Consider the following 288,358-nt stretch of genomic DNA (forward strand, 5'->3'; position numbering starts at 1 on the left):
TGGACTGTCCCCACACGAGATTCTCATGGGCAGAGCTATGAGACTTCCAGCAGTTCCTGCAAATGCGCTTTTGAATATTACAGATGATATGGTGTTAGACTACTGCAAAGGCCTAGCTGATGTGGTTCGATCTTTCTCTCACCAGGTGGAGGCAACCACCTTGCCACCGATCCAAGGTCCAAGACACGCCCTGAAAGCAGGTGACTGGGTCGTGATAAAGAAGCACGTGAGGAAGTCGTGTTTGGAACCCCGTTGGAAAGGACCTTTTCAAGTGATTTTGACAACTACCACCGCTGTGAAGTGTGCGGGAGTTCCCAACTGGATTCACGCCAGTCACACAAAGAGGGTGTTGTGTCCCACAGATGAGGAAGTTGAAGCGCTGAAGTTACCAGTACCTGATAACAAAGTACCAAGCGCTGAGGCAGAGCGAAACACAACTAGAAGCGAACAGGCAGAAATAGAGGAGGGAGAAATATTCTCTGAGGACGAAGCAACTGATTCACTTGGGGAAGACCAAGGAGGAGCCTCAGACAGCGACGAAGCAGCTGAAGGTAACAAAGAGCCTGAAGCAGCTGAAAGTGACAAAGAGCCTGAAGAAAGTAACGGTGACAAAGGGCTCGAAACAGGTGAAGAAGCAGGAGAGCCTGATCAGAGGAGGGCTTTCCCAGAAGCAGACGATACAGAAAAAGAAAAGGAAAACCTGATTGACTCCCCAGAAGGAGGGGACAAGGCAGAACAGAACGAAACTGCTCAAACTTCTTCAGAAGAGATCGCAGGTCCATCAAGTGGACATAGTGCAAAAAGAAGATCAAGCATATCGCCAGTTAAATTAAGAGCTAGAGAAACGTTGAACGACAGTGAAGGGCCAAGAGTGAAAGAGAAAAGAAAGGAAGTGTCTGTTGTAGTACCAACACCAAGTGAAGAAAAGGACTTGGGCAAAGAGGAAAGTACCAGTGAGAAAGAATCAAAGAGAGATGCAAAATTGAAAAGAAAAAGGATACCGAGCAGGAGGTATTCCGGTCCGGAGTGGGCGTACGTAGCCAATAACGATTGGTCGGACGAATTCGTATCCCTCAGTCTTGAGAACGAAGAGGCAGAACTTCATTTTGGAAATAAAAACTTTATGGACTCTGTTGATTGAAACCATTGATCACCTGATTGACTTTTCAACCGGCTAAGACATTGCTAACTTGATTGACTTTGAAACCGATTTTGAGACAACGCTGCTAACCGATAAGAGACTAAGCTGCTAAAGAAAACTGTGTGAACATTGAACTCGTTCAGCTTTGTAAATACCTGCAAATACGCTTTGATAAAGTGTCTTCGACTTTCTGATTCTATACAGATCATGACTAGCTTCACTACACAGGGGCGTAAAATGAAGTGTTGTAAATACATGTGTATAGGCTTAATAACCGCATGCGTACTAATAATTGTAGCAATAGTTCTTGGAATGCATGGTAAAAGTGAGAGTGAGACAAATGATGCTTCTACTTATGAACCTATTATCGTTACTGAACTAACAGCTCTGAAGAGACTTGAACAAGACGAAAGACACTTGCATGATAAGAAGGAACTTTCATCTAACGTTTTCTATCGCTTACTGAGTGAGTATGTTGAGACCATGGATGCGAAAGATTGTTATGTGTGTACACAAATACCTACCTCAGTAGTGGAAGGGGTAACGTATCACAGCATGCCTCTTACGTATGGAATTACATGTAGTATAGTAGCTTCCAGATTTTACGCTCAAAAGGACATTCATTATTTCTATACTAATTACGATGTTACTTTTGCATATGTCCCCATAATAGGGCACCTAAGTAAGATAGCTCGAGATTATTATGCCAAATTAATGAGGGAATTCTTCGAACCGATGTCACCTTTTCACACAGCTCACGCACATAGAGAGAACCTTACATGCTTGCTTTCACCAGTAGAAATAGAATTTTTAGACCGCACTGATGATAGGAAGAATGAAATGAAGGAGAAATTAGAGAGGGAATTACACGAAAGGACGTCTGTAGATAATTATGCTTTTGCTGCAATAAAGACACAAGGAAAAATAGCTTTAGATACATTGCATGTAGGAAGATTTTGTATACATAGATTTCCATCATATTATGACACAGTTTTTGTGGGAACGAGTGAATGTAAACATACGTATGCATTTCAATCTAAGTGGACGTTCATGCTGAATGGACAAGACCCAGTTATTCCTGGAGTATATTATATTTGTGGACTCAACGCCTATTATCGTCTTCCTAAAGGATGGTATGGGAGGTGTTATTTGGGAATAGTGTTCCCAAAGGTTTACCAACTAGACGACTTAAAGAAATTTCCAAGGCTGTCTGAATCACATCGTGTTCAGAAAAGGGAGACAGCTTCTGGTGTGGTAGGAGATATATTTGGAGCATTGATTCCTTCAGTAGGAGTCATATTGAATTCAATCAAAATACGAAAGTTGTCTACTATTGTGGATAACATGCTGACAAAGTTTTCAGGAGCTATAATCCTGATGGATGCTGAACTCGCTGCAGAAAGAGCTATGACTCTTCAAAATCGGCTTGCCTTAGACATTCTTTTAGCAAAGGATGGCGGCGTTTGCAAAATGCTTGGTACACGTCACTGTTGTACATATATACCAGACAACAGTGGAAAAATTAGAACGATGCTTACAAATTTAACTAAAGAAAGTGTAGATTTAAAGGAATTGAAAGAACCAGGAGTTTGGGAGAAAGTTGGAAAAGGATTTGCTTCTGTGGGAAATTGTCTCAGCAACGTTTGGAACGGATTGTTACTAAAGATAGTAAAGGGAATATTAATAATATTGATTTGTCTATTAGGTTCTTGGGGAATATGGAAAGCTTTCAAAATGTTAAAAGCAAGGAACAAAAGAAAAAGAGAAGAGAAAATAGAGAACAAAATGGTGGAAATATATAGAGAAAAGTCAAAAGGGACTAAGAGAAAAAGGGAATTGACTGAAGTGCCAAATTACTATACAGAATTTTAATGGAATAAAATTTGTGGGTAGATTTGATGTGATGACATAATTAGTCATCAGAGGAGGGATTGATGACGCAGAAAAAGAAGGTCCGACATATATTCATACATATTGTGTAATCAATACATATAATGTAGTGTGATTTTAGTAAAGAAATTAATGTACGAGGGAAATTGTGCCCTCGGGGTAGTTCGCCATCATTATAAACAAGCTTTATTAATCACGAAGTATTGAAAATGTAGTAATCTGTCATAATCGCAAATGTATGCCATGATTTCTTGTTTGAAAACTGTTTTGCTTAGCTTAAGTTTAGTACAGGCTTTGGCCTAGTTGCCTGGTTTCAAATTCTAACTGCATGATTTTTCCTTGAACTAATGAAACATATATTCTTGCTTCAAGTTGTATTTTTCCAGTAGAAACTGGCTGGTACACTTATCTCCAAGGTTTCGTGCTAGGCCGGTTACATCCCCTTTGATACAAGGTCAGTCTCTGCAGGTGCGGACAATGAAGGTACAGATAGTAAAATAATTGGCAAACCATGATACAATTTGTGTTCCAAGGCTCCAAGGACAGTGTATGCATAAATGAGCGCTAGTAAAAGACTATTTTGATTGGACAATTTGAAGCCAACCTATGAACCCTCCAATGGAAGACCCTGCAGAATTTGGAATGTTTCTTACTTAAACTCACCGGACAAAGAGAAGTCAGCCATTTTCCTCGATGCCAGTTTGAAGCCTGATGCCAGACTCCATTTTGGACGACACCCTGATGCCCTTTTCTCTATCTGAGAGACAGAGACTTTAAGAATTCTCACCCTAGAGACTTTAACTTTGATTTGCCCCCGTCTTGCCCATGCAGTAACTTTGCCCCATTCTCCTTGCCGTTGCAAGGAAGCTTGCCCTTAACTTTGCCCCTTTGAAATTTGCCCCATGCCGATCAACCGGTACCTGAAGGACGAAGACTTTTCTTGAATGCTGATTGTATTTGGTAAATATGAAAGGATAAATGTATTATGCATTGTGTTTTTCCTTTTAGGTACCAACTGCTATTTTGATAGGGTCCTAGCTAGAAGTTTTCCAAATTTGTGTTGACTAAATTTGTTTTGCATGAAGTCCCACATGCTAATGCTAATTAGAGGTTAGTCGAGGTATTCATTCAATGTATCATGAAGAATTGAAATCTTGTTATGCTGACCGAATGTATGCAATTAGTCAAATACAGTTAGTCACATTGGTGATTTGCTTGCTATAACAGAGTGTATCATTATTCAGATTTTACGTAGATTGCGTTTCTTCCGCCGTTATGGACAGCTAGTAATGTTCATATACATATATCAATTGGTTTTGAGACATATATATATCGTGCTAGCTTTGTTAATATAGGGAAATAAATTCACTAACTTTTAATAAACTGGTGTGGTTATTCATGACTGAAAGGTCATGGTGCGCCGAAATACCAACTGTTATTGATTTCTGATGTGTTATATTGATCTATTAATTGAGTATTGATTACCGATTACAACAGTTATTGATTATTGATCTGAGTGACTCGACTATTGAGGATGAGGAGAGCCCGACTCGGTTAAAAGATTCACCGACCTCCAGCGTGTCCAGGTACAGGTAATTTATAAGGGCTGGACGCGTTATCACTATGTACCTGTACCGTGTGATTACCTTGACGCAAAATCTATCTTCAAAACATTTTTATTTCATACGGCATCAGATCTTGCCACTTAGCAATTTTGATCTGCGTGAAGGTTCGACACCACAAACTATGGCATGCTTTGCAAAACTTCTCTTCAAGGGGGGCGCTCTCATCAAACAGTCCACACCCGTGTCCGCTGGATTCACAACGGAGCACGCACACAACCCACTTTTATGATTGGTCTCCCTCCCCTATTTATTATTGGGTCAAAACTTGACCATCACCAAATGCCCTGCACGTAGGAAATTTCAACGAGCAATAAGCATATACAAAAAAGGCACTTTTTCCTTTGTAACAAAGCAAAGAGATGATTTTAAAGTGCATACCACTTGGACTCGCTTTGATTCGGTGGCAAGCACCTCTCTGTCGCATATCATCTTAAGAGGAAGCACGGCACTGTAGCGCTTTGAGTCTGATGATTTCAGACCAGCTCTTTTTTAGCCTACTACGATGTTCTTAACCTCTTGTAACTTATCTTTCTTTCTACTTTCACAGTTCATGATGGAACTACTGTGCTGACTATACTTATTTACTTCTTTTTAGTAGTTTACTGCAATGGTTTTTATCAATCGTGCAAATAAAGTAAAGTCAACCCTCTTGCACGACCTATAATTCATTTAAAACCAAGCAGCCCGACTAGTGGTTGGAGTTCCCAGCTTAAGCATCACTGTTATTGTTTGCAAGTCACTTGTTGGGGTCCCAATACAAGTTCTTTGCATACTTCATTGTGCCTTGTGCGGCACAACTCCAGATATAATTTCAAATCGGATCAAAATATATTCATCTATAAATATGTTTCAGTCAGCTAAGCATTCACAACGTCAGGAGCCCAGAATCTCCAATATGTGTCACACTTTTTCTGCATGTGCACCTAGGCTCTGGAATAAGAAACCAAAGGAGCACCAGTTTTACGCCCATCATCTCAGTAGCAGAAAAAGTTAAAATATTCTTTTTCATTAAGTGTTGTACACTTCTAGCCAAGATAATGTTCTCTAATTAGAGCCAGGCAAACCACGGATGACAGTGCAGTCTACAAATATACTAAACCTAAAATTACTTTGCAGGGGCAACACAGACTTCTGTACCTCCTCGGCTGTGGTTGACCGTGTCCTGCCCAGTAGGTGAAGACAGAACACTGGTGGCTCGGTGTGGTCACCACACAGGAAACCCTTGCTGGGTTTCCTGTGCGGTGACTATTATCAAACGTCGCAACCATAAGTGACAAGGCAGCTGCCATGACTTGAACATCAGAAGGAATGCATCTGTGGGTGCAACCTACAGGCATCCCTGATCAGTGAACTGGAAGCTCCTACGTTGAGGGCTCCAAGAGGGAACGTGTGGATCAGCCAGCTGAACAACTGTATCTGATACAGACTTCTAGCTGCAGATTCCTTACCTTTGAATTCCCTGGCGTCAGCTTCGAATCTGGAATCTTTTTGCTGAGCAATACCCTGCGTGCACCGTCGGGTGGCATCCTTCAGTTCCGCGTGCGTACTCCGGCTCCGCAAGGCTTTGTCAGCGTCGTTGTAGCCATTTGTGAAGTCACGGTCGTCTATAAAGATGCCACCTCGACACGCGTACGTCAGTTCTTTTCCTTCCGCGCCGGTTAAGCACAGGTCTGGGATCGAGCTACCCCTTGCCTTTTTTGGCAAGATCTTTTGTCGTCTGTGCGAGGATGTCCTCTAGGAAGATGGGGTTCAAGGAGTGCGGCGCCTGTCATCGCGCGATGCCGGTGACGGACCACTATGAGGTAAGTCTCTGGTGCCTCGACAGGGACAACGACTCAAAGTCGTGCTCCAACTGCCGGGCCATGGCCCCAAAAGCTTTGAGGGAGCAGTCTCTAAAGCTCATGGCAGCCTGCCAGTCAACTTCGGTCAGCGTAATTCCTCAGAGGTCACGGTCCCACTCAAGGAGGAGGTCGCAGAACCGGTCCAGGAGCCCAAAGTCCTCTTCATCCCACTCGAGGTCCTCGGGTCACTCGGGGAAGAGGCACAAAAAGAAGAAGTCCAAGCGGGCTTCAACTTTGCCACACCCGTCGGCTGATGAGGCGTCTTGGGAAGGTTGACATTCCTAGCACAGTTCCGCAGAGCCATTGCTAGGGCCGACTTCGCGTCCCCCCCCCCTTTCTGGGAGCTGGAGCGACCCCTGCTCAAATAAAGGAATTTTACGAGGCCATGCGCCTTGCTTTTGAGTGGAATGCCCCCGCGGGTGGGTCTTCGGACCACGCAGAGTCAGCAGGGGCCCCATCGGATTTGACAGCAGCTTCGGCCTCTGCACCATTGGGGACCCCAGGATCTGATAACGGATCTGGACCGGCGCCGGGTTCTCACAGTCGGCCTCCTCCGGCGCCGGGCTTGACATTGACGCTCCCTCCACCACCAGCACCCACTAGTGGTGGTAGCCCCATCCTCATTCCTGATGATCCGGAGCCGGAACGATGTCGTACGATGCCAATTCCGACTTCGGCGGTGCCGACTAGGCCCAGATCAGTGCCTACAGCCAGGCACAAGCATGGAGTGGGAGGGGTCTGAGGACCGTTTAGAATATGGATTGGAGCAGGAGCAGGACAGGTATGAGGATCTAGGGGAAGCCATTGGACTGGATACTTATCCAGATGCTGGCATGGTCTCACCTCTTTCTGTGGCTACAGAGGAGGGGGCATCTTATGTCATGGTGTTGCGTAGGGCAGCAGAGGTCTTGGACCTAGACTTACCTACGGTGCCGGTCAGGACTAATCTCCTGACAGAGGTGCTTCAGCCAGGGGTTGCTACCTCAGAGCCGATGTTGCCCTTCAATGAAGCCTTTACAGATGTCCTTCTGGGAACGTGGTTAAAACCCAGCACAGGGCTCCTGTGAATAGGACAATCGGCCGCCACCATCAACCAGCTCCAAACGACCCTTGTTTCCTCACCCAACACCCCACCCCAGAGAGCTTTGTGGTCCAAGCCTCCACTTCCTGTGGTGCCTTCCCTTCCACTCCCCCCGATAGGGAATCCAGAGGCTGTACCAACCGGGAAAGAAGATGTTATCTTTGTCCAGTCTGGCATTGAGGTTGGTAAACACCTCTTGCCTGTTGAGCCGTTTTTCCCATACTTTATGGGATACGGTGGCACAAGTGCTGCCCCAGGTCCCGGAAGGCGTATGGGAGACACTCACCCAGGCTGTCAAGGATGGGAGAGATGCAGCCAAGTTTACCATCAGGTGTTGCTTGGACACGACCGACTCGTTGGGCAGGGCGATTTCTTCCACAGTGGCCCTCCGACGCCACGTCTGGCTGCATACCACTGGCTTTTCGGGGGAAGTCCTGTCGAACTTGATGGACATGCCTTTCGATAGCTCACGCCTTTTTGGTGAAAAGGCAGACTCCGTGTTTGAGAGATTCAAGGATTCTCAAGCTATGGCTAGATCCTTGGGTCTCTCAGCACCTGTTTGCCAGCAATCTGCCTATCGCCCCTTTCGAGGCTTCGGGAGGGGTGCGGTACCAAGCCAACCACAGGCTGGCCACCTTCCTCTGGCTTCACAGCATCCCATGCGAGGACAAGGTCGTGGTACCTTCAGACCCAGAGGGTCTACCCAGAGGTCGGCCACGACCCAGCCCCCCTCTTCCGCAACACCCAAGCTCTCCTAGTATGGTTCTGCAAGGCCATGTCTGTCCAGTTGGAGGGAGGATTCAATTTCATCTCCCTCACTGGCAGTCCATAACATCGGAAAAATGGGTCTTTCAGATCACACAGAAGGGCTATTCCCTCTCCTTCCAGTCTTTCCCTCCCTCTATCCCTCCGGTAAAAGAACGGCTGATGGAGGATCATTTGATCTTACTTCATGAGGAAGTTACAGCTCTCTTGGCCAAGGGAGCCATAAAAAGGGCCCCAATGTCAGAAGTAGGCAGTGGTTGTTATTCCTGCTACTTTCCCAAAAAAGAACAAGGGTCTTCGCCCTATTTTGGATTTAAGGGATGTCAATCTCTTCCTCAAAAAGGAGAAATTCAAGATGCTCACTCTTGCTCAGGTCTTGTCTGCCTGAGACCAAGGAGACTGGATGGTAGCATTGGACTTGCAGGATGCGTATTTCCATATTCCCATCCTGCCTGCCCACAGGCGTTACTTGCGGTTCAAGGTGGGCCACGAGCACTTTCAGTTTACTGTGCTTCCCTTCTGTCTCCCAGCCCCCCTCGGGTGTTCACCAAGGTGATGGCGGTGGTGGCAGCTCATCTGCGCAGGTTAGAGATTTCAGTCTTCCCCTACTTTGACAACTAGCTGTTGAAGGCTCCTATGGCCCAGGCTCTCATCACCCACCCTCAGACTCCTCGGACCTCCTGCATTAGCTGGGGTTCTCTATAAACGTGCCAAAGTCACACCTGACTCCCTCTCAGAAGCTCCCTTTCATCGGAGCTGCTCTAGACACAGTGCAGTTTCGGGCCTATCTTCCAGAGCAGCGAGTCCAGGATATTCAGGTTATGATACCGATGTTTCGGCCACTATCCTGGATTTTGGTGAGACAGACTCTGAGGTTGTTGGGACTCATGGCTTCCTGCATCCTGTTAGTCAAACATGCCAGATGGCATATGAGGCCTCTGCAATGGGACCTGAAGTTCCAGTGGGCACAGCATCAGGGAAATCTTACAGATGTGGTTCAGATCTTGGAGGGGAATGCAAAAGACCTGCAGTAGTGGTTAGTGAACTGCAATTGGGTCAAAGGCAGCCTCTTCTCCCTTCCCAAACCAGATCTCACAGTAGTGACAGATGCATCACTTCTGGGATGGGGCAACCACCTGGGAGAGGTGGAGATCAGGGGCCTCTGGTCTCTGGCTGAATCCGGGCTCCATATCAACTTGTTGGAGCTCAGGGAGATCCGGCTAGCATTAAAAGCATTTCTTCCTGTTGTGAAAGGGAAGATAGTGCAGGTGTTCACAGGCAATGAAACCGCAATGTGGTACTGCAACAACCAGGGCGGTGTGGGGACGTGGACCCTTTGTCAAGAGGCTCTGTGTCTTTGGACATGGCTGGAACAGCAGGGTATAACCCTGGTGGTTCAACACCTGGCAGGTTCTCTGAAAGCCAGGGCGGACAAACTCAGCCGTCAATGCCTAGCGGATCACAAATGGTATATCCATCCGGAGGTTGGGCACGGACTCTTTAAGCAGTGGGGAGAGCTTTGGTTAGATCTGTTCACCTCCGCAGAGAACGAGCAATGTCAGCAGTATTGCGCGTTGGAGTTTCCAAGGCGACAATCATTCGTTGACGCTTTTTGTCGGAAGTGGAATTCAGGCCTCCTATACGCATTTCCACCCATACCATTTCTGCCCAGAGTTCTCAAGAAGATCAAGAACAACCAGGCCCAAGTCATCTTAGTGGCTCTGGATTGGGCACCAAGAGTCTGGTATCCCAAGGTACTCAAAAAGAGCATCAATCCTCCGATCAGGCTGCCCCTTCGAGAGGATTTTCTGTCGCAGCAGCAGGGGAGCGTTCTCCACCCGAACCTGTCAACTCTGCGCCTTCATGTTTAGAGATTGAGCGGCGGCAATTGATGGCTTTTTACCTTCCTTCCGAAGTCTGTAAGGTTTTTTTTCCAGCCAGGCATCCCTCCACTAAAAATGTATACGCCTGCCGTTGGAAATGCTTTGTATGTTATCGTACAGAAAGGTCTATGACCCTCTTTCTGCTTCTCTTTCAGACATTCTTCTCTTCATTCTGTCTCTAGCCCAGCAGGGTTCTACCTTAGGGACTCTAAAGGGCTATCTTTCTGCCTTATCGGCATTTCTTCAGCTGCCTGACCAGCCTTCTTTGTTCAAATCTTCCATTGTACATAGATTCCTCAAAGGGCTTGTACATATGTTTCCCCCTATGCCCTTTATTATGCCTCAATGGGACTTAAAACTTGTCCTCACATTTCTCATGTGTGCTCCCTTCGAGCCTTTGCATAACTGTCCCCTCCGGCTGCTCACCATCAAGACAACCTTGTTAGTGGCAATAACATTTGCCAGGAGGGTGAGTGAGATGCAAGCCCTGTCATCAAAGCCACCGTATCTCATTATCCATCCAGATAAAGTGGTTCTCAGAACTTGTGCCTCTTTCCTCCCCAAGGTGGTGACCCCATTCCATCTGGGTCAAAATATCACCCTGACCACCTTCTTTGCTCCACTGCATCCCTCTAAGGAAGAGGAGCTACTCCATCGACTGGACCCAAAAAGAGCATTGTCATTCTACCTTGACCGCACAAAAGAGTTCCGGGTGAATGACCAACTCTTTGTGGAGTACGTTGGTGCAAAGAAGGGTCGGGCAGTGCAGAAGCTAACCATTTCGCGCTGAGTCGTTCCCTGCATTAAGATATGCTACACATTGTCCAGGAAGCAGCCTCTGAGGGCTTGCGGGCTCATTCTACCAGGGGCAGAGCTGCTACCACTGCGCTAGGTCGAGGTGTACCAGTCCCAGAGATCTGTCAGGCGACAACGTGGGTGTCTTTGTACACGTTTGCAAAACATTACTGCCTGGACAGTCAGGTACGAAGGGACAGGTACTTTGTCGGTTCAGTCCTACAGGACTTTTTAGTGTAAGGAGTAGTACCCTCAGCCCACCACCAGGAGGTTATGGCTTAGGTATCTATTCAAAGGTAAGGAATCTCCAGCTAGACATCTCTATCAGATGAACAAGTTACTTACTTTCTTTAACGCATTATCTGGTAGAGACTCTATCTAGCTGCAGATTCCTTACACCCACCCATGCCTCCCCGCTCTGCGGATATGATTAGTAGATTTAGGGTTTATCCTTTTTCAGGGCCCTAGTTTTGCACAGACAAATGTTCGTTCTATCCATGACTCTGCGCTTTTGGCATGGAAGTTTTGTGGATAAAAGAACTGACCTACGCGTGCTGAGGTGGCATCTATATAGATGACCGTGACGTCACAAATGGTTATAATGACGCTGATGAAGCCATGCGGAGCCGGACGACGCACACGGAACCGAACAACGCCACCCGACAGCACGCAAAGTGTATTGCTCAGCAAAAAGATTACGGATTCGAAGCTCACGCCAGGAAATTCAAAGGTAAGGAATCTGTATCTAGATAGAGTCTCTACCAGATAATGCGTTACCGAAGGTAAGTAATCTGTTCTTCATGGTGACCGCAAAGGTGTGGTAAAATGGTTGCTCCAGTCACACTAAGCAGGAAGGAAATAAGCTATTCCTCAACCTTACTGGCATAGGTAATGGAAATTGTGAAAAAGCACTGGCTGCATTGGAAGCCCATTTTAACCCACAAATCAATCTAGATAATAAATGGTGTTAAACCTTTCAGCCTTAGGGTGGTCTTCTGCAAACATTTTGCCTTCACTCCTATTTTTGCTGAATTAGTTTTTGCTGGCCTTAGGACTGCTAACCAGTGTCAAGTGCTTGTGCTCACTCCCTAAAAACATGGTGAAGTTGGCCTGCAAGTGATTGCCATGTTTAGTTTGCCTATAAGTCCCTAGTAACACGGTATACCATATATCTTTGTGGATAAAGTAATTGCTACTAGTGGCCTTCAGTACTTATTGTGCCATCCACTTAAGTAGCCCCACAGAACATGTCTCAGACCTGCCTTGCAGCTGTTAGCAGTTTTAAACAGCCAATCGACTTGGAAAGACAACCCCCTTGCCAAGCCTCAAACCACCCTTTTTATGTTCGCCTGCACAGTGCTTGCTGTGGCAAAATCTTTTGTGTTAAAAAAAAAAAAATTCTTAAAGGGGTTTACATCCCACCCTTAGCCTTCCCATTACTTACCATTGGTCAGCTTCCCGTGTCACTCTCTTTTTCTTGCTTCTAATTGGTCAGCAGCAGCCTCTGATGTCATCTTGTTGCTCCTCCTAACTTCGTTCCTCGGCTTCGTTGGATTTGTCTGTTTCCTGGAGCTCAGACAAAGTACCCTTTCCGGTTGGTGATGATTGGCTGGCAGCCAGTGTCATTTCAGTAGCGTTGCGCTTCTGATCTACTTTTTTTCATTCTATGGCCGCACTCCAGGCATAGAATGAGCAGATGTGTTCCGTGTTTACACTGCTCGATCTATGACATCTCCTTCGCTGTTCAAAGTATTCATTAACTATAACATGAATAATAAACTGCTTCACTGATATATAAGTTGTTGCTTTTGAGTGTAGTTTTCTTGTATATTTTGTTTTCCGCATACTCTGTTGTTGCATGTTTAGTGATAACTGATCTCTCTTTCAATTAGCGGTAGCACACTGCAGACATGCCCACTTGGGATTCACCTGCTGCTGCTTCCCAAAGGTTGCGGGGAGAAATGTTGAGGCCTCAGATGGCGAGTTCTAACCCAGACCTGGCCTTGCTACCTATGTGGATGTTCCATCCAGCGCGAGGAGCAAGGCAGGCTGGCAACTTTGCACCCCAGCCCCAGTGGAGTCTCTGTCCAAGGCCGCCTGAAGACAGAAGCCCGATGCAACTGGACCACAGAAGCTGTTTTGGCGGTGGAATCCAGCCGTGTGCGTGCTTGGTGCCTTTTGCAGACTCCGGTATATCAGTGCTTTCGCGGCGGCCAACAAAGAGGTAAAGTGCCGGCCAGGAACTGCAACTAACACACCGCCTTGAAGACCTCCTGTGCTCCTGGTGCCCCTCTTGCACCCACTCGTTCGCTGGCTCCTCCACCAGCCTTCATCAGCTTCACCTCATGTAGGAAAGTACCATCTTGCCTGGCATGTTACCCCCATTATCACTGTATGTATGTTTGTTTTTGCCTATGTGTCACTGGGATCCTGCCAGGCAGGGCCCCAGTGCTCATAAGTGTGCCCTGTATATGTTCCCTGTGTGGTGCCTAACTGTATCACTGAGGCTCTGCTAACCAGAACCTCAGTGTTTATGCTCTCTTTGCTTTAAAATTGTCACTGCAGGCTGGTGCCTAATTTTACCAATTCTCATTGGCACACTGGTACACCCTTATAATTCCCATGTATATGGTACCTAGGTACCCAGGGTATTGGGGTTCCAGGAGATCCCTATGGGCTGCAGCATTTCTTTTGCTACCCATAGGGAGCTCAGACAAATCTTACACAGGACTGCCACTGCAGCCTGAGTGAAATAACGTCCACGTTATTTCACAGCCATTTTCACTGCACATAAGTAACTTATAAGTCACCTATATGTCTAACCCTCACTTGGTAAAGGGTAGGTGCCAAGTTACTTAGTGTGTGGGCACCCTGGCACTAGCCAAGGTGCTCCCACATCATTCAGGGCAAATTTCCCGGACTTTGTGAGTGCGGGGACACCATTACACGCGTGCACTACATATAGGTCACTACCTGTATGTAGCATCACAATGGTAACTCCGAACATGGCCATGTAACATGTCTATGATCATGGAATTGTCACCCCAATACCATTCTGGTATTGGGGGGACAATTCCATGCATCCCCGGGACTCTAGCACAGAATCCGGGTACTGCCAAACTGCCTTTACGGGGTCTCCACTGCTGCTGCCAACCCCTCAGACAGGTTTCTGCCCCCCTGGGCCCTGGGCAGCCTGGTCCCAGGAAGGCAGAACAAAGGATTTCCTCTGAGAGAGGGTGTTACAACCTCTCCCTTTGGAAATAGGTGTGAAGGGCTGGGGAGGAGTAGCCTCCCCCAGCCTTTGGAAATGCTTTGATGGGCACAGATGGTGCCCATCTCTGCATAAGCCAGTCTACACCGGTTCAGGGATCCCCCAGCCCTGCTCTGGCGTGAAACTGGACAAAGGAAAGGGGAGTGACCACTCCCCTGACCAGCACCTCCCAGAGGAGGTGCCCAGAGCTCCTCCAGTGTGTCCCAGACCTCTGCCATCTTGGATTCAGAGGTGTTGGGGCACAATGGGCAGCTCTGAGTGGCCAGTGCCAGCAGGTGACGTCAGAGACCCCTCCTGATAGGTGCTTACCTCTCTTAGTAGCCAAGCCTCCTTTCGCAGTAACCAAACCTCCTTTTTGGGCTATTTAGGGTCTCTCCTCTGAGCTATTACTCAGATAACGAATGCAAGAGCTCACCAGAGATCCTCTGCACTTCCCTCTTCAACTTCTGCCCAGGATCGACCGCTGACTGCTCCAGGACGCCTGCAAAACTGCAACAAAGTAGCAAGACAACTACCAGCAACATTGTAGCGCCTCATCCTGCCAGCTTTCTAGACTGTTTCCTGGTGGTGCATGCTCTGAGGGCTGTCTGCCTTCACCCTGCACTGGAAGCCAAGAAGAAATCTCCTGTGGGTCGACGGAATCTTCCCCCTGCCAACGCAGGCACCAAACTTCTGCATCACCAGTCCTCTGGGTCCCCTCTCACCCTGACGAGCGTGGTCCCTGGAACACAGGAGCTGGGTCCAAGTGTCTCCCACAGTCCAGTGGCCCTTCTGTTCAAATTTGGTGGAGGTAAGTCCTTGCCTTCCCACGCCAGACAGCAAACCTGTGTACTGCGTGATTTGCAGGTGCTCCGGCTTCTGTGCACTTTTCCAGGACTTCCTTTGTGCACAGCCTAGCCTGGGTCCCCAGCACTCTGTCCTGCATTGCCCAACTCACTGAGTTGGACTCCGATGTCGTGGGACCCTCCTTTGTGACTCTGAGTTGACCGCTGCCCTCAGGTCTTCTAAGTGCCTGTTCCGGTACTTCTGCAGGTGCTGCCTGCTTCTGTGGGGGCTCTCTGAGTTGCTGAGTGCCCCCTCTGTCTCCTCCTCCAAGGGGCGACATCCTGGTCCTTCCTAGTCCCCAGCAGCACCCAAAATCCTCAACCGCAACTCTTGCAGCTAGCAAGGCTTGTTTGCGGTATTTCTGCGTGGAAACACTCCTGCATCCTCCAGCACACTGTGGGACATCTTCTGACCAAAGGAGAAGTTCCTGGCACCTTCCATTGTTGCAGAATCTTCAGCTTCTTCCACCCAGAGGCAGCCCTTTTGCACCTTCATCCGGGGTTTAGTGGGCTCCTGCCCCTCCTGGACACTTGCGTGACTCTTGGACTTGGTCCCCTTCTTTTACAGGTCCTCAGGTCCAGGAATCCATCTTCAGTGCTTTGGTAGCAGTTGTGGTGGGAAACAACCTTAACAACTACGTTTGAATTACTACTTGCTTTAACAACGAATCTCGAAGAACTACTGGGTCTTAACAACGAAGTTTTGAACAACTACTGGTTTAACAACGATTTTACCTTAACAACTAATGCCAGAACAATGAATTTTAAAGTAAGTGAATTATTTTTTGATGAATTTTAAGGTGAGTTTTGTGTTTTGTTTTTTATTTGTTTAGGGTTTAATTATTCTATGTTTAGTTTTTTAAAGTATATTGTGTGGATTAAGTAATGGATTCTATGGGTTGTGGGTGTTATGGGTGGGGTATTGTATTAATACTCAGGTATTATTTTAAGTACTTGTGTTTTTTTATATGGTGTAATTTATGTTGTGGGTTTAGGGGCGGGATATATGGGATGTAGAGGTTATGGGTGGGGAAGTGTATTAATACTCAGGTATTAATTTAAGTACTTGTGTTTTTTTATATGTTGTAATTTATGTTGTTGGTTTAGGGGCGGGATATATGGGATGTAGGGGTTATGGGTGGGGAAGTGTTTTAATACTCAGGTATTAATTTAAGTAATTGTGTTTTTTTATATGTTGTAAGTTAAGTTGTTGGTTTAGGGGCGGGATATATGGGATGTAGGGGTTATGGGTGGGGAAGTGTATTAATACTCAGGTATTATTTTAAGTAATTGTGTTTTTTTATAATTTGTAATTTATGTTGTGGGTTTAGGGGCGGGATATGTGGGATGTAGGGGTTATGGGTGGGGAAGTGTTTTAATACTCAGGTATTAATTTAAATAATTGTGTTTTTTTATATGTTGTAATTTAAGTTGTTGGTTTAGGGGCGGGATATATGGGATGTAGGGGTTATGGGTGGGGAAGTGCATTAATACTCAGGTATTATTTTAAGTAATTGTGTTTTTTTATATTTTGTAATTTATGTTGTAGGTTTAGGGGCGGGATATGTGGGATGTAGGGGTTATGGGTGGGGAAGTGTATTAATACTCAGGCATTAATTTTAGAACTTGTGTTTTTTTATATGGTGTAATTTATGTTGTGGGTTTAGGGTTGGGATATATGGGATGTAGGGGTTATGGGTGGGGAAGTGTATTAATACTCAGGTATTATTTTAAGTAATTGTGTTTTTTTATATGTTGTAATTTATGTTGTAGGTTTAGGGGCGGGATATATGGGATGTAGGGGTTATGGGTGGGGAAGTGTATTAATACTCAGGTATTAATTTTAGAACTTGTGTTTTTTTATATGGTGTAATTTACGTTGTGGGTTTAGGGGCGGGATATATGGGATGTAGGGGTTATGGGTGGGGAAGTGTATTAGTACTTGTGTTTTTTTATATGGTGTAATTTATGTTGTGAGTTTAGGGGTGGGATATATGGGATGTTGGGGTTATGGGTGGGTAAGTGTATTAATACTCAGGTATTAATTTAAGTACTTGTGTTTTTTTATATGTTGTAATTTATGTTGTGGGTTTAGGGGTGGGATATATGGGATGTTGGGGTTATGGGTGGGGAAGTGTATTAATACTCAGGCATTAATTTAAGTACTTGTGTTTTTTATATGTTCTAATTTATGTTGTGGGTTTAGGGGCGGGATATATGGGATGTTGGGGTTATGGGTGGGGAAGTGTATTAATACTTAGGTATTAATTTAAGTACTTGTGTTTTTTATATGTTGTAATTTATGTTGTGGGTTTAGGGGTGGGATATATGGGATGTTGGGGTTATGGGTGGGGAAGTGTATTAATACTCAGGTATTAATTTAAGTACTTGTATTTTTTTTATATTGTAGTTTATGTTGTGGTTTTAGGTGCAGGATATATAGGATGTAGGGCTTATGGGTGGTAAAGTGTATTAGTAATTGGGTGTTAATTTACATAGTTGGGTATTTTTGTTTTGTTTTGTGAAATTGGTGTGGGGTAGTATATTCATATTTGAGTATTTTATTAGGACTTTAAGTATTTTTTTTATCTTTTATTAAGGGTATATTGTGGATTAATTTTTGGAATGTATGGGTTGTGGTTGTTATGGGTGGGGAAGTGTGTTAATACTTGGGTATTAATTTAAGTAATTGTATTTTATTAAATTTAGCAATTTATGTTGTGGGTTTTGGTGTGGGATATATGGGATGTAGGGGTTATGGGTGGGGAAGTGTATTAATACTTGGGTATTAATTTACGTTATTGTATTTTATTAAAATTTGGAATTTATGTTGTGGGTTTAGGGGTGGGACATATGCGATCTAGAAGTTATGGGTGGGAAGTATATTAGTAGTCTGTTATTATTTATTGTATTTGGTTATTTTTTTATTTTTTTTATTGAAAGTATATTTAGAATTAGGGGTGGGATATAGGGGATGTAGGGTTGTTTTGTTGTTGTTATTGAAGGTGTAAAAATAATTGTGTTTAAAAATAGTTATGTTTAAAAATGTATATTTGATTTTGTAATAGTATAGTAGTTGGTATAGTAGATTTTGGAATATAATAATGTTACATTTTTTTATTTTAAATATTTAGTAGATTTAAAAAAGAAATTGTGATTTTTAAAATTTGTTAAAATGTTTTTTATTTTTTATTTTGATTTATTTTTTTTGATCTGATGTAATTAATATTATTCATATTTTGTAATTATTTTTTTGAATGTTTAATTGTATACATATATTAATTTGTCTTAATATTATTTCTAAAAATTAATTAATTAAATAATTATTTGTAGATTATATATAGATTTTTTTTTTTTTGGTGTTAGAAATGTTTGCATTTGCAATAATGTTTTTTTTCATGTAAATGTAATTTAAAAAAAATAAAAATACCATTCTTTTTTTCTATATATTTTTTATTTTGAACATAATCAAGTTTAAAAAATGCAAAAAAAATGTTTTAAATTATTGTTTGATATTTACAGATTTATATAATTTTTTTATTTATTTTTATATATTTCTTTATCTATTTTCTGTGGTATTTTCTTATTTTCCCTATTATAGTCTATGAGTGAAATAGTCCGTTTTCTATTTTTAGTGCGCTTCCGTGTTTACGTTGTTTGACGTCTTCTGTGTTCAGTCGGTGGAGCATCGCGGTCAAGATAGGACGGAAGCGGAGACCTCGTTCAGGTAAGTGGGATTATAATTTTTTTTACAGTATGCAGTAGGGTATTTTTATTACAGAAATAGTTGTTGGAGGTAGTTATAAGGTAGGTAGTAGATTTTCGGTGTTTGTTATGTTTCTTATGTTTAATTATTTGTTATCGTATATTTTTTTAATACGATAGTGGTTTCGTAAAAGTAAACAAATTTGTTTAGCAGTGTTTTATCTTACAAATGATTATACTGCTTTTGTAGTAGTTGGAAAGAAATGTATATTTTTTTGATAAATTTAGTTTTGGGATTAATAGGTTTTGTGATAATTTTTTTATTTTGTGTTAGTAGTATCCTTTATATAGTTTTCATGTCTTTTTCTTGATAGTTAATGTTTTAATTAATGATGTGGCTTTGGTTAGTAGGTGATTAATTTTTTTTGCTTTTTTTTTGGTAAAAAAAAGTATATTTGGTATTTTACGTTTTTAGATATTTCTCGAATTTCTGGTTTGGTAAAGTATTATATTTTATTTCTTTCATTGTTTTTATAGTATATAGAGTTGTTTTTTATATCTTTTTTTCTTTTCTAAGTATGAGATGCTTCTTTCTATATTAATGAAGAAGATTTATTCAGCATCACATGTTTGGATAAAGACATGAAAACTTGAAAGGTAAGAACAATTTTTGTTGTGTAAATTTAGTGTAAATTTTTTTTGAAAAATGCCAATTTAATTGATGGTGTTTGGTGTTTTTTAGAACTGGCAAGTAATTTTTCAGTAGGTTAGTGGTTGTTAGTAATGTAGAATATATGCTAGACTGTTGAGGTACTCTGATGGTGTTATTGTATCAAATTGTTGTATTTTTGCCAAAATTCTTTCGGTCATTTCTTTGCTTTTTTTTACTTGTGCGTGGGTTCAGGTTACCTGACAGTGATTGAGCAAGTCTCATTTCTTGGAAACTTTGTTCCTTTTTCAAAATTTCCAAGAAATGATACAGGTTTGGGTGGGGTTTACCTACTACTTTATTGAAGGCGTTGTGCCATCCTTCAATGGCATTATTAGTCTTTGCACCACCTTCTAAACAGGTTTGGTAGCAGTTCCACCATTCTATTGGAAATCTTGGTTTTCGTCTGCGACCAGATCTGTTTAGGTGTCCAATCCAGGTTTCTTCGAAGTAATTTAGTAAGGGTTCTAATTTGTCTTCATTTTGTGTATAATAGTTAGATTCTGTTATTGCGGTGTAATACTCATCTACTTTTGTAGGTGGTACAAAGCATAATGCTGTGAGTTTTTTTAATTCAAATTGTAGTATGCAATCAGAGAAATATTCTCTACGTAGGGATGATTTTTGTATTCTACGCCAATATGCTTGTGAAAAGTGGAAAAAGCATCCTTGAATTTGGGTTTGTGGATATATTTTTAGCATTGTATTTATCATTGATAATTCGAAATCTAGTATTACTTTTCTAGGTGTTTTATTTAATGTTTTGTTTTTGATTGTTGATAAAAATTCATTGTATGTAGAGGAATGTTTATCAGGTAGTAATGCATACACTAGGGGGATTGTAGTGTTATTTTTTGTGGCATGTATGGTGTAAATTTGAGTGAATGGATGGGGTGTAGATTTAAAAGTTCCATCCATCATCCAAATTTCACTATTTTGTAGGATTAGTAAATTGGATGTTGTGCTGAATATTAAAATTCTTTTTTGAGGGTTTTCGTTGTCGTGAATGAGGAAAGTTTCTTTGGAGAAGGTAATTGTTAGTTCTGGGGGGATGTTAATGTCTTCATAGGTTTGTGGTGTTATATGTTGGGGATTACTTGCCAGTCTTTCTCGTTGAAATATTCTCCTAAGGTTTGGTACAGAAGGCATGCTACCAGAAATCTGTACTGGAATATATTGTACTACCTCCCTTATAACTTGTCCGCAGGAGTCATTGGAGGTGTGTGCAATGTTTTTTATTTTTTGTATGTTTTCTCTTATCTCAATTTATATTGCAGAGGCAGAGTGGTTGTGATCTGATGTCCTAACAACTGTGTTTTCTAGAGTTACAGCTCTGCCTCTACAATGTGAAGAGTAGAATTGTACACACCTCCAATGGCTCCTGAGGTTGACAACCTTGTCTCTGCAATAAAGATAACCTTCATATTTTAGTAGCTGGTTTCCGGTTCTTGAGGTTATGTAACTTGCTTCTCCTTGCGATGCCATTTGTGAAATATCTGTAAATAATATAAAAGAAATAGGTTAAAAGAAGTTTGCAGTTTTTATTATTAAATTTGTGGTGGATTTAGTTTACTACTTAGTAAGTTAATTAATATATAATGTGTTCTATTTGTAAGTGTTTGGTGTAGGTGGTTTGTTATCTTTTATATTTGGTGATTGTGTGTTATTTATTGAGGTAATTAGGTTAGTGGGGGGTTTTAGGTTTTAGGTTTTGGGGAGGGGTGGGGGGTTAGGGGGTTTTAGGTTTTGGGGTGGGGTTGGAGGGGTGGGGCGTTTTTGGTTTTGGGGAGGGGGTTGGGGTAAGGGGGTTTTAGGTTTTGGGGTGGGGTTGGGGGGGTGGGGCGTTTTTGATTTTGGGGAGGGGGTTGGGGTGAGGGGGTTTTAGGTTTTGTGGTGGGTTTGGGGGAGTGGGGTGTTTTTGGTTTTGGGGAGGGGGTGGAGGGTAAGGGGGTTTTAGGTTTTGGGATGGGGTTGGGGGGGTGGGGCGTTTTTGGTTTTGGGGAAGTGGTGGAGGGTGAGGGGGTTTTAGGTTTTGGGGTGGGGTTGGGGGTGGGGCGTTTTTGGTTTTGGGGAAGTGGTGGAGGGTGAGGGGGTTTTAGGTTTTGGGGTGGGGTTGGGGGGGTGGGGTGTTTTTGGTTTTGTGGAGTGGGTGGGGGGTTAGGGGGTTTTCGGTTTTGGCGTGGGGTTGGGGTTTGGGGCATTTTTGGTTTTGGGGAGGGGGTGGGGGGTCAGGGGGTTTTAGGTTTTGGGGTGGGTTTGGGAGGGTGGGGTGTTTTTGGTTTTGGGGAGGGGGTGGGAGGTTTGGGGGTTTTAGGTTTTTGGGTGGGTTGGGGGTGGGGCGTTTTTGGTTTTGGGGAGGAGGTGGGGGTTAGGGGGTTTTAGGTTTTGGGGTGGGGTTGGGGGGGTGGGGCGTTTTTGGTTTTGGGGAGGGGGTGGGGGGTCAGGGGGTTTTAGGTTTTGGGGTGTGTTTGGGGGGGTGGGGTGAGGTGAGGGATGTAGGGTGAATGGTGATTATTAGTAATGCTTTTATTAAGAATGCTTTTACAATGAAATATTGTTGTTAAGGCATTTGTGGTAAAATTATTAGTAGTAAGAACAAGGTTGGTGTTCTGTCCTTGTTGTTAAGGTACTAGATGTTTTGGAAGTTGGTGTTTTGTTGTGAAATTTATTTATGTTTATAGTCCAGCAGCTGGTTAGAGGTAAGTGTTTGGTGGAGTTGTAATAGTTATTTTTTTTATATAATATATGTACTGTGTTTGTGAAGTGTTTTTAATTTTATTGAATTTATGTGTTTGGTGTTAAGTTAAGGGGTATTTGAATAAGAATGTTTGTTTAGTTTTATTTAACTAGAAAATCTGGTTGTATGTTATAATGAAAATATTATACTTACTTTGAGTTTATTTTCTTATTTCAGATGTTATTTTTTTTGTAATTGATTTATTTCACTTTTTTATGTCTTCTGGTGTTTTTTGGGGTTCTTGGAGTCTGTAAGAAATAAGAAAGAGTGTATTATTTAGTTTATTCTTTTGTTTTATTAATTATTATTTTTTGATTTAGAAGTAATTTTTTTAGTAGGTTTGAAATTTGGTGAATAATATTTGGTTTTTGGTTAAATTTATTAGGTGAATTAATTTTTATTTTTAACTAATTAGTAGATTTAATATTTTATATATATATTTTAATTATATTATGGTATTCGTTATTTAACAATTATTTTAATGCAATTGTTTATGGTTTAGTGAAATTGTTTTTGAATAATGGTAATGGTTTACCTTTGATGGTGAAGGTGTGGTGTTTATCTTTTTGGTCAGATTCTTGATATTTATGCCTGTAACAAAATAGTATGAAAGGTACATTAATTATATATTATTTTAGCTGTGGTTTATATTTATTTATGGATATTTTACCTTGTTATCTCAGTAGATGGCGGTGTTGGATGAATTATATTTTAATTCTTTTCCGTAGTGATATGCTCGTCTTCTCTGTAAGTTGTTCGGTTAAGTAATGAGTAGAAAATGGAGGTCGTTGGTATTTATATGTGTTTTTGTAAGTATTGTTTTATTTGTAAATTGAATGTGTTTTCGATGTGTTTTTTTATTATGAATTTGTTTGTGATGTTAGATATATATAATTGTGGAGTGTATTTGTTTTGTAGTTTTTTTTTTTTTTATGTTCGTTCTCGTTTGTTTAGTAGAGGAAGTACTTCCTGGGTCATGTAGAAAGTGTTGTAGGACTATCGTTTTATGTAGGTTTTTTTTTTAGTGTTGTGTTTGTTTTATAATTATTTAAGTATTATTTATTTTGATTTAAAACGGTGTTTATATGTTTTGGATTTTTGTGATGTTTTGTTTTTTGTATGTAGGAAATATATTGTTATTTTCGATTTCGTTTATTTTTTACGCAGTACTGTAGTGGTTTTAATATTTTATTTATTAATCGTTATTGTTTAGTTGTGATATTAATTATTAATATTTTTCGTTGTTTGGAGTTCGTTTTAAATATATTAGGTGTTTAGGCGTTTTCGGTGTTGGGTAGTATTTGTATGGGTATTCGTTGTTTGGCTAGTCGTTTGTTTGGGTAGTAGTTATTTTAGGATTCGTTGTTTAAGTATTCGTTGTTTGGGTAGTAGTTTGTTTGGGTATTCGTTATTTGGGTAGTTGTTATTTAGGTAATATTTTTTTGGGGTAGTCGTTGTTTAGGTAGTAGTTATTTGGGGAGTCGTTGTTTAGGTAGTCGTGGTTTACATAGTAGTGGTTTCGTGGAATATTCGTGATTTAGTGGTTTTCGCAGTCGTTAAATAGGTGTTCGTTGTTCAGGAATAATTTAGTTAATGTTTTTTTTCGTTGTTTAGACTTTGTTGTAAAATAATTCGTTTTATACGTTTTTTCGGTGTTGGGAAGTCGTTGTTTAAGTAGTAGTTGTTTAGGTAGTAGTGGTTTAGTGTCATATTCGTTGTGGTTCTTGCAGAATCCCCTATCTCGACTATACTGTCTTTCTGGGGTAGTAGGGTAACTTTATCCTACTTTTCGGGGTCTCGGGTGGGGTATTTTGGACACCCTTACTGTTTTCTCACAGTGCCAGCTACCCTCTACAACCTCCCATAGGCCTGGGGTCCATTCATGATTTGCATTCCACTTTTGGAGTATATGGTTTGTGTTGCCCCTAGGCCTATGTCTACCTATTGCATCCTATTGTGATTCTACATTGTTTGCACTACTTTTCTTACTATTACTTACCTGTTTTGGGTTTGTGTACATATAATTTGTGTATATTACTTACCTCCTAAGTGAGGGTATCCTCTGAGATACTTTTGGCATATTGTCACTAAAATAAAGTACCTTTATTTTTGGTAGCTCTGAGTATTGTGTTTTCTTATGATATTGTGCTATATGATATAAGTGGTATAGTAGGAGCTTTGCATGTCTCCTAGTTCAGCCTAAGCTGCTTTGCCATAGCTACCTCTAACAGCCTAAGCGGCTAGAAACACCTCTATTCTACTAATAAGGGCTAACTGGACCTGGCACAAGGTGTAAGTACCATGACGTACCCACTATAAGCCAGGCCAGCCTTCTACACCTCAGGAGTGGGGGACGGTAGGGCACGGGAGGCGTCTTTAGCTGCAGGCCATCCCTTATATCCCCAACCTGCAGCAGGCAGGCCACCTAGACAAGCCAAGTCACCTCCCACCCTCCCGTAGTTAAAAAAAAAATACATTTATTTGACTTTATTCTGCATACCCGAATTGTGATAGTGTGCGTTCAAAATGGCAACAGTTTTGTGGGGTGGACACTCCACAGTTTATCCGTGAGGCTTCAGTTTAATGAACAGCCCACCTTCCGCATGTAAACAGCACCTGGAGTCTACAGTGCTCGGGTGTCATGCATGCAGTTCAAGTGGTACGAACATTCATGCTGGTGTGTTTTTTTCTAATGACAATGACACAGCACTAGGCATGTAAAGGGCACTCGAGTCTCAATCACAATTCAAGGGGTGCGAACATTTGCAGCTATCGATATGAATAGGGCCCACAGTTCTGCTCTTCTTCCTCTGGATTTCAGCTGCAGCTAAAAGTGGGTTGAGGGCTAACCTATCTGGACAAAATGGGTGCGCATTCAGATTCTGAATATTCATAAGTGGCACACATGTCTCTCACATACTCTTCAGCCGCCCTCTTTATAATGCAGGTTTCCTAACTGAATCATATATGAACATGCACATCTTCATATTCTAAAGTTTATCCTATGTGAGTAAGAGGCCCCAAATTGTGTGCTGTGCAGCGGAAGTAAACACTTTCAATCAATCAATCAATCAATCAAAATTTTTTATAGAGCGCGCTACTCACCCGTGAGGGTCTCAAGGCGCTAGTGAGGAGGGGGGGTGAAGGGGGGGTTACTGTTCGAACAGCCATTTCTTGAAATTTTTTCTGAAGAGTAGGAGATCTTTGGTTTTTCGGAGGTTGGTGGGGAGGGAGTTCCAGGTTGTGGGGGCAAGGTAGGAGAAGGCCCTGCCTCCTGTGGTGGTTCGATGGATGCGGGGGACTGTAGCTAGTGCGAGGTCGGCTGATCGGAGGTTGCTGGTGGGAGTGTGGAAGTTCACTCTTTCGTTGAGGTAGATCGGGCCGGTGTTGTGGAGGGATTTGTGTGCGTGGATGAGGATCTTGAAAGTGATTCTCTTGTCTATGGGGACCCAGTGAAGAGATTTGAGGTGTGGTGAGATTCGTTTGTGGCGGGGGAGGCCAAGGACGAGGCGTGCGGCTGTGTTCTGGATTCTCTGGAGTTTGCGTTTGAGTTTGAGTGTGGTGCCGGCGTAGAGGGCGTTACCGTAGTCAAGTCTGCTGCTGATGAGTGCATGGGTGACTGTCTTCCTGGTCTCTGGAGGAATCCATTTGAAGGATTTTTTAGAGTGCGCAGTGTGTGGAAGCAGGAGGAGGTTAGTGCATTGATTTGTTGTGTCATGAAGAGGGAGGTGTCCAGGATGATGCTGAGGTTGCGTGCGTGGTTTGCGGGGGTGGGTGCGGGGCCTAGGGTGGTGGGCCACCAGGAGTCGTCCCATATGGTTTTGTTGGGGCTGAAGATGATGATCTCGGTTTTGTTGGAGTTAAGCTTGAGGTGGTTAGTTGTCATCCAGTTGGCGGTGTCGAGGAGAGCAGCGTGTAGGTTGGTTTTGGCGGTGGTGGGGTTGCGGGTGAGGGAGAAGATGAGTTGGGTGTCATCTGCGTCGGAGAGGATGGTGAATCAGTGTGGTCGGAGGATGTTGGCTAGGAGGATTATGTAAATGTTGAAGAGTGTGGGGTTGAGGGATGACCCTTGGGGGACTCTGCAGATAATCTTGGTAGCGGTGAAGTGGAAAGGTGGAAGGCGGACTCTCTGGGTCCGGTTGGTGAGGAAGGAGGTGAGCCAGTCTAAGGCTTTGTGGCGAATTCCTATGTTGTGGAGCCCCTTTTTTGATTGCAACTCCACGCAAACTCTATAATTGAATCCATAAACATTCATAACAGTTGGGACACTATTGTAAGTCTGCTAAAAAGCTCAAAATAGGCTTCCAGGATGCAAATGACTCAAAATATTTTTGAGAGAGTGGAACATGCCAAAGAACATCTTATGTTTGATGTTTATTAAAGTTGCAGTCAGCAGAATGTATGCTCAGCATAGTCTTATTTGTTGACCGTGCCAGTCGGCACAGAACAGTATGTTTTTCACCCCCGCTCCTCCCCGCATCAGAACCCGCCCAGCATCAGAACCTACGACCGACCCAGCCCCCCCGGAACCCACCCTAACCATCCACAGCTGGTCCACTCTCACCACTGAAGAAATTGAAAACATCATGAACAGCACTCACTTCAGAGCTCCCACAGACCCCTGCCCCCACCACATCTACAACAGAGCCAGCACATCCATCGCCCCCAAGCTCCGCAAGATGCTGAACTGCACTATCAACACAGCCACCTTCCCCGAAGACTGGAAACACGCCAAGGTATGCCCCCTCCTGAAGAAACCCTTGGCCGACCCAACACAACTAAAGAATTTTTGGCCCATCTGGCTGTTATCCTACCTGGCCAAAGTACTGGAAAAGGCTATCAACTCACAGCTGCGGCAATTCATCGAAGACAACAACTCACTGGACACCTCCCAGTCTCGCTTCCCCAGCAACCACAGCACGGAGACAGCTCTTCTTGCAGCCACTGATAAAATCCGCACACTCCTCGACCGTGGCCACAACGCAGCACCAGACTCCACAATGCAGGAATCCGTGGAAAAGCCTTGCAATGGATCCACTCATTCCTCTCCGGAAGAACACAGAGAGTCAGGCTCCCACCCTACACATCCAAACCAACAGACGTCAGCAGCTGAGTTCCTCAGGGATCCTCCCTGAACCGACTCTCTTCAATGTCTACATGGCCCCGCTTGCAGCCATCGTCAGAGGCCACGGATTGAACATCATGTCATACAACGATGACACAAACTCATCATATCCCTCACTGAATACCCGGACGAGGCCAAGAGGAACTTCCACACAGGAATGGAAACCGTCGCTGCCTGGATGAGAGAGAGTTGCCTCAAGCTCAACTCAGAAAAGACGAGTTATCATCTTTGGAAACTCCACTTCAGCCTGGGATGACTCCTGGTGGCCAACATCACTCAGCGCCCCGCCTTCTGCAACTGACCACGCCCGCAACCTAGGAATCATCCTCGACTCTTCCCTATCAATGATGCGTCAGGTAGACGCGGTCACCTCCTCCTGCTGGCACGCCCTCTGCCAACTCCACAAAATCTTCAAATGGATCCAAGTCAACTGCTGCAAGACAGTCAGCCACGCCTTAGTCACAAGCAAGCTCGACTACGGCAACGCACTCTACGCTGGCACCACAACAAAAAACATCAGGAAACTGCAGTTCATCCAAAACGCCACTTCCAGACTACTCCTGAACCTCCCCCGCCAGGAACATATCTCCCAGCACCTGGGGACCCTCTATTGGCTCCTGGTGGAGAAACTAATCATCTTCAAACTACTCACCCACACCTACAAGGCCATTCAAAACATCAGACCAGCCTACCTGAACCATCGCATCTCCTTCCATAACCCCGCCAGACCCCTCCGCTCTGCCCAACAGTTACTAGCCACCATCCCACGCATACGGAAAACCACCGCCTGAGGAAGGTCTTTCACCTACCTCGCAGCTAAGAGCTGGAACAACCTACCCATGCACCTCAGACAAAGCCCATCACTTACCATCTTCAAGAAGAACCTCAAGACTTGGCTCTTCGGATGAGGCCCTGTCCCTCCCCCAGCGCCTTGAGACCCTCATGGGTGAGTAGTTGTGCTTTACAAAAACTGATTGATTGCTCTCCAATATGTTTGCTGTGCAATATGTAAAAAAAAAAAAATAAATTGACAAAGTAATAGATTGAGTATAGGTGAAACCTATTGGCTTTCCCAATGCTTGTTTACATATATGTCACCCCTAGGGTAGGCTCTAAACAGCCCCTAGGGCTGGGTGCATTGTAATTAAAAAGTTGTCCTGGTAGTGAAAAATTCCCAAATTTATTTTTCACTACTGTGAGGCCTAACTTTCTCATAGGATAACAGTGGTTATCTCATTACATTTAATAAGTGCTAACGTTTGACTAGGAAGTTGGTATTTTCCTGTCCTATTTGGTACCTATAGCCTGTTCCTGTGTCATATGACTGGTGTAGTTGGCATTTGGCTTATGTATATTCTTCCCAGACAGACAGACAATAGAGGGATTAGGTGTGCCTGGATGGGACATCACAGGCAGGATGGGGGTGGAGCTGGGCTCTGCCCCACTTGCAAATGAGCCTTGACTTCACACAAAGAACTTCACTCTAGTGTTTTGTGCATGCAGACAAACTGAGATCAAGGCAAGGACGTGAGAAATTCCAAGCACTTTTGAAAGGGGAATTTGTAGAAACTTTCCCTGCTTCTAAGAACCCGCCAGGTACAGGGGTGTAACACAGAGTTCTGTAGCCCAGGCTGCTCAGGTAAGCCCCCAACCATTCCGGGGCCTGCAAATCCTTTAGAGGACACCATTCCACCCAAGGCCGCAGAATATCAGTGAGATATGGGAGCTTCAGGGCCACCCCTTCACTTTCTGCATGGGGACCCTATCATTTTACTTTACGTCACTAATCAGGTATAAAGGTAGGACCCTCAAACCCACTCTTCAGTTCACTCCTGGACCTGTGGAAGGACTCCAAGAGGACTAGCTGCTCCTGCTGTTCACTTCAGAGGAACTGCTTTGCAGCACCAAGAAGGACTGCCTGAATCGTGCTCTGAGCCCCACATGTCTGCCTTGCTGTTGGGCCTGGCTCTTCACCTTGAACCGAGGACTTTCAGAACTGACTTCAAGGGCTAGTTGGCTGGCCTCCTAATCAGAGCCTCAGGGACAAAAAAGGCTCCAACCATCTTGATCCCACACATAGATCCTACCTTAGTGAGTTCTGACCCTCCAACTGGTGCTTCTTCAGTCCTGGACCCTTGGAAGTGGGGCTAAAGGTGCCCAGATAGCCCAAAGCCTTGGACTTTTTGGCCAAAAATTGCTCTGAGAACCGAGAGGAGATTAGGATCAACCTGCTCGTCGATCTGCCCAGGGTCATCACCGGTTGGCCTGAATTTTGCAGCAGCTTCCACTATGTTCTTCTCTGCAGCAGTAAATCCTGTTCAGTGGATACTTACAGAAGGGGTATCCGGCCTTGTGGAGCCCTCGGCGGCTAGTCTGCAGCCTTGTCCCGCTGGAGATTTTCAACTTCTAAAAAAGACCCTAAGTCAGTAGGAAACAATCTTCACAGTGACTTTGTTCAGGGGCTCCCCAATGATGGCGCCACTTCCTTGAATAGTGCCACCTGCCTTGCCCTGCTCAACTTTACCTTCTCAGATATTTTTCTTGATAATTTCTTCTAAGTCCAAAGACAAGAGGAGACTGAACCCAATACACTTCATGTATCTGACCCACGCTCCATCGCTGACTTTGCCCCTGGTTAGATGTCCGACGTGGCACTTTCATCTTTTTGTCACGTACTGCGCTGGACTTCTCACCTCTGGATTTCGGATTGGCGAATACACCAAGTCTTCTACAGGTCCTGGATGTTCCCAGATAAGGGCGACCCCTTCTAGTAGCCACGGTGCCGCTTGACAGGCTATGCCAAAGCAGACCATATCCTCCAGAAGGAGTCCCAGAGGGAAAAAACCCCAACACTGGGGAAAAAAACACTAACAGGAACTCCTGAAGGAAAACAAGAAAAAACAGGACTTGACAACAGGGAACAAAAATAGGCAATATCCAGGGTACAAGGCAGGAAAAAAGGAACAGGCAAAAATATCCAAGGCAAAAGCAGGAACAAAGAACAGGAGCGAACAGCACAACCAGAAGGAAGGGTTTGCAACGCAAGGAGGAACAAGACTGACTGACTTATATACTGAGAAAAGGGAAGTGACATCACAGGAAAGGGAAGTAACACCATCTTGGATTGGGAAAAGCCCATAGACCAGTATAGGAAAAAGGAAGTAGTATAAAAGAAAAACAGAGCATGCTGGGACAAAAACACGAAGAAGACAAGATGGACACAACATGGATAGAGACAGTCAAAAGGCCCAACAAAAAACCCACCACCAACAATAAAAGAAGAAAAAAGGCTACAAGTAAGTGTAGCGCGACCGGGAGCTAAATACATGCTTCCCAGAAAGCACAGTCAAAAAACACGGAGAACAGCGCTCCGAATATCGGTAGCGTGTTCCACCCGCGAGGACAGAAAGAGACGCCGCATCAGAGCACGGCGTTACAGTAGGTCCCCTCCCCGAGGCTCCAGGTTTGTCAGGATGATTGTCAAAAAACAGGCGAACCAAACGGGGAGCATGGACGGAGGAAGCATCTTCCCACGAACAGTCACTGAGGGGGTATCCTTTCCAGTGGACCAAAAACTGTAGTTTGCGTCGAAAAATTCGGGAATCACAGATCTCCTGGACTTCATACTCAGGCTGTCCGTTGATAGAAAGAGGAGGTGGACGTTGGAACTGGCGATGGTAAGCATCAGGAACAAAGGGTTTTAACTGGGACACATGGAAAACAGGATGAACCCTCCAGGTATGAGGTAAGCGGAGACACACAACTACAGGATTCAGGATGGTCAAAATTCGAAAGGGTCCATAAAAACGTGGTTTGAACTTATTGGTGGAAAACCGGGATGGTAGAAATCTGGAAGAAAGCCATACCTTGTGGCCCACTTGATACAAAGGTGCGGCTTGCCGATAACGATCCGCCTTTCGCTTCATAGCTTGTTTCGAAGCTAGGAGAGTAGTGTGAAGTAGGCCCTGGATTCGACGGATCTGTCGTGAAAAAGAAGTGACTGCAGGCACAGAAGAGGATGTTCGAGAAACAGTAGTGAAAGTCCTCGGATGAAATCCATAAGTACAATAAAAGTGTGTGGTCTTAGTCGCACTATGTATTGTGTTGTTATAGGAGAACTCGGCAAGAGCAAGATATTCCGACCAATTGCTTTGTGTGGCATTACAGTAACATCTCAGATACTGCTGAAGTTCTTGATTCACTCGTTCAGTTTGCCCATTCGTTTGTGGATGGAAACCCGAGGATAAAGAAATCTCAATGTTAAAGAAGGCACAAAAGGCTCTCCAGAAACGTGATACATATTGAGGCCCTCTGTCCGAAATGACCTCTAGAGGAAGACCATGGAGGCGAAAAATATCTTGTAGAAAAATGCGACTCATTTCTGGGGCCGTTGGTAGTTTCTTCAAGGCTGAAAAATGGGCCATCTTGGTGAATGAATCTACGGTTACCATGATTACTTGGTTACCAGAGGAAGTAGGTAGAGACCATATGAAATCCGTGGATAGAGTACACCAAGGAGCGGAAGGAACCGGTAAAGGTCTCAATAAACCTGCCACCTTAGTTCGGGGTGTCTTAGTCTGGGCACAGACTGGGCATGCTGACACATAGGTTTCAGTGTCTGTCTTTAGCGAAGGCCACCAAAAAGATCGCTGAAGCAGTTCCTGGGTCTTCCTGATACCTCGATGACCGGCTATAGGAGAATCATGGCACATTTGCAGGGCTTCTGTCTGCACTTTCTTGGTAGGTAGGAAGAGAGCATGTTGATGATAGAAGTAGTTGTCCTTCTTCTGCAAAAAAGGAGTCACTTTATCCCATTCTGAAGCAGACAGAAACTGGTACTCGGATTGAACGCGTTCTTGAAAAGATTGAGTAGCTCCGATGATCCTGCTAGACTCAATAAGATGTGGAGAGGAGTTCTGGGCTACGTCAGGATATCTGCGGGATAAGGCATCTGCCACTAAATTCTGGGAACCAGGTATGTACGTGATCACGAAATCGTACTGGCTAAAGAAGAAAGCCCATCGAGCCTGACGACTGTTGCGACACTGACAGCTCCGAAGACACTGGAGATTACGGTGATCAGTCCTAGCTTCAAAAGGCTCTCTGGAACCCATCAGGAAATGCCTCCATTCCTTACAAGCTACTTTGAGAGCGAGTAGTTCTCGTTCCAGTACAGAATAATTTCGTTCAGCCTCTGATAGAATATGCGACAGATAAAAGATAGGATGTTCCAATCCATCATTGTCTTGCTTCTGCAGCAGAACTGCTCCAATAGCTCTGTCTGAGGCATCAGTCACGACGATAAATTTCTTGGTATTGTCAGGATGACGCAACACGGGTGCTTGGGTAAAGGCTGTCTTTAATTCTTGAAACGCATGTTCAGCCTCCTTGGTCCAAATGAAACCCTTCTTCAGGTTCTCTTTCTTAATTGTTTGTGTTATGAAACTTTGTAGGTGGGCAAAGTTCTGAATAAACTGACGATAAAAGTTTGATAACCCAAGAAAACATTGCGTTTCTTTAATGGACGTTGGAGAAGGCCAATCTAATATGGCACTGACCTTGTCAGGATCCATGGATATTCCGTGTTGATTAATACAAAACCCGAGATACCTTACTTCAGATTTATGGAACTCACACTTCTCAGGTTTACAACACAATTGGTTTTTCTTGAGTCTTTCCGGGACTTGTAGGACATGATCTACATGGTGCTCAGGATCACGGGAATATATCAGGTTATCATCCAAATAAATGACTACATATTGATTGAGTACATCAGAGAACACTGAATCCATAAATCATTGAAAAACAGAAGGGGCGTTGGTCAGTCCAAAGGGCATAACACGATACTCATAGTGCCCAAAAGGGGTACGGAAAGCAGTCTTCCATTCATCTCCTTCCTTGATCCGAAGGAGACGATAGGCACCCCGTAAGTCTAATTTAGTAAATATCTTGGCTCCTTGAATGGCATCCAGTATATCTCTGATTAAAGGCAGTGGATATCGATCCTTAATCGTTATTCTGTTGAGTTCACGAAAGTCCACACAAGGTCGCAGATCCTTAGTCTTCTTTGGGACGAAGAAGAGAGGAGCCCCAGCGGGGGACGTGGAAGGAGCAATCAAACCGTTGTGTAAGTTGTCGTCTAAATATTCCCTTAACACCTTCTTTTCTTGGTCTGTCAGAGAATACATTTGACCGAAGGGAACGACTTCATCAGGAATTAAAGGAATAGCACAGTCATAACTGCGATGAGGTGGCAAAATAGGATTACTAGGTTTCTGAAAAATCCTGATATATTCCTGATAACAATCTGGAACCCCCTGGATAGTATTGATAGAGTTAGTGTTATCCTTAGTTGACTGACAGGACCTTTTTGGAGTCCAATAAGAAGTAGTAGAATAACAATTCTGTTGACAAAATGAAGACGTTAGGGATATAGTTCGTGTTTCCCAATTGATATAGGGGTTGTGTCGGGCTAACCAGGGAATTCCCAAAATCATGATGTGATTTGGTGAGGCTATGAGATCAAAGGCAACGTGTTCTTGATGCCCCCCAAATGTCAAACAAAGAGTAGGAGTTGAGGCCACCACAGGTCCTGAGGTTAACGGAGAGCCATCCACTGTGTGAACCTGCTCAGGGGTTTCTTTAGGAATGCTGGGAATTCCTTTACTAGTAGCCCAGGTCTCATCCAGATAGAGTCCACTGGCTCCACAATCAAGGAGAGCCAGAAGATGTTCTTCTTGATCTTGTGAACTTTGTAACTTGACCGAGAGGATAAACAGGGTGGACATGCTTTCTTTGGAGGAACATATTGATGGTACTTCAGCTCCTCCCGTTTCCTTCCTCCTTACAGGGGACGGGAGCTGGCGTTTCCCGCAAGCCTTGAGGGACGTACCGGACAACTACGGATCAGGTGGCCAGCCTTACCACAGTATAGGCAAAGTCCCCTTCGTCGTCGTTCCTCCCTTTCTGACTCCATCAATGGCCCATGAACCAGATCTATCTGCATGGGCTTTTCATGGGGAGGTGGAGAGGCTTCAGATGGACTATCTTCCGTTCACCGACTGCTAGCACAGAAGGTATCGGGCTGGTATGGAGCTCTAGTTCTACGTCTTTCCATCTTGCGCTCTCGAAGTCTATACTCGATGTTCATAGATTGATCCATTAATTCTTTCAAAGAACAAGCTGGGGAAGAGTGTACAAGCTCATCTTTAATTTCTTCATGCAGGCCTCGGCGGAAAAGGGTTACGAAGGTGCGTTCTACCCAGGAGGTTTCAGCTGCCAGCTGTTTGAAGCGGGTTATATACTGCAGTACATCCTGATTACCTTGCTGAATGTCACATAAGGCTTCTTCAGCTGCTGCTTCTACCCCAGGTCTCTCAAACATTTGTTTGAAAACAGTCAGGAAAGCGGAATAGTTAGCCTGGACTGGGTCATCTGCAGAAACCAGAGGAGTCGCCCAAGCAAGCGCTGGACCAGACAAGGTGCTGATCAGATAGCCCACCTTAGTCTTATCCGTAGAAAACTGGAGTGGACGAAAGGCAAAGAAAACCGTCAGGGCGTCCAAAAATTCCTTAATCTTTAAAGGATCTCCGGAATATCGAGGAATAGTAGCAGATACGGGTGGTATGTCCATTGATCGGGAAGACAAGACCTGTCGTAGCGCAGTGTTCTCTGCCCGTAACTGTTGTAACTCTTGGGCTTGTTGTTGGACAGTCTGTAACATAGCTTGAGCATTTTCTGACACCTCTCCCTGTGGATCTTCCATGGCGCTCTCGCAACGCAGAATCTTTTGGCGTTGCAATCTGTCATGTACTGCGCTGGACTTCTCACCTCTGGATGTCGGATTGGCGAATACACCAAGTCTTCTACAGGTCCTGGATGTTCCCAGAAAAGGGCAACCCCTTCTAGTAGCCACGGTGCCGCTTGACAGGCTATGCCAAAGCAGACCATATCCTCCAGAAGGAGTCCCAGAGGGAAAAAACCCCAACACTGGGGAAAAAACCTCTAACAGGAACTCCTGAAGGAAAACAAGAAAAAACAGGACTTGACAACAGGGAACAAAAATAGGCAATATCCAGGGTACAAGGCAGGAAAAAAGGAACAGGCAAAAATATCCAAGGCAAAAGCAGGAACAAAGAACAGGCAAAAATCTCCCAAGGCAAAAGCAGGAACAAAGAACAGGAGCGAACAGCACAACCAGAAGGAAGTGTTTGCAACGCAAGGAGGAACAAGACTGACTGACTTATATACTGAGAAAAGGGAAGTGACATCACAGGAAAGGGAAGTAACACCATCTTGGATTGGGAAAAGCCTATAGACCAGTATAGGAAAAAAGGAAGTAGTATAAAAGAAAAACAGAGCATGCTGGGACAAAAACACGAAGAAGACAAGATGGACACAACATGGATAGAGACAGGCAAAAGGCCCAACAAAAAACCCACCACCAACAATAAAAGAAGAAATAAGGCTACAAGTAAGTGTAGCGCGACCGGGAGCGAAATACATGCTTCCCAGAAAGCATAGTCAAAAAACGCAGAGAACGGCGCTCCGAATATCGGTAGCGTGTTCCACCCGCGAGGACAGAAAGAGACGCCGCGTCAGAGCGCAGCGTTACACTTTTAGGCATTCGTTTTTACCTTAAATTTCTAAAATTTATAACTCTAGCTATAATTATTGGATCATTGTCGTTTTTGTCATTTTGGTGTCACATAATTTATTATAATTTACTTTATTTTTCTAAATTGGTGTGGGATTTTTAGTGTTGTATTTCCACTTTATTGGTGTTTGTGGGCTTCATAAATACTCTACATGTTCCCTTTAAGTTAAGCCTGACTGCTTTTGTGCCAGGCTACCAGAAGGATAAGCACAGGTTTATTTAGGGAGTTGTAGTGGTTCGCCCTGACCGGGTTTCACCCTATCTAACCAACTTCCCAATTTCTCACAATTGGGAACTGTCCAATACAAGACTTTGAAAATAAGATCACTGATGGCCAGCTAACCAATCAAGAAGAAACGGGCCAACACAGTGTCTCACACAGCACAGCAGAAACTCCCAGGGGACTGAGCAGTAAGGAACCCAAAATGGCATATGTACACAAAGTGGCTATAATGAACATGCCCAAAAAAAAAACATGCCCCGCACAAGGGAAGTGCAGCTCAGTATGTTGCAAAATTAACCACTTCATGAGCTCAAATTGAATTTCAACCTGCCTGGTCCTGAAGTGCAACATAAACAAGTGCTTTAAATGGAAATGTAGAAGTACAAGTACTCACTATTTGGAGTACCTGCTTGTTCCTGATAAGTGTTGGTATTCTCCCATTAAATGTATTGCAGCAGTGCTGAGAAGTGCAGATACTCCCTGTAAGGAAATGCCTCCTTGGCATGGTTACCCCCTGACTTTTTGCCTTTGCTGATGCTATGTTTTGAATTGAAAGTGTGCTGAGGCCTGCTAACCAGGCCCCAGCACCAGTGTTCTTTCCCTAACCTGTACTTTTGATTCCACAATTGGCACACCCTGGCATCCAGGTAAGTCCCTTGTAACTGGTACCCCTGGTACCAAGGGCCCTGATGCCAGGGAAGGTCTCTAAGGGCTGCAGCATATCTTATGCCACCCTGGGGACCCCTCACTCAGCACAGACACACTGCTTGCCAGCTTGTGTGTGCTGGTGAGAACAAAACGAGTAAGTCGACATGGCACTCCCCTCAGGGTCCCATGCCAACCTCACACTGCCTATGCAGTATAGATAAGTCACCCCTCTAGTAGGCCTTACAGCCCTAAGGCAGGGTGCACTATACCATAGGTGAGGACACCAGTACATGAGTACTGTGCCCCTACAGTGTCTAAGCCAAACCTTAGACATTGTAAGTGCAGGGTAGCCATAAGAGTATATGGTCTGGGAGTCTGTCAAACACGGACTCCACAGCACCATAATGGCTACACTGAAAACTGGGAAGTTTGGTATCAAACTTCTCAGCACAATAAATGCACACTGATGCCAGTGTACATTTTATTGTGAAATACACCCCAGAGGGCACCTTAGAGGTGCCCCCTGAAACCTTAACCGACTATCTGTGTAGGCTGACTGGTTCCAGCAGCCTGCCACATCCGAGACATGTTGCTGGCCCCATGGGGAGAGTGCCTTTGTCACTCTGAGGCCAGTAACAAAGCCTGCACTGGGTGGAGATGCTAACACCTCCCCCAGGCAGGAGCTGTCACACCTGGCGGTGAGCCTCAAAGGCTCACCCCTTTGTGCCAGCACCGCAGGACACTCCAGCTAGTGGAGTTGCTCGCCCCCTCCGGCCACGGCCCCCACTTTTGGCGGCAAGGCCGGAGAAAATAATGAGAAAAACAAGGAGGAGTCACTGTCCAGTCAGGACAGCCCCTAAGGTGTCCTGAGCTGAAGTGACTCTAACTTTTAGAAATCCTCCATCTTGCAGATGGAGGATTCCCCAATAGGATTAGGGATGTGACCCCCTCCCCTTGGGAGGAGGCACAAAGAGGGTGTACCCACCCTCAGGGCTAGTAGCCATTGGCTACTAACCCCCCAGACCTAAACACACCCTTAAATTTAGTATTTAAGGGCTCCCCTGAACCTAAGAATTTAGATTCCTGAAACTACAAGAAGAAGAAGACTGCCGAGCTGAAAAACCCCTGCAGAGGAAGAACAGAAGACACCAACTGCTTTGGCCCCAGTCCTACCGGCCTGTCTCCTGCCTTCCAAAGAACCCTGCTCCAGCGACGCTTTCCAAGGGACCAGCGACCTCTGAATCCTCTGAAGACTGCCCTGCTTCAAGAAAGACAAGAAACTCCTGAGGACAGCGGCACTGCTCCAAAAGAACTGCACCTCTGTTTCAAGGAGCAGACTTAAAGACCCCTGCAACTCCCCGCAAGAAGCGTGAGACTTGCAACACTGCACCCGGCGACCCCGACTCGACTGGTGGAGAACCAACACCTCAGGGAGGACCCTCCGGCGACTCCGAGACCGTGAGTAACCAAAGTTGTCCCCCCTGAACCCCCACAGCGACGCCTGCAGAGGGAATCCCGAGGCTCCCCCTGACCCCGACTGCCTGAACTCCATTTCCCGACGGCTGGAAAAGACCCTGCACCCGCAGCCCCCAGCACCTAAAGGAACGGAACTCCTGTGCAGGAGTGACCCCCAGGAGGCCCTCTCCCTTGCCCAGGTGGTGGCTACCCCGAGGAGCCCCCCCCCTTGCCTGCCTGCACCGCTGAAGAGATCCCTTGATCTCTCATTGAAATCTACAGAGAACCCGACGCTTGTTTGCACACTGCACCCGGCCGCCCCCGCGCTGCTGAGGGTGTACTTTTTGTGCTGACTTGTGTCCCCCCCGGTGCCCTACAAAACCCCCCTGGTCTGCCCTCCGAAGACGCGGGTACTTACCTGCTGGCAGACCGGAACCGGGGCACCCCCTTCTCTCCATTGAAGCCTATGCGTTTTGGGCACCTCTTTGACCTCTGCACCTGACCGGCCCTGAGCTGCTGGTGTGGTAACTTTGGGGTTGCTCTGAACCCCCAACGGTGGGCTACCTTGGACCCAAACCTGAGACTTGTAAGTGATTTACTTACCTGACAAAACTAACAAAAACTTACCTCCCCCAGGAACTGTGAAAATTGCACTGTGTCCACTTTTAAAACAGCTTATTGTGTTTTATGTAAAAAGTATACATGCTAATGTAATGATTCAAAGTTCCTAAAGTACTTACCTGCAATACCTTTCAAATGAGATATTACATGTAGAATTTGAACCTGTGGTTCTTAAAATAAACTAAGAAAATATATTTTTCTATAACAAAACCTATTGGCTGGATTTGTCTCTGAGTGTGTGTTCCTCATTTATTGCCTGTGTGTATGTACAACAAATGCTTAACACTACTCCTTTGATAAGCCTACTGCTCGACCACACTACCACAAAAAAGAGCATTAGTATTATCTCTTTTTGCCACTATCTTACCTCTAAGGGGAACCTTTGGACTCTGTGCATACTATTCCTTACTTTGAAATAGTGCATACAGAGCCAACTTCCTACATTGGTGGATCAGCGGTGGGGTACAAGACTTTGCATTTGCTGGACTACTCAGCCAATACCTGATCACACGACAAATTCCAAAAATTGTCATTAGAAATTGATTTTTTGCAATTTGAAATTTTTCTAAATTCTTAAAAGTCCTGCTAGGGCCTTGAGTTAGTCCCTGTTAGCATTTCCTTTTAGAGTTTAAAAGTTTGAATTAGAACCTAGAACTAGTTTTAGATTCTTAAAAAGTATTCCAACTTTTAGAAGCATAATGTCTAGTGCAGAGATGGATGTGGTGGAACTCGACACCACACCTTACCTCCATCTTAAGATGAGGGAGCTAAGGTCACTCTGTACACTAAAGGAAATAGTAATGGGCCCCAGACCTTCCAAACTACAGCTCCAGGAGCTTTTGGCAGAGTTTGAAAGAGCCAACCCCTCTGAGGATGGCAACACAGAGGATGATGATAGTGACTTGGAGGGTGATTCCCCCCTACCAGTCCTATCTAGGGAAGACAGGGCCTCTCAAGCCCTGACTCCACAAATCATAGTCAGAGATGCTGGTTCCCTCACAGGAGGGACCAACCTCTCTGAAATCACTGAGGATAACTCCAGTGAAGAGGACATCCAGTTAGCCAGGATGGCCAAAAGATTGGCTTTGGAAAGACAGATCCTAGCCATAGAAAGGGAAAGACAAGAGATGGGCCTAGGACCCATCAATGGTGGCAGCAACATAAATAGGGTCAGAGATTCTCCTGACATGTTGAAAATCCCTAAAGGGATTGTAACTAAATATGAAGATGGTGATGACATCACCAAATGGTTCACAGCTTTTGAGAGGGCTTGTGTAACCAGAAAAGTGAACAAATCTAACTGGGGTGCTCTCCTTTGGGAAATGTTCACAGGAAAGTGTAGGGATAAACTCCTCACACTCTCTGGAAAAGATGCAGAATCTTATGACCTCATGAAGGGTACCCTGATTGAGGGCTTTGGATTCTCCACTGAGGAGTATAGGATTAGATTCAGGGGGGCTCAAAAATCCTCGAGCCAGACCTGGGTTGACATTGTAGACTACTCAGTAAAAACACTAGATGGTTGGATTCAAGGCAGTGGTGTAAGTAATTATGATGGGCTGTACAATTTATTTGTGAAAGAACACCTTTTAAGTAATTGTTTCAATGATAAACTGCATCAGCATCTGGTAGACCTAGGACCAATTTCTCCCCAAGAATTGGGAAAGAAGGCGGACCATTGGGTCAAGACTAGGGTGTCCAAAACTTCCACAGGGGTGACCAAAAGAAAGGGGTCACAAAACCTCCCCAGGGGAAAGGTGGTGAGACAGCCAAAAACAAAAATAGTAAAGAGTCTTCTACAGGCCCCCAAAATCCTGCACAGGAGAGTGGGCCCAGAGCCTCTTCACAAAACAATTCTTGGTACAAGGGTAAAAACTTTGATCCCAAAAAGGCCTGGTGTCGTAGCTGTAGTCAGCCTGGACACCAAACTGGAGACAAGGCCTGTCCCAAGAAAGATACCACTTCTAACTCCACTCCAGCTAAAACTGGAATGGCCAGTCTCCAAGTGGGATCAACAGTGTGCCCAGAGCAAATCAGGTGTCACACTGAAGCTACATTAGTCTCTGAGGGTGGGGTGGATTTAGCCACACTGGCTGCCTGGCCCCCTAACATGCAAAAATACAGGCAGCAGCTCTTAATTAATGGGACAAGTGTAGAGGGCCTGAGGGATACAGGTGCCAGTGTCACTATGGTGACAGAGAAACTGGTTTCCCCTGGCCAATACCTGGCTGGACAAACTTATCCAGTCACCAACGCTGACAATCAGACTAAAGTACATCCCATGGCTATGGTAACTTTAGAGTGGGGAGGGGACAATGGCCTGAAACAGGTGGTGGTCTCCTCAAATATCCCAGTAGACTGTTTGCTTGGAAATGACCTGGAGTCCTCAGCATGGGCTGAGGTAGAACTGAAAACCCATGCAGCCATGCTGGGTATCCCTGAACTGGTGTGTGTCAAGACAAGGGCACAGTGCAAGGCACAGGGTGAAAAAGTAGAGCTGGAGTCTGGAAGAAAGGCCCAGCCTACCAAGAGAAAAGGAAAGTCAGCTGGGAAACCAGCTGCAACACAACAAGAAAAAGAGAGCCTCTCTTCTCAGGAAGAAGTTCTGCCCTCTGAGGGAACTGAGCCTATGGAGCTGGAACCTTATCAGGTTGAGCTCTTGGGCCCAGGGGGACCCACAAGGGAAGAGTTGTGTAAGGGACAAGAAACCTGTCCCTCTCTTGAAGGCCTTAGGCAGCAAGCTGCTGAAGAGTCCAAAGGCAAGAAAAATGGAACACATAGGGTCTATTGGGAAGATGAACTCCTGTACACTGAGGCAAGAGATCCCAAACCTGGTGCCACTAGGAGAGTGGTAGTGCCTCAGGGGTTCAGAGAGTTTATTCTGACCTTAGCCCATGATATTCCACTTGCTGGGCATTTGGGACAAACCAAGACGTGGGAGAGGTTAGTCAACCACTTCTACTGGCCCAACATGTCCCAGAAGGTTAAGGAGTTTTGCACCTCCTGTCCCACCTGTCAAGCCAGTGGTAAGACAGGTGGACATCCAAAGGCCCCTCTCATTCCACTTCCAGTGGTGGGGGTCCCCTTTGAAAGAGTGGGTGTGGACATAGTGGGTCCACTTGAACCTCCCACAGCCTCAGGAAATATGTACATCCTAGTAGTAGTGGATCATGCTACTAGGTATCCTGAAGCTATTCCCCTTAGGTCGACTACTGCCCCTGCAGTAGCCAAGGCCCTCATTGGTATCTTTACCAGAGTGGGCTTCCCTAAGGAGGTGGTGTCTGACCGAGGTACCAACTTCATGTCAGCATACCTAAAACACATGTGGAATGAGTGTGGAGTGACTTATAAGTTCACTACACCATATCATCCACAAACTAATGGCCTTGTTGAGAGATTCAACAAGACATTAAAGGGCATGATCATGGGGCTCCCAGAAAAACTCAAAAGGAGATGGGATGTCCTCTTGCCATGTCTGCTTTTCGCTTACAGGGAGGTGCCTCAGAAGGGAGTAGGGTTCTCACCCTTTGAACTTCTGTTTGGCCACCCTGTAAGGGGACCACTAGCTCTTGTGAAAGAAGGCTGGGAGAGACCTCTTCATGAGCCTAAACAAGACATAGTGGACTATGTACTTGGCCTTCGCTCAAGGATGGCAGAGTACATGGAAAAGGCAAACAAAAACCTTGAGGCCAGCCAACAGCTCCAGAAGTGTTGGTATGACCAAAAGGCTGCACTGGTTGAATTTCAACCAGGGCAGAAAGTCTGGGTTTTGGAGCCTGTGGCTCCCAGGGCACTTCAGGACAAATGGAGTGGCCCTTACCCAGTGCTAGAGAGGAAGAGTCAGGTCACCTATCTGGTAGACCTGGGCACAAGCAGGAGCCCCAAGAGGGTGATCCATGTGAACCGCCTTAAGCTCTTCCATGACAGGGCTGATGTAAATCTGTTAATGGTAACAGATGAGGATCAGGAAGCTGAGAGTGAGCCTCTCCCTGATCTTCTGTCATCAGACCCTAAAGATGGCTCAGTAGATGGAGTGATCTATTCAGACACCCTCTCTGGCCAACAGCAAGCTGACTGTAGGAAGGTCCTGCAACAGTTTGCTGAGCTCTTTTCCCTAACCTCTGGTCAGACACACCTGTGTACCCATGATGTGGACACAGGAGACAGCATGCCTGTCAAAAACAAAATATTCCGACAGTCTGATCAAGTTAAGGAAAGCATCAAGGTGGAAGTCCACAAGATGCTTGAATTGGCAGTAATTGAGTACTCTGACAGCCCCTGGGCCAGCCCAGTGGTCTTAGTCCCCAAACCTCACACCAAAGAAGGAAAGAGAGAGATGAGGTTTTGTGTGGACTACAGAGGACTTAACTCTGTCACCAAGACAGATGCCCATCCCATTCCTAGAGCTGATGAGCTGATTGATAAATTAGGGGCTGCCAAATTCTTGAGTACCTTTGACTTAACAGCAGGGTACTGGCAAATCAAAATGGCCCCTGGAGCAAAATAAAAGACAGAATTCTCCACACCTGATGGGCATTATCAGTTCACTGTTATGCCCTTTGGTTTAAAGAATGCCCCTGCCACCTTCCAAAGGTTGGTGAATCAAGTCCTTGCTGGCTTGGAGTCCTTCAGTGCAGCTTATCTTGACGATATTGCTGTCTTTAGCTCCAACTGGCAGGATCACCTGGTCCACCTGAAGAAGGTTTTGAAGGCCCTGCAATCTGCAGGCCTCTCTATCAAGGCATCCAAATGCCAGATAGGGCAGGGAACTGTGGTTTACTTGGGACACCTTGTAGGTGGAGGCCAAGTTCAGCCACTCCAGCCTAAGATCCAGACTATTCTGGACTGGGCAGCTCCAAAAACCCAGACTCAAGTAAGGGCATTCCTTGGCTTGACTGGGTACTATAGGAGGTTTGTGAAGGGATATGGATCCATTGTGACAGCCCTCACAGAACTCAACTCCAAGAAAATGCCCAAGAAAGTAAACTGGACTGTAGAATGCCAACAGGCCTTTGACACCCTGAAACAAGCTATGTGCACAGCACCAGTTCTAAAAGCTCCGGATTACTCCAAGCAATTCATTGTGCAAACAGATGCCTCTGAACATGGGATAGGGGCAGTTTTGTCCCAAACAAATGATGATGGCCTTGACCAGCCTGTTGCTTTCATTAGCAGGAGGTTACTCCCCAGGGAGCAGCGTTGGAGTGCCTTTGAGAGGGAGGCCTTTGCTGTGGTTTGGTCCCTGAAGAAGCTGAGACCATACCTCTTTGGTACTCACTTCCTAGTTCAGACTGACCACAGACCTCTCAGATGCCTGATGCAAATGAAAGGTGAAAATCCAAAACTGTTGAGGTGGTCCATCTCCCTACAGGGAATGGACTTTATAGTGGAACACAGACCTGGGACTGCCCATGCCAATGCAGATGGCCTTTCCAGGTTCTTCCACTTAGAACATGAAGACTCTCTTGGGAAAGGTTAGTCTCATCCTCTTTCGTTTGGGGGGGGGTTGTGTAAGGAAATGCCTCCTTGACATGGTTACCCCCTGACTTTTTGCCTTTGCTGATGCTATGTTTTGAATTGAAAGTGTGCTGAGGCCTGCTAACCAGGCCCCAGCACCAGTGTTCTTTCCCTAACCTGTACTTTTGATTCCACAATTGGCACACCCTGGCATCCAGGTAAGTCCCTTGTAACTGGTACCCCTGGTACCAAGGGCCCTGATGCCAGGGAAGGTCTCTAAGGGCTGCAGCATATCTTATGCCACCCTGGGGACCCCTCACTCAGCACAGGCACACTGCTTGCCAGCTTGTGTGTGCTGGTGAGAACAAAACGAGTAAGTCGATATGGCACTCCCCTCAGGGTGCCATGCCAACCTCACACTGCCTATGCAGTATAGATAAGTCACCCCTCTAGTAGGCCTTACAGCCCTAAGGCAGGGTGCACTATACCATAGGTGAGGGCACCAGTACATGAGTACTGTGCCCCTACAGTGTCTAAGCCAAACCTTAGACATTGTAAGTGCAGGGTAGCCATAAGAGTATATGGTCTGGGAGTCTGTCAAACACGGACTCCACAGCACCATAATGGCTACACTGAAAACTGGGAAGTTTGGTATCAAACTTCTCAGCACAATAAATGCACACTGATGCCAGTGTACATTTTATTGTGAAATACACCCCAGAGGGCACCTTAGAGGTGCCCCCTGAAACCTTAACCAACTATCTGTGTAGGCTGACTGGTTCCAGCAGCCTGCCACAACCGAGACATGTTGCTGGCCCCATGGGGAGAGTGCCTTTGTCACTCTGAGGCCAGTAACAAAGCCTGCACTGGGTGGAGATGCTAACACCTCACCCAGGCAGGAGCTGTCACACCTGGCGGTGAGCCTCAAAGGCTCACCCCTTTGTGCCAGCACCGCAGGACACTCCAGCTAGTGGAGTTGCCCGCCCCCTCCGGCCACGGCCCCCACTTTTGGCGGCAAGGCCGGAGAAAATAACGAGAAAAACAAGGAGGAGTCACTGGCCAGTCAGGACAGCCCCTAAGGTGTCCTGAGCTGAAGTGACTCTAACTTTTAGAAATCCTCCATCTTGTAGATGGAGGATTCCCCAATAGGATTAGGGATGTGACCCCCTCCCCTTGGGAGGAGGCACAAAGAGGGTGTACCCACCCTCAGGGCTAGTAGCCATTGGCTACTAACCCCCCAGACCTAAACACGCCCTTAAATTTAGTATTTAAGGGCTCCCCTGAACCTAAGAATTTAGATTCCTGAAACTACAAGAAGAAGAAGACTGCCGAGCTGAAAAACCTCTGCAGAGGAAGAACAGAAGACACCAACTGCTTTGGCCCCAGTCCTACCGGCCTGTCTCCTGCCTTCCAAAGAACCCTGCTCCAGCGACGCTTTCCAAGGGACCAGCGACCTCTGAATCCTCTGAGGACTGCCCTGCTTCAAGAAAGACAAGAAACTCCTGAGGACAGCGGCACTGCTCCAAAAGAACTGCACCTCTGTTTCAAGGAGCAGACTTAAAGACCCCTGCAACTCCCCGCAAGAAGCGTGAGACTTGCAACACTGCACCCGGCGACCCCGACTCGACTGGTGGAGAACCAACACCTCAGGGAGGACCCTCCGGCGACTCCGAGACCGTGAGTAACCAAAGTTGTCCCCCCTGAGCCCCCACAGCGACGCCTGCAGAGGGAATCCCGAGGCTCCCCCTGACCGCGACTGCCTGAACTCCATTTCCCGACGGCTGGAAAAGACCCTGCACCCGCAGCCCCCAGCACCTAAAGGAACGGAACTCCTGTGCAGGAGTGACCCCCAGGAGGCCCTCTCCCTTGCCCAGGTGGTGGCTACCCCGAGGAGCCCCCCCCCCTTGCCTGCCTGCACCGCTGAAGAGATCCCTTGATCTCTCATTGAAATCTACAGAGAACCCAACGCTTGTTTGCACACTGCACCCGGCCACCCCCGCGCTGCTGAGGGTGTACTTTTTGTGCTGACTTGGGTCCCCCCCGGTGCCCTACAAAACCCCCCTGGTCTGCCCTCTGAAGACGCGGGTACTTACCTGCTGGCAGACCGGAACCGGGGCACCCCCTTCTCTCCATTGAAGCCTATGCGTTTTGGGCACCTCTTTGACCTCTGCACCTGACCGGCCCTGAGCTGCTGGTGTGGTAACTTTGGGGTTGCTCTGAACCCCCAACGGTGGGCTACCTTGGACCCAAACCTGAGACTTGTAAGTGATTTACTTACCTGACAAAACTAACAAAAACTTACCTCCCCCAGGAACTGTGAAAATTGCAGTGTCCACTTTTAAAACAGCTTATTGTGTTTTATGTAAAAAGTATATATGCTAATGTAATGATTCAAAGTTCCTAAAGTACTTACCTGCAATACCTTTCAAATGAGATATTACATGTAGAATTTGAACCTGTGGTTCTTAAAATAAACTAAGAAAATATATTTTTCTATAACAAAACCTGTTGGCTGGATTTGTCTCTGAGTGTGTGTTCCTCATTTATTGCCTGTGTGTATGTACAACAAATGCTTAACACTACTCCTTTGATAAGCCTACCGCTCGACCACACTACCACAAAATAGAGTATTAGTATTATCTCTTTTTGCCACTATCTTACCTCTAAGGGGAACCCTTGGACTCTGTGCATACTATTCCTTACTTTGAAATAGTGCATACAGAGCCAACTTCCTACATTGGTGGATCAGCGGTGGGGTACAAGACTTTGCATTTGCTGGACTACTCAGCCAATACCTGATCACACAACAAATTCCAAAAATTGTCATTAGAAATAGATTTTTTGCAATTTGAAATTTTTCTAAATTCTTAAAAGTCCTGCTAGGGCCTTGAGTTAGTCCCTGTTAGCATTTCCTTTTAGAGTTTAAAAGTTTGGTAAAAGTTTGAATTAGAACCTAGAACTAGTTTTAGATTCTTAAAAAGTATTCCAACTTTTAGAAGCATAATGTCTAGTGCAGAGATGAATGTGGTGGAACTCGACACCACACCTTACCTCCATCTTAAGATGAGGGAGCTAAGGTCACTCTGTACACTAAAGAAAATAGTAATGGGCCCCAGACCTTCCAAACTACAGCTTCAGGAGCTTTTGGCAGAGTTTGAAAGAGCCAACCCCTCTGAGGATGGCAACACAGAGGATGATGATAGTGACTTGGAGGGTGATTCCCCCCTACCAGTCCTATCTAGGGAAGACAGGGCCTCTCAAGCCCTGACTCCACAAATCATAGTCAGAGATGCTGGTTCCCTCACAGGAGGGACCAACCTCTCTGAAATCCTTGAGGATAACTCCAGTGAAGAGGACATCCAGTTAGCCTGGATGGCCAAAAGATTGGCTTTGGAAAGACAGATCCTAGCCATAGAAAGGGAAAGACAAGAGATGGGCCTAGGACACATCAATGGTGGCAGCAACATAAATAGGGTCAGAGATTCTCCTGACATGTTGAAAATCCCTAAAGGGATTGTAACTAAATATGAAGATGGTGATGACATCACCAAATGGTTCACAGCTTTTGAGAGGGCTTGTGTAACCAGAAAAGTGAACAAATCTCACTGGGGTGCTCTCCTTTGGGAAATGTTCACAGGAAAGTGTAGGGATAAACTCCTCACACTCTCTGGAAAAGATGCAGAATCTTATGACCTCATGAAGGGTACCCTGATTGAGGGCTTTGGATTCTCCACTGAGGAGTATAGGATTAGATTCAGGGGGGCTCAAAAATCCTCGAGCCAGACCTGGGTTGACTTTGTAGACTACTCAGTAAAAACACTAGATGGTTGGATTCAAGGCAGTGGTGTAAGTAATTATGATGGGCTGTACAATTTATTTGTGAAAGAACACCTATTAAGTAATTGTTTCAATGATAAACTGCATCAGCATCTGGTAGACCTAGGACCAATTTCTCCCCAAGAATTGGGAAAGAAGGCGGACCATTGGGTCAAGACTAGGGTGTCCAAAACTTCCACAGGGGGTGACCAAAAGAAAGGGGTCACAAAACCTCCCCAGGGGAAAGGTGGTGAGACAGCCAAAAACAAAAATAGTAAAGAGTAAATAGTAAAGAGTCTTCTACAGGCCCCCAAAATCCTGCACAGGAGGGTGGGCCCAGAGCCTCTTCACAAAACAATTCTGGGTACAAGGGTAAAAACTTTGATCCCAAAAAGGCCTGGTGGCGTAGCTGTAGTCAGCCTGGACACCAAACTGGAGACAAGGCCTGTCCCAAGAAAGATACCACTTCTAACTCCACTCCAGCTAAAACTGGAATGGCCAGTCTCCAAGTGGGATCAACAGTGTGCCCAGAGCAAATCAGGTGTCACACTGAAGCTACATTAGTCTCTGAGGGTGGGGTGGATTTAGCCACACTGGCTGTCTGGCCCCCTAACATGCAAAAATACAGGCAGCAGCTCTTAATTAATGGGACAAGTGTAGAGGGCCTGAGGGATACAGGTGCCAGTGTCACTATGGTGACAGAGAAACTGGTTTCCCCTGGCCAATACCTGGCTGGACAAACGTATCCAGTCACCAACGCTGACAATCAGACTAAACTACATCCCATGGCTATGGTAACTTTAGAGTGGGGAGGGGTCAATGGCCTGAAACAGGTGGTGGTCTCCTCAAATATCCCAGTAGACTGTTTGCTTGGAAATGACCTGGAGTCCTCAGCATGGGCTGAGGTAGAACTGAAAACCCATGCAGCCATGCTGGGTATCCCTGAACTGGTGTGTGTCAAGACAAGGGCACAGTGCAAGGCACAGGGTGAAAAAGTAGAGCTGGAGTCTGGAAGAAAGGCCCAGCCTACCAAGAGAAAAGGAAAGTCAGCTGGGAAACCAGCTGCAACACAACAAGAAAAAGAGAGCCTCTCTTCTCAGGAAGAAGCTCTGCCCTCTGAGGGAACTGAGCCTATGGAGCTGGAACCTTATCAGGTTGAGCTCTTGGGCCCAGGGGGACCCTCAAGGGAAGAGTTGTGTAAGGGACAAGAAACCTGTCCCTCTCTTGAAGGCCTTAGGCAGCAAGCTGCTGAAGAGTCCAAAGGCAAGAAAAATGGAACACATAGGGTCTATTGGGAAGATGAACTCCTGTACACTGAGGCAAGAGATCCCAAACCTGGTGCCACTAGGAGAGTGGTAGTGCCTCTTTCGTTTGGGGGGGGGGGTTGTGTAAGGAAATGCCTCCTTGACATGGTTACCCCCTGACTTTTTGCCTTTGCTGATGCTATGTTTTGAATTGAAAGTGTGCTGAGGCCTGCTAACCAGGCCCCAGCACCAGTGTTCTTTCCCTAACCTGTACTTTTGATTCCACAATTGGCACACCCTGGCATCCAGGTAAGTCCCTTGTAACTGGTACCCCTGGTGCCAAGGGCCCTGATGCCAGGGAAGGTCTCTAAGGGCTGCAGCATATCTTATGCCACCCTGGGGACCCCTCACTCAGCACAGACACACTGCTTGCCAGCTTGTGTGTGCTGGTGAGAACAAAACGAGTAAGTCGACATGGCACTCCCCTCAGGGTGCCATGCCAACCTCACACTGCCTATGCAGTATAGATAAGTCACCCCTCTAGTCGGCCTTACAGCCCTAAGGCAGGGTGCACTATACCATAGGTGAGGGCACCAGTACATGAGTACTGTGCCCCTACAGTGTCTAAGCCAAACCTTAGACATTGTAAGTGCAGGGTAGCCATAAGAGTATATGGTCTGGGAGTCTGTCAAACACGGACTCCACAGCACCATAATGGCTACACTGAAAACTGGGAAGTTTGGTATCAAACTTCTCAGCACAATAAATGCACACTGATGCCAGTGTACATTTTATTGTGAAATACACCCCAGAGGGCACCTTAGAGGTGCCCCCTGAAACCTTAACCGACTATCTGTGTAGGCTGACTGGTTCCAGCAGCCTGCCACAACCGAGACATGTTGCTGGCCCCATGGGGAGAGTGCCTTTGTCACTCTGAGGCCAGTAACAAAGCCTGCACTGGGTGGAGATGCTAACACCTCACCCAGGCAGGAGCTGTCACATCTGGCGGTGAGCCTCAAAGGCTCACCCCTTTGTGCCAGCACAGCAGGACACTCCAGCTAGTGGAGTTGCCCGCCCCCTCCGGCCACGGCCCCCACTTTTGGCGGCAAGGCCGGAGAAAATAATGAGAAAAACAAGGAGGAGTCACTGGCCAGTCAGGACAGCCCCTAAGGTGTCCTGAGCTGAAGTGACTCTAACTTTTAGAAATCCTCCATCTTGCAGATGGAGGATTCCCCAATAGGATTAGGGATGTGACCCCCTCCCCTTGGGAGGAGGCACAAAGAGGGTGTACCCACCCTCAGGGCTAGTAGCCATTGGCTACTAACCCCCCAGACCTAAACACGCCCTTAAATTTAGTATTTAAGGGCTCCCCTGAACCTAAGAATTTAGATTCCTGAAACTACAAGAAGAAGAAGACTGCCGAGCTGAAAAACCCCTGCAGAGGAAGAACAGAAGACACCAACTGCTTTGGCCCCAGTCCTACCGGCCTGTCTCCTGCTTTCCAAAGAACCCTGCTCCAGCGACGCTTTCCAAGGGACCAGCGACCTCTGAATCCTCTGAGGACTGCCCTGCTTCAAGAAAGACAAGAAACTCCCGAGGACAGCGGCACTGCTCCAAAAGAACTGCACCTCTGTTTCAAGGAGCAGACTTAAAGACCCCTGCAACTCCCCGCAAGAAGCGTGAGACTTGCAACACTGCACCCGGCGACCCCGACTCGACTGGTGGAGAACCAACACCTCAGGGAGGACCCTCCGGCGACTCCGAGACCGTGAGTAACCAAAGTTGTCCCCCCTGAGCCCCCACAGCGACGCCTGCAGAGGGAATCCCGAGGCTCCCCCTGACCGCGACTGCCTGAACTCCATTTCCCGACGGCTGGAAAAGACCCTGCACCCGCAGCCCCCAGCACCTAAAGGAACGGAACTCCTGTGCAGGAGTGACCCCCAGGAGGCCCTCTCCCTTGCCTAGGTGGTGGCTACCCTGAGGAGCCCCCCCCCTTGCCTGCCTGCACCGCTGAAGAGATCCCTTGATCTCTCATTGAAATCTACAGAGAACCCAACGCTTGTTTGCACACTGCACCCGGCCACCCCCGCGCTGCTGAGGGTGTACTTCTTGTGCTGACTTGGGTCCCCCCCGGTGCCCTACAAAACCCCCATGGTCTGCCATCCGAAGACGCGGGTACTTACCTGCTGGCAGACCGGAACCGGGGCACCCCCTTCTCTCCATTGAAGCCTATGCGTTTTGGGCACCTCTTTGACCTCTGCACCTGACCGGCCCTGAGCTTCTGGTGTGGTAACTTTGGGGTTGCTCTGAACCCCCAACGGTGGGCTACCTTGGACCCAAACCTGAGACTTGTAAGTGATTTACTTACCTGACAAAACTAACAAAAACTTACCTCCCCCAGGAACTGTGAAAATTGCACTGTGTCCACTTTTAAAACAGCTTATTGTGTTTTATGTAAAAAGTATACATGCTAATGTAATGATTCAAAGTTCCTAAAGTACTTACCTGCAATACCTTTCAAATGAGATATTACATGTAGAATTTGAACCTGTGGTTCTTAAAATAAACTAAAAAAATATATTTTTCTATAACAAAACCTATTGGCTGGATTTGTCTCTGAGTGTGTGTTCCTCATTTATTGCCTGTGTGTATGTACAACAAATGCTTAACACTACTCCTTTGATAAGCCTACTGCTCGACCACACTACCACAAAATAGAGCATTAGTATTATCTCTTTTTGCCACTATCTTACCTCTAAGGGGAACCCTTGGACTCTGTGCATACTATTCCTTACTTTGAAATAGTGCATACAGAGCCAACTTCCTACATTGGTGGATCAGCGGTGGGGTACAAGACTTTGCATTTGCTGGACTACTCAGCCAATACCTGATCACACGACAAATTCCAAAAATTTTCATTAGAAATTGATTTTTTGCTATTTGAAATTTTTCTAAATTCTTAAAAGTCCTGCTAGGGCCTTGAGTTAGTCCCTGTTAGCATTTCCTTTTAGAGTTTAAAAGTTTGGTAAAAGTTTGAATTAGAACCTAGAACTAGTTTTAGATTCTTAAAAAGTATTCCAACTTTTAGAAGCATAATGTCTAGTGCAGAGATGAATGTGGTGGAACTCGACACCACACCTTACCTCCATCTTAAGATGAGGGAGCTAAGGTCACTCTGTACACTAAAGAAAATAGTAATGGGCCCCAGACCTTCCAAACTACAGCTCCAGGAGCTTTTGGCAGAGTTTGAAAGAGCCAACCCCTCTGAGGATGGCAACACAGAGGATGATGATAGTGACTTGGAGGGTGATTCCCCCCTACCAGTCCTATCTAGGGAAGACAGGGCCTCTCAAGCCCTGACTCCACAAATCATAGTCAGAGATGCTGGTTCCCTCACAGGAGGGACCAACCTCTCTGAAATCACTGAGGATAACTCCAGTGAAGAGGACATCCAGTTAGCCAGGATGGCCAAAAGATTGGCTTTGGAAAGACAGATCCTAGCCATAGAAAGGGAAAGACAAGAGATGGGCCTAGGACCCATCAATGGTGGCAGCAACATAAATAGGGTCAGAGATTCTCCTGACATGTTGAAAATCCCTAAAGGGATTGTAACTAAATATGAAGATGGTGATGACATCACCAAATGGTTCACAGCTTTTGAGAGGGCTTGTGTAACCAGAAAAGTGAACAAATCTCACTGGGGTGCTCTCCTTTGGGAAATGTTCACAGGAAAGTGTAGGGATAAACTCCTCACACTCTCTGGAAAAGATGCAGAATCTTATGACCTCATGAAGGGTACCCTGATTGAGGGCTTTGGATTCTCCACTGAGGAGTATAGGATTAGATTCAAGGGGGCTCAAAAATCATCGAGCCAGACCTGGGTTGACTTTGTAGACTACTCAGTAAAAACACTAGATGGTTGGATTCAAGGCAGTGGTGTAAGTAATTATGATGGGCTGTACAATTTATTTGTGAAAGAACACCTATTAAGTAATTGTTTCAATGATAAACTGCATCAGCATCTGGTAGACCTAGGACCAATTTCTCCCCAAGAATTGGGAAAGAAGGCGGACCATTGGGTCAAGACTAGGGTGTCAAAAACTTCCACAGGGGGTGACCAAAAGAAAGGGGTCACAAAACCTCCCCAGGGGAAAGGTGGTGAGACAGCCAAAAACAAAAATAGTAAAGAGTCTTCTACAGGCCCCCAAAATCCTGCACAGGAGGGTGGGCCCAGAGCCTCTTCACAAAACAATTCTGGGTACAAGGGTAAAAACTTTGATCCCAAAAAGGCCTGGTGGCGTAGCTGTAGTCAGCCTGGACACCAAACTGGAGACAAGGCCTGTCCCAAGAAAGATACCACTTCTAACTCCACTCCAGCTAAAACTGGAATGGCCAGTCTCCAAGTGGGATCAACAGTGTGCCCAGAGCAAATCAGGTGTCACACTGAAACTACATTAGTCTCTGAGGGTGGGGTGGATTTAGCCACACTGGCTGTCTGGCCCCCTAACATGCAAAAATACAGGCAGCAGCTCTTAATTAATGGGACAAGTGTAGAGGGCCTGAGGGATACAGGTGCCAGTGTCACTATGGTGACAGAGAAACTGGTTTCCCCTGGCCAATACCTGGCTGGACAAACTTATCCAGTCACCAACGCTGACAATCAGACTAAAGTACATCCCATGGCTATGGTAACTTTAGAGTGGGGAGGGGTCAATGGCCTGAAACAGGTGGTGGTCTCCTCAAATATCCCAGTAGACTGTTAGCTTGGAAATGGCCTGGAGTCCTCAGCATGGGCTGAGGTAGAACTGAAAACCCATGCAGCCATGCTGGGTATCCCTGAACTGGTGTGTGTCAAGACAAGGGCACAGTGCAAGGCACAGGGTGAAAAAGTAGAGCTGGAGTCTGGAAGAAAGGCCCAGCCTACCAAGAGAAAAGGAAAGTCAGCTGGGAAACCAGCTGCAACACAACAAGAAAAAGAGAGCCTCTCTTCTCAGGAAGAAGTTCTGCCCTCTGAGGGAACTGAGCCTATGGAGCTGGAACCTTATCAGGTTGAGCTCTTGGGCCCAGGGGGACCCTCAAGGGAAGAGTTGTGTAAGGGACAAGAAACCTGTCCCTCTCTTGAAGGCCTTAGGCAGCAAGCTGCTGAAGAGTCCAAAGGCAAGAAAAATGGAACACATAGGGTCTATTGGGAAGATGAACTCCTGTACACTGAGGCAGGAGATCCCAAACCTGGTGCCACTAGGAGAGTGGTAGTGCCTCAGGGGTTCAGAGAGTTTATTCTGACCTTAGCCCATGATATTCCACTTGCTGGGCATTTGGGACAAACCAAGACGTGGGAGAGGTTAGTCAACCACTTCTACTGGCCCAACATGTCCCAGAAGGTTAAGGAGTTTTGCACCTCCTGTCCCACCTGTCAAGCCAGTGGTAAGACAGGTGGACTTCCAAAGGCCCCTCTCATTCCACTTCCAGTGGTGGGGGTCCCCTTTGAAAGAGTGGGTGTGGACATAGTGGGTCCACTTGAACCTCCCACAGCCTCAGGAAATATGTACATCCTAGTAGTAGTGGATCATGCTACTAGGTATCCTGAAGCTATTCCCCTTAGGTCGACTACTGCCCCTGCAGTAGCCAAGGCCCTCATTGGTATCTTTACCAGAGTGGGCTTCCCTAAGGAGGTGGTGTCTGACCAAGGTACCAACTTCATGTCAGCATACCTAAAACACATGTGGAATGAGTGTGGAGTGACTTATAAGTTCACTACACCATATCATCCACAAACTAATGGCCTTGTTGAGAGATTCAACAAGACATTAAAGGGCATGATCATGGGGCTCCCAGAAAAACTCAAAAGGAGATGGGATGTCCTCTTGCCATGTCTGCTTTTCGCTTACAGGGAGGTGCCTCAGAAGGGAGTAGGGTTCTCACCCTTTGAACTTCTGTTTGGCCACCCTGTAAGGGGACCACTAGCTCTTGTGAAAGAAGGCTGGGAGAGACCTCTTCATGAGCCTAAACAAGACATAGTGAACTATGTACTTGGCCTTCGCTCAAGGATGGCAGAGTACATGGAAAAGGCAAACAAAAACCTTGAGGCCAGCCAACAGCTCCAGAAGTGTTGGTATGACCAAAAGGCTGCACTGGTTGAATTTCAACCAGGGCAGAAAGTCTGGGTTTTGGAGCCTGTGGCTCCCAGGGCACTTCAGGACAAATGGAGTGGCCCTTACCCAGTGCTAGAGAGGAAGAGTCAGGTCACCTATCTGGTAGACCTGGGCACAAGCAGGAGCCCCAAGAGGGTGATCCATGTGAACCGCCTTAAGCTCTTCCATGACAGGGCTGATGTAAATCTGTTAATGGTAACAGATGAGGATCAGGAAGCTGAGAGTGAGCCTCTCCCTGATCTTCTGTCATCAGACCCTAAAGATGGCTCAGTAGATGGAGTGATCTATTCAGACACCCTCTCTGGCCAACAGCAAGCTGACTGTAGGAAGGTCCTGCAACAGTTTGCTGAGCTCTTTTCCCTAACCTCTGGTCAGACACACCTGTGTACCCATGATGTGGACACAGGAGACAGCATGCCTGTCAAAAACAAAATATTCCGACAGTCTGATCAAGTTAAGGAAAGCATCAAGGTGGAAGTCCACAAGATGCTGGAATTGGGAGTAATTGAGTACTCTGACAGCCCCTGGGCCAGCCCAGTGGTCTTAGTCCCCAAACCTCACACCAAAGAAGGAAAGAGAGAGATGAGGTTTTGTGTGGACTACAGAGGACTTAACTCTGTCACCAAGACAGATGCCCATCCCATTCCTAGAGCTGATGAGCTGATTGATAAATTAGGGGCTGCCAAATTCTTGAGTACCTTTGACTTAACAGCAGGGTACTGGCAAATCAAAATGGCCCCTGGAGCAAAAGAAAAGACAGCATTCTCCACACCTGATGGGCATTATCAGTTCACTGTTATGCCCTTTGGTTTAAAGAATGCCCCTGCCACCTTCCAAAGGTTGGTGAATCAAGTCCTTGCTGGCTTGGAGTCCTTCAGTGCAGCTTATCTTGACGATATTGCTGTCTTTAGCTCCAACTAGCAGGATCACCTGGTTCACCTGAAGAAGGTTTTGAAGGCCCTGCAATCTGCAGGCCTCTCTATCAAGGCATCCAAATGCCAGATAGGGCAGGGAACTGTGGTTTACTTTGGACACATTGTGTTTGGAGGCCAAGTTCAGCCACTCCAGCCTAAGATCCAGACTATTCTGGACTGGGCAGCTCCAAAAACCCAGACTCAAGTCAGAGTATTCCTTGGCTTGACTGGGTACTATAGGAGGGTTGTGAAGGGATATGGATCCATTGTGACAGCCATCACAGAACTCACCTCCAAGAAAATGCCCAAGAAAGTAAACTGGACTTTAGAATGCCAACAGGCCTTTGACACCCTGAAACAAGCTATGTGCACAGCACCAGTTCTAAAAGCTCCAGATTACTCCAAGCAATTCATTGTGCAAACAGATGCCTCTGAACATGGGATAGGGGCAGTTTTGTCCCAAACAAATGATGATGGCCTTGACCAGCCTGTTGCTTTCATTAGCAGGAGGTTACTCCCCAGGGAGCAGCGTTGGAGTGCCATTGAGAGGGAGGCCTTTGCTGTGGTTTGGTCCCTGAAGAAGCTGAGACCATACCTCTTTGGTACTCACTTCCTAGTTCAGACTGACCACAGACCTCTCAGATGGCTGATGCAAATGAAAGGTGAAAATCCAAAACTGTTGAGGTGGTCCATCTCCCTACAGGGAATGGACTTTATAGTGGAACACAGACCTGGGACTGCCCATGCCAATGCAGATGGCCTTTCCAGGTTCTTCCACTCAGAAAATGAAGACTCTCTTGGGAAAGGTTAGTCTCATCCTCTTTCGTTTGGGGGGGGGGTTGTGTAAGGAAATGCCTCCTTGACATGGTTACCCCCTGACTTTTTGCCTTTGCTGATGCTATGTTTTGAATTGAAAGTGTGCTGAGGCCTGCTAACCAGGCCCCAGCACCAGTGTTCTTTCCCTAACCTGTACTTTTGATTCCACAATTGGCACACCCTGGCATCCAGGTAAGTCCCTTGTAACTGGTACCCCTGGTACCAAGGGCCCTGATGCCAGGGAAGGTCTCTAAGGGCTGCAGCATATCTTATGCCACCCTGGGGACCCCTCACTCAGCACAGACACACTGCTTGCCAGCTTGTGTGTGCTGGTGAGAACAAAACGAGTAAGTCGACATGGCACTCCCCTCAGGGTGCCATGCCAACCTCACACTGCCTATGCAGTATAGATAAGTCACCCCTCTAGTAGGCCTTACAGCCCTAAGGCAGGGTGCACTATACCATAGGTGAGGGCACCAGTACATAAGTACTGTGCCCCTACAGTGTCTAAGCCAAACCTTAGACATTGTAAGTGCAGGGTAGCCATAAGAGTATATGGTCTGGGAGTCTGTCAAACACGGACTCCACAGCACCATAATGGCTACACTGAAAACTGGGAAGTTTGGTATCAAACTTCTCAGCACAATAAATGCACACTAATGCCAGTGTACATTTTATTGTGAAATACACCCCAGAGGGCACCTTAGAGGTGCCCCCTGAAACCTTAACCAACTATCTGTGTAGGCTGACTGGTTCCAGCAGCCTGCCACAACCGAGACATGTTGCTGGCCCCATGGGGAGAGTGCCTTTGTCACTCTGAGGCCAGTAACAAAGCCTGCACTGGGTGGAGATGCTAACACCTCCCCCAGGCAGGAGCTGTCACACCTGGCGGTGAGCCTCAAAGGCTCACCCCTTTGTGCCAGCACCGCAGGACACTCCAGCTAGTGGAGTTGCCCGCCCCCTCCGGCCACGGCCCCCACTTTTGGCGGCAAGGCCGGAGAAAATAATGAGAAAAACAAGGAGGAGTCACTGGCCAGTCAGGACAGTCCCTAAGGTGTCCTGAGCTGAAGTGACTCTAACTTTTAGAAATCCTCCATCTTGCAGATGGAGGATTCCCCAATAGGATTAGGGATGTGACCCCCTCCCCTTGGGAGGAGGCACAAAGAGGGTGTACCCACCCTCAGGGCTAGTAGCCATTGGCTACTAACCCCCCAGACCTAAACACGCCCTTAAATTTAGTATTTAAGGGCTCCCCTGAACCTAAGAATTTAGATTCCTGAAACTACAAGAAGAAGAAGACTGCCGAGCTGAAAAACCCCTGCAGAGGAAGAACAGAAGACACCAACTGCTTTGGCCCCAGTCCTACCGGCCTGTCTCCTGCCTTCCAAAGAACCCTGCTCCAGCGACGCTTTCCAAGGGACCAGCGACCTCTGAATCCTCTGAGGACTGCCCTGCTTCAAGAAAGACAAGAAACTCCCGAGGACAGCGGCACTGCTCCAAAAGAACTGCACCTCTGTTTCAAGGAGCAGACTTAAAGACCCCTGCAACTCCCCGCAAGAAGCGTGAGACTTGCAACACTGCACCCGGCGACCCCGACTCGACTGGTGGAGAACCAACACCTCAGGGAGGACCCTCCGGCGACTCCGAGACCGTGAGTAACCAAAGTTGTCCCCCCTGAGCCCCCACAGCGACGCCTGCAGAGGGAATCCCGAGGCTCCCCCTGACCGCGACTGCCTGAACTCCATTTCCCGACGGCTGGAAAAGACCCTGCACCCGCAGCCCCCAGCACCTAAAGGAACGGAACTCCTGTGCAGGAGTGACCCCCAGGAGGCCCTCTCCCTTGCCCAGGTGGTGGCTACCCCGAGGAGCCCCCCCTTGCCTGCCTGCACCGCTGAAGAGATCCCTTGATCTCTCATTGAAATCTACAGAGAACCCGACGCTTGTTTGCACACTGCACCCGGCCGCCCCCGCGCTGCTGAGGGTGTACTTTTTGTGCTGACTTGTGTCCCCCCCGGTGCCCTACAAAAACCCCCTGGTCTGCCCTCCGAAGACGCGGGTACTTACCTGCTGGCAGACCGGAACCGGGGCACCCCCTTTTCTCCATTGAAGCCTATGCGTTTTGGGCACCTCTTTGACCTCTGCACCTGACCGGCCCTGAGCTGCTGGTGTGGTAACTTTGGGGTTGCTCTGAACCCCCAACGGTGGGCTACCTTGGACCCAAACCTGAGACTTGTAAGTCATTTACTTACCTGACAAAACTAACAAAAACTTACCTCCCCCAGGAACTGTGAAAATTGCACTGTGTCCACTTTTAAAACAGCTTATTGTGTTTTATGTAAAAAGTATACATGCTAATGTAATGATTCAAAGTCCCTAAAGTACTTACCTGCAATACCTTTCAAATGAGATATTACATGTAGAATTTGAACCTGTGGTTCTTAAAATAAACTAAGAAAATATATTTTTCTATAACAAAACCTATTGGCTGGATTTGTCTCTGAGTGTGTGTTCCTCATTTATTGCCTGTGTGTATGTACAACAAATGCTTAACACTACTCCTTTGATAAGCCTACTGCTCGACCACACTACCACAAAATAGAGCATTAGTATTATCTCTTTTTGCCACTATCTTACCTCTAAGGGGAACCCTTGGACTCTGTGCATACTATTCCTTACTTTGAAATAGTGCATACAGAGCCAACTTCCTACACTCCCCCTTTCAAAATACAGAAGTGCAAGTACTCAGGTCCGGATAGCACCTGTCCATTGAACACACTGAAACAAATTCTACAAGATATGGTGCTGCCAACAAGGACCAGGTAGGTCGGAAAACACCCTCAGACAAGAAAGTGCACCTGAGATTATCACATTACAAATGTCAGTCACCATTCATGAACTGGAAGTCCTGACACTAATTGACACTGAGCTGTAGTAATGTGATGGATGAATCCCAGTGCTAACAAGTAAAGATGAGTCTCAAACTTTTCAAGACTGTGACTAGGGTATATGGTTACAGAAGACTGGAACAGCTCTCTCTAGCCAGGACATTTAAAAAATACAGCATAGGACAATGATGAGTGGGTGCAATGCAAGTTCTGTGTTCCTGAGTGAGAAATAAGAACATTTATCAGATTGTACACCAGTGAGGCACTACAAATAAACCACTTCACAGTGACTCCTCACACCTGTAAAATAGATGGCACGCTGCATGAGTAACAACACTTTTTTACAGACCTGAGATACCTGGAAAAATGACCAGTACACCAATACTTCAACTCTGCTTTCACGCCAGTTACTCTCTGGCCCTGGAGAGTGCAGTTTATATACGCCCTCAAGCACTCGCCAAGCTGAATAAACTTGAAAAGGATGGTGTCATTGAGAAAGTGTTAGGAGCTAGCCCGGTGGGTCTCCCCCCTCGTTATCACTACTAAACTAAAACATCCAGAGGTCAATCAAAAGGGAGCCCACATATAGCCTCAACAATAGATGACTGTATACCTGACCTAAAAAGAGCAAGGTATTTTTTAAAGATTACAACTGAATGTTTGCTGCCACCTACTACATCCTGACAAAGCCAGTAGGGACTTTTCTATATTCTTAATTCATATGGGCTTAGGAGATAAAAGTGGTTAACTGTTGTGATATACTCTTTGGCTGAAGGCTTCCATACTGTCATCAAACGAGCTTTTGTGGGCCTAGACGGTATGATGAATGTCTGTACTCATCAACTGTGACACAACAACACTAGCTAAAATAATTGTGAACTGCCTAAATCTACCACTGCCCAACCTGGTGGGGCCAGATTAATCAGGGTTCATACCAGGACACTCCACAGCACACAATCTCCATACTTGATGTGCCCTGCTGTAAGATCCTAATGTGGAACTAGATCCTGTGGCAGTCCTAGATGCGACCATGGCCTTTGATTCTATGGAGTGGGACTACCTGTTTGCCATACTTTCCAGGATGGGCCTCCCGAGTACATTCATAGAGTGGACCAAATTGTTATACACCTCACCCACCACTGGGATGTATGTAAATGGGATCCCCACTTGTTATCTCCAGAGGCACAAGACAGGGGTACACTCTGTCCCTGATCCTGTTTGTTCTGGGCCTGGAGCCACTAACAGCCAAACAGCGCAAACACTACGTGAAGCATGCCATAAGACACACTCCATGTCATATTCTCATTTGTGCATGATAGGATGCTCTGCCTTAGAGGCTCAGTTACAGGTCTTAATGCCATTCTTGGAGAATAGATTAGATCAAGGGCACTCTCAGGGACCACCATTAATTGGAGCCAATCGCAGGTCTACCACCTCACAAAGGGAACACGTTGCTTCACTCCTGATTTTCTTGTGGAGTGGTGTCAGGAGTCTGTCAAATATGGGTCAATCGATGCATGAATAAGATGATAAGAGAAAAGTATGGTAGGGTAGTGCATAAAGTGACCGATCAGGTATCATGTGAGCTGGCCTTGCAGTTATCACTGACTGCTAGAACAGGACTCATTAAGATGCTGATGTTCTCTAAACAACTATACCTTTTCATAAATATTCTGCTGCTCACCAAGACATCTGGCTGCAAACAACCTGGGATCAAGTGGGAGATGCCAGTGGTGCCCTTTCACCAGGCAGGCTTTGAGGCTCCAGGCCCAGGACTGTATTACCTCTGTGCTCATGCACACCATGCACAGTACTGGTTTCATACATCCCCCTGCACCCCACATCTGGAGGTGGAGGCGCACCCCCCATTTCCGACACCATTGAGGTCACTGATTGAAGCTCCTGCCCCATGCTACAGATTATATATGATCATGGCCACATGTGCTGCCTGGGCTTGGCGTGAGATGGCCAGGTAAAGGTGGCTAGGAATACTGTAGACTCCATCTCTTCCAGTTTATCACCCCCCCCTCGATTCTGACCACACGTGAGCCCAGGAAAGGCGCAGCTGCCACAGGGGGGGCAGCTAAATGGGTGGCGCTATATCGAGACACTCCATTTCTCCCTCCAGAGACCTTCTGTCCGGAAGGCCCATGTACACAACTGAACGCCTTTCTATGCTATAGGCTTAGGGGTACGCTAGGTGCAGCTACTCTGCACTTCCCACTGAGCCAGTGCCCTGTAACACGTAGGAAAAGTTCCTTCTAACCCCAGCCACACAGCGGCTAACCTCCACACTATACCGTGGGTGTGGAAGGAGATCTCAGGCACCGAGAGGGGTGCACACTCCGTCTGGGAGGAGGAGGTGGGACTTACAGTCACAACCCAAAGTGGAAATGTTGCTGCACAAAAACAGGCTCAATATTGCTGCGCAGTGGATTAGGCATTATTCATTATAAAATGCTGCAGCAAGCATATTATTCACCGCTAGCAATCCTTCAGTTTGGCTTGGGTGAGGATTCCTGATGTGCTAGATACAGGCACCTCACCTGGTCTTGCCCAGGCTCACTCCCCCTGGGAGGAAGTCCTCACCACCTAACTGTGATGATTGATCGTGAGGTTCGTCTGGACCTTAGGGTAGTTAAACTGGGATGGGGATGGGAGACTCCAGCTGTAGACAGGAGACACACGGCCCTGGCATTTCTACAGGCGAAGATGTTGACACCACGCTGCGGGGGCAGAGGAAGGTCCCCCAGATACGGATATTGGCTGGATTTTCAAACATACTGTAAAGAACCTGTAATGTTTGCGTGTTCTGTTTTGGTCCCTCGCCACCATGGGGAGGGGTGTTATTTTCTATGAGAGCTACCAGTCTGTGGCATTACTGGCACAGGGACTCTCACAGCAAGGAGGTACCCACATGGCCGAGCAGAGCTGGGCAGGGGCAGAATAAAGAGAGATGTGGCGCCCAGGGGTGCCTGTTTGTACCATCCAAAAGAGTGTTTGTGTGAGTACTGTGCGGCGGCAGTGAAGCCCAGAGCATCTCCAAGTCATCGTTCAGGACAGAACAAGCTGTGAGCCCAGGCAGCAGCCGCCATGACTATGCTGCAAAGCTACATTCGAGCATACCCGCCTGTCTTTTTATAACTGAGAAATGTTTAACTTTCTCCAAATACCCGAGCGCTGGAGTTAGAATAGTACATGGGGTGTCTCACTGCCTGGTGCTGGGAGGGCATGAAACCTGAAGTCACAAGTCAGGTGGGCTGAGCAGGGCACTAAAAATCCATGTAACTCTCGGGTTACAACTGAACCGCAACGTTTTTATATGAATAACAGGGGCGTGCTCTAGCCCAGAAACTGCAAGTGGGCCCCTGTCATGTGTGGCACCCCAGGCAGTCTAACAGCACGTTGTGAACACGGATGTTAACGTTTTTGAATGAGGGAAATTAAACTACAAATCGCAGAACGCAATGTGATTTTGGATAAAAGGCCAGGACCTGCCGAAGTTAATACACTTGATACTGTCCTACGTGGCAGCTATAAAGCCCCTGCCCTTGAAAGAAAGCCTGCATCCGATGACTACTGCTGGGATTTCATTACACACCTGCCTGTCCTGTCATTGGCTAGTCTGCAGGTTGCCTGCCTCTTTAACTGGCACTGGGCCAGGCCTGGCGGCCGCGGCTTCCCCTTTCCCTCCTGATGCAAGGCTGGCAGCTGTTTATTGAGCCATGGTTACTGTGGAGACGCCCTGCTGACAGAAGGAAGGGGCGGAGCCGCACACCTGGCCCCAGGTAAGCTGTCTGACTCTCACGCATACACTGGGGACTCCTTTCCGAGCTTGTGCCTGGCTCGGCTCTGGGCGTCTGTGCGGCTCGGTTCTGTGCCTGGCTCGGCTCTGGGTGCCTGCGCCTGGCTCGGCTCTGGGTGCCTGCGCCTGGCTCGGCTTCGGCTCTGGGTGTCTGTGCCTGGCTCGGCTCTGGGCGTCTGCGCCTGGCTCGGTTCTGTCCCTGGCTCGGCTCTGTCCCTGGCTCGGCTCGGCTCTGGGCGTCTGCGCGGCTCGGTTCCGTCCCTAGCTCACTCGAGCCCATGAAGCTGCCGCCGGAACAATGGGGCGAAGGGCTGAGAAAGCCCGGGTCCCCGGAGCAGGAAATGCAGGGAGTGGAGCTGGCGGAGGGAGCCGCACCGACCCCGCAAACACCGGTGAGTGATGCCCGGCCCGGGTGCCGGAAGGGGAGAGGTGACTGCAGATGAGGGGCCTCCCAGGGAAGGCATGGGGGCTCCCTCAGAGTTTGTGAGCGAGAGCTTAGGAGGGGGCTGGAGGGCAAAGCGTACTTCCTGGAAAGAGTAACAAAGAGGGCACACACATAGGGGTGAGGAGGAACCCAGGAAGAGACCATGAGGGGCTCCTTGGAGATGTGGTGAGAGGGCGCTTGGGGTCACGTGGGCAAACAGGACCCCTAGAAAGGGTGACAATGAGGGACTTCTTGGAGAGGGTGTGAGGGGGATTCTTGGGGGCAAAGAGGCTCCTGGGAAAAGTGGCACCCAGGGAATGGCTTCTTGAAAGGGGCAACGAGAGGGCACCCGGGGGGATGACCGAGGGACAATGAGGGGGCCCTCATGGGGAAGGGGGTCATAGAGGGTTCCAGGGAGACCTTATCAGAAGGCTCCTGTGATAGGTTATGGGGGGGTCGCATGCTGTGCTATGCCAGGCGTGCATAGCCCACACGGTCCGGGGTATTTCCAGGAACTCCGGTGTTTATAGAGCAGAATTCGGTGTGAAAGGCAGCAGTGTGAAAATAAAACCCTGGGCTGCATGAGCAACTCGCTCGATGGAAGGGGCTTAAGGTGTCAGGAGCTCACAGGTGGTAGAGGAACGGGTGCAGTGGCAGGGCGCTCTGGGCGGGCGAATGAGTGGGCACCAAGTGTATGAACATGTAAAGGCGCCCTTAGAGATATGATGGGCACTGAGTGTGGGCAGCTGAAGTGGTCTATAGTGCGGGAAGGGTGTGGCAGAACCCAGGGCTGCAAACGTGTGGATACCCAGAGATGTCTAATGGTGGGCTGCTGAGTTGGCAAGGTGGTTTTGGGGAATGTTGTGAAAGAAGAAGGCGAGAGGGTTACTCGGAGCGAACTACGGATGGTGACCCGAGTCTAAAGCTGGACCGCGTTTATTGGAAGGAGAATCTGGCTCCATAACACACAATGAGGCTCTTCCCTAAACCCCTAAAAGAATGGCCCTTTTCAGATTGAGTGGGGTGAAACAGGGTTGCTAATGGCGAACTTGATGTCAACTGTGATGGAAAAAGTGCTGTTTTTTTTTTTTTTTTTTTTTTTTTTTTTGTAATTCATATACACAGACTCTTAATGCATTGGTTTCTGCCCATTTTAACTATAGGTAGTCTATTTTTGTTTATGTTCCATGTTCGTAATATAGAATTATTTAATCCGATGAACAGCTATGGACCTTGTGGGTGAAATAAATATATTGATGTTGCATATTTAATACGGAATCTTATGTATTCAGTGGATAGTTTTGTTACTGTTTTTCTGGTCTGTGTATATTTTAGGAGCGCCATCTATAAAATCAATACTTTGATCCCTGCGAACCTGGGATAGAATGTGCGCATGCGCCTGGTTGTGACACGCATGGGCACCTCTGTGAGAAGATGGGCTGAAACCCATGTGCAGCTAATCTGGAGGCTCCTAAAGATGGCTAATGACGAGGCACCCCTAGTAGGCCCATAAGGATGAACGGTGTGGGTAGTTGAGGAGGGCCACCCAAGGCAGAGCCGCTGGCCTTTTCGGAATATGCTCCCAAGATCTGGAACAACATCCCTGTATCCGTAAGGACTACCAGTGACGTATCGAAACTTGAGGGGGTCCCCCTGCAAAGTACATGGAGGGGACCCCCAGACCCAGTCAGGAGCTTCCAAGCCAGGGGCCTGCTGCCTATGCACAGTGTACTGTGCCGAGGGGGGGCTAATGCTATGCTTCTGAGGACCACCCCAATGCTGCTCCAGTTTAGGAAGGAGTTGAAGACTCACCTCGTTAAAGAACACTACATCACAACGCACGAACAGTCCAAACACCTGCAACCACTTGTATTGCTCCTTTACCTTACGCTTGCCTCTGACCTTTACAGCACTCTGATGCCTTTTTAGCTAGATTTGCACTATTCTAGTACCTGCAAACAAGCATACATACATGCCTGGGCAGGCGGTGAGTGTTGTCATGGTTGGAGTAAAATAGGGGAGGTGACCCCCCCCCTAAGTGCACAGGGAGGTGAGGCATTATCAAGTGCCGGTGGGTGGGATGGGCATGAGAGGGGCTATCGGTGGGGCACACAATCCTGAGATCAGGCGGTGTCAATCAGTTAGAAGAAGGTCCTAGTGAAAGAATAGGAGGGTGCAAACAGGAAGAGGCGGGGAGAAGATAAGCGGGTGGTGAGAAGTACATGCAGGTGTCCTACAAACAGCGACACACGAACCGTATCAAGCAACGCCTGAATGTTTTTCCTAAATTCAGCAGTTCTTCGAGTTACACGCTCTCATCTTTCCATAAAAAAGAAATTGTGCAAAACCTTGTGGAAAGCAGCACGAGAATGTGTGCGACACGCCCAAGGCCATAATACAATACATTTTGCACTAAAACAAATACTTGCAAGACAAATCAATGTGCATAGCTTCACTATTTATGTGATGTAGTACAGTGTGCATGCTTAGATCTGGCACGAGCAGCTCTCCACAAGACATTTTGGGCCATATGTACGAACACATTTCCTCATTGACACAGAATGGGAAAAACCCTTTGATACATCTGGCCCTTTGTTACTAATTCTTTAAAATACACATAGAGTAGACTTTGGCTTCACAGAGAGGAGTATCGATTTCTCCTCTGATTGGCTGTTTTGTGTATCATTCCACCCTCTAAGAAGTCCTTCCATTAGATTGAATACAAGGGTATTATACACCCAATAGTATGTGTGTTATTTCCGTAGTATAAGCATAGCCAAAATGCAGCAGAGCACCTTGCGTGGTCAAAGACGACCTTAAAGTCAACAAATAGGAGAGGAAATGGGGTTGTTGATGGGTAAATTACACTCCACCATTGCACTTTTCTTCTACACAAAAAACATTTTTGCCACTTGTTTCTCTGCAGTGGGGCAGCCAGTAGAGCAGGTTTTAATAAATTAAACTGTTTGTGCATGGAACAGATGGAAAAGGCATTTGGGAGTTTACATGTGTATGGGCACTTAAGCCAGACCACTTGCCTTTGCCATTTCTTGTTCATGTCCCGCATGTCTGCAGATGACTTTGCCAGTTTTGTTTTTCGAGACGGACATATATATGTGTTTGTAATTGAGTCTACCAAGGATGTTATTCGATGAAGGGGATGGACTCCGAAGATATCCCATATAACGCAAACGTGTTTGGTTGGCCTAGTTAAATGTTGAATTTTCCCATTGGTTATGTTCCAGTGTATGTGTGTTGGGGGTGAGTGGGATTGCAGGGATGGGCATGCATGTTGCTATCCAAATCTGAGTAAAGGTCCAAGGGTTGTCTTGGTGGGTTGTATTGCAGTGGTGGCGTGTGCCCTTGACCCTCTGTCTAACCTGCGTCAGCTGAGTGTTGGACTATAGTTTTGGGGTCTTGTGTTACATAGCATTATATGCGTACTGCTGCACTTTCCTGGGAGTTTGTCTGGTACTTGTGTGATTAGGTGGAGTGCATCCTTCGATGACTTGCTTTTGATGGGTGTGTTCAGCCAATCCCACAGTGAGTCTACTAGTTGATAATCTGTTCCCTTTCTGGCAGATGGGTTTGGTGTGTTGTCTGAGTCAGAGGGCTCCATGTTGTTTAGGTTATTGATGACGGAAGGACAGCATTGGTATCCACCTCATCTGGTCTCTTAGGGTCCCTTGTATCCTTGTTTCTTGGTTCCTTTTAATTCTGTTACTAAGAACTTGTGTTTTTTATGACTCTCTTGATTTCTCCTCCTCCTGCCACCCTTTGATCGTTTATTGCTTCAATATGGATGAGCATACCAGACGGCAAGTTTTTCTGGTTGTGAAAGACTTACTGCGAGCTTACCAAGAACAGTTCAAATCAATAGAGGGGGTAGAAGTTTTACATGTGGGTTCATCCTACGTCAACAATCAAACCACTGAAATCAGATAGAAGTGCCCACCTCCTGATGGGCCCTTTCAATCTAGTGGGACCCACCCTGGCAACCCTAGATGTTTATTTTTAGAAGATTCAACCACTGTGTTCTCACTCCAGTGAGATGCTTCATCATTAGGTTCTTGCCACATATATTAAAATCGTATCTGGGCGGGCTCAACCTTGTAAGTCCAAGTGAGCAGCTAGGGGGAGGTCAGGTTTGTAGTCACACTTTTCTCAAAGGTCCTGACTGGTGTTCTCACCTGTTGTTTCACCCGGACTCTGCATCTTGATTTTGAACTCATTTACTTGCTTCTTATTCGTGTCTCAGATTGTCAATCTTGTGTTTCTCCCTCCCAGGGAGCGTAGCCTATTAACCATCTCTTTTGATTGGCTGGCTTCTATGTTTCCTCTGCTTGCTTTCAAGCACATTATTTTCTTTTTAGTTCATCACTCCACATGAGTGTATGTGTTTTTCAGCTGTCTCTATTGTGTACTTCCCTCCCACTGCCCTGTGTTGCTCACTGTTGCCGTGTGCTTTTTCCTGCCCATGTGGCACTTGATCTCGTGTTCTCTCTTTATTACTTTCTTGCTCTTGTGCTTCTTCCCCACCTGCTCTATGTTGCCCTCACCCGTTGCTTCTCCTCCCCACCCTGCACTTCGTGTTGTTTCTGCTCTCAATGTTGGGTCACCCAACCTGGACCTCCTTCTGTGTTGCCTGTTGTTTCTCCTCCCCATCCCTGTGCTACTTCTGTCCCTCTTACCTTCTGTATAGCTTTCCCCACACACTTACTCATTCTCTGGCACCCATTCTCTTCCTCCCCACCCTGTGTTGCTCCTCCCAACCCACACTTTAAAGTCTTGTGCGCATTTTAAGGGGTGTGAGCACAAAGCACTACGATCCTGCTGTAATCCCTCTTTGGGCTTCTAAACACACACGGATGTCACATCAGTCACTTTCATTGGTTTGTGGGCTTGCCTTTTAAAATCTGCTTGCTTTCATTAGTAAAAAGCATGCATACGTCATGCCTTTTCTGGTTTTTAGCCCTCCACCAGCGCACCTGACCAACTACTGAAAACATAGGAGGCTCCATGTATTCCATCTGGTTTTAGGACTACTTTTTCTGTTTATTTAGCAGCGCGATCGCGCTCGTTTTTTCCAATTAATGTGGCAAGAAAAGTCTGGTTAGGAGTTTACAACGCTAATAGCTATAACCGGACGAAATGTGAGACCCGTTGCATTGTAAATGCTTGTTTTCCCTTCTGTTTGCCAATTCAACTCTCAATGGCAAGTAGAACAGAAAAAAAAGTCTATCATTTTGCAGGCGTGCATTGACGGTCATGGTAAGCACACCAAAATGACACAGATGGCCACATGATAGCTTTATCTAAAAAAAATGTATATATGGTGCACAGAGCATGGCTAAAAAAACATTGACCAAGCTTATACATCTCAAAGGCGAGACCTATTGGCTTTGACAATGCTTGTTTTCATTGGCTTGCGTTTTGCACCCATCAGTTTAGTCAAAGTGTGGCTCTTGCAGCAACAGATGTCGTGCTATTTTTTTGAGTGTGTGTATTAAAAAGTTTAACAGGCTTTTTTTATCTGGTACATGAGCTGCTTGTTCACCTCTGAAGAGACCACTCTCCATCTATTTATCATGTAAGCACAACCAGGCTAGTGTGAAATATGTTTGCTCCTTGGCTTGCCCTGGTGCTAGTTTGCAATGGATGCTGTTCTGTGTGCCACAATTCACATGCAAGGAAAGTGCATCAAACCACTTTGCCAAGGATTGTGTTTTCTGCTGCTTTCGCGGAGCGCTTCTCTGCCATTGGTGTGGCCTCGTGGCGCACAGTGTTGTGTGTATGAACCGTCACAGGATGCTGTTGAAACTCGCCGGACGCTGTTACCACACACAGCACGTGTGCTCCTGTGCAGAGACACCCTTGCACGCCTCCAAGCAGGCCGCTGCACCGAGCAGGGGCGCTGGGGTGTTTGAAAGAGTGAGTCACTGAAGGATTATCGAGGGTGAGGTCTGATCTTCTGCAAGAGGAATTTGTTCACATCTATGGGAGGAGGCGTCCCGGTATTTATGCTGTTAATTTGTATAAAAAAACTGTGTGCTAAAAAGAAACTCTCAGAATAGAAATGTATTTTAAGAAATGTTGTGATAAACTCAGCGTGCGCCCCACCTTGTAACTATCTGTGGCCTGCGCCGGATATTACGTGTATTTTGTTATCGTGCTTTGTAAAGTCCCTTCCATAAAGGTATACGCAGGCGATGTCTCTGTGAGTTGTCGTATCAGGCGTGGATTCGGATCCAAGTTCTAATCCCAGCTCACCATTTAGCTGCACAGTGTGATCCTGGGAGAATCCCTGAATTTCTGTCCCTCTGTTCCATTGTCTGCCAAATGTCAGAGAGCCTATGCAATGCTTTGTTACAGAATGCTTTAACTGGCTTGAAAAGGCTAGGGGGCTCTGAATGGGCGCGGCCAATGGAGCGCACATATTATGTTTTGGAATAGGCGCGGCCCATATAATGAGTTGCCTAAACAAGTGAACAAGGATCCTTTGCCGTGCCACCCGAGCTGTATTTGGTTTCATCTGTGCGTGTTTTCTGCTAGTGCCCCTAAATACACAGCGGTCCGAGTGCACAAAGAAAGGGTTGAGAGCTGTGACCCTAAGTACAGAGGGGCAGGGGCAGATTAATGGCTGAAAATAACAAAATATTTATGTTTTTTTGGATTTTACCTACAGTTGACTGCATATAAAATAACACCTCAAATGAAAATTAAATGCAACTTAAAAGTGCATTTTTCAGGTAGGAAAGCTTGGTTGGTTAATGCAATTGCTTCAGGTGCCTGTGGATGTGACCGGTCGCTCACTGATTTGAGTCCTGGTGGGTGCACGGGGAAATGGTGACATATATAGTGCTAAAACGCCTAAGCCTGTTACATACAGCACCGTGAAGTGTGAATTTCATTAGTTTAAACAATAAATAACACACAGTATAAGGGTTCATGCACTATAAATTATCTGTAGCAAAATGTGCAAAAAGATTATTTAAATGTTACAGTGCTTTCAAAAGTAAAGTTTTTTAGGAAGACGCTACTAAACCTGGTCTAAACCTTTTTGTATAGGTTTCCAATAAAAAATAAATAAATCCACAAATTCCATATTCTGTCAGTTAAATCGGGTTCTGGCTCCTAGGTAGCTTTTCATTTTGCTGAATAACTAATTTCACATATTTGCATTTCTTTCAGGGACCAGGCATCCTGGAGAGAGGGCATGTGTTTTTTCAGCTGCCTCTCCCATTTTTCACTTCACTGTAGAGTAGAGGCTTCTTTTCTCCCTTCCACTGGGGGAAATCAACCGTTCAGGATTTCCTTTTTTTTTCCAATCATTTTTAATTAAAATGTGTGAGAACACTTCTGATCAAATGATTAAAGCTTCTTAACGTCGTTCCTCTGCCCACTTTCACCTCTGCAAAAATATCCTCCAATAATGAAGATATATACATAAAACAAAACTGAGCTATTGGCTTCACCAGTGCTTTTTAGCTCTGAATGTTAGTCAATATTAGATAAAGGACCTTTTTAAGACGCCCTACCCCCCTCACCCAGTCTGTATGCATATCACCTAATCTCCTTCCTTTCCGTGCCTACATGTTGTTTCTCTGTTTCTCTTTCTCTGTTTGTTTTCAGCATTTTGATGATCGCCTACCACCGATAGGACAGAAAAGGGCCCTGTGTGGCTCTGTACCCCCAGGACCGGCTTTAGGGCGGTGCAGCAGCACCGGGAGCTGGCTTGGATTGGGGGGCGCTGTGTTTAGCAATGATTTATTAAACTTGCTACTTAAAAGCACCTGCTGAAAAATTCCTTGTGCGTCCAGCCTTTAGCAAGCAATTAAAATGTCAAGATACTTCTTGTGATTAATGTTCCTGCTTGGGATATAGATTGGAGTTTTGTCTAGCAGCAGCTTTGACTCGCAATAAAGTAGCGTAGAGGGTTAATATGTCTGCTGCAAAGAACAGAACTATATTTTATTTGGATAGCTGAGTGGATTAGTAAAGCCAGCCTTTAGAAGTGCCTTAAAACAAATGGGGTGTATGTGAAAGGGATGCTTGCTGGGTGGTAGTGAGGGCATCCGAGGAGGTTGTCATGGGGTGGGTGGGCACCAAAAAAGACTGTTGCACAGGGCACCACCAGCACTAAAGCTAGCCCTGTGTACCCCTGACCAGAGTTTCCCATAGTGTGACCTGAGATCAGTGGTGTAACAAAACTTGAGGGGGCCCCCTGGAGCTCGGTCCCCTCCCCCACCCACACTGCGGGGGCTACGAGGGGCCTTTGTTATGCCACTGATGGAGATTCCTTGTGACACAGAATGAGACCCAGACAGGGGCACTGAGGTCTCAAGGGCCACAGCAAGTGCACCCTTCTTTTTCCAGGTGTGAAACAGCTAAGTCACCTCTCTGGGGTGTAGAAGACTGACGGTGGTGGCAGCAACAGATTCAGACAGGTTTTTTTTACCTGTTTTCACTGGGAAGCAGTCTAAACAACGACGGCTGAACAACAAAGGGTGTTGTCCTCGAAAGCCGAACAACACTTTCCTGAACAATGACCTTGTTTTCCTCTGCCTTAACCACGCATGTCTGAACAACGAACATGCATGGTTAAGGCAGAGGAAAATAGACTGGGGATCGGAGAGGACGCGGTCAGGTAATTGGGGCTGGGGTAGGGTTGGGGGGTTGTTTTAGGGATGGGGATAGTTTTAGTTTTTTAGGAGTGAGGTGGGGGTTGGGGTAGCTTTGGGGGTGGGGGATCGGGGGTACTTTTAGGTTTTAGGGGCAGGGTGGGGGGGGTCACGGTAGTTTTAGGGGCAGGGTGGGGGTTGGGGTAGTTTAGGTTTTAGGGGTGGGGGGGGTCACGGTAGTTTTAGGGTTAGGAGCTCGGGGTAGTTTTAGATTTTAGGGGTGGGGGGGTCGGGGTAGTTTTAGGTTTTAGGGGTGGGGATTCAGTGGGGTCGCATGCTGGAACTATGCATGCCTTTACCGGAAATGCCTTTACAATGAAAAATAGTTGTTAAGGCATTTGTGGTGGTCATTAGGGGTAACAACACGGGCGTTGTTCCAACCGCGTTGTTCAGGCATGCTTGGTTCCAGCATGCGTTGTTCAGACGTATATCCGTTTACACTTGTTACCTGTTTCTTAGGATGGGAAGGTACTCAAAGCTCCCACAGCGCTACAAGGACTACCTACTAATGACAATAAGGCACTACACAAAGCTCTTTAACTGGGGCTTTAAGGAGGGTGGGTCCTGCAAAAGTTCAGCACCGGCAGCAATTAAAACAAGCATTGGCTAATCAAATCGATCTAGCCTTTTGGCTTTGCCATTGCAGCATTATTGGCTTTGCAAATGCTTTTATCTATTAGCAAATGCTGTTCAGTGTCAGCAAATGGAAACTAGGGATAGTAATTTGCTGATATATAAGTAAAAATTGATTATTGTTTCAAAGTAACTAAGACAAAAATGCGACTTCAAAAGGAAAATAAAATTTTAATACAGCGTAAAACCACAGATATTAAACCAGTCATACAGTGGTGGGAATCAAATGAGAACTTCTATGGTAGATGATAAACATGAACAGTGAAAAGAACAAAGTTGAGAAAATTATAGGGGGTCTCTCAGCTACTACAAAAAATGTGTGCTTTCGAAGGTCAAACTAACCTTTAACAGTAAAAACCTAGTCATATTTATAAAACAGGAGCATGTGATAGTTGGTAATGCAGTTTGTTAGAAGCACACCTTCGAAAGATCAAGTGGCTCTCCACTTACACTAGCAGGATGGTTCCCCCAAGTCCTGGTCAGCTGCAAATTGGACTACGGCAACGCACTCTAAGAAGCTGCAATCAAGACTACAGAGAATCCAGAACGCAGCAGCCAGACTCATTCTGGACATCCACAGCCACATCTCCGCCCACCTCGGAGACCTCCACTGGCTCCCGGTCGACAAACGCATCACCTTCAAGCTATTTACTCACACCTATAAGGCACTTCACAACATTGGACCAGATGACCTCAGCCACCTCCTGACCTTCTACACCCCGCCAGGCGACTCCAATTCGCCCATCTTGCCCTTGCTGTTTATCCCCAGAATCCAGAAAAGCACAGCTGGAGGAAAATCTTTCTCCTCCCGGGCAGCCTGGACATGGAATACACTCCCTCTCAACCTCAGACAGGCCGCATCTCTAAAGGATCTCAAGACATGGCTCTTCAAATGATCAGCATGCCCACCATTGTGCCTTGAGACCCCAGGGGTGATAAGTTGGGCTTTACAAGTACTGATTGATAAACACTTCATATGTTAACAGAGGCACATGGCAATCTGCACCTTACCACATGACACACCTGAAGCACATGAATTCAGTATACTTTTGAAGAAGGAAGCAACACGTTATCAAAGCAACCAAGGATAGGGGAGGAGAGGGCAGTAACACACAGCATAGGTAGTGTAGGTGATAGCAAGTGAGGGAAGGACAAGAGCAGGGAGTTGTGGGAGGAGGACATAAAATCTGCAGGAGTTTGAGAGCAGATGAAGGAAGGAATGAAACAGAAGGGAGCCGTGGGGTGCTGCCATGAACAACGAACCGCAGAAATATTTACAATTTTTTTTTTTTTTTTAAGTGGAAACACTTACAAGTAGCTAGTTGTGTTGCTTAATCAAACCAGCCCATTAAAAGTCTGTGTTTTAGGTTTTTTGCGAGGAATAAAGGAAGAATTAAAAAAAAAGTAACTTTCTTTTTAGACCAGCTGAGGATGGCACTATGTTAAAACGGATGAGTGATATCATTAACAAGTGGCAAACAAAACCCCCCCAAAAAAGCCCAATGTCTTCGTTTTACAAGTCAGTAAAAGCCTTTCTTCTAACTACATCAAAATAGTTATAATTTTTCTGCATTAGTGGATATGTAATTAGACCAACAATTTCAGAAGTTCTGCCAAGAAGTCGACCTAAGTCAAATACCAGTCAAACGTACTTAATTGGGATAGGAGAGTCGATTTCCCCAAATTCCTTTGGTAGCGGAAGTAACATCACATGCCCCTTGACCTTAATGTCATCACATGAAGTACCATCATATGACACTTGACCATGATTTATCTATTTTTTTTTCTCCAGAAAGACATGACACATGACCCTAACATCACAATTGAGCATTTGCCGTGAATAGCATCATAATGTAACACAAAGTTGCGCTATGCACCACTTTACATTATTTTGTATCAAGGGGGGGGCATTCCGTGCTTGATGCATGGGCCTTCCCACGCAATCACCTGTTTGTTTGGATGGAAATCCCTATCTACAAACATTGGTCGACTTGGATTTGCGCCAAAATCTTATGCCTCCTCAAGGCAGGTATAGGGAAGAGAAATGTTTTAATTTCTTCCTTTTTGCATGTGTGCTGCATTGTACAGCACACATACAAAGTGGCAAACACCTTAAAGCATGGTTTTTGTACTGGAAGGGACTCCTTGCAATACAAAATAAATGCTTCAGAAAATGCACACACTTTGCAGTCTGGCACAAGGGTATGTGCGCTGGTGCATGGGTGCCAAAAGTGCAGAAGCGCACAGAGAGAGGAAAAAATGCACCAGATAATGTTAGATGTGGCACATATTTCTCCCCCCCCCCCTTAATGGATGGCAGCACAGCAACCTTGATGCAGTGTTGCCTTGTGTCAAAGACTAATTAATATGTGCTTCAATCACAGCACTGCCTGACTTGAGTCTCACTCACTTTCAATCACACACACGTGTACACATACAGAAACATTTTCTCACACGTCTGCACGGTCCCTCTTACTTTAAACACACTCTAATTTGCAAGCATGCATACAGCATACATTTAAAGCCAACTTAACTTACCACAGCTGCCGCCAAAGAGCCTAAGTGTCCTTTGTTGTTTATTACCTTAGAGGTGAACAACAGAATATTATTCACTATTCCTATACAGACAGACAGTTAGGAATGCAAAGTCCCCACCCCTGTGTTCTGGGCACTAACTTTCACAACTCTGAGGCCAGAGAGCGGAAAGGAAGGGCCAGAGGTCGCAAGGTGCAAGCCAGGGGTCGCAGTTGCGACCCACTAAATGACGTCCATGAACTGGAATTCCCTAAAAAATATCTTTCTATACCCAAAAAATAAGTGCATCCTGCAAGAGCCATGATGAGCTCAAGGCATTTCTGGCAGGTAACTCCTTCCCTCGCCATGCACCGTTTTTCTTCAATGATTTGACTTGTACTGTTTAATTGATATTTTTATTAACGGCATAAAAGATGTCATGAGTGCCGTAATTTGTGGGCTAATTAGCAGAGCATGGCGAGGGTGCGACTTAGTTACTTTAGGCCGCAAGATAGAGTTATTTCAAATAACTCTAACTATAGCTGCTGAATTTCTCTGGTTTTGTGTAAGTAAATTCAGAACCAAACTCTAATGTCCCTGTAACCTTAGGTTTTTTTTCAGTGAAGTGAATTTCTAAGGTTTTTTAAATTCTATTTCCTAACTATAACGTCTCTGTAACCATTGGTTTATTTTTTCAGTGAATTTCTATGGTTTAAAAAAAATATATATATTTTGTATTTATTTATTTTTTACGTAAAGTAATTTTCATTACTATACGTTAATCGAACCACCACCGCGCATGGCCTCTGACCTTTGCCCATGCGTGCGGCACCTTCAGTGTGCACGGAGGGGGTTGCTGCAGGGCCTGGCCTGTGGCCAACCACCCACCCCCACACTGCTTATAGCCTTTGGCCGTGCATACTGGGAGTTGGCCTCAGGGCCTTTCTCTCCGAGTGTGGGAAGAGTAGTGAGAGGGCGTCTCTGGGTGTGAGTGTCTCTGTGAGAGTGGGTGTGCGAGGGTCTTCGTTGGTGTGAGAGTGTGTGATTGCGCTCTAATAGATGAAAGCTGTATTCACCTATATGAAGGATTTGATATCATTTTTCAAATGGAATTGCGGAGTAAACACAGTGCTTAATTTGTGCTTGTTATTCCTGGTGCGGAGCACCGGCACTTATTTTTGAGGGCTGGTGCTTAGTCTTCTGCCTCAAGCACTTGCTGCGAGCAAAAGACATGAAGTGGGAGGAATCGAAAAACGAAAAAGCGTCACAATGGGAGTAAGCAGAAAGCTGCAAAAGGGAGCTGAAGGGGAAGGGAGTTGCTTTAAAAGGATTGAAGAGGCCCGAGATGGCTTCAGTATTACGCAGCCTCAGTATTCCGTGTTTGGACATTTAATTGCAGCAGCTGTGTGTTTAAGAGGATGTCTTTGGGCACCGGCACCTTTTTGTTTACAAATTAAGCACTAAGTAAACACACTTGATTTACCTTGGCCAAGCCCAGGAGTTGGGATCATTTGTCCTTTCCAGAAGTGGAGCTTCAAGTGGGGCACCTGAAATGTTTATATTTGTAAGTGCTTCCTGTTGAGGTTTAATTTCTGTGAAATGAGCACCATGAAGATGGAGCACCATGATCCCATCCCAGGGGCCTGGCCTTATAATCCTATATTTTTAGGGGCCGATTTCAGCCCTTGGGCCCAGCCATGTCACCTGGGTTCCCTCCAGGGCCCAGCCATGTCACTTGGGCACCTAGTCGTCATTGTTGGAGACCGCAGGTGAAGCTCCTACAGTCCCAGCTGGCTCCCGCCTTCTTCGGCAGCCGGCATTGCTGTCACAGACCGGGAGCTGCTAAACATGCAGCTCCCTGTCTGTGACATCAATTGTTTCCTCGGTTTCCCTGCCCACTTGTTTGCTGGCAGGAAAACAGAGGAATCCTCTGCTTCCAACAAGCAAGAGCTGTTTGGCAGTTCTCGCTTGCTGGAACCAGAGTAGTTGCTCTGACTTGGCGGGACCTGTCAAAGCTCCCGCCAAATCACAGCAAACAGCTATGTCCTGGGGGTGCAGCAGGAACAGGCCCTGAGGGGTGGCGGACTCCAGGGCCATGTATGGCTCCATGTGGGGGGGCCGTGCAGCCCCCTTCCAATATTTGTATTTGCCCCGAGCAGGTGGTGGTCTCCAGGGCTTGGGGTCCGCAATGGACCTTGTATCTTCTTTTCTTTTAGTGCCGGGGGAGGTGGCGGTCCCTGGGGCTGCGGGTGGTTCATAGGACCCCCTTTTATATTTTAAACATTTTGCCCCGTGGAGGTGGTGGTGGTCCCTGAGGCGAGGGGGGAGGGGATGGTCAGTGTGGCCCCCCGCATATATTCAAAATAGCCCAAGGGAGGTGGTGGTGCCCGGGATGCAGGGGAGGGGCGTGTGCCCTCCCCTTCCCACTGACTGTTAAATTGATGCCCCAGGGTGGTGGCGCTCCCCGGGGCATAAGCAATCCCAGTAGAGGGTGCACAGCCTCCCTTCCCCTGCTCACTTTTGAATTGAAGCCCCAGGGAGGTGGTGGTCCCCGGGGAATACATGAGCCCACAATGAGGGCCCCGTGCATCCCCTCCTTTATTTTTTTACATGCCCTTGGGACATGGCCCACCCGAAGCATTATTAAAAGAAGCACGGAAGACTGTGCTTGTGTTTTTATTTTTTTATTTTATTTTTTATTTTATTTTTCTGCGAATTTGCGACGTCGCAGATTTGCTGCAAAAATTTTTTTTTTGTACTGACCCCAGTTCCAAAGCTAAGAGGTCAGGATGTCCCTACCCTGCCCCCTTTTATTTTTCTTTCACTCTTTTTCCCAAGATGGCTGCCAACCCTTCCGGGTTGAAGTGTTGGAGTGTTGGCAGCCAATCAGAGTGCTGCAGATCTCTGCACAAGCTCTTATTATTTGCGAAGTCATTGCGGAGGATCTGCGGCCCTAGATATACAAATATGGTTTTCCTTTCATTTCTCTCAAATTACTGAACAGATTTACACCAAATAACACAAAGTGTAATCTTTGTAGAAAAAGCTACCTTTCTGCCAAATTTGGTTTAATTCTGTCCAGCGGTTCGGGCTGTAGTCATGTTCAAAACTACTATAGGAATTAAAATGGAAAACTCACGTTTTTTGATCCCCCCCCCCACCCCTTTTTCTTGACCCCCACTTGAGGATTCACCCCGAAGCTTCCCAAGCGCAACAAGAATCACTGGTACACTTTTTCTGGGAAATTTCAGGAAGATTCGTCAAACTGTGCCAAAGATATAGGCAAGTCAAAAAAACACTTTTTCTATGGAAACATGGTCCTAGCTATAACTACCTACTGGCAAGTGCCAGTAGATATTTAGCACTGTACATTAGGTAGTCTGTGTTAGAAATGTCTCAGCTCTAGTGCAGAGTCAAAATAGGTACACCCAGGTTATATCACTTTTCGGAGGCGCAAGCTGTTATTACGGTTTAAAATAGAAGTCTGTGCCACCGCCCTGCATATTATGAAACCACAGCAATTTCAATCGACTCCTGCAATTCTTTGTAAGTGTCTATGGCTGAACCGGCTGGGATTATTAAAATAACTGTGTGTTACTGACTTTCCATGTCAACTGGTGTATGCAGATTAAGAACTGCTTGATAGGTGGTGACCAGCACTATTTTTCATCTTGGGGAAACCCACTCCCTGCAGCAAATCCATTAAACCGGGTGCCTTACCTGTGAGTCAGACGAGAAACGGGGATAGTGTGCTCAGTGATGGGACACTCTGGATACACTAGATGAGTGCCATATCTGGGCCACCCCATGTCCCGGATTGTGCTTGATGAACACAATTCCAAGGGCAGTTGTTGGGTCTGTCTCACATACTCCTAGTACATTTATTGCCTTGTAGCTACCTCATCAGGGCCTCTTCTCTGCCAACTTGTTGTACGCCTGGTAGATATAAATTAAACAAGTTGGTCTAACATGCTTGAAAACAATGATTTGGAAACTGTAGGTCGATGCTGTAACTTTGTGTCCCTGTTGACATGGAGCCATGCAGTAAGTGCCCTTACCTCAGGGAGTGATGGACAAGGACTGACTGAGCTAGACCTCCGTCCAGTCACATCATTCTGGTTTCCTCAGCTTTGGATGAAAAGAGTGATCCATCCTCTTTAAATACCACTGTCTAGACAAACCAGGGGCATAGCTATCAATAGTAAAGTCGTACTGGGGCCCACGACTTTGAGGGAACCAATGCACCCCAAATATAGCTGCTATTTTATTACCACACCAGAGAATGGGGGGCCATTTTCCTTATTTGCATTAGGGCTCATGTCAACTTTCCTGGGCACTGGGCAAATCCTCCTGTCCAGTGGAAGATTAAATTTGGACTGGACTTGAGGTAGAGAGCCAATGGAAACCAGAAGGGGTTCCCACAAATCAGGCTGACCAGGAAGCAGCCTTCAGTGGTGATGGAGAAGCAGGGACCATGTATGACCAGAAAGGCTGGACTGGCCACTTGTTGCATCAGGCAGATCCATGGCCGAGGGATGAGCGAGTGGAACATTCCTCCATGAGGAAGGGTGGGTGCGAGATGCCAGCCGGTGCTGTGGGCTGAGACAGTTGAATGCCGTAGCATGTGTCTCTAATTATCACTTTAGTGGTACATCTCTAGTTTGTGACGGGCAAGGGCAACTTAGGTGCTGGAAGTAAGGGGTGCAGGGCTGCTCCCAAAATAACCACGCTGGAGTTCAGAATGTGAATCACCAATAAAGATACCTTTAATTTTGTTTTATCTTGACACATTTGTAGTGGGTTCAGACAGGGGTCAAATGTTAGGCTAACTCTTGCGTCAAATTGCTGTTTATTCCTTTAACATGGAGATTGGTGTTTACTTTTCGTTCTCTAACTGCAAAGTTAGAACATTTTGGATAGGGAAAGGAATAGCTGTGTAGAATGTCAGTCATTTCTTATAACACCCAACGACATTTAAATACCTGTGAATAAACTGTACAGATATTTCAAAATACCTCAAGAGTCAAGAAAGCTCAAACGAAATTCTGTAGTTTTTGTATATCCGAAGTGTTACGAAAGCAAAGATTTGAATTGGGATCAAAACTAATCAAGGTAGTGATGTCCAAATGATAAATAGTTGTTGAAACCCAGTTTTCACACATTTTAGTTTGTGCACTGTGGCTTTATTTAGTAAAACTGCATGTCCGTGTACGTCTTGTGGTCCTTTCAATGAAGAATGTGTTGTCTGTTAAGGTGATACACTTGTGACAGTGTGCTCCAAAAGGCCTCACCGGCGGTACACCACCCCTACCACCCCACCGCTGAGTGGACCTGGCTCAGTTGCTGCAGTTCTTCTTGTGTGGGGCTTGGATGTTTCACAATCCCTTTGACTTCAGTGATGTAACAATGAACACTGTTCCGCCCCGCTGCGGGGCCCGCTGCTGCTCTTTCCGTCACGTGGGCATTAGCGCCCCCACTGCTCCGGCAGCTCTTCAGGGCGCTGGTGTGAGATGTGCCTGTTCCCGGATGGAATCTGAAACCGACTTAGTGGCCTGAGACTAAAGCAAAAATACAGTCACTAAGCAGGCCCAACCCTCCCATCGGTGGCGAATAATAACACCTTCTTCGCGAGGATCGGACGGGAGGGGTGAGGCAGAGAACGGCTGAGCTGTAATTAAAAGAACGACCGGAGAAGGCGGGCAGAAGCGTGCTGCAAGGCGCTGACCCACGTGGCGTAACAAAGGCCCTGGCTGGGGGGCGGGGGGGATGTGTGTGTGTGTGTGTGTGTGTGTGTGTTAGCCCCAAGGGGGAACCCCCAGCACACTACACTGCACAAGCGACAGGCTCCTGACTAGGTCCCAGGGAAATGGCCCCCTCCAGGGACATTGCAGCCCCCCCCCCCCTCAAGTTTCGTTAAGCTACTGGCTGACCCACATGCCCATGCGGTGGTGTTGTGCCGTGGGTGACTTTACCCACTGGTTGGCCATACGTTATTTGTTGATAGTTAAGTAATGTATAAATGCATAGATGTGGGGCCGATGTGAGGTTTATCCTCGGCTGCTGTGCGCCATGAACCGAAACAAGTTGCAATCAAGTTGCCACAAACCCAAGAAGAGACAAATGTTACTGAGCTGATGATCAATCAATCAGAAATTTGTAAAGCGCACTACTCACTGGTGAGGGTCTCAAGGCGCCGGCCTTTGATCAGAAGTTACTTCAGTGCTCTTCTAAGGTGCACATGCCCTGTGTGTGGTCAGCAGTGGGCCAGGAGGACTGGTCGATGCCAGATGTTCAGTAAATCCCCTTCAGTTCTAGGATGCAATGGGTTGAAATGGGAGTCCTTTGCAAGGGTGGTGTAGCGCTTGGATGGGTGACATGGGCTCTCTCTCCTGGAAGGGTTCTGGACTCTGCACCGAAGCCCTGTCTGGGGGAGTTTTCCTCATGGACAAAGAGTGGGGAAAACCCTTTGATACCTCAGGTCCTAAGTTCTTTTTAGGACAGTGACATCAAGATTTCCCTTGAAGGAGGCTTGAAACTAAACAAGACTGATGGAAGAATGCTTTCAGTGCGAGCTGTCCAATTGTAGGATGCATTTATAATAACTGGCTGCACATAGCTGTTTTCATACTTTAAAAAAGACGCAAAGTATTTTAACTTGCAACTATGTGCTGAGGGTATTTTTCTAACTTTTGTTTGAGGCTCCCAGAGAGGTAGTTTTATTGACTGGTGTAGCTCTGGAGTTGTGAGGCGAGGTGATTTTTACATCTGCGTGAGCGCGTTATCAATTTGCTTTTTTAATTTTTCAATCTTGCAAATTTTACCTGATGTATCTAGCCGAAGTCCTCACACTCTGACTCTGAAATGTGCAATGTACAGAGTCTGATGTTCACGAATTTAGCCAGAAATGTACTCAGCAACTGCAGATTTCACAAGTGGGACATATTTTGTTATTTTTTACTTCTACTTACTTGTGATGGAACTAAAATAAAAATAGAGGAAGTTGTGTTCAATAAGTCACCATGTTTGTTGCGGGTATTACTCATAAATCATCACGGCATGTAAAAAAAAACATAAAATGTACGTAAAAATCAAATACACTTATTATATCTACAAGAACACTTTCAGATACAAAGTTAAAAGAGAAGACATTTGTCCTTATGCAGTTTCTATGGATTATATATCATTGCAGAAGATCCATGTATCTGCTTCTTGTCTTTCAAACTCCGAATAAAAAGTCTGAAACAGCAAAAACTATAGCAAGCTGCATAAAAGTCCTTAGGAATTCATCTAAGTCCTATTGCGTGACTTCATACGCCAAGATTTCTTAAAAGGTGTTCTATAATTATAATATATAGGACAAAAGAACTGTATGATGACCGAGCCACAATGTTTGTCCACTTTGCTTTGAAGTGGGCCAGTGGCAAAATTATTTATCTAAATTTCATAAAAATAATTTTAGCCTGCAATGGGTTTCGTCTGAAAGTCTCCAATCTCAATGTGTGTTGCGCTTTAAAAAGTCCTCAGTTAGAAGGCCATATCTTGACTTATGAGACATTTTGTGCTCGAGCACAGCCCATTGAATTCTTTTAAGGACCTTCATACTTGTTGGTGTAATGGATTCCTGGTCAGTCTAGTACTGTGATGACCTAGTTTACTCCGATGTCTAGAAATATGTCAACCATGGTACACAAGTGCCTGCCTTCAAGGAAGCTGTTTCCTTGAGAACTTCCCAGAGGTGATACAAGCCTTCGTTAGACCAGATCCCGCACCAGCAGACTAAGGGTCTCAATTTAGCGAGATCTCCAGTGCTTTACAACCCTAAATCAAGTAGGGTTGGAATATTCAGAATGCTCCTTGCTAAGTTAAGCACTGGTTTCAGAAAACTTATCTCCGTTCCCGCCATCTGCCTCAAATGAACAAAGCCTCCAAAGTTCAGCTCTGTAAACAGCATCCGTTTGTGTCTGTGCTTTATTCATTTTAAATTGGTGGAGTGGTGATATTCATCCCAAAGCATTCAGCAAAAGCAAGCATGGTCTTCATTCTATGGTTAATGATTACTATCTCTGGCGTAACCAAACTGGAGGGGGCCGCCTGCAGAGAACATGAACCCCCCTTCCCCCAAACCCCCCCACTCTCACACAGGCCAGGTCCTGTGCTAAGTGGCCCCCTGAAGCTGTGGTGGCCCCCGCATCATGGGGGCCTTTGTTACGCCACTGATTTACTATACTTTTCTCAACTTGGTTAGTCCATTTAGAAGCACTGGTCAAATATACATGTATCCAAATTTATGTAAACTCTGTTTTTTTGTTATCTATAGTTATTACATGTTTGAAGAGTTTGGGGTGTATTAAAAAGCATCAAGGTTGTTATGGCAGCATTCATTTCTATGCCTGTCATTCTACAAAACTCAGAAAATGGTCAAGCAAATTTTGCAGTCCACTTACTGTTGTAGGCATTAGGAGGATATAGTTGTCAGATTAAACATTTTATTGCCGGCTAATGACTTCACTGCTAATACTTTTACTGTTAATGCCACACCCACCCTAAATTATCCAGTAAGCCCCCCAGAAGGCAACCCTTTCTTTTATAAGGAATTCCTCAGTGTTATAGTTTGGCTGATCTTGCATAGATTCGGGGTCAACCTGCCATGTTTCCCGAAACATTAACAGCGAATTGTGATATAGTCTTGCTCGCCCATATTGTACAGTGGAAGTTATTAGTGTATAGACAGATAATCAATATCATAAGATCTATTTTATGCAGTGATTTCCATACCTTCAATCTTTTATTGGTACAGTATCAAACACAGATTTTAAATCAACAAAAGTCTTAAATAAGGGTGCTTTACCCAAAATTACAGCCTACCATGTCATCAAGAAGAGTCCGAGAGCCTGATTAGGACCGTGGCATTTGGTTTCTCCGTCACAAACGTGACAGATATCACGCCACACCTTTTTTTCAAGTTACATAGGACATAATGAAACATAATACAGCGGACGGGATATCCGTCAGATTTGTGATAGAGTATCCCATCTGCCAAGGTAGTAATCAGGCCTTGAATATCATCTACTCAAACATGCTTATGTTATCCTGAAAACTCACTTGGCAGTTAACCAGTCTTTATGCCTATTTAATATGCATCTGGCAGAAATCCTCTGTAAATTGTCAATAAGAATATAGTTCTTCAGATCTGATAAGTTGGCCTATTTGTGTATTTTAAGTTTTTGGCCCCTAACCAGGAAAATTTGATTGGGGCACCTGCAGCTACCGCATTGACAATAATGCAAAAATTATCTCTACCTCAAATAAATTCCCCAGAATAAAATCTATTTGAGGTGCCTTCTCTGTTTTTAGAAGATTAATAGCATCAAGGACTTCCTTGTGGGCAAATTGAACAGGGATCTCTTTTGAGAGAAGGCCAGTAAAGGGATATACAAAAACTGGTCCTCTAATGATGATTTAATGGTTTAAAATCCCCCACCCAAACTTTAGTATGTTTCTCCAGTGTTACAAAAAAAAAGTCTAGCAGCCATTGATATTTATATGATGAAAGGGATGCAAGTCATTGATTTTCTATGCCTCCAGTAGGGACACCCACTGTCGTTCTGCCAATTTCCATTTTTTTCAAGTTGTTTTTATTTCTTCCCCTGGCCTCCATTTATTTCCAGCCTCTTCTTTCGCACTCCAAGTCCACTACGAGTTGTTTTCTAGGTGGAGCATAGCAGCGCGCAAGTGCTGCTCTTTTCAACCTCTTCTAATCTATTCTGTGAGCTTTAACCATGCCCATCTCGCGGCCATCACCTTCATTCGTTTCTGGGCCTGCCTTTTAAAATTCCTTTGATTTCATAAGGAAATGTTTTACATTCGTCCCACCTTGAGGCACTTTTGTTACCACCTGCAGCTGGGAGAAGTTAAGGGCCTTCTTTGTATTAGTATGAATGTGTAAGGCACTACACTCTCTAGGGGCTACTTTTATGGTTACACTGCATTATTTCTGCTATTCTCTTTTCATGCCGTTGTGCCCTCTAGGGGCTGACTATATGGTTACATGATCATTGTTGGAAATGGCCCTTTTTGGAGGGTTATCCCCAAACATTTTGCATTCTTTCTCCTATTTTTTCAGGTCTGTTTTTGCTGGTTTATTGTCTCTGCGCACTTTACCACTGCTAATCAGTGCTAAAGTGCAACTGCTCCCTATAGAAATTGTACTGTTGATTGATTTATCCATGATTGGCATATTTGTTTTACTGTTAAGTCCCTAGTAAAGTGCTCTAGAGGTGCCCAGGGCCTGTAAATCAAATGTTATTAGTGGGCCTGCAGCACTGGTTGTGCCACCCACATAAGTAACCCTGTAATCATGTCTCAGACCTGCCACTGCAGTGTCTGTGTGTGCAGTTTTAACTGTAAATTCGACTTGGCAAGTGTACCCACTTGCCAGGCCTAAACCTTCCCTTTTCTTACATGTAAGGCACCCCTAAGGTAGGCCCTAGGTAGCCCCAAGGGCAGGCTGCAGTGTATGGGTAAGGTAGGACATATAGTAATGTGTTTTATATGTCCTGACAGTGAAATATTGCTAAATTCGTGTTTCACTGTTGCAAGGCCCGTCCCTCTCATAGGTTAACATGGGGGCTACCTTTAAATCTGATTAAAGTGTAGATTCCCTTTGGGAGCGGATGGACATGTGGAGTTTGGGGTCTCTGAGCTCACAATTTAAAAATACATCTTCTAGTAAAGTTGATTTTAAGATTGTGCGTTTGAAAATGCTACTTTTAGAAAGTGAGCATTTTCTTGCTTAATCCATTCTGTGACTCTGCCTGTTTGTGGATTCCTTGTCTGGGTCAGTTTGACAGTTGGGCTGTTCACACCTCTCCTCTAGACAGTGACACAAAGGGAGCTGGGGTGTAGCCTGCATATCTTGATTAGCCATCTGTGCTGGAGGGGAGGAGTGGTCACTCACACCTGAAAGGACTGTGCCTGCCCTCACACAATGCTGTCTCCGACCCCCTGGTGAGTGTCTGGGGCCTGGCCTGGACAAGGAAGGATCTTGCAAACACTTGAGACTTTGCCTTGAAGTTTGCAAACTTCAAAGGCAGAACTGGGTATAAGAAGCAGACCCAAAACCCCAGATTTTTAGAATCTTCCTGGAATCAAAAGAAACCTCTGCCCAGGAGAAGAGCTGAAGGAGGAGTACTGTCCCTTTGCTGTGTTGCTTTGCTGGACTGGCCTGCAGTTGCTGCTTCTGCCTGAAAAGAGTGCAAAGGGTGAACTTTCCTGTGTGTCCTGCTTGAGAAAATTCTCCAAGGGCTTGGAGTAGAGCTTGCCTCCTGTTGGAAGTCTCAGGGACACCAAAGACTTCAGTTTCCTCGACCTGCAGCACTGGGAATTGTGTTTTGTGCTGTTCAAGAGGAGAAACCACTGCAACGCCGCCAACTCCATTGGCCTGCACCGTGACCTGCCGACGCCGCATGGAGTCGCATTGCCCCACTTCGCACCGCGACCCTGGTCTCACCGACGCTGTCATCGGATGACTTCACCGAGCCGCTGCTCGCACCTCGACCTGTGGGCCCCGCACTCCGGCGTCACCTGCTCACACCGCAGCCTGGGCATCCCCGACGACGTCGCTCCTGCTGACACCGGCGCCGCTGCCTCCACCGTGGCCTGTGGACACCACTCGTGAGGAGCATGAAGCACCGTCCTGTGCCGCATCCCCGGTCCACCGACGCCAGCACCATCGGCTCCAGGGTCGTCACCAGGCACCTTGCCTGCACCGTGGCCTGTGGACACCGCTTGTGATGGTCACAAAGCACCGTCCCGTCCCGCACCGCTGGCTTGGTCCTACAGACGACAGTGCTTCCGCAACGACGACGCAGCTGCCTGCACCGTGGCCTGTGGACACCGCACATTGCACCGCCCCACTTCACACCGCATCCCTGGTCTCACCGACGCCACCGGACGGCGTCACCGAGCCGTTGCCTGCACCGTGACCTGTGGGCACCGCACGTCGCATCGTCCCGCTTCGCACCGCAGCCCCGCCGCCATCCCTGCCAGTGCACCTGATTTCATCAGCCGGAGTTCGATTCCCTGAGGTGCGTGACTTCAAGGGCCCGACGACTCCGGAACCGACACAAGCGACGCCACTCTCCGGAGCTCACCGCGAGGATCACAACGCCCTGCGAATCCAAGGTACTGTTTGCGGGTCTTCCCGACACCGCAGCTGGCCCACGACGCCGAGGCCAGCCTGAACTTTTGGTTTTGTTGTTCACGACGCCGTTGAAAGCCCCAGGTGGAGTTATCGACTTCAAGGAACTGTATTTTTAAGTACATCTTGCAGGATTCATATTTTTATTACTGTATGTTGGATTTTTATCATTTCTGGTCTTGTTCTAAATAGATAAATATTGGCTATTTTTCTAAAACGGGTGTGGTGTCCTTTTCTAGTGTTTTCACTTATTACTGTGTGTTATGTGCAGATGCTTTACACATTGCTTCTGAGATAAGCCTGACTGCTCATGCCAAGCTACCAAGGCGGTGAGCAGGGGTTATTTGAGCGGGTATCTCTCTTACCCTGACTAGAGTGAGGGTCCCTACTTGGACAGGGTGCAAACCGACTGCCAACTAGAGACCCCATTTCTAACAATCATGTTTCTTACAAATGCTATTTTTATTGCGCTGTCCTTTAGGGGCTGTTCTGAGCATTACAGTCCAGACACTACAATATTCATTGCTGCAGATAGAGGAAGTAGGTGAATGGAAGTGCTTTCATTACATGCAGGGCCACCAGAATCTTGTGGCAGAGAGGACCAAATCATGCGGGAGGGTTGATCAATTTATATGGCAAGAAAAGTCCAGCTATGCATTTACAACACCAATAGCTCTAACTCAAGAAAATGCGGGACCTATTGCATTGCAAATGCTTGCTTTGCATTTGCAATCCTTGACCTGCCATGGATGTGAATTTTCTCTGTAGTTTTTTGCCAGTTTCACCTTTCTTATAAAAGGAAAAAAAAACACTTCCACGGATTCTGCACAGCTAGCAGCAGGTCCTCAAAACATTGTTATAATCAGTGGAGTCCACAGCACACCATTCCTGCAGTGATGCAACCACCTCACTATATACAGCTGCAAGTATGGTGCTTTTCAAAACATTTCTCTATTTTATACCTCTCCTATTATTTGTTACAGAATCAACTTCTTTATAATTAGACTGGATATGCTTATATGTGGCGCGGGCAGAGCATATAAGGAAAAGATTCCTCCTCAACGTTTCATTCTGTGGTTCTTACTCATTCTCTGCAATTGGTGTAATCTCAAACTGCTTAATGTAATTGTCCCTAGTCCCAGCTGCCTAGTTTCCCAGGTCCATGCGTGATGTGCTGCTCCAGTCCAGGTGATTTCCTCTTAATTCTGGGACTTGAAGTCCAGTTTTATAATGGAATAAAGAAGACTGCAAATCCCAGAATTCAAAGAAAAAATGTGGACTGGGGCAGCACATCACGCATGGATCTGGGAAACCTGGCTGGAATGTATAGTTCTAGACTCCTTATTACGATTATCCCCTCCGTGAAAAGATTAATTTCTAGATCTTGCGTAAATCTGAGTAGTAGTCCACGGCAGCTCCTCCGCTATGGCAGAGGAGCGCTGATTCCCCCCCCCTCCCCTGCCAGCAACAGCAGCTTCAAACCTTTTACAATAAAACAATATTAAACTATGGTTTATTATCGTTGTATTATAAAAAGGGACGGGCCATGGGGCGTGACAGAGCACAGCACTCCCCTCAGTGTGCATGTATGTTTGACCGGCCGTCTCAGGCCGGTCAAACACACATGCGCACTAGGCTCTCTCCAACCCGGCACTGTGTTGCCGGAATGGTGACAGCAGGCAGAGGCTCCCACTCTGCCTTGGAGTGCCTAGCCAGGGCGCTCTGGCCAATCCTAACGCTGCTTTCATGCTGCTGGCAGCATTGGCCGCAGGGCAGGCTGGGAGCCTGTGCCTGCAGGGAGGACCAAGGAGTGTCGAGGCGAGGAAGGTAAGGTTTGTTTGTTTGTTTGTTTTTTGCTCTCCCCGCCCCTTTCCCTCGCGAGCTGCAACTGTTAGTAGTTGCTGTGTATCAATGCTGCCACCATCTAAAATTTGGAACTGCAAGCAAATCCCATCCTAATCCATCCTTTAAGGTTCCTGTATGGCGGCCCCTTCCTTATACTTAAGTGTTGGTTGTAGTTTGGATAACATTCCATAAATACGAGCTCAACTTGCCATGTTTCCTCGGTTCAATGTTTTTTGTGGCACAAACGCGTTCTGCATATCAGGCAACATGTATTTTAGGTCTAGCCTAGAGAAGTAGGACTTGTTTATTCATCCCAATGTAATAAAAAATAATTAATGAATTAAAAATACATACAGAGGGGGGCTATGGGGCACCTCTCTTCATCCATTGGTCTCTTCAGCCATCCTTCATATTTTGCTTCTGCCCACCACAGGGTACACCAGAGAATGAGTCATCCCTGGCTCTCTTGCATGAAAACAAGGGCACATGCACCTAAAAAGAAGTGCACTTGACTTTTCCAATGCTTTTCTCTAAGGACAGTGGAGGAGCCACAATAGAGGACCTGCAGGCTGAGTTGGTCTTTTAACCTGACACACCTTGACACTTTCCTGGGGCGGCAGGAACAGAAGAGAGAAAAACACTCCTTTATTTCTCCTCTCATCTTGTTGAGGTGCCCCGTTCCTGAAAGAGTCAATGTGCTAATGGTGGTTCTCTTGAAAAACCTTTATGGCTGTGAAACCTCATTTCTGTGTTTGATAATAATGATTGTAGTTCTAGGTTTATATAGCGCTGAAGGAGTCAAGAGGTGGCTTCTGGACGCTAAACAAATACAGAAACGAATCACAAATGTCTCTTGACATCTGCCGTGCTGCAGATGGTTTTGCATGTAAACCAGACCTTAACTTGTAGTGAACAAAACATAAAAACAGAAGATGTAAAATGATACGAGCACACCGCGTTTCAAGGCATTCTGTTCATTTCTTAGTTTGTGTTCCTGGCAGTTGTGTGTCCATTATTGCATGTGCCCTCTTTAAATGAAGACTCGTGTCTTGCTCAGACTTTCGAAAAGCGATTACCTAGGAGTAAATGTGTGACTTGCATAGGAGCACAGAGCTCGGGTACCTCGGGGCTACGTCTGCACTATATAAATCTACATATGTGCACACATGGATCCATACATGTTTACACGAATATATAAAATATTAAGCAAAACATGCACCTGCGCTTTGGTCATATCCTAGACTTAGTGCATTTCGATGAAAAGGTCAGGTAAGGCCATCCCATAACATCATTTAAAAACTTTGAACCATTGACAGCTGTGGCGCAGGAAGTGACATGTGAGGATGGATTGTAGGTGGTGAAGTGGACATGGTCTACTTCCTGTCGGGGTTTCTGACCAATGGGCGGTTGTCCTCTCTGCTGAGATGTTTACTCGTTTGGAGCTATGAAGTCCAGGTGCCTTGTCAAATGAGTTATGGATTTTTACCCTAGTTAATAGTGTGATAGATATGTAAAATAATTTGTTAATCTGTCTGCATGTGTAATGTGTATATTAAATAGTTTGTACGTGTGCTCAAAGGGGCATACTTGATAGTTTTAAACCACGACAGCAAAAACTTACGGACAGTTCTTAATTTGTGCCCGTGCTTGTAGATGGTGGGGCAGTGCCTAATTTGTGCTTGTTGTTTCCGGTGCGGAGCACCAACACTTATTTTTGAGGGCCAGGGCTTATTCTTCTGCCTCAAGCATTTACTGCGAGCAAAAGACGCATGGAAAAAATGGAGGAAGAGAAAAACGTGACAGCACCGCAAAGGGAGAAAGCAGAAAGCTGCGAGAGTCAGCTTAAGGGGCAGGAAGTGGCTTTAAATGGATTGAAGAGGCCTGAGATGGCTTCAGGATTACGCCCCCTCAGAATTCCGTGTTCCCACATTTAATCGCAGCAGCCGCGTGTTTAAGAGGAGGGCGCGTTTTTAGTTACAAATTAAGCACGGTGGTGGGGTAAGTCACCTTCAGGGACATCGACTTGTTTTACCTTGTCAGATCTTGACCCAGAGCGAAACTGAGAAAAGCAGCAGTGGGAGAAAGAAGGAGAAGAAAAAGATCCAAAAACAATGGGAAAGGGGGCAGCAGGAAGGAAGAAGAACCTGCCAGAGTGGGATGAAGACACCGGAAGTGTAGGGGGGGATGATAAGAGGCAGGAGGTGGAATCAAGAACAGCCATCCTTGGTATTATGCAACCCTGCTTTCCTCAGTGTTCTTGTCGGACTCTTTTTAAAAAAGAAAAAAAAAAACTTTGGGCTCCCGAACTTATTCTTACTGTGGAGTGAAGTCTCAATGAACAGCTTAGAGGGTTGCAAAGCACTACTGTACACATACATCAGCAGGGGACATGTCCGCGTAGAGGCGAGTTCACTCATAAATAGTATACCCGCTTTAAAAATTGGATTTTATTTCAGATGATATATGTTAGAAATATTAAGTCTCGGTAATACAGAAAGAAAAGTAATTTACCTTATGCAGTAGCTCAGTATATATCTTTTGTGTCAAACTTTTATGAAATACTTACTTGATAATGTGATCAATTATGTCACTGACCATGTCATGAGTGATGTAATATGTGAGGTCATAAGTAGTGTATTGTGGGGGGGGGGGCGTCAATTACAGTTAGCTCAGGTAACTATAACTGCTGAATTTCTAAGGTTTTCTGTGTGTAAAATCTGAACCTAACTACCGTCCCTGTCACCTTTTACATTTTTTCAGTGAAAAAAAAAAAAAAGAAATATATATATATATATATATATATATATATATATATATATATATATATATATATACCCACATAGAGCACTGACCTGCAGGTTCATTCTTAGTGAAAAGAGGTGTCAGGAGGCCCAGTGAGGTAAACAAAAGGGAAAGAAGACACTAAAGAGAGGATTTAAAACCCAACTTGGACATGCAGAATTAAAGGGGCACAAATATTATTAAAGGGTGCTGGTAGGCACATATATAATCTTTTTTTAATTTCCTGCAGAGCTCAATATTGTATGTTTTAGGCACATAATTTTACTCTGCTGCATTCTATCCTGCAATACCTTTTCTCCTACATAATCATAGAGTTTAAGCTGCTCCTTTGCCTCTAGTTAGAATGAGATCCGCTCACGCAAGTTTGGCAGGATGCCCGCCCACCCAACGCAGTCGGCCCAACATGCACACAGGCGTGCCTTGCTTTACATACAGCCACACAGCCATGCATGCTTATGAAAAGAAAGCAGTGCTCATGTTTTAAACCATTGTAATGTGCAAGCTCCCTATCGAAGGTTGGGGGCACGGTCCGAGCCAGAATGAGCTGGGGGGATCAACAGGCTGGATCTTGGTGAGAACAGGATAGTTTGTGTAACAACAGATGATGTGCTTTATGGAGATTAATGACTTGCATCATGTCATTAAATCTGGTTTTGAATCTGGAGGACTGTGCTTCTTAGGATGGGCTCTTGGGCTGCACCGTCTTTGCCCCATAAATACCAGGAAGTGTCGTCGTATATGTTTGGTGAAGGATCACTTGGGTTGCCTGGGGAGTGCGTGTTGTTAGAGGGGTTCAGACCGAAGGCCCTTTGACTGTGTTCATTATGTGGTCATTTGACCGGCAGTGGTGACCGTTCACTCGCTCTGCTGGAAAGGCATGTTCACCCAAGGGATAATTCGACCATAAATTGTTTTTTGTTCCACTCTTTTTGCCAAAGTGCACACGTCTGTTCTGTCCAGGGCCACTCCTGAGCATGTATCTTCTTGAGTGCAGCCTGGGTGGTTTTATTCAGGAGAGTCCTGCATGAAAGTTGCATCTCTGATCGACTGGTCCAGATGAGACATAACAGCTACACAACTCAGAAGAGTGAAATGTTCCTTCAAATCTTGACCGGGGTCGGGCTGACAATCCTTAGCACGTGGAGGCCGGAACCCCCATCTGATGCTCATCTATGCATATTGGTGGCTCCACAACCATGAGGTGGCATCTGATGACCTTTGCAGGCCTAATGTGGATGTCCATGACTTACGGTGTGACCACCCTCGGTCTAAGGTGAGCATGTCGGGCCTCAGGTGGGTATCCCTGACATCTAGTACGCACCCCAGCCTGTGAGAGGCAGGCCTTGTGATGTCGACACCTGTTTGGACAACTTTAACAACACAAAAGGATGATGGACGGAGTGCTGACAATGCAAACACTCACCCCCAGTCACAGATCTGGGTTTAATCCATCTTTCTTTTGCTCACCATGCCACCCCTGTTTGGACACCAAAATTGTGCATGTTCGGGGAGTGAAAAAAACGTATTTGCGGACAAAAAGTGTTTTCAGTAAACGACAAGATGATGGTTGGAGGAAAATTGGTATACAATTGGGAGAAAGATGAATTCTAGTGTTGGTGGGAAAATCTGTGAATTTTTCATAAAATGACAAGCTAGCGTTTGGGGTAAAGTGGATGTGTTTCTAAAATATATTTAAAGCTGACATTTGAGTAATAATGTGTGCATAGCTGAGGGCACTGCTTATGTTATATAGATCACTGGTAAATACAGGCGCCAACAAATGAACAGGGAGCGCCCAGCCAAGGATTGGCTCTGGCTGTAAAATCTCATGCACAAGCCAAGCCCTGCAAATATGTGGCCGGTAAATCATGCAATAAACATCATGTTAGAGCAGTGGCTTTCTAACTTGTCAATGCTGACCCCCTTCCCGAGAAAAATAAAAATCATTGGGTCCCCTCACAATTTTTCTATTTAGATGGTAATGCTTAAATATGCCTAAACGTATTTAAACATTGCAAGTTATGTTACCTTTTTAAAAATGCAATACTTTTTTGTGCTTAAAACAGCGCACTGTTATCTGCATAATGCTCCTTTTGGCTAGAGCCCCCCCTGTTTGAAGACCCCTGTGTTAGTGTGTAATAAGTTATGTTCCATATTCAAGAAAATATATTTATTTAACGAACAGCGTTTAACCCTCCTCCACCAGATAATCTGAGAATATTTATTAAAAGTGAGTGTTTTTAAACATGAATGGATTAACATTCCTGCCCCTCCTGGTGACAATGCCTTCAGTAAACCAAGACACGTCCGCTGTCATCTTTACCCTAAATGTTGCCCAGCTTCCTATTGTAGATGCAGCACAGTGTATAGGGTTGGAAATCAAACACAAGGCAGGTTTTTTGTACAGAGCAATTCTGAACTCTGATATGTGAAGGTGCACTCATGTGTGATAATGAACAAACAAAGGGCTTAGTGAAATAAAGTATTTGCCTAGGCTCACACAATTTGATCAAGTAGAGGAGCTAGGATTAATCCCAGATTTTCCAGTTTCACACTGTGCAATTCACTCACTATATAAATAGCTCTTTCTGGCATTAAAGGCTAATGCTGTATCTTGAATTCTTGGTAGACAGGAATAAGGTCTGGGTAACAGGCAAAACCCACATTTGATATTTTAGTAGTTTTCCACAGAGCAGCCTTTTCCATGGATATTGGAGCTCTTCGTAGGAGATGGACTACGTTCATTTTTTTAGTTTTTGGCACAGGGAGATTTGCCAGGATTGTGCCAGGACTCATAGGATGCTCAACTAAGGCTAGGATTCTAACCCAGTTCCCGAGGATGGATGGTCGGCTGCTGTGCCCAGTAGCCCACATCGCCCCCACCCCACCCAGGAAAACCCAGATCATGGTTCCAACTGGACCTCCAGCTGAGCCAGGGCCGGGCATCTGGCTTGAGGTTTCGCCCAACTCTAGTCACTGTTGTGACCTATTTCATGACTTGTGGAGCATTTCATTATCTATGATAGCCTTCTATGACTTAATGACAATCCTCAGTTCGGCTGTTGGAGGCAAACAAGCGTAAATCTGGTGCTCCCCAAGGTGTTTTTCACCTGCCTGAGCCTGTGAACTCCTTATAACTTGGGAAGCCGCTCCTGAATCTGTGAGACCTGTGCAGACAGAGGAATAGTTACGCCTCCTGTGTCTGAACTGTAAGATCCATGTATCTTTAAATGTCCCCTCTTTTTAAGACGATTCTCAGGCCGCTGACTGAAAATCTACTCGCAAGGGGCAAGATATAAGATTAAAATTCATGTGCTACATACGTTTTGGAAAACCTTTGAAGACCATGTCAAGTTGCACAACCCATTATTTGTACCAATTATGCTCAAATACACAGCTCTCCCCCCCCCTTTCCCTCATATATTTCCTGATACATGATGTCCTCAAACGATGCTCAGGAAAGTTAGACTTGCTTGGCAGACCATGAAATGTAATTTTTACATGATTGCCCTTATAGAACTGCCTATCAAACCTCTAGCGTTTTATCCAATCTTTTCAAAAATTGTGCTGTAAATTACACCCTTTATTTGCAGCCTCGCTACAGAAAGATCAATCGGTCTGTTGGAAACAATATTTTAACCAACACTTCAACATATACCTAGAGTTAGCTCTGGGTCTGTCACTTGCTCGTCATTGGATGGCTTTCTTGTCTATTTCAACTCCCTGCTTCTGATTCGATGGCTTTCTTCCTTATTTCTGTTTTTGTTCCACCCTTTGGAGAATTAAGGCTTTGCCCTGATGTTTGATTAGTTAAGTGCATCCCTTCACTACTGAGGTTATAATGAATTTATTTCTATATTTTGTGGCATTTGTGAGGTACTGCTCCCTGGCATTGTAGGACTTATTCCTTTGTCACTGCTTTCCCTCTCTCGGAGTCTGTCCACTCTTTCCTTAACCTTCTTCCCTTCCCCACTTTGTAATTCTCACTTCTGTTGTACCCCCGCTGCCTCGCCAATGCTCTTCCCCCCTCACACAACAGGTTCACAGCCGAAGATCAGTGTCTCTCAGTTCCCCTTCCTCAACTCCATTTCTTGCTGCCGACTGTTTTCACAATGCTTGCCGAATTACGTTGACATTGGCAAAGCTTATACAGGTAACTGGCCACCTTTAGAATGTTGTTTTTTTATACTTCCAAGATGGCTGTCACATTGTGTGCAGAAGCAATGTGAAGGCCATCTTAAAGGTATCAAAAATAACATTCCAAGAGGACCAGTCAACATTATAGGCTTTCTCAATATTTGCACTGCTGTTTTGCAAGAGCTGGCAAAGCCAATAGCTGGCTGCTACATTGTGTTAAGACAGACTATGGTGGTCATTTTGGAAATATAGAAAATAACATTCCAAGGTGGCCAACGCAACTCTTCTATAGGCTTTGGCAGTGCGTGCTCAGCATTCCCAAAACCAATACCAGCAACTATCCAGCAATGGCAAAGCAAGATCGAATAGCTTTGCCAGCGCTTATTTTTATAAAGTGTTCTCTGGCAACAACTTCCAAATTCCTGTGGAGGTTGTTGGGCTACTGTGTGGTGCTTACTTGCTTATGTCCTACCATCCTCAAAGATCCCTAGGTGCCACGGACCGTAGCATAAGACTGTCTTGTGCACTTCACTGATTACCCATACACCTCGCAGACGGTGCTCCCCATTCCTCAGCTCTCTGGAACTGAGCTTTTAGCCAATAAACTGCAATGACAATTGCAGACTTTGAGGGGCGCACATCTCCAGCGACTTCAACCATTGATCCCTCCTGCAGCCCAGGAAATGTTGGTGTTCTTTTAAGATAAATACTCCTGTGTGTAATAGTTCTTGCTGCATTTTCTTGTAATGTCCACTTAGAATACCCCAGCTTTGAAAGATTCAAGTCTCCTTCAAACAAATCACATCTGATTTAAATGGGTACAATCTATGCAGGGTGAAGGTGTGTTGTTTGTTTCTTACAACAGGCATGATTTGTGTAGTTGAGCTAATTCAACCATGTCATACGATACGCATGTTCTTCCCATGTGTTTCCTTTTACCACTCGCTCTGCATTCTGGGACTTGCAATTCTGGTTCATCACAATTGAACAAATGTTCTGGATGAGTGTTTCATGGGAGGAAAACTGGTCTTGAAAGTGGTGTCCTTGGTGACATGGTAGACCTCTGGTAACATCAAGTTTGGGCACAACAGAAGCTGCCAGATGAATCAGGAAACTTGATATAAACTTTCTGTAAATTGAGTGCAGCGTGACCGGATGGAAATCCTGTGCCTTGTTATCACTGAGCATGTTTACTGCATGGAGGAAATGTAGCCCCCCCCCCCAGGCGGATGGTGGTGCAACCAGTGTTCTTTGGTGTTTCACAAGCTGAGCAGATGTGATCTAGTGGCCAGGACAGATCATGAGGGAAACCAAGAGATCTATGTACACAGGAGAGGTCTCGGGAAGCAATAGGACACTGTACCGAAGCTGGTTGGAGGGAGGAGGGAAATGCTACGGTCTTGGAGGACACAAAGGGCAGGGAGAGATGAGATTAATGTTCTACTCCTTTCACAGGTGGCTGGTTCCATTTCATCTGTGTTGGGATGTTGCTTCAGAACCTGGGTGCAAATTAAGAACCTCTCCATTTTCCTCTTGGCACTTTTGATTTCAGTCCCAGAGATGTTCTGGTTTTGCATGTTGAGTTGGCCTCCTCAGAGGGTGAGCTCTTCCATCGGGTAATTTGGCGTATTGATGACACTCCCTTGTAGGTGATGAAGCGGGTCTTGATGATGGGAGGAGCCTCTACCGACATCCATTCGTCTGTTTGAGCCACTACACGTTTGATCCCAGCATGTTCTCTATTTCACCAAAAATGTGTTATCCTTGCCAAGTCACCTTTTAGCCCTGTAGGGTAAAGCACAAGAGTGCACCATTATTTGCAATTGAGAAAGAATTGTTGAGTAGCATTCTTAGATGCATGCGTAATGCACTTGCAGCCATTAATCCATTTTGACCGCAAGCCACGTGGTTCTCCAGACTGGCTTTCTACCTCCCACCTTCCTTCTGTCCTGCAATTGAAGGCTGAAGCAATGCGTCCACTCACTTCTTTTGTCTTTTAAACATTGAAGGGGTGTTACTATGTGTTGCCAATTTATTCAGCACCTTTTGCCGTACAAAGTTTCTTTAAGATCTCTGCCAACTAATTTGTAAAGGTGGAAACATGGAATCTTTTAATCCCAATTCGACTAAAATTGAGTGATCAGGGCTCACTTTCTTTTCATCATTTTCTTTCATTATCGAGATTTCAAGCACTTAGAACGTTGCTGATACTAGGCGCTAGGTACACAGAAGCCTGGAGTTTAGATTTGCAGACTCCTATTGGCAGATTATGCAGCAGTGTTGAATAGATTATGCATTAAAAAAGCATAGTTATGTGGCATTATGAAGCGCATTGTACCACAATCTTAATGCAATATTTGGCACTTTAGCATGAATTGATACAAAAGGGTCCCAATACTGTGCCAAATATATAGGTTTCCAAAAACAGAAAAGTATACATATTCACCAGATCATATTGAAAAAGTTACTCAAACTTGAATAACTATCTTGTCATGCATGGGGGGCACACTCTCTCTTCTATTTTCCATGGAAAAATAGCTTGTGTAAAACATACAATGTTAGTTTGTGTAAAACATACAATGTTAGTTTCTGTAAAATATACAATGTTTTATACAGCAGAAAGCAAGTTGGTCTGTGCACACTTCTTGTAAAGAAAATGTGCCTCTTTTGTTCAGCGTCTTACAGCGATGTTTTAAGACGAGTATTCTTGTTTCGTTTTACTTTGTGTCCTTACTATAGTCCTTTAGAAAAAAATGTATTAATAACCTTGCAGTGCAGTCTTTTCCTCGACTATTTACAATGCACGTCTCTCTGGCAGACACTGCGTGATGCAAGATTTTGGACCTTGAAAAAAACGAAGTGAAATGAATGAGATTCTTATGCACATGTGAGGTATTCACTTGAAATAACTGCTGTTGTGTGAATCATGCCTGCCAACCTGTGGTCCGAGGACCCCTGGGGGTCTGCGAAGCCTACTCAGGGGGCCCGCGATTACTTAGAAAATGAAATCAAATGAAATGATTAATAAAGTGTATATAAATAAAGAAGCTAAATGTACAATTTCAAAGTTAAACGTTCTGTAAATGTGAAGAAATTTGAAATTGAAGGCTAAAAATGAAGTTGTTATCCTCAGGTTGGTTTGTGAGAGCAGTGCACGTGCATCATACAGAATAGAGTATGGACGATGAGTGATCTCAATTAAATTTAGAAATACTCCAACCCTTTTTATTTCTCTTCTATTTGATTGTGAATTTAAATGCATTATGTTCATAATGTGTGTATTTGTTTGATGAATGCCTGTTTCTGTATTGTTTGTGTATCGTTTAGCAGTTCAGATCATCGGGCGTGCTTAGGCCAGGCTCCCCAGCTTCCAGTAATAACTCAGTGGGGGTCCCTGGTTTCCAGTAATGATTAAGTAGGGGTTCTCAGAAGTGAAAAGGTTGAGAACCCCTGGTCTATGAGTTTGAACAAAAGATGTAGCAAATTGTTTTCATGCCAAAAATGCAAGAATTAGTTCTACCATGTTTGAATTACGTTGAAGCATCTCATGATATTTTATGTTGCAGAAAATGGTTATTTCCCCGTTCTTCAAATGGGGACATTAATACTGACTGGACAAAAGGTTCACCTCCTTATCACCAATGTGATGCCTGATTTCAGGCATCCACGACCAGGAGCGGCTCGCAGTGCTAACAGGGGTCGCGGCGGCGCACGGGGTGGATGAAATATATATATATATATATATTTTTTTTTTTAACGTACCTTCATCGTCGCCGTCACTGCCGCACTGCTCCTCTAATGCAGGCAGCTGCAGGCACAGGTTCTCAGCCTGCCCTGCGGCCAATCCTGACACTGCTCAGGGCAGCGTCTGGATTGGTTGGAAGCACCCAGGCAGAGCGCTCCCAAGCAGACTGGGATCCTGTGCAGGCTCTCTCCAGCCCGGCAACACGGTTGCTGGGCTGGAGAGAGCCTACAGCGCATGTGTGTGTGTTTGGCCAGCCTGAGACAGCCGGCCAAACACACATGCCCTTTGAGGGGGAGTGCTCTGCACTCCCTCCTCACTGCTCGTCACAGCATGTGGCCCGCCCCTTTTACTAAAAAAACGATAATAAACCTAGTTTATTATTGCTTTAGAAAAAGGTTTGCAGCAGCTGCTGCTGGCGGGGTGGTGACGCTCCTCTGCCCTAGTGGAGAAGCCGGGCCTGTCCACTACTGACAGGTGACCAAATGACCTTGGTGAAGTGTCTGCCACTACACTACATACGGTGCATTAAGGCAACTGACTGATAGGGTGCCCGATCGCTTCAAGCGGAAAAGAACTTAAGCAAATCAGGGCATTCTGGGAATAGTAATCGAACTCTTATAAGTGAACTGCAATCGGCCACATCTCATAGAAATGTGTAAAAGAAAAGCACAAGACTGAGAACATGGATTCCAGCCAAAAGGGAGCGGTCAGGCAAACCCTGCCTTGCAGCTGCTCTGCTAACCCACTGAGCTAACTAACTCAGGTATTCCCCTTCCAGCCAGTGCACAGGCAGTTTGTCCTCCTAGGAACAACCCTGAGGAGTGCAGCAGATGGGGCAGCCTGTGCACTGGATGTTAGACTGTCCCTGTGCGTGTGCAGTACAAGGCACATTTCCACACACTTCTCGTTTCCTCACTCACCCAGCCGTGCGTCAGACATGGGGGTTCCTGTTTTTCTCATCTGTTTCTTCTACTTGAAGTTGTGACACTGAGGAGAGCAGGGCTGAGCTTTGGGTCATTGCAGGCCTCGGGATGGGACGAGACGAAAACTCTTTCTGTTGAAAAGTCTGCTTTTATGAAAGAGGCCATTCAGTGAATGGGGTCACCAGACTTCTCAAGACCCCCAGCTGACGTCACCAAACAACGTTGCATCCTAAAACACCTATTGTTTACGTGCATGCCAACATTTTAGAAAAGGAAAGTGGGACATTAAAAAAACATAATTGAGAGACTGTACAGGGAGTGCAGAATTATTAGGCAAATGAGTATTTTGACCACATCATCCTCTTTATGCATGTTGTCTTACTCCAAGCTGTATAGGCTCGAAAGCCTACTACCAATTAAGCATATTAGGTGATGTGCATCTCTGTAATGAGAAGGGGTGTGGTCTAATGACATCAACACCCTATATCAGGTGTGCATAATTATTAGGCAACTTCCTTTCCTTTGGCAAAATGGGTCAAAAGAAGGACTTGACAGGCTCCGAAAAGTCAAAAATAGTGAGATATCTTGCAGAGGAATGCAGCACTCTTAAAATTGCAAAGCTTCTGAAGCGTGATCATCGAACAATCAAGCGTTGCATTCAAAATAGTCAACAGGGTCGCAAGAAGCGTGTGGAAAAACCAAGGCGCAAAATAACTGCCCATGAACTGAGAAAAGTCAAGCGTGCAGCTGCCACGATGCCACTTGCCACCAGTTTGGCCATATTTCAGAGCTGCAACATCACTGGAGTGCCCAAAAGCACAAGGTGTGCAATACTCAGAGACATGGCCAAGGTAAGAAAGGCTGAAAGACGACCACCACTGAACAAGACACACAAGCTGAAACGTCAAGACTGGGTCAAGAAATATCTCAAGACTGATTTTTCTAAGGTTTTATGGACTGATGAAATGAGAGTGAGTCTTGATGGGCCAGATGGATGGGCCCGTGGCTGGATTGGTAAAGGGCAGAGAGCTCCAGTCCGACTCAGACGCCAGCAAGGTGGAGGTGGAGTACTGGTTTGGGCTGGTATCATCAAAGATGAGCTTGTGGGGCCTTTTCGGGTTGAGGATGGAGTCAAGCTCAACTCCCAGTCCTACTGCCAGTTCCTGGAAGACACCTTCTTCAAGCAGTGGTACAGGAAGAAGTCTGCATCCTTCAAGAAAAACATGATTTTCATGCAGGGCAATGCTCCATCACACCCGTCCAAGTACTCCACAGCGTGGCTGGCAAGAAAGGGTATAAAAGAAGGAAATCTAATGACATGGCCTCCTTGTTCACCTGATCTGAACCCCATTGAGAACCTGTGGTCCATCATCAAATGTGAGATTTACAAGGAGGGAAAACAGTACACCTCTCTGAACAGTGTCTGGGAGGCTGTGGTTGCTGCTGCACGCAATGTTGATGGTGAACAGATCAAAACACTGACAGAATCCATGGATGGCAGGCTTTTGAGTGTCCTTGCAAAGAAAGGTGGCTATATTGGTCACTGATTTGTTTTTGTTTTGTTTTTGAATGTCAGAAATGTATATTTGTGAATGTTGAGATGTTATATTGGTTTCACTGGTAATAATAAATAATTGAAATGGGTATATATTTGTTTTTTGTTAAGTTGCCTAATAATTATGCACAGTAATAGTCACCTGCACACACAGATATCCCCCTAACATAGCTAAAACTAAAAACAAACTAAAAACTACTTCCAAAAATATTCAGCTTTGATATTAATGAGTTTTTTGGGTTCATTGAGAACATGGTTGTTGTTCAATAATAAAATTAATCCTCAAAAATACAACTTGCCTAATAATTCTGCACTCCCTGTATTTCCCACATTGACTTCTACTGAAGCAGAGACAATTTCAGGAGGGAGACCACCAAAACAGCGCCATTTTATACTTAAAAATTCGGGAGTCTCCTGCCTGAATCGGGTCTATTGACAAGTATGTGTTTGGCGCCTATTAGTGGTGCAACGGTCAGTAAAGAGAATTGTTTTGTTTGTCTGCACTGAGTGTCCTCTTTAAGTTGCAAGAAAAAATCTCCACCTCCAGCAACTTAGTCAGTCATCCATCTAGTTTGTACTCCTAAGACCTCTCTACTCCTAGCCGCACCCCATCAATGTTGGCCTAGATGTTCCTTCTTCCAAGGACTCTCCTTCTCTGGGCTGAGAGGGTCACTTCAAAGCTTTTTCATATTTATACCAAGATGTCTGAATGAAATAATAGTGAAATTAAGTAGTGGGCTGGAGAAAACAACCACCCTATCCTTTGCCTCAAAACTTCACGGCTGAGTTCAGTCAACTTGAAATAGTGGATAAAGTGGGCGGAAGCAGTAGCTTGGGCGGCCCCATGGCCCCCTCTAGCAGCGACCGCACGCGCTCAGAAGCTGCGGGCTGATTGGTGGAGGAAAGAGATGATGCTAGCTGCAGGTGATGTTGGGTAGAAGGGTGGGAGTTTGGGAGTTTAGGGATCATTACCACTACCCCACCCCATTAAATTGCAGAGCATAGGTGATCCACTGCCGATGGAAATTATACAAATCTGGTGGTAGAGGCCAGACCCAATGCAGCCATGACGTGCCGCTGAGTGTTTTCAGACCTCTGTACAGGGACCACCAAGGTTTCCCCTTTCAAAGAAATTCTGTCACTTTTATCATTTTAGTTTGTCCATTGAAAAAGCTCAAACATTTCCACAATCGCCCTACAGAAAGTTCCTCTGAGCCCAATCGCCTTCCTTTTGGGTAAGGTGCTCCGTTCGGGAGCCTTTCTCTTTATCAGTGTCACACTCTCCTCTCTGTCGCACACTCTTCTTCCTCATCTTCATCAGATAGAAAACCATCTCTAAGAGGACTTAAAACTTTTGTCTTCCTTTGATGCTTCAGCTTATTGCTTATTCTAGCGCCATGATGCCTTCAGACAACAGTAAGCGCTCTATCAGCGTCCTGTGTCGCTCCAATCCCTGGGTCCATGAAGAAGCCTGATGACCTTTGGGGTCCTGGACTGTGAAGCTGATGGTTGCGCTTGTGGGGGTGAAGTCCTCACCCTGATGAGGATATTGTCCTCTCTCCCCCATCTTGATCTCCTGGGATACTGTGCTTTTTAGCAGTGGATGCAACCTCTTTGAGGTCTGTGGAGGTGTGCCACACTTTGTTTTGATTCTCCATGAGAGACATATTATTTACCTGGAGGATGAGGGAGGCACCCAAATTTCTCTCATTGACTTCTGTTGAAGGAGAGGCAATTTCAGGCGGTAGACAGCCAAAATAGAACCATTTTTGGCTTAAAAAATGGGGAGTCTCCCTCCTGAATCGGGTCTGTTGGCATATATGTGAATGTGGGAATCTCCTTGGTTTTCTTTAAATTAATTCAATTGCAAACTTCCGCCCCCACCACTCCCCCCTTGGAGGAAGTTAGGTAAGTAAATCTGAGCCAGCCTGTGCCACTGAGGAGGGCACCAGAGCCAAGCCCAGAATGGTGTCTGCAGTCCCTATCTGATCGGACGGTCTCCAGCCTGCTAGGAAGGGGAGCCGCTGTTTACCCTGGAGGACTGATGCCGTGATTAACGGGTTAATTGAGTCATAATGTTTATGGTCATCAGTCACCTTCCCTGTAATTGAGAGCTACTGTACAACCCCTGCAAGCACTGGCCCCGCCCCTCCCTTTGTTTACTTCCTCATCTGCGTGTCCAGCCATTGCTCAATAACAGCTTGTGCGGTTGGTCCTGCTCCACCGGGTTCTCGGCACGTCACAACGCGGCTCCTACTGATGTGCTTCGCTTTTAAACCTTAATTACCATCTAAATGTGGACAGCAGAATGTCGCCCTTCCCAGACCGTGGATAACCAGGGATCTTTCTGGTTCCATGGATAACTGGTTTGTTATTTGCTGCACAGTTTTGACCTAAGAGTTTATTAATTTATTTTATTTTTGCAATTGTACATAGCTCTGACATGGCTCGAAGGCATCCGAGCGCTTTACAACAGAGGCAGAATACATGGCAGTCGCAGCTCCTCTATTGGAGCGTTGCCCTATTTAAATGCCCCCCAAAGCCCCAGAGATGAAAAATAAAAGGTTAAATTATTACCCTTTTATTTCTCATCATCCCATACTGAACTGAGTGTCAAGACGGGGCGGGGCCTGCTGAGTGGCAGCAGGGAAGAGTGGTGGGCAGAGGGCCCCCTGTGCCCTGGTTAAAGTGCACGTCTCTTTGGCCGGCCGCCTTGCAACGGCCAGCCTGACATGCGCACTTTAAACCTCTCAACCCAACTGTCTTAAGACCGCTGGGTTGAGATCAAGAGCGGGCTCCCAGTGTGCTGGGGAGCGCCAAGAGAAGCCGCTCCCTCCAGTCAGGGCGCTGCTCTCATGCTGGTTTCCAGCATGTGAGCAGCGCCAGGAGTGGTAAAGGGAGTCTCCTTTGGCCCGCACTTCAGTCCAGGCAGAAGATGTCCGGCGTGAGCATGACCTGATGTGCTGTACCAATAAGGTAAGTGTTTTTTTTTTAATTTATTTTTTGTTTTAATTTTCACTCATATATCTACCCATTTGACCGCCTTCCCCCCCCCCCCCCCCCCCCCCCCGTAGATGTCAGCCGCCACTGATACATGGGTTACAGAGAGTCTGGAGCCAGAGAGCAGGACAGACCTTGTATCTTGGTCTGTGTAAAATCATGGTCAGGCCACTGGAATTATGGAGAAGAAGAGGGCCAAATTATGCGGCAGAGTTGAATACATTATGCGGCAAGAAAAGGCAAATAATGCAGCATATATATTTTTTAATAGTATTACTTTTTATTTCATCATTTGTAAACTTGCTAACACTGTCTGGGCATTGGTTGCACCTCATTAGTATTATTTTAATACCCAAATATAGCAATAAGCAGCGTAAAGTTGACAAGCCCAGGTTTGCAGCGGGCCTTTCACTGTGAAGTAGCACGTGTTGCTGCGTTTTTATTCACTTTGTAACCCTTTTGCGCCAAAAACATTTTTTTTTGCGTATTATCTTGCAGATGATGGATTATTTGGCAAATGCGGCAAATCTAGACTTCTGTGAATGCTAGCCTGTTCTGTGTAGGTTCAGCAGCACCACAGCTGAAGGGAGCCATCCTCATCCACTCCTCCACTTGCGGGAATTGAAGGGGAGCTTTGTTTGCAACTTTTCATAAACCTTTCCCCACCCCGCCATGGTTTTCCAGCTTTTCACATTTACTCAGTGACACCAGGAATGCGTTCTGTGGCTGCATTAGAGACAATGTCCACTTAGGAAAGACCTATGGAGATATATGAAGGTAGAAAGTGTCACACAAGTCTTGGCTACTGTAAGGCAAGGGGGGGCAGTAAAGACTTGGCTATGGGGTCTGGAAGTGTATTGCAGTTGATTTATATAGCGCTTACTTCCTCTGACGAGGTCATGAAGCACTTTACAGTGAGTAGCAAGCTACTCTGGACCTAAGATTAGTTGCTTTTGGTTAGTGTGTTTGGTTGTGTGACCTCGGAAGAAGCGTCCACACATTAGCCCAGATTGTGGCGGTGTCAGAGCTGGGAGTCGTGGCTAGCGGTGGTATTGTGAGGCTAGGCTGATACCCCAGGTCAGTGGGGTGCAGGGCTGCGGTGTGACACTGTAACCCCCAAGGCAGTTCCACTGGGTCGGATTCATGTGTCTCAGTGTAAGCTGGGGGAAGCAATGGGGGTCCGGTATGTACGCAGTGTGCCCCGGCGTGCTGCTCCTTGAAACGTCAGCTAAGGTTCAGTAGGCGCTGGCTGGAGCAGTGCGGGACTGCTCGCTCCCAGCTGTTTTTTCATAAACTACCCAGTAAACCTTTAATAAGCAGGGTGATGAGTACCTGCAGTGCACATGGAAAGCGCCCCCCCCCCCCCCTTTACTGAGGTTTGGTCTAATTTACCAAATCCACCCCACTTCCACCCTGGTGGTAGTGCCGCAGCAGGCAGCAGGGTCCTAGTGCCAGAATTGTGTGCGCCCCTTGCTGCTTGTAACTGGGCCAGAACCTCTCGTATGAAACTTGGCTCCAGCCCTGTTCACGTGTATGCAGATTGTGTGACTCGGGAAAGAGCCTCCTGCCATGCTCCCAGACTTGTGCCTTCTGACTGCTGGTTCACTTCCAGGCGCTATCGCCGACCGGCCGGAATGTCGTCTTTCCTAGATCCACTTTCGTGGATGAAGACCAAAGCACTGGATGGCTCTGCAGATCAGTTTATATCACCGGGACCCTGAAGGTTTAGCAGTGATCCATCTCATCTCATCATCCCATCCCATCTTACCTGGACAAGGTCACAGTTTAGGCGCTACCTGACAACGGGCTTAGACATTTGCACAGAGTCCAAAAGAGTCGAGCTAGACCAGTTACCCGGCTGAGAACACGAACCACTGGCATCGCATAATAGGAATGTGCGCTCAGCCTCCTGTAACCAAGGGACCGGTTGACGCTCTTCCTCGGGCCCCGTATCCCGCTACATGGACGGACTCCTCCTTTCAGCCTAGCAATACCTGGGTGTGCCGGTCCTCCTGTCAGGTCATCCGATTGGAATCTATTCGGCACCCATTGGGAAACAGAGCTGGTTTCATTGACCCACACAGGGCTCTGGAATTTGCCTCTGCATCCTCCTGTCGATTTCTTCACCTTAGTCATTTTAGATACTGATCTCGTGTTGTTGTGTTACATGCCCACTTCCAACCAACCCTCCCCCCCCAAAAAAAAACTTAGGGCATCTTCAGGAATGGACATGTATGCTGGTTAGCGGGATTTTGGGTTAGGTTGACTCTCGCTCAGGTGTGTCTCCCCCATGGGCATTGCCCACTGGATACACACTGTTATCTCAGAGGTGTGTTTAGCACTTAATAACTGCGCCTGTCCGCCGCAGGGCTCCTGATAGCAGACCGGCCATATGAAAATGGGTACTTTCTGCGCCATCAGTTTTTCTAATATGTGCCATGCTTTCATCCAAAAACATGAGAACGATGCAGAATTATGAACGTAATACTTCTGGTTAATGGGGAAACATTCTCCTGGACCAGGAGCTGCAGTCAGGACACCATGTAAGGGGCCTACGACCTCCAAATGCCCTTCTCTGGTACCTCACTGGTCTCTGATCCCACACTCCCGCCAGACGGTGCATGACTCAGTGGGAGTATCAGTGCTTCGGCCTACCTGTGACTTCTTTTTAGAACCATCATCAGGGCAATTCAGTGGCTTCAAGGCTATTCAGTTACTCAGAGCAATTAATCACTATTCTGTCATTTCCAGTAAATTACTTCTATGTTTGAATAACATCAATCAGCAATGAAACACATGTTTTTAGTCTTTCAGAATTCTTTGTTCCAGAACTCTGCAGTCCCCGGCTCACCATCAGCAATATACCCGGGAGTCTGCATTGGTCTGGGGAACTGAATTGTCTGAACACCATTGTGTTGTTGCAGTGATGGCCCTAAGACAAATGTGGGATGGTTGATCACAGCGGGTTTGGGACAGGACCTGGCCATGTCATTTGCCAGTTGTTTATGAACCCAATAAAGCACAACTTGTGGTCATCCGCCATGCACGAACACCTACGGTCCAATGCCACTGAGACCCTAAAATATTTATCCGCAGAACAACATAGCACACGCGTGTGAGTTCTCTTGTGTGTTTGTGAAAATAAATACAACAGGCACATTTTAGTGTTTTTACTCTTTTGAGGCACAAACATAACTCTGTTTTTAACTTTGATATGTTTCCGGAAATATATGCAATGATTTGCAAGTGAAAATCTTATTGAAATTCTTGTGGCATAAAATACAATATCATCAGAATTGATGCTTTTCTACACAAATATCTTGTATTTTAAGTAGCTCTTTTGACCACAGTTCCACCATTTTAAGCGCTGTCTATAGCAATTTAATTTAATGGTGCTCAATTTAATAGCCCACTGCTCTACTTACAGACCCCAGGTGGACGAATGGCTGGGTTGTCTTTGTCAGCAGGCCTCGCACTTGTGATCTGCTGACTACCACATGTTTCAGCAGCGAGCGTGCAACTGATTGAGCTATTATTCCGATACCATGGGGCCTCCGAACGTCAGGAGGGCGCGGATAGAGGGAGATTAGGGGCCTCCATGCTGAAGGCTCTGGTGGCCCAAATAATGCCCCCGTGTATCGATCTCAACACGGTGCTGTCCAGGAGATACGGGGATATTACATTTCTATTCAAAGCCTATTTGCTGTGATGTTTTTATTACACTTGATGAGAGGGAACGGAAACAAACTTCACTTGAGTTATAAACTCCGTTCATACCGAATTAGGTTGTCTGTAAAATATTTTTGGTGCCTAATAGGTTCCCATGTTCATCTGATCCTATATTATCCGTGGATCTCGTGAGAAGAGGCAAAATATTTGTAGTTGTAAACTGTCGGCAAATATAAAACAGAAATCCCATGTTTTCTGTATAAACACGGTCTCGGTTAGGAATAATTGGCCTTGCAGTCTCCTGTTCTTCAGCCTGTTGAGCAAGTGAGGGCAGGTTTTTTCAGTCTCACCAGGATCTGGAAGGCAGAGCAGTTTGCATTGTTGTTTGCCCCGGAAGTGACGCAGTAGGGGGGGGAGGGGAGTTTATCTGAAGGTTCCATTTACTTTTTAGGTCTGGCCGAGAGACATCTTTAGTTGGTTTGTGAGCTTCATGCTTTCAAATTAACTTAAAACAAAAATACATATATATCTAGATGCTTACAAGTGCTTTCTGTCAGCGTCCTTCTGCCATTGGTCTGTTCAAGTGTCACTCACATTTTGCTTAGACCCATATCAGCATGCAGAATGATACCGTGGGTAAACCGATTTCACCCATTGGCTGTCTCCCACTCTGAATGAAGCCACTTTGTCTGTTCAGATGTGCCCTGAAAAGGCGTGCGCTTTGGTGCAAAACTAGTGGGCCTGGGGTGTTTACCCACACGTTTCTGTAAACATTTTTTATGTTTGCCATTCTTTGCTTATGTTTGGGGAAAAAAAAAGAAATAATAAGCAAATGACTTGCCAATGAAGGCTTGACTTTGCCAATGCTTCAACTTATATCCTGAAAAATTTTTTTGAAAATGAAATGCAAATGTGAACCTCCCCTCCTCTGAAATCAATCTGTAAATTTTACAAGTCTTTCTTTTTTGCATTTTGTGGTGCTTCCCACCCCAAAGCACGTTTTTTCACGTGTCAGCGTATACCGCCTTGCACTGCATGCTTTCTGAACAGGGTCAAGGGCTCTGTTCTCTGAATTCACTAATGTATTTTGCAGTTGTAAATAGTGCTACCTGTTCTCCAGGGGAGTCAGAGCGCTTTACGTAAGAACAGTTACTCACATAAGCAAATTTGGGTTTGTTAATTTTTGCTACTGACCAGCTTGAAGTTACACCTTACAATTCTGATGGGGGAGTCCCTTATCTAAGACTGTATGTCCCAATCATTGAACATTGTGGGCTTCCAACCCTATTGATCAACCAGAGTAGGTGAGGGTCCTAGATTAACCTTCTGAAAGCCGATGCAGATCCCTAATACTGGGGCCTGGTTACTTTTGTGAATGGCTGCCTAGGTTTCTGCCATACCACCAGTTTTCCCAAAAATGTCTTCTCGCTTGTAGGTTCTCGCCCCAACGCTCCCCCTACAAAATTCTCATTGACTAGCAGCCCAGCAGGAATGTGTGTTAGTGACGTAAACTCTCCCTGCCATCCCCTCTGTCGCTTCTAGCTGGGGTAAATGTGACTTGGAATGTACATGGTTCTGAGCCTCATCAAACCCACTCCAATAGTTTCTCCTTGCGTCTCTTCCTCCATAATCTCTAGCGCTTCATCCCCTTCAAAAGCCTCCAAGCACAACGCCTACTCCCACAGGTCAACGCAAAGCTCTGCAACCCACACTTCATATTCTTTATAGTCAATAGTGCCTTATTCGTCTTCCACCCACTCACGGATCTTGCACCTTTATGAACCAGGGGCCTCCAGAAAAGGTTCAGGAGGCGCGCACTATGCCAGATTCTCACGCTATCTGCGTAAAATACATCTCCATACTAGAGGTGTCGAAGGTGGCGGGATCTGAGGAGTACAACGTCTCCATACTATTTTAATTTGGCTAAAAAAGTTTCCCCTACTTTTTTCTTGAAAGGCAATCGTCCCAGGACGGTTATTTCTAAAAGTTAAATTGCATCAGCTGAAGCGGAAAGGACTGAGTCTCCTGTGCTGTGAATCCAAAGGAGGGACAGACAGCTGAACAAGAAACAAGCCTTCTTGCCGGGGTGTCTGCCGCTGAAAGGTGTAAATGTGTGCAAGGGGCTAGTCTACAAATGTAAAGGCTGCTTGAAGGTGGCACTGGCTTTATTCGATGGAGTACACTTGCAGCATCGTGTGCCAAAGATGTATTCTTTTTGAGCGGCATTGCAAGGGTGTTAGCAACTGACCTGTGGAGTGCATGCTTTTAATGATCAGTTATAAAACACATCTGCACTTGGTTCAGTCTGAGTATTACTAAAATGTATATTTTGAAGGCTTTTTTTTTTTCACTTTTACACCTAATCCTTCTTTTTTTGTGCATTTGTGGCAGCTTACCTTAAATTGTGTGTAATGTAAGCTTAAATTAATGACTTGCATATCCATAGTGCTTTCTGCCATAGGCTGGGAACTCATAATACTAAAAACACCGCTCATTATTCCCCTCTGCGCCAAGCAGACTTCAGTTCTGTGGCTCTGTTACATACACATTCATGGCAGTGATCACTTTAGTCAATAAGGTTTCATAAATAGTGTATTTCTAACAGATTAGTTTAACTTGCATTTATTTTTCATTTAGGGTGTGCTTTATTTTATATGCAGGTACCAAAATGTGAAAGACAATCATAAGAGTTAGATCATATTTTGCTTTTTAGCCACGCCTTTGGTCCCACCTCTACATTCACTGACCCCCCCCCCCCCTCCACTGCAGTATGATCAGTTCTAATACTTTTTTTTAAAATGCACTTAGACCGCTGTTCCATACATTGGATTTAAATGGAACTCCTTTGCGTAGTGCCAATCCTGTAAATCTGGCATGAGTCTGACCCTTTTGGACTTACCATGGATGCCCCTGTTCTAGAGCCTTCTCTATTTCAAGACCTTTTAGGCTGTTTCCTTCTTCCAAGATGCTTCAGTCAGCAGAGCCCTTCCTGGGAGCTGTTTTTGCCTGCAGAGTGTTTCCCTGTCAAGGCCTCCAGTCTAGAGGTTTCTACCCCCACTGGTCTGTAAGCTCACGGCTTTCCTTCACACACCTTACCCTCTGTTTCATGGCTGTCCAGCATGCAGCCTGCAGGCCAGAGTGCACCCCTAGCGCTCGTTATGTACCGTCCCACTAGCACTGTGTGTTTGTATATTTTATTTATTACACAAGGTCTGAGCTGGCAGTACTCCTGGTGCCTGGGCTTTTAACTGGGGCCTGCCTGCCAGAGAACAAACGAGCTGAGAAGAGGGGTCTGTTTATTCCTTCGGCCAAGCAGCTCTGCTGCAGGGTCTGTAAAGAACAGACACCTTGTATTCACATTAAACGATTCATGGAACTGCTTAGCTAAAGGAGGTTCTTTGATTATAAAGAATCTCATCGCTAGAATTCTAGACAACACAAGATACCTGATTATGTAACAAATGTCCTCCTCTTGGGTTGGCATAACTTATGTTTTTTATTTAACACTTTACTATTGCTAATAAGGCTTTTGTGAGGAACTTTGCTGAGGTGTCTCCTCCGAAGTTTAGCGTTTTCCAGATTATCAAAACTTTTTTTTTTTAAGCAGATTCGGACTTTGCAGTTGTCATTATGCGAATTTTCAAAGTCTTTACCAGCTAGTGCATTAATAACCAGAGAACTTGAAACTCGTGAATTTGTTGGAGCAAGGGGCTGAGCTGCAAACCTCGCACTGGACAGAGCTTGGATCCAAGCACTGCTGGATAAAATGTGTGCTCCTGGGCACATCACTTCATGTTCTTGTGCCTCGGCTGCTTTCTAGGGTGGACTTTGAAAAACAATTCAGTTGCAGGAGATGGAAAAGAATCGAATTGAAGAACAAGGAGTCTAAAGGACGGGAGATGAATAGAGCAACTGTGCAAAGAACGGATAAGTGCGAGATAGGATATGAGAACTTACTAAAGAAGCAAGAATCAGCAGTGCCACTAGGGCTCACCTTTGGGTTTTGCCAATGATTTTAGCCAAACTCAAAGTGGTCGATAAATAGGAAAAAAAAAATAACGAAAGCGGGTGGATGAAAAAGCGTGGGCGGGGGGAAGCAACACAGAGGGCGGGGGGAAGCAACGCAGGTCCAACGGATGTAACACCAAGGATGCGGGTGGGGAAGCAACATGGATGGCCCAGGGAGGCAAGCAACGCGGATGACCCAGGAAAGGAAGCAAATAGAGACAAAGCAACCTGGGAGGGTGGAATCGAATGAACAAGAGAGACAGTAACCTGAAGGTAAAGTGCACAAGAGAGGGGCTTAGAGGACAAAGCTGTACAAAAGTGAATGTTTTATAAAGTCAAAAGAAATGTGCTGAGATAAGCAGGTAATCATACTGAATGGTAAAAGCGCATGTAGCCTCCTGGAATGTTTAATAAAGCATGCTTTCACTTTCACTTTTTTTTTTTTTTTTTTTTTTAAATAATTATGATTGTGTTAACTGTAGGAAGGGAAATGTGCACATAGAAGTATAGTGAAAACCCTTGATGAAATGGTTTAAAACTAATGGTGCACAAGAGACCAAGCGGAAGGGTGAATCTGTATAAAACTGTAAAGACACTGAACAGGTCACAGGAAAAAGGTGCTGAAAGTACAACTTTGTTATGAAAAGAAATGTGCTTGGAGAAGTGGGAAAACAAAGAAGGATGGGGGAAACACATGCACTCTCGTTGAGTGCTTTCAGAAATAGTAAAAAAAAGGTCTTAAAAAACAGACACTTTTGGAAGGATAAAAGAAGCCAGTTAGAGAGATTGTAAATAGACTGTACTCAACAAGAGGGGCAAAGGCTGGAGAGATGGGTTTAAATAAATGAAACCCTTGAATAGAAAGTAAAACAAAAACCCAGTCAAAAGCATTGAGCGGAGTTGCTTTCCAGGTCTACTATAGAAATACCCTCAGTAAGTCTTTCACAGACAGACAGCTGTGTTCTTTGGAAGGCTCTGACATGCAAAGCTAACCCGAGAACATAAGAATGTTAATCAAAAATAAAAAGAAGAATAAAAGATTGGAAGGAGTGAGAGGAAAGAGTAGTAAAGACAATGCAAGTGAGAATAAGGGTCAGATTTAAGTATAAAAAGCATAAGCAAAGGAGAGTGAGGAATAGAAGGGAAACAGGAGGAGTGAAATGGGGAATGAAACAAGAGGGGTGCATCAAAAGTAGGAACAGGAAGGTGGAGAGAGAGTGAGAGAGAGACCTCTTGATAAGGAATTAGACGGGACAAAAGGGAAGAGGGAAGGATCGAAAAGATAGAACCAGAATCATCTACAAAGAAATAGAAGCACTGCCAGGTCTGCACAGGATTTAAGGTCTTTGGGGCGGCCGTGGGTACGTGGGCCTGGTGTCCAAGTAGAACAAGCACATAACAATTGAACTACTTTCTTTCTGCTCTGCCGTACATGTTCTTCATCATCCAACTCTCAGTGCTGTGTGCTTTCTCCTGCTCTGGTCCTCCTGCCTCCGAAGTGTACCCTACTGTGTCCTTCATCCTACAGAGCCCAGACCTCATTGTCTGTGCCATCATATAAAGTTTATACCCAACTGCATCTCCTCCACGGTATATGCCTTCCCCATGCAAAAGCTCTGTAGGAAACTCTCAGACATCTCCTGGGTAAAAGGGCTGTATCTTAGGGATGACAACCCTAGGGGTCTACATAAGATGCCCGCAGCCACTGGTACCAGATGACACCTACTTGCAACAGACATGGCCTCTTTCCATGGGAAGGAGGCAGGGATGTAGCTTAGTCAATGAGATTTTGGTGATGTGAATCGTAAATGTCTCAACTAAAAACAGTATGCCAAAGGGCGGAGGGGTGACCAAGGTTTGGGATACACTGTTCCCACGAGGAACAGGGTCAATACTGATTTGCATTATGTTGGACTCTGTCTGAGTGCCTGATTTATAAAAAAAAAAAAAAAAAAAAAAAAAAAAAAAAAAAGTTAAAACATTTTTGTCAAACAAGGACGACAAGAAAAACAAACAAAGGCATAAGAGACCAGAATCGGGGCTCCCAGGCCCAACTTTCATGCCAAGAAAGCATTAATGTGGGGGGGGGGGGGGGGGGTTTGGCACACCCCTCCCACCCCGAACTATGCCCTGGGAAGAGGGTGGCACCTGCCACTATACATACGGTGGTAAAAGCAACTGCATTAATCCTGCGCCCTAACACAAGACGCTTGCTTCATAATTGGAGAGTTTCATCATTATAAGACCATCAGTGTACCCTGTGCCCTTTACTCCAAATGATGGCCTCTGCCTTCTGTGTATGCCCAGCACACTAACTTTGTACATTTTATGCAAAAACTGAACAGAGATCTACATCTGATCAGTTAAGGGGGCCCTGTGAAGGAGAATGATTCTATTGAACACAGGACTGTAAGCCCCCCCCCCCCCCCCCCCCCCCCCCAGCTTACAGACTGAAAACCCATCAGTGCCTCATTCCCTGCTGATAGGTTCATGGAGCAGATGAACATGGATACTGAAGCGGGATGTCCAAGGGACATGCTAACACTCTCTGCCTGTGCTCGGGACACGGACCTCTGGTGGGGCGTGGCTCCTGGCCACGCTGTGGTTTTTGATCTGCCACAGGTGAGGTACAGTTCAGCAGAGTAACCCTCTGCTGCGGTGAATGAGCAAAGGAAACGGGACACGCCTGACCTACTTTACAAACACTTCCGGCCTCAGGGGCCTGGCATTGAAATCCCTCTCACCGGGGTGGCAGTAGGGTGACCACCTGGCACTGAGGCAAATTCTGGACAGGACTGTAAAAAATTCAGGACAAAGGGTCAAAATTCAGGACACAAATTCAGGACAAAGGGTCAAAATTCAGGACAAAAATTCAAGAACAAACGTCAGTTTTACAGACACGCAAGAGAAGCCATGCCTCACTATGTTGTCAGTGCATTTATTTACTCTTTTTTTAACATAGCACTATTTATTCACTGTGGACCTTTTGTGATTGCCTCCTGGTGTGCTACATTCAGGTGTCACATTACGTCCTTGTTCAGTAGTAAATTAATGCCCTTCACGGCAAGGCCATCACCCCTACCCAAATCTACCCGATCTTTCCTGAAGAGAAAGTAACAGCAACATTTTGATTATGTTTCTGAACATTTCAAAACCACTGGCAAACAGTTTGGGAAACATTAAGGTAATTAACCTTATGCTAGTTTAAACAAATTGAACAAAAACATCTGGCTTACCCCAACCGCCCATGGACTTTCAACCTATTTTTTTTTAAAGAGGCAGGGCAGATGGTGTGGGTGACAGTCTCACACCTAATGACAGGATGTGATGTACCCATAACTTGTCTGTAGTCTCACTGCACTAGAGTGTATGTTTGGGACTCTACACTTATCTCAGATATGGGAGCCCGGACTACCAATCAAAGATAACAAAAGAGTAGGATGAAATCGAGATCAAATGGGAGATCCACGGCAAGTAATTCAAAGGGTTGTTGCTGGCAACTGGATAAATAAAGAAGAGAGGAACAAGGTGGGACAATTCCTAAAATCAGACAAGATGGGTCTACCAAGACTATTTGAAGGTATTGGGTAACTGGGTAGTTGTCTCTGCACACAGGAGCGAAAGAGAAGGGGCACTGTCAAGTGGTTGAACAATCAACACCCATCCACCTTGGCAAACTCTTCTGGTGCAATGGTTCGCTGTTAGTGCTTGTGAAGGGTGAGCAGGGGCCAGACCCCTGGCAAGGTTGTGCAAGGCAATTGCCCGCTTAGTCCATGTCTTTATATGGTTTTGAAATTGAGCAAAAGCCAAACTAGAGATCTGGGTTATCCCTAAGTGTCAAGTACACATAGAATATTTGGGATGGAAATTGCACAAACAAAATTTTCAAATTTTAAAATGTAATTAGTGTTTCTTTAACATATGGCACTGTTTTCGCCTTCATACACAATTAGATCTCAGATTGAACTGGGAACCAGTTACCTTTCGACACCTAATGATTAATATCTACCATTCTTATACTGATTTCCAGGATGAAAATCTCGGCAGAGCGAACGGTCCCTCCAAGCCCAGTTTGCTTTTTGGCCTTCTCTTCTGCTTTCTGTAGTGAGCCAAGTGGCACTAGCGAAGATGGTGTGCTACCCCAATGATGGTATTATTTTGCAAACCTTCCCCTGCTCGTCCTTCATTCTTTCTTCAGACAGGGCACACATCTGATTTGGTCGCTGCGGCGCCATCGGGAGCTCTTTCCACTCTAAAGCTAACTGTGACTGCGGGTGGATTAGATCTTCTGGACTTAGAATGCTTTTATTCAGCTGCAGATGTCCAATGGGTGGCTCACTGGCTTTCTGCCCACCTCCCTGCATGAGATGGGGTTTACCAGTAAAGACTTTTAAGGAAGGCTTAATGCACTGCTCATCGTTTCCTACTGACCATTCTATGGATCACCATCCGGGGTTATCATGCACAGCTTTCTCTTGCCTTGCCAGAACCTGTAAACTCACTGACACGAAGAAACCCTATGCTCCTGTATTACCTTTGCTAAGCCTTCCCACCCCACAGGATGGCTGTGCTAAGAGCAACTCCATCAGTGGCATGTTGCAGGTGTCTTAAAATTGGGGACTTTGTTTCTGAACAGTGAGCTACTAAATTTCCAAACCCTTGTGGCAGACTACCATCTTCACCCCGGTCAACTCCTTACTTACAACCACCTTAAATAATTATTATATGCCCTATTTCATGTCTGCCACCTAGCACTAACCCTACAAGAGGTGTGCCAGTAGCTCTGTACCATAGGAAATGGTGGCAAACTGATGGAATGGGTGTACAGACCTATCCTGCAACATGGAAACCACTCCAGGTCTTCTTGTCATACTACCTGGGTGATTGATGTAGCCAAACCTCTGCAAGATATGGACTAAAATACTGGACTTTCCCCACAAAGTATCCCACAGCTGTCACTTTAAGTAAATTCATAGTGCTTCCTTGTGAATGCATTCTGCCCGTTGCTTGCCATTGGCCTTGTGGTTTGTAACTCACAATTTGTTGCTTTCAATTTGCTGGCTTTATTTGTTTTATGCTATGCAGCTTGAATTCCTCCCTTCCCTTGCCAAAACCTTATTTACAGTATCCTGCCGAGTGCTCCCTTTCTGTAAACAGGCCTGTAAATGTTTTTCTTATCTTATTATATTTGCTGTGCATTCAAAGAACAAAGTCAAATGTCAGGCTCTGTCTTCGGTGGGAACTTAGTGTTTCCTTTCCTTTCTCTGACTTCAAAGTGAGAGGATTTATGCGACAATCTTGCTGGATACTGGGGTTAGGAAAGAGTTTTTTCTATCACATGACAACATTTAAATAGACTTCTGAATATATCAGAATTAGAAGTACAAATCAAGCACATTTTTGTTCATTCTGAACTGTGCTGGAAACAAATACCTTTACATGATTAAAACAAATCATTGCATTAGGTGATGCAATTTCCACACATCATCGTCTCTGCACAATACAGGGAGTGCAGAATTATTAGGCAAGTTGTATTTTTGAGGATTCATTTTATTATTGAACAACAACCATGTTCTCAATGAACCCAAAAAACTCATTAATATCAAAGCTGAATATTTTTGGAAGTAGTTTTTAGTTTGTTTTTAGTTTTAGCTATGTTAGGGGGATATCTGTGTGTGCAGGTGACTATTACTGTGCATAATTATTAGGCAACTTAACAAAAAAAAATATATACCCATTTCAATTATTTATTATTACCAGTGAAACCAATATAACATCTCAACATTCACAAATATACATTTCTGACATTGAAAAACAAAACAAAAACAAATCAGTGACCAATATAGCCACCTTTCTTTGCAAGGACACTCAAAAGCCTGCCATCCATGGATTCTGTCAGTGTTTTGATCTGTTCACCATCAACATTGCGTGCAGCAGCAACCACAGCCTCCCAGACACTGTTCAGAGAGGTGTACTGTTTTCCCTCCTTGTAAATCTCACATTTGATGATGGACCACAGGTTCTCAATGGGGTTCAGATCAGGTGAACAAGGAGGCCATGTCATTAGATTTCCTTCTTTTATACCCTTTCTTGCCAGCCACGCTGTGGAGTACTTGGACGCGTGTGATGGAGCATTGTCCTGCATGAAAATCATGTTTTTCTTGAAGGATGCAGACTTCTTCCTGTACCACTGCTTGAAGAAGGTGTCTTCCAGGAACTGGCAGTAGGACTGGGAGTTGAGCTTGACTCCATCCTCAACCCGAAAAGGCCCCACAAGCTCATCTTTGATGATACCAGCCCAAACCAGTACTCCACCTCCACCTTGCTGGCGTCTAAGTCGGACTGGAGCTCTCTGCCCTTTACCAATCCAGCCACGGGCCCATCCATCTGGCCCATCAAGACTCACTCTCATTTCATCAGTCCATAAAACCTTATAAAAATCAGTCTTGAGATATTTCTTGGCCCAGTCTTGACGTTTCAGCTTGTGTGTCTTGTTCAGTGGTGGTCGTCTTTCAGCCTTTCTTACCTTGGCCATGTCTCTGAGTATTGCACACCTTGTGCTTTTGGGCACTCCAGTGATGTTGCAGCTCTGAAATATGGCCAAACTGGTGGCAAGTGGCATCGTGGCAGCTGCACGCTTGACTTTTCTCAGTTCATGGGCAGTTATTTTGCGCCTTGGTTTTTCCACACGCTTCTTGCGACCCTGTTGACTATGAAACGCTTGATTGTTCGATGATCACGCTTCAGAAGCTTTGCAATTTTAAGAGTGCTGCATCCCTCTGCAAGATATCTCACTATTTTTGACTTTTCTGAGCCTGTCAAGTCCTTCTTTTGACCCATTTTGATAAAGGAAAGGAAGTTGCCTAATAATTATGCACACCTGATATAGGGTGTTGATGTCATTAGACCACACCCCTTCTCATTACAGAGATGTACATCACCTAATATGCTTAATTGGTAGTAGGCTTTCGAGCCTATACAGCTTGGAGTAAGACAACATGCATAAAGAGGATGATGTGGTCAAAATACTCATTTGCCTAATAATTCTGCACTCCCTGTATAGTTTGATTTGAAAAACTGTATATCTGTGCAAATGTAATGGTCATTTCAATGAAAAATGTGTTGTCTGTAATGGCAGTGTGTTACCACACCATGCATGCTCCACTCTGCTCTGCACCACTCCACACCACTGCACCCTACTCTGTATCACTCCACTTTACGCCACTCCATGCCACTGCACTCTTCTCCATTCGGAACCACTCCACATTATGCCACTGCTCTCTATGCTACTTCACACTATGCCTCTCTACTCTACTCTGTACTACTCTACTCTAAGCCACTGCGCTCTGCTCGTCTGCACGCCATTCCACTCCAGTCTAGGCAACACCAATCTAATCCGCACAACTCCACTCTCTGCCACTCTGCAACGCTGCACTGTACGCCACTGCACTCTAAGCTAATACACTCTATGCTAATGCACTTTACTCTGTAACACTCAACTCTATGCCCCTGCACTCTATCTCAATACACTGTACATCATTCTAATCTACTCTGCACCTCTGCACTCTATGCCACGGCACTCTACACTACTTTATGCCATCACACTCTATGCCACTTTATGCAACTCCACTCTAACCTGCACTTCTCCACTCTAAGCCACCTCACTCTACTGTGAAATAATCTACTTTATGCCACTGCACTCTGTGCCACTGCATTCTATGCCACTGCACTCTACCCTGCACCTCTCCACTCTATGCAACTGCACTCTACTCTGAAACAATCTATTCTACGCCACTGTACTCTATACCACTCTGACCACTGCACTCTAGTTCAATGCACTCTACACCACTGCAAGCTGACACTCTGCAACACTGCACTGGCCGCCACTATACTCTACACCACTCTGCTCTGTACTACTGCATTTTGCACCAATATACTCTATTCCACTGCATTCTATGCCACTCTACTTTGCCCAATGCCACTCTATGCAATTGCACTCTACACCAGTGCACTCTAAACAACTGCACTGCCCTTTACTCTGCACCACTGTACTCTGTCCCTGTTCTCTGTACCACTCTACACAACTGCACTGACACTCTACTCTGCAACTCTGCACTCTACTCTATGCCACTGCACTCTAGGCACTATACTCTACTCTACACCACCACACTCTATGCCACATGAGTCTACTCTGCACTCTATGACACTGCACCACTCTGCATTACTGCACTCTCTGCTACTCTATTGTATGCCACTCTACTCCACTGCACTCTATGTAACTCTACCCCATGCCACTCTATGCCACTGCACTCTAAACAACTGCACTGTACACCACTGCCCTCTACTCTGTACCACTGTACTCTACGCCACTGCTCTCTGTGCCACTCTACTCCACTCTACATCACTGCACTGACACTCTACTCTGCAACGTTGCACTCTCCACCACTGTACTATACACCAATGTACTATGTACTACTGCATTCTATGCCACTGCACTCTATGCCACTCTACATCACTCCATTCTACAGCACTTTTCCCTACTCTGCACCACTCTACACTACACCACTGCACTCCCTGCAATGCGAGTCTTCTGCAATCTATGCCACTGCACCACTCTACACTACTGCTCTCTCTGCCACTCTATTGTATGCCACTCTACTCCACTGCACTCTATGCCACTCTACTCTGTCCCATGCCACTCCATGCCACTGCACTCTAAACCACTGCACTCTACGCTAATGCACTCTAAACAACTGCACTGTACCCCACTGCACTGTACTTTGCACCACTTGGCTCTACGCCACTGCTCCTATGCCACTCTACTCCACTCCACACCACTATGCCACTAGCTTTAAGCCATGCTGAACAGCAGCTACTCTGGTGTATAACATGGCTAATGGCTAAAACACATAAGCAAAGCCAATAACTTTCGTAGATGAGACCTATTGCTTTGCCAATGTTTGTTAGTACTATGAGGTACCGAAGTACCTGAAAGAACTGTAAAAAATACAATTACATTATAATAAAGGCTGCTACAAAATGCGCAAATACATTTCGGTTAAATAAAAAAAAAGTGCTTCTCAAATACAGATTTGAATAATATACAGTTTATACCTAATGCTAAAAAAAATTATAACACTCCATTAAAACCAGACACCCCACAGCTCACCTTGGAACACCATTACAACACCTCTCTAAAAGAAATATCTTTGCCACCAGAAAACTTCAAGTGACTCCTTTTAGTAAATTCAATGCAGGTTTTCAAGCCCCTTTGTATTTGCAGATTTACCAGTTGCCCACATTTGCATGTCTTTAGGGAAGGAGGCCCCCTGGCAAGAAGGCCTTTTCTTATCTGTCTGCCCCTCCCTCCCTCAGAGCACAGGAGACCCCCTGCCTTCCAGCCCAGCTGGGGAAACTCCTCCTCCTGTAATTTCGCCCTGCCTCCGTTGCCCTTTAGGTGAAAGGCTAAAATTACGGATAAATGCCGTCCGTTAAAGCTTTCATCACGGAGAACGGACAGCAGGGCGAAATTACGGACAGTCCGTGAAATTTACGGACGGGTGGTCACCCTAGGCGTGGCGGCTGTGTCTCAGAGCGGCCTCGGACAGTCCTGCAGGGCTTCCTGAAAGGTGGTATACATGGATGAGTTATAGGTGTTTGTCTGCTGGGGCCTAGGTGTACTACATTCAATATTTTTTTTATAACGGAGGATTAAATATGAGCTTAACCTCTAATACGGTAAAGTGATTTTTTTTTCTCCATTTTTGAATATTGTGATATTTTGATTCCTTTGTGATTTTTTTTTTATTTTTATTTTTTATTTTTTTTAAGATGATGTGTGTTTGTTTGAATTATATTTAGCAGTATTACGTGTAACATTGTTCCTTATAACGTGCAATGTACACATTCCCCTACACATGCACTTTTTCACTCCTTATTCCCATGGCCGGCTTGGGAAGACTCCACTGTTCACACCTTGTTTTAGCGACTGCAGCAGTGTATACACCCAGCATGTTTCTGCCTCGAGGGGGGACCATCAGTGCTGGGAACTCTCTGACCTCCTTTGTCCTTGACTGACCTTGGGCGGTTTCAGGACATGCCCCCTGCAGAGAGCCAGAGGTAAGGTATGCAGGAGGATGAGTACATTTTCACAGTATGTTTTATCTCAATGGATAGAGACCTTGTGAGCATTCAGATACCTACTGATGTGGCATGTGTGTGCTGTGTTGGTCACGTGTGTGATGCTTTGTGTAATGAATGCTGTTGGATGTTGTGTGCATGCTGGTGTACAATGCCTCCATGGCTCTACCTGTGATGCCTTTGGCTAAGGATAGTTCTTTAAGATGGTTCTCAGAGCCAGTGATTGGCAGAGTGAGGGTTGTTGGTGGACTCCTTGGTACAGCTACATCCACGTGGCACAGAACCTCTACATTTTAGCAGCCAAAATATGGACTGCTGCGCCCAAAGAAATCTAGCGTGCACACAATCTGGCTTTTGTTTGGTTACAGTTCAAATATTAGGTCATAAAAAAATATCTTGTAGGTATCTTCCCCCCCCCGCCCTCCCCACTGCCACCACTCACTAGCTTCTAAATGTGCACACATAAATATAATTATTTTGTGTATGGCTTTAGTAGGAAGCCTTTTTATTCAACCAGTAATTCAAATTCCAGTTGTTTTCCACTCAGTTGCAAGAGCAGTGAAAAACAAAGTTGCTTTTTTAGAGCCTTGGGTGGGTTTGGGGGATAATGAGATTTTGTGGACAGTAGCAGCGACAGACCGAAAGGTCCTGGGGTGAAATTCTTTATATCAGGGGTGGCCTATGTAGTTCAAGTAGGGATGGATCTATGGAGTTTCAATTTAAGCTCTGACTTTGTATTAGGCTTAATGTGTTTAAATATACCATAAATGGAGATCCTGGAAATGTGGCATGGCTCTGACCTTCCTAAACTGACAGTTAGTTTAGGTAGTGCAATGACCTGCATTGTATAAGAATGCAGTGTTTGAAACTCAGTAATTCTACATCCAATTTAATCTGTTAACCTACATATAATATGACTGAAGTGCCTCATTGCAGAAAATGTGTTCTCTTGTTGGCACAGTGTGCAGGTGGGGAAAGGACTACATGCAGTAATTGCTGTCTGCTGGTGTTCACGCTAATATTGGCCCTTCAGCAATGTTAGGCAGCTACAGCGGAGTGTCTCTGGTGCCCCAGAGAAGGGCAGTTAATCCATATGTTGAAACTGCCTTTCTTTTCTGTTCCAGTGCTCTGCCTTCTCTACTGAGCATGCAAATGTTACAAGCATGCACATCAACGGGCCTGAATGTTTAGGTCGAACGCGCAAGCGCTCTGGCCTGTTGTAATGTATCTGTGGGCATTTAACCACACCCACCGCACGCCCATCACTATCACTCGTTCATGGGCTTGCCTTTCAAAAATCTTTTGTTCTCATTGGTAAATGTTTTACATTTGTCCCTTCTTGGGGCAGGTTTGTTACGCCTTGGCTGTTGACCCTCTTACATGGATAATTGCACGTTTGCCGATACGTTTGACTGCGAGCAAACTTCTTTTTCTTTTTGTGTCTCTCCTTCGAGCTCACGTCCATGGCGGCCGTGGCACTTTGAATCGGCTCGCTTATGTCAACTGTTTTACTTTTTATTTTCAATTTATGTGGCCAGAAAAGTCCATTAAGGAATTTATAACACTAATAACTCGAGCAAACGTGTGACCCATTGCATTGCAAATGCTTGTTTTCATTCCAATTGCTCGGCTACACTGTGACAAGGACACAAGACATTATCCTTCGATATTGAAGACCAGGTTAGAATAGTAAATTATCCTGTCCTCGAATATTTGGTAGTCTTTCTAGGTCACTTGTCTGCTTTAAATGGGAAGCCTGGAAATAGGGCTATATTTGAGAGGCATGGACATTCTGTAACATAATCCTTTCTAGCACAGTCTCTGATCATAGCAGTCTGCAAGGGTTCTGGTGTGAACCCCTCTTTGCAGGGCTCTGACCCTTTATTCCTGTGTTGGAGGCAGAGTGCCTTGCCTGCACTTCGCGCCAAGATGTGCCTGTGTACTTCCGGGGCAGTACCACGATGCGCTATGCTGGCTCAACACAGACCTGAGCGCCCGTATACTCAAGTAACCTGGATTTATAGGAGTTGGTTCATGTTTTTTACACAGTACAGTTCGGAAAGAGTGAGCAAGGTTTATCTTTTTATTTCCAAGCTGTGTTGTGTGAAAATAAAGCCCTGGCGACATATTGGGCTAAATTAACCCACTCTACCTACTGATAAATTTGTTAGAGTGATTTCTGTCTGATTTATTGGGGTTTTGTAATTACTTAAATTGACACTTTGACAAAGTGGATATAGCAGATCGAAAGTCAGTTTCATTTCGTGTGATGCCACCAGGGACAAAAGACATGCAGTAATTGGGGTAAAAGGTCGTGTGTTGTAACTTGTGTGGTTGGAACAAAGTGACACCACTGACAGGCTGTACAGTGGGGTGCTGTTAGAAGGGGTGGGGGGGGGCTCGAACTGTAACACCCCATGAAACAGCCTTTGGAAGCCACATGGCAAGGTAAATAACCTTTAACTCCAAATAGGAGAAGCTCTGGATGCTCTGATTGGTAGAGAGGTGCAGCCTGAGAAGCACTAGGCGTTCTGATTGGTGCAGCCTGAGAAGCACTAGGCGTTCTGATTGGTAGAGGGGTGCAGCCTGAGAAGCACTAGGCGTTCTGATTGGTAGAGGGGTGCAGCCTGAGAAGCACTAGGTGTTCTGATTGATATATGGGGTACAGCTTGAGAGGCACTGGGTTTCACATTGATATATGAGGTATAGTTTAACCCCTTCGCTGCCAGGCCTTTCCCCCTCAGGTGCCACGCCTTTTTTTGCCTATTTGGGGCAGATCGCGCTTAGGCCCTCATAACTTTTTGTCTACATAAGCTACCCACGCCAAATTTGCGTCCTTTTTTTCCAACATCCTAGGGATTCTAAAGGTTCCCAGACTTTGTGGGTTCCCCTGAAGGAGACCAATAAATTTGCCATAATGCAGCTAAAAGTTTGTTTAAAAAAAAAAAAAATGGGGAAAAAGGGCTGCAGAAGAAGGCTTGTGTTTATTCCCCTGAAAATGGTATCAACAAAGGGTTTGTAGGGCTAAAATCACCATTTACGCAGCTTTCAGGAACAGGCAGACTTGAATTGGAAAACCCAATTTTTCAATACAATTTTGACATTTTAATGGGACATACCCCATTTTTAAAAATAAATTGTGCTTTCAGCCTCCTTCCAGTTAGTGACCAGAAATGGGTGTGAAACCAGTGCTGGATCCCAGAAAGCTAAACATTTCTGAAAAGTAGCCAAAATTGTGAATTCAGCAAGAAGTAATTTGTGTAGATCATACAAGGGTTTCACACAGAAAATAACAGCTGAAATAATAACAAATTGAGGTGACAAAAACAGCCATTTTTCTCTAAGTTTTACTCTGTAACTTTTTCCTGCGATGTCAGATTTTTTTAAAGCAAAATACCGTTACGTCTACTGGACTCTTCTGGTTGTGGGGATATATAGGGCTTGTAGGTTCATCAAGAACCCTAGGTACCCAGAGCCAATAAATTATCTGCACCTTGCAATGGGTTTTCATTCTATACCGGGTATACAGCAGTTCATTCGCTGAAATATTAAGAGAGAAAAATAGGTATCAAGAAAACCTTTGTATTTAAAATGATAAGGTGTTGAGGAGCAGTGGTTATTTGCACATCTCTGAATTCCGGGGTGCCCATACTAGCATGTGGATTACAGGGCATTTCTCAAATAGATGTCTTTTTTACACACTCTCTTACATTTGGAAGGAAAAAATCTAGAGAAAGACAAGGGGCAATAATACTTGTTTTGCTATTCTGTGTTTCCCCAAGTCTCCCAATAAAAATGTTACCTCACTTGTGTGGGTAGGCCTAATGCTTGTGACAGGAAACACAACAGGGACACAACACATTTTTACATTGAAATCTGACGTGTTCTTTGCAAAGTGCCTATCTGTAGATTTTGGCCTGTAGCTCACCTAGGCAAACCTACCAAACCTTCGCATTTTTGAAAACTAGACACCTAGGGGAATCCAAGATGGGGTGACTTGTGGGGCTCTCACCAGGTTCTGTTACCCAGAATCCTTTGCAAACCTCAAAACCGGTAAAAAAAGATACCTCACTTGTGTAGGTGGGCCAAGTGCCTGTGACAGGGAACAGCAAAAAAACATGTTGAAATTGAGAGGGAACCAAAACGGGTCCAAAATGGAAGTTTGGAGAAGAATAAAAACATTTTTAGGCTGACAAGTGCAGCAGAATTTTTATCGGTATAGATAAGACAATGCTGGGTGGTAGTAATTTTGTGGATTCCTGCAGATTCTGGAAGGTTCCATCACAAAAATGTGGGAAAAATGTATGATTTCCAGCAAAGTTGCAGGTTTGCAGGGCATTGTGGGTAAGAAAATGGTGCTGGGTGCATGTGAAGCACACCACCCTGGAATCACTCAGATGTTAATTTTTCAGATGTGTCTAGGTCTTGTGGATTTTTCTACATGGCAGCGTCCCAAAGTCCAAAAAGTGAAGCCCTCACCATTCCAAGTGGGACGATTTTGAGAGTTAGCCAAGTTCTCATGGCCCAAATGTAAAACCAAAACTCGTAATAATCAAATTTCCTCTTGCTTGCCATGGGATAAGATGTTTTGATGTTTTAGTGTGCGGGGGAAAGCTGAAAGACTGTTACCCCCTTTAGTTGGGGGGCATAACCAGGCCCATACTGGTTGGTAGCCATCACCCCACTTTTTTTTTTTTTTTTTAATTCCCTGGCATCTAGTAGACTTTCTACCCCCAGGGGTGTAGATCAGGGGTAATTGCCCCATCTGCCCACTGGTGGGTAGAACAACTTTGTCACCCTTTATTTGGGGTGGGGGGCCTTGCCCAGAGAGCTGCCCCCCAAAACAAAACACACAAATACACACACACACCAATCACTGGTTCCTAAGTGGTTTCTGGCCCCTGGGGGCAGATCGGCCTAATAGAAATAGTCATTTGTATGCACTTTAAAGATCTTGTTTTATTATTAGTCAGTTTATGGTGTTCTGTAGGTAATTACCATTTTTGTATGGTGTAAGCCAAGATTTTTGTTTTGCCTTGACTGTTTTTGCAGGCTGTAGAGCTCTATGCATTTTACCTCTGCCAAAAAGGGTTAATTTGCCTATGCCCCCCCTTTTAACATAACAAAATAAATAGTAGCCTAGTTAGGATATTTAACTTACCTGTAAGTCCCTATTGCACTGTTCAAAAGCTACACGGGGCCTGTACAATAAATGCCACTAGTGGACTGCAGTTCCTATTTTGCCATCGAGTCCAGTGACATTGCAGACATGGCTGCAGGCCTATCATGTGTAATGGACGTGCAGTTTTAAACTAACCCATTGTGACAGGCCTAAACCTTCTTTTTAAATATTAAAAAGTCACCCCTAGGTAGGCCTTACTTGCCCATAACGTATAGTTCATGGTATCTAAAAGTAAAACATTTAGAAATGTAATGTTCAATATGGCCTTAAGGTGAAAATGTCCCTAAGGCTATTTTCACTGCAGCAAAGCTTGTTGTTCCGTAGGAAAGCATTGTGATGCATATTAAATTTAAGAAAGTTATCTCAAGCTAGGAAATATCTACTCATTTCATTCTTAGACTGTTAGAAATATTTATTATAAACCCAACTGAATGACAAACTTGTATTGCATATTTTGGAAATTGTACTTTTTAGAAAAGGACCTGTTCCCTGCCTAAAGCTCCACCTGTTATCTGGCAGCCAAATACTCCCTTAATGAATTGTGAAAACTGCCCCCACAGCAAGACAGAGGCTTTGGGTGAGGGGAGGTGATCTCTTCCTCTTGTAGTATGGCCATTTGGGATGTGCGCAGAAACTTGATTGACTTTATTTAGTCCTATCCTGCCACAGGCAAATGTTAGCAGAATCCTGTGCAGGGTTCCCCCAGGCAGGTCCCAATCCCATTGGGAGGAGATTTGCTTCCAGAATTGGTTTAGAGTGACCATAGGGGAGTGTTGCTCATTATATTAGGCAGGCTGTGGGGTCTGCACGGGAGAAGAAAGTTTTTGCCATATTCCATTTAAGCAAAGACCAACACTGTCAGATTGTTTGCTATAGGGCACCAAGGAGGTGCTGCAAAAATGGATACGGTTATTCCTGGAAACGTTTGCCCTTTTGGTTAAGGAGTGGCCAGGAGTCGCCACAAGCTGGTGCCAGGAATAAATGCGCCCCCCCCTCAGTGACCTTCCTCAGAACACTCCTGCACCTGTGGAAGATTATAAGAGGACTAAACTTGCTGTCTGTCCTGGGTAAGAGAGGGAGAGTGCATACAGTTTTCTAGGCTCTTCTCAGGTCTCAAAGAAGGGGACAAGGGTTATAAGGCGACATCCTCTTAAAGCTGCAGACGCACAACAAACCTTAAGAGGCCCTTTTGGCAGCTGCTCAGCTGACTAGTTCCCACTGGACCTGCCCTGGAGCCTGGTGGCTTCTGCTGCTGTGAGTCTTGATCCCTCAATTACTGTCTCCCAGGACCTTGGACCCTTGGCTGTGTCAAAGTTCACTCCTTCTAACACATGTTGAAACCTGGAACTTAAACATTTGACCTCATAGACCTCCGGAAGACCAAGACCAACCTGCCAAGCCAATCTGATGAAGGTACGTTGCAGCTGAGCTGAAGGTTCAGGTTGCTTTAACTCAGATTTTCCACAGCGGAAAATCCGATCCACCAGTGCCTCCCAGAGAAGGCAGCTGGCCTCATGGAGCCCTCTTCGGCTACAGCCTGCAGCCCTGCCCTGCTGCAAAAATCAGAGCTAAAAAAAAAAGTGACTGTTCAAATATAGAAATCTTTTACCAGGTGAAGGTGCCTATAGTATTCAGCTGGCGAGGGACCTTCCTTAAGCACTAAATTCAAATTTCTCCAGCTCTGAGCTTTCCTGCCAAAAGTCAATTGCTTCTACGGGACCTTGTCCAGCAGTTAACGGACACTGGTGTCCTCTTTGACCCAGCCTGCTGCATTTTATAACCAACTTTATTATTTTATATAACATTTCCACCACTTGTAGCTGTCGCTGGTTAGCCGCAAAAGTAGTACATCAGCTCTGTTACAGACAAGGCATCAAGTTCACCATAAACACTTTGGGGGAAAATTTCCAATACATTTATCATAGCAAGTCCAGCCCAAAGTGGTTCCATAATTTACCCCCAGATCTTTGCATGTTTCTTAGTTTATGAGGCCAGAGGTTGCCCTGTTTTTTTTTTTTTTTGTTGAGCACACCCGCCCACCCCACAACACAACTGAGACATCGAGTGTGGGCTGGGAGATTTCCACCTAGTGGTTATTTCTCTTTTTCTGCCATCAAGGTGGCCACCCCCAGCAATGCCTGGCCAGCCCTCATGCCCCTCAACCCCTTAAAGACACCCAGGAAGAACGACCTTGGTAAGAGTTCCAACTCCCACCCTAACACCTCCAACAGTTCATCAGCAGCTGCAGGGAAGTAATTTACAATAATAGGACAAATCTATAGAAATCCGCAGGAGTATATGGACACCTGAAAAATGTCAGACGTGAAAGGAGGTGTGCTTTGTGGAGGCAGTCTGGTGATGAGGTAGGCACCATGTAGGTAATATGTCAGGACCAGCCACCGTCGGGAGGAAAATCGTAATTGTGTGTGTGTGGAGGGGTGAAGAGGGGGAGGGGTGGTCATAGCATTGCACCAATCTTCATCTTCCAGTTGTCCCAGCCAGTCCGCAAGTGTATCAATGGGTTGGGTGCATTAAATACCAGTGAGTGATAACTTTGGTGCATACCTCCCTTCAACAGTGCACCAATCACAATTTTTGCTTAGGGACATAGAACCAACATTGACCACAGAGAAGCAAGCCTTCGCGCAGGACACGGAATTCAACAAATTAAAAGCGATGGGCAGAGTGTAAACCCTCAGAGTAGACACAGCATCTCTCAAAGAAACAGTGCATTTGCTGCCTAGGCATACCTAAAAAGGAGAGTGGACATGGGGCGTCCCTGCCTAGTACCCAGACAATTGGAGAATGTATCAGAGAAACACCATTAATCTGCACTCCCACAGTCGGTTGAAATAAAGTAATTTCACATAAAGTAATTTCACATAGCCACAAAAGCGAGGGCCCAAACCTGTCTTCTTGAGAACCTGAACCAGGTAAGTCTAGTCCACTGTGTCAACGGCTTTCTTGAAGTCTATTAACGGGGCTAGAGAAAGCGAAAGGAGATGCTGGTGGGCGAAGGCAACATGGAGGTTTCTGAGGCGGTGCCTCATGCCCCCTGCCAGCATGAAGCCACATTGTATGAGGTTTAAGAACAGTTTTCAGGCGTGCAGCTAAGATCCGTGGCAAATATTTTTTTTGTCTTCATTAATAAGTGCGATGGGCCGATACGCTGCACAATCAATGGATGGGGGGCTCGATTTTTGGAATGATCACAGTTGTGGGCAAGTCGAGCTCCTGTGGGAAATGACCAGCTTCGGGTGGCCAGATTATAAAGGGCAAGCAGGTTTAGAGAGAGGCTTCCCTGTATTTACTGTAGAATTCCATAGCAAACCCGTCGCGGTCGGGTGTCTTTCCAGCTGCCTGGACTCTTACAGCAGTGGAGATCTCTTTGACCGTAAGGGGGTTGTTCCAAGGCTTGCCTCTCAGTTCCTGACACCTCAAATAGCAAGACATCATTCAGAAGGAGGGAGTCTAGCAATAATGTTTATTTACTTGTTTCAGAGACTGTCTGAAGGTAAAACGTCTGACCAGAACAAACATGGTTAATGTATCTGACCTTAACTAGGTGCTGATCAAGCTCAACCAGATGGCCGAGATTGATGCCTAATGCTTTTAGTGCTTTTTGTATACCTTGAACTTTAAAAATGAATAACTGATTCCACTTATTGTAGTTTTGTCATTTAAATGTCATTATGGCTATTAAAACGTACTCTATTTGTCTGAATTGATTTTGCTTGTATTACTTTTCTGGTACTGCACAAATGCTTTACACATTGCCTCTAAGTTAAGCTTGTTTGCTCTGCGCCATATTACCAGAGGGTTGAGCTCTGGCTAGTTTAGTGACACTAGTGATTCACCCTAACGTGGATAATTTCCCTATTTCTTACATGATGGCACAGTGTTTTTTTTTTTTTTTTTTGTGTGTGCGCGTGGCATTCTAATTCATGACCTCCAGGACACCGTATCAGTGGTGAAAATTCAGCCCACTGGGTCATCCTCCTGTAATACATGGCCACACTCCAAAGGAACTCCTATCTAACTCTCGGCCTTACTTGGAGTGGGTGGTTTTCGGGAAGTCTGTGATTTCTGGAGGAAGGGCTTAGTCTGGAAGAGTAGAACTCTCCATTGTACAGACTCCATGTTTATCTTTTTCCTCTGGAAATAGGAAGCCTTTCAGTCACCATTGAACTCTAAATCGACCTACGTCTGGATTCGTACAGATTTCCTTCAGCTATAGCTAAAACTTCTCAGTTGTATTCCATGTTTTTCTTCTGTGCACAACTCTACTTGCTCTTCTGGGTTTGTCGCTGTGAATACGGCTCATATTTCTTTCGTCAGCCATTCCTCTATTTTCCGATCCTCTTCACACGTTTTTGCTATTGCTTCCTATTACTTACACTTACAATCTTCTTTTCATCTTGGATGTGTCTACAAATGTGAATATGTTCTATTGTTTTTGTGTTACAAGGCTTTAAGTTTTTCGCAAAAAGTCACCTGGTAGTACTTAACCTTGTTCTTGTTTGCAGGGTAGCCCAGTACACCTCAATGGAGTCGGCTTTGGGTACGATGTGTCCCAGCAGCAGAGCGGCCCACAGTCCCCGACCTCGAGCGAGATCCCACCTTCCACCCCCGCTGCTTCCTCCATCCCGCCAAGGCAGACCTGGGGTGGGAAATACGAGTTCCTCCTCTCCTGCATCGGCTACTGCGTGGGGCTGGGCAATGTCTGGCGCTTCCCCTACCTGTGCTACCGAAACGGTGGAGGTGAGTATAACGTGATAACTTCACATGGTCCATCTCCTCCTTCCAGTCGATTGAGTGACCACTGGGCTGGCTGAAGCATGCTCATGTTGGCCTTTGAGCAGTATGTAACTTCCATTGGTGCAGCAAGTGCAGTGGCAGTGGGGCACACTGACCCCTGATTATTGGTGTATTTCACATTTCAATCGATGACCAGGGAGCCCATTTCCTTCCTTGCACTGGTGAGGCCGCATCCTTTGAGTTAACACCAGGCTTTTCCAACGAGTAGCTTGTGAGCCAACATTGCTCTCCGGCTACCTAGAAGTAGCTCTCCCGTGTGCATCCCCGTCTAATACATAAGAAGCTTTTTCTTTGGTGAATTAATCTATGTATATTAAAATTAAAACGTCTGCATTCAAGACACAAATGTGTGTATTTTTAGAACTACTAGCCCGATACTTGAAGAAAAATAGCTGAATTTCCAAAATAAATGTAAATCTGATATTTGAGTGATAAATCAGACAGCGCTGGGGAGACATTACTAGTCCTACTACCTGGCAGATAGGGGCACGGCACCTAAGGCTGTTGTGTATTGTCTTTGTAGAGGCCTTTTGTACGTTACTGCTGGCTACCATACAAGAGGCACTTATATAATCACTGCTCTTAATCTTGCATATGTAATCTTGTCTGAAGTGGTCACTCTTACATCACTAATAATACTCACATACATGCAAAAACTAGGAACAGGGAGGTTTTGAAAAAAAAAATCATTATTTTCATTGACATACTTCAAAGCAAAGACAGTTTTAGTTCTAAAATTAAGCCATTTTTGGTTAAAAAAAAAAAAAAAAAAAAAAACAGTAGTCTTCTTCCTAAATCTTTTTTTTGTGTTTTTTTGGCATGTATGTATTAGTAGCTCAGAACTATTTGGATTGGATGTAAGTAGCTCTTATTTCAGAAAAGTTTGGAGGCCCCTGTTCTAGAACATCTTGTACTCTGTCCTTCAAGTGTAACAACTTATACGATTCAGCACTTGGCGTCAGGTGCTGTAACTGGGGAAGCAAACCAAGCCCATTTTATGGGGCAAAGCAAAACTTAAACCAATCAATAGAAACAAATACCAAACAAAAAAAATTGTACAGTGGTGCCGCAACAAAAAGCATGAATAAAAAAGCCCGGTCAAACTGTAGACTGTTCCATGCCTTCTTTATTTCATTTCAAGACAGATGTCAAATGTTATGATTCCACAACATTCTAGCCACACAACCAACGTGTTTCGTTCAGCACTGTGAACTTCTTCAGGGCATCTACATTAGTTTAGGCAGTAAACCATTCATTTAGGATCATTAGTATACGCTCCCATGTTCTTGAATATTCTCATCAACATTAGATGTCCAAGTTGTACTTGAACCCATGCTCCACATTTATCTCCAGTAAGGCAGACCCCAAGGAGGACATCTGAATCTTTGTCAAAGCATTATGCTCTCAGCCACCAACACCACACCTTTAAAACTACCAGACACCCTCATTTGTGAATATTAGCCTTGTTCGAAGTCATAGTGACACTTCAGCAAACTTTGTACAGACAAGAGTTTGGCCAAAGGTTTTAGGAAACTGCAAATTTTTTATCTTTTATCTCTCTGTTGAAAGTGCGGGCCCTGACTTGTACAACATTACTTACCATTTGATGGAGATATCAAATTTCATACCATGTTTACTGTATAAATTAAATTTCCTTGTTTTCAAGAACAGGTCAATAGAATTTATTGATAACCTCAAAACACCTTCTAGGAAAATGGCCAATCAAACAAAGTTGATTATTTGATGACATAATGTTGATTTGTAGATGCTGGAATTTTGTAAAACATATATTGTCACCTTTCCATAGCTTCAGAGTGCTGGAACAGTTGCAAAAAAGGGGCTAATATATAGACTACAGAAATGAGAATACTGGACTATAAACATCCAGTCAGGGTATATGGCATGGCTTCTGGCTTTCTTTGATTGCAGAACCTGAGTAGTTTTAGGCAAAAGCTTCCTTAAGAAGTTCGTTTTTCACATGTTATCTCACCCTGATCTGCTTGGGCTCAAATCTGAGCTTGAGGCCCAGGGCATTCCATAGGTTTGGACCCAACACCCGTAGAGCGTGTTGTATCTGTTTCAGACAGTTCAGGGGGCTTGAAGGAATCGGATGTGATGATGCTGACTGAACATTATTATGGGAGATGTAATTTGTGCCCAGTTTTCTGCCTATATTTTTGATCCAGTATGCTCCTTTGTATGGTGCAGAGTGACTTGCCAGCATTCACTGGGAGCCAGAGGAACTCTTTCAGAGCCAGTTATGCATGGTCTTGTCCCTGTAAACTAAGACGTATCACTATGCTTGGTTATGGAGCCTTTTGTCTTGCATTATTTGTGTTAAATCACTTTATGATAGTTTATGGGTCACCAATATGTTGCATATCTCAGTCACTTCGTACAATGAGAGGAACTGGGGATATCACTGGTCCAGTGTACAGTCCCCCCACCGGGTATATGCAATACAAGGGTTGCGACCGCCGGGTAGGTTCTCCGACGTGGACTGGACAAGCATGAATTTTGCAGCAGTCCAACGGCTTTCTTTTCCCCAAGGGGCCCTGTCCTTAATCTCGGAGGGTTTACCTGAGATCAGGGTACCAAGGCTTATATGTATGTTTTTTTTCTTTTCTTCCACACTTAAGGTCTCTGTAGTGAGGACTAGGCTTCTGTTTTTGGTTCTGAAGAAACACCCCTTGATCTCTTTTAGAGACTTTCCTAGGCGTGAAACATGTCAACCTATATATAGGGATAGAAGAACTTTCTTCTTCCCCAACCCACTGTTTTCAATTTTTTATAGTGAGTGCAGGAACATTGTCTCCGTTGGCACTCCTATTCTTGTTTTTAACCTTGACATAGACCCCTGAGGTATCTAATAAACACATAGGTGTGGGGGCCTATTGCCAATTTTATTTTCACTTGCAAATCCTCCACTTTTTTCACCGACAGGGCCAATACATCCCTTCATTCAATCAATGGTATTGATCAAAAGATCTCCGGCAAAGAGCCCCCTTGTGGGGCCTGCCGGACACTGCAGCACCAGCCTAATGAGGGGCAAGCCCAATGATGAAGCATGACACCTAATTTGGGTGTGTGAGGGCTCTTGCTTCTAATGATAGACATGCCTAGATTGACCCGTCATAGAGGCGTCCAGCTGGACCTCTTTCTTCATGGAACTGTGTACCTTGTTATATTACATATCTCAGTTATTCACAGAAAATGTACCAAACCTCACACAAAACTGGCCTAGTCGTTCTCGTACACTCATTGAGTACCTTACTGATATGTCTCTTCATCTCTTCAGGACTGGGGCAAACTCTGCCCTCCTTCGTAGTAACCCAGGAGTGTCTCAGACCCTCCCCAGGGTTAATGTGCAATAAGTAGTTGAATGAAACAGGGCCATGTATTGCTCCTTAATCGCACCAAAATGCTGCTGTGGTTTAACTGAGGACCACATCTGGAGCAAGGCTGCCCCCCCTCCACCCCCCAAAAACATAGCTGAGTCCTAACTTTTGCCATAATATCAATTACCAGAGTAGGTAACCCTAGCAAGTGGCGACCTGCAGCTAGTTACCCACTTACTGTTGCTAAGGACTTGCTAGGTCAGGGCTCCTTTATCTCCTCTTTGTTCTCTACACATGCATGCCTGGTGAAGATGGACTCTTGTCCAGCGTGTCTTGAAGGAATCTATATACCAGCGGCTTGACACTAGCCGTGTTCTAGGCTGTGCCACCCTTGAGCCTAGTCCATCCTATAGGTGAAACATCTTAATGCTTAGACCCGCTACCTCCTATGCCTGGGTGTGCAGTGCGGGTGCCCTAGAGAGCTGTCCCAGTGGCAATACACTCAAGACCCTCCCTCGCAGCACTTCAAGTAATTCAACTCTTTCAATTCATCCTCGCCTCTTTTGCACTCCCCAGACGGCAGGCACCTACATTCATACCTGTTCACACTGCGAGGATCCATCCTATACATTATTATCTTTAAAAAAGCCTGCCCATGCTCTACATCTAATCATCAGGAACTGGGCAGATCACTTAAGCCCCATCTCCATTTCCCTCCCCGGCAGCGCCACCTGATCTGAGACTAAGTGAGACTAGACCTGGTACCACCGCGGTAAACTATTAGCTAGAGCCTACCATACTTCCTTCACCTCCACTACCCTCTTGCCTCCTGTGGCACTACTATCACCTTCAATAAATTGAATTTTGCCATTGAAGTCATTGTTAAAATCCCATCTCTTGCCAAGAAAACGTTTCACAGAACCAAGGCATGTAGTTGGTGTTCATCCAACCTCAGCCTACAACAGACACTCTAATAGAAGAGCTGAAATACTATGGAGAACAAAGAAACTTCTGTCACTCTGCTAGCTCAAACAGTAACAAGTTACACATCCTCCAACCTTTCTGCTAAATCTTTGTGCCCTAAATCTGTTGTTTAAGAGATTGTTTTAAGAGTTAAGAAAATGTCAAAATAATTAACTCTGCCAAACACTGTATCCTCCCCTTCAAGACCAGATGTTTTCAGATGCAATAAATTCTTCACTAATTATATTAACAAAATCTGAAAAACTTGACATCTCCGATATGATCTCATGGATCAGAGTATAACTGTAGAACACCTCTCCCCCCTCAACCCTCTAGCATTACCCTTCTGATTACACCTTTCATTTCAACAATACGCCAATATATCCTTGGACATCTTTCTCCAATATTTTGGAAGAAAACCTTCTCTCAAATATATCCGGTATTAAACCTCCTCTTACTTGGCAGATCCATTCTCCCTCGCTGCCGCTTAAGACCTTGCTCAGACCCTTCTACAATGGTTTGCCCGCACCAATTTGTCTCTGCAAAATAGCATTGCTTTAAATTTGCCTCAAACCTACATTCATAAAACCTCTCTTCGAAGAACAACCTTTAGCGCTCTAATGTGGAACATTACCAAACTATCCAAGGTGTGCCTTTTTTGGCTAAGCCTATTAAGAAATGTGTATCTTTTTAGCCGACAAAACGTATCTAAGCAAATGAAGAAATAACCAACATCCTTGTCCTGTCCTTCGCCTTAGAATACAGATGATTATCAAATTATGTTGGACCCTTTGAAATGCAGGAAGGGTGTCAGCATACTGGCCTTACAGTGATTCCACCTTTGTCTCTCAGAACATTCACAAATGGTTCAAATTGGCAAAACCATTTCTGTTCCCTCCACAGCTTCATATGGTGCCCTCGGGGCACAAGCCTGCTGCCAAATTTTAGGAATATTGCGTGAACTGTCCAAAATGGTGTCTCCTGCCACCAATATGCTAATGCTACTTCAGTCTACTTCAAGACGGATTCTCCTAAAAATGTTGCCAAGTTAAAATCCACACTCCAGCGCATCCAGAAAATGGATGGAGAAAATGCATCTCAAATGTGATATCCTGAAGGCTGACTTTCTCCTCCAACCCCTACCAATGACCCTATCTGGCTTGAATCACTAATCTGTAGCTATAGCATGTTATCTGGCCACCTTTGCTCAGCCTCTTGGTGACTCCAACCTTAAAAGTGATAACAATGCTTTTGATAAATCTGCCAGTTTCCACCTTCACAAACTTCAGTTCAAACACATTCTCCTTCAATGATCTGAAACTGGTAGTAGAATCCTTGGTAATCTCTTGTTTTGGTAGGCCCTTCGCTTGCCCACCAAAAATTGATTAGCCATTCTCAGAATAGTTCAGCATGCTTCAGCAAGAATACTCAGTTATACACTAAATTACTTCACAGTACCCCTAAACGTGTACGTCAAAATAGCTCCCCAGTGTTGCAAGTTGCACCATAACTGGCTGGCTTACCTTTAAAGCCCTGAATCACATTCCAACAGAACCCTATATTCTCTTAGATGCCTAATGCATTGTGTACATTTATGAAATGATTTACTTTCATTCTCAACTCTAGTTGATGCATGGCTTCTTTATACACCCTATATTACCTAACTCCTAGTTTCTACAACTTTACACTTCTGGTCACTAACCTTTATATTTTAACTTCTGTGGCAATGGTGGCTTGTGCAACCTGCTCCTTTATTCTATCTTCATACTTACTCCTGTGTTTTTTTTTTTTTTACGACTCTGATTATATACAGGCTGTTTGGTTCTCAGGGTTTATTATTTGTGGGTTTCAGTGGTATTCCCTTAGTGTTTTTCCAAATCTTTTAAAATTAGTGCCTAAGGGTGTTTATTGAGCTGCCTAACTCCCAAAATAGACAATAATTGGGTTTTTCCAGTGAATACGAAACATGTTTTTTTTGTAGTGATTGTTAACAAGTGCACATTTATTTAAAGAAGTATTTGAAACTAGGTAGCATCTTCCCATTGGCAGTTTATACAATACACTTATGTTAGACTGTTTTAAGCATAGAAAGTCTGTGTTTTGCATTTGCAGCTCATTGCCCTCTCGCATCTAATTACCTCTCACGTTCATTCTGTCAGGCCTCTGTCTGGTTTACAGGACTGGTAAGATTACGACTGCTATACTCAAATGTTTTAATAAATACATTCATAGACACAATTTTGTAGGCAACATTGTAACTATGGGCTCAAAAACCCCAGTGGTAGAGTGCAGTTTTGTCAAAATCAGAATTAAGTGAAGGTATCATGCATAACAATAAGAGACCTTGCAGCTATGATTTTTGTTGGTTTTTGCAAAGTCTTGCATCATGTTTAAGCAACTATCCCATGCACGTGCAGACAACAGTTTTTTAACAGGTACCTGTATTACACCTTGTATTAAATATTTAAAGCCTGGGGTGTTTGCCAGTTGCCTTGCTATCAGTACTGGTGTGTTTGATAAGGGGGCTAATGTATGAAAGTATTTTCTGTGCCTTTTGGTGAAATGCCTCGCTCATAAGAATCTTGGCCAATCAGAGAAAGAATTAAATGCTGCCAAAAGATAAACTATGACGTTACTAATACCAGATTCTCTGCCATGGCTCAAATGATTAGATTTGACCTAAAACATGACTCTAAACCCTGCACCTTTGCTTCTGGTGGAAACAAAAGGAAAGCAAAAAAAGTATTTTCACATCCATAAAAAAACAAAACTCAAGACAAATAATCTTAAACAAGCCTTTCTAGCTGCTAACTTGTACAACAAGGTTACTTTGTGTTGGTCCTTCAGGAAGAAATAAAATTGTTCATTCTCTCTCGCTTTCCTTTCTAGGAATGGCATTTTAGTTTGTGATCATGCAGGTGTTTATTGGTGTTTTTATATGTTCATGCTGAGATCTGTTTCTTTTTCATTGGGGTTTTATCAGTTATTATAGGTTTAAACCCAAAACGGGATAGCTTAATTATATGCAACCCAGTCCTCTTGCTCATAAGATTTGCTACGACCAATGTTGTCTCATGCAAATCTCTGTTTTGTTCTAAATACATAGTTATTACTTTGTTTGTACTTGTCGTATCTTTTGGGAATCCAGGTTACATATTCGTTTTTACTAAACTACTGTATACTTCAAACTGCTTCTTATTGCACAGTTACCTAGTTGCTACTGTTTTCTACTGCAATACTTTTATTTCTAAGACACTGAACTTTTATCAGTCTAATGCATGGTTAGCCACTTTGCATCATTGTACTGAAATCCTCTATAATTCTCGAACAACAGTGTTGTAAATATTTGCTTTGTGTCTTCAGTCGTCATAAGGGGACTCCTGCCTCATGTTGCACGCCCTCTTTCGGTAGTGCCCTGCAACCATGTTGATTGAAGTATGCACTAAATAAAACAAAACAAAAAATACAAGTAAGGAGTTTAGGCTGGGTTCCCTGTCCTTACTGACAGTCCTTGTCTACAATAACAGCCCCTCTAAGAGGTGGGAGTGGAGCTCAGGATCCCACCTAAAGCAGAGAGTATTTCAGAGCTGTGCACCAGCAGAAGTTGGGTTCACTTTTGCTGCTGCTTCTATTATTTTCACACCAGGCCAGGGCTTTTGGCCTGAGAGTGAAAAGCATGGAAGTATAGCTGTCTACAGAACCTGTTAGGGGTGCCTCGAACCTTGATGGTGGGGAACCCCACCTTCCCAGCATGATATCCCTGACACTCTTGGCTGACCAGGAGATATCCTGGTGCCTCTTTTTTTTTTTTTTTCTCTTTCTTGCACATAATTCAGTCTTGTACATGAAGGACGCTTGCACGGCTTTCCTCGCATCCTGTGATCTTGTGACTGTTTTGTGATGCTCACTCTTTCACTGATTTTTCCATTTGCTGTGCCTGTTGAAGCTAGCCAAGCTTGCGCTGCGTCTCCATGTGTTGAGGCTGTTGAAGCTAGCCAAGCTTGCACTTCTTCTCCATGTGTGGTATGTTGAAACTAGCCAAGCTTGCACTGCGTCTCCATGTGTTGAGGCTGTTGAAGCTAGCCAAGCTTGCACTTCTTCTCCGTGTGTGGTATGTTGAAGCTAGCCAAGCTTGCACTGCGTCTCCATGTGTTGAGGCTGTTGAAGCTAGCCAAGCTTGCACTTCTTCTCCGTGTGTGGTATGTTGAAGCTAGCCAAGCTTGCACTTCTTCTCCATGTGTGGTATGTTGAAGCTAGCCAAGCTTGCACTTCTTCTCCATGTGTGGTATGTTGAAGCTAGCCAAGCTTGCACTGCGTCTCCATGTGTTGAGGCTGTTGAAGCTAGCCAAGCTTGCACTTCTTCTCCGTGTGTGGTATGTTGAAGCTAGCCAAGCTTGCACTTCTTCTCCATGTGTGGTATGTTGAAGCTAGCCAAGCTTGCACTGCGTCTCCATGTGTTGAGGCTGTTGAAGCTAGCCAAGCTTGCACTTCTTCTCCGTGTGTGGTATGTTGAAGCTAGCCAAGCTTGCACTTCTTCTCCATGTGTGGTATGTTGAAGCTAGCCAAGCTTGCACTGCGTCTCCATGTGTTGAGGCTGTTGAAGCTAGCCAAGCTTGCACTTCTTCTCCGTGTGTGGTATGTTGAAGCAAGCCAAGCTTGCACTGCGTCTCCATGTGTTGAGGCTGTTGAAGCTAGCCAAGCTTGCACTTCTTCTCCGTGTGTGGTATGTTGAAGCTAGCCAAGCTTGCACTTCTTCTCCGTGTGTGGTATGTTGAAGCTAGCCAAGCTTGCACTTCTTCTCCGTGTGTGGTATGTTGAAGCTAGCCAAGCTTGCACTTCTTCTCCATGTGTGGTATGTTGAAGCTAGCCAAGCTTGCACTTCTTCTCCATGTGTGGTATGTTGAAGCTAGCCAAGCTTGCACTTCTTCTCCATGTGTGGTATGTTGAAGCTAGCCAAGCTTGCACTTCTTCTCCATGTGTGGTATGTTGAAGCTAGCCAAGCTTGTACTGCGTCTCCATGTGTTGAGGCTGTTGAAGCTAGCCAAGCTTGCACTTCTTCTCCGTGTGTGGTATGTTGAAGCTAGCCAAGCTTGCACTTCTTCTCCATGTGTGGTATGTTGAAGCTAGCCAAGCTTGCACTGCGTCTCCATGTGTTGAGGCTGTTGAAGCTAGCCAAGCTTGCACTTCTTCTCCGTGTGTGGTATGTTGAAGCAAGCCAAGCTTGCACTGCGTCTCCATGTGTTGAGGCTGTTGAAGCTAGCCAAGCTTGCACTTCTTCTCCGTGTGTGGTATGTTGAAGCTAGCCAAGCTTGCACTTCTTCTCCGTGTGTGGTATGTTGAAGCTAGCCAAGCTTGCACTTCTTCTCCATGTGTGGTATGTTGAAGCTAGCCAAGCTTGCACTTCTTCTCCATGTGTGGTATGTTGAAGCTAGCCAAGCTTGCACTTCTTCTCCATGTGTGGTATGTTGAAGCTAGCCAAGCTTGCACTTCTTCTCCATGTGTGGTATGTTGAAGCTAGCCAAGCTTGCACTTCTTCTCCATGTGTGGTATGTTGAAGCTAGCCAAGCTTGCACTTCTTCTCCATGTGTGGTATGTTGAAGCTAGCCAAGCTTGTACTGCGTCTCCATGTGTTGAGGCTGTTGAAGCTAGCCAAGCTTGCACTTCTTCTCCGTGTGTGGTATGTTGAAGCTAGCCAAGCTTGCACTTCTTCTCCGTGTGTGGTATGTTGAAGCTAGCCAAGCTTGCACTTCTTCTCCATGTGTGGTATGTTGAAGCTAGCCAAGCTTGCACTGCGTCTCCATGTGTTGAGGCTGTTGAAGCTAGCCAAGCTTGCACTTCTTCTCCGTGTGTGGTGTGTTGAAGCTAGCCAAGCTTGCACTGCGTCTCCATGTGTTGAGGCTGTTGAAGCTAGCCAAGCTTGCACTTCTTCTCCGTGTGTGGTATGTTGAAGCTAGCCAAGCTTGCACTTCTTCTCCGTGTGTGGTATGTTGAAGCTAGGCAAGCTTGCACTTCTTCTCCGTGTGTGGTATGTTGAAGCTAGCCAAGCTTGCACTGCGTCTCCATGTGTTGAGGCTGTTGAAGCTAGCCAAGCTTGCACTTCTTCTCCATGTGTGGTATGTTGAAGCTAGCCAAGCTTGCACTTCTTCTCCGTGTGTGGTATGTTGAAGCTAGCCAAGCTTGCACTGCGTCTCCATGTGTTGAGGCTGTTGAAGCTAGCCAAGCTTGCACTTCTTCTCCATGTGTGGTATGTTGAAGCTAGCCAATCATGCACTGCTTCTCCATGTGTTGAGGCTTTTGAAGTTAGCCAATCTTGCACTGCTTCTCCAGGTTTTGAGGCTGCTGAAGCTAGCCAACCTTGCACTGCGTCTCCATGTGTTGAGGCTGTTGAAGCTCTGGACAATCCTGCACTGCTTCTCCATGTGATGTACAAGGAAAACAGGCAGGCAACTGAAAGATTGACAGATGAGAAAGGCTGTGAAGGAAATTGACAAAATCCGCCACATACAAGCGTTGGCAAAGCCAATGGGTCTTTCATTTGAGTAGAGATGTTTTAAGTCATGGGCAAAGTGGTCCTGTCCCAGGGCCTCAGTCTTTCAGGGCCTCTGATAGAGCAGCTATGTTCTGCAGAGAGTCTTGCTCTTACGCCTTGGAATAATTCTTAAACGGATTACTTTAAATATCGTTTTCCTTTCAACTATTTTAATGTGGGTTATGTGTGAGAATCTATTAGAGACAATTTGCATAAAAATGTTTGTTTCATGTAACGCCCAAAAAAAAAAAAGTTTGCATATAAGACATGGAAGGGTGTCACAGAGATTATTTGTAATATTAGTGAGCTGCTGCTGTGTTACTATATTGAAACGTGTCACTATATCTAAACATAAGCTATAAACACATTAAGAATTTAGACAAGTGTGCCTGTGCATGGTCAGTGACTGACTAAATAGGGCATGCAAGAGCTGAAACTGAATCATACTTTCAAAACTGTTCCCAACAGGGGCCTTCAAACTACATTTGGCAGAGGGCCCCCAAAATCCTTAAGATGTCCCTCTCTTTGGGACCTAGTAGCGTTGCCTAAATGTTGTACACCATTCAAAAAGGAAAACAAAATCAAACACGAGTGATGTGTTGACGCTTACATGCTCGATTACCCATGCATGCCTACAAACTGGCGCAGGAGCTATTGTTTTTTTATTTTTTTATTTACCGATCCACGATGAATATGAATGAAAATATATATATATGTGTGTGTGTGTGTAATATAGCAAAAACAAAGTTTTCCTCTGTGAAAAAGCACTCCCAACAGGTTATCTAAACGGGAAGAAAAACAAAGCCAGCAACTCACAGTGAATTCTTTAAGCAGTTTCATTATTCCAGGCCTTGTGTTGTAAAATCATCTCTGGACACGTGTTTCTGGGTTGATCCCTTCATCAGCAGAGAAAAATATAAAAGTATTTCACCCTCGTAGGTGCATCCAGTGCTGGAAGTGTTCCAGGCATTTCCTTCTTTGTTGAAAGACCGATTGCGTGGCTCTTCAGCTTGTCTAATTACAGGCACCTGATTAGTCTCTTTAAATACCAGCCTCGCCATCCTACTGGTGGTCGCCAGTAGGTAGTTGTACTTAAGACCATGTTTCCATAGAAAGAGCGTTTTTTGACTTGCCTATATTTCTGGCACTGTTTGACGAATCTTCACAAATTTTCCAAAAGAAGTGCCCCGGTTATTGTTGTTGTGCACAAAAGGTTCGGGGTGATCTGTCCAGCCGGGTCCGAGAATAAGAGGGGAGTCAAAAAATGTGCTTTTCCCCTGTAAGTTTCCATAGGAATTTTGAACATTTCTACTGGATTGGAATTACACTAAATTTGGCAGAAAGATCGGTTTCGGTATGCAGATTATGCTTTTGCATATTTGGTGTAAATCTTTCCAGTAGTGTTTAAGAAATTAACAGGGGAAATACATTTGTATATCTGAGGTCGCAAATAGATCGCAAAGTTTTTGCGACATCTGCAGCATATTCACCAATGAGCATGTCAACAGCAATGCTGTGATTGGCTGGCCGCAACCTGACCAGAAAGTTGTGGCTGTCATTTTAGGTAAGGAGACCTGGTCCCCGGGGCTGAAAAATAAAATTTAAAGTGGCATAAGGGGGTCAGGGTAGGGGTACCCTCACCCCAGAGCTGTGATATAGGGGTCTGTGAGGGTCAAATTATGTTCTTAAGAATATTTGTTTTCATGCTGTACGGTATTCGCAAATGCGTCACAACACTCAGCACGACCCCTCTATGTACCATTGCGACAAATTTGCGAATACCGGCAACAACAAAAACATTCACATAGTCATTTATACACTAATTAATTCACTCATAGTTACACTGCAAAACTCATGCACCCACTCACATAACCAGTCAGAACCTCATGCACCCATTCTCTGACCCAAATGCCGCCACTCCCAGACCCTTGTGCACCCACTCAGCGAGCTACTCAGATTGTCACACATCCATTCACAGAACCACTCAGACCCTCATGCACCCTCTTTCACACCTACACAGACACTTTCCCACCTAGAGACACCCTCTCACACCTATTCTCACACCAAATGAGACTGACCATTCGGCTGTGCATGGAGTGGGGTTGGGTGGCTATGGGGGTTGGCTGCAGGCCCTGCGGCCAACTCCTGCCGCACACAGCCAATGGCCATGCGTGGCAGTGGTTGGATTAATGTATAGTAATTTAAATTACTTTACGTTAAAAAAAAAAACATAGAAATTCACTGAAAAAAACAAAGGCTACAGGGATGTTTATAATTAGGTTCAGAATTTAGTCGTACAAAACCATAGAAATTCAGCAGTCTTTTACTTGGAGTTATTTCAAGTAACTATAAATTGTGCCTTCGCTATACACTGCTAATTACCCCAGATATTACAGCATCATCGATGTCATCATGAAAAATATAAATGAAACATTAGCAGTCAAATTATTGAAGAAAAAACTGTGCATGTCAGGGGCGTGAATTATAGTTACCTTAGGGCGCGAGTTATAGTTAATTGAAATAACTCTAACTGCTGAATTTCCATGGCTTTGTATGAGTAAATTCAGAACCTAACTATAACATCCCTGCAATCTTTGTTTTTTTTCAGGGAATGTGTGTGTGTGTGTGTGTGTGTGTGTGTGTGTGTGTGTGTATATATATATATATATATATATATATGTGTGTGTGTATATATATATATGTGTGTATATATATCTATCTCTCTCTATATATACATATATATATATATATATATATATATATATATATATATATATATATATATATATATATGTATATAGATACATATATTCACACACACACACATACCCATATACCCAATTTATTTGTTTTCTTTCTAAGACTGGGCATGCGGGGCAACAGAGGGGTGGGGTGAAGGAACGGGGAGTGGGAGAGAGGATAATCAGCACACGAAGGATAACACATAGCAAGGGGGATGTATTTTAGCTGGGGACACAAGGATGATCTTGCAGCAAAACTAAGTGTGGAACCAGGTAAGCAAGAGGCGGGCTGTAAACCCATGTCAGTTCTTCGTAAACCCACAAAACCCACAATAAGCCTTTTGCAAGCAGAACGCTTGCATTGTCTTGTGGGTTCGACCTAAAAAGGGAGATGTATTGGAAAATGAGACGGAATAGCAAACGAAAAGAAAATGAGTAGAGGAAAAGAACTGAAGTGGTAAGGAAATAAAGTGAAAACAGAGAAAGAAAGCAGAAAAATTAAGAAATATAAGATTAGTAAGAAAATGAAAGGAAACATAAAAGGGACTGGTAGATACACAAATATAAAAAGATGCACCAAAGAGACACAAAAATTGAAATCTGATGATGAAGGACGATATGGATAGAAAGCATAGTAGACCTCAGCAAGAGAGCTGTACAAGAGGTCTCTACAAGAATCAAAGAAAAGTTCAGAGAGCAGGCATATGGGGGAGGCCAGGGGGCAGAAACAGGATGGAGCCCTTTTTCCTGTTCTTGTTTTTTCCCTGCACATTCTGGTAGGTTTCACCTGTAAAATTTACATGGGGAAATAAAAACGGAGTGCATTTTCAAAAGTACCACTTATAATTCTAAAAAAGGCAGAGATGCCTGTTTTCCCCTGCATCAGAGTTACAATCTGTAATGAGGTCATAAAGGTCTATCTGATGCACAAAGCTGGGCTACTGACTCCTGGTCCAGAGTCAACCATTGGATGTACAAACATCCAAGTGTTCTTAAACTTGGCATCCCTACTCTGAGACGGGCTCCACTGCTGGCACTTCTTCGGGCTGCAGCCAGTGCGAGGACCGAGGATGTTTATCGAGCCTCTTGGGAGTAGGCCAGCTCCCTTAACTGATGTCCACTGTGACCTTTTAGCCCTCCATAGCGGGCTATACCAGCCATTAAAGGCCCACTCCAGTGTTAAAGGCCCAAGCTGAAGATGAGCTATGGTGGGCTATAAGGCTATTCGAACATTCTGCCCCTAGAGCAGTGGTTAATTTGTGAATAAAAACGTGCCGGTGCCCAAAGCTCCCCTCAGAAACGCGCTGCTGTTGCATTTAAATGTGTGAGCACAGAATACTGAGGCAGCATAATCCTAAAGCTATCGTGGGCATCTCTAACCCATTTCCAGCCACTACTGCTAGGTTTATCATGGAAGGTCAGTAGAAGGGTGACCGCCATCTTCATGAAGGTTTACTACGTCAATGTTTGAGTGGGTAGTCAATCGTATTCCATCCTCACGCCTCAAGAGCACATTTTTCCCCACAGTTGGATTTGAGAGGATGACCCTGACAACCCTAGTGAAAGGAAAGAGACTGCTATGGGCTGTGAGCGACTACTGTTGCCAAAAGGGTCCACGGTTCGCGTCTTGTAAGATGGAGTATCTGTGCACATTCACGAGCTGGGAGGAGAGATCCTTACATTGCTTATGAGCCCAAAGAAACTAAAGTAGAAAGCCATAAAAGTCTCATTCCTAATCTGCTGTTAACCTAAAGACTCCATCTTTATTTAAATAAACCTCAGGAAATCTGTATGGATGGTGTTCTTGGCTAAGGAAGAACATGCCAAATGGACAGGTGCCACCTTCAAGTTGCTTTTTCTGCATCCCCCTCACTGCTTTTGTATCTTACATTCGACAACAGGAGTCTTACATTTACAGTATACCTTTAAGTGTTGAGGGTGCTCAATGTTTTCGTGTTCCCCTAGCAGAGTACAGGCTATTTTGTGCCAGTGATACACCCAATGTGTACTCCCCCACCTTAGGGGATGATGGCTACTGCTGACACACGACTATCGGGAGGCTACATTTATTTATTTAACATTGTTATATAGTTCTGCTTTACCCAAGATGTTTTCTGTGCGCATTACACACCAACATCCAAAGAGAAACTTGATGAAAGGTGGCTGATTGTAAAGTCAAGATTTACAAGTCTTTCTACCAGTGCCCCTGAAAGTGTCCATCAAATACCCACATGTACAATTTGCTTATTCCTCTATGAGAAGCTCCAGCCATACAGGTCTGCCTGACAGCTGGGGTATGATGTCGGTCTGGTCCTCTGGGAGAAATGCGGTCCAGAGATGGCAAGGGTGATGCAGCCCCTTGTGGGCTAAGAAGGGTCCCTTCCTAAGGGACACTCTCGGTGTAACTTTGCAATCCCATTGAAATAAAATAGTATCTAAGACACCAGTGGTGAACAACGGCACCCACCACAGATGCTGTCCAATCACCACTGACTGCCACTGAATGTGAAGAAAAAGACTTCTGATCAAATGGTTCGGCCAAAAAAAAAACTGTAGAGTTTAAATAGTTCTAAGAAAATTGAGGATGTGGCTTAAAAGAATGCAAGAGGCTATTTACCAGCTCCCTTAACTATGCGGATGTGTGTGTCTACGCCGCACCGCATCTAATGGGCGTGTCTCTATTGTCCAGGGATCCCCAAATGAATAACTGTTTACTAACCATGTCACCAACTGGGACTCAACGAAGAAGGCGCTTGGCAGGCTGCCTGTCATGGCTTCTGTGTATCAATTATCAGCCAGGCAGCGGGGACTCCAGGGATGGATCGCTTCCAGCAGAGTCCACCTGCAGCCAGGCGGCGGGGGAGTCCAGGAATGGATCGCTTCCAGCAGAGTCCACCTGCAGCCAGGCGGCGGGGGAGTCCAGGAATGGATCGCTTCCAGCAGAGTCCACCTGCAGCCAGGCACCGGGGTAGTCCAGGAATGGATCGCTTCCAGGAGAGTCAGTCCTTGCTGGCACAATCCGGAGACTGAGCATGCTCGGGCAAGGCTCAGTGCCTGGAAAGAGAGCTCGCCAAGCACCAAGAAGTCATACGCCCTAAAGTACATGCCGTGGGGGGGAAATCGTTTGTATTCTTGTCTCTGCATATTTTAAACCAGATACCTTAAGTAATTGATGCTTGTAAATGCAACCCTAGCTTTTAAAACAGAATTAAGGCATTTATTTTTCTAAAAAGAAAAAAAAAAACATCAGGTGGTAGTTTATTATTTACACATTCGGACATTACGTCCTGAATCAATGGACTAATTGCCCTGGATCAAACTTCATCAAGTCTGAGACAATAAAATAGGAAATGTATTAGTCACCCCATGCTTTACACATGAACAGCACTAGCTGCTAAAGTGGGTTTACAGATGGTTTACAATTCATTATTTGGCAGGGCCTTTTTGTGGGCGTTCATTACAAAGTTACAGACTGCAAAGTTGAGAAGGTATATTTGCAAAAAAGGAACTGGTCCTCTATGGAAACCTCCCACCTTTGTGAGTTGGGCTACACATTTCAGGCCACCGTTGCAGGCCACCATCCCTGCGATTGCGACCAGTCGGAGTGAGTTGTAATTTACATCCTGGATGTTCATTAGGTAGGCCAGGTTCCGACTCACTCCGAAACAGAATTTGAGCTCTGCTATTAGTTCCTAGGTTCATTTGCAAAATGAGATACTGGTCACAAGGTCCAACCACTTTATTTTTGTTGATACACCTGGCACTCAGTTTCCCAAGGATACCCTGAAGTCACGGAACAGCCATTGACACTGAAATCATACGATTTACACGGTGCCAATCAGAAGGCGGTCCTGCCATGCTATTGGTTGATCTAATCTAACCTCAAGCTTGAGTTTTAAAACTTTGACATGAATTTGTGCATCCCAGATATTAGTTAGGCTTGTCTGCTTCATTCCACCACACCAAGGTCCAGAGATCAGAATGGGGGAAACGTTTGCTAAATGCCCCCAACTTGAAAAATTGTGTGGCAAAGCCACCATAAATCCCATTAAATTGGTGAATGTATTCGGTAAACCTTTTAATCCTCTATTTCGCTGCATCACAATGACTCTTCCTTTACAGTCTGTTGGCAAAAAGGAGGTATTAGTAGTTGTAATGTGGATCCAGAACAAGCCTGGCACCTCTGCAGTAAATGCTTGGATTTCTCAATGACGTGTGAATCATGCACTTTGCCTCCCTAGCCTCTGAACAAAACAGTAACTAGACAAGTAGTCCAGACCCCTCTGCCCTCCATCTTGGATGTGAGCATGAATGCAATATTGTCAACATGATCCACAGCTGGAATAAAGTTCAGTGCTTACCATGGCCTCACCTTCACAAACACACAGCTGAACATCCACATCTGCCAAGTACATGTCAGCGCACAGGCTTTCCATAGATGATCATACCAGAGGCACACCAATGGCTGGGAGCGGGGCAGTCCCGATACGCACTTTGGTGCTCCTGATTGGACCAATCACTAATACATTGTGAACAAGGTCAGTAATCAGTGCTGATGCATTCTGGTAAGAATGACAGACAGACACTGGATATAGTTTGAAGTTTTATATAAGAAATTAATGAGCAGAGTACATAGAATATGCCATCAAAGTTAGCAGCTAAACGTAGAATTCATAAGTATAAAGAACTCAGTACAGTTCTATATGAAGCCCAGCATAGATTTGCCTTCTACGGGTGGGGAGTGAAGGGTTCCGGGGTACAGAGAAATGCACGACCTTTTATAGGACTTTAGAGAAAGGCTTTCATACATTCTGCACAAGTACATGGTTCTCGGGATGTGCACCAATGAAAAGAAAGAATAAACATTCCATTAGAGAATCCCATCCGAGATTCTCTCACAGCAGCATCACATTGGATTTTAGTTCTTCCCACAGTTTATTTGAGTTTACTAGTGGATGCATTGTACTAGGATACCCTGAGACAGGATGTCCTTGGATGGGTGCGGTGCAGGAAAGATCTCTGGGAACATTCGCTGTTTATTAGAATAAATCATGCAATTCTTTATTGAGAACAAGAAACTACAGTAGTAGCCACCACGCAGTGTATTATGACATTGATACAAGATGGAGGACAGTGTAAATAGTTTGTGCTAACATAGACTCAATTTATAATGCACTTAATATGAGAAAAGGAAAAAACAACTCCAGCACAGATTAACTAACAAGGGCGCCAATGTGCACCCTTGTTTAGCTCTTCTATGTGAAGGAACATTTGATGCAAACCGCCTGCTATCCCACTGCCCCACTGAGATCCAATTATTCGTGTACAGTTTAGATAGCACCCATTGACTCATCTGGAATTTTGTATTTCTTCAGCTCATTCTAAAATGTTTGCCTATTGACTAGGTCCAATGGGGATTTAAAATCCACAAAGCAATAAAAAATAAAAAAAAATTGGGGAGAACTTTTTAAGGAAATCCGGTCTAGGTAAAGTTGCAAAAACCGTGCAGTTGTGGTTAGTGGAAGATGCTTTCTAAAACATGGTTGAGAAGCAAACAAAGTCAATTCATTTACCCAGTTCAAGGGATTTATCAGGAGCTAGTATAATTTCTTGTGTGTTGTGTGTTTCTTTGTAATGTATGCATTTGACGTAATCTGCTTCTCCAGTTCTCGGCTAAAGGCAACGTTCAAAGGTAATAGTTACCATGGATGTAGTCGCTCTAGGGTTGTGAGGGACTCACTGCTTCGGTCGCATGTGCCACCTATCATGCAGGAAAGGAGTCCGTTTCATGCTTGCGTCAGGGCCAAAGGCCACCTGGGCACACCCATTTTTTACATATGTTATTAGGCTAAGTACTACCGTCGTACGAGCCTCCATGGTGACCTGTCCAGTGAGTTTGTCGAGTCAGCTGGTCGGACAAGAAAGTGATGGGAGATGTCAAGTGCGACCATGCAATTAAGACAATGGTGGCTGATGTGAAGAATGTCATGTCTCGGTCTTCTCTGTGCACCAGACTGCAGAGATGATCAAGCCTGAGTTTAGCTAAAGAGCCCTGAGAAAAGTGGCCTGAGAATGCTTGAAGAACATTTCCCTCTAAGTATGGCCGTTCCTTGTTCCAAGAGTTGATTCCATCTTCATCTTCCACAGTTTAGAAGATGATTGGGCCCAAATGTAAGAGGCTCTGACACATCAGGAAGTGAATGGTCACTAGTCTATGAGACCCCATACATTGGAAACTGATTGGTCCCTAATATGACAGACTCCGACAAATCAGAAACGGATTGACTCCTTATCTAAGAGTTTCCCACAAGTCAGAAACTGATGTAAGGATTGATCTGCACTTATTCTTGATGACTTCACTCAAACTATTGCTCCCCAAGGATCTTCCGAAGAGAGACCGTTCAGTGTCCATTCCAAAATCCCTTGTTCGGGAAAGTGTGCATTAGTTGTCTGGTTGATCATGGTTAAATCCCTGAAATTGTGTCTCCTTATAGGCATTTTTCAGACCACCAGCTGCTAAGGCACCACTGCAGTCCATTTATGATAGAGCAAAATTGGAACAATGTTTGTATAATCGGCCAGTGGTAAATGTAACTTACTTTGTGATGCTAGAATCTAAAAGGAGTTACTCAGCGCATATGGTCCAGGATTGCCCTGGGAAACGCAGATCGCGTCCCTGGTTAACGACATTTTGACTGAGTATACTGGGCTGTTGTGAGTGATGTGCTACTGAAAATAAAGAATCGCAGCGCTTGAAATGTTTATAATGTTCTACAAGATTGCACACTATGTACATCAACACCGATCATAATCCTTTCCTACGGGGAGCACCCACATGGGTGTGTCGTACTGTTACGCAGACCCCATTGCTGGAAACTGGGTGGACTGAACAACTTTCCATAATTTTAGTACATCTGTGCCAAGGCTAGATATGACTGAAATACCGCTGGACAGTTTCTTCCTGCCTCGTGCCAATGTGGCGTGGCAGAATAGCGAGAGCCAGAGTCCAAGTTATGGGGCTGGCTTGACACAATGATGGGACAACTAAACTGAAATCCATCAGTTTGATCTCCTTGTAGGTCTGGGATGGCCAAGGTCAGCAGAGGAAGGCTGGATTCGTGCAAGGGTTTCTGACTAACCACCCAGTAAATCTAACTAGATCTCAACTATGCATTCTACGGACCCCGCTCTCCTGGGCCTCTTCTATGAAGTTTTTCTCTCATCAAAGTTGACATTATTTCACAGTAATCCTTATTTGTACTTTTTTGTTTGTCTTTCTTTCCCTTCTTGCTTCTACGGTTTTGCTAAATTTGTGTTTCTGTTTTTACCCCACCTTCCTTGCCCTACCCCCATTGCCTTCATGTGAACCCTGTTGCCTGCACTTATCGCTCCTTCTTCCCTCTTCCCTGCGTCCCACCTCCCCATCCTCTCCCACGCAGGAGCCTTCCTGATCCCATACAGCATCATGCTCTTCTTCACCGGCCTGCCGCTCTTCCTGATGGAGCTCAGCCTTGGCCAATATGGCGCCGCCGGACCCATCACCGTCTGGAAGTGCTGTCCCATCCTTAAAGGTAAGGCACTGTGGGATATGGGGAAACTGAGAAGTTTCTCTTTCGTTAATTCCTTGCCCTAAATATATCCAGCTTCATTATCTTCATTCTAGATAAATATTTTATACTTTCTCAGCCCTTTTCATCCCCCTACCTATATACATTTGTATCTTGGACTTCTAATTATAAAGTATATTTCCATCCATTTCTCATAATGTATACCATACTTATATTATCAGTACTGATAGATAAATAAATGCAATCCCAGTACATGTATTTTTATACTTATTGGGTGTGGTGATTTCGCCACTCCGTTATCCTCTGACACTACTGAAATCCAGCAAATCCCCCTCCTTGAAGGAGAGCTAAGTGGCACACTGAGGGTCCCTTTCAGTCAGGCACCGTGGTATCCCTGAGGTGGGTACTGCTACACTCAGTTTGTGCACCCGGGGATAATGGGTGCACGAGCACCAGGTCCAGTTCCATGAGGTGCACAAAAGCAACTGGTGAATTCTCCTCCGACTCGCAGAAAGTGCCAGTTCACCCCCACCACCTGACCCTTTTCAACACCGCGGGGGAGCATGCAGAGGTCCCCCCTCGACTGGGAAAAGCCTGCCCAAAGAGCCTGGACACCCCTGCACCCCCCAACCCATCATCTACTCCCACATTCTACCTGCTTACTGCAGGAGTTAAGTGAGGGCAGAAAAGGCACCATAATGTGGGGGTGCAAGCATGTGGAAAAGGACCCAGAATTCCTGCCTCAGCACCTAAATCTGCAATTGCTTGGTGCAAGGGTGCAATTAGCATTTGGAATGAATGAATGTATCAATGTGGTATTTCTATAGCATGAACCTCGCCAGCGGAGCAATGTACCTGGTCAAAGGCAATCTTTGATTCCGGACCCAGCTTTTCACACCCAGCTCCGGATCCATTCTCCTGGTAGCGCTATAGACGTTGCTGAAATAAATCACCGTAATACCTTTTATGTAAGGACCTCTAGATCCAGAAACTTCATCTACTCCCAAAGCACGTGGCAAGGGCTAGCGGATATTCCACCCAGAAGCTATGCTACTCCCATTTTGAGGGTGTTACGCGACTCCCAGTTAACAGATTATTCTGGATTATAGGCCTGATTTAGAGTTTGGCGAATGGGGTTAATCCGTCACACACATGACAGATATCCTGTCCATTGTATTACAATTTCATTTTATCTTATGGAAGTTGTAATACGGCAGATGGGATATCCGTCCGATTTGTGACTGAGTAACCCGTTCGCTAAACTCTAAATGAGGCCCTGAGTTACTTACACTGGTACATAAAGCAGTTTATGGATCCGCCCCAAAATACCTCAGACACACTGCAGATAAAGCACTCTGTCAGGGAAATAGCTACAAAGGTTTGAGGGCTCCTAATTCAAAATCTAGGGACCAATGTACTGTGTGCTTTTGCGGTCGCAAAAGGCATATTTCGCCATTTGCGACCACAAAATGACCTTTCCCAATCTACCATCCCTATTTTGCGAGCCTGCATGCAAATACTGACTTGCAAAATGGGGATTGCTACTCGCAAGTAGGAAAGGGCTTCCAAAGGAGTCCCTTCCTGATTGCAAGTTGCAGTGGCATGTATGATTGATTGTTTTATGACTGCAATTGCGGTCGCAAAACAGTCACAGTTACCACCAATTTAAATTGGTGGTAACCCGTTCACAAATGGGAAGGGGTCCCTATGGGACCGTTTCCTCTTTGGGAATGGAAGCAAAAATATTTTTTCAGAGCAGGTAGTGGTCCCACGGACCACTGCCTTCTCTGAAAAAAATGAAAAAACTTTTCATTTGAAATGCACCCCGTTTTCCTTTAAGGAAAAAGGGCTGCATTTAAAACAAAAACTGCTTTATTTAAAAAGCAGTCACATTCCTGGTGGTATGCTGTCCGCAGTAGGACACCATCCCTGGGAGGGCAGCCATTCCAAATGGGGTCACAAATTCTGACCTACCTCATGAATATTGATGCAGTAGGTCATTTGCGACCCCTTTGGAAACCGCAAACAGTGTGGTTGACACTGTTGTATGTTCCAGATTGCGACTCGCAAAAAAATGCAGATTGGGAGTTGCAATCTGGAATGGTCGTACATCGAGCCCCTAGTTCGCTCCTTTCAGAGTGGCTTCTGTGTGGAACAATTTGTCCAGAACCTACAGCTCTGCATTAGTTTGCTGCTATTCACGAACGCTTTCAATAAAATGGTGGTTTTAAAACTGAGGTGAAATCCCATGCCCCTCTCTTAGGAGCAATTGTGCAATAAAGCATACGATAATGATGATGACGGTGATTGGTTAAGGAGAATCGCGACAGTAGTATTGATCCATTAATGTGACATTGACAAACTTCATCACTTTACAGTATGAAAGGTCGTTTTGTGGAGGAGCTTTTGGTCACAAGGCAACTGCTGTGCAAGAAGGCAAGCCTCTGTCAATCTCTGTTGCTAGTAATCCCATCCCCATGTACTCGGACTGGGTCAATGTGAATGATAAAGAACAGAAAACGCATGCAAATTGGATGGTAAAAATAGACCTCTTGCTGCTAAATGCGAGAGAAAATACTGATTACGGAAAATGGAAATAACCCGTTTTACTGTGGCCCGGCCACTCGTGAAAGATTCTCCTGATGAAGGGTCTCAAGCCTGAGAGAGGCCCTGGTAGGGTGAATGGCACCTGGGAGGGGCAGGTAAACATTATGTTGGTCTTTGCCCATGACCACAGCAATGGCTGATGCTGGGGGTAGAAATGGCCCTGAATGGAGTCTGAAATCACTGGTATGTCACGAAGCAATAGGTCACCACTAGGGCTTCCAACCTCTGGAGGGCAGGTTGGGAGAGGGCCCCAGAGCCAGTATTGTCGATATGTCAAACTGAGATTCCAGGACTTTGGAATTTGGTAAGACCTGTTTAATTTCCATATGAAACAAAATTATTAGAATAAAGTTTAGCAGAGCTGAGGGGTGAAGTGGGCAGTTCACACTGTAATGGTATCAAGCCCACCCTCCACAGGGGTCTAGGAAGGGCAAGAAAATCTGTTATTTTAAACATCATGTTTAGAACTTTTGAGTCGGTTTGATGAAGACATGCATCTGATTTGTGACTTGAATAGTCGATCCTCCATCAAGGATGAACTCCCAACTAATTCTATCTCAGATATATTGTGCTTGGGAGCAAGAAGTAGTTAGTGCTAGGACTTTTTAGTTTTTTTTTCTTGGTTGGGCTGATTACTTACACTCAGTATGAAGTTTAGACTGGGTTGCTGGTTTAGAACAAATGCGGTCAGGAAAGAAAAGTATAATGTGTGTGTTGGCAGAGACTTTGAAATTTGATTTTTTTATTTTAATACCAAGGGTAAGATTCTTCTCTAATCTTGATGAATGGTACCTCTTTTGTGAGTACATGCAAGGAAGGGTTTTCCTTTAATGAGCATTGAGAAAGTGATGTAGGTATTTGGTCCGTAACAAATAAATAATGGTCTACCCAGTTGGTTTATCAGTGGTAACACATTAATGCTGATATTTTAGCCCTATATATTTTTTTACTTTTGAGTTGGTCAGTAAATGATCTATTCATTGCTACCATCACTGTCACGGTTTCTGTGCAGAATGCAGGGGTGTGCTTCAAGAGCAAGTCTTTTACTCTGGGGATTGTCAGATTGGAGTCCGTTCCAATGAACCTGTTCTTTGAGAATGACCTTACACACCACAATATTGTGCAAAATGTTATTACATCATCTCACTAGTTCAGCTTTTACATTTTAGGATTACCAATTTAAATGTACTTTAAGTTCTGGAACAAAGGTAACCTCACCTGGTTTACATAGGAAGTGGTGCCAAGAACAGAGGCTAAGGTACCTGATAGAAGCAAACTCATTTAACCACGCGTGTTAATCATGGTAGTGTTAGGTTATCACCAGCTGCCTACAGTAAGACGTGTTTGAGTATCAAGTGGTGATTTTAAAGGCTCTAAATGTTACCTTTTGGGTGGTATTAATGCTTGAAGATGGCCAAACAAAGATAACTACGCATGACCTCAGTCTTAACGCCCTTGCCACCACGTCATATCCAATTTGTCAGGGCTAGACTTTGATATGGTCTAGAGAGCGGTTCCCCTTTCAACCTTTGTCTCTCTACCCTTACAGAGACGATTAGGAGTAATAATCTGTAGGATCTGGTAGACCAGCTCAGGCTGGCCCGTGGTATGTGAAGGAAGATCTCCACCTCCTGGTGCTGACCACAGTCCATGGCTCCTGCCTCATTTTATCCAACCAACCTTGAACAAGGATGAGCCTCTGCTTTCTGGGATTGATCTCTTCAGGAAGTGAAGGTACTACCTAGGTTCTGTGCAGCATCCCCACTTGTTCCTAAAGAGAAGGTTTGTTTTCGGTAGCATTTTAAATCCGAAAATGTCAGGATGTAAATTATTAGTTTGCTTTTAGAAATTCCAGTGGAATGCTTCAGCTTGAACGGCTGCTTGTTTTCACACCATAAAAATGTTTTAAATATCCAGCATTGAGACCCCAAAAAATACACTAGCCGTACCCACTTACCAGCAGTGGTCCAAAGTATTTCAACATTGAGGTCTCCTGAAGTGCACTTGTTTGTCAATGGTCATGTAAGCAATAGCCGTACTGTCACTTCCCTTAGTTATGTCCTAACCGATTCATATATGAGTAACTTAAAAAAAAAAAAAAAAAAAAAAAGAAGTTAGAAAACTTGTCTCTAAGTCTGGTAACTTCACTGTTGAGATGGAAAAGCACCTTGCATGGTGAAGGACTCAAAGAGCAGGGCTGGGGCCTCTGTAACCTTTTGGGAAGCCTATCTCAGTGAGGCGGACATTCAAGGTGAGATCCGCAGGTCACTTCCGTGGCCTATGCTGGGGGTCTGTCAAACTTGGAGTCGCTCCTGCTTCTTCCTGGACAATGTACAGGACACAAGAGTGGACACTTCAAAGTGGGCAGCACTAACGTCAAAGACTGAGACTCTGTGGCTGGATACAGATTATAAAAATAGGAGCCTGAGCCTCCCAAAATTATCAGACAGTCAACTGTGGAGAAGCTCAGCACGGCTTCTGCCCGTGGTGATCAGGACTGAAGAGGTCTGGTAGTCTCCCCGCTGGTTGAGGGGACATCACACAGCAGAATGAAGACTACTTGCCATGGAGCCTAGCGCACCAACGTCTGCTTGTTGCTTAGTTTAGAAGACCCTGCGAGGAGGAGGAGAGTACCTAGAGGGAGTGTGGTCCAGTGTGGATCCTGTAGAGTGGATTCATCATGTGAAGTTTGAGATTCCGGTCCATTTGGGGCTGCTGCACTGATTGGGCCATTTGCCTGTGTGCCACTGTTTGCAACCTCCGTATCCCAGGTGAGGGCCACAGCAAAGATTAAGGTCTCATGCCGGTGCTTCACTGTGATCGAAGAGTGGGTTTGCTCTTTGCATTGCTGTGACCCCGAGAGCAGTTGTCTGGAGTGCTGCTGTTTGCAAACCTTGTATGCCAGATGGCAGTTGTGGTCAAGAGAGAGGGCGGTCACCCTTGAGCAACCCATGTAAGCAGAACGCGGATTTCACCACCACACGCCATGAGACCTGCCAACAGAATCAGGAGAAGGGGTAAGACTGATCACTGGGCCACAGAGCCTAGGAGGGAAGCGCCTCTGACTGTAGCCATACATTGCGGAGGAAACTGGTATTTTAAAAAACATTGTGGAACTTCTAAGTCTCGTCGTCACTAAAAGGGCCTATTCTGAATGTTGTCTCACATTCATTGGGAATAACCACAGTCCTTTGACTGGAAGTGGGTTGCAGGTTCCTACTTAAACAACTCTGGACTGCTGGCCTTACAAAGACTGTGTATGTTTCTTGTGGTGTGCCTCTTTCACTTTGTGTTCATATATAAATGCTTCTTTTTCATAAAAGCAAGTATCCAGCTCTGCATTAATTTATTGGGGTTGCTGCATGTATTTTGAGTCTTGTACCAATGTAAACCTTTCACCTACCTCCTACCGAAAAGGCTTGAATGGCTCGATCCACACTGCGTGCGAGTCAAGTGCTGTAGGGGTAGTACTTTGTTCAGTTATTCAGAGCCCATAGTAGGTCAGGCCCTGAGACATCAGGAATAAAAGGCCTCAACCTCCAGGGTTGCCCAGTGACCCTCTGAAAGGCGTTCTGACGATTGGTGGTAGCAGTGGTGCTCAAACCCACCCATCGAAATAGGCTGGAGCCTTATATGAGTTTCTTTGTTGCTAAAGCCTAGATATGTCAGTGGAACATGTGGATTTATTCCCCAGGCATGATTAAAATGAAATACTCTCAACAGTAGTCTCTCGGCTCCTCTGGCTACCATGAAACATATTACCATAGCCAAAGTTCCAGCAGCGAAGGTTAAGCACTCCTATTCTTCGTCCTTCAGAACAGGTTGAGAGTTCTGGAGTCTAATAGTAGATTGAAAATGTTTCTCCAAAAGATGCTATTACTTTAAAAATCATTGAAGGGAAACCCCGTCCTGTATGTATCTGTGTTCTGTCTAATTGAGCATTTTGCAAATCCTGGGATTGCTTCTTCGGGCCATACTGCGGGTGCTGCACCCAGTAACACTGCAACCGCTTACCTACTGATTCCTGATATTGTGCATATCCATCCGCACAAGGGGTATGGAACCCATTGTGAATCCCTTTAAGGTGCTCACACCACATCCTTCCACCCAGTTTCAACTCTTAATCCTTATCACTAACTGGGCCTGGCTGATTATTTTTGTGGAAATAGCCACTTTATTTAGAATTAAGTGGAGTGCATAATACAATATTTGGTTAAGCTATGCACGCTGAAGTTTCCAAACATTGTAATAGGTGTACTCCACTCCTTCCTCCCTAAACATTTGATCTCCCCTTAAATGTCTAATCTCCCTTCTCTTTGTTAATTCAAAATAACTTATTTTAGTATGTCAGATAAACTCTTATTACTAAAGTCCAAGTCTCACCTGGTTTCCTTTACAGCCTGCTTTCACCAGGCCCAGGCTGTCTCCATCATTCCCCTTATTGAGTTTATTTGCCCATCATTCTCAGGTTCTAAACCTTCCTTGCTCTCTCCTGACCTTAACCTGAGCTGCCTCCTTTGCAATCAGAAACCTCCTCCTTTGCAGCATTTTTCTGTCCGCCTGTTGGACTTGGCCCTCTCTGCAGGGCCATCCTCAAACGTTTTGCCTTAACCCACTTCTTTTCTGAACTCGAGTTTGTTGGCCTTTAGAACACCATTTACTTTCCCACAGCTAACCAGTGCTAAAGTGCTTGTGCTTGCTCCTTCAAACATGGTGGACTTGGCTTATACCCAATTGGCATATTAATTTACTTGCTAGTCCGTAGTAAAGTGGTACTACCTGTTCCCAGGGCCTGTAAACTAAATTCTACTAGTGGCAGCCCTCATTGTGCCACCCACTTAGATAGCCCTTTAAAACGGTCTCAGGCCTGCTATTTCAGCCTGTGTGTGTAGCTTTTAAACTGCCCTGTTTACCTGGCAAAATAAACCTTTTGCCAGGCATAAAACTTCCCATATAAGTCACCCCTGAACATCCCAGAGGGCAGGGTGCAGTATATTCAAAAAGTTGAACGTGTCCTTTTAAGGTTTACATATTAGTGAAAAACTCTTAAATTTCTTTTCACTATTGCAAGGCCTTCCTCTTCCATAACATTGGAGTTACCTTATTACATTTGATAAGTTGTCACTTCCAATTGGGAACAAGTTGACAGGTCAAGTTTAGTGTCTAAGGAATTTCCATTAAAAGCCCTATTTAACGGTAAAATCAGATCTTTAGCCACAGTTCAGAAAATGCCACTTTAAAAAAGTTGGCTCTTGTCATAACCATTTGGTGCCTGCAGCCTGATCCTGGGTCACGTGACTAGGTGGTAGTTGGTCTTTGTATATTGCTCCCAGACAGTGAGATAAAGGGAAGATAGGTCTTGGCAGGATTGGCCACTGAGTTATTGGGGGGAGGAGCTGTCACCTGCCATACTTGGCCATCACAAAGGCCCTGCCTGAGCACTCTCGCAAAGGGGCTCAGCACTAGTCTATTGTGACCCCAGACAATCCGGGGCTAGGGCAAGGAGGCAGGACATTCAAAGCACTTCTTGGGTTGGAACCACTTCAAAGCGTACACTAGGAATAAATATGGCACCCCAGACCCCAACTATCCTGTACACTTCTGGGCCTGTGGACTCTGCCAGAAAGAACTGCCGTGCTGCTGAAAGGACTGCCACTCTGCTGGACTGCTACTCTGAATGACTGCTGCCCTGCCGTGCTGACCTGCTGCCCTCTAGTCTGTGAGAAGGCCTGGACCTGCAACTCTAACCCCAGCACCTCAGAGTGATGCCAAGGGCGAATTGACTTGCCACCTAGTCAGAAGGCTGAGGGACATAACAGGCTTCCCAAAACCTTGAACCCAGTACCTGTACTCTGCCATCTGTGAGTCCTAACCTGACAAGTGGTGGCAACCCAGGCCTGGGCCCTTGGAAGTGAAGGTGCTTGGCCAGTCCATCTCAAGATCCATCAGGAATGTTGCATCTCCTCTGCTGAGAAGTATAGCCCCAAGCATAACAGACGCATCACCTCTCCTGCGTGAATTTCCCGGTGCAAGGACTTTGCACCACTCTTGCAGCCCACTACTTCACTGGAATTGCCGCTGTGTGATGCATCCCCAATGCAGACCTTTGCATTGCAAGTTTCCCATCAACTGCAGTCTCGGCGATGATGCAGGAATCAGCATTGCAAGCTCTGCAGCTTCTTTGGAACCGCCCTATGCACAACACATTCTTGATGTAGGACCTTGTATCACAAGCCCCTTCATTGACGGACCTCCTCGATGATAGTGCAGTACCTGACCTTGCAGCTCCGTGGAACTGACGCTGTACAATGCATCTCCGACCAGGACCTTACATCATCTCAGCTGTGCGGTGCATCCCTGACTCGGGACTCTACAAATCTTAGCAGCTAGGATTTAAGGTACTCTTGTTCAATGGGTTGAACTGGGTCTCTAAAGCCACCCTATGCTAAATCGCAGTTGGCCTGAGCTTGTGACTTTCTCCTGGACTAGTACGCCAGATAGATTGTCTCTATTGTCACTTAAATCTTCAAAATTACATAACTCCACATCTACTGATTTTTTTTTTGTCATTTTGGTCTTAAATTATTTACTAAAACTTATTCCATTTTGCTAAATTGTTGTAGAATTATTCTTGTGTTGTGTTCTCACTGTATTACTGTTTGAAGTGCTGCATAAATACCGTACACATTGCTTCTAAGTTAAGCTTGACTGCTCTGAGAAAGCCACTAGCGTGCTTTGCACATGTTAATTTGGGGTTTGCATGTGACTTCACTCTGACAAGCACTGTGGTTGGTTCTTGAGTAGGGTTTCACCCCCTCAAACAACAACCCAGTTTCTTACACCACCCTTTTCCTTTAGGCCTTCTGCTCCCACCAATTCTTCAGGACCTCCATCACCTTTAGTTAGGTTCACTTTCTTCCAGCGAAGGACAACCGTATCCATCCTACCTGAACATCAGCCATGTTTAATACATGTCTTCATGACAAAGCACTCCGATATTCCCGGTCTTACAAAATATGGCCAGCTCCCTGTTTACCTCTTTGCATGCCTTGTTTACTAGGTCCTCCCTAGTATCTTTTCTTACATCATTTGTACATCTCGACTCCGAGCCATACAACTGCTTGTTGACTTCTATGGCCCCTCCTTTGGATGAGTTGCTCTGTATTCCTATCGGTTGCACCTGCACTTCCGAACAATGAAGATTGGTGGTGTTGCACATTGCGAGCAAGATAAACGCAAACCTCCACCTAGTATGGCTTCACGTGTGCTTTTCCACTCTCTGAGATGTTTGGCTAGTAAATTTCATTCCCACACGTAAGGAAGATGAGGAGGTAGCATGCAGGAGTAAGGGGACCTTCCTTCATGGTGCTGGTTGCACCCTGTGGTGCAGTCAACTCGAACATTAGATAATAACACAAGGCTGAGGTCTGAACACTTGGGGGACACTTGAGATGCTTGCACCGCCGAAGCGTCACTTTTTTTGATGCTCTGGCGTTGCAAGCCTGAGGCCACGCAAAACCACTTTGCGTGACTTTTCTTGGCCTCATAGATATGAAGTATGATAAAGCAGCTCTGCTGCCTTACTCTGCATCAAGGAGGCGTTGCATGGGCGCTGTGGTGGGTTTTCCCACACAAAACCCATGGATTTTGACACTGCCCCAGATTTATTAAATCACGTAAACCTGGGGCAGCGCCAAAACCTTACGCCTTTCCAGAGCAGGCATACTGAGGAGAAATATTTCCATTTCTCCTCGTTTTTTAACTCTTGCCATGCGTGCTGCATTCTGCAGCACACCTAGAAAGAGAAAAGAGAAAAACGTCTCTCCGGATTGTTTATGTGCAGGAAGGGGTCCCTTCCTGCAGACAAACAATCCTGCATGCAGTACAGACACCCTTGCACCATGGTGCAAGAGTGCGTGCGTCAGGCAGGCAATTGTGCGCCAGCACAGGGGGAAAGGCCATGAAAGCACCGTATTTTATAAATATGGTGCATTCCTGCCCTTTCACATTGGCGTAGAGCAGCGCAGCAAGGTGGCTTGCGACGCTTCCCTACACTAATTTCCCCCTAAATAAGGGCTCTGTTGCCGCATCTATTTAATACTCGGCTGTAAAGTTGTCTAAAGTGGGCATTTTTTTGGAGCTACTTACAGATAGAAGTATTGTGGTACAGTTGTGAAGGAGACCGAAGAAGGCCTGGGCCTTTCAGAATTAACATAAATGTGATGTTTCTTTTTCAACTCCTCCATTACCTGAAATTGTGCTCTTCAGGAAGAGTGAGTATTCTATGCCCTTGGTCTTTACTGCCCACCTCCAGTGCACTCCAGAACTGAATTATGCTGCAGTTATACCTGTATAGATGATGTTTAGGCATTTCTGCCACAGGTTGGGCACATGCCTTATGCAATTGTTCTTGATCAGTCGAGAAGGTGTGCATGGCATGAGCAACACTAATGCACTGTGTGGTGCAATTTGCAGGGATTTCCTATGTCACTATATTACTCTAACCTCAGACCTCTATTCTCATGCCGTTTGTAACTGTAGCTCTCCCAGAGAGGACTGAAGCTTCTAACCGCTATTCTTCATGTGACGCACCATGTGGCACGCTGTTGTAGTGGACACCTGACTCTAACCTCAGGTCTCTGTTTTGTTTTCTCCCTTGCACCACAGGAATTGGCATTGGGATGTTGTTGGTCTCATCACTGGTTTCACTTTACTACAATGTCATCATCGCCTGGACCTTCTACTACCTGGGCATGTCTTTCCAGAGCCCTCTGCCGTGGTCCTGCGAAGCGCCTCAAAATTTCCACCTCTGCAAGGTGACTGTCTTTTATTGTGTACAGAAGTGAAATGCATCATCATCACCACACACAGCAATGGAAACAGTATTTTTCATGGAAGGGGCTTACAATACACAATGAGAAACCATTTCCTTCCTAGACTGGCCTCCAAGTTCTGAGTTTGCTTGGAATGTGCAACCAAAATACCCAAAGTAAAATTGTGATGGGTGGAATTCTTGCATTTATAGTAAGCCCGTTGGCTGTTATATACTTTGGACTGCATTACAGTCTGTTGTTTTGCGCGCTCTACCACTACAGACATACAGCAACTACATACAAATCAGCCTAGGTCCAACTCCAGTAGGAAGAGTCCAGTGTGAACTACAAGGGCACATCCTGAACGAGAACACAAGCAACCCAGACTGGTGTCCACCTTGCTCATCAGTGAGGTGCATCTTGAGTGCTATCTCACATTGCTCAACAGTGCCCATGGCCGGGCACACCCATCACCCATAGGATGTAATCGGGAAAAATGATGGGTAGAATACCTGAATTCATCTCATCCCTTCACAATTACTCTGGGCTGCATTCCAACCCTTGAAATGCGACCCATTTCTTTCTGTGGCAACTGAGCCTCCCTACATTGGAGGTGCGTGGCCAAACATGGGTCCTCAGCTCATTGTGAATTAGATTTCTGTTATTTGTGTTACATTTCAAAGGGGACCTGGCAGTTTGTTCTAGCCATCCTTTGTGGAGAGGGCCCAAAACTGATCTGCATACAGCTGGTCTCTGTCCGTAATGGCTAAAACAAAGTGTAAAGATAATAGACTGTAATCTAACCACGATTAGAACATTCCGCCCTCTAGAGGCAGAATGTTCTAATAGCCTTATAACTCTCTGTAGCAGGGCTATACCAGCATTAAAGTCCCGCTCCCTTGTTAAAGGCCCTCGCCTTAGGCTTGGGCGTTTAATGCTGGGGCGGGCCTTTAATGGCTGGTATAGGCCGCTACGGCGGGCTGTAAGGCTATAGTGGGAACGAATACCTATGATTAATTCAAACATCCTACCCATCACTTTATGTGCCACCTACTCAAATACCCAAATCATCCATGAGCCCTGAATTTAATGTAAGTATGGATGAACTGTCGGGAGGTTGCTGACTTTGTTTAATTCTTGTTGTACAACAGACTGTACTGTGCGTGTAAATATTGCATTTATGTGTAAGGTGCTGATGTTGAGAGCAAAGCACGCTAGTAAATGCAAGCTCTTCCTTTTATTTGCTCCCTAATTAGTTCCCCCAAGCTCACCCACATTTAACCAGTGTGAACCACCACTGCCAACCCCAGCACAAACTAAAGACCTTTTACCCAGTGTGTTGACTCGCGCAGTCCTTGTGTGAGAACAGTGACTGTCCCATTTATATTTGCTGAGATTGCGGTACACATGAAAGGAAATGTGGTAGAAAAGTTTGAAAAGAGGGTTTAGGAGGGTGGAAGGAAGAGTTAAAGGATGGATGGATAGAAGAGTGAAAGCTTGGGTTGAAAAGTGAAAGGACTGATGATTGAAAGGGTGAACTGATAGAAGGATGAAAGAACGACAGGCCGGGTACATTGAAAGGATAGATGGGTAAATGGTTATATCGGTGGGTGTCTAGGTGGATGGATAGGTGAGTGGATGCGTGGATGAAAAGAATGGATTAACATATGGATGGATGAATAGCTTATTGAACGGAAGGATAATGATAGGTGAAAGTAAGTCTTCTAAGAAGAGTTCCTATGCTCCGTGTTTACAGGCATGATTCAAATTGGGGGCATTTAAATTTTCTGGCTACTCCTTGATCCTTCAATCAATCAGGATTCATAAAGTGCGGCAATTCACCCGTGAGGGTCTCAAGGCGCTAGAGTTTCTAGCTGCTTTGTGGTGCTCTTTTCATTCGAACAGCCATGTCTTGAGTCCTTTCCTGAATTCCTGGAGCAATGCAATCCTTTCAACATTAATGTCAGTCGACCACACGGGCCCTTTAAACACAGCAGGTTGAAGTACAGGTGTGTGGACACTTTGAGATTGAGACCCATTCATTAGTGCTAAGACACACAAATGGTATTTGCTCCTGTTTAGGCGCTGGTGGGGGCATAGCTGTCTACCGTGCTGCAGGTCCAGTGGCACCGGGTACAAGGACTTTAGCGGTGGATTCCTTCTTATGGCTGCATTTTATTTCCCATTGGGTGGATAGGAAGCACACTTTACTTTCTCAAATTAGGGCCCTTGAAGCCTTTGCTGCACCACTGTTCAAATGTACTGAGTTCCTCATTAAGCTATAAATGAAGCTGTGTGTTTCTCCTAACGCATGTAGAAAATTGCTTTTGTAAACTTTCAGTTTGCTAGGACATTCCTTGTGAAGCTGTGTGATCTGCAGAGCCAATGGAACTGGAGTCCCCACAGTGAGGGACCAGTGGCTAATGGCTTTCTCATCACAGCATCTTTTCACCCAGTTGTGTTTATTTGTAGTATAATTAGCTTCTTGCATTATAAAAGTGTTATATATATATATATATATATATATATATATACATGTGTATATATATATATCACTCCACTCTTAAAGGCCCTTTGGAAATATCCTACTTTGCCACAATACCATTTGTTAAAAATGAAGACATTTCCATGGATCTTTGTGGAATCACTTTTAGTTGCCAAGTTAGGGTCCACCATCACCAGGAGCCTCGCAAGAAGGTAGCAAGCCCTCACACAGCTGTTGTATGGTGTCTTCAGCATATGAGGAAAAATGCATTTGGCCTTCACATGTTTTGCTCATACTCTAGCCACGTCTGCAGTGGCGAAAGAAGGGCGGTAAAATGATGACTACAAATGCAGAGATTGTTTGGAAGAGGTGCGGTAAACTGTGAGGTGGAAGCGCAGTTCTTTTAAAGTACCTTTTTGAAGCTCGCAGGAGTTGTTTGCCATGACGTGGTTCTGCATATTGTAAACCTCATGGTTTTCGGTGGAGGTTGTCCTCTTCCGGGGCGTTCAGAACAGCGGTTTGGAAATAACTTGTGTTTTAAAATGAGAGGTTGGCCATGTAGTTTGACATGATGCATTCTGTATCATTCACAGAGCTTAGCTCTACTTTGAGAGAAAAGGCATCAGGGGCGGCTCCTTTGCTATGGCGGAGGAGCGTCGCCCCACTGCCTGTGCCAGAAGCAGACAAATACCACAATAGATTGTTTTGTTTGCTGCTTCTGGAGCAGTTAACAGTGCAGGGAGGGGTGGGGACGGGCCACGGGAGGTGGAAGGAGGAGAGTGCGCACCTAAGTGGAATTGTGTGTTTGGTCGGGCGTCTCAGGCTGGCCAAACACACATGCACACATAGGTATCTCCAGCCCGGCTGTTTGCATAGCCGTGCTGGAAAAACTGCACAGACCCTAGGGCTGTGTCTGAGCGGCTGTCACTGCCGCTTCGACCAATCCTGGTGCTGCTTTCATGCAAGGTTTTCCATGCAAGGAGCGCCGGGATTGCTGTGGAGCCTGTGCTGCTGTAAGAGAGGAGTGCGAGGTAGCAGGAGGCGGCCGGGGCGGAGGCAAGGGAAGTTCTTCTTTTTTTTTTCTTTCAGTTTTACCTTCTCTCCGTTCAGTATGCATTTACACCACCCAAAAATATGAACCAATGCATGGCTGCCAAGAGCGCGGCTGTGCTGTGGTTGTGCTGCAGTTTTAAAAGTACCACTGGGACATACGGAAAGTAACAGTGCCTTTTCCGTGTAGTAAAACATACATATCTACTAATGTCAACTCTAGGGTGTGCTTTGTAAGTTCACGGAGCTGTGTTTTTAATACATATCAAATGGCACAGTATTTATTTAATATAGTGCGTCTTCACCGCAACTAAAGATGTTTTCCCTTGTGGAGTCCTCTACTTTCTCCATGAACAGGCCTAAGGAGAATGAAAGTGCTTCATTTGTATATTTGCCTGGTAAAATACTAGAAAAAGGATTTTCCACTCAGTTTTCAAAATCCAGTATAATGATGAAATACGATTTTGCTAAATTAAGTGAAAAAGGAACTTTTTTTAAAATGTATTTTCTGCAGCGTGAGCCAAATCAATGTCATTGCTGCCCGGTTGAACATGTCCTGGCCTCTGGAGCCAAGAAGGCTGGTATGTGGCCAACCAGTGGTTAATCTGTGAATACATGAGTGCCAGCGCTCTCGACAGGAGCCCACCACAGCTTCACCAACCATTCCCACTGCCAGTGACAATACCTATACAACTACTAACCATCACCCTGCCACAAGTGTGACACTCCAGAATGACCAAGGCCCCTCGAGCTTCCTAAGTCAGGTACAGAAAAATGTATAAAGCAAAAGTACACCAAAATGAAAGACATTTTTCTGTACTTGACATAGGAACTTTATTGCATTGTTAGTACAGTGTAAATTAAACCCTTCTGCTTGTGCCATTGATTCCAGGCATTGAGCAGGGAACTATATTTAGACATAACCAAAATGTGTTCATTAGGTTGGAAGACTCCCCTCTCCCAAATGAATAACCTAATTTCTGACAAACTGTTCATAAGATTAAACAGTGTTTCATAGAGAGATCAGTGAATAAATGTCTGTGCACTCCAGAGGAAGAAAATATACCCTTCTTCCTTCCGTGCCTGCAAATGGAAAGCTGACACATGTGTAAACACAGAATTCAGGTTCTTGGCACCAGTCGAAGGATCAATCCGCAAACTGACTGCATCGAGGTGTGGACACTTCGGCTGCCTGAAAACCTCATCTCTAGGAAAAGATATCTTTCCATAAGCAAGGTCCACATATTATTCTCTTGTGGAATCGGAAATACCACATGAGTGGATAATGTGCATGGAGAAGTGGACCACCCGGGGGCTTCTGTAAATAAGGGTATAAATGTGTGGACTTTGCACTTCTGCCTGAATAGGCCAAGGCACCACAGAGAGGAGCTGCAACTCTTGAGCTAATGAAGTGACATTTCAGAAACCATCATCAGACGAGCAACACTCCCAGCAGCACACGTTGAGTGTGGTCTGTCTGTGCCCTGGCGCTGCTTCTGAATATCTATAAGGAGTCAAATAAGAATTCAGTACGATTTCCAAAAATGGATAAGCTAACATTCGTCTTTTGGTATACAGAAAATATATGCATCCCTTGGCAAATAGCCACACAGTGCTCTCTATTTGGAGTGCTGTAAAATGCCCCCTTGTCATTGTGTGCCCATGCTGACATCATGTGCAGACATCTTGCCTCAGAGACAAAACTCTGTTACCCTGGGCATTGGACTACACCTTGCCACAATGGACCTTCCTTTTAAGTACTCTCCAGCAAAGAATAACAATTTGAGGCTTTTCTTTTCATGGTGCCCACAACTGTACTTTTGCTATTTCGTAGTGCTCTACATAGCAATGATCCTTGAGAGCAGTGTAAAGCACACCTACCGGGGGACACGTAAGACACAGCAAGAAAAGGGGCCTCTAGATGGGCAGAAGTCCAAGATGTGCCCTAGACCCTCATTTCATGAAACACTGCTGCCCCAATCCATCCATGCCGGTGAAGCCCCCCAGTGCACAACATTGTGTAGACAGACCTTGGAACCAGCAGTGAGGCTCGATATTTACTCGTTGGGTGGGAGCGTGCCCTGCTGCCCTATGGCGTGGTTTGAGACTGAGTCCGAGAAGAGCCGGGCTAAGCTAGAACAAAATAAGAACTACCAAATTAGTGGCATGCTGCCGCCCTGTCTGGAACAATGGAATCAGGGGAGGTCCCCTTTCACCAGATTGTGTCCTTTTTACTGATCAATGTCATTCACTACTACTAATGTAAGTGGGCATTGTCCTGAAAGGGAACTCTAGAAGGTCAGGAGGATGCCTTATTATATAAGTTGGAAAGAACAAGGATCTCTGTGATTTAAGAAAAGTATTGAGATGGCTGCAAGGGGTGAGGACATCAGGATAACATGAGACGGTGTCTCTTGCACTGTGATGGAAGGAACCTACCAAGCGCTTCATCACCAATCCTTACCTGTGCAGGATGCCAGGGTTCTGAGCTACAACCAGTATAGAGTTTACCCACCCTGTGGAGCCTTCAGAAGCTTGAGAGGGGCTTGGGGTGTGAGCCCTGGCTTAGACTTGTGGTTGCTTTCAGCCTAGCTAGAGGAGATGGTGTCTGGGTTGTTTAAAGTTTGTGTAGTTCCTCCTCAGGTTGCCAGCTTTGACCACTCTTTAATTTCCTTCCTCTTAGGTCACCAGTTCCCATTCTTGCTCGTTTGGCATTCTTTTACTCATTCAACAGCATGTCTGCTTGATGCTTACGGCCATCACGTATTACTGGACTTTCTCCGATTACCCCCTTTTGGTGTGCAGATACGTGGTATCCTGCTGCATCTGTGGCTAGGCTGGTTGGTCCTTATTGTAATTATAATTTGCACGTCTGTCGCTCACACACCCTCCCTTATCGCTCTCCCACACGTTACATCCCATAACACGAGAACAGCATCTACGTGGTCATCATGCACTTGGAAAACACTTCCCACATGGACTCAGAATAAAAACACAGTTCACCTCAAACACTGTACATAGGGGAGCTTGCTACCTACGTAGAAAGCGCTTTAACACCCCACGTAGGGTTATAAGCGCTGTATAAATGTTAAGATACAATATTTGATCAGACTGAAGTCCCATATCAGGTCATGGCACAGACACAACCTCCAGCATGATATTTCCAGGACAAGATACCCCTCATTACGTAAAGATAGTACCCGGATAACAATGGCACAGAGTTAACCTAAAATGAGGAACGTGTAGAAAGGAAAGTCAAACTGAGCTTGTGGGTGTTGGCTAGCAGGCCATGAATCTCGCTAAAGGAAAACATCTGAATGGTTCCAATGTGGATCAGGAGTACAGACCATCCGGAGGAGACTTGGACAACCACAGAAAATAATAATGTGCTCAGCCTGACTCCAGAAGGACTAAGGATCCAATAATTCCAGTTTTCAAACCAGAATGTCCCAGGGCTTTAACAAACTCACTTCATGAGGGATTTACCACTGTAGAAAGCCGAGGCACCTAACAGAGCCAGAAGATACGAGCATCTTCGATGTCTTTAAGCATGCGCAAGATCAGGGAGTGCCCAAAATATTCAATATTCCAAACAGTGTGTTTACTACTTGACGTATTAACAACTGGGTGAGACCCCCCATACACCTCGGTCTCCCCGTCTTCACTTTTCCCAGCCTGTGTGCATCTTTTCAACAGTCACATGCATCTGGAGCCTGAACTTTTCCACCCCTTCCGTTTCTTTGTTTTTCAGTGCCAGCCCAGTCTCTTTCAATGTTTTCTAAGCTGAACTTCCCTCGTTACAAGCAGGAATCCCCACTTTGCTGCATCCAGCTCCAGTCTCCCTGACACAGCAGGGCAGTGGTGCACGACCAACACCCACTGTGAATATCTCAACTACTCCTTGCTGTTCCCTTCCTCCAGCAAAGTAGTAAAAAACCCATCAGGAAAATTGAAAATATGCATTGACACCAAAGTCCTGAAGAGGCACCTAAAAGAAGCCACCATCCTGCACTGTTATGTGGGGACTTCCTGCTAGAACTGGCCAGAGTAAAACCTAGCCTACCATTTGCAATGTCAGGAATGGATTTTGGTGTGCTGTATTTGAGGAAAAATCAAATTTTTGGCAACTTGGCACTCTCGTTTTGCAGATGACGGAACTGGAATGCCGATAAATATCCCAGCCCAAACTAAATCAGAAACTGAGCTTTTTGTCAGGATTTAAAAAATCATTTCCGTTGGTATCCTGATGGTAGGAGAATGACACACAGAGGCAGAGGCCGTGCATGGCCAGCAGGCAAAATTGTGTAAATTGTAAGACCGAGGAAGTGATGATCCATCAAGTTAAATCCAGAGAAATTCTGGCTGACAAAAACAAGTGGCATTCATTGATGAGCCCCCCCCAATCCAAGGGGTCCTCTGCAGAGCTAAGTAAAGAGAAAACCAAAAGGGAAGGCCTTGAGTAGACAACCATCACAGGTGCCGAATGGTTTTCTCTACCTTGAAAATTAACTGCCAAAGTTTTCTTTAAAACTCTCAGAGTGGGGGCGGCACTGGACACCTGATACAAAATCCTGCTGTGTGGGATTACCAAGGTCCTTAACTAAGCATTTGAGCCCTAGATTAATATATTGCATCCAGAAGATCCCTGGGAGCTGTGATGGGGTGTCCGGAGGATGTCCTACCACCACTGATGACAAGAGAGCAGCCAGTAGCCTTCACCAGCCGGGCAGTGAGTGAGGCAGAATACACTCAGACAAGGGGTTGCGAGTGGTCTTTTTTGGAATGGAATCTTCTCATTTGTTTAACTTTGGGTTCGAAATTGAGGTACAGCTGTTATGTTTTTTTAAAATCATTTTTGTTAAGTGTATATTTGCCAAATAACCCTTTGGATGTGAAGGAGGAGCTGTTGATGCAACCAAATTCCTTAAAATAAAATACATTTGGTGAAAGATTTTTGATAGCTCGCAGAAATGTAGGGGAAAAAAATAGCAAATGGTGAACAAAAGGAGGGGAATTTCATATGGTAGGAGAAAGAGAAGTAAATGTGTGTTCGCTAGCCTGGGTTTGCTCAGACCGGAACCCGCCTTGGGAACAACACAAACATTTTGTCTTGAAGCAACCGTTGCAGAATCTGATGTGGGTATTCAGAACTGACCAGAGAAGTCTTTGAAAGCTGCAGGCTCACTACGCAGCGCCTATCTACAGGAAGTCACCTCAAGGCACACAACTGGACAACAGTTGGGGGTAGTGGACATGCTAGCACAGTTGTGTATCTCATGTGGTCATTCAGCTAAGGACGGGGCAAGTCAATATGCCACAGGTGCAGAAACTGATTATAATGACCGTATAGCATCAGAAGACCAAGTTCCATAACCACATTATCATTCATCTGCAACACCCTTTTGGGTGGAGGAAATGATCGGTCTTCCTTCTGCATCTAACCTGACATGCGCACTTGCTTCACCATCATTCACTCTCAGCGCCTTCATTCCCTCTTTCCTTTATCTCGCACCACGCACTTTACATCTGACACAATGTCCAACTTTCCCCCATTCCTAAGCGACCCTCCCATCCACAGCCTTCCAAATAATCTACTCTGTCAAGAGAAGGTCACCAAAGGTTCTCATGGCCATATGTTATCATGGCTCTTGTGTCAATGCAACCTTCATGAGCTGATTTAAATGTCTTATTATTCGCATCATCGAGCCTCTTCTCAAACTCTTGACCTGGTCTTTGTTACCCACCTATTTGTCTGAGTTGCTGTGTGATGCTAATTCTCTTTTGTAAAACTTTGTGTTAGAAATGTTAGGGCTGGTCAATAAAACATTATCTGGAGTCCTGTTTCACAAGCATGCAGCCATTTCATCAAAACTAAGAGCAGGTGTCTGTGTACCCCGTCTGTGTATCCTTTATTCCCAGGCTGCTTCACGCGGTGGTGTTGGTGCCACACACTGTAGCTCTGTTCCCTTCCCAGTGAGCACAACACGGAGTGGTGCAGACTGTAACTCTATATAACTTGTGTATTCCAAGTAGGACCACTGATGGGACCAAAATTTGTGAATTGTGCTGAGGACCCTAACACCGAACCTTTCCCAGGAATGCATCGCTTGTGACTCTGCTCTTGCTCCATAGGAGATCAAAGATACTACATTATTCAATCTCTAGACTCTCTGTACATCACCTTCAATACGGTTTATTCCAAACTCTGCAGGCATGATCCGTATCCATTGTCCACTTAAGGTGTGCACGTCAAGAGGATGTGACCTACTTCAAGTCCTTTGTACCAAATATCATTCTCCATCCATGCACATCAAGTGAGATCTTGCAGCCAACATTTGATTCACCCACTTCATAGCTGCAAATCACCCACACAAAATAACACAGTGGCTCCAAGAACATAGAGCTGTGGGAACCTGAATGAGAAATCCTACTAAATATCTATAGCTGGAACCTAGTCCTTCACAGCCAGGACAGTGTAAGATAGAGCCTGAAACCATACATTGGCTTCCAGTTCGTATCCGCAGACGCCCCTGATGGCTCCTCCATCTTCCAGCCAGCTGGGGTAAGCTTACGTCTGGTGCCAAAAACATACAGCAGAGTCAGGTCTCTTTACTAGTTCCTTTCTAGTCCTATAAGAGCTAGCATTCACCTAGGACCCAGAGGTTGCCTGGGTGTTCGCTGGACCAGTTACTTGCCATGTGTTGTAGTGTCAACCCGCAGGTCTGATGTTAAGTGGCATCACCAACCGATTACCCTCACACACCCCTGCCAGGGTGCGTGTGTGGAAATACCCGATGTGAGTGATTGTGTGTACATGTCTGCAGTAATCAGGCCTGTATGCTTCATTGTGACACTGATTCTGTATTTATGACAGTTTGGTGACTCGCACACATGCAACTGTGATGGTGTCGGAGACCATGTGCGCCTGCATGGAAGTCTTGTTGAACTGTGTGAGAATGTGTATGTGACCGGCCATGCAGCTGTGAGTTTGTAAATTGTGGCTGTACCTGATGTGACAGTTTGTGTGTCATTGACAGTGTGTGGGCAGGTGTGTAAGACCATCTGCTTGGCCAGGTCACCAGGCTGTGGTGAGCTTCACCTGTTAGTCTATTACTCATTCTGTTGCATGTAAACAAGTGTGTTGATGTCAGCTGACAAACTCAATGAGGGTATGGCCTCTGCCCCCAGGTATCATCAGCTGGGGCACCTTGCATACTCCTTGACAACTGTGCTCATTGTCCTGCTTGGTTCTCCTCCTCTACTCTTCTCCTGACAGAGTCATCTACCCAACTGTATTAGTTTGGGATTTTGCCCCATTCAGGTCCTAACCAGTCTATTGCTCTTTAATGGCAGACCTTTTCCAAGCGCTTCAGAGGGTGTTAACTACAACAAGTATCTCTTTTCTTTTTCAGAACCTGACTGCAAACAGCACCCAGCTGAGCGCAAGTGAAGCCTTCTGGAAGTAGGTGTTTGGATGTGTTCCTTCATACACTTGCATGAGTGTGGGGTCATGAAAAAGGCGAGACATGCAGGGTGGGTCAAAAGAGCACTACCCATATGAACTGCTTACTGTAGGAAAGGTACACAGTATCGGAGATTCCCAAACGTCATGCTGCTTGACCAGAGCATACTGCAATATGCCCAGATGCAGTGCCCAGAAGTCCATGACAATGTGCCGCAACATGTACATTTAGACTGCAAAAACATGATGGATGGAAATGTTTGCATTCATCTGAACCACTTGTAATTGCTCTGTTCACATTCCATTCCATTGTTTAGGACTCAGTTTTGCAATTACAGGATGATGGGACCAACCATATGCAGATCAATGTTGGCAACACCCCAAAAGGCATGTTCAAGACCTAACTGCCTGGCTGGGTCCCTTCTGAATCAGAACAGAAGAGACCACAGACTAGTTTCAGTCTTGTTGGGCCTCATCAGTGAGGTGCACCTTAAGTCCCGTTTCGCAGCAGGCTTGGGGGGGCCACAGATGGCGTACACCTCCCACTGAGGAAGGCCCACTCAGACAGTACAATAGAGATGAATGGAAATACTTGCATTAATCAGAGGGTTTGATGGCGCCATCCTCTGGGAATTACAGTTATGCATAATTCTTGATATACTAACTTGGGCCATTTTTAAGAAAAGTCACTTTTGAACCTAAAAACATCATCGGGTGTGTTGGAGAGCTATGTACAAAAGCAGATGAAAAGGTGTAACATACAACGTGCTTTCATGTGCACGCGGTGGGCAGTAAGTTGTATGGGTAGTAATGGTGCATGCTGGGACTGCGATGGGTGTGGTTTAGGAGTGTCAAGTACACTTGGACAGTACTGGGGACACTGTGGTTAAAAGATGGATGATGAGGGGGAGGGATGTGTGAGGCCTGGGTAGAAGGCGTGGCTGAAGAGGAGGAAAAATGTCTTGGGACCGGGTGGTGTCTATGATGGGAGTAGTGTTGCATGTGTACCTGTAATGGGTCGAAAGGTTGGCAGGGGATGGAAACTGGCAGGTCTGGGAGACGCACATATGGGACTGAGTGGCAGATGTGCTGGGCCTATGTGATGAATAGAGCTGGAGCATCTACATACTGTGGTAGGCCAGGATGACTAAAGCGTGGGGTTCCTCTATAGGGTTTATGTGTTGGGCATGTAGCAGGAAGGCAGGTCTTTTTGAAGAAAGTGAAAAATGTGGCATTGGGAGGGAGGAGAGGATGTGGCGTTTTGGCCAGGCAGACCTGGCTTGGCAGTTCGAGCTGAACTGTTCCCATGGCAGCAGAATCAAGACTGATTTGCATATAGCTGGGTCCAAGCTGGATTGGCATTGGGCGCAAAGAAGCGATGGATTAAACCCAGATCTGTGACTGGGGTGAGTGTTTGAAAAGTTTCATCACTCCATCCATCATCTTGTCGTGTTGCTATGTTTGCCCTAAATGGCCAGGGTATGCCCAGACGTGGGCCCGTGCTCAGTGTGCCACTGGATTCAAACTAGCCTGGCTGACGAGGGGTGATACCCCAAAACCGGTCCCAGGATACTTCTATCTAGTCCAGGGATGACCTGGCCTGACAGTTTGGGCTGGACTGTTCCCATGGGGAGCAGGGTCAAAACTGATTGCATACGGCTGGGTCCAAACTGGGGTGACATGGTGAGCAAAAGAACGATGGGTTTAACCCAGATCTGACTGGGAGTGAGTGACTGAAAAGTTTCAGCACTCCGTCCAGCCTCTTGTTGTGTTACGGCCAGAGCTGCCAACTTTGGAGCTGGGGAACCAGGGTGGAGTCTCAGCGTCAGCTCATTGTTCAGTGATTCTGGGAAAATCACTTAATCTCCCGCGCCTACTAAACATGAATGTGTCCTTGTGTAATGTAACTAATGCTCATGTAAAGCACTCCGATACCTTTGGGTCGAATTTGCGCTATATAAAACTGCAAAAAAAAAAATGAGTGCATTGGCGATGACTGGAGAGTGAACAAGAGGTTATTGTGAGAGGATGCCGCAGGGAGGGAATGCAATGTGGAGGCTGTGTGGACACCGAGGCCTGGTGGTGGTAGCAGAGGACAGGATGCAGCCAGAGCATGGTAAAGATAAAACCAAACGATTTTCAGATAGGACTGAGGTGTGAAAAGCAGATAGTGCAGGGAAAGGGGACATTTCAAGGCCTGAAGATTCAAGAACCTAGAAGCCGGGCAGAAGATGTTGGCGCTCTGGGCAGAGTGCCTTCTTGCACACCTTATCACAGCAATGGCTCAAATTTCCTTCCTTCTAGAAGGCAACCTGGCACCCCCTGCTGATGTTACCCTATATATGGCATTGCTTTGCCCAAACACTGACCCTGCAATGTAGAGAATGTGATCTTAGCTGCAGAGGAAGACTATAGGGCTTTGCAGTTATCTTTTAGAGTTGAGCCAACAACTACCCCACCTAACAGAAGCACAAACATACAGTTGTGATGGAAGATGAGGACTACAAAGGCACCTCTAGCCTTGCACCTTATTCTTCAAGGCTTGACGCACAGCTAGTAACTCCAGTCTCTGAATCTTTGCTGGTCCTGTCTTCAAGTTGTTGCTGTCCTGGGTGACAAACTTGCCAGCCTTATCTATTCAGATGTGTGGGACCCCTTCCATTCAATTTATCAACACTATCTTCTTTGTGATGTCACGTGTTTAATATATTCATCTAACATCTCAGTGAAAAAAGGATATTTTATTCCTTCTGAGCATCCGCACCCACAGGCCACATGTTATCATCTCTGGTTCTAATTCTTTGGCATGACGATTGTCCCGGCTCACTGCCCTCTGAAGAGGCGGGGGCAGCGGGCGGTGACATTTAATAAAAAAAAAAATAATACAAGAAAGAAAGAAAAACTTACCTCCTTCATTGCTGCTGTGCCGCTCCTCTGTCTCTTGTCGCTTCAGGTTGCAGTCACTGGCTCCTAGCCTGCCCTGCGGCCAATCCTGATGCTGCTCAAAGCAGCATGAGGATAGGCTGGGAGCGCTCAGCCAGGGCACTCCCCGGCACACCGGGAGCCTGTGCATGCTCTCTCCAGCCTGGCAGCTGTGTTGCTGGGCTGAAGAGAGCCTACTGCGCATGTGTCTTTGGCCGGCCCATGACAGCTGGGCGGCCAAACATACATGTGCTTTGAGGGGACTGCTCACGCCCTTTTACAAGAAAATGATGATAATCACAGTTTATTATTGTTTTCTTGTAAAGGTTTTGCAGCTGCTGCTGGTGGGAGGGGTGACCGCCCCTGTGTGTGTATGTGTGTGTCTATATATATATATATATATATATATATATATATATATATATATATATATATATATATATAGTATGATGTTTCCTTTATCTTCAGCTTTTAAGGTCACTGTTCATGTGTCTTTGGGGGAAATGATTTAAAACCCCTGATTGCAGGTCTGCTTCGTGGGCAGTTGTGAAGAAGGTGCTATAAAATGCAGGACCTCTGGGCCCAGCCAGCAGGACCCGGGTAGGAGGGCAAGCAGACAGTAGGGGGTCAAAAATGGGATCCTCTGACTTGTAAAGAATATAGCAAAATCAGTAGGGCTCCTGATTTCCAGAGATACTCTGCAATGGAACAAGATTTCAGAGGAACAGTTGTGGCCCTTTAGAAGACTGTTTAAGATAAATGGTTCAAGAAATAAAGAAACAAAAGTAAAATATGTGCTTTTTGCACAACTGATGAACACATTCTCAGAAGGGTGGTACTCCAAAGCACTTCGGAGTATGAGAAGCAGTACTAGAGGAGTATACTTTTGTGTACTCTTTCATGCCTTAATGAACCTGCCACGAAATACCCTGTTTAGTATTAAAGTGTTAAGTGCACACAGTCCTTTATGTATGTATGTCAGTATGCATAGAGTATTTCTCTAATGCAAACCTAGCCAAAAGGCAACGGAGCAATGTTCATGGTCAACGCAAGATTAATGTCCGCGAGTGATAGGAGACAAAGCTGAGTTGTGGACGGTTAATGCATTGTGTTGTCAACTCTTTCCTAAATTGGAGCAGCTCTGTGCGGGTCCTGATGGATATGGGGATGTTGTTCCAGATCCTGAGAGCATAGATGGAAAGGCCTGTCTTGGTTTTACTTTCTGGCACTTCTTAGTCTGCGGTCTGATTGTGTCCTTGCTGTGGGTGTGCCGAGAACACCAGATATGGGGAGACTGTCTACTTTGTAAATGTTGCAGCTGGTTTTGAAGATGGTGCGGTCCGGCAAGGGAAAGCAATGGAGTTCGACCAGGATGGAGGTGATGTGATCATATTTCTTCACGTACTGGTAGAGACATGTTGTGGCGTGTAGGGTTGCCCCCAAGGGGTGCCAGGGTGAAAGGGCTTTTTAGTGCAGAGTGCAGATTTCTGAATCTCCTATGATGCAATGAGCCAGGGTTTTGGTGAGGGTGTTCGCATTCCTGAGGAGAAGCTTTCCTTCCTGAGGAGGAGAAGTCTCTTCCATCCTGAGGAGGAGAAGCCTCTTCCATCCTGAGGAGGAGAAGCCTCTTCCATCCCGAGGAGGAGAAGCCTCTTCCATCCCGAGGAGGAGAAGCCTCTTCCATCCCGAGGAGGAGAAGCCTCTTCCATCCCGAGGAGGAGAAGCCTCTTCCATCCCGAGGAGGAGAAGCCCCTTCCATCCCGAGGAGGAGAAGCCTTCCACCAAGGGGAAGCCTTCCATCCCAAGGAGAAGTCTTCCATCCTTTGCTGTGGCAGGCTCATGATCACAGTCACAGACTAGCTGTGGGCTCAGTCTTTGGTTCCTTTATATTGGGGTGCTGCGGGCTCGGATGCATGTGAGTCTTGCACCAAGGGAGCATATAAAATAGTCTTTTTGCATGTCCATCATGAGAATCCAAATGATGAGAATTTATTTTCTCAGCTACCACAAATGTTCGCGTTTCAAATAACATCCTGAACTTTCTGACTGCCTGGAAGGACTCCAGTTTGTCGTAGAGCCCGGACCCTTTGCTGATTCACTCTGTGTCTGCGGGCTTTGGCCAGTCTAGTGGCTGGAACTGGTGAACGTAAGGGCTACTCACCCCCATTATCATTATTACTACTACTACTACTACTAGTACTCGGTCAGTCAGTGGCGTGGACAGTGCCACCCGAGTAGCCGTGTGAGGGAATGTTCCAGTATCACCAGTGTGACTAATGTTCTGCTAGTTCTGGGTTCTGTTTTCACCTGGATTCATGTTGTGAGTCCTCAAGGGCTCTTTGGCCTGACAATTCACTTGTGGCCATCCCGATGTGTTGGATCTCCATTTTTCCCAAAGAATTAATTAAATCTTCCTGTTTCGAGAGTTGCAAACGTTTGCCCGGATGCACACAAGATACTAAGGGTCACAGCCAGAAGCAGATGTCTACAATTAGTTTGTCCCATGGTCTGCTCTTGGAAGTTCTGTAGGGTGGGACTTTCTCGTACAGCCCTGTCAAATGTCACTCATCATGTGTTAGACTAACGCATTCTCAATACATCACCGCAGAGTTCAGCATTAGTTACACAAATCAGCGGAGATGCTTCGCTGTCATCCTGTCTTCCAGAACTGTGCTCGAGCTGACTCCCTGATGTCAGTCATGATCACGGAGCCCTGCCTCCTTTTTGGACCGTTCCAATCCACAGAGAGCTGGCTTGAGCTACAGCCTGTGCACCAATCACAGCCATGATTGGGGGTTTATGGGATGCCAGGTTGGTGCTTGTGCTCTGGGGTGAAGGGCATCGCAGGCAGGAGTGGTGGCACCGAGGAACATGTCTTTCTGAGTGTAGCAGGCTGATGTACTCGAGTCCACCCCCCCATCTGGAATAGGGGGGCCGCCTCCCACAGGTCACACTCTTTCCGGTTCGGACTTTGGGTGACAGTTGAATGTTTTCTGGGTACTGCGGTCTTGTTTTGCTTCTAGTGACTAATTCACGAGCATATTCAACGTCATTGATATGTAGGTGAAAAGTTTACAACTTGAGGCGTATAAAGGAGGTCACCTCCGTCTGGAATTCTAGGTTTGTGGGTGTCTTTGGACCACTGGACTAACAGAACTGCTAGAACCAGGAGGATTGTGTCTGTCATGTCAGCAAGGGAAGTTCACGTTCACAGAGTCGTAGGTGATGGAGCATGAATTAGGAAACAGGGCTTTTTAGGGGTGTGATCCAGATCTGGTCCACCTGCATTTTGCCTTTGAGCTCGTCGACCTCAGAATTCGATCTACAGTTTACTCTGGAGCTAGCCGACCCTCATTTTACACTGGGGCTAGCCGACCTCCATTTTACTCTGGAGCTAGCCGACCTCCATTTTACTCTGGAGCTAGCCGGCCTCCATTTTACTCTGGAGCTAGCCGACCCTTATTTTACACTGGAGCTAACCGACCACCATTTCACAGTGGAGCTAGCCGACCACCATTTCACAGTGGAGCTAGCCGGCCTCCATTTTACTCTGGAGCTAGCCGGCCTCCATTTTACACTGGAGCTAGCCGACCCTCATTTTACACTGGAGCTAGCCGACCTCCATTTTACTCTGGAGCTAGCCGACCCTCATTTTACACTGGAGCTAGCCGACCTCCATTTTACTCTGGAACTAGCCAGCCTCCATTTTACTCTGGAGCTAGCCCGCCCTCATTTTACAGTGGAGCTAGCCGGCCCTCATTTTACACTGGAGCTAGCCAGCCCTCATTTTACTCTGGAGCTAGCCGACCCTCATTTTACTCTGGAGCTAGCCGACCCTCATTTTACTCTGGAGCTAGCCGACCCTCATTTTACTCTGGAGCTAGCCGACCCTCATTTTACTCTGGAGCTAGCCGACCCTCATTTTACTCTGGAGCTAGCCGACCCTCATTTTACTCTGGAGCTAGCCGTCCCTCATTTTACTCTAGAGCTAGCCGTTCCTCATTTTACTCTGGAGCTAGCCGGCCTCCATTTTACTCTGGAGCTGGCCGACCCTCATTTTACTCTGGAGCTAGCTAGCCTCCATTTTACTCTGGAGCTAGCCGACCCTCATTTTACTCTGGAGCTAGCCGGCCTCCATTTTACTCTGGAGCTAGCCGACCCTCATTTTACACTGGAGCTAGCCGGCCCTCATTTTACACTTGTTTTATTCGCCCTCCGTATGCTATTTGGTAAGGAAAAGCTTATTTTCTTCTCGTGCATTCATGTGTTGCCTGTCTTCTAACCGCTTTAGGATTTTTGGATGGATGTGGAAGCCAATTTTGAAATAAGATGAAATATGCACCATGCTTGAATTAGAACTAAAGCGTCATCTGCCCTAAAGAGGGACATTGGCTGCGTTTCCTTATTTCAGAATATTTCAGGTTCATCTTCAGTGAAGGAGTGAGCTGGGGTAATACTCTGCGATAGCTGCTCAATGCCGCTAGAGGGCGCCGTTGCCTAACAGACCGTGCGCAGTCCGTCTTCCGATCCTAGGTACATCATCGCCTCAGAACATGAGCCTTACCGCGCCCCGTTTTTCCCACCCAGGGGGCTGCCCACTCATATATTATCAAGGCAGATGTTTATATTCAAATGAGCCGTGTTTGCAAAATTGTTGGTGGGCTTAGGCACAGCTGAAATGTATTCTCTTTTATTCCTTTTAATTCTGACGAGTTGTTTTAAAATGCAACAAATACTTACGGAGACATGATCAGACAACTGTGCTCACATACGGCGTACATAGCACCTCAATCTGCGCAGAGGGTGCCCCTTCTGCTCACACTCTGCCACATCTGTACCCTGCCCCTTGTGCTCACACACTGAAACCCTCTGCTCCTTGTGTTCACACTGCCCCCCCCTTCCCTGCCCCTTGTGCTCACAGATTACCCCCTCAGCTCCCTGCTCCCTGCGCTCACACACTGCCCCCTCTGCTCCCTGCTCCCTCTGCTCATACACTGCCCCCTCTGCTCCCTGCTCCCTCTGCTCATACACTGCCCCCTCTGCTCCCTGTGCTCACACACTGCCCCCTCTGCTCCCTGTGCTCACACACTGCCCCCTCTGCTCCCAGCTCCCTGTGCTCAAACACTGCCCCCTCTGCTCCCTGTGCTCACACACTGCCCCCTCTGCTCCCTGTGGTCACACACTGCCCCCTCTGTTCCCTGCCCCCTGTGCTCACACACTGCCCCCTCTGTGTCCTGCCCCTTGTGCTCACACACTGCCCCCTCTGTGCCCTGCCCCCTGTGCTCACACACTGCCCCCTCTGTGTCCTGCCCCTTGTGCTCACACACTGCCCCCTCTGTGTCCTGCCCCTTGTGCTCACACACTGCCCCCTTTGTTCCCTGCCCCCTGTGCTCACACACTGCCCCCGCTGCACCCTGCCCTTGTGCTCACACACTGCCCCATCTGCTCCCTATGCGCACACACTGTCCCCTTCTGCTCCTTGCACTCACACACTGCCCCCTCTGATCCCTGCCCATTGTGCTCACACACTGCCCCCTGCCCCCTCTGCTCCCTGCCCCCTGTGCTCCCACACTGCCCCCTCTGTTCCCTGCCCCATTGTGCTCAAACACTGCACCATTTACTCCTTGTCCTCATGCCCCCTGTGCTCACACACTATCCTCCTCTGCTCCTCGCGCTCACACACTGCCCCCTCTGCTCCCTGCCCCTTGTGCTCCCATACTGCCCCCTTTGCTCCCTGTCCTCGCGCCCCTTGTGCTCATACACTGCCCCCTCTGCTCCCTGTCCTCGTGCCCCTTGTGCTCACACACTGCCCCCTCTTTTCTCTGCCGCTTGTGTTCACACACTGCCCCCTCTGTTCCCTGCCGCTTGTGCTCACACACTGCCCCCTGCTCTCTGCCCCCTGTGCTCACACACTGCCCTCTCTGCTCCCTCTGATCACATACTGCCCCCTCTGCTCCCTGCCCCTCCTGCTCACACACTGCCCCCTCTGTTCCCTGCCCCTTGTGCTCAAACACTGCACCATTTACTCCCTGTCCTCGCGCCCCTTGTGCTCACACACTGCCCCCGCTCTCTGCCCCGTGCTCACACTGCCCCCTCTGCTCCCTGTGCTCACACACTGTCCTCCTCTGCTCCTTACGCTCACACACTGCCCCCTCTGTTCCCTGCCACTTGTGCTCACCCACTGCCCCCTCTGTTCCCTGCCACTTGTGCTCACACACTGCCTCCCTGTTCCCTGCCGCTTGTGGTCCCACACTGCCCCCTGTGCTCACACCCTGCCCCCTCTGCTCCCTGCCCCCCCTGCCCACACCCTGCCCCCTCTGTTCCCTGCCCCTCTGCTAACACAATGCCCTCTCTGCTCTCTGTGCTCACACACTACCCCCTCTGTTCCCTGCCCCCTCTGCTTCCTGCACTGACACCCTGCCTCATTTGTTCCCTGCCCCTTCTGCTCACACACTGCCTCATCTGTTCCCTGCCCCTTGTGCTCACACACTGAAACCCTCTGCTCCGTGTGTTCACACTGCCCCCCTTCCCTGCCCCTTGTGCTCACAGATTGCCCCCTCAGCTCCCTGTGCTCACACACTGCCCCCTCTGCTCCCTGTGCTCACACACTGCCCCCTCTGTTCCCTTCTCCCTGTGCTCACACACTGCCCCCTCTGCTCATACACTGCCCCCTCTGCTCCCTGTGCTCACACACTGCCCCCTCTGCTCCCTGCCCCTTGTGCTCACACACTGTCCCCTCAGCTCCCTGCGCTCACACTGCCCTCTGCGCTCACACTACCCCCTCTGCTCACACACTGCCCCCTCCACTTCCTGCCCTTGTGCTCACACACTGCCCCCTCTGTTCCCTTCCCCCTGTGCTCACACACTGCCCCCTCTGTTCCCTGCCCCCTGTGCTCACACACTCCCCCCTCTGTTCCCTGCCCCCTGTGCTCACACACTGCCCCTTCTGTGTCCTGCCCCTTGTGCTCACACACTGCCCCCTCTGTGCCCTGCCCCTTGTGCTCACACACTGCCCCCTCTGTGCCCTGCCCCTTGTGCTCACACACTGCCCCCTTTGTTCCCTGCCCCCTGTGCTCACACACTGCCCCCTCTGCGCCCTGCCCTTGTGCTCACACACTGCCCCATCTGCTCCCTATGCTCACACACTGTCCCCTTCTGCTCCTTGCACTCACACACTGCCCCCTCTGATCCCTGCCCCTTGTGCTCACACACTGCTCCCTGCCCCCTCTGCTCCCTGCCCCTTGTGCTCCCACACTGCCCCCTCTGTTCCCTGCCCCATTGTGCTCAAACACTGCACCATATACTCCTTGTCCTCATGCCCCCTGTGCTTACACACTGCCCCCTCTGCTCCCTGTGCTCACACACTGTCCTCCTCTGCTCCTCGCGCTCACACACTGCCCCCTCTGCTCCCTGCCCCTTGTGCTCCCATACTGCCCCCTGTCCTCGCGCCCCTTGTGCTCATACACTGCCCCCTCTGCTCCCTGTCCTCATGCCCCTTGTGCTCACACACTGCCCCCTCTTTTCTCTGCCGCTTGTGTTCACACACTGCCCCCTCTGTTCCCTGCCGCTTGTGCTCACACACTGCCCCCTGCTCTCTGCCCCCTGTGCTCACACACTGCTCTCTCTGCTCCCTCTGATCACACACTGCCCCCTCTGTTCCCTGCCCCTCCTGCTCACACACTGCCCCCTCTGTTCCCTGCCCCTTGTGCTCAAACACTGCACCATTTACTCCCTGTCCTCGCGCCCCTTGTGCTCACACACTGCCCCCTCTGCTCCCTGTCCTCGTGCCCCTTGTGCTCACACACTGCCCCCTCTTTTCTCTGCCGCTTGTGTTCACACACTGCCCCCTCTGTTCCCTGCCGCTGGTGCTCACACACTGCCCCCTGCTCTCTGCCCCCTGTGCTCACACACTGCCCTCTCTGCTCCCTCTGATCACACACTGCCCCCTCTGCTCCCTGCCCCTCCTGCTCACACACTGCCCCCTCTGTTCCCTGCCCCTTGTGCTCAAACACTGCACCATTTACTCCCTGTCCTCGCGCCCCTTGTGCTCACACACTGCCGCCGCTCTCTGCCCCGTGCTCACACACTGCCCCCTCTGCTCCCTGTGCTCACACACTGTCCTCCTCTGCTCCTTACGCTCACCCACTGCCCCCTCTGTTCACTGCCACTTGTGCTCACCCACTGCCCCCTCTGTTCACTGCCACTTGTGCTCACCCACTGCCCCCTCTGTTCCCTGCCACTTGTGCTCACACACTGCCTCCCTGTTCCCTGCCGCTTGTGGTCCCACACTGCCCCCTGCCCTCTGTGCTCACACCCTGCCCCCTCTGCTCCCTGCCCACACCCTGCCCCCTCTGTTCCTTGCCCCTCTGCTAACACAATGCCCTCTCTGCTCTCTGTGCTCACACACTACCCCCTCTGTTCCCTGCCCCTCTGCTTCCTGCACTGACACCCTGCCTCATTTGTTCCCTGCCCCTCAGCTCATACAATGCCCCCTCTGCTCCCTGACCCTTGTGCTCACTCCTCGCCCCCTCTGTTCCCTGCCCCTCTGCTCACACCCTGCCCCCTCTGTTCCCTGCGCACACATACTGTCCCCTCTGTTCCCTGCCCCTCTTCTCACACAATGCCCCTTGTGCTCGCACACTGCCCCCTCTGCTCCCTGTCCTCGTGCCCCTTGTGCTCACACACTGACCCCTCTGTTCCCTGCTGCTTGTGCCCACACACTGCCCCTGCTCTCTGTCCCCCTCTGCTTACACCCTGCCCCCTCTGCTCACACACTGCCCCCCTCTGTTCCCTGCCCCTCTGCTCAAACACTGCCCCCTCTCCACTCACACACTGCCCCCCTCTGTTCCCTGCCTCACTGCTCACACACAGCCCCCACTGCTCCTTGTGCTCACACCCTGCCCCCTCTGCGCTCACACTGCCCCCTCTGTTCCCTGCCCCACTGCTCAAACACTGCGCCCTCTACCCCTTCTGCTCACACCTTGCCCCCTCTGTCCCCTGCCCCTTGTGCTCAAACACTGCCCCTCTGCTCCCTTTGCTTGCTCTCCTTGTGTTCACACACTGCCCCCTCTGTTTCCTGCCGCTTGTGTTCACACACTGCCCCCTCTGTTCCCTGCCGCTTGTCCTCAAACACTGCCACATCTGCTCCCTGTCCTCACGCCCCTTTTGCTCACACACTGCCCCTCTGTTCCCTGCTGCATGTGCTCCCACACTGCCCCCTGCCCCCACACATGGCCCCCTGTGCTCCCTGCCTTTTGCTCACACACTGCCTCTCTGTTCCCTGCCGCATGTGCTCACACACTGCCCCCTGCCCCCACACATGGCCCCCTGTGCTCCCTGCCCCTTGTGCTCACACCCTGCCCCCTCTGTTCCCTGCCCCCTCTGCCTACACCTTGCCCCCTCTGCCCACACCTTGCCCCCTCTGCTCACACACTGCCTCCTCTGTTTTCTGCCCCCTCTGCTCACACAATGCCCCCCCTGCTCCCTGCGCTTTGTGCCCCTCTGTTCCCTGCCCCTAGTGCTCACATACTGCCCCCTCTGTTCCCTGCCCCTTGTGCTCACACACTGCCCCTCTCTGCTCCCTATGTTCACACACTGCTCCCTCTCTTCCCTGCCCCTTGTGCTCACAGATTACCTCCTCTGCCCCTTGTGCTCACACACTGCCCCCTCTGTTCCCTGTGTTCACACACTGCCCCCTCTGTTCCCTGCCCTTAGTGCTCACACACTGCCCCCTCTGCTCCCTGCCCCTTATACTCACACACTGCCCCCTCTGTCCCTGGTGCTCACACACCGTCCCCTCTGCTCCCTCCCCCTTGTGCTCACACACTGCCCCCTCTGTTCCCTGCCCCTCTGCTTACACACTGCCCCCTCTGCTCTCTGCGCTCACACACTTCCCCCTCTGTTCCCTGCCCCTCTGCTCACACACTGCCCCCTCTGCTCCCTGACCCTTGTGCTCACACACTTCCCCCTCTGTTCCCTGCACCACTGCTCACCCTGCCCCCTCTGCTCCCTGCGCTCACACACTGCCCCCTCTGTTCCCTGCCCTTCTGCTCACACAATGCCCCTCTGTTCCCTTCCCCTCTGCTCACACAATGCCCCTTGTGCTCACACACGGCCTCCTCTGCTGCCTGCCCCCTCTGCCCACACCCTTCCCCCTCTGCCCACACCCTGCCCCATCTGCTCACACACTGCCCCCTCATTTCCCTGTGCTCACAATGCCCCTTGTGCCCACACCCTGCCCCCTCTGCTCACACACTGCCCCCTCATTTCCCTGTGCTCACACACTGCCCCACTGTTCCCTGCCCCTCTGCTCACACAATGCCCCCTCTGCTCCCTGACCCTTGTGCTCACACAATGCCCCCTCTGTTCCCTGACCCTTGTGCTTACACCCTGCCCTTGTGCTCACACATTGCCCCCTATGTTTCCTGCCCCTTGTGCTCACACCCTGCCCCTCTGCTCTCTGCGCTCACATACTGCTCCCTCTGTTCCTTGCCCCACTGTTCACACACTGCCCCCTCTGCCCCTTGTGCTCAAACACTCTTCCCCTCTGCTCCCGGTCCTCACGCCCCTTGTGCTCACACACTGCCCCCTCTGTTCCCTGTCAGTTGTGTTCACACACAGCCCCCTCTGTTCCCTGTCGCTTGTGTTCACACACTGCCCCCTCTGTTCCCTGCCCGTGTGCTCACACAGTGCCCCTTCTGCTCCTTGTCTTCGCGCCCCTTGTGCTCATACACTGCCCCCTCTGTTCCCTGCGCCTCTGCTCACACAATGGCCCCTCTGCTCACACACTGCCCCCTATGTTCCCTGCGCCTTGTGCTCACACACTGCCCCCCTCTGCTCCATGACCCCCCTTCTCACACTCCCTGTGATCACACACTGCCCCCTCTGCCCACACCTTGCCCCCTCTGCTCACACACTGCCTCCTCTGTTCCCTGCCCCCTCTGCTCTCATAAAGTCCCCTCTGCTCCCTGCGCTCAGTGCCCCCTCTGTTCCCTGCCCCTCTGCTCACACAATGCCCCCTCTGCTCACACACTGCCCCCTCTGTTCCCTGCGCCTTGTGCTCACTCACTGCCCCCTCTGCTCCATGACCCCCCTTCTCACACTCCCTGTGATCACACACTGCCCCCTCTGCCCACACCTTGCCCCCTCTGCTCACACACTGCCTCCTCTGTTCCCTGCCCCCTCTGCTCTCATAAAGCCCCCTCTGCTCCCTGCGCTCAGTGCCCCCTCTGTTCCCTGCCCCTCTGTTCACACACTGCCCCCTCTGTTCCCTGCCCCTCTGCTCACACAATGTCCTCTCTGCTCCCTGACTCTTGTGCCCACACCCTGCCCCCTCTGTTCCCTGCCCCTCTGCTCACTTCCTGCCCCCTCTGCTCCCTGCGCTCACACACTGCCCCTCTGTTCCCTGCCCCTCTGTTCACACAATGCCCCTCTGTTCCCTTCCCCTCTGCTCACACAATGCCCCCTCTGCCCACACCCTGCCCCCTCTGCCCACACCCTGCCCCCTCTGCCCACACCCTGCCCCCTCTGCCCACACCCTGCCCCCTCTGCTCACACACCACCCCCTCATTTCCCTCTGCTCACACAATGCCCCCGCTGCTCCCTGACCCTTGTGCTCACACAATTCTCCCTCTGTTCCCTGCCCTTCTGCTCACACCCTGCCCGCCGTGCTCACACCCTGCCCCCTCTGCTCTCTGTGTTCACACACTGCCCCCTCTGTTCCCTGCTCCACTGCTCACACACTGCCCCCCTCTGCTCCTTGTGCTCACACATTGCCCCCATGTTTCCTGCCCCTTGTGCTCACTCCCTGCGCCCTCTGCTCTCTGCGCTCACACACTGCCCCCTCTGTTCCCTGCCCCACTGTTCACACACTGCCCCCTCTGCCCCTTGTGCTCAAACACTCCCCCCTCTGCTCCCTGTCCTCACGCCCCTTGTGCTCACACACTGCCCCCTCTGTTCCCTGTCAGTTGTGTTCACACACTGCCCCCTCTGTTCCCTGCCCGTGTGCTCACACAGTGCCCCTTCTGCTCCTTGTCTTCGTGCCCCTTGTGCTCATACACTGCCCCCTCTGTTCCCTGCGCCTCTGCTCGCACGATGCCCCCTCTGCTCACACACTGCTCCCTCTGTTCCCTGCGCCTTGTGCTCACACTGCCCCCCTCTGCTCCTTGCCTCACACACTGCCCCCTCTGTACACTGCCCTTTGTGCTCACACTGCCCTCTCTGTTCCCTGTCCCTTGTGTTCACACACTGCCCCCTCTGTTCCCTGCCACTTGTGCTCACACACTGCCCCCTCTGTTCCCTGCCACTTGTGCTCACACACTGCCCCCTCTGTTCCCTGCCCCTTGTGCTCACACAATGCCCCTTCTGCTCCCTGTCTTCGCACCCCTTGTGCTCATACACTGCCCCCTCTGTTCCCTGCGCCTCTGCTCACACAATGCCACCTCTGCTCAATGACCCCCTTCTCACACTCTGCCCCTCTGCTCCCTGCGCTCGCACCCTGCCTCATCTGCTGTCTGCTCACACTGCCCTCTGCTCCTCGTCCTTTTAATTCACACTCTACCTGCTTATATCCTGTCCCATCTGCTCATACGCTATCCCTTTTGCTCTCTGATCCTTCTGCTCACACATTGGCCCCTATACTCATACCTGGCACCCCTCCATCCTGCCCGTTTTCCCTACATCTAGTTCCCCCTGATCCCTGCCTCTTCATATCATACACTGCCCCTTCTAAAACACTGCCTCATTTACCCCATGCCCCTTCTGCCCACAGATTGTTTCCTATGCTGACCAACTGTCCCGTCTGCTCTCTGTCCTTCTGCTAACATCCTGCCCCTTTTATCTACAGCTTGGTCCCTTTGCTCCCCATACTCACACAGCCCCTTTGATAACACACTTCCCTTCCCCACATTCTGCCCCTTCTGCTCCCTGCCTCTTGTGCTCATTCACATCCCCCATGTTCCCTGCCCCAGCATCTCTTGTTAGTGTAGTGCCACCCTCCCTGTCAACACTTGCACACCGGTGACATCTCTCCTGTCTTCAGGCATAAATAGGGTGACCAGACCCCCCGGGTTTCCCTGGACATTCCTGGTTTTTAGATGACTGTCCCGGTGTCCCGATGCTTCTCCTAATTTTGAATAAATGTCCCGGTTTTTGGGACAAAGGTCATATTATTAAATAAATGTCCAGGTTTTTGGGGCTAAGTTCAGATCATCTAGGGAAGCATAAGTTAAAGAGGCCTACAAAGTATGAAATAATTAAAGTATTTTATCTGTTACTGTCAGGCGACACAGTACCCTGTCTGCTCAGAGCAGAGAGACGGAGTGGGGAGCAGAGAGAGGTGGGTGGTTGGGGGTGCAGGGTGGGAAATCAAGCTATAGCTAATTTTATATATGTAGTCTTGTACGTGTGTGTGTGCATATATATATATATATATATGTGTGTGTGTGTATGTATTCACACACACATGTTTAGGCACACATTCACAAAGCTACTTAAAAAAACAGGACAGGCCAGATATAAAAGTGAGTAATGTGTTTAGTCCTTCTTTTATGTCTGACCTGTTCCAGTTTTTTGCTTCTCAAAATCTGGTCACCATAGGCATAAAGGAGCTCTGAATAGAGGGCTCTCTTCCAGAATCGCTCGGGCCTTGACCCACAAATGCGAAGCCTCTAGCTTGGAAATGTTGATGGTTACTCATGGAGTCTCATAGGAACTGACTCCTGTATGTGTATCATTTGCCAATGAAACCACTTTACTCAGCAGCTCCAGTGAAGTGCTACTTTGATGTATGGAAGTGCCACTTTTGATATATTAAAGTGCCACATGTGGTGCAGCGAACTGCCATTTGTGGTTCACTGAAGAGTACTGGCCAAAGATTTGACCCTGGAGTACCCACCTTCTTTTCCATTACAATGTTGCTGCCTGCCAGCCTTCACTGTGGCCCGTCAGTCACCTGTGGTGGCAACTAGTTTAAAGCACGATTGATTCTCTTCTATGTGTGATTGTCTGTAATGAAGCACGCTAACTCAACACATCTGAACAACCTAATGGGACCTTTGTATGAATATGGGTGTCCAGCAATGGTCCACTAGTATTGAAGCCAACTCTGATTTTCAGGCTAAGCACTGACTGTGTACTTGAATCCTGCATAAGCCCCTTGTATTTAATTACATTTCATAGGTGGCCAGACTTTCTGACTTGGTCCCCACCATTGTGAACCAACACAGGACACCCTTGGGTTAGGCGATGTTTTAGATGTCCTGTAGAAGCAGAGAAGTATCTATTCTACACCTTCCAGTGCACTGAGGATCCCTAGTTGTCTTCTCGGATCGAAACCCGCTTTTATTTAGTCAGCTGGTCTCTAAGGTCCATAGATCTCTAGTGCACTGGTATGTCCTGGATCTGCTGTACCATCAGTGTGCTTATGGTCAGAGCCATGCTTTGTGTATCTTGAGTACCACACCTTTGTATGTCTTTACTAACCCTACCTTCTGCTTGTCAGCGAGAAGGTGCTGGGCGTGGTTCACAGTACCGGACTCAGCGACCCGGGACCGGTCCGGTGGCAGCTGGCGATATGTCTCCTGGTCGCCTGGTTCATCATCTTCCTCTGCATCCTGAAAGGAATCCACAGCTCTGGCAAGGTGAGTCATGATATCAGGACAGCTCCTGCCTCATGCATTCAGCACACCCACTCTAGACCTTGGGCAATGATCATGTGCGGAAGAACACCTCTGCCATCCAATGAGACCGAGAACTGGGGCAACCAAACAACAGAGTAATGCACAATTCCTCCAAAGACAGAGACACAATTAGGAATGCGAATCAATACATAACTAAAGCATCTCCATCAATAACAATTAACAACGAACTTTCCTCTAAAATAGAAACTGCATTCGCCTAATCCGTGCAGAAAAACGTATAATATTGCATATTGTTCGACTAACTGCAATACTTGCTACTAACACTGCAGAGTAACCCTGGGCTCCATAATGTAGCATGCTATCCTTCTGCAAAGTGCATCATTGCCCCTTCTGGCTCCTTGACTTGTTTTCTGTCTTAATAATGCACATTTGCCATGATGTGTGTGAATAATAATGTTTATGCTTTCATTCCATCTTACATAGTGGATGTGATAGATCAGTGGTTCTTAACCTGTTAACTTCTGAGGACCCCTACTTAATCATTACTGGGGACCCCCTACTGAGTTATGACTGGAGCCGGGGATCCTGGCCTAAGCATTTTCAATGATTTAACCCACTGAAAAATAAACAATACAGAAACACGCATTTATAAAACAAATACCTAAATGATGAAACAATTAACTTAATTCATAATTAGATATAACAAAAATCAAAACTGTAATTTTACCCGGAGGGTTGGAGCGTTTAATTGAGGCCACTCATCTTCCATACTCTGTTCTGTATCATGCACGTGCACTTTCCTCACAAATCATTCTGAGGATACTAAATTAATTTTTAGGTTCCAATTTCACATCTCTTTACATTTCCAGAACATTTTAAACTTTGAAATTCTGCATTTAGCTTCTATATTTACATACACTTTATTAATCAGTAAATATTATTTCATTTCCTAACTAATCGCGGACCCCCTGAGTAGGCCTCGCGGACTCCCAGGGGTTCCTGGACCACAGGTTGGGAATCACTGTGGTATTGTATTTAGAATTTGCATGACAAGTGGGAATAGCCAAGATCTATCAACCTCTTGGTGCATGTGACCATGGTCGCCACAGAGCTCAGTTATGTCAAGTTTTCAAGATACTCACATGTGATTACTCTGCATCCCATGTATCTAAATGGGATTCAATGACATGGTCCCTGGTTATCCAGGAAATATGACCTACCGCTGATCTCCATGGACCAATGTTCGATACGCATGATATAGATGACGCCACGGTTACTGTATTGATACTTTTATATGACCTTCATGCTAATAAATTCCTAAAATCGTTATGGTGTCTCGAGGACAAACATGTCATCATTTGTTTTTCACGCCAAAATATTCGAATGTATTAGGGTTTCCTGTGTCAACCTACCAATCAATCATAATACTGATAAAGCGCGACTTGTCACCCGCAAGGGTCTCAAGGCTCTGGGGTAGGTGTGTGGGGGGGGGGGGGGGGGGGGGCAGTAAGTGGGAGGCCGTCGAAGAACAGAGGGGATCAGGTGAAAAGCCAGGTTTTGAGGTTCTTTCTGAATTGTGAGAGTCTGTATACATTAATCTAGCTCAAGTACATTTTTATGTTTCCACTTTAAATCCATAAACAGTGTCATAAACAGAAGCTGTTCATGTTCTTTTAAACATGAAACTAGCAGATACTCATTACCCCCAACTTAAAATTCCACCCTGATAGAAAAAGCAGTCTTCATAGAAACTGAAGAGAAAATTGTGGGTTTAATTTTCTAACTGTATTGGTTAAAGCAATGTGAGATTCTGGAACCAAGCAGCAAGAACATGATCTACGATTAGTCAGCTTGTCTTTTGAGGTGGAAGACTGTCTCTAAATTAAGTTTTGCTTTTCTGCATCGTAGAACTCTTCAATGAAGTCATAAATGCTTGAATAATCCCCCCCCGCTGCGTGCGTGAACCTCGAAGGACCATTAAATAGTTAATTTTCATGGAAATACCATTCACGTTCTCTGTTTCAAAGAGACTTCGATCTCTGTTTTCTATTGAAAGATGCTGCAATGTGACTCTATGAATAAGATTTACAAACATTCCGGTGAACATTCATCAAAAACGAGACCGTTTTTAGGCGTCCAGTCAACAGATTTATGCAGAAGATTCCTGTGCAAAGACATTCTTTGATGCTATTTCAATGAAAATCAACTATTTACTGGTGTTGTGGGGTCCACGTACGCAGAGGGGAGTTGTTCAGTCATTTATGACTTCAGTGAAGATACCTACGATGCAGAACTATGACTATATAACGTTCTCACCTTTATATTTTTCCCATTCTTCTTTCCTTGAACCGTAAAGCAGGGTTCACCAGAATGTTTCTACATTTGATGTAATAACGGAATAGTTCCTAACTTGACCTTTGCTGATTTTCTTCTGTTGCTGACTTTTACAATGGCAGTTTTACGATAATGTGTCCTCACAAGTCAGTATCCATAGCATCACACACTGAAAACCTTCCGAGCTCCTGTCATTCAGTGTATGATGATGTGAGGGATATCTGTGTAAAGGGTTCTGGCACAGTGTTTGTGAGAGAATTGTATTGGGATGGAAAAGGTGACCTGCTTGGCTCTGGAGAGGGTGTGTCTCTATCGGATTTTTGCCCCCCCGCGCGCACACAAATGCGCACTGTGAAATGGAAGGTGACCCGGATCTAGTTTCTGTGCCCTGGTGGGGCCCACCGTGTGCAAACCCCTCTGCTGAGCATGACTCCTGCCAGCTGACCAGTCTGTGGACGACTGACAGGTGACAGTAACTGACTCTTTGGCAGGCTAGATAGGTCTTTAGACCTGTCCTCCATAGGGAGAGTTGATTACTGGTGTCTTCTCTTTTAAATTGGTCTATAAGCATCCTGGTTTTCACCTCATACCTTTTGGGACATGCGTGGCCCATGTGTGATCACCGCCAGTATGTGGATTATCTGCTGACAAGGGGAAATCTTTTCTTTTTTCATGGGTCTGTGACATTTGTGCTTTCACTCAATAACATTGCATGCCCATCTCTTGCCTCTTCTTCCTTGTGTGGCAGTGTCTTTTTGTGTTCTTTCGCCGCACGTCACCAGACATCTTCAGACATCTTCAATATCTACCATTCCCCCCCCACCCTTCTCATGTTTTGCTTTCTGCCCCTTCCACTGCCCCCACTTACAATGAGCACTCCTACTACTTGCTGTCTCTCTGTATTCTCCTCCTCTGCAGACCCCACTGGTGGCCAGCTGCTCATCACGTACAGATGACGGCATTGGATTTCCCATAGCTTGTAGAATTGCGGTGAACACATTGGCATCAACAGTAGCGGTCGGCAGCCATCTTGGAGTATTATTTTGTACGCTTCTAAGATGGAAGCCATTTTGCATCTAAAAACAGCATGACTGCCATTGTGGAACAATGTTATATATATATTTTTTTACTTATTGTTATCCTGTACACTGCACCTAGGCCACAATTTTAGAAAAAAGACAGTGGTCTTTTCTCCTTTCACTGGTTAGAGCAGCTGTTGCAGCATTAAAACAATGATAGCGTGCAAAGAAAAGAACAGTGAAGCAGGGAATAGAGTCGGGGGACCCAGACACAAACAGGAGGAAATACACCTCCATCTATTTAAGTTTTGCTAACGACGCATTCTTTTTTATTATGTAATTAAGGGCAGGACATGAAGTAAAGCAGACAAGAATAATAGAGTGTATAACACACCAAGGAGAATCACTCAATTAATGGACGGATGGAGATATAGTTACCCAGGGTATTATAAGTGAGTGAATGAGGAACAATTAATATGCCAGGCAACTTAACATCGGAAGCTAACTGTTAGACCTAGCAGCTTTTTGGCATGTCTCCCCTGTCTTTTTTCCTTCTGACCTCCTGTTTTTATAGTATATTGGACTCTGTTTTTACTGGTTTATTGTCCCTGCGCACTTTACCACTGCTAATCGGTGCTAAAGTGCAAGTGCTCCCTCAATATATTGTACTATTGATTGGTTCATCTGTGATTGGCATGTTTGGTTTACTGGTAAGTCCCTAGTAAAATGCACTAGAGGTGCCCAGGGCCTGTAAATCAAATGCTACTAATGGGCCTGCAGCACTGATTGTGCCACCCACATAAGTAGCCCTGTAAACAGGTCTCAGACCTGCCACTTCAGTGTCTGTGTGTGCAGTTTTAAAACTGCAAATTCGACCTGGCAATTGCACCCGCTTGCTAGGCCTAAACCTTCCCTTTTTATACATGTAAGACACCCCTAAGGTAGGCCCTAGGTAGCCTCATGGGCAGGGTGCAGTGTATGTTAAAGGTGGGACATGTACTGATGTGTGTTAAATGTCATAACAGTAAAATACTGCTAAATTCAGTCTTCACTATTGCAAGGCCTCTCTCTCTCATAGGTTAACATGGGGGCTGCCTTTAAATAACTTTAAAGTGCAAATTCCCTTTGAGAGCAGATAGAAATGTAGAGTTTTGGGTCTCTGAACTCACAGTTTAAAAATGCATCTTTTAGTGAAGTTGGTTTTTAGATTGTTAGTTTGAAAATACCCCTTTTAGAAAGTAGGCATTTTCTTGCTTAAACCATTTTGTGACTCTGCCTGTTTGTGGATTCCCTGTCTGGGTCAGTTTGACAGATGGGCTGTTCACACCTCTCCTCTAGACAGTGACACAAAGGGAGCTGGGGTGTAGCCTGCATAACCTGTTGAGCCATCTGAGCTAGAGTGGAGGGAGGAGTGGTCACTTACACCTGAAAGGGCTGTGCCTGCCCTCACACAATGCAGTCTACATCCCCTGGTGTGTGTCTGGGGCCTGGCCTGGACAAGGAAGGATCTTGCAAACACCTGAGTTGTTCTTTTGAAGTTTGCCAGCTTCAAGGGCAGAAAGGGGTATAAGTATTGGATCCAAAACCCAAGACTTTTAGAATTTTTCTGGAATCAAGAGGAACCTCTGCCAAAGAAGAGCTAAAGAAATTGAGGAGGAGTACTGCCCCTTTGCTGTGCTGCTTTGCTGGGTTGGCCTGCAGTTGCTGCTTCTGCCTTCGAAGAGAGCAAAGGGTGAGCCTTGCTGTATTTCCTGCTTGAGAAAGTTCTCCAAGGGCTTGGAGTAGAGCTTGCCACCTGTTGGAAGTCTCAGTCTCAGGGACACCAAAGACTTCAGTTTCATCTGCCTACAGCACTGGTAACTGTGTGTTTTGTGCTGTTCAGGAAGAAAAACCACTGCGATGGCACAAACGTGACCTGCCGACGCCGCATGGAGCCGCACTGCCGTGCTTCGCATCGCAACTCTAGTCTCACCGTTGCCGCCATCTGACGCAGCCACCGAGCCGCTGCTTGCACCGTGACCTGGAGGCTCCGACATCACCTTGCTCACACTGCACTCCTGCTGACACCGGCGCCGCTGCCTGCACCATGGCCTGTGGACATCGCTTGTGAAGTACACGAAGCACTGTCCCGCACTGCAGCCCCGGTCCACCGACGCCAGCACCATCAACTCCAGTGTCGTCACGAGGTGTCCCTGTCTGCACCGTGGACGCCGTACGGAGCCATTCCTGCGCCGCACCGCCGACTTTGGCCTACCAACGACAGTGCTTCAGCAACGACGACACCGATGAGGCCTGCACCATGACCTGGGGACACCACACGCCACACCGTCCCGTTTCACACTGCAGCCCTGGTCTCGCCAATGCCATCACTGAGCCGCAGCCTGCACCGTGACCTGTGGGCACTGCACGTCGCATCATCCCGCTTCGCACCACAGCCCAGATGCTATAGTTCCTGACGTCATCACCCCAGAGCTCTATCTGCAACGCGTGTGACTTCAAGGGCCCGATGACCCCCGCATTGACCTCCGGAACTGATGCCAGCAACGCCACTCTCCAGATCTCATCGCGAGGATCATGACTCCCTGCACTTCCAAAGGTACTGTTTGCTGGTCTTCCCGACACCATAGCTAGCTCGCGACACCGCGACTGGCCTGAACTGTTGGTTTTGTTGATCACGATGCTGTGATGGCCCCAGGTGGAGCTATCGACTTCAGGCACTGTCTTTTTAAGTAACTTTTGAAGAATTCATCTATTTATTACTGTATGTTGGATTTTTACCGTATTTGGTTTTGTTTTACACAGATAAATATTGGCTATTTTTCTAAAACTGGCTTGGTGTCCTTTTGTAGTGTTTTCACTGTGTTACTGTGTGTTATGTGCAAATGCTTTACACATTGCTTCTGAGATAAGCCTGACTGCTCGCGCCAAGCTACCAAGGGGGTGAGCAGGGGTTATCTGAGCGGGTATCTCCCTTATCCTGTCTAGAGTGAGGGTCCCTACTTGGACAGGGTGCAAACCGACTGCCAACTACAGACCCCATTTCTAACACTAAGTTAAAAAGTTTTCGATGGCTGGGTAGAAAATTTACTGATGTTACTTCACAGGTTGCATTTTCCAAGTGTTGAATGATGTAAAATATTTGCATACCTTGGTCAATATTTTTTATAATTTTTGATGCAGCCGTTTTTTTGAGCATCCCATGTGGCTTTGCGCAGAACATTAAATGCCTTCCCTGAGGCTGATTTTTGGAAATCCAGTGTGTTTCAGAACTTCAAACATAGTCTAAGAAATGTTTATACAATGTTTCAATATATCACACAAGAAGCAGATTGTATCTTCTCCCTCCCCAGCGCTTACTGTAGATGCTGATGGGATCCCCTTCTAACATTGAACTTTCTGTCTTTTTCCCATTGTCCCATAGATTGTGTATTTCACAGCAACCTTTCCTTACTTTGTTATTCTTGTACTCATAATTCGAGGCGCCACTCTGGAGGGGTCCATCGAAGGGGTGCGATTCTACCTCTCGGCAGATTGGAAGAGGCTACAGAGCGCTCAGGTGGGTTAGACTTCTGATCACAGGAAATAATCAACTCTTTGTGTCTGCCCAAACCTACCGACATTTTAAGTGGGAGATTTTGGGGAAATAAATTCAGGGGAATTTTTTTCCAATTGCCTTTTATTGAAGTGGAGTTAATTTTAGGTGGGAGACAGCTAACATTTAACCACATTAATCTTTTTGTGGCTTCAAAACAGGGAGTCTCCTGGCTAAATTGCGGCTGTTGGCATATATGGTCTGCCCCAAGCCACACCACTATAGTAGGGTTATCCACCTCGAAACTCACATTTTCTGTAATATCTTGTTGTTCTCTACTGCCTACCTGTTACTGTTACAGACTAGTTATGTTTGAGAATGGCATTGTCACAATCATTAATGGACATAGAGTTGGCTCCATAACTAGTTGGAGGTGTTGCCATTTCCCTAAAGACACATCATGCAAGAGTTGACTATCTGACCAAAGCAAGAGAGGCATCTTTATGGAAAACATCAATCTCATTACCCTCGTGGTAGTTAGAAAGGATGAAACATCTGGCAGAAATGTCAACATAGAAATCTACTATATCTCCTCAACATGGCAGGCTTTGACAAACATCAGCCATCAAACCCCAATCATCACCATCCTCTCAAGAACAGAATTTGATGGCTCCAGCTTTCGTTCCCCTTCATTAATCCCATCTCAGCCAGACTGGCACCCACAGATTTGATCAGAGCAGAACAGCAGGATCCAGGAGTATGCAGGAGACCTACGGCGCCACCTAAAAATCATACCTGGAAATGACCCTACCCAGCTCAAACAGGCTTGGGTAAACAAGCCATGCATACAACTGAACTCCCTAAAGTGTATAGTTTGTGCTGACTGCTAGTGGCAACCACCACAAATGTGTGCAAACAAGAGACACCCACAACTGGTCAGTTGTGCTAAGCCTCATGTATTCTACAGGCCTATCACCCTCTGCTTCACAACGCAAATCCAAAAAAGACAGCACAAACCATGTGGCAAACTAAAATCTTCTTTTGCAGAATCAGACTTCAGATCAGCTGTACAGTCCCTGGTCTTTTCTAACTTCAATGAATTCAGTGTCCTGCTCACTAGCATTACAGAATTGCATCAGACCTCCATGAAGAAAATAGTTAACGCCACTATCCTACTTATGAGGATCTTAGGAAGTTTGACAGATTCTCACCAACTCTGAAAGAACGCCATTGGTTCCCTCTAACAGCACGCATTTTCTTCTAAGTCTGCAACATTACCTAAAAAATGGTAATCTCAAACCACCAACCCTTACTTTCAAAATCTCTTGCTGGCTGTGTAATGCTTGTAGCAGCAACTGAGACAAATACATGCAGCAAGGATACAACAAGACAGCAAACATGTCCTTCCTATGCTCCTGCTTCTAGATTGAACTTCCAGACAGACCCAGACAGCCCCCTGACCCCTGCTGTTGAGGGCTCTCACATTCAAGTAACCCCTCATCGCTGTGTAATACTCGGATCATAGATCCAAGTTTGTAATGTCCTTCGAACATTTGAAATTCCCCTTCCTCTTTGGCCCTCCTAACTGCTCCTTCCATTGCACAGCATTCCTTTTGCTGTGCAGCCAGGTTTGTGTTACATATGTACATAAATGCACACAGCTGAGGTTCAGCAAAGAAGGGGAACTGGTACCCACATGGACATTCTTACGAAGAGCAACTGCCAAGAGAGTACATTAAGAGGAACACAGCTGGCAAGTAGGCGGAAAGCATGCCATTCAAATGTAAACTGGTGCCACTTACCATGATGTCCTGTGGATGAGGCACCACTTTTTGAACTGAATACACTTCATCTGCTGCCACTAGGCAGTCGCTACCATGATCATACAATCCAACTCTATATAATGAAACTTAGAGCCCTGGGAGGAATGAGACTGGGTGATATATTGTACGCCAAGCATGAGCCTATAGTGATAGTAACATCTGCGAGACTGCAAATTACCAACAAGGAAGAGATTGTTCTCAGAACAAAAGTAAACAAAGCAAGCATTAGAGACAGCACAACCTTGTGGCTTTAGTGATAAACTGTTGTCACACTCAAGATTGTGGATTTCCTAGACTGGTATCCCAAGGGTTCCCTCCTGTAGGCCAGGTAGAAAAGAAGTTGTTTCCTGACATGTTTCCCTTGATAAGTGCTTTTGAAGGCTATCTGTACTGTCAAAGCTTCCACATATCATCTGTAAGAGAGACATTCAAGGTTTCCGAGAGTCTTAATATCCTGCTGGTGTTAAGTGGTATGCTCCAAATTCTAGGATCCCCCTTCCCAAAATGTTTAATTTTTACCTGTACATAGTCTTTTGTATAAAATTACAGCACAATTTAGGGACCTGCTATGTAGCTCCAGCCTCAGATTTCCCATGACTGTGGAGTCCAATGGAGGGACACAAGTAATCTTGTAATCAATGGCCAAGGCTGAGATCTTTTTTTCCTCTTTCCCAGGTGTGGAATGATGCTGCCTCCCAGATCTTCTACTCCCTGGGGATCGGCTTCGGTGGTCTGCTCTCCATGGCCTCCTACAACAAGTTTAACAACAACGTGATCAGGTAGGTGGGAGCTGGGCAGAATGGATGACCTTATCTTATTGATCTAGCCATTTATTTCATTAACAATTCCAACTTAAATCAAATTATCCCTATATAACTTGTTTGAGCACAGTACATTGTCATAAAGTGCAGGAATGCAAGACTCATCTGACATGTAAAAAAATGCATAAAAACAATTTAGAAATCAAGTTTTAAAAAGTCTGGTATTTAAATGACACTGCTTAATGGTTATTGTTAAAAAAGAATAGCAATGTGAGCAGAAGAAGCAGATAAGGTGGTGGACATTTACCTGAAAGGTTTCAGCATATCAAGCAATGATAGCGCTTCTAAGAGGGAAGACTTGGCTTGAATATATGCAGTTTGGAGGCACTTTCCTACGATGGGTGAATGTGCGATCCCGGATGTGACCAAAACAACTAATGAATATCTGGTAGGTTGATATTGACACTCAAACATTAGCCAGGATCCAGACCAGTAACACCAGAACCCATTCTCCTGTGCGGTCACTGTACTCTCACCACAGCAACACAGGGAAGGACTGTGGGTGGAAGGCTTTTATTCTGAGCTCTGGACCTTAAAGCTTTGAAAGGAATGTGAAAGAGGAGTGGTCCTGCCCTGGAGACAGAACATTGGCCAAGTGTTCTTCCTGCCTTCTCTTCCATGTTTTCCACATCTCACCTCCTTCTTGGAGCACACAGTGCTGGATGGAAGGTACCACGCTGCACCTCCTCCTTCTAGGATAATGTGCTAGATTGAAGCTATAATAACCCACTCCTCCTTGGAATCACAGTATCTGATGGAGGTTGCCAAGCCTTCTGTCATCCTTGGATCATACAGTGGTGAATGGAGAACACGTGACACCTCACACCCACCTTGGAGTACACAGTGCTGGATGGGATTAAATAGTGGTTGATGGGGGGGGGGGGGGGGTACCACACCACTTCCACCACTTCCACCTTGGAGCAGCCAGTGCAGGAGGGTGGACACTACACCTTGCCTCCTCCTTCCAAGAAGATTGGGCTTGATGGAGGACACCTCACCTCCATCTTGGAACACAAAGTGCTGGATGGATGATCCCTCCCTTTACTTCCTCATTCAAGCATCCAGGTATAAGGCAGCATTTCACATCTCACATTTTCTTTAAAGAGTTCAGTGACATTCCAGTAACTTTTGTAATTTTCATGCTCGACAATGTATTGCTTCAAAGCTGTGTCTCTACACTATCACTTTCTCTAAAATGTGTGAATAACAAGAGGAAGACAGTACTAATTAAGAGCAATATATAAAGACTTCCAATATGTTAATTGGTCAATGAGTCTTGAAAATGTGTTTTGGCATATCACACCATCAGGGAAGACATGATTGTTCTCAGAAGAAGGAGGTAAATAAAGCAAGCATTAGAGATCTCAAAAGCTTATGACTTTAATGATAAACTGTTGTCAAACTCAAGGTCGTGGACTTCCTAGACTGGTATATCACAAGGGCACAACCTTTCTCAGTCCCCATCATACCTTCATTTGATAAAGTATGAGGGGAAAGAGCCATCATGCAGACCAAGGTAGTTTCAGACACAGCAGTGTTAAAGTGTTGGCACAGAGTGTCTTTTGTAAAAAGGGAAGAGACGGGTAACCATTGAGGACAGGAAGTGAAGACTGGGAAGTAGGAATTTAGGTAACACAAGGAGGTGCCCCTGCCCTCCCCCACCAAATTTGGAGCACAATAAAGAGGTTCACAGGTGTGTCCCTTGTGGGTAAGTGAAGGAGAGGAAAAAATAGGTTATCTGGGGTTTTAGAGCTCCCAAAACAAGAGGTAGATGCTGACAGGACACACAGAAAGCATCACATCAGAAGGCTGCTGTAGGATTTAATTGTTGAGAATTACATGCATGTCAATTTATCTAATTTTGCTGTTCAATTTCAGCCTCTTGCACAACACATTTCTAGATTCATGGTGCGAGGCGATTACCCACCCAATATTTAAAGGCGATATAAAGGTCTCCTGTTTCCTATCCGTCTCATCACCCCATGAGACAACAAGGCCAAATACTATGCATGGCTTTTACTTCCAGATTTGACTGGATGGGTGGAGGGGCAGCAGATAATACCAGATAATTGGATGCGCTTTCACTCTGGGATGGGAGCACTGACCAATATGACAACTGTAAGCATGATGATGCACAGAGCATTGAAATCCAAAACTGCCCTGCGGGCCTTTTTTGTGGATCTGGAGGCACCTTTCGATCGAGTCGATAGGACATAACTTTGGCTTAAGCTTGCAGCTTGGGGGATTCCTGGAAATCTATTGCAGGCAATTTAACTGCTTTAGACCGAAACATGGATACGAGCAAAAAATAGGAGATGGATCAAGTGTCTCACCCAACATTCACACCACTACAGGTCTTAAACAGGGTTGCGTATTTGCACCCCTCTTATTGAACATCTTCATGACAGATCTTACAACAGACCTAGACACGATCAATGCCCATGCACCTAAATTAGGGGGAAAATTCTAACAAGCATGTTATACTCTGATATTGTTCTCCTCAGCAGAACTAAAGTGGGCCTTGGAAGACTCCGGAGGAAAATCAAGTGATTATATGGATACAAATATGCTTGAAATAAATTTTAACAAAAACTAAGGTGCTTACATTCACCAAAAGACCAGAGAGATCAGGACTCCATAATGTGAATAAATATAAATTAACAAAGGAGCAAGTTTATAAATATTTGGGACTCCTTATTGACACTTTGGCCATAAGGCCTAAATAAAATCGAAGGCGGGGGCCTTGCTAACATCCTTTGTGTCACTTCAAAAGAGGCTAGAAGGTTAAACCCTCCACCCCTTATTGAAATTCATCAGCACAAAGCTTCCCCACACAATCGCACATGCTTGTGAAGCTCTCTGTGGTCGTGACTCAGAGCAGTTAGAAGCCCTCATCATATACAGGCAGCTCTTTTGCCTTCCATGTAATGCATCCTGAGCCCAAATCAGGCTGGAATTTGGGCTTGTGAAGCAAATGCACGCAAGGCAATGTGCCTTTGTTAAACTCTGCCATAAGCTAAGAGCTGCCACGGAGGGCTCACTAGACCACAGGCTCTGGCTAGAACTGTCTATCGATACAGGGAAATGCATCTTCAGAGAGTATTTATAGAACAGTACAAGGAACCTTGTTAGAATTGGGATTTCTGGATGGCTGAGTTGTGCACCCAGACCAGGCAGGAACCACCACTCTAGTCGGGGTAAGCCAGATGCACAACTCGGATAACCTGTGCTCACCCTCTGGTAGCTTGGCACAGGGCAGTTAGGCTTATCTAAAAAGGCAATGTATAAAGTATTTGTGCAACACACACATACAGTAACCCAATGAGTACGCCCCAAAAAGGCTCCACACAGGTTTATAACAATAATAAATATGTATATGAATAAAATAATTAAAACAACAAACAGTCCAATAAGTAGATCACAAGTTATTCACTTTTAAATCCATACAAACCGTTTTTAATTTAACTGGACTCCTTTTAGAACTTGTACGGTAAGTCTTCGGTGCAGGAACGACACAATGTCAAGGTTTGCAAAATGGGATTCAACATATACCTACGTGGTTTAAAGGGTGGGGGGGTACACATGGCCAAATAACTTCATGTGACATTGTGGGCAGCTACGGGGGTCAGCAGGGAGAACAACGCGACCCCTGTGTTCAGAGTACCTTCGTATATGAGTGTAGTAGCTGGGCGGTGAGTCGCACTGCGGTATGGCTCACAGCTGTCCGGCCCCAATAGAGATCAGAGAGTGCGCACCCAGCATGTTGTGTTCGTCAGGGCAACAGGACGGAGCATCCATGCCGATCGATGCTACCAGCGGTGCCCATGTCAAGAAGCACTGCCTTTCAGGTGCTCAGCAACAGGGAGGAAAGCTCACTTCTGTAGGGCGATGCGGAGGCAGAGATGAAGCACTGCGCTTTCTTTAGACGCTCGGGGAATAACAAAGGGAGATTCCTTTTTGTAGAACAGTGCAAGGGGCTACGATCAGTCTCCTTGCTCTCTCATCAGACGTGTTAGCAGAAAAAAAGGCGCGTTCCGGCAACACTGTGCGCTTGAGCTGGATTTATGAGGTCTTTGATGTCCCTGAGACTTCGGGGAGAACAGGGGGCAAGCCAGCAAGTCCTTGGAGACACTTTAAGGGTTTTAGTCCTTTAACAGGGCAGAGGTCAGCAGGCCAACTCGACAAAGCAGTACAGTAGTCCCTGGAGACAGTCAGGCACAGCAAAGTAGCAATCCTTCCAGCACAGCAGCCTTTACTCCAGCTCAGTTTCTTCCAGGTCCAGTAGTGTACTGATTTTAGAGCCCCAGTACTTATACCCAACCTTTGATGTAGGAGATGACTTCAAAAGATCTCTCTGAAGTGCACAGGTCCCCCTTTCAGCCCAGCCCAGCTCTGGGTTTAGGCTATTAGTTTTGGTAATCAGCCCTTTGTGTGGGCTCGGGCCACTACACTTTAAAGTGTAAGTGTGAGCCCTTCCTATTCTCCCTGCCCAGGAAGACCTATCAGTATGCATATGAATGCAGATGCAGTTATGTCCTGTGTTGTGGGTGTTGGAGGGAATGCACAAATGTAGCTGTCACCCAGACCAGACATGTATTGTAGATAGGCTGTCAGACACATAGAGCAGTGAGAGTAGAGAAATGCCTACTTTCTAGGAGTGGCGTTTCTAAAATAGTAATAATAACTCCGACTTTACCAGTGAAGAGTATTTATCATTACCATTCCTATGATATGAAACATGATGCAGCTACTCCTTTATGATCAGGAATTACAGCTTAAAAAGTATATTAGGGAATTCCTAGTGCTAGCCTATGAGAGGAGCTGGCCTTACAGTAATGAAATTCATCACCAGGACATGCAAAACTTAAAAGTACGTGTCCTGCCTTTTACTTACATGGCACCCTGCCCTATGGGCTACTTAGGGCCTATCTTAGGGGTGACTTACATGTAATAAAAGGAGAGTTTAAGGCTTGGCAAGTAGTTTTAAGTGCCAGGTGTAAGTGGCAGTAAACAGTAGATACAGGCACTTCAGTGGCAGGCTTGAGACAGATTTGAAAGGCTACTTTTGTGGGTGGTACAATCAGTACTGCAATCCCATGAGTAGCATTTCATTTACAGGCTCTGAGTATATGGTATACCACTTTACAAGGGACTTGCAAGTAAATTTAAATATGTCAAACAGGTGTAAAACAATATTTAGAGGAGAGAGCACATCCACTTTAGCACTGGTTAGCAGTGGTATAGTGATCAGAGTCCTAAAAGCCAACAAAAAGAGGAAAAGAGGAGGAGGAAGGCAAAATATTTGAGGAAACCCTGCAAAAAGGGCCATGTCCATCAAACCTGCAAATAACTGGCTTGTGGGAGCAGCCAATCTCATTTGAAGTTTTCAAGAAATTTGTTAACTGCAACATGTGGAAGCTGTCTCTTCTCAATGACAAGACATCCTTTGCAAAGAGCTCGCACACTCTGCTCAGCATTTATTCGTACAAAGCTCTAGTGTAACAAACCTACTTGGGCACTTGTTATTCCAGTTACACAAAAATACAATTTATGTACCAATGTCTCAAGAATGTTTGACTCTGGGCCTTTGTTCGAAATGGTTGTCTTAGGGAAACAACAACGTTTGCAGGTGATGCAACAAAGCCCAAGAAACTATCCTGCACATCCTTTGCCCATGCCCACCACTCCTGAATGAGTGACAACAGGTTTGGTAACAACTATTTAACAACCTGGGGGTGTGAACATGCCGAGAAGTGGTTATTGCATGCTTTAATAGAGAAAGTACAAGTTTCACTGTACAACTCCAGGGTTTTTAATCAGGCAGAGAAAATGTATTTAATTTCTTTTTTTAAATAGACGCAATATCTTCATACATGTTTCTTGATGTTAATACTGACAAAGGGCATAACTTTTTAACTTGGCTTTTGACTAGCTTCCTTTTTAAAAAAAAAATCCATTTTAAAACAATACTTATGTAACCGTTATTATCAGCTAGGCATTAATACATTTGAATTTGAATATGAAAGCATATGAGTGCTGGGTATCGGTGATTTACACTCCTGGTTTTTGGTTTCCCTGCAGGGACACCCTGGTTATTGCCATCGGCAACTGCTGTACAAGCTTCTTTGCCGGTTTCGCCATATTCTCTGTGCTGGGTCACATGGCCTGGAAGAAGAAAGTGCCAGTAGGCGAAGTGGCAGATTCAGGTAAGTAAGAGTGGCTCTAGGGGAGAGCAGGGTAAAAACTCATGTTAATCTGGTATCCGAGACTAAGGTAACAATCTGAAGCACTTGTGTATTTAAGTTAACTTTATGCAGAAGTATTTTAGGTACTGCCTTAAAGAAAAAAGTTTGCAAATTTAACAGAAGAAATACCACTAACAAATCCTGCACTGTTTAAAATAGGTATATTTTTGACAACAGGATTCAAACAAAAAAACCTCTCAGCCAAGTACTTGGCTTACAATTAAAAATAGTTATAATGTATATCTTGCATTAGTATGTATTTAAATTTAGAGATGGCTATCCTTTTGTTCTGAATAACTCCACATATTTGTGGGATCTCAGAAGTATTTTAACAGGTAATTATGAGCAACAAAAGAAAATCAGGCTTTAATGTTTTTCTTAATAACAACTGTCAAATTAAATTGAAAAGCAAAAGCACAACTGTTCTGCCTTCATTCTTTTACCCCCATCAACCCACTCTTTTTAAAGACAGAAAAGCAAAAGAATGGCACAGTCGAGGACCGAGCCATGCGGTCTTTGTCATTTTAAGGCATGCATGCTCCCTTGGACTCCTACAGTGCATTGCCATGCAGGTAGACTCCATTATTTTCTCCACACTGTGAGCCAGGAATCTGTGAAAATTATGGTGTTCCTTTTCAATGTTAACTACTTAAAATCAATTGGATACAACCTGGATTGACTGTAGTGACACATTAGCAGTCCAGTGTTACAGGTGGTCATGTTGACAGATGCAATCATTTTGGAAGGAAATCCTATCCCAGATTAGAGTTCTTAACCTTCCACGTGATCCCACAACTCTGATACTTGAGGAAAACCATGAGAACGTAGCATTTACCTACTTACAACTGCAAGTGGAAAAATAATCACTCATCTACTGTTAGCCGCAAGATTAGCAACTATGTAGGTTCGGAAACTCCAAACCCATCCTCCCCATCCACCGCCCCAGATGCATCTGGGGAGGTGAAAGATCTAGAACTTGTCTGCTTCGGAAAAACTATCAGTATTAACAAGTGATAGAATGCATCAATTGAAGAAAGTATGGCTGCCATTCAAAACCCATATGAAAGTATATGTATGCTGGGGAGCAATCAAACTTCTATCTGATGCTATAAATTGTTCAGTGATACGTGAAACGGCTGGGCCTGGGCAGAGTTCACAGACTCAGACTGCGGAATTCCAGGGAGTTGAAAAAAGGCTCTGTGGAATTACTCAGAAGTGGAGTTCCATGACCCGCAGAGTCCTGAATGCGCCCAATCTCGGAAGCGTGAAGCAGGGTCGGACCTAGTCAGCCCGGCCGACCCTGCTTAGCGCTTCTGAGATCGGGCGCATTCAGGAGAGGGCCTTGGCAGTGAAAGCTGCCATTTCAGGCCTCTTGTGCACTGGCCTGTCCTGTGTGCACTGCACACGGGGCAGGCCAGTGCATAAGAGGCCTCAAACTGGAGCTTTCTTTCGCTTCCTATGGCCCTGGCCTGAAATCAGGGAAACTGCAAGGCCTTTTGTGCACTGGCCTGCCCCAGCAGCAGGACCCATGCACTTGTTGTGCACAACACCCCAAGCTCCATTACGAGAAGGTGCTAAAGCACGCTCACAAGTCATTCCTGTTGGTTCCTTACAGAAAGACCACTAAAATCCCTAGTCACATGTTAACAGGTGCCTATACTTGGATTCTTCTAGGACAGTTTGGAAGATTATTTTAATGTTAATAAAATGTATAAAGCACTTGATTGCCTAAAGGCGTCTTGGCGCTAGCTATGCTCCTATCCAGAAGACAAAGAAACAAGAAGGATTGAAGCTCATTCCGCATTGAACAACCAGGTTTTCAAAGCCTGGTTTGGGCATGGCTCTAAATTCCAGGGGAAGAGTTCCTAGCTTTTGCTGCTCCATTACAAAACTTCTTCCACCCCTGGAGGATCTTTTAAACCTGGCGACTACTGCACATTTGGCTGTTGTCGAAGGTAGTGTTCTACCTGGGACGTACCAGAGGAAACAGTTTTTAAGGAAGTCTGGACCTTGGTTATGTAATGCTTTATAAGCAGTACGTAGATCTTTGAAAGTGACGGGAGAACCCCTATATCCTGCTACCATCAACTCAGGGTCCAAAAGGATGAATGAGAGCCAAATAGCAGAGCCTCAGTTTTTCCAGAATTCAGTCTTAAGCAGTTCCTAGTCATCCAGGAACCTACCACCGCCATGCAATCGTGAAATCTAGAACGTGTCTCGTTTTCGTCTTTGCCCACCGAGACGACGATTTGAGTGTTGTCAGCATAAGATGTAAGGGAGAAACCATGTGATCTGATTACTTCTGCTAAGAGGGTGACGTAGACATTAAATAAGGTAGGGCTAAGCGAGGACCACTGGGGGACCCCTGCAAGGGAGTGAGAAAGGCCACTGACTGTTCTCTCCCCAGGAGAAACAAACTTAACAAGCCCCGGGCTGCCCCCGTTACGCCAATCGCGGTCAGCCGATCTATCAACAGCCCATGGATGACAGTATCAAAGACTGCTGATGGATCTAAGAGGATGAGGTCTCCCTTAATTTTAAGAGAGGGGAGCAGCATGACCTACCTGGGCAGTAATGAGATTTGTCACATGGACGTTTTGATAAAATGAACATGAAGTCCTAAGATGAGCTGCCATTTGGACTAATGCACCATCTAACATTAGAATGCACATAACCTGTAGCTTAACCCAAATATTTCTGCTTCGCTATAGAACAATCGTAGACGGTTTCAATCGGAGTCTTCTCTGATATTGGAGTATGTGCGTTTATCTTTTAAGTGGCTGTGTTTTACCTTCTGAAGCAGAACCGGAGAGATGGCCCTCTCTTAATTCCCCGTGTCTGTTTCAACAGCCTGGGGATATTGTTTGCATTAAAAGACTTCCGAAGAATGGTTGGGTGGCAGCTTCGTAATGTCTGTGGAGTGCAGCGTTTCCCCGATCCCACCAGCTACTCCATGGAAACCCTATGAAATCCTATAAAAAACATAGTGACTTCCTACATTGCAATAAGACAGTCCTATCCTTTTACCACATCCCAGTTTTAATTTGAACATTTCCCATTTTTAAATCACCTTTCTGGTGGTAAAGTTGAAAACATTTCCATATTTTACCTGGTTTCTGCTTTGTATTTTGTAGATGGGTCACAAGAAATGAGTCAACGGTTAGAAATCCCATTATTCTGGTTCTTAGATGACTATGTGGTGATGCAAATGTAGAATATAAATCTTTTTTCTGTGTTTTTGCAGTGACAGTAAAGATGTTGGAGAAAGAGACAAATAACTACTTTCCTTTTATTCTACAGGTCCAGGTTTGGCATTTGTAGCCTACCCGGAAGCTCTTGCCCTCCTGCCCGGTTCAGTATTTTGGGCCATTCTGTTCTTTTTAATGCTCTTTACTTTGGGAGTTGATACCCTGGTAAGTAGAGGGCACCGAGGCTTGCATTTGCAGTATTACAAGTTTACTAGGCACAAAGAGTAATGCAGCATAGGTTGTACAGTTCACAAATTGAGGGTAGACTCTGTCGGGTACATGCATTGACATCACATCTCCAGTTGGAAAATGAATCGCTCCTCTACTGTTTGAGCGCTTAATGATGTTTGGAGTAAAGAAAGTCATGTTATCAGAGTCTTTGGCATGCCTGTGTTTACCCTGCATATCAGCACGCACCAGAATTTGATGTTCTCTATTTGTGTATTTTAGTTTGGTAACATGGAAGGCATCACCACAGCCGTGATTGACGAGTTCCCGTCCTTACGCGACTGGAGACGGAAGACCATCTTCCTTGGAGCCCTCTGCTTCGGGTTCTACCTTCTGGGACTACTCCTTATTACTGAGGTACTAGAAAGGTCCTGTTGGTCCATATAGCATCATCCACACCAGAGCCGCAACCCCACAGAGCTGCTCCAGAAAACTCATCCATTAACGAATAATGGGGCCTTGTACTATCCCAAAGAGTGAGCCTGAAGGACAGTGGCACAGGAAATGTCTACTCTTGAGGCAAGTGTCTACTTTCTGGAGATAACCTCTCTGTGGATATGTCCGGGGCTGTGGGTTCAGAGAGCTGTGCTGCAACTGACAGCTAAATGAGTGTTTTGCAGATGAATGTGGATTAAGTAGTGCTGCTTCATCTGAAGATGCAATGGCCTGGACAGGGACTGCGAGAGTCCTATTCTGAGACTGTGCCAAGCGTGACACTGAGATGCTGTTTTCTCCTAACTCTAAAAGTTGAGGCTGAGCCATTGAGTGTCTAGCGAGGCTAAAGAAAACTGTTGTTCACCTTGTTCCTGCGATGGGACCCTCTAGCTTAGATGTGTACTCTTGCTCGGGCAAACACCTTCTTCTGGTGTTAGTGCCGCCACACTGATCCTCCACCAAGCATTACACCTGGTATCCTCCTTAGGCAAAGGGCCAATGAAGTACGTCATAAGCAGTCACTGCTTCTTTCCAGGATTCTACTTTGACCCTTGTCACTTTGGCAGTAATACTGTGCAACCAACCCTAGCAATGGATAACCATTCCAGGGCAGGTGTTTCCAACCAATCATCACCAGCTAGGGTACCTCCAGACCCCTTCAGAGTAGCTCACACCCTTCAGCTCATTTTTAAATAAGGACAGGGTCACGTTTTCCCTTTAACATTAAAGAAAGGCTGTTTTTATTTTATATTATCATCAGGCTGCAGATAGCAGTGCTCTGTCCGATTTATGAACCAGACCACTGAGGCATTTAACACGTAAATAAAAGTCCTTCTCAACTCGATATTGGAGGTGAGAACAAAACAAGGTTTCCGAATGCTTTTAAATGGGAGAAAATAAAAATAAAAAGTTACCTTAATGATTAAGTTAACTCTTAATTTAAAAAATTTCCCATTTCAAAGTGCTGCGTTTACAAACAGCAGGCCTCTTGCTCCCAGTGGCCAGCAGAAACTGTGCCATATGTATAACTGAGAAAACAGTCATTTATTTTAGAAGGGAGAAATTTAAAGTGCAGAAATTCTTTTCATATCTTCAACATTTTTGCATAAAAATGTATCTGCACTTTAAATTACTCCCATTAAAATAAATGGTTGTATGTTTGTGTTATACATGTAATGGTGCCACAAATGGCGAATGGTATGTCCTGTGCCACAAGTACATATGACACAGGCTCTCAGTCACCCATAGACATATATCCTATTTGTTGGAAAATGGCCTCTCTGAAGGGTCACTCCCAAACTTTTTGCTTTCCTCCTTTTTTTGACCTCATTTTTGCTGGCTTTAGCACTCTGGACACTTTAGCACTGTTAACCAGCGCTAAAGTGCGTGTGCTCTCTCCCTAAAAACATGGTAACATTGGCTCATACCCAATTGGCATATTTAATTTACTTGTAAGTCCCTAGTAAAGTGCATTACATGTTAATTAAATGCTACAAGTTGGCCTGCAGCACTGATTGTGCCACCCACATAAGTAGCCCCTTAACCCTGTCTCAGGCCTGCCATTGCAAGGCCTGTGTGTGCAGTTTCACCGCCACTTCGACTTGACATTCAAAAGTACTTGCAAAGCCTTTAACTCTCCTTTTTCTACATATGTCACCCCTAAGGTAGGCCCTAGGTAACCCGTAGTGCAGGGGGCTATGTAGGTAAAAGGCAGGACATGTACATATGTGTTTTATATGTCCTGGTAGTGAAAAACTCCTAAATTCGTTTTCCACTACTGTGAGGCCTGCTCCTTTCATAGACTAGCATTAGGACTGCCCTCCTATACTTTTTGAGTGGTAGATTCTGATCTGAAAGGGGTAACCAAGTCGTATTTAGTATGGCTAGAATGGTAATAGGCAATCCTGCTTATTGGTGAGGTTGGATTTAATATTACTATTTTAGAAATGCCACTTTTAAAAAGTGAGCATTTCTCTGCACTTAAAGCCTATCTCCAATCAACATCTGGTCTGTGCTGGTTGACAGCTCCCTTGTGCATTTCACCCAGACAGCCACAAACACAGGACACTCGGTCACATCTGCATTCATCTGCATATTGAATAGGTCTGCCTGGGCTGGAAGGGTGGAGGGCCAGACACTTACATTTCAAAGGCCAGTGGCCTGCCCTCACACAATGGACTGATACCCCCCACTGGGACCCTGGCAGACAGGACTGGGCTAAAAGGGGAACGTGTGCACTTCAAAACCACTCTTTGAAGTCTCCCCCCTTCAAAGGCATTTTTGGGTATATAAACTGGGTCTCTGACCCCACCAAACCAGACACTTCTGGATCCACACCTGCAGCCTGTCAAGAGGAACTGCCTGGCTGCCCAAAGGACTCATATGGACTGATTTGCTGAGAAGGACTGCTGCCCTGCTGTTGCCCTGCTGCCCTGCTGGCCTCTGACTTTGCTGAGAAGGACTCTGCCTTCCACAAAAGTGCTCTCCAAGGGCTTGGATTGAGCTTGCCTCCTGTTTTCTGGAGTCTCAGGGCCAAAAACACTTCATCTCTTCAAAGAAATTCCTTGTGCGTCAAAAATCGATGCAACGCCTGGACAAAACGACGCAAAGCCTCCCTTCGACCAAAGAATTGCGGACTGGAATGACGCAGCCCGACTTCACAAGTGAAAATTCAACACAGAACCTGCTTTGTGATGGAAAAATTTGACGCATCGTCTACTGGATCAACGCAGCGCCCGTGCCTTCTTCCAGCGCGTCAAGGATTTTCCCAGCATCGTCCCTGGGCATCAAAATATCCCCACACCGCAGTGAGGAACCAAGACTGCGCACCAAAAAAATTACGCAAACCCCTTGCAGCGTGGAAAGAAACGATGTATCGTCTGTGTCACGCTGGAAAATTCAGCGTAACACCCTATTTTCCACGTATCTCCTCCTGTGCGGTCTCCGTGCGTCATTATTTTTGATGCATACCAGGTACTGTGTGTAACAGGACAAGTGTTTACTTCTAAGGATTAAGACTCTTTTAAACCTTTTAAAAGTGATATTTCAGCTTGTGCGTATTGGATCTTTGTCATTCTGACCTTATTTTATTCAGATAAATATTATCTATTTTTCTGAACCTGTGTGGTGTATTTTTGTGTTTTCACTGTTACTGTATGATTTATTGCACAAATACTTTACACATTGTCTTCTAAGTTAAGACTGACTGCTCAGTGCCAAGCTACCAGAGGGTGGGCACAGGATAATTTGGATTGTGTGTGACTTACCCGGACTAGGATTGTGGTGTCTACTTGGACAAGGTGTATACCTCTGCCAATTAGAGACCCGATTTCTAACACTATTCATACACACATATTATAATACAACCCCAAAGACCACGCTCTGGATCTGTGGACAATAGCCTTAAAGTCAGTGACTCTGGGTGTTGGGGTGTCTGGTAACAATGCACGAGTTGTTTAGCCTTCAGCAGCTCACAATGATTTACACTGATCAGAAGTAGGTCTCTGTACAGAAAAAGTTGGAGATCCCTTTTCTAGGGGGGACAGTGGAACAGAGAACAGCTCAGCAGAGAGCAAATAGACTGAATCTTTAGGAATTCCTCAACCCCTGTAATGCTTGGTAACTTAGAAAACCTGCATTTTGTGCTCATGGTTGGGCTGATGCACTCAATGGCAATATCACAAAATATAGAATGTGTGTCCTACTCATGTCCATGGTAACAGAATATATGTGTGCATGCAGCAGAGGCCAGTTGTACAATGTGATTTTGTTGTTGCAAACCTTGCAATACACAAACTGAATGAGTTTGTGACTGTAAAATGGCTTTGTCTATTTTGTGTGTGGGAAAAGCAATTCTGACTCACAAAATGGATTTATCTGCCCATTCTGAATCACAATTAGGCTAGGATAACCTATCCTTATAGCAATTCAGGATGGTATTTATCAAAGGGTTGTGATCACAGTTGCAGTCCTAAACCATTGAAAAGTTACAAATTCATCAAGGAGGTGGTAACAGATTTGCAAAACGGAAGCTGTTCCAGTTGGATATCTTCCCCTTTGACAGTCATGTCGGGTAACCTCAGGGGAGCGGGGCAGCTGTCCAAGGAACCTGCTGCTCCCTCCTGATGTGTTCCCAAACACATTTGTTTAAAGCAGTAACGGTTCCATTGCTGAACACAGGCTGCTTTTTAAAAAGCAAACAAAAAAGGTTTCCCATATGGGAATGCAAACACAGGGTTGGTGATCTGCTGCTCTTTGCAGGTCTCTGTCCCTGGGTTTATAGTTAATCAAATATCGACCAGCCTAGTTAATTCATTAGGTGGGTCATTCTGCAACCCTCCCCCACCCCCCGCCCCGACCTGTACATTTTGCAATGCAACCTGATAGTACATAGATTGTGTCTCAAAATTAAAGACTGGTCTCTAAAGGCCAGTGCCCAATTTCCAACCACTTTTTGCGACCAGTGTTTTCACAACCCAGGCTCTCGTGTGGACACCGGAAACATCACAGCGGCAGAGCAGACAATATTTTGGGCACACACTACTATTCATGCCATTCAACATTTATATAAACATGGTAAAGGTCTTTGCAAGAGGTACTCAAGTGAAGGGTTAATCTGAGTGTACAAAGGATCACAGTTTGGCTTCCAGCCATGAGTATATTGTCACCTTGATGTTTCAGTTCATTGACTCTCGTCCTGTTGATTCCTAGGGCGGTATCTACTGGTTTACCCTAATCGACTCCTACAGCACCAGCTTCGGTCTCATCATCATCACTCTCTTCATGTGCATCGGCATGACCTGCTTTTATGGTGAGTATCCCGGCAGGTCCCCTTATGGTATCTTTAGCTTTAGCATACTTGTACAAGCGTAATTAAACATTTACTCCCAGTCAGTCACATACTTTACACCCTCATGTGCTCCTGGCTGCCTGTAGCACATAACTCCTGCCATATTCTGTGTACATAAAGTGTCTGTGTGTAACCACTCATTAAGGGCACTTAGGGTATTGAAAGGGGCGAAGCATGTGTGTGATGTTGAGCGCCTGGTTTGGTGAACCAGGTTCAATTTGATAGCAACAATGTTCGAGGGATGACCCCAGACAATCTTGGTAACATGTCAACAGTGATATAATGCCACCACTTGTCTCATGCGCTCCCCTCCATGGCATGCAGAATAGCAGGGGAAACGGTGGGAGATCAATGACTACTATTAATAATTACTATACAACAATGCAAATGTTTGAATGTGATCCTATAATCCTCTGTAAGAGGCAAAATGGATTGGTTCCTCCAGCACAAGACATTGCCGCTACCCTACAGCACTCAAATACTTGTGTTGCACTGTGACCATAGCTAGGGTCTCTGCTAATTCAGTGGCTCCCTATAGCTGCTTAGATCCAAAACACAACACGTATCACAAGTGGTAGTGAATAAACTGTAAACCTGTAAAAGGTGGGTCTTAAAAAAGACAACCTCCATGCTGATAGTTACAATGGGTAAGGGTTGTGTGTTATATCAAAAGTTGAAATATTGACCTGCAACTGTACCATGATCAAAACATTGTCAAGATAAGTGTAGATTTACAGTTATTAACTCCACTATTTTGGAGTAAATATTGTTATCACGATATATGTTCCAGTCGACATTTCAGCCACTTTATTGTGGCTGAACATCAGGGTTACTAAAGGAATCTTGGTGTGCGATACCTGATAGATTGGCCTGTGGTCCTGATATGATGAAAGACCAGGGGAAGAATAGATAATGGACAGAACATAAACTACAACTGCCTGGAATCTCTTATCCCAGCATCTTGCAAGAATCCTGATGGAAATGGCATTAGGTCATGTATAAATAGATAGAGCTGTGACATTGGGGGCTATTTGTCAGGCTGCCATTTTCAAAGCCGATACATTGATTGGTGAAACACTAAAGCACAGTCTTTAAGATACAATAGAGATGCTCCCTTTTCTTACTTCCTGAAGAAGATTCACAACTTTATGAAATTTGAGTGTCTCTCTTGCTGGCGTGCCTTAAGGAATTGGATTACCATAGTTATATGTGTTATTCAATGTACATTGAAGAAAGGGAGAAATTTCATTATTTTTATATTCCGATGCTGAACTATTCCATTCCTGTTTGATGTTGATCTGTGGTGCCTTGGAAAAGATGTGTCCACAAATATATCTCTTAGAACCTGGTGGTATTGTCACACCTAGAATGAGAAATCCAGAGCTAGAACTGGCAGTAGTCATGTTACCACAAGGATATGAAGGCTGGAGACTGGCATCTCTTCATTACTTAGTAGTATCTTTAATAGTGTCTTGTTAGATAACCGGTCTCTAGGTAGCCCTAAAGTGAATAACTGAGATATTCAGATCTCTCAAGTTCTGCCACGAGACATAGAGCACAATGTGACTGAGTAGGGAGTTCACTAGGATCATCATCTATCAGAGGGTTTCAGGTTGCTTAAAGAGGTCCATGTGGCTGCCCTACCAATGGATGCTCAATAAATGTATTTCATCTGTCACTGGCACCCTCTATAGACTCTTGGCAAGGGCAGCACCAATAGTGGTTTGGTATGTTCATGCATTATATGATCTAAAACTACTCCTATGCCTATTACACACACCTCAGAAGGGTTTCCTTTCATACTTGAATGTTTATACAAATGCTGGGCACCTCTAATGCGTATGTAAAGTCTTTTTGCTTTTAAATTCCCTTTGCTGCTCCAAATATTTATTTGCCTGAACCTTTCAGAGTGCTCCGAGTTCGTGGAGGGGTGTGAAAGGTTTCACTGGTGCTTGGAGTACAGTTATAAACAATTGATTTGAGGTATATGCTCTCATGACACTGGCCACAGTGAATCATTCATGTTTTCACTGCCTGTGCTTTGTAAAGTGGCTTGTTTTGTGTAGGCCAGTGTGGTAAGTTTATTAAATTGGTGGTGTGCCAATAAACCGATTGTCTATGGCAACAGGCGTGTTTTGCAAGTGGTTTGTTACTGACTAGTGTTAAAAGTATTTAAGAGTATTTACTTTAATTACAAATGGTGTATTCCTCATCAAGGGATTTTCATTAGTATTCATAAAATCCCACAAATCATCACCAGTGTGTGTAATAAATTAAACATTTGCTTCAAATTGAAAATTCTCCTTACATTATAGTCAAAGTTGAACTATATTAAAACAAAGAAGGAAGAGAAATCTGGGTAATTACCAAGTTTTAGGTGGAGAGCAGCTCCTTCATATGGAGCACTCCACAGTACCGCAAACACTCAAATTGCTCAGCTCAAATGTCTGTTTTCTAGCAAAGGCTTTAAGCATAGGATTAGCTAAAACCATCCATGCTAATCTGAAAAATGACCAAAGCCTTTTACCACTCCAGACACAGTATTTATTACAGCTTTAGACTGGTAAAATTCCATCCACGCCAACCTGGAAAGTATTAAAGCAGTCCCTGACCAGTATTTCACTCTCTTTAGAGTTTGTCAGAGAGAGTTTTGTCCAGACACAAGGCAGCACCTAGTATATGTCAATCCAGTACCTTTTCAGGCTTAGGGCCCTGCATAAATTATGCAAAAAAAACGATGAACGAAATCCTGGGTAGTTCCCAAGTTTTAGCAGCTCTTTTAAATGTAAAGGGAACACTCTACAACACCACAACACTTGCTTTAATATGAGAGAGAGAGAGAGAGAGAGAGACTGAGACTGTTTGTGTTTGCGCGTGTGGTTTCCCTCTTCTCCCCCGCCCCATTAACCTCGTGTGTGTGTGTGTGTGTGTGTGTGTGTGTGTGTGTGTGTGTGTGTGTGTGTGTGTGTGTGTGTGTGTGTGTGTGTGTGTGTGTGTGTGTGTGTGTGTGTGTGTGTGTGTGTGTGTGTGTGTGTGTGTGTGTGTGTGTGTGTGTGTGTGTGTGTGTGTGTGTGTGTGTGTGTGTGTGTGTGTGTGTGTGTATATATGTGTTACCTTTCTGCACCTGAAGGCATGGGTTAGAAAGGTGAACGGCTGATATTGTACTTTTCTGCGATTCCTGACTGCTCTGTGCCTAATTGTTGTCATTCCATTCTCAGGAGTGAACCAGTTCTGCCAAGACATTGTCGATATGATCTGCCAGTGCCCACCCTGGTGCACTAAGCTCCTCTTTTTCTTTAAAGCCTGCTGGGTCTTCTGCACACCCCTCCTGCTGCTGGTGAGTATCCTTCCCAGAGGCTGATCTGTTTCTTCCATCAGTTCTACTCCACTCAGGTCAGGCCCAATGGTTCATTCATCAAGGAGTGGAGAAGTGTGCACAATGGTTAGAGCGGCAGATCCTGATGCAGAGATCTGGCCTGGGACCAGGGTTAAATTTCCGCCTCAGCAGGTCTTGGGCTTAATTCCCTTGGACCAGACAATTCTCGCCTCGGTGCCTAATCTAATTAATGGGTCCCACTCTGTAACTCTGGGCAATAGCTTGCTTAGGCCCTGATTCTAAGCTTGGCGGGCGGCGGTAGCCGCCCACCAAGCGGGAACCGCCAGAAGACCGTACCGCGGTCAAAAGACCGCGGCGGTCATTCTGGGTTTCCCACTGGGCTGGCAGGCGACCGCCGAAAGTCCGCCCGCCAGCCCAGCAGGAAACACCCTTCCCACGAGGAAGCCGGCTCAGAATGGAGCCGGCGGAGTGGGAAGGTGCGACGGGTGCAGTTGCACCCGTCGCGAATTTCAGTGTCTGGAAAGCAGACACTGAAATTCTTTGTGGGGCCCTCTTACGGGGGCCCCTGCAGTGCCCATGCCATTGGTCATGGGGTGTCAGAATCCCCATGGCGGCGCAGCAAGCTGCGCCGCCATGGCGGATTCCCATGGGCAGCGGAAAGTCGGCGGTACACCGCCGGCTTTCCGCTTCTGGCCGCGGCTGTACCGCCGCGGTCAGAATGCCCGGCGGAGCACCGCCAGCCTGTTGGCGGAGCTACCGCCAACCTCCGCCCTGGCGGTATTTACCGCCAGGGTCAGAATGACCCCCTTAATCTCCACAACGGCCCTGACAGCGCTTGGATGCCTGGCTTCACCCTGGTGGTTCCCAGGAGTGGGTGCCTCACAGGGAAAAGCCAGGAGGGATTCCACAGCGGTATGCGTACAGCGCCTTGAGACCCTTACGGGTGAGTAGTGTGCTATACAAGTGCGAAGTTTACAGTTTATCAAGGTGCCTTGAGCCATGCAATTGGCATCACTCAATGCTCATGGGCTGCTGGAGGCCCCTCAGTCCCTGCGACAGAGGTACTATTCTACACTGGCCAACACTTGATGCTGCACAGACACAAACAAGACGCAGGTGAATAGTCAATGCTGTAGAGATGCACACCTGTATGCCCACCAGCAGACTACTACTGCAATGCTACAGGTCTAGGCTGGCAGACAACCAGTCCAGCAGAGCCACAAGAGGCACACAGAGGCAACAGACATATACTTCAACACAGACTGGCACGCAGTGCTTCACAGGCACACTGGCGAAATGCAAGAGACTTCAATGGGCAACCGGGCAACACTTGATACTGCGTAGATGGAACAATTATATAGGGTTGTATGACGTTACCACGAGTTCCTTTACCACGCGTGTTTCTACAGTGCAGGTATTACATCACATACCACTAACACACTTTCACCACGCTTACTGTTACGGTGTTATTTTCAAAATGTTATTTAGAAGATTATTTTAAATATATAGCGATAGGTACAGAAAAATCCAGGTGCAGTCTACCACTGCCACTTATTGTTCAACATAAGTAATGTTAGCAAAACCTTTGAAATTGTAGAATAAACCTTAACACGTTATTGTAAACAAATGATATATATTTGAAAATAAATACATTCAAATCGATTACAGGTTTACTACTATTTTAACATTTTATATTTCGGGGAGGAATACCCCCAAACCTCCCTAGACTTGCGTGGTAAAGACTTGCGTAGTAAAAGTAATTGCAATAAAAAATAATACGTAGTAATTTCATTTTGTAGTAAAAAATTTGCAGTGAAGGCTATATACAGTTCATCAGAGTATGCTGCAGAGCTACAGCTTCATTGGATGCTGCAGAGCCATATCCAAGCCATCGGCGCCACGCTTGGACACTGCCCAACACTGGATGCTGCAGAGCCACATCTGCCATATCCAAGCCATAGGTGCCACGCCTGGACACTGCCCAACACTGGATGCTGAAGAGACACATTCTCCATATCCAAGCCATAGGTGCCACGCTTGGACACTGCCCAACACTGGATGCTGCGGAGCCACATCCGCCATATCCAAGCCATTGGTGCCACGCCTGGACACTGCCGAACCATATCCCCCATACCCAAGCCATCGGCGCCACGCTTGGACACTGCCCAACACTGGATGCTGCAGAGCCGCATCCGCCATATCCAAGCCATCGGTGCCACGCTTGGACACTGCCCAACACTGGATGCTGCAGAGCCACATCCGCCATATCCAAGCCATCGGTGCCACGCTTGGACACTGCCCAACACTGGATGCTGCAGAGCCACATCCGCCATATCCAAGCCATCGGCGCCACGCTTGGACACTGCCCAACACTGGATGCTGCAGAGCCACATTCTCCATATCCAAGCCATAGGTGCCACGCTTGGACACTGCCCAACACTGGATGCTGCAGAGCCACATTCTCCATATCCAAGCCATAGGTGCCACGCTTGGACACTGCCCAACACTGGATGCTGCAGAGCCACATCCGCCATATCCAAGCCATTGGTGCCACGCCTGGACACTGCCGAACCATATCCGCCATACCCAAGCCATCGGCGCCACGCTTGGACACTGCCCAACACTGGATGCTGCAGAGCCGCATCCGCCATATCCAAGCCATCGGTGCCACGCTTGGACACTGCCCAACACTGGATGCTGCAGAGCCACATCCGCCATATCCAAGCCATCGGTGCCACGCTTGGACACTGCCCAACACTGGATGCTGCAGAGCCACATTCTCCATATCCAAGCCATAGGTGCCACGCTTGGCACTGCCCAACACTGGATGCTGCAGAGCCACATTCTCCATATCCAAGCCATAGGTACCACGCTTTGACACTGCCGAGCCACATCCGCCATATCCAAGCCATCGGCGCCACGCTTGGACACTGCCCAACACTGGATGCTGCAGAGCCACATCTGCCATATCCAAGCCATTGGTGCCACGCCTGGACACTGCCGAGCCATATCCGCCATACCCAAGCCATCGGCGCCACGCTTGGACACTGCCCAACACTGGATGCTGCAGAGCCATATCCAGCCATCCGCGCTACGCTTGGACACTGCCCAACACTGGATGCTGCTTGGACACTGCCCAACAGTGGATGCTGCAGAGCCACATCTGCCATATCCAGCCATCGGCGCTACACTTGGACACTGCCAAACACTGGATGCTGCAGAGCCGCGCCTGTATAATGACCAGTCATCAAAGCTGATCCTCTATAACCAGCAGCACAAACTGAAATTAGCTGCACCCTGGTAAAATCTGAAAATAGGAGCCCAGCCAAATGTCTCAACTGAACAAATTTATCTAAAAAGTCTGCATCAAGAACTGTCCTCAGACAGAGGGAAGACTAATATGTATGCAAGCATGACTAAATTATGAGGACTAGCACAGTAAGCAAGACCAGGGTTGAGGACTGTGCATGACTAATACCTACATTGGATGGTGACCCAGTCCCTCAGTGAGTCTAAATCTCATGTTAAGAATATATGCCAAATAGTTCACTATACGGTGTGAGATGATTCTGCAAATTAAACTACTAGATCAATCCAGCTTTATAAAAGAAAGACAAACATATGACAACATTAGAAAGCTCCTTGACTTATTTCATTTCATATAACAAAGAACAGACAATCACTTTTCCCATATTAAATGCTCAGACTGGTTGATTAGACCAGCATTATACAAATTTAGAGTGTACACAAAATGTAACATTCATTGCGTGGCTAATTACAACTCCTTCAATTAGAGTCAATAAATTATGTTCAGAGGCAATACTACTAATAAAAAAACAAATATGAATGCATCCTGTTTCCCTCATCCAGCTGAGGGCATCTTCGTCCCTCATCTATCTCCTTCTCCTCCAGTAATCAATACATATTTATAATATTTAGAATGTCTATTGAAGCACCAGTGCAATATATGCAATTTAGGAGCACAGTGCAGGAAGTTAACAAAGTGTACTTTTTCCTTGATGCTATTCGTATTCCTTTAGCAAACAAAGAGCTCTCACCCCTTGTGATGGGGATGCAACTAACCTGGTTAGGAAGACATCTGGATTGAACACCTTCACCTCAAGTTCTCAAACTCTTAAAGTGTCAGAGCCCTGTGAGGTGTTGGAGACTTCAAGATAAACAAAACAAGGACCTCAAGATAAGCAAAACAAATCAGTGGTCTTAATGTCAAGTATGACACCATGCCATCAGTCAGCTCTGAAAATTAGATCATATTTGATGATTTTGAAGGCAATCTGGTACCCTCATAATGGCACCCTTTATGTCAACAAAATTACTAACCCTTAGACCCAGCCCAGCTCATCTTTTAAAAAGTACTTTTGGGAGACTGTTGAGTCCTTAAAAGGACGATGTTCGTACATTTCTGTATTTGATGTGTGAGTGTTATAAATTCAAGTCTGCCTGGATCAGATTGTAAAGAAAAAACCTCACCTGGACGATCTGCTCATGCATCCATTTTAGAATGTCTTGAGTTCTCCAAGGAACATAAATTCAGACTAATACATAACTTAAGAATAAGCCTGAAGAATTGACACAAATACAAGATCTCAAGGTTTGGACAGATACCAAGTTTAAAATACAAAATAATGTACCCTCTGCCTCCCCTTCCCCGCAAACGATCTTACCTTGAATACCAAGTACCTCCTGAGGCTAATACGAGTCTAGAAGAGGAAGCATAGCTCTTGCAAAGAGGAGGCGTGAATCACAGCATTGGGGAAAATATCAGGCAAAACTGTTACTGTGTACGCTGCATCAGCATCCTGGATCTTCACCTGGAGTTGGAACTGAGGAGAATCTAAAGAGATGAAGAGGGAAGGCTATTTCTTTTTAAGAGTCATGCAAGTGAGGTGTGTTGTAGTTTTGAAAGTTGGTCTGTACCAGAGAAGCCGAGTGGAAGGATAGCAAAGCTTTGTTACAGGGTATTTCACAGCCAAAAGAGAATATTCAGGTCTCGCCAAGTTGCTTAGTCCATGTTCCATATGAAATGTCATCTTCTTCAATGAACACTTGGCTGTTTTTCATTTAATTTGAGCACAGTGTGCATCTCCCACTGGATGACTACTGTAGCTGGCAGAAAAACAATAAAAACCTATTTAAAACAAGAAGGTCCCAATGAGGGTGACTAGGCCAGGCCTAACATGACTACCATACTGAGGTTGCCCTTGTTTTAAAAGAGAATTCACTGAAGTAAGAAAATTGTTAAGGAAATGTATAATGTTATAAGAAAGATGCAGAACTAAATACTCATAGGTCTTTTTACCAGTGTTTAATCTTGGAGAAGTGGGAAGGAGACAGGAGGGAATTCAAACATTTGGATGTGATGTGAATAGTGTTGATGAAAAGTCTGACAGACAGGAGACATGATATCCCGGGAGTGAGTCTTGTTAGACTGTTCTTCTCTATGATCCTTGTGAAAAACGCATTTTTATTGAAATGCGGAAAAACAACAAGAAATTAATATATATATATATATATATATATATATATATATATATATATATATATATATATATATATAAATAATAATGCATGGAATAGGCTGATAAATGTCTCACACTACTCTTCGGCAGCTGAAAAAGACTTTACAGAATACTTTCTGTAACTGATGGATAGGCTTGCCTTGTGCAGCTCCCTTTGCCTCCCACCATCTGATGACCCTGCTCTTCCCCACTCCTGTGTCGGTGACATAGATTGTGGTCTAGCATAGACTGTGATTTTGAAGAAGTGGTGTCTGTGCTTCCAGCAAGATGACTCTGAATTTAAACCCCTTCATGAAAGACAAGACAGAGTGGGCTCGGTCTGTTATGCTTATGGTTATCCGGTTGCACATCTATCTGTTGTGATACCATTATTGAACTAACAAAAGAAGTGCACAACTAGGAATGTATGCCAGGTGCTGAGACCATATATTTGACATCAAGATCTTGTTATTTTTTTTCACAGTTCATTCTCTTCTATATCTTCATGGAGATGTACAACACACCTCTGCACTATGGTTCGTACGAGTATCCGCGCTGGGGCAAAGCCCTGGGCATCTGCATGGGGGCGCTCTGCTGCATACAGATTCCCATCTGGGCGGGAGTGGCCATCTTTAAGGAAACTGGGACCCTGACGGATGTAAGTACAATATTTCTTCAGGAGCTTCTGACACACTAGTGAATGAAAAGTAGAAGACTGCCACTGTCAGAGCTAAGCTTCTTAGGCTGCAGGGCGTCACTCTAACTCTCCGCTACTGCTGGACATCGTTAGTGTCCCATCTCTCCTTCCATCCCTCAGGTGACAGACTCAGGCTGGCTTGCAGTCAGTTGTAAATGAACATTCAACACATTTGTTTATGCATGTGGTTGATGCACCATTGCACCATCCTGGAGCACTTGTTGAATCCTGATTCCTACTTTCACTACAAGAGTCTTTGATCATGAGATATGGCAGAACTTCTGGTGAAACTAGCTCCATCTGGGCCAATCTGATAACCTCTTAGGAAATCTCTGTCTTTCCTACTGTCCCTGAGCTTGATTACCTTGGTGTGTGAATGTCTGGATTAAAAGAAACCTGTTTAATCTCGTCATGAGATCTTTTCTAACCAGAATTGATTTATCCTTCCCTTATCCTCCTGTTCATTGCATTAGCTACTATACAAGTCTTAAATGTGTGATCCCTGCAAACCTAGATAAATGCTTTACTGTTGTTAGATTAGTATTCTTTGACGGTAGCTTTACTTCAGGAGCTTTAAATTCTAGGGCGAATCTAACCGATGATGTGGCTCTGTACTTCTACAGGTCTCTCTGAGGTTCTGCCAACAAATTTGGCTAGAAAATCGTGCAGTTACTTATCTTTGACTCAGTTTACTGTTGGCACCTTGGACGGCTGAAAGTGTTATGGCCTGCCTGTTCAAGAGCTGGTTACTTTACAGGCCAGCCCACACATTTCAGCCTGTGACTGTTTTAGAAATTAAACTATCTTGCTAGCCTGGTGGACTTCTACATTCTTCCAATAGTTCTCTGCAAACTTCCCTGAAATGTTGCTCTTCTACTTTAGGAGGAACTGTGTGGTTGGTGGGTGGGGGAGACCTCAGATCCACAGACCACATCCACAGCTAACTTCACTTGTACTCTGTACTGCTCCTTAGGGGATCTTCAGAGGTCGCAAGAAGAGCTGGTGACAGTACTGCCGGAGGGCTCATTCTCTGTATCACCTGCTGCGCCCACATGTGAATGTGCCTGGACGACCAGTGCTTCAAAGCACTGGTGTTTTGCAACATGAAGAAAAACTTGGCTTCTACCTCTACTCTGCAGAGTCTTTTAAATAATTTAATAAGGCAGCACCTTTTCTCTATTAGCATAGGAGTAGCAATTGCTATACATATTAAAGATTGTGCCAAAACAGGGCAAATTACTTAGTCACTTTTTTAGCTTGGTGTGGATGGCACTGGGCTTATTCTACATGTGGAAAAAAATACTAAAAAACAGACATTTGAGGTGAGCAGATTTAGAGAGTCTGTAGTACTATAGATGTGTTCCATGTAAAGGAGCAGCTCTCCACCTAATTACTGGAAGTACCCCAGGTTCCCACCTTGTGATTTGTAGCACTCTAAGCTTGCAAGAGCAAACCTGTCAGTAAATGAAGAGAAATAGAAATAACACCTGTTTGGGATGTCTGTGAATGCCTCTATTTCTATTCTGTGAACTATCCTAACGTTGATAATTTTTTCCCCAAAACTGATATTTTGCTGTTATTTGGTGTTACTGCACCAAATGTAGTGTCTCGCTGTACTGGTTTTCTTGCCAAATGCTGCAAGAACACATTGACACTAACTGCTGGCCTTGGGTACAATATGAATAGATGTATTTATAATTTATTTCTTCTACTTTTTTCCTCAGAGGTTCAAGAAGTCCATTCGCCCTTTGAACTCTTGGCGCTCGGCCAGTGGCCAGCGAGGGGAATCCAGTGGGGTCATTGATGTGCCCTACACAGTGAACTTGACGGACCAAGACTTCAACAACCCTGATTGGCAGACAGGTAGCAGTGAAGCGTGACCTTTAAACCTTCATCGTATGGACCAGTGCCAGGGGTGTTGCCAATTGACGGATGGACTTTTTTTTAATGGCAACACACCATGAAATCCTGAGTTAAAACCCACTGAAACCTGGTATCGGCTGCAATAAGGGAGGAATGACCATACCAGGAATTGTCAGAAAAGTAACAATCCTCTCCTACGAGTAGATGCCACGCATCATTCAGCTGCCAGGTTGGTTACCTGAGGAATGGTTTGGTACTTGGATCAGAACAATCCTGTGATATTGCTGCACATAGCTTGACTACCTTTATTGCTGTTGAAAGGATGAGTGAACCAGGAAGTGTCGGGACTGAAAAAAATTCAGTACTCTTGCTGGACATCACTTGGCGGCCATGTTTGATATTGTAAGGCTGTTCCAACCAGGAACTTTCAGAACCGGAACAGTCCCATAAGGCTGCTGCACAACAGTGTGTTTATTACTGCACTGACTACAATCTAAATTTCCACCTCCTGCAAAGTTGTGGATGAGTGCCATAGGTATTTCTTGAGCTAAGTGAAAGTGCACAGCACAGACATATGTTTTATTGGTAAAAGACTATACTCTTTGAAGCTTAGCAGATCCATTTAGCATTTTCTGCCAACTACTTCTTCATTATCTTTCTGATGGTGCTTTCCTGATATGAGGACCTCTTACACTCCGTCTGTGGCACGCTATGCAAAGCAATAGTACTTTTTACTCTTGTGTAAAGTGCCTACAATCTGAACTTGTCTTAGAGGATTTTGTTATTTAAAGATTTTGCAGACTATCAAGTCTTTGGAAGGCATGTGTTATTGTACAATTTCCAGTCTGCCCTCAGTCTGGCTGAAAGCTGCAGGGGAAGGCTCTGTTCGATGTCTGTAGCATTCCAAAAGACCCTCTTCCATTTGACGTCTGAGGAAATACTTACAGGCCATCAGGCCTTTAAAAGTGTAGAGGACGCTTTATGTGGGTATGCGGGTACTGCTAAATGAGCACATAGTTCTTATTTTAAAAAGTTAGACTACTTGTGATATAAAGGGAGCAAGCCTCAAAATATGATGAACATGTGTCCGAACTTGATGCTTTGTTGAAGTAAGATGTTGGTATCCATGTATCATGTGTTGTTTCACATCATTCTTATCACAGTCCTCACCAGGTGGGTTCCAAACCCCCTTCAAACAAGTCTCATGGTGACTGAGCAAGGCAGCTCCTGCTGAGGAAATGTTTGACTTGACCTTGGTGAGATGCACATGAAAAGCTGCAAGACAGAGTTCACCCCCACTCACTCTGGGAGCAGGTGTGGTCCCGTTTGTGCAGATGTTCTTCATGCTCACTGCCATTGTATCTATGACCTGCACTTGGGTCAGAGGAGACAGCTGAAAGTCACTCAGAGATTGCTTCACTACTAGTGTGTAACCAAAAACAACACTTTTATGTTTTTTAGGAGGAGGACCATTTCCATCTCAATCTATATTTTCAATTAGTAGCTCGCGGCCTGCTCAATTGTTAATTGAAACTATTTTTGATAGCCAAGAATTGATAGATGGAAATGCTAGCATACATTATAGGTGCTGGGAATTCATCTTTCTATCTGTATATTGTTGTTTTTCTGCACATTTACAATGTGGATCAACCATATGCAAACCAACCTTGGTCACGCCTCAAAAGGATTGGTCTAGTCCAACCTGCTCAGCTTTGTCTCCTCTGGATAGAGGGCAAAAAAACCACCCAACAGAGCTCAAACGGAACTGGAAACACAGTGTGGGGGGGTTTGGGGGAGGAGGGATGTGTTCTGTGGCAAAGTCCCAGTGGTCACGACTGACTCCAATACCGAGGGCCTGATTTAGAACTCGTGGATGGGTTACTCCATCACAACGGTGACAGGTATCCCGTCCGCCGAAGTCGAGATCCCATAGAAGATAATGGGATTTAGGTGGAGTAACCCATTCGCCAAGTTCTAAATCAGGACCTTAGATCTGTTCATTTTTTTCCTGTTGAAGTGAGCCTTCTTAAGTTGGAATCATAGGTCCGAGATGTCCAGTTAGGCACGTAAGTACCGAACAGCTCTTAAGTTGTGTGTTTGCATTGAAACTGAACTTGATGTAGCATTTTGGATTGGATTGCTGCGTGCAGATACTGGAGACACATAGTTAGTTTTAGGGTCTCTGTCTGAACTTGGAGGAGTCTCTTATTGGCCTTTCAAACCCCTCGCCTAAATTTCTCGGCAGAGGATGGCCCTTCACTCAACTCTCCTGGCGATGTAAATAATGACCCCCAAATCTTCCTGGCAATAAAAAAAGTAATGCAAATAAATGCATCTGGTTCAAAGTAGTTAGGGTCTTGCCCATAGACTTCCAGAAATAACTTATTTTGCCAGTGTAAAAACTTGTCAACAGTTTTCTTTTTTTCCTTAACATAGAATCCTAGACAGCTGGCTGGCCTGGTGCTGGGTGCAGTTCTCTGCTGCAGTCTGTCTCCTGACCTCTCGCTGCTCGCTTTCACTGATGCTCTGGGTCTTGTCAGTTGACCTCAGGTTCTACCTTTCTTCTTACAGTTATGCCTTCCTGGCACCTGCATTTTTTGTTTTTAGTTCTTATGTGCACAAAGCGCTTCTCTGCTGCCCTGACTCTGGTACCGCTTCACAATGATTGCTGAGGACAACCAGCTGTAGAGTTGGTGAGTCAAAAGGATGAAATACCTCCAACCAGCAGCTCCATCAATGGTTTTGCCAAGAGAACCAAAAGACCAACATTATATTACATGACCTAATCCTGATTATTGCACCACCGAAGCATCTATTCCATCCAAAATACCTCAAATGTAATTTACTGATGTTTTGCAGTTTTAATCCATACTTATTAATATGTTTTCACCGAGCATTCTACTTCTGCCATGTTAATTATTTACACTTTTTGTTCACTTTGAAATCCAGTGGCATGACTGAAAAGTATCTGGCACAGGGTTTTTATCCACATGACTGTGTGGATGTGCAGTGTCCCACTGACTACGCATGGAGAGTGACATTACGTATCCTTTACCACCTCACTGACATCGCATTGAACCCTTGTCCCACTTCCAGGCGCTTTACAGCCTCCTGTTTGTTGCTGAGGGGCAGTGATCGGAGATCACAGAGTTATACTGGTTCTTAAAGCCTTATTTACCTGCTTTTCTGCCCCAACCTTAGTGACCCCCTAGAGCCCTGATTAGCCTGGGCCCTGCCAAATCTACCAAAGCACAGGCCAAGGCTTCCGAACATCTGGCCCTTCATAATTGAGGTCAATGCAACAACGCTGTGTTGGTGCTTCCAAATCTATTCCTGCTCTAATGTCTCAGATACTAAACAATGATCATCATTATTCTGAATACCCTTTCTCGTACCAATACTTACTAAAAGATTTGCCCCGCCTCCGATCCAGACACCACGTGACCCAAAATTATCACAATAAAAGTTTTAAAAACTGCGACCATTCACTGCCCCTCCACTTGCCTGGGAAAGTAAATGGGGAGGGAACTCCCCACAGTTCCTGACAGTCCAGAGCATTTAGGAAGTACAGGTAGGAGAAAAGGCAGTTCCAATTAATGAAGTTTATGGGTTAGTAATCTAGACATTACCTCCTCAACCCCTTTCTTCTACTATTGCATACTAAATGAGGTTATACACAGAGGCAATAGCAACCGAATACTTAGAAATACGCAGCTACATGGTAATGCATTTCAACAATTAAAAAGTAATCAATTTTCTGCAATATACAAGGAGAAATCATTAATTTGGAAAATAGCTGCTGTCAAAACACTGGATCCACATCGAATGTCTGTCTCCTACATCTAACCTTTAATGAGTAATATAGGCAGAAGATATGGCTGCTTGACATATATCTGGAAGAGAGGCCCACGTGCTTCTTTCCAGGATGCAGCCGTCCCCAGGTAAGATTGATCATCCAGTTTTCCCAGAAGAGCATAATTCAGAGAAACAAAGGCCATATAAGTCAACTCTTTAACCTATCCACTTAAGCTTGCAGTAAATGCCTTACAGCCCTAACAAAAATGCACAAATGGACAATGACTCTCTTTCATACAATCTTTAATCTTGAGATCTTATCAGATAGATTTTGACTGCTCTGAGAATATCCAGTTTATGCTGAGATTCCTCTTCAGGTGATGTAGGAGTTGGAAAGAAATGACAGAGTTATTTCCTGTTCCTGAGGGAACATAGACATCTTTGTAGGACATAATCCTGAACCTAATCTTAGAACCAGTCTCTGAAAATAATCTAGAATATAGCGGTCTGACTGATAGAGAACCTTGGGCCAGATGTACAAAGCCTTTTGCATGTCGCAACCTGCGAAAAACGCAGTTTGCGGCATGCAAAAGGCCGAACGCGATGCTCATCCCCAAATTGCGAGTCGGTACTGACTCGCAATTTGGGAATGCGACTCGCAAATAGGAAGGAGTGTTCCCTTCCTATTTGCGACCGCATCGCCATTCAGAGTTGCTTTGTGACCGCGAATGCGGTCGCAAACCAACTCGCAGTTACCACCAGTGTCACACTGGTGGTAACTCATTCGCAAAAGGGAAGGGGTCCCCATGGGACCACTTCCCCTTTGTGAATGCCGAAAAAAATATTTTTTCAGAGCAGGCAGTGGTCCTATGGACCACTGCCTACTCTGGAAAAAAACCGAAACCAAATGGTTTCGGTTTAGTTTTCATTTTGCAGCTTGTTTTCCTTTAAGGAAAACGGGCTGCAAAATGAAAAAAAAACTGCTTTATTTAAAAAGCAGTCACAGACATGGAGGTCTGCTTACTACAGCAGGCCACCATCCCTGTGAGTGCAGGGACTCGCTATGGGGTCGCAAACTGCGACCCACCTCATGAATATTGATGAGGTGGGTCTTTGCGACCCCATAGCGAGTCGCAGAAGGTGTCTGAGACACCTTTCTGCATCCACTTTTGCGAGCTGCAAATTGCGAGTCGGTCAGACTCGCAAAATTGGAGTTTACTACATCTGGCCCCTTGTCCTCTAGTCTATGTGCTGATGTTATGGTGGCAACCAAAAAACACTTTACATGTTAGGAGCTTAATGTCATCTTCAGAAAGAGGCTCGAAGGGAGGCGATTGTAATATCCTTAGAACAAAAGAAAGGTTTCATAAGGGAACTGTAATTTTCACATTCATGGAAGCCTTAGCTGGATCAGTCTTTTCCAGTCTTCTGGCTGCAGAGGATTTTGCTCAAGAACAGTGACTATTTACACAGTTAACTGAGTTCACCATGGATTGAAAACTCATCGCTCGATCTAAATATGCGCACTTGCAAGTCAGATTGGGTTTTTTCTTTGTTTTCAACCACACTCTTCCTCACTTAGTTATTTTATTCATGGTTTGTATTTTTCCCCATAGGCTTTCATTGAGTTTTGTAAGAGCTCTTGTCAAAGGTTGTTGCCATTGATTTTCACCGGAGTCCTTACATTTCTCTCAATTTTTCCTTTATCATTTTTCATTGGATTTGTTTGTTATTAGTAGGTCGTACATTTCACTGCATTGTTTAACTAACTCTCTTTGAATCTCACATTATCTACCCTCCGGCTGTTTGTGCAGTTAGCACCACCCATGCCTCCCTGTCCACGCCCGGAGAGCATATCTTCCACTTTGGACCACAGCCTAAGTGATGAAACTCTGTGAACATCTTTGTTTTACTCTGGGAAAATTCTCTGGGCATATTATTTTGGAGATTCAAACAAAAGAACATACAAAATGCATGTACCCCCCCCTCTCCTCAACTTGCCAGCTGCATACCACATTGGTGTAGTTCACATTCTATTTGAGTTCCACTACGGGCAAGATTTTATTTTTCTACAGAAAAGATGCGCTGATAGGAATTGAGACCACAGGACAGTGTTTTGCATGAAATACGGTAGGAAGTTTCAAATACCCGGCTTTAGAAAGTCATACTGTAGTAAATACTGAATTGTGTTTATCGCACCTTAATTTACTGATTTGGCTTGTGGATCTTGGTTAGTCAAGTATATCAAACATATACTGTATCATGGTTTCTTTAACCCATCTTTGTAGATGCTTTCAATATTGATAGCTTTTATTTTGTTTTTTACTCTTGAAGCCTTGAGAAAGCACTCTGTGATAATGAAATACGTGTTAGGGGTGATTCGGGATACCTAGTATTTGGATTTGTACTATATGATAGAGATGGATTTATATTGAGGGTCATATTTATCAGAAGAGTTGCGTCGCTCTTGCACCACGCAATGTTGTGCGAGAGCGACGCAACTCTTAAGCAAGGTGGCCTTGCCTGGCTTGATAAATCTAGAGTAATGCACACAGTACAAATCATTGTGTTACTCTGCCCTGGGAAGGCGTTCCATGGGTGGAGCGTGGGTGTTCTCGCGTATCGGCCCATTAATTTTTGGCGCATTCCCAGATTTACCATTACTGGTAGACCTGGGAATGTGTCAAAAACCTACACCTTACCACGTGAACGTGTAACGTGGACCAGTGGTTTGAAAGAACCCATCTGCCTTTTACTTCTGCGTTATTCAGAGTGCAGATATGGGTTCATGTCTGCACTCTGAAAAGCAAATTAAATGTAACAGAGTGTTCTGTCCTGGTGTGCACCCGGTGTGTCTAGGTAAAGGGGTGGCCTATGTGTAATACAGCTCCAGGTGACAGAATGTGTCTCATGCTTGCTGCAGGGACACCAATTGCTCTTACCATCTTTTATTTGTCCTTTGCAGCAGGAAGGGTCATTAGGTTCACAAGAAAGAGAGCTCAGCACCAGCAGATGGAAACTGCAGGAGCTCACTGTGGTTTGTCAGCGTTGAAAAAGTTATGGCCATTGGATGATAAGTGGAGCAAGACGGCGAGAACCCATATTTGTTTTGAAGATGTAGGCACTTTCCGCTTCGTGTTTTAGTAAAAAAAAAAAAAAAAAAAAAAACACACACGCTCCAGAGTTCTTTAGTTGTTCATATTTTACCTCCTGGAGATACCCATTACCACCTAAGAAACGTTGCAGATGGTATTTTTCATAGTGGAATTCCTACAACCTAGGCAGGAATAAATGTCTTTCTTCATCAGGATGCACCCAGGAACATGGGTGGAAGCACCAATAGTCTTTCCAAATGCACTATTGTCTAGTGGAGCCCCAGACTTCTCAATTATCCACATGACGCACAGCTACCACAGTCCAAAAGACCTGTGAGTACTTGAGCATCCTGCATATGTGTGCTGGGGCAAGACAAACACATAACACCCAACAGCAGCATGTTGACCAACTCTAGAATTTATACATGAACTGAAAATACACACAGGCGCATTTTTATGCAAATGTGGGCCAGGGCAACATAGCAAGCCACCTTGATGCATGCACTGCGTCACTAGGAAAGGGCAGGAATATACCGTATTTAAGACATGGCGAATTCCTGTTCTTTCCTCCTGCACTGACGCACAATGAGCTGCTTAGCACCAACGCAGGCACCCTTGCACCATGGTGCCAGCATCTTGTGTTGCATGCAGGATTGCTTCTGTGCAGGAGAGGAGACCTTCCTGCACAAAAACAATCCTGGGAGGCGTATTCCTATTTGTGCTGCAGAACGCAGCACACATAAAAAGAGGAAGAAACAAGGAGAAATAATGATATTTCTCCTAGTTGCACCTCCCCTGCGGAGGAATAAGATTTTGCCACATTCTCAGGTTTACAAGTTCTTGTAAATCTGGGAATGCGTCAAAATCCATGGGAGTTGCGTGGGAGCACCCACGCAATGTTCATGGAATCCCTTATCAAGGCAGAGTAAGGCAACGCAGCGATTTGCGCTGCAATACTTTACTCCATATTTTTGGGCGCCACTCACAGTGGCTTTGCGTGGCTTAAAAAATATGACTTAAGTTTGCATCACACATGTACCACATTGCGTGGTACAAGCATGACGCAACCCTCATAAATATGTCCCACAATTTCTTTCATTTACATGAATTTCACACGAATTATACCTTTCTACATGAAATGAGGCATTCACAAGATTTACTGCAGTAACTGATGCACTATGTTAAACATTCAACATATCATAGTTACATGACCTTTTATCTTGTTGGAGCCAAAATAATTTTCATGGGCCTGGTCTTGTGATGTCCTACAACAGCTGTTAATGCTCCAAAACTTAAGATACTGATCAGAACCAAAGGTTCACAGAGGATCTGCCTACAACACTGTGAAGGACCAAGAGACTGATTTTACAGCACAACTTTGAAGGCGTGGCAGAATCCCAGAGCGTGGGTGCGGGGACATTATAGGGGTCCCACAGGAGTTGCACAATCCCAAAAAGTAATATTTAACTGTCCCTGGCAATTGCTAACTTAAAGTCTCTGACGACAGCACTAGGATAGGTTAAATAATTACAGGAATACAAGGAAACACTTTGATGTGACGCTGCGGAAGGAATTTACACGAAAAACTGCAAACAGAAATCTTTGGGCAGATGTTATCTACATCTGGCTTGAAGATGATCTCAGCTGGAGAGCCAAGGACATAGGTAAAGCACTATGTTCCCCCTGAGCACAGAAGAGGTAGGTGTATAGGCTGTTTAAAGTAATACACACCATAAAATGTATTTATTTATATTTTCTTAATAACAATAAACATGTTATCTCTTCTATAAAGCCAGTACCAGCACTTGGACATTATATTTATTGAGAACAGATACATGTGCCACCTTAGGTAGACTTTCCATGCAACACCGTCCTACGAGAGTAAGCCTCGACTCTTGACTTGGACATGAGGGGTCAGATTAACCAATGCTGTGTGCAGGTTCGAGTAATTTTTTTAACGCAAACACGACGCAAAGTGTTATGATGGGATTTACTATCCCACCTAAATCAGGATTTGCATTGGATAGTTTTCCAATTCAAACAAAATTGCACAATGCAATGCTTTGTGTCACACTGTGTCCAGGGGGCGTGCCATGTGTGGTTCATGGGCATTTCTGTGCAACTACCCATAGGTTTTGATGCAAATCTAAATCTACAAACAATTGTACACTACGATTTGCACCAAAGTCCTAGCCCTCCTCAAGGCAGGTGCAGCAAGGAGACAGGTTTTAATTTCCCCTCGTGTTTCCCACTTTGGATGCATGCTGCTTTGTACAGCACACATGCAAAGTAGGAAAAGTGTTAAAGGCTATTTTCTGTACAGGAAGTGTTTCCTTCTAGTACACAAATAACTAACCCTTATTCAACGCACACACCCTTGCTCAATGTTGTGTGCATTGACACGTGGCAGCCAAAAGTGCACCAGCGCAGGGAGGGGGCAAACAATGCAACATCTGGGTTGCTATGGCGCTGTTCTGCTCGCTCCCTTTCATGCAACGCAGTGTTAGTTACAGTTCTTCATCGCATTGCTTTTTAGTAAATCTGGGCCCTAGTCCAAAGAGAAGGCTCTTGGCAATTCAGTGAGCGTGCAGCAGTTCCTGCATTTCCAAGGGCAGTGGCAGCCTGTTCTATAGATTGCTTAACTGCCCTTAAGTCACACAAGCTCCAGAAATTGGTTTGGCAGTCACCAAATGCTCCCCAAAACCTCTGTTTTCTCGCAAGGGTCTGGGCCTGCTTCCGTTAACAAGGGCTTCATATTACCTGCTCTGTTGAGGCCTGGGATTGCGCCATGCTGGATATGGAGCGGAATAGCACCACCTTTGCATAATTTCAGATTTTCACCGTCAACCTCTCCAGAACCCAACTAGTTAGTGTTTTGACAAGAACCCACTGAATGTTCTAATTATGCAAACTCATTTAATATTCTGACCAATCAGCTGCACTCTGCTGCTCATGCGCACTTCACGTGGACAAGAACTATTAGCCAAATATCTGCAGGGAGGACACCTCCTTCATAGCCAGGACAGCATGTCTTCCTACAGCATCTGATGTTCATGACCATGAGTGACGTCATTAGCATCAACGTCACTTCTGTTAACACAAGTGCGGCCTTCTCAGTGGATATTAACCGCTGACATCACCCTTGATACCTACTGATCATGATCAGCCATAAGAAGTCACAGCATTGATCGTTGTGGCTGCAACAGCTGTAAAATGCTGCTTCAGTCTCACAAAGATAGTGTTTGACCAGCAGAGAAGAGCAGACATGCATCTAGGTGAGAAGAAACAGCTGGAGAGGAAAATGTCCACTTCAAAGAACTAGGGACTTGAGACAATTATATCTCCACTTTTACACACTTGAACAATAAACTGTTCTTGGAGAACTTGGGGCCAACTCACTTTAAGTGACATGCTTATCAATCAGCACATTTTGGAAGTGTTTCAAAGAGTTGGTATTGAAAACCATAGCTTCAAATAAAAATAAATGAAATCTATCAATATACGGATTTATGGTTGGGAAACAGAAGAGGGACAGTGTAGGCACTATTCTGCTTCTTACATCACTCTAGCTACATAAATGACAACAGCAGACAAATCCGTGAGAAGCCAGGGACCCCTGTGCTCTTCCAAGCCAGAGAGCATCCTGTAGAAAGAATGTACTAACAGGATTAGATGACCGAGGAGGGGGGCAGAGCGAGAGACAGATGCTCCTAAGGCTGGCATCTACTACATGCATAGGTTGTCTGGTCATGATGGTTGTCCAAGATAGATAAGTGCAGATATGACATGGGCAGACTAAGTGTAGCTGGTACATGGGTATACACCATACACTTCCCACACAACCCGCGACACAACACCTGAAGGACCAGAGAGATACGAAACCGACACCATTTACTGTGGTAGTTTCATGACAACATTTTCCTGCACATCCCATTCTTCGCACTATGACCATCATTTCCCTTTGGTTTTTCACAGTAAACATCTGTTTTCTGCAGAGCATGCCAGCACTGTTCTAGGCACGCCCTGCAATATCTCGCAAGTATGCAATCAAATGCAGCTCTTTTTAAGCAAGAAATGTCATGCTTGCACTGTGAGATATTATTAATATCACCAGTCAACTAATTTAAAATAAGTGAATTAAATTCATTGAAGATAGATGCATTAAAGACACACCCCAGCCAGCTGTATGAATATAAGTCCATGAGAATATGTTCAGCTTTTCCACCCACTCTACATTTTTCCTTTAATCCCAGACACTGCCCTCTATTGTCCCTTTTTGGGCAGTTTGAGGGGCTCCGACGCCAAGGGACCCTCAGACTGCAGAGCTAGGGCATCTTAGGGGACGAGGGAGACCCTCACTTTGTATCCCCATCCTGAAGACTCGAGGGGTTGGGGCCCCTTTCTCCAGGTCTTGGCTTTTGCCACCTGATCATCGGTTTTCTGTGTAACTTGTGATAAACGAGGCACCTTTCTCATTCATGGATGCAAATGCTCGTGGACATTGCCTCATTGGTTTTAAAAAAAAGAACAATGGAAAAGAAACAAGGGAGATTGTTTGTGATACTTCGAGGTGACCCTTAGATGATCTCCTAAGCATCTCTTTTTATGAGATGATGAGCGAGATGTAGGGTTGTTGTTGCCCCAAGAAGAATAACAAGCATTTACAATGCAACGGGTCTCGCGTTTGCTCATGTTAGAGCTGATTGCGTTGTAAACTCCTAACCCGACTTTTCACCTATCGGGCAAAAGTGCATTTATGTACATAACCCAAAAAAGTGAAATCAACTATGTAAGCGCTCGACTTCTGCCAAGCGAGATCGCGCTCGTAAATTAGAGAAAAAGAAGTCCACGAGCCCGATGGAAAACAGCGAGCCTTGCATGTTTTCTGTACTTGGTCGCTGCGCTTGAGGAGGGCTAGCCACCGGAAAAGGCATGACATACGCGTGCCTTCGACAAATGAAAGCAAGCAGATTTTATTAGGGAAGCCCACGAACCAATAAAAAACACTGACGTGAAGTTGACAGGGCTCCGAGCCCTTTTCTAAATACAAAAGAGTCTCGCTGCGATACGCATGCGCGAGCGCATGCAACGCAGGCTCGACCCTAAAAAAGACTTCCCATATTCCAATTCTTCTCAACCCTGCTTCTTTCTTCTCAAGAGCGTTTCTGAGTTGAATACACAGGATATTGCAACCAGGGCAGGCCCTGGGAGATTGTATATGGCTCATGTGAAGAAGACACTAGCCTGACTACCAATTTTAAGAGAAAAAGACCGGCCTTTAAAACGATCAATCTTTAAGAGTATTAGCCTTTCGTGGGAGGATTGTGATTAAGGCTCCCAGTTTTCTGTTTTGACTAGGCCTGGGCGGAGTTTACGGAGTCTGACTCTGTGGAATTCCACAGAGTTTAAAAAAAAAAGAAAAACTCAGCGGAATTCCTCAGAGTCAGAGTTCCGTGACCCGTGGAGTCCTGAATGCGCCAGATCTTGGAAGAACTAATCAGGGCCCGATCCTGAGTTGCACCTCCAAGACCGGGTGCATTCACGACAGGGGTTTGGCAGTGAAAACTGCTGTTTCAGGCCTCTTGGGCACCGGCCTGTCCTGTGTGCTGTGCACACAGGACAGGCCGGTGCCCAAGAGGCCTGAAATGCACAGGAGGCCTGAAATGGCAGCCTTCTTTTGCTGCCTACTGCCCTGAATTCAGGCCAGGGCTGTAGGCAGCAAATGCTTCCAGGCCTGTTGTGCACCGGTCTGCCCCATGTGCACTGCACATGGGACAGGCCAGTGCAAGAGGCCTCAAATGGCAGCTTTCACTGCCTACAGCCATGGCATGAATTCAGGCCAGGGTCGTAGGCAGTAAAAGCTGCTGGTTAAGTCCTTGTTTGTGCACCGGTGTGCATAAATAATGACCCAAAAAAATGAAGAGGAGTAGAGGACTTATCTGGGTCTTCCTGGGGGGGGTCATCTTCTCCAGCGGATGCCTCCCTCCTCTGCTCTGGTGCGCGCTACACCCCAGTTAAGGGCTGCTCAGCACAAGCGCAGACTGAAACAGAGTTTTTGGGATAACTCCGTTCCAAAAACTCCGTTAGCTCTGCCAGTGGAGCAGAGCACCCCGCACACCCCTAGTTTTTACTGATTTTTACAGCTAAATACAAACAGAAAACAATGCATTCCGTGTCTGTATTTATTTTTAAGAATGGAAAAATAAAAAATAAATTGCTTTTTATGTAAGACTCTTCATGCTGTCGTCCATGAATTCAAGACAAAAACTGAACAGATACACAGCATGGGGAGTTACAAAACCGGATTAGATTTCCTTAAATACAGGTGTGTCAACATATGTGTGTAGTATATTGATAATATGCACCTGTGTGTGTAGTGTTTTGTTATGTGTGGCTACTTAATTTGCTAAAACGCGACAGGCATCCACGTATGAGAGCACGTATAAGAGTTAAATAAATGTGGAAATATACAATTTTACAACTCCATCTATTCTCAAAACGCCAAATAAATAAGAATAAATACCAATAAGGTGGCAAAAAAATAAATATGGATAAATACAGGCGGAAATGTTAAAAAAAAGAAATTCTTAATACCGGGAGCCCTAATTGTGATCCTCCATTGAATGAGCAGCCTGATGTTTATGATTGGTAAATAAGCGTAAACAGTATACATTGTGCTGAATTCAGGCGTTTTGCAATTACAACTGCAAAATAATATATTGTATCGGTCACACCTGGTGGTAGTCGTTGAGGGGCTTTAGGGAAATCTTCAATGCCCCCGCAACCCTACCGTGTGCACCTCAGGCATGGCGCAGGGGAGCCAACCTCTCCGATTCTGCTCCTATCCACGGGTGGGAGCCTTACACTCTCTCCCCTGCCCGGGGGGGGACAAAAGGTTGGTATGATCCACCCACCGTAGATACTGGCACGGTGACGTGCAATGAACCCGCCTGATTCCTATCATCCTGGGTCTTCTTGGTGTCTGTCCGGGGGGACGGGGTTCTACTGAGCAGTCTTGGGTTGGGCCCTTGGGGATGGGATTCCAGGGTCTGAAGTTTGGATAAGGGAGGGGGCTACATACATGCCCCCGCTCCGGGATGATGAAATAGAAAAATATGTGCTGAGCCCTGGGCATTGGCCCACCCAGAGGTAATTCTTGAAAACACAGTGGAGCTGCACAAGCCAGTTTTCATTGTGTTTAAGGGTGAGAAGTCAAATCTTTTGAAGTGGATATCTCAGACCTCATTGGGCCGAATTTCATAATTCTGGGCTCCTGGTGGCTTCTGGTGGCAACCACTAGCACAGGGCCGCCATGCCTCTGAAAGGGGCACACGCTGTAAGGACCTGGCCTTACTGGCTCTCTACACCAGTCGCATCTCTCCCTGGCTCCTGGTGCCTCCACAACATGCCAAGAAAAACACCCTCCACCTTATACTCCCGGACCCCATAGCATCCTGGATGTTTTGCAGAGCATCTGGGATGGTAGTGGAGGGGCATACGGGGGCCAGCACCCCTGACCCTGGAGCGAGCCTTCCTAGTCCTGGGGCCAGCTGGAGTCAGTTCTTCATCTGTCTTGGCAGGGCATCTGGTGGCTTCTTTTTCCAGATGATCATTCTTCCACTGTTATCACTCCCAGGTTCACTATCTTCTCTATCTCTCCCTTGTGCAGGGTACAAGTTGGGATGGGAAGTTCTAGATGGCAGGTACTCCTGGGTAATCCTAGGATGCCACATCATACCTCCACCCTGTCCCAATCCTCCAGCACAGAATTCTGGAACAATCCAAAATGGCGCTGTCAAGTTTGCTCTGAAAAGAGCTCCTCTGAAGGCTTCACCTCCACCCTTAGCTGACATTAATGCCTGATCCCTAACCACACAACTTCAGAGACAAACCCCTCCTACTTTGGCTGTAGATGTCTGGGTTTCCTTCTTTGTGGGCCTGTGCTGTTCCTGCCCAAGTGCAGTGTTACAAGTTTATAATCAGGAACAGAATTTCCCCAAGCCCCATTCATCGTCCAGGAATTGGGTAAATCACTGATAATTGCTCGTTTTGGGGTGGGAAGCATTTGTTCCCTCTGCTGGGGAGCAGAATAATTAACATGGCACAGCAGGTGGGATAAGATCTGAAATCGGATTATGAGTTGAGTCCCATAAGATGTATATGGTGTGTGTTGGGAACTGGATGCTTAAACTCGGCATGCATGTTTTACTCCAGTTTGGCACCTTGCTGGACTGTGTAGGAGTGGAGGGAAACTGCACTTTATTGCAGATTTCACCTCTATGTATAGTACAGTGTCAGCACTACAGATTTTCTAGTAAGTCCTACTTACCTATCTGTGACTGTCCACTAACATTATATGGCCACCCCAGGTCAGCATGGATCCTTGCAGAGGCCCTTCTGCTCGAGGCCACCTGTGCGCAGTTACAGGTCTGTGCACGGCAGTAGTTTCACACGTGTGCACGTGTTCACACGTGACAAGCTAGTGTCTTTACACCACAGCAGTCTTAACTTAAAAGGCAGACACTGGTGGTAAACGCACTCAAAGTACCGTGAAATTACCGCATGTGAGACTCTGGTAGTGATACTCACCCACATTTAAGCTCCAAAAACCAGGTAGGCAAAAGCGAAAATTCCTGATGTACTAAATGGATGGAGCCCATGACCAACCATTTCTTCTCAGGATCATTTCAGTTTTTGCAATCTATTAGTGATCACAAATAGTTTATACCATGTGCAATTCAGGTACCTGGTTTTTCCATTATATTTTTTCATAGGTTTTTGACTTTTGTGCTTTATTGTTAACAGACCACTGTCTTTACTGTAGATATATCCATAAGATGTAATTGAAGCATTGTCTAGCCACAGCAGGGGTCCCCAACCTTTTCTGTAATAAGAGATACTTATGTTCAATGAAAATCCTCCTAAGTTAATAATATTATGAGAGATGTAATGGTAACCACATAAGACAAGTTTACTTTTGAGGCCACCATATGTAAGATTACCAGCAGGGATCACCAGAGTGCATCAGGCATGGTTGCCAGCAAGGTAAGTTTTAAGTGCTCCCCAACACCGTTTTATTTTTATCACTCAAATATCAGGTTGAAATATTTATTGGAAACTCAACTACTTTTCCTCAAACATCAGCTTATGAGTTCTGAAAATACACACGTTTTCACTTTGATTACACGCTTTTCAGTTTTAATATACATATATAAATTCAACCAAGCAAAAAATTCTAATTTAGTTCAAGGGACTGCACGCAGGTGAGCCACTTACAGGTAGTTGGAGAGCTACCAGTAGCTTACGAGCTACTTGTTTGGGAAGCCTGTTCTACAGAGAACCACAGCCATGACTCAGCATTTTAATCTCTGTTGCGCCAGAGGTGATTATTATATTTTATCCTTTTGCACCAGAGTTTATTATTATATTTTATCCTTTTGCACCAGAGGTGATTATTATATTTTATCAACCCTCAACCCTACAGCTCCTCCTTTGAGCTAGGCCTTGTGTTGGACCTGGCCCTCTTTGCAGGGTCATCCCCAAACTTTTTGCCTTCCTCCTCCTGCTTTTCTGACCTCTTTTTGTTGGCTCTAGGACTCTGGGCACTTTATCACTGCTAATCAGTGCTGACGTGCATGTGATCTACCTTCTAAACTTGGTATGATTAGCTTGCACCTGGTTGGCACATTTAATTTACCTATAAGTCTCTTGTATAGTGGTATCCCTGTATCCAGGGCCTGTAAGTTAAATGCTGCTAGTGGGCCTGCAGAGCAGCTTACATCACCCACAGAAGTAGCCTTTCAAACCTGTCTCGGGCCTGCTACCGCAGGACCTGCATGCGCAGTTTACTGCCACAATAGCTTGGCGTAGAAATGTACTTGCCAGGCCTTGAACTCTCCTTTTACTACATGTATGTCACCCCTAAGGTAGGCCCTATTTAGCCCTATGGGCAGGGTGCTGAGTAGGTAAGAGGTAGGACACGTGCCTGGTTGTGTGGCCTGTCCCAGTAGTGATAAACAGCCTATTTGGTTTCTCACTGCTGTGAGTGCTGCATCTCTCTTAGGCTTGCATTGGAAATGCCCGGACATATGTCTAAGTGGTGTAGCATGAATATGTTTGGTATAGTTGGAATGGTAGTGAGAAATGCTGCTTATTGGTGTAAGTGGATTTGTTATTACTAGTGTAGCACTATCACTTTTAGACACTGGGCATTTCTCTGTCCTTATAACTCTGGTGCTTTTGCAAGCTTGACTCAAATCCACGTCTGGGGTAGAGTGACACCTGGGCTTGGTGTATACTTTCCACACAGCAATCACACAGGGAGGGTGGAGGCGTAATAGGAGTACATCTGCATACTGAGTGGTCTTCCTGGGCTGGGAGAGGTAGAGGTGAGACACACTTACATTTGTATAGGCTGGGTACTGCTCTGACACAAAGGGCTTGTTTACCCTCTACTGATTTCAGGAGCCAGTGTGGAGGTGAAGGGGCATTTAAGGAACTGGTTAGAGCTGGTTGAACCTTCTCCCCACTCCTAGAAGCTGGGCAAACTGAGTACAAGTATAGGGGTTGTTCCCCATGTTGACAGACAGTCAACACGGGGAACCTGTTACACTGCTAAAAGGAACCGCCATTAGGGCTGGCCTGCTGAGGGGCTGACCTGTGACCTACTAGGTCATCAAAAGGACTGCTACTTGTCTGCCAGGACCCTGATGAGCTGGCCTGCTGCTGTTTCCTGTGCTGGGCCCCAGTTGTTCTCCAGGGGACTGGGTGGTGTGGCCTCCTCCCCCCCCCTGTTTCCTGCACTCAGAGTGAGGGGAGCACTGTTCTTGATCAGTGGGAGCGTGAGGAGAGCACCCCTGTTGTTCCAGTAGCTGTGGACCCTTGTCTAGGCAGTCTCCCTCCCCCTTTCAGGAGGTCTGTGGGGAAGGAGGGTGCACCGGACCAGTTGCTCCAGTCTCCGACTTCTTTCCCCAAGGTGCGCTGCTAGTTGGGTGTAGTCCCAGAGCCAAGAGGCTCACCTGAAGATTAGCGTAAACCCTCTAGTGATGGCGCCCGCGGTGGCCTTTCAGGATTCCATGCGCAGGGTATTAGGCGAGGTCTCCCCCCCCCCGAGGTGTGTGGTCCCCTCCCCTTCTCTAGAGTGTGTAACGATTGTGGGGGCATTCACCATAACTTGTGGCAAGAGGGAAGGAATCCCCAATGGAGGTCCCAGTCTTGCCACCTCGTTTCCATTACCGTATTCACCCCAATAGGCGTGCAGTTGTGTCTGCTCTCTACGTGGTGGGCAGAGTACCCTATACCCTATAAAAGGAGCACAGGAGCACTGGGTCTCATGGTGAGGCGGCTGATGTCCATAGGTGTAGGGCGATGTGATTGGTGAATCATTTACATTCTTCCACTGCTTTTTATACCCTTAGCATTCAATAAAATGCTTGGTTTATGCCTTGACTTGTTATCCCTTATCAGGATAATCAGAATACGATGTGACCGTTAATCTGATCAGTGAGGATGTTTTCATGAAGTGCAATGTAGACAAATGTATTTTGTACTTGCACTAACCGTGATGTTCGACAAGTGCCTGTTTGGTACAATATTATTGATTCATGTTATTTTGGTCTATTTTTTATGCAATACAGTTTATTTCTATATACCTTATTGTGAAGTCTCTTTTGTGGTGTATTTATTTGGTCACTGGGTTGTGTGTGTTGTGCGAATGCTTTGCACATTGCCTCTGGGATAAGCCTGACTGCTTGTGCCAAGCTACCAAAGGGGTGAGCAGGGGTTATCTTGGGTGTGTAGCTCCCTTGCCTTGACTAGAGTGGTGATTACTGCCTGGCTGAGGTGCCCACCCTAGCCAGCCAGGAACCCCATTTCTAGCACCTTGACCTTCCTACAGCTCAGGACAGATAAGAGAGGATGTGGACACTGTGCTTGTCAAACGTTGCATTCTTGAAAAGTGCCAGCTCGGGCGTCAGTTCTACAAGTTTAAAAGATATTGAAAATGTGCTAAGGATGGCGCCTGCAGACTTTTCAGAAAACTATTTTTCAATGGAAAGAAAGCTGCATTCAATGTAGGAGAACAAAGGGATGTACTAGTATTGTAATGTTGTGTGTCACGCACCCACTCCTTTGGACGAGTCTGCCTGTGGTGAAAGGATCATGTGTGGTCCTTGTGAGGTTAACACACCAAAAGAGTCACTCTGTATGTGACACCGGTACTAGGTCTTTAGCTGCACTCACACACGTTTAGCTTCTCGCTGAGTTAGACCTGGTTTTACTCCCCTTTAAAGTCCCCTTCACTGGCCCTCACTGCATTTGTTGGGACTCATTGAAATTATATCCGAGACATTCTTTCCATTATGCATTCAGAGGTCAATTTTGAATGGATCTTCTAGTGAAGAAAATCCATTCCATGATAACCAGCACAATACATGTGTTGTGATGCTGGCGGCCATTTTTCATTTACTCATCTAGCATGGTGGCACCTATGATGGACCCACTTGGAGACCCAAATGCTCCCGATGGGACATACACATGAACGGAGAGAAAAGTTATCGAATCAGGTGCAGGGAAGGAAGACTGGCAACAAAACCGTCCAATCACCTGCAAGGAGCCAACCCAAAGCCTACTACATGTATATTTACACAACAGGTCTGGGCACCAGACAGCCAGAGCTGGACTTAAAAAGAGGCAGTGAGCATAGTGCAAAGGTTAACTGGTTATCTTTCTGTGCTGCTCGCTTGATTCAGGTGTTAAACTGGCACTGATGATGTGAAACTGATGTCCTGATAATAGTAATGCATATTAGAATAGCAATATAGTGAATTAATACTGCCACAGAGTATCATGCATAATGTGGTTCTACAATGCCACATAATTCCAGGGGCTCTGCTGAGGGGCATACTTATGAGGATGTGGTGCAGCACAGCACCAATGCAGTCACTCTTGCACAATGGTGCAATAGTGCCTCTGCTGTAAGGAAGATTGTTTTTGTACAGGAAGGGGCACCTCTCCCCTGAGGCGTTTTCCTCTTTGTGTGTGTGCTGGAGAATGCAGCAAACTTAGAAAGAGACAAAAATGAGGAGAAATAACGATATTTCTCCTAATTGCGCCTCATCTGGGAAGACATTGCATTTTGGCACCTTCCCAGGTCTACGACTTCTGGTCAATCTAGGAATGCCTCAAAATCCATGGGTTTTGTGTGGGAACACACATGTAACACCCATAGAATGCCTCACTGGGACAGAGAAATGCAATGCAGTAATTTGAGCATTGTTGCTTTACTCCAGATTTAAGAAGCCACTCAGGGTAATGCAAGGTAGCCTTACGTGGCTTCATAAATCACATTTTTGAGTTGCGTCACGCATCCATCACGTTGCAAGGTGCAAGCGCAAAGCACTGGGCTCATAAATATGGCCTCCAATGTGCAGATGTGTTTGCCACACAGAGGGATGAATGAGGGAGCAGGGAACAGACTTTTTCTGGGTGTCATTCACTCAATGACCCCCAAACCTGACCCTATGGTGTTTGTGTGCAGTGTTTAATGCCTCTGGTTCCCTCCCTCTGCGCCTGCACACACACATGAATTGAGGGGGTTCCTTCCGCCTGCCCTCCCTCCCACTTCAGACTGGCCCTGTGTCAAGCATGCAGGACCTCTCCCTCCAAGGCAGCAGGCCCTGCACAGGCTACAGCCTGCCTGCTCCTCCCTCAGGCTTTTCAATCTCATGTGATGACATTTATAGCTTACTTTTTCTTACCAAGAAAATGAATTTTTCCAAGGGAGGTCAGGCGAGCCCAGACATAAACAGTGAATTCTTGGAGCCCGTGAGAAGGAGGAGCGGAGCTGCAGCAGAACATTTCTACATTCATTCACAGTCCTGCGACTTTCCGAAGGAGGGGAGAAGAGAGACTACTGAGGTACATCCGGTCAGTCACCTCCATTTCCATCACCACCAGAGCATATCAGTCCTGAGTGTAAACTCCATCTCAACCACAGTAAGCAAAAGTGAGTGAGTATCTCTTAGTCGCCTGCTATAAAGCAGCCACGATTTCACCACAACACTTTATCTGTAGTTCTATATAGCGCAAACTCGACCCGGAGGAGTTGGAGCGCTTTACATAAGCACCAGTTACATTACACAAGGATACATTCATTTTGATAGGTACGGGGAGATTAAGGCCCATATTTATACTTTTTTAGCGCCGCATTTGCGTCATTTTTTTATGCAAAAGCGGTGCAAACTTGCAAAATATACTTTTTTAGCACCACATTTGCATCATTTTTTTATGCAAAAGCGGCGCAAACTTACAAAGTACAAATATATTTTGAAAGTTTGCACCACTTTTGCATAAAAAAATGACACAAATGTGGCGCTAAAAAAGTATAAATATGGGCGTAAGTAATTAATTCACAGGATGTGGAGCCAACGCAGAGATTCAAACCTGGGGCCTGATGTATGAAGCTCTTTTACTCTGCAACTGGTAAAAGACTATTTGCCATGTACCAACCCCATTTTGCGAGTCAATAACCTATTACTGACTCGCAAAATAGGGTTTGCGACATCCCAAGGATCACTGCTTACTCTTAAAAAATTAAAAGAAAATTGCCTGCATTACAAAAAGAAAAGATTTCTTTATTTAAAAGCAGTCAAAGACATAGTGGTCTGCTGACCTCAGCAGGCCACCATCCCTGTGATTGTAGCTATTCACAATGGGCTGCAAATTGCAACCTGCCTCATGAATATTGATGAGTCAGGTCCATTTGCGCCCCACTGCGAATCGCTAACAGTGTCAAACACACTGTCATACGTCGCAGTTTGCAATTTCCTAATAGCGAATCGCTAAGATTTGCATCTAGGAAATAGCAAACATTAAACTACTTACATCAGGCCCCCGACTCGGCATCTCCGCTCCGCTGACCTTGCCCTCGCAACTGTCCCACGTGTCCGCAGAACCACAACCGTCGGCAGATCATTCTCGCACCTCGCCACAAAGACATGGAACACTCTTCCTACCCACCTGTGCCACACCAAAGACATCCTTACCTTCAGGACACTTCTCAAGACCTGGCTGATCGAGCGGTAGCAGCAATCCCCTCCATCCCCATCTCAGCACCTTGAGACCCTCACAGGTGAGTAGTGCGCTTTACAAATTCCAGATTGATTGATTGGTTCCCCAGCTCCAATGTCGGCAGCTCTAGCCGCTACGCCACATCCTCTCATCACTTGAACACTTCGGAGCTCTCCTCCAGGCCTCAGGCACAGCCCCAAACCTCTTCTCACACAGCCCACTCTAAACTCAGACTTTCTCAGCATGCACAACGGTTGCGTCCTATTCATCCATCCGGAAGCGCTTCGAGGGGTGAGAGGTGCTACATCAATCTTACAGCGTAAAGCAAGCATTAACATTGTTGTTTAACATTTTTACCTGCATTTTTTATACATATGTTGTAATATATCACTTTAACATTTTATAATACATTTGTAATATCCATCTTTTACCTAATTTCTGACTCGCCCTTCTAATTGCACGCGCGGTGTTAAAAGAATCATCCCACACATTCACTTCACGTTCAGAATATTTTAGGGGTGTCTTAAAAGAGCAGCAAAGTCAGATATCTGAAGGAATTTTAATCTTCAGATGCTCTACTATAGCATGCAAGCTTGTGACATCGAAAGTAAATAAAAACTCCCACCTCCAACATGTTCAAAGCATTATGTAGTACAGCGCCTGAGGCGTTGTAATGGCTATAGTCAGGGCCACTGGAATTATGCGATTGTGCAGCCGCTGGGATTTTTGCATAACTAGACGTTGGAGGCATTTTCAGATGCCACACAATGCCACGTAATCCATCATCTTCTGCATAATCGGCAGATTTTAACAAAAAAAGTGTCTAGCTCAAACAGTCCAAAAGTTTTTTTCAACTGCATTGACACATGTTGCAGCGCAGTAGAAGGCCCTTTGCAAAGGTGGTCTGGTCACCTTTTTGTTCCTTATTGCTATATTTGGGTATTAAAATGGTAGTAACAAGGCACAACCAATGCCAAGATAGTGTTACCAAGTTTAACAAGCATTTGCAATGCAATGGGTCTCGCGTTTGCTCGAGTTAGAGCTATTAGTGTTGTAAATTCCTAACTGGACTTTTCTTGCCACATAAATTGAAAAAGAAAAGTAAAACAGTTGACTTAAGCAAGCCGATTCAAAGTGCCACGGCCGCCATGAGCATGAGTGCGCAGGAGAGACACAAAAGGAAAAATAAGTTTGCTTGCAGCCTAAAGTATTGGAAAACGTGCAATTATCCATGTAACAGGGTCGATGTTCAAGGCAGTAACAAAACTGCCCCAAGGAGGGACAAACGTAAAGCATTTACCTATGATAACAAAGGATTTTTGAAAGGCAAGTCCATGAACGAGTGATAGTGATGGGCGTGCGGTGGGTGTGGGTAAAAGCCCACAGATAGATTACAACAGGCCAGAGCACTTGCGCGCTCACCTAAAAGTGAGGGAGTAATATTATTACAAAATGTGCTGCATTACGCTGCATAATTTGCCTTTTCTTGCCACATAATTTACTCAACTATGCCGTATAATTAGGCCCTCTTGTACTTCTTAATTCCAGTGGGCCTGACTATAGCACACATCTACTCAATGGCAAACTCATTTAGGGCCATACGTACGAAAGCTTTTTCCCATAGACACAGAATGGGTAAAATCCTTTCGTGCATCTGGCCCTAAGTCCTTTATTGGCCACCTGGCCACCTTTTCTGAGGTATCCTAAAACCTCTGACACTCCCTCTGACCCACATTCGATTCGAGTCCATGATCTTGTGCCTCTTTGCCAACACAAGCCCTCGTAATATAAATTCAGCAGTGAGTTTGCACCAATATCCAACCAGTAATATCGGAGAGGGCTTGCGCTACAAGTGTCCAGCACGCGGTCACCACTTCCCACGTCCACATCTGGGGCACTTCCTGCCTATCTAGAAGCTGTGGCATCAAGGATACTGTATGTGCAGAAGTCTGGATCTGGCACTGCTGGGCCCCATCTACCAAGTGCCAAGTCCTTGGCATTGCATGCCGCCAAACCTGTTTGTAAACTGACTCCCATACAGTCCCTTGTAATGACGTTGGCTCTTTGGTGCTTGGCGTACAGCAGTATATACCTACCTCCACCACGTCCACTCAATCAACGGCGCTTACTGCATCCTCGTCTGGTTTTTTCTGATATTTTATTTTGCAACACATTTTTAGTGTGATATTTGTTCAAAAATTCTCAAAATTCCCAGAATGTACATTTTAGTACATGCATATAATTAGCATGGGTCCCCTTGTATCATCCGGTTCAGTAAAGCAGTCAGGACATCTTGTTATTGGTGTTCTAGTCCAAACTTCCCCTCAGGGTGATCAATATACTTAAGACCAGTAGCTCAGCAGGCCGATTTCACCCAGCAGCGGCTCACACACCAGCAGCTGCAAAACCCGAAAAATTAAACAATAATGAACTGTGTTTATTATTGTTTCATTTTCAAGGGGGCGGGGCCATGGGGGATGACAGGCAGGAAGGGTGAGTGGAGTTCACTCCCCTCAGTGCTCATGTGTGTTTGGCCGGCCTTCTCAGGATGGCCAAACCCACATACACACTGAGCTCTCTCCAACCTGAGCTTTGTTGCCGGATTAGAGAGAGCAGGCACAGGCTCTCAGTGCCTGGGAGCGCAAAGCCAGGGTGCTCAGGCCAATCCTAACGCTGCTTTCATTCTGCCAGCTGCATGAGAGCAGCGTTAGGATTGGCCGCAGAGCAGGCTGAGCGCCTGTGCATGCAATGAGTTTTTTTTGTCTTTGTTTTGTGCCCCCACCCTGCGGCTTTGCCCTAAAAGTAGCCGCCTCTGATCCCACCCTCGCCACATATGGTGGACATGGGTGGCCCATACTCCCATGAACATATGAACGTTGACAGACATAGGAATCCTGAGTTCTCTTCTCATCACAACTTCACCAATTACGTTCTTTAGCTACAAATAAGGGAATCACATGCAAGTGAGTAGCTTTATATACTTTGGCAAACATACAGCAGTCTAGAAAGCTTCCTCATCCTGGACTGTGCTATTGTACCCACAAGACGCAGCAGGAACTGGTGTAGAACTCAAATCATACAATACTCAAAGTTGTTGTGGTCCATGTCATCTATGGTCTTGAAGATTTTTCATTGCCTACAGTGGGTGCATACATGCAACAATTTGGTATCAGCTTCCCATCTGGTGCCACCACCACTCCCATGCGTACACCTGTATCCATCACAGCTTGATGCATCTGGACAGGGGCATAACATCCCTTTCATTGAGAAAGTAAACGACGATGACCACACGTGTCCTCCCATCTTTTGCTTAATTTGTCGTGTTCTGATTCAACCAAATGGGTTGCATTCCACATCCCTATAGAGAAGTTTTCATCCTGCATCCGAGATTTGATGCTTAGCCCCATAATACCCTTCATATTCCATGACATCAAAGTGTAGGCAGACATCATCAGGAGTATGAATGCATCAGTACACCTTGGCTCTGGTCACTGTTATGCACAGTGAGTCATATCGCTGCCCCACGCAGTGTGTTGCATTTGGTTGCCATCATTGCGTACACCAACCCACCTTCCAGATGATGCTTTAACAAATGCACTGGAGCTGGAGAAGGACTCTCTTGCCCTGTTAATGTACATGACAAAAGCTACAAGGTTGGTCTTATAGGTGTCCTCTGGACTTCTTAATCAGCCAGATGTCTAGAGAATTGAAGATGTTCATGAACTTTGGTGAGACACAGTGGGAGAACCATAGACACTTTCTCCTTTGATTGGAGGATTCCTGGCAGTCGCCAGGCCATTGACAGACTCTAGAGAGAGGCCGAAGTAGGCAAAGCCTAGCTCTTTAGCAACCAGGTGTCTGGCACAGTGATAATTAGTGAGACAGGACCCTCCGTGGTAGGAGGTCACAAGCTAAAGTTCACAGCTGGCCACTAATGAGATACAAGACGTCCACATGGATGGAACCAAGATGTGGCCTCTGGGATGACGCAGAAACTCATGCTTTCCTGGAGGTTCTGCAGAACTTTCATAATGAGAGGGCATCCTTATCAATTCCTGAAAGAAGCCTGTTCCTGGTCCTGTACAGATTTAAACAGAAAGCTCCCTGAGATGCTGGCCTGGAGAGACATTCCTTGATGTACCTCCTCACCAGAAGAGGAAGCTTTATTAAATATGAACAGTAGAAGTATCAGACCTGCCACCTCACACACTGCCACTGTGTGTCACACTAGTTTGTCTCCCTTCACACATTCACCTGGTGAAGAGCTAAAATCACACAGTGACAGGCAAGAGGAGCTGGGAACCACTGAACAATGTGGTTTTCCAGCTCCTCTTTGGAGGCTGTAAGCCCATTAAGATTTGTGAAAACACCCCAGGACATCGGCTGCACTCCAGAAATCTTTGGGACACATTTACAAGTCGCTTGCACCATTTTGCATCACTCTGGCTTTTTTTACTTTTATGCTAAGGCAGCAAAAAGGTGGCCTTTTCTCCACACCAGATTTTCAAATTTGCACAATGCTTGCATTGTGCCACTTTGTGACCTCTTGCGTCACATTATGCCTGCGTCAGGGAAAATGTATGCAAGGGGGTGCATTGCGATGCAGGAAGGCCCTAATAAATGACGTAGTGAAATTTACAACTTTTCGCTGTACCACTTTTTCCTTTATTTTTAATGCCTGCCCAAGGCAGGCGTTAAAATGACGCATCTATAGGTACTCCCTGTGCTTTGCTGCACAAGCATCAACATTTTTGACGCTAGTGCAGTAAAGCACCACAATAGCATCAAAAATTGTGATGCTATTATGCTGATGACCGTCATGGTACGCCGCATTATAAATATGGCACAACCATGGTATCGTTAGGGGACGGTAGTGGGACAGAAGAAAAGTAGCACATCGGGACTGATGCACCATTTTCTTGTAAACCTGCCCCTTTGTGTTTTTTGTTTTATTTAAGGGGAAGAAGGTCGATGGGGGCAGGGTACCAGGGGCAGACGGACCTCAGCATAAAGCCCCGCAGCCTGAAGGGCATGAGAAAGTAATTTTTATGTTGGACGGTCTGAAGTCTGGACCCAGAACCTTTGAGTTTGAAAGAAGAAGGAACAGGTGCTCTGCCGTGCATTCATTTGAAAGTTGTTTTAAATCATCCATGTTGTTCGTGAACCAGAGGATCCTATATTTCAAAAGTAGGCAAATCTATGAAAGGTCCAGTGCTGGACACTGTAGACAATCTATAATCTTTTTGTACAGTATTAAGGCCCGTATTTATACTTTTTGACGCTAAACTGCGCTAACGCAGTTTAGCGTCAAAAAATTTTGCGCCGGCTAACGTCATTCTGAAGCGCCATGCGGGCGCCGTATTTATTGAATGGCGTTAGCCGGCGCAAGCAGACCGGCGCTGCCTGGTGTGCGTGGAAAAAAACCACGTACACCAGGCAGCGCCGGCGTTGGGAAAAGTGGCGCTAGGGCGTCTTAAAAATGGTGCAAGTCAGGTTGACGCAAAAAATCGCCTCCACCCGATTTGCGCCATTTTTAACGACGCCCAGACGCCATTTACATGACTCCTGTCTTAGTAAAGACAGGAGTCATGCCCCCTTGCCCAATGGCCATGCCCAGGGGACTTATGTCCCCTGGGCATGGTCATTGGGCATTGTGGCATGTAGGGGGGCACAAATCAGGCCCCCCTATGCCAAAAAAAAATATAAAAAAAAAAAAAATTATACTTCCCTGAACTTACCTGAATGTCCCTGGGGTGGGTCCCTCCATCCTTGGGTGTCCTCCTGGGGTGGGCAAGGGTGGCAGGGGGGGTCCCTGGGGGCATGGGAGGGCAGCTGTGGGCTCATTTTGAGCCCACAGGTCCCTTAACGCCTGCCCTGACCCAGGCGTTAAAAAGAGGCGCAAATGCGGGGTTTTTTGACCCGACCACTCCCGGGCGTGATTTTTGCCCGGGAGTATAAATACGACGCATTTGCGTCGCAGACATTTTTTTGGACGGGAACGCCTACCTTGCATCTCATTAACGCAAGGAAGGCGTTCACGCAAAAAAATGACGCTCTTTACTCCTACTTTGGCGCTAGACGCGTCTAACGCCAAAGTATAAATATGGCGTTAGTTTTGCGCCGAATTTGCGTCGAAAAAAACGACGCTAATTCGGCGCAAACGGAGTATGAATATGCCCCTCAATCTTCCAATGTGAAACACCCACTTCTTGAGGTGTTCGGTTTGGAATATAAATTGTATGTAGATGAAGCTCAGGAAAACACAAATGAAATGCTTATTTCTGTAAGAGTATTCTCATACATGGTTGTCAACTAAAGATGTACTCTTGGCAGTAGGCGGCCTTTTTATAAGCCCCAGGCACCACCTTGCCCCACATTAGCATCATTGTTTTTACACTAAGGTGGCCCAACGAGGCCAAAATCCTCACGCCATATTTACAAAGTGGTGCAATGCATGCATTGATGCAAGATTTGTTAAATGGGCAGCCTGCCTTTGTCCGTTGTCTAGCTCTGCCACCAGACTCCGCACACCATAGAGTTCTGTGTACAACACAAAATGTTTGAGCTGCCCCCACTACAAGAACAAAAGGTTCTCTCTTCAGAAATCCAAGCGCCTTTAATCGGGGTCCACCCTGCAACAAACACACCTTAAATAATAAATAGTAATAACATAAAAACTTAATGAACCACATCATGGAATCTGACTGAGAGGAAAAAGAGCGCAAAGGGATATAGCGTAAAAACGTATCTATTTTTCAAATGATACATCACTGCAGTCATTGGGGCGTATTTACAAGAAAGTGGGCGCATCATAAATGAGGCACCACTTTTCTTGCGCCCCCACCCACCGGCCCCTAATGACACCATTATTGTGCTGTATTTACATTGCGGTGCACTGTGCCAGTCGTTGGCACAATAGCGTCCACATTTTTGACAATATTGTGGCTCTTTGCTGCACTGGCATCAAAAATGTTGACGCTAGTGCAGCAAAGCACAGGGTGGACCATTGAATATAATGGGTGCGTCATTTTGAAGCCTGCTCTGAATGACAGAACAAATGGTGCAGTGAAATGTTGTACATTTTTTTGGGCCTCCTTCGCCGGAACACCCCCCTTGCATACATTATGCCTGACGCAAGCATAATGTGGTTCAAGGGGTCGCTAAGTGGCGCAGTGCATCACTTTGTAAATATGGTATGGCAGAAAAGCCACCTTAGCACCAGTAAGATGATGCTATTGCTGCACTAAGGTGGCGCAAGGGACTTGTAAATATGCTTCTAAATTTCAGAACTCTAGGTCACAAACAATTAATGCCTGTTAGAAATTGGGTTTTTGGTTGGCAGTCAGGTTACCCCTTGTCCAAGCAAGGACCCTCACTCTAGTCAGGGTAAGTCACACACAATCCAAATTATCCTGTGCCCACCCTCTGGTAGCTTCGCACTGAGCACTCAGGCTTAACTTAGAAGGCAATGTGTAAAGTATTTGTGCAATAAATCATGCAATAACACAGTGAGAACACTATAAAAGGATACCACACAAGTTTAGAAAAATATAAGATATTTATCTGATTAACTTAAAGTCGAAAATATCACTTTGATATCAATGAGAATAGTCTTAAGTTCTTAAAAGCAACAAGTGTCTCTTGCAAGCACAAAGTACCTGGTTTGCGTCAAAATTACACGCACGGAGACCGAGGAGGACGAGATGCGTGAAAAACTAAGGGTTTGCGTAGGATTCCCGGGTGCACGCAGAAGATGTGTTGATTCTTTTCCACGCTGCAAGGGCTTTGCATCGAATTCCGGCGTGCAGGCTTGAATCCTCTTGGCGGTGTGGGGTCTTTTGACGCCCAGGGATGATACGGAGAAATCCTGGGCGGCAGGACGAAGTCACAGGGGCTGCCCCGATCCGGTGGACAATGCGTCAAAGTTTCTGTTGCATGGCAGGCACTGCGTCGATTCTTCATGCAGGAAGTCGGGCCGCGTCATTCCGGTTCGGCGATGCGTCGATCCGGTGGGCTGTGCGTCAAAGTTCTGGTCGCAAAGCTGGCACTGTGTCGATCTCCACTCAGGAGCCGGGCTGCATCATTCCTGGTCGGCGATGCGGTGATTCTTTCATCGCGAGGCAGGCTGTGCGTCGATTCTGGCAGGCTGTGCGTCGATTTTCACTTCACAAGGAGTTTCTTTGCAGAGAGGAAGTCTTTTTGGCCCTGAGACTTCAGGAACAGGAGGCAAGCTCAATCCAAGCCCTTGGGGAGCACTTCTCAGCAGAGCCAGAGGCCAGCAAGGCAGCAGGGCAAGAACAAGTCAGCAGTCCCTCTCAGAAAAGCAGTCCAGGTGAGTACGTTGGGCAGCCAGGCAGTTCCTCTTGGCAGGTTGCAGGTGCTGGGGCAGAGTGTCTACCCCAAGGAGTATCTTGAAGCATCCAGAAGTGTCTAAATTGGTAGGGTCATATACCCAAAAGTGCCTTTGACGTGGGGAAGACTTCAACAAGTGGTTTTGAAGTGCACAAGGTCCCCTTTCAGTACAACCCTGTCTGCCAGGGTCCCAGTAGGGGGTTTGGCAGTCCATTGTGTGAGGGCAGGCCACTGTCCTTTGAAATGTAAGTGTCAGTCCCTCCAGCCCAGGAAGACCCATTCAGTATCCAGATGTGCGCAGGTGTGACTGAGCATCCTGTGTTTGTGTTTGTCTGGGTGAAATGCACAAGGGAGCTGTCAACCAGCCCAGCCCAGATGTGGATCGTAAGGCACAGAAGGATTTAAGTGCAGAGAAATGCTCATTCTTAAAGTGGCATTTCTAAAATAGTGTTATAAAATCCTACCTCACCAGTAAGCAAGATTTTGTATTATCAGTCTGGCCATACCACATATGACCTATCTACCCCTTTCTGATCAGAATCTACCATTCAAACAGTATATGAGTGTAGCCCTAATGTTAGCATGTGAAAGGAGAAGGCCTCACCGCTGTGGAAAACAAATTTAGGAGTTTTCCACTACCAGGACATATAAAACACACAGGTATATGTCCTGCCTTTTACCTACACAGCACCCTGCCCTATGGGTTACCTAGGGCCTACCTTAGGGGTGACTTATATGTAGAAAAGGGGGAGTTTAAGGCTTGGCAAGTACTTTTAAATGCCAAGTCGAAGTGGCAGTGAAACTGCACATACATGCCTTGCCGTGGCCTGAGACATGGTTAAAGGGCTACTTATGTGGGTGCACAAGCAGTTCTGCAGGTTCACTAGGTATTTACAAGTAAATTAAATATGCCAATTGGGTATGAGCCAATGTTACCATGCTTTAAGGGAAAGAGCATGTGCACTTTAGCACTGGTTAGCAGTGGTAAAGTGTGCAGAGTCCTAAAACTAGCAAAAATGAGGTCAGAAAAAGAGGAGGAGGAAGGCAAAAAGTTTGGGGGGTGACCCTGCAGAAAGGCCATTTGCAACAATGCCCAAATACGTTTTGCAAAACAAATGTTTAAAAAAACATGGCCAGGTAAATCCTCTTCATAGAAGACTTTAAGCCACAAAACGTGGACTACCTTTAAAACCTTTTCCACAGCCTTTTGGCATCAATATTTTAAATATGTTCCAAGGATTTCTCACTAAAACATTCTTTTGAGAAGGTGCACCCTTTGAAAATAGTCATGTGACAAAAGGACAGAAAGCATTTCTCCATCATGGGTTCCAAACACTGATTCCCCATTCTTTTTTTAAATGTGTAATGGTATTTGTCTAAATGTTTACAGCGTTGTCAACACAAGAGGGGCCGCAGGTAAGAGGTGGTGGAATCCATTCATTCCAAGAACACTATCCTCCCAGGTTGGTTGCATCACCTACATGGAGCATTGTTGGCTGAAAGATCACCTTTAGGTGCTAAGTAGGGTGGTAGCCTACAAAAATCCGCTATCGAGATTCGATCAAATTCAAATTTTATTTGCATTTGGCCAAGGTGCAGCTATGGGGTTCGAGGGTCCAAGGTAAGATAGAAAATGTAAAGAGAAATTAATCATAGAAAGGTTAATGGCTGGAGGACACCGGGCATATGCCTTGTACTGAGCTGTGAGTGTTATTCTGAAATAAATCTTCCCCATTAGTCCCGCCTCCAGCAGATCAGACCTCCCCTTGTAGGCCGGGCTTAGAAGAAGGTAGGAGGTCCTTAGTGTCCCTTGGTCTTTCAGCTTTCCAAGCCTCTTTTACATAGACCAGAAGTGTGCAGTCCATTTTTAACAGCACATAATACTTAAAACAGAGGATTGATACATATATTTTACTGTTATCCAGCTCGCACTCTTACTGCACCGAACAAGTACATTTTAATTTACTCAGTATCAGATACTCCTAAAAGAAAAATTCCATGTATTTAATATTTTCACTTTTAGCAGCTTCTATGCAAACTTACTCCTTTGCGAATGAAAGAGATGCATGCAACTTACAAATGGTGAAAATGGCATTTGAATATCATTTACACATTCTTGTGGGATAAGATTGTATTTTATCTTTTTATATAGCACTCGAGCATTCAGGAGTGTGTTTTAGAGCGTTAACAATAACCTCACTATTCCAAATCTCCTATGCATTGTAGGAATGTTAAACAAAACACATGCCAACACTGTACCTGCCAATGCAAGTGGTCCCTTTCTTGTAGCCTCCCTTGAGAACTTGGAGACGACAGCAACGTGGCATGCAGCATAAGTATTAAAAACAAAAATAAATACCTTCCAAAGATTTCTCTGTTTATTTGTGAGTTTTCAGTGTCTGGAAACTGATGAAAAGCAAGCTGCAGATTCATTGAATGGACTACTCCATGTAGCAGTAACAAATCTTCACCACGCCTATGCTGTAAGAATTATAATGACATTTCTACAGCGCATAGATACCACATTAGAGGTGTCCTAGCCATCTACGTGCAGTTCTGAACCCCCTCCTCCCCCCATCCTGGTCTGAAGAGCCATGTTTTAAGTTTTTTTCTGAACAGTTCCTCCGACTACCTGCCGAGCTGCCTCCGGCAGAGAATTCCACAGTTTGGGCGCTAGGTGGCCAAACAACTTCCCGCCCATCCATACTTTCCTCACTCTGGGTACTACAGCCAACAGCCCTCTTGCTGATGTAAGGTCCCACTGGGGTACGTAAGGTCTCACCAGCGGTTGCAGGTACCGTGGTCCTTTATTATTCGTGGCTTTATAACAGAAGCATATGCTTTGAAGGCCGCTCCTCGTCACACAGGGAGCCCGTGAAGCTTCCTAAGCACGCCCTCCATGGGTGCACGTCCAGGCAGGTTCAAGATGAGCCTAGCGGCCACACTCTGCACTCTTTGCAGTCTGGTGAGTCCACTTTGTGTCGCTCCAAGGTATAGCGCATTACAGTGGTCCATCCTTGACACTATCAAGGCCTGAACCGGTCTTCCTGGATTCTGCTGGTAAGAAGCACACTATTTGTCCCAACATTTTCAGGAGTCCAAGACACTGTAAAACTGTACCATACCTCTAGTTCAAGTCAACATCCACCAAAAAGCATGTTTCTTTGATTATTTTTCAATTGATTGTATTAGTTTCAGATAAAAAACGAGCAGGCAGGCAGTATTATACAACTGGACTAAAATAATTGCACCACTGACCTTATACCACTCCTCTCTAAAAACATTTATAGCACTTCAATGCTATCCTTTATCGTCAGAGTCCTCCTCTCACCGCTGCACAGAATGCGGCATGCATCAGAAGGCTGTGTAATCTTAACATTATCAGAGCTCTGTGTTGCCGATGGCAACACCCACTATCTCAATCCAGTATCTCCCACCTGGTACCATGCATTGACCACCATGACAGATGGCTGGACAGTTCCATCTGATAAGGCCTTCGCAGAGAAATACGAATCATACGTACTAATCATTAACACGAGAATGAACTGCTAGGCCCAAACCATCATCGCTTGAATGCTTAAAAGCATGCTCTGAACTTTACCTAACCCGTGCTGCGTGACTTGCGAAACTCACTAGGATGGCATAGTTTGTTTTTTCTATAACCTCTTCCTGACCTGTGAAATCACAACTTTTTTTAAAACAATAGAACCAGTATTACATTTACTCTTACCTACCTACTAAACTGATTTGGAAAGCGCTAGAATATTAAGAAAAGTAACATTGCTTTAAGATTGGAAACATTAACATTACATGAATGGTGTGAATTACGTGGGTGTTGTATTTATGTACACAAAATCGTTCTTACAGAAATAGAGGCGCATGAGAATGGAAGTGAATGTATCCAATGTTGCCATCCAACAAGCCGATGTATTGTCTAATGTTACATCATCACCTGAATAGTTTTACATTGTAAACAAATGTACCAATCAATTAATTAATTATAAAAGGTGTCCTAGGGAAAGCAGTGAGGTGGATTCAGAATCAGAGACAAGGACTGTGCTGAGTCCGTTGGAGAGAGATTGAGAGACAACACTGTGCCCCTCTCTCTTCCTTTGCTGCTGCTGTTGCTGCAGCTGAGCGCTATAGGTGACAATATAGACAAATGAATTACAGAGAGACGGGGAATTTTTTAGATAGATCATACTGAGTTGACTACATTAGTTTAGGGAATAGAAGGGAGTGTGGAGAACATCTTGAGAATGTTCCAGTGACTGATCTATTAGATACAACTGAGTCATTTATAGGGCTGCAAACACTGTATGAGGTCGTATAGAGAGTTGATCAACTGTTTCAGTATAGTACAACAGCTGTAAGCACATGAGACAGAGAACCGTGAAAATCTTGTGCAATGTAGCAGATTAAACATTCTTTTCCAACTTTCACACACTGAGAAACATTATTATTCAGATGTACTGCATTTTGTGGGATGGAGACGAAGAGAGTAGGGACAAATTCGGGACACTTTTTATGTGTGTTTCCGTATAATGATATTATTTGATTAATATACTAAATCTTTTGAGTATAAATATTTCAAAACTATTAAAACTCTCTTTATTAACTCTTTATTAAGAACCTAATGTCCTAAATAATTGATTGTTGTTGCAGCACTGTAATTCCTTTTGCCACTCCTAGACTAAAGTCCATATTGAGGGTCGAGATAGAAAGATAATGAAGAGGGGTGGTGCACCCAGCACCTCCAAGCAACAAGGGCGACAAAGGTAGATCGCGGGCAGACATAGAAAACGGCATGGCTCATGTTCACGCACAGCACCTACGATTAGATCTCAAATTCAAACTAATCTCTAACTCAACAAAACGGTTTGCTCCCACTACTATTTTTTTTCTTTTCATTCCACTTGTTCTGGATCTTATGCATCACTTCTTGTAAAACAATATCTTTCCACAATTGCTCTATCCACCTTGGTCGCACCATTCATAGCCTGACACATCTTGTACCTTCCATTAAAATCATCCTAATCTTCCTGTGAGCTATCAGTTCTAGCGCATCATGAAGGAGAGACAGATACTTTCTTATCAGCATAAAGGAACATATTCTTCCTCAAACTCATGCACTTGCAATACAAAAACACATTTGCAAACACAGCTTGACACAGAATCTCTTACACATTTATGATCAGTTCTGATCAAAAACTTGTTACCCCAGACACAATTCCTCAATCTCCTCACTGCCCAAAACATGACTAATGCCTCCCTCTCAATCACAGAGTAGTTTGCCTTTTTTAACCATTTTTATTAGCTTTTATCGTTTTAAGCAGAAGTCACAAGTACAGTGTCTAGCATTACATGAGTATATACAGTCATGGAACATTACCATGGGTACATAGTATGCTGCCTTTCCAATTCAGGAGTATGAGGTTCATTTAGCATTAATGATAATCAATAACAAACACCTAAGAACTGATCACAACTCCTCCATCCGCGGCACCCTGGTCTACAGACTGCCCGGTCTCCGTCCAGCATTCATCAAGGCCATTGTAGACATTGCAACTCCCCTAGCCCTGGCGTCCTCCGACTACCTCCTCCTTGGCGACCTGAATTTTCACCTCGAGGACCGCAACAACCAAAACACCACCTCCCTACTAGACAACCTTGCCACCCTCTGCTTCAGGAAACTGATCACTGCACCCATGCACACCACAGGACACACAGTGGACCCCATCTTTACATCAAGCAACTGGATTACCATCAAAACCATCTCCACCCCGGACTGGACAGACCACCACTGCCTACACTTCACCATCACTGCACTCATGCATGCCTAGGACACACACTGGACCCCATCTTTACCTCAACCAACCGTATTACCATCAAAACCATCTCCACCCCGGAATGGACAGACCACCACTGCCTACACTTCATCATCACTGAGCAGCCGCACCCACGCCCCCCCCCCCCAAAGGAAATGGAATGAAATCACTGACGAGCAACTCACCACAACACTGGCCAATTCACCCCGCCTCCCTCCGAAGATGCCAACACCGCAGCACACAACCTCAACTCCTGGATCACCGAATGCTTCGACGCCCTAGCCCCCCTCCGTTTAACATCGGTCAAGTGCATTCCAAAGAAAGCCATCTGGTTTACCACCAAATTCCTAGAATCCAACCACACCTGCGGACACCTACAGAAGAAATGGAGAAACAGCCAAACCAGCAAAGACCTCGCCTCCTTCATAGCTGCCTCCGCCATCCACCACCGATGCATAAAGAACGCAAAAAGAAAATGCACTCCGAGAACACATCAACTCCTCCACAACCACCACGAAGGAACTCTCCATGATTATCAACAAATCCACCAATCCCCCCTCCGAAGCCACCAGCATCCCCCCTTCTCAAGACCTCTGCGACAGACTTGCCACCTTCTTCCACCGCAAGATCAAGGACATTTACGAAAGTTTCCTCCCGGAGAACCAGTCCAGCATCAGAATCAATGACCGATTGCCCCCCAGAACCCACCCAAACCATCCGCAGCTGGTCCACTCTCACTAACGAGGAAACAGAAAGCTTCATGATCAGCACTCACTCTGGAGCCCCCACAGACCCCTGCCCCCACCACATCTACATCAGAGCCAGCACATCCATCGCCCGAGCTTCACAAGACAATGAACTGCTCCATCAACACAGCCACTTTCCCCGAAGACTGGAAGCATACTGAGGTACGCCCCCTCCTGAAGAAACCATCGGCTGACCCGTCAGAGATAAAGAATTTCCTACCTATCTCGAAGTTACCCTACCCTACAGAGCGGGTTAGCTTCATAATCTGTCCTGATGTGTTTGGAGTTCCAGGAGGAAGTCCTTCCAGTCTGTCGCTTGCAGGTATTTGCGCATACCACCTGCTTCCTCACGGCACAACACTAATACCTCTGCTTGGCCCCATTTTGAAGTCGCTGCGCACCAGTGAATAATATCAGGCAGGATCGAGGCTTTCCAGTGCATAGCAATTAACCTACGTGCTATGAGCAATACAAGGTCTATATAGCAATTGGTGGCTCTCGCCGCTTTTGGGTGGTGGTAAAGTCCCAGTAGCATTCCCTCCTTCGTGCCCAGCTCTGTTTATTCAGTGACAGACTTTAGCAGAGAGATCACTGCAGACTAGAACACCTTGGACGCAGCGCCTTCCCAGAACATATGTATCATGTCTGCACCATGCCGCTTACAGCGTGCGCAAGATGATGAGGAGCCAAACATGTGGGACAGAGCGGCTGGGGTGAGGTAAGCTCCATGAAGGATATTAAATTGGATATATTGAAATATGGCATTCCATGAGACTTTCCTGGGGTATGAAAGTACAGTCTCCCATTCTTTAGCAGTAAATTGCCTGCTTATGTCCTCTTCCCACTCGCTGCGAAGTGCAGTCAGTGGATCTTGTGACGTGTGTGCAAGAGCTCTGGTGAGCCACGTGGCAAGGTTCTTCCCTACTACCACAAGGTGCAGTGCATGATTTACAGGATGTTGGGCAGGTTCTGAACTCCTGATGCCCCACAATCTCTCAAGTTCCTTTGCTAAATGGCCATAAGCTAAGAAATGCCCTCTCTGTAGCTCATACTCTCACAGTTCATACTCTTCGCACAGCTGTTCAAAAGGCATGCGCACTCCCACCTGAAAGAGTGCACCTAGCGTGCACACTCTCACTTCCTTTCAGATAGGCAGCCCTGCTTCCCCTAGTATTTCCCAGGAGGAGGATATAGCTTGCATGGGAATTTCTGGGGGGTAGGTGGGTATTTGCGGCATGAGACGTAAACTGCGGAGAAAACAGTTGTGTGTGTGGGAGATGTGTGCGGGGGAGAAAGAGTTGGAGAACTGCGTTGCTCGCTTGTACCTCTGTAGGATACCACAGTTCAAACAATTGGTGTCCTGCGAGCCAGTGGGCAGGCCACTGTAGCTATGCAGTCAAGTAATAATGTTCAAAGTTAGGTGCACCTAACCCCCCCCGTGTACAGGTAACTGTAGCTCGCGGAGAGCTACTCAATGTCATCCCTTATTCCATAGAAAGCTTCCCAGAGCCGAGTGTGAGACGTGGAAGGTGGTCCGTGGGACGTGAACCGGTAAATTCTAAAACTGATGAAGTAGCTGGGGTACTTTGACCATTTTAACCAGTGACACTCGGCCCTGCACTCTTAGCGGTAACTTTCTCCAGAACGACATCTGTGACCGTAGGGATGTAATAGTTATTGTTAAGCTTCTGTCTATTAAGTCTTGCGTGTTGTGATAAATGTTGATTCCGAGATATCGGAACGTGCAGGGTTCCCAACGAAGCATCACTCATCCACTACAAACTGGTGTTGGGGGGAAGGGGAGGTCAAGTGTAAAGGGTAGAGACAGGACTTAGCCCAGCTTACTCGCAGGACAGACTCTGCCTGAAATTTCTTTAACATGTTCTGTATTTGCGTGATGCCATCTCGTATGTCCCTTACGTGGATCAGTACATCATCCGCATACTATTGGAAGACTACATAAAGTTCCTCTCCTACCTTGATGCCCCAGTCAGGAACAAGTAATCCCAATTGACAGTATCGAACACTTCCTCCAAGTCCAGAACCAGGCACACAGCATATGGACACTGGCGGCATCTCCATCACCTTATAGAGGTGGCATTGTTTAAAGAGGTGGATCTTTCAGGTATAAACCAATTTTGGACTGGGCGTATCAGAGGCTTCATTAGTTCGTAGAGGCGGCTCACCAGACCTTCGCTCAGTATTTTAAAATCTGAGCCCAACATTGCTAGGGGGGCAATAGGAAACCAGTTCTTGGGGGTCTTTCCCCGGCTTTAGGATTGATATTAACAAGGACTCCCGGAGGGACAGTGGGAGTCTGTCTTCCTTGATTGCTGCCCAGTAGAGTTCTAGTAATTTGGGAGCTAACTGACTTCCATATGTTTTATAGAACTCTATAGGGAGCCCATCTAAACCTGGTGTTTTGAGAGTGGCTGCTCCCCGTATGGCACTGTGGATTCCTTGCACAGTGAGGGGTGTGTTGAGCTCATTTCTTTCCAGAGAAGTGATTGTCAGGAGCGCCACCGAAGACAGCCAGTGGGCCTTATAAGGTTTGATAATGTGCTGTAAACGCCATATGAATCTCTATTTGAGTTAAGACCGCATCAGTCGGGAGATCCTGATTTCTGTAATTGGCCTTGAGGGGCTCGTACTGTGCAAAAGCCATGCCAGTAAGCACCCCGTCAGCAGGTGTTTTGGCTTGGTAAGCACAGAAGTCTATGCTGCGTAGTTGTTATTTTAGTTCACCGTGTCTGGTGAGTGCCTTGGTCAGCGCAGGTCATTCCGCTGGGTCTCACCAAGCCGCGGTTCCCAGCGCTCCCAAAGTGAGTTCAAGTTGTGATAAGTCATAATGCAAGGCCGCCCAAACGCCTACTGTCGTTCGGCTACTATGTCCCCTGATCACCACCTTCATAGCCTCCCACTCTATTAACTTAGAGGTGGATTAAAGTAATTTGTGAGGGTCTCATCTACTGTCACTCGGAATACCGAGTCTTCAGGCAGGGCGGGTTGGAGTCTCCGCTTAGGCACTGGAGGTCCCCATTCTAGCTGCAGCTGCAGGGGGTTATGGTCTGAGAAGGTTTTACCCAAGTATCATGCCTCCAGCACAAGCAGTCGGGTAGCCAGGTTGCAGAGTATGCTATCTAGACGGAAAAATAAGTTGGGGGGGGGAGAGTAATAGGAAATCTCCTTTGCTAAGGGATACATCAATTTCCAGCAGTCCAGAAGGGACCAATGCTGTAGCCAGAGGGAGAAGTGGGTCACGGTTATTATCAGCCAATAAAGGAGGGGGAGTAGGACCAGTCAAGGCTGGGGTCAACTATACAGTTAAAGTCTGCTTCCAATGCCTTTGCCTTTTGAAACCTCTAGAAATAAACATCATCAGACCTGTCAACTTACAAAATCATTTCACCATGTAAGAAAGGAGCGTGGCTGAGGAGGGGGTTTGGCTTCATGCCGAGAGCTACCTAAGAGGCACTCTGCCTCATGTCCCCACCAACCCTCCTTTCCAAAACACAAAAAAAAAGAACAAAAGCTAGCTGAGGCTGCCGCTGATGTCCTGGGGTGCTTTCACACCGCTTAATGGACATCAGCAGCCCAGGGTCTCCAAAAACACTGCTGAAAAAACACAGAAAAACCACTCTGTGTTGTAGTGCCCAGTCTGACTTTCCTGTTTGTGTGTGATATCGGCTCCTCACCAGGTGATCGTGTGAAGGGAGCTGATATCATGTGACACACGGTGGCACAGTATGAGTTGGCAGGTCTGCATGATGGTTGCAAACAACTGGGTTATTAGTTGATAGGGGTGAGAACTCAATTCAAATAATAATAATCACAGTCCTTCACGTAGCCGACTACTAAAGTCACTAAATAAACCTGAGCTCAAATGCCTGGTAGCTTGGCACAGAGCAGTCAGATAACTTGGAGGCAATGTGTAAAGTATTTATGCAGTATTCAAACATTAATTAAGTGAAAACACAACACAAGAGAACTCCAAAACAAATTTACAAAGAGGGAATATTTTACTAAATAAAATGACACCAAAACATCAAAAATCCATTAAGTAGAGCCACAGATATGAGTTTCTTTTTTACAGATTACCTTACAAATAGCTCCAGAAAAGCACCAAAAGCCACCCGTGGGTTACTGATCGAGATAGATGGGTCAAAGTCAAAACTTAAGGCTGACCATGATGGATTGCCGGTCAGATAAAGGAAACAGGTTCATCCTGGTGGAAAGTTACAGACTTAAAAAGTTTTATAAAGGTTGAAAGTCTTCAGCTGGGCAGGCAGAAGGTTGGATCCAAAGAAGGGCTTACCAGTGACAGAGAGTCCCTGCATTAACTGTCAAGGTTGATAAAAGGCTGCACAGCATCGGGCCCAGCAAAGCTGTTAACGTCGATGTTCGGCATAGACTAGTGAGGCTGTTGGCAAAGGTTATTGGAATCAATGCTCGATGGTGGGTACGGTGAAGGTTTCAGTAAGCAAGGGAGGAGAGCACTCTGAATATAGCCAAGGATCCAGAACCGTGGAGGAAGTACTTGGGGGTGGTGGGGGGAGGGGTCAGGACCTAGTGCCAAAGAGACTAGCATAGGGGTCAGGTCCAGTTGGGAATGATCAGCTGGGAAGCAGGGAAAGGCCTCTGGGAACTTGTTGTAGCCCTGTAGCTCACACAGGATGTCAGCCAAATGGCATTTGGAGTCACTTCTGGGGTCCTGGGTTCAAGGCAAGCAGGTCCAGTTTTCCTCCAGGTTCTTCAGACAGCAAGGCAGTCCTCCCCTGGATTCTTTTCAGGTCCAGCAGTGTCCTGAACAGAGTTCTGGGAAGGCCAGCGTCAGTCTGTGATGGGAGGTGGGCAATCCTTTGTCCACCTTCTAAATTAGTTCTGTCTAGCACCTCCTCCCACTGGGTTTGGAGCCAGCCTGACTAGAAGCACATAAGGGCGGCAGGCCTACATGTGAACCTCATCTGCCAGTGACAGGGTAGGCATCCTTTGAAGCTTAGGATGGAACTGGGCACAACCACCAGCCCATCCTGTCAAGGGGGGATACTCCCTCCCCATTCCCAGGGCCCTTTGTCTGGGAGCAATACGTGGGAGCTATCAGTAGTCGGGTGACAGTTTGACACTAGCAGAAAGGCCTTTTTGTTTTAGGTAAGAAAGGGACTTTCTAAAAGTGCCTTATTCCCTAATAGCAATATAAAACCAGACTTTACTACTAAGATGGATTTTAAATGGCCATTAAATTGAAAATCTGAATCATGTTTATGCTCTTCACAAAATGAAACTAAGGGTTATAAGTGCTTCCTTATGGCAAAGCCAGCCTTGCTACAGTGAAAAACCACTTTGGAAGTTTTGTATTGCCAGGACATATAAAACATATAAAACATTAAATAACCATGTCCTACTTTTAGATGCCATGCTCCCCACCCTATTGGCATTAAAGGTAACTTGTAAGTATTAAAAAGGAAGGTGTAGGCCTGTCAAAGGGTTATTTTGACAGATCAAAGTGGTAGTTTAAAACAGCACACCCTTGCTGCAGTGGCAGGGCTGGAGGCAGGTGTTTACAGTGCTACTTTAGGGGGGCGAGGGAGGCACAATGAGTGCTGCAGCCCACTAGTAGTATTTAATTTACTGGCCCTAGGTACATATGGTAACATATACCAGGGACTTACAAGCAAATTAAATGAGACAATCAGGTGTATACACATGTTTACATATTTAAGGGAGGGCACAGGCACCTTACCACTGGTTAATGTTGGACTTGGCCCTTTCTGCAGGGTCACCCCCAAATGTGTTTGATTCCACTCCTCCATTTAAGCTGAATTGGTTTTGTTGGCATTACAACTCTGGGCACTTTACCACTGCTAACCAGTGCTAAAGTGCTTGTGCTCTTCCCTTAAAACAAGTTAACATTGGCTTTTACCCAATTGGCAGATTTAATTTACCTATACGCCCCTAGTAAAGTGGTACTACATGTACCCAGGGCCTGTAAATTAAATGCTACTAGTGGGCCTGCAGCATTGATTGTATTACTCCCTCAAGTAGCCCTTTAAATGTGTCTCAGGTCTGCCATTGCAGAGTGTGTGTGTGCAGTTTTAAAATGACCTTTGGATCTGGTAAAATAAACCTTTTGCTTGGCCCAAACCTTCCTTTTTAATACTCCTAGGGTGGACAGACCAGAGGGCAGGGCACAATATATTTAAAAAGCAGGACATGTACTTTTAAGTTTTACATGTCCTGGTAGAGAAAACTCTTACATTCATTGTTCACTACTACACTCCCTTCCCCCTCCATAAGATAACATTGGAATTACCGGATTGCACCTTATAAGCGCAATTTCCAAATGGGAGCAGCTAAACCTCTCATGTTTGGTGTCTCTGGGATCATATTTCAAAATCCTACCTTATGGAGAAGTGGGATTTTAAATTGCAATTCTGAAAATGCCACTTTTAGAAAGTTTGCCTTTTCTTGTCTTAACCATTTGGTGCTTGCATCCTGTCTCTGGGTCACATGACTGGGTGTGGGTGACAATTAGGCTTTGTGTATTCCTCTTATACAGCCACACACAATGGAGAGCTTAGGTGTGAATGGATGGGCCATCACTGTCAGGATGGGTGGAAGGAGCTGGCCCTGTCCCACTTACACTTGAACAGGCTGTGACCTGTCTCCAAACAAAGGGCTGCATACCCCCTGTACTTAGTCTGGAGCCAGGACCAGAAAGCCAGGGTGTAGGAAAGTACCCTCTTTTTGGCATGGTTTCTCCCACTTTGTGCCTACTATCACTGTGCTTAGACTGTTTTCACTGGGATCCTGCTAGCAAGGACCCAAGTGATTGTGCTCTGTCCCTCTAAATTAGCACCTAGGACCTTGTACACTCCACAACTGGCATACTGGTCCCCCTTATGGGGGCCTCCCCATGGGCTGCAGCATGTTTTGTGCCACCCATGGGAGCCCATGCAAAATATGTCTGCAGGCCTGTCAATGCAGCCTGCGTGAAAAAGTGAATGCACCCTTTCACCACAAGTCACTGCACTAGGTCACTGTAAGTCACCCCTTTGGTAGGCCATCCTAGCCCAGAGTGCAGGTACCTGTGTGTGAGGGCACCCCTGCATGAGCAGAGGTGTCCCTGTGAACTCAAATTCCATTGCACTGGACTTCGTAAGTGCGGGAAAGCCATTTTACCCGTGTACTGGACACAGGTCACTCACTACCTGTGTCCAGCTACATAATGGTAACTCTGAACCTGGTCATGTTTGGTATCAAACAAGTCGAAATCAGACCCCAATACTGTTGCCAGTATTGGTTGTATGATTCCATGCACTTTGGGGACTCCTTAGAGCACCCCCAGTATTGCTCCTACCTGTCTTCTTGAGTTTTCCGCTGCCACCCCTTCAAAGAGGTTTCTGCCACCCCCTGCTGCTTGACCAGCTCTGGCAGTGGAAGGCAGAACAAAGGATTTCCTGTGGGAGAGGGAGGCAACATCCTCTCCCTTGGAAATAGGTGTTACAAGGCTTGGGACAGGTAGCCTTCCCAAACCACAGGTTTGCTTTGAAGGGCACATTTGGTGCCCTCCTTGCATAAACTGGTTTGCAGCAGCCCAGGGACCCCTGGTTCCAGGTCTGGCGCGAAACTGGATAAAGGAAAGGGGGGGTGACCACTCCCTTGTCCATCCTCTGGAGTCTGCAAGACTTCAGCCTGCACCAAGAAGCAAGAAGGAATCTCCCTTGGAGTGAAGGAGTCACTCCCCTGCATCTACAGGCACCTACAGCAACGGCGCCTGGCTGCGTGGATATGCTCTCCTCTAGAACTGTGTGGATCCTGATCACAGGTGATACTCTGGAGTGGTCCCCTTCATCTTCTCTGCCAGCTGTCCACCTTGGGAGACGGTGAGCCCTTGCCTCTCCTTGCAGGGCAGTGCCCTGTGCACCACGACTCTTGCAACTATTAAAGCTTGTTGTCTCCTGCTCCAAGGGATCTTCAGGCTCCTAGTAGCCCCGGGGCCCAGCACTTCATCCTGCCAAGCACAGTCTTCTCTCTGCTGCTCCAGGTACATGGGACTCCTTTTCAGGTGTGCTGATTGGGCCTCACTGCAACTTACTGTGCCTGCAGCCAGTGGGTTGTCTGTGGGGGCTGAAACTGCTTCTGTTGGTTCTCCCCACTGCTGAGGGTTACCCCGGACTCCACTCCAAGGGTCGAGTCCCCTGTGCTTTGCTGCTCCTCTTCAGCCTCGCAACTCTTCTTTTGCGCCTCTTGCACTTGCCAAGGCTTGTTGGTGGTTCTCCAACACCACTGACCAACTGCAACCCGACAACTGACGTGGGACACCATCTGCACCACTACAATGACTCCTCTTCAGCTCCTGGGCTCCACAGATGGTTTTCTTCTCTCCCCGACGACCTGGTTCTTCATCTACAGAAGGGTGGGTAGTAGCCCCTGCCCCGACAGGACACTCCATCGTGGTCTGTACTCTGTCCCCTTCTTCTGCAGGTCCTCTTCTTTCAGAATCCACTGTTGATGTCTTCTAGACTTGTCCTGGTCTTGCACAATCTCTTTTCTAAGTCCTTCTGTTAGTCCTTGGGAAGACCAGATACTTACTGCTGCTCTCCTGGTCGCTGGGGGTCCCTCGGGTACTCACCTCTTGGGGTTCCTGGTTCTTCCAGCTCCCCTCTAACAACTCTATATCCTTGGGTGGGGGACTTCACTTTGCATTTTACTTTCTTTGTATATGGTTTGGCCGTCCACTAGGGCCCTTACTATCTTCACTAAGTATTGGCAACGCTTGTTGCTTCCTGCTAATTTCTGATTGCTACTGTGTACATAACTAGTGTGTACTTACCTCAACTTGGGGGAGGGGGGGCACTGCCTATAACTAATCTACTGTTGTGTTACTATAATAAAGTACCTTTATTTTTGTAACACTGTGTGATTCTTTCATGTGTGACAAGTTACTGTGTGACTATAGTGGTATTGCATAAGCTTTGAATGTCTCCTAGATAAGTTGTGACTGCTCATCCACAGCTACGTCGAGAGAGCCCTGGCTTCCTAGACACTGCCTACATACACTAATAGGGGTAGCCTGGACCTGGTATAAGGTGCCAACACCATAGGTGTCCACCACACACCAGGCCAGCTTCCTACACTGGGCATTTGTGCATTTCAAAGGTATGCCTCAAAGCTTCTCCCCACTTGAAAGGTTCAACTGTGTTTACAAGAAGGACCTCAGACACCAGCTCTTCAGTACACTTCTGTGCCTGTGGATAAACTGCCAGGAAAGAGGACTACTGTGCTGCTACCAGGACTGCCACTCTACAGGACTACTATGCTAAAGGAACTGCTGCTCTGCTGTGCTGACCTGCTGACCTCTTGCTTGGGGAAGAAGAACTGGGCCTGAAACTTCATCTTGACCCCAGAGTGACTCAAAGAACTAGTCTGCCAGTCTCCAGATCTGACCCTCAGAGACATAAAAGGCTCCCCAACCAGCTCCTGGACCCAGCTGCAGTGAGTTTCTGACCCCTAAGTGGTGCCCCTCGGGTCCTAGACCCTTGCGGTCATTCAGCAAGCTTAAATTAAATTTTGGGCTCTTTATGACTGTGCCCCTTCACACCGAGACCAGGCCGCTTGGACCGAAAATCAGTGCGAGCTGCCACCAGCCGTCTCTACGCACAGCAGCATCAACATCCCATGAAGGGCCGCCAATGCAAAGCTCCAACCTGCACGTCTTCGCACAACACCTGGCCTGCTCTTCGTGCCACGCCAATAACTGCCCGCAGTGCTCTCCCTGCTCCCTGCAAACTTCTCCAATGCAAACGGGATTCTTGGCACAAAACTTAAGAGGATAAAACTTAAGTGGGACCAATATGGGACTGTATTCTCCCCTCGATCCATCGCTGTCCGCCTGAACCTTTGACTCTAACCCGGTCCAGCGTGACCAAATAGCCACAGTTGGCGCTTTGTGCTTTTTGACACAATTTCGCACTTTATTCTGTAAAAATTCATAACTCCAGTGCTACTTCTTTAATTTTGCTCGTTTTGGTCTTGTTTTAATTATTAAAATAAGCTCAGTGTTTCAAACTTAATGTTGCATTCTTTTTTGTGTGGTGTTTTCACTGCTTTACTGTTTGAAGAGTTGCACAAATATTTTACAGACTGTCCCTAAGTTCAGCCTGAATACTCTATGATAAACTACCAGACCACTGAACAAAGGTTAATTTGGGGTTTGTTTGTGGCTTACTCTGACTAGGATTGTGGTTGCTACTTGACCAGGACTCACATTCCCTTCAACCAGTAACCCAGTTTCTCACAGGCAACAAACACTGATTCAGCAAAAGAAGGCAAAACTCTGGGGAATACTACGCAAATGGGGTTATTTCCAACAATGGACTCCTATTCTTTCCATCAACGTGCAGCAGAACACCCCAAATCCTCAGATACTTGCATCATGTATTATTATACATTTTTTGATTGGGTCAAAAGTCTGAAGTGATGGAGCCTTTCTTAAATTGTTCTTTACCATATCAAACTCCATCGCACATGCTTTGCTCCATACCTTTTCATTTAGCAATCTTCTCATTTCTTATGTATTGCATGCACATTTTGGGATAAAAGTGGCATAAAACTTTGCCATTTCAAGGTATGTTGATGGTTCGTCCCCATTTTCTTGAGCTTCTAAGTTTTTATGTTAACTGTGAGGTCTTGAGAACCCTCATACAACCTGATCTGATAGTGTGGTGATCTCAAATCAAACTTGGAAAATACTTTAGCTTTCCCCCAATGAAAACATAATCTCAGTGCTATTTGGTAATGGTTGTTTATCACACACCACAACTTGTGGAGTTTCAAAGGTCTATGCACATAGTGGTGTGGCCAGTTGGCTTGTGTGTTACAACCACAGGCGCCAACCATTCAGTTGCTTTCATCTTCTCCATCATGCCCTCTGACTCGAGCATCTCCATCTCATGAGAGCATCACTGGTGGTAATGAGTATGTTCCTTAATCTGCATACTCATGGTTGACTCTCTTTTCAACCTCAGCTTATGACTTTACCACTTCAAAAATCCAAGCATTTTGACTAAATGCTCCATGGAATTCTGCTTTGAATCTGGCACCAGCCATTTCTATTCATCTCAGGGACACTTATCTTCTTTTAAAACGGTGGGGGGCATTTGGATCAAAAGTAACTTTCAATCTAGTTGATGAAAACAACTGATTATACAGCCTCCCTCTGGATGACATACAAACTTTACTCATAGTCATTCTTTCATTATATTCTGTACAACCTAAGTAGTATCCCTGAATGTTAATAGGCTCCTAGCCATAGCCTTTAAATCTAATATCAGGTGCATAATCTTTACCTTTCGCTTGGTTCATTTTTTGAATGATTCTCTAAAGACTGTCAAATTAACCACCGAATCAAACAACATGTCAAGTTCACACACTTCAATTTTTACTTTATTGATAAGACTAATATATTTTTTCTCTCTGTGGCCTGTAGTACAATCTCCTCAACTTCTTGTTTCACTTCACTCACTTTTTGGAGGTTTAGATGATAAGCATAATTTATAAAAATGCAATTTCTTACAACATGGCTTACAACTTCATTTCCATCTTGGGCATGCTCTATCATTCCGAAGTGATTGAGATTGCCACATCTATAACATTTTGTTTCAAACATCTCAAGTTGTGTGTGTTTAATTTTGTTCTTGTGCATCTTCACCAGTATTTTTTCCATCTCGCCATTTTCTTTTTCTGTCTCTTCAAAACAAGTCAGGTAGGTTGTGTTTAATTCTCTACGCAAGCAGTAGTATTCAGATAACTTAAGGTTAGCCTACAACCATGGCGCGTCTCTGACTTTCTTGATGCTGCAATCCAGCAAAAACTGTTGGTTTATTCCTTCAAGACTTTCCCTAAACTTACAGTCTGTTGCCAGCTTTCTAAAATATAATCTTCAATAGTTCCACTTTCCCTTTGGGCCCTTTTTCCAAGGTGGAATCTCTCCCATGTGGTAACAATATTATTAAGAACTGTCGCTTTAATGTTTTATGCAGACATCAATTTCATTGAGACCTGCTGTTTCTTATGTAGTTAGTTCTGGGAAATGTTCCTAAATTTACTTCCAATCGAGTGCTAAACAATACAACAATCAGGACAATTTTCTTACACTGCCCAAATTCACTGCCACATACTGTAGCGTACTGCATAAACACCTTCTTCCATTTGCCACATGTCACAGTGGGGCAGGGGACACATTCTGCATGTATATCACTCTTTCTACAACTGTATAAAACCACACACCCCAGTCGACCACACATTTGCACTTTACCACTTTCACAAACTTATGAAGATATAACATACAACCAAACTGTCATATACTTTTCCCATGCTATCACCATACACACTTTCTGTACACACTCTCAACTGTCATGAATTACTCTTGTAGTCGCTGGTCTCTAACATGATACGTGAGAATCCACATAGAGTCCTTTTACACAATGCCTCCGGAAGTCTTCATTCAACCCTATTAAGTTACTGGATCCCTTGAGTCGAAATATCTGTTGATGCCTGGTGATTTAACCAATCCCCCCTGATGAAGGATCTCCCATTTAGTTCCAAACTTCTGTCTCTTAAAGAACAGTCAGAAAATCTGCAGTCTTAGGCGTGTCTTCGTTGCTGAGCCCTTGAGCTTTCTGATGATGCACAGCTCCAGACAGGTGACTGCCCGAGCATGTGCACAACTCCTTGAGATTGCTTGTGTGCAATAATGCTTCAGTGTCCTCACGCGCAGAGATGCAGCACATGCACTGTTTGAAGAGCAAAGCGACCACGAGCTCTGGTGGCAATGCTCTCCCAATGTTCAAAGACACACAACTGAATCAAATGTTGCACCTAAATGTTGTTTGGAGGTTCTTGCAACCGCTCCAAGTAAAACCTTTATATTTCAACCATCTTAACATGAAGGCACTCCAACTCCAAAACACGTCAGAGGGAAAGGATTCTCGTAATACTACACAACAGTAATTGAGACTTCCTTTAGGAAGTAACAGCGGAGGCTTTCACATATGGTCAGACACTTTTCCCTAAAACCAGCTGGTTTCTAATCAGTCATGCTGTCATCCGGCATGCATTGATGAACTTCACAAAAGACAGGCAAATGTTATTCAGATCCCCATCACAAGTGTTAAACTGAAGCAGAATCCAGGCGGAAATCAGAGGTCCATAGATGTATGTTTACTCCCCAAAATGCCTTAACTGCTTCCAGCCTACACAAAGAGTTAGATCTTGCATCTACAAGATGCTGAGTTGGAAGTCAGGCATCAACCCAAATGACTTCATATCACATATAATTATTCTACTAGCAAATACAAACACAGCCAAGACTAAAGCCCACCAAGTCATGACACAGTATGTTGCAAAACATAACCGGAACTTAGTCACTCCCTGCATCCAGCCTGTGATAGTCCCGCCACCTGCCTCATATCTTCTCATGTTACTGGGGGCAGCCCCCAGCTGCACAAAGGGGGCGTTCCTGCTGTGCACACCAAACTACCCCACTCCGCCATTCCGTCAGAGGGGGTATCTGGAGACCTCCATTTACATGCAACATCTAGCTTGGCAACCAGTGGTGCCACCCCTATAAAAAACACATGCCATTCTCTACTCTTTCACATCCTAAACCAACCCTAGCAGGGAAACCTTGGGACTAAGGTCCAGTGGTCAATCCAGGGGTGATAAGAGCTCTCGCTATCCTCTGCCAGGAGGGAACCACCGTTGGGCAGAACCAGGCCATGTGGAAGAAATCTGCATGCGGCAAGGAGCAGCAGAAGCAGTTGGCCTGAGAAATCCTACCGGCTCGATGAAGCCAGAGGGGGGGCTCAAGTAAGTAATGCGTAGGTAGTTAAGATGCATCACTCTAAGGCGTGTGGAAACAGCTAACTTACAGGGGCCACTCTGGCCTCACAACACTCAACATCATCAAGTTCCCGCCCCACCACCCAAGTCTCCCATTTCTGTCTCAGCCTGGGGAAGTAGTCCAGGGGTTTAATGACTAGGGACCAGTAAATCTATGAGATGATGCCCTTGTTTCTACATCAACAAATTAGCCTCAATGGGGCTGCAATCCTGGACCTGCATGTCAGGGCGAATATTAGAGGAGCGGGCAACGTATTTATGGAACTGGGTGTGGGTGAATTGATACTGCTCCTGCTGATCTCGAGACGCCTGTATATGGGTACCCGCCTAAACGTCCCAGAGATAAGTGATGTCTATCCAATCCCACTTTGCAAAAGAGAGCTGCGGAACGTATAGCAGATACACCTTTAAAATCAAAAATGAAATGTCACATAGGGTTACCAAGGGCACCAAGCAGAAAAAGGCCTAGTCTAAACAGGAAAAAAAGTGTCTCGTTCGGCAATAAAACCAAAATTGCAACTGATTATTTGTTCTTCTGGTACTGAAAAGATCCTCTCCCCTCCTCCGGGGGTAGAATCACTTGTTTTATCCCACCTTGATTATGCCAATTCTTTGCTTTTGGCTTTTCCTGACTAGTTGGTCAATAGGCTGCAAATAGCTCAGAATTGGGCTGCAAGGCTATTGCTGGATATCCCATCTTACGAATATATAAAACCTCATCTACGTTCACTGCATCGACTTGTAGTTCAGAAGCAAGACATTTCAAGGGACATAACAATTCTCTTTGACTGTGCGATCACGATGGGCCTCTGTACATTAGACAGGGTTCCTTGGTATCTCCCTGCTTGTTCTCTGCTATCTCCCTCTCTACATCTTGCAACTCTCCCTAGGCGGTGCCCTTTCTCCTGTCTCGTGGCAAGAGCCTGGAATTGTTTCATTGTACAGTCAGGAAAATCCAGGATCTCTTCTTGTTCATGAAAAGATCAAGACTTGGCTGTTCCAAGGATGAACTTCTTTAAAGCGTGTCAACAGCACCAGGATGCCTGAAAGTATCCGACTGCTTTAAAACTCATTGTTCATTCATTCAATGATCCAACATACGGATATCTGGCAAGTATGATGCATACTAGTACTAAAAGGCTGGCGTGCAAATCAACACTGTCTGCAGGTTCACACCAAAGTGACAAAAGAAGCTAAAGCAGGGGGGAAACAGCCTTTAACACGACAGCCGAACCAGGCTCTGCTGTTAGAACGCGGCCGTCACAACGAATGCAACCTTACCACGCGTCATTACAATGACATGCTTTAGGGAAAGCAGCATTGGACGTTAAAGTCCAACACTTTCCCTACTATAGCGCAGACGGGATTTAGGAATGTGTGGTTAACATGCATTTGTTGTAAAAAATAAATTAAAAAAAACTGCTGAGTAGCGGCATGCATTGTGAAGGCATGCGTTGTTCCCGCATACAACCAAGCAGGGCAGAGCTAAAAGACTAGCCAGGAGGAGAAAGCTGCAATGTCTTGTCACACCTGCCACTCCTCTGCAATCATGATGATTACTCCATCACCTGAACCTTTCATCAAGATCCCCGACTGCAGTCATTGAGCCCTGGACACCCCTAAGTTTCACCTCTTTCACCTACACTTATTCAATTCTCAGGGGGATGATCTGCATTGGAGATAGCCCTGATGTGTCCTGCATGACACATGCACATCAGATGCAACCCCAGAGAAGGGCCTGCCCCAGAATGATGTACTGGGCCTGTCATGCATCATCAGTAGACCTACAAATGTCTACAGACAATATCAAGATGCTTTTCATTTTGACCATGGGAGCAAGACATCGCCCCCCTCCCCCCACACTCTAGGTCCACCTAAAGTCCATTGCGCATCAGCACTGACGTTCTCGATTGGCTGCAGAACCTGTTCCTTCAGCAAGACGATGGTCTTGTGATGGTGAACGGATCCACTGGTAATGACAGGCCGGTGCCCACTGAGGGACTGTCTGCAAGGGTGTCCCGTATCTTCCCTTCATTCTTTTGATTTTCAGCTCCAGACACTACCATCCAGTGTTCCCAAGAGGTGGGCTGGAGCCACACACTTCTGTGTCTGGTACCAGACAGTATGTATCAACCTGACTGATATAAAGGTGCCCTGTGTTTGTCTCAGTGAGTCAATCATTGCACTAAACTGTCTGTTTAGGAGATTTTAGGTGAGACAAGGGGTTGTGACCTACAAATAGACGTGGAATTAAATGGAATTTCAAGGTTGGAAACAAACCCCCTTTCATTAGTAACATTCTCTAGAATCTTACTGACAGTAAAAAATAATTAAAATAAAAATAAAACACATTTTAATCACTTTGAACAGAAACTAAATGGAGCCCAATCCAGTTTAAATAAGTATCAAATCAGGTAAGATTGCCATTTGTGCAACATATTCTGGTACCTAGCAGTACTGAAACAAAAACAACCATAAGCGACTGTCTTGCTTTTATATACGTATTTGATAGAAATCCTATTATTAATTACACTGTTAATGTGAGAAGGAAACTCACTTCATTGGACCAGAGTGAACATTAAGCTGCTTGTAAAACATTCAGTTCCTGGAGGGATTAGGAGATGTCTGTTTACCACCACAGAGAGAATCAAGTGGAGAAATACTCCTTCCCTCTTCCCAGCTGATGCCTTCATGAAGGTTCAGGGGATCCCCTCCAGCCACCTTACAAAACCCGACAGATAGCAATGGAACAATCCCCTCCATTGTGCAGGGCAGGCAGGTTGACAGAAGATACAGAAACCACGGTGCCACCCAAAATATGAGTTGTTTTTTTTAAACATATGAAGATACTAGAAGGTTGGGTGTGATGTAGTTCAACCAGAGTTCCTTTAGTGAACACAGTGGTGAACATTGTGTTTGCAGCAAGTGCTGAAGAAGATCCCTTGCTGTGAACACTCCTGCCATCTAGTGTTGGGCTCAGACACTGCAGCTTTTTTTTTATTTTTATGAAAAGTTGTGGATTTGGTTTCAACGTAACTTATGATAGCTCCCCTAAAAGCCACAATCCACCATGACGGAGACTCCTAACTATAAATGTTTCCATCATGTGGTTCAGACATGTTCCACGGCTGCACACCCGGTGTGTACCAATAAACCTCTTGGCCCGAATCAACAGAGCGGCTTTCACGAACCAGACTTAGAACATTAGGAATGGCCCCTTTGTCCACTGCAGTGAAGGTGAATAATTTGACGAGTCTGCCGCCAGGTGGTACAAGAATGGCTCAGAAGGGTCCCTTGTAGGTGACCATCCAAAACTTCAACTCCATAGATGATCAATCTCAAGGTCGCCCACAAGTCTTCCCCTCCTGAAGACCTGCACCAACATCAAGGTCTAGACTACACCTTGGGTTTGGCGGGCGACACTGAACATTATCGGCTCCAAAATGACACCGGTGACAAGAGGGTCATTCCTCTGGGGAACAGCCTCAGAAGCAGCAATGGCTCTGCTCCAGGGCAAGGAAGTTTCCAGAGAGCACCACACCTTAGCTGATCAACCACCTCCAGGAAAGCAAGTTCATTGATGCTGCCAACACTGGTGGAGACCGTTTGATGCCAAAAGCCACATTCAACTTCAGATAAGTCTTGAATCTGAGAAATCAAGTGTTGGAGCTGAGAGGGAACCGACCGCAGACGATGCCGAAACACTTGTCAAATTTAGGATCCAAGGAGGGGGACTAAGCAGATCACAGGGGAGGTTGGTTAGGTCACAATGTCAGTTGCAACATAACATTTTGAACTTAAAAATGTTCCTTACAATATTTGGAAACCATAGTAAATTCAAAATTCTGAAAAATGGGCTCATCCGTGGCCTTGATTCAACTTTAGTTGAAAATACTGGAATTGTGCACCATGAAAGTTTGCATCTGATCCCAGTATTCAGTTATTTGGTCATCTTGCACACCTGGGATTTTTACCCGTGTATAAATAATTGCACACCTGGGATTTGTACCCGTGTATAAATACCTGGTGATTTTGGCACATGAGAAAATTCACACGGAGGCACAATATGTGGCAATATAGGGACTTCACATAGATAAGGCACATTATCCCACTCTGTGCTGCGGCTCACTCACGAAGCGCACACCAGAGCAGTGCACTGTATCTCGGTAAATGTACTGTTCCCAGTGCAGGGCTGAACCCACACCTGTATTGGGACCAGGGCTTTAGTTGGAAGATGGGCCTGCTGTTTGAAGACACCGATCTGCCTTTCACTGTGCAGGTGACAACTCACCCTGCATCTCCTAGGGAGGGGGCACATGCACCTACAGGCAGGGGGAAGTAAGTGACACCACCTTTTTGCATGATGATGCCTGGAGATCTCTTGGGGCACTTTCCTTCCTTACAAGGGGCATCCTTGGGGAGGGGAGTTGCAGGGGTTGTGCACCACTGTGTTGCATCGTCAGCGCGCCTCCTGATAACCGCTTTGCCTCTGCATCTGTGATGTAGCGTAGAGGTGAAGTGTTTTTTCATTTGCATGAGGACAAAATCCACGGAAACGAGGGACTGCCCCCTCATTGCGCTGGCGGAGGATGTGCACCAGCAGAGCCCATGTAATGCGGCTGCACAAGCATCTGCAGCGCCTTCTGTAATACCAATGTGCCCCAGGGGCATAAAAATGCACAGAAACAACTGTGGCATCTCTGGGAACTTACTGTAATGAATCCCCTGATGCGCTGAATTCAATTCTGCGCGCTATACCTCATTCTGAACGACAAAAATGGATTGCGTCGAAATTTCACTCTGGGGAAAAAAAAACACAAGGTGTAGTCGTAACAGACTGACCCTCCGGAGAATCTACAGCTCTGTAATTCCATTGAGGTCACAGCGGTGATCTGTCTCTCTCTCATGCATTAGTGGCTTACTTTGCTTTGTATGACTATATAACTGGTGGAAGAGCCTGAAATACATTAATGACAAGTGCACATATTAGTTTACCTCAAAGGCAAAGCAAAGGCATGGTCTTTAAATCACTGATAAAGTCAGACTCCTAAAAGGTTGGTGATTGTTGTTAATTTTAGAAAGCAACATATGAACACAACATCCTTTATATTTATGATCTCCTTAGTTACAGAGGTACCATGAAGTGGAAATAAAATCAGACGCCTTTTTAAGAGGAGATTGATATTTTACATGCTTTATTCGATTTGAAATAGACACACATTCCCACGTGATCGATACACAACAAGGTCTCCAACATTATGAAACTCCAGTACTTACAAAAGCATCGCCCCCTCAGCCCCATGAAGAAGGCTGTGGCGTCCCCGCATCCCTGGTCCAGGCAGGCAGATGATGGGCAGGGGCCAAAGCATGGAAGTCTTTTTGGCTGAATGGCAGCCTCGTTTTGACAACAAGAAAACAAGTGTAGCTCTTGCAGCTTGTGGATGGGCACGAGCTACACCCGTGTGATGTTTGGACAACAAAGAGATGCCTGCATGAAAGAGTGTTAAAGTACTTGTGCTGACACACCGTGTGGCCAGAAGACTTCTGCCCATTCTCACAACAAGAGGAAAGAAACCGTCAAAGGAAAAAGATGTCATGTACATCGTGTGTGCGTTCTTCACCGCACCGATACGCAAGAGCAGTATCGGGAACTCTGTCCTACCAACATCTTCAAACAGTCTTCACATGGTGAGAAAAAGTGGGACATAAATATGTTTGTTACAAGACAGCATTCGACTTATTTTGCGAGGTGACTTGAAACCCATCCTGCAGCACCTGCTGGTGCAGAGACTGAACGACTACAAGGCTGACCAGGGATGGTCTAAAGGGCCAGATACATGTCCAACTTCCAAGATAAGCATTTGGTAAGCTTGCATACAATGGATTGCAATACGGACAATTGGCAGAGCCACTGATTATCCTAAAATTGTTGAATGGAACCGGCCACCTCGACCAGTGTTGGACAACACCCAACTAAGATCTGCTTGAAGTTCTGGTTCACACAATCGTGAATTCAAGGTTTGGGACACGAGCAGGTCAACGTACATAGTGACAGTCGTGCAAAGAGGCCAAGACTATTTGGCGTCCAATGGCTGCTGCTTAAATCACAAAGACACACTCAGAGTACAGGAGGCACTTAATGACT

General features: G+C 45.8%; 1 protein-coding gene across 4 annotated transcripts; it reads left to right on the top strand.

Annotated features, from left to right (window-relative positions):
* Positions 1–63,960: 63,960 nt before the first annotated feature.
* Positions 63,961–232,506, top strand: LOC138249706 (sodium-dependent proline transporter-like). 4 transcript variants are annotated; one of them, XM_069203707.1, is made up of 15 exons: positions 63,961–64,067; positions 134,068–134,302; positions 155,370–155,501; positions 166,773–166,921; positions 177,866–177,915; positions 195,338–195,476; positions 202,251–202,385; positions 204,860–204,963; positions 211,087–211,211; positions 214,551–214,663; positions 214,949–215,083; positions 219,872–219,971; positions 223,229–223,347; positions 229,351–229,524; positions 231,288–232,506. In XM_069203707.1, the coding sequence occupies exons 3-15, from the start codon at positions 155,396–155,398 to the stop codon at positions 231,441–231,443; spliced, it is 1,605 nt and encodes a 534-aa protein (XP_069059808.1). In that variant the 5' UTR covers positions 63,961–64,067; positions 134,068–134,302; positions 155,370–155,395; the 3' UTR covers positions 231,444–232,506. The 4 variants fall into 4 exon arrangements, with proteins under 4 accessions (XP_069059808.1, XP_069059807.1, XP_069059806.1 ...); XM_069203706.1 differs by lacking the exon at positions 63,961–64,067 and adding an exon at positions 64,087–64,476; XM_069203705.1 differs by lacking the exon at positions 63,961–64,067 and adding an exon at positions 70,424–70,522.
* The last annotated feature ends 55,852 nt before the right edge of the window (positions 232,507–288,358 follow it).

Source organism: Pleurodeles waltl, chromosome 8 (genome assembly GCF_031143425.1).
Source record: "Pleurodeles waltl isolate 20211129_DDA chromosome 8, aPleWal1.hap1.20221129, whole genome shotgun sequence".
Lineage (NCBI taxonomy): Eukaryota > Metazoa > Chordata > Amphibia > Caudata > Salamandridae > Pleurodeles > Pleurodeles waltl.

What these genes read in the sequence shown, in the direction of transcription:
- LOC138249706 (XM_069203706.1), top strand. Translation starts at nt 64,363, where the DNA reads ATGAAGCTGCCGCCGGAACAATGGGGCGAAGGGCTGAGAAAGCCCGGG. An exon ending in GAATCCACAGCTCTGGCAAG is followed by an intron (nt 195,477 to 202,250) that starts GTGAGTCATGAT and finishes ATTGTCCCATAG; the next exon opens with ATTGTGTATTTCACAGCAAC. An exon ending in TTTAACAACAACGTGATCAG is followed by an intron (nt 204,964 to 211,086) that starts GTAGGTGGGAGC and finishes GTTTCCCTGCAG; the next exon opens with GGACACCCTGGTTATTGCCA.